This window comes from Durio zibethinus, chromosome 8, assembly GCF_047325235.1.
Source record: "Durio zibethinus cultivar Kanyao isolate XHJ-2024 chromosome 8, ASM4732523v1, whole genome shotgun sequence".
Classification (NCBI taxonomy): Eukaryota; Viridiplantae; Streptophyta; class Magnoliopsida; order Malvales; family Malvaceae; genus Durio; species Durio zibethinus.
This window is the reverse complement of record NC_143169.1, coordinates 22,843,705-23,072,235: the sequence shown is the minus strand read 5'-3', so window position 1 is coordinate 23,072,235 and position 228,531 is coordinate 22,843,705. Positions and strand designations below refer to the sequence as shown.

Sequence of the window (228,531 nt, the reverse complement as noted above, 5' to 3'; positions counted from 1 at the left end):
CTCTTATTTACAACTTCCTATATATTACTAAAAATAACAAACATGTATAAGATAATAATATAATATTGATAGTTTTACATTAATGTAGATACTTAATTTTGTCTAGACTGATTGAAATTAAATTCAAATTGCTTTTGTGATTTTTATGTGTTCATTTTAAACTCATTTGGGTGTTTTGATCATATTTTCAATTATTATTTTAATTAATTTATTTTTGAAAAACAAAACAGCAAAAAACTTTGAAAAACTTGGTATAGTTGAATTCAAGCATTTCGACTACCACCTAATTGCCCACCCTGCCATCCCAAATTTTGTAACACAATTCAAGGGAGAAAAGTCTTTTGCAAATCCTAGAAAATCTAAGATTTTTTTCCCATATTGGTCTTTAAATTGAGCCAAAAAATTCTTTGGAGAGAGGGTAGAGAAAAATCAATATTAAAGAAGGAAAAATTTTAGAAACATTGCCATTTAGCACACCCATCAAAAGCCATCCACCAACATTCAAATATCTATATATATATATATATATCATAAGTAGCCAAAAAAAAGTTTTCAACAAAAAAAAATCCCGAGTTGGGAAGTTTGGGATTTAAACCAAAAACCCATTTATGAAAAGTGTGGAGGAAGTTAATGGGATCATTTTAAGAATTTTTGGGATTTTAAAAAAAAAATTGGCATGGATTTTGGAAAACTTGAGTTTTTTTGTCATTGTATGAATTTTTCAATGCCGGAATCTGGTTTTTAAGCTAGAATCTAGGTTTGGGTAAATTTTTTGACTAGCTTGGATAGAGAAAAAGAGAGAATCTAAGGGAAGAAAGAGAGAAAGGAAAAAATTTTTTTAAAAAAATCAGATTTGGGCTATTTATAGCCCAACAACATCATTTCCATTAAAGGAAAATCTGTGTTTATCTGAAATTCGACCCTAAACCTACACAACCTGACTTGTTTTTTAGGTTTTGAGCTACTTAGGCAAAATTGAGTTGAGTCATTCTTGAATCAAGCCGAGTTATTCACTATTACAGGCTGATCCTAAGCCGCTTACTAAGTCGAGCCATTGTTAATCATTTTGATCAAGGGTATTTTTGGTATTTCTTTCATAATATTTTATTTTTTTTATTTTTTTAGTTGAAAATTTTTTAATATTTTAATTTATATTTTTGGAGATTTTTATTGTATTTTTATGTCAACTTTGATAAGAAAAATAAAATTAATGAGAAAATATTTAGGAAAATAAAATGTCTTGCTAAAGATTTACTTTGAATAAAATTAAATAAATAATAGAATAAGAATAAAATCACAAGTGGTGATTTTATCAAGAGATTTCCGTAAAAAAATTTTAACCAAAAATTTTGGGAATATTTTTTAGAATCTTTCTAATAAAATAAATAAAATGATAAAATAATAATAAAATCATAAGTTGTGATTTTATTAAAAATATTCATACAAAGAAACTTTCTAAAATATTCTAAAAGTGTTGCAAATATTTTAAAAATTTTCATAAAAAAATAATAATAATATTCACTTCGAATAAATAGAAAAAAATTAAATAAATACATAAAAAAAATAATAACAATAATAATAATAACTACATGGGGGTGATAGTAAGATTTTGAAGAATATTTTCAATAAAAAAAATAAAATATTTAAATTGTCAAGGTAAGAAAAATTTTACAAGAACAAAAGTCACAAGTGGTGATTTTATCAAAATTTTGTAAGTAAGAAATTTTCTCATAATATTCTTGTCATAACATATAGATTCATAAATCTATAGCTAGATTTAACAAATGAATTGAGTCACCACCAATCTTTTTTAACTAGGTGTGATTGGTCACCTAAAAAATTTATCTTTTTAAGGAGCTCTTAAGCTTGACTAAGAGTCCTTGAAAGAATAGGTTCGGATCTACAAACCATAACAGAATTCGAGAGTTCAGTTACATGTGAGGAAAGTTATAGCAATCCCACATGCCCATTCGAAGGATGATACTATTTTATTTTAAATTTATCCTATGTTCTTGTTCTAATGGTTTTATATGTTTAAATATTGAAAATAATTTATAAGATTCTCCATCATTTGGTAGAACTCTTAAAAATATTTTTTCACTTTAAGAGTATTTAAAAATCCCGTTTGTTTTCTTGAAGAGGCTCCGTCGTCGAAAAAAAGGTTTAATTTTTATTAATTTTTATTTTTTGAATTTTTTTATGACAAATATATCTAATTATTCCACCATTTGGGCTAAATTAGAAATATTTTTTTAAAATTTATAAATTTTCCACCATTTAGGCCTATTTAAAAGTCTTTTTTATTATTATTTTTATTTCTAAATTTTTTACCATTTAGGTCAATTTAAAAATATTTTTTTTTCAAAATTTTTAAATTTTCCATCATTTGGGCCTATTTAGAAATTTTCTTTTTTTTATGGAAAGAAAATAATATGACAATTATTTTTATTGAAATTTCATCTAAATTATTCTACCATTTGGGACAAATTTAGAGAAAATTTCTTACCTAGAGATTTCTTAAAAATTTACCATTTGAAATTTTAAGAATCTCACAATTGGGTAATTATCAAATATTTTCAACATAAATTTTTTATTTAGAAAAGAATACAATTACTTGTATTAAAATTTCATTTAAATTATTCCACAATTTGGGCTAAATTTAGAAAAACTTTCTCACATAGAGATTCTTAAAAAATTTACCATTTAAAATTTTTAAGAATCTCATATTGGGTAATTTGTATTTAGTTTCAAAAATTTTTATATTTTTATTTTTTTGTTTGAAAATAAATATTAATTATTATTATTGAAACTTTATCTAAATTATTCTACAATTTGGGACAAATTTAGACAAAATTTCTCACCTAAGAATTTAATAAAAATTTATCATTTAAAATTTCTATAAATTTCATCATTAGATAATTAATATTTATTCTCAAATTTTATTTTTTTATTTTTTATTATTACTTTTAAAAATTTAATCATGCAAAAAATACTAAAAAAATAAACACATAAAATAAATAAATAAAATAAAAATAAAAAAACCAAAAAACGGCTTAGCTTGGGGTTGGAATCTGGCTCGACTACAAGTACAAAGAATGACGCAAAAGCGTGGCTTAAGGAACGCGGCTTGGCTCGGCTTGACTGAGGGCTGGCTAGAATGTGGGTCGACCAAAAGCGGGTTACGTTTAGGTTGGGTTGGTCCGAATAAGAACGCACAGATCCTAAGGGTTTCTTAACGTTAAAATGGTGTCATTTTGCAGGGGTATAAAAGGCTAAAATCGATTTTTTTTTCTTCTCTATCTTTCCCTCTTTTCTCTCTTCCCCTCTCTAAAAATCTCATAATTCAGTTGAATGTTCTATTGAAAACTGGGAAAATATGCTGGAAACAGGAAAAATATGCTGAAAATTTTAAATAACGTTAGAAACTTGATTGGAATTTGGAAAATTTCCAAAAAATTTCAAGAAAAAAAACTAAAAAAATCCTTGAAAATTTTTTAAAAATCCTAAGACTGCTTCTGCACCTTCTAAACATTTTTTTTACTTCTGTTTTTTTGTATTTCGTGTTGTCTCCTCCTAATTTGTGGGTCTATTTATATGGCTTTAAAACTACAAACTCCAAAGCCAAATAGAAATCCCAATTTCCTCTGAACTTTAATCCTACTCAACCTCTTCTAATCTGCCTCAAACTTCTTAGCCCAATTTTACATCAATTTAATCACCCTTTTTTTGTTTATTTCATTTTTTTTAATTAATCAAAAAGTAAACCTCGGACAGATTGGGTGTCTATAGCTGTCCCTCTTTGTGCATTTTCTGTAAAACAGGAATTATACAAAGACGTAGATAACCCAATCAACTCAACACATTTTTTTTTATTTTTTTATTTTTTAAAAAAGTAAACAAAGCTCCTCTAAATAGAGGCTCAACAACTTTGAAAAAAGCTCCTCTAAACAGAGGCACCACCACTTTTGAAAAATAAATTGCTCATCTAAACAAAGGCACCACAATTTTGAAAAATAAATTGCTCCTCTAAACAGAGGCACCATAACGTTGGAAAATAAATTGCTCCTCTAAACAGAGGCAACCACAACTTTTAAAAATAAAATGCTCCTTGACAATCATGTTTAAAAAAGTTATAGATCGTGTTTAAAGGAATTTTAGGAGATTATACCCGAATGTCTTACAAATCATTCCTAATATTGAGAAATATCCTCTTTCAAGGGTTAAAATCTTACCTCACAAGCTTCTTCTCAAATGAAAATTTGAAACTCTTTCATAAAAAAATTTTTACATCTGTTTTCTTTACGTGGGATCTTAGAACATCCCTACACCAGACCTTTTCAAATGCAATGTATGCTATGCACTAGACATTTAGAAATGCAATGCATGCTATGCAAATGCTGGTTAATTAATTCTCATTCAATTGTGGTACTCAAGTTTCTCAATCTTTAAGTACTAGGGCCAAAACAATGTAACTCTCAATCATTTCTCTCATTTAATTCTCATCTTCTCCTTTTTAAGAAATCTCTTTTCAAATTCAATGTCTTTATCAGGAATTGAACATTTCCAATTTGCTTTTATCACTTTCAACATTTCCAATGTAATGTAAAAATCTTTCATGCTATTATTCATTTATCAATAATTATTTCAATCTTAAAAAATAAGAATGCATTCACACATTTCCTTCATTGTAAGGTATTAAAAAGAAAAGATACATACAAAGAATGAAATAGAATATCTTTTATTAGCAAGAATGATAGCAAACTTTGGCCAGTTGGAAAAAAAAATTACAAAAATGGGTACGGGGTCATAGCCCAAAAATAAATAATCCGACAATCATGATAACATATCTTGAAGTTTTTTTCAAAAAATTCAACCACCCATTTTATTCTTTGCCTGAGTAAGGTTATAACAGTCTAATGAAAAAGCGTCCGTTCACATCAAGGTCCGAAGGCTGCTTTCCGTATTCACTCCCACCTCTCGCTCAATCCAATAGAAGAATCAATCCTTTTTGGTTCTATCAAAGCAGAACATACTAGCCTCTTGGCCACCAAATTCAATGCTATATTCTTCTTACCTAAGCTACCTTTTTAGGTTTTCAACTTAGATAAACTCCCTTTTGACTCAAACCATCATTTTGGGGTTTTCGCCTTAAGTCTTTCCTTTTTTTTTTCATTTTTTCATTTTTTTCTCTTTTTTTTAAGCATAATACTTCTTCACAATATCAAAATTTATAGGATGAGATAAATCATCTCCATCTATCTCAGCTAATATTAATGTTTTACCTAAGAAAGCTCATTTTATGACTTATGACCCTTTTCAATTTAAAGTCTATTTTCCTTTATTATCGTGCTGGCTTTGAAGAATTTTTTTCAAAATCAACTCCTCTTCTAAAAAATAATGATGTTGAACCTTTTTATCATGAGCCATCATCATTTTTCTTTGATATAGCTGATCATGGCACAATGCTATCAATCTCTTTTTTTCGATAAGATTCAATTGTTCATAGCACTCTCAAATCCATACAGCCTCTTCTAGTTTAATTTCCTTTAGAATCCTTAAAGATGAGATCTTTACTTTTACTGACAGTAGAGCTTTCATCCCATAAAACAAAAAAAATAGGGTTGTCCCAGTAGAGGTGTGCACTGATATTCAATATGCATACAATGCAAATGGTAACTTCACATGTCAATCCTTATAAGTCTCAGTTATCTTATCAAGAATTTTTTTTATATTTTTATTAGCTACCTTAACTGTTCCATTCATTTTCGAATGGTATGACATCGAATTATGATGCTTGATCTTGTACTAAGCACATACTTCTTGTATCATCTTACTATTCAAATTCTTGACATTATCTAAAATAATTCTCTCTAAAAGTTTATATCTGTAAATGATTTCTTTCTTTATGAACTTATAAACCATAGATCGTGTTACATTTCTAAATGATGCTGCCACCACCAATTTTGTGAAGTAATCTATCATCACGAAAATAAATCTATGTCCATTAGAAGCTTTTAGGGTAATAAGACCATGACATTCATGCCCCACATCGAGAATGGCCAAAGTGGTGCCAAAATATGTAAAGCAGATGACAAAACATGGATCTTGTAAGCATAAATCTGGTATTTGTAATATTTTTTAGCGTAGTCCATGCAATCACTCTTCATTGTCAATCAATAGTATCTTATTCTCATGATCTGTCTTGTCATCATATGTCTATTGGCATGTGCCCTACATATTCCATCATACACCTCTTCAATGATTTTTTTACCTCAACCTTATTTACACAGCAATACTTGGTCATGGCTTCTTTTGTAGAAAACATCTCTATCTAAAAAAAATTTATAGCTAATCTTTAGATGACCCTTTTATCATTCTTAATTACTTGGACTAGGAATTACTGATTTTTAATGTACTGTAAATTATCATAATACCAGGGCTTTCCATCATCTTCCTTTTTTACATTAGAACAGTGAGCTGGCACATCCTTAACATCTAACCTAATGGGCTAAATGTCAGCGCTATCATTAATTCGAACCATTGTTGCTAAAGTAGCCAAGGCATCAGCAATCAAATTCTCCTCCCGAGGTAAATGATCAAATTGAATATCTTCAAATTGCTTGATCAATTTTAAAATATACTTGCGGTATAAAATGAGTTTCGAATCTCTTATCACTTATTCTCTTTTCAACTGATATATAACTAGAGTTGAGTCTCTAAACACTTTTAACGCTCTAACTTTTCTGTCTATAGCAGCTTGTAAACCCATGACACATGCCTCATATTTAGTGATATTATTTATGCAATTAAAATTTAACCTCGCTTTATAGGATAATATTGTTCTTCTAAAGAAATTAAGATTGCTCTAATCTCATGTCCCAAGGCATTGATAGCTCCGTCAAAATACATTTTTCAATGGTTATCTTTATGCCTTTCTTTTTTTAGCTGGGAAACAGTCATCAAATCTTCATAAAAAAATTTTAATCTCATCGATTTATAATCCTCAGCAGCATGATCTACAAGAAACTCAACTATGGCACTCCTTTTTATTATTTTTTGGCTTACATATATGATATCATACTCCAAAAGCATTACTTGCCATCTAGCAATTCTTCTAGATAAAAAAAGCTTCTTAAAAATATATTTAATTAGATTTAATTTTGCTATGAGCCATATGGCATGATAGAGCATATATTGTTTAAGTCTTTTGGCGGTTTAAGCTAATGCACAACATATTTTTTTCAAAGAAGAATACTTAGACTCGTATTTTGTGAATTTCTTACTTATATAGTAAATAACTCTTTTCTTTCAGCTAGACTCATCTTGCTGCTTCAACACACATCCCATTAAATTCATGTACACTGTCAGTTATAAAATTAAGGATCTTCTTAGAATAGGTGGCACCAACACTGGAGGATTTGATAAGTATTGTTTAATTTTATCAAAAGCTATTTGACATTCCTCATTCTATTTTCAGGGTTATTCTTATGAAGAAGTTTAAATATGAGATCACACTTGTAGGTAAGCTGAGAGATGAATAGAGAAATGTAGTTCAATCTACCTAAAAAATCTCAAACTTTTTTTGGTGTGCTCGGAGATGACAAATTTTGAATGGCATATATTTTATCTGGATAGACCTCAATCTCTCTTTTACTAACCATAAAGCCTAGCAACTTTCCTGACTTTATCCTAAAGGTTCACTTGACTGGGTTCAACTTGAGTTGAAATTTTTTTAACCTCTCAAATAGCTTTCTGAGGTTGGTAACATGATCTTTTCCTTCTCAAGATTTTGCAATCATATCATCTACATACACTTTAATTTTTTTATACATCGTGTCATGAAAGAGCATCACTATGGCTCTTTGGTATGTTGCCCCAGCATTTTTTAGACCAAAGGGCTTAACTTTATAGCAAAACGTTCATCACATGGTCACGAAAGTGATTGTTTTCATGTCATCTTCAGCCATCTTTATTTGGTTATACCCTGAGAACCCATCTATAAAAGAGAACATCGAATGCTTAGCCCTATTATCTACCAGCATATTAATATAAGGCAAAAAAAAGTTATCTTTTGGGCTAGCCTTATTCAAATCACGATAATATACGTACATTCGTACTTTTTCATCTTTCTTAAGAACTAGTACAATGTTAGTTACCCATTTTGGATATTTGGCTACTTGTAAAAAACTTGTATCAAACTGTTTCATCACTTCTTCTTTGATCTTCAATAGCATTTCAAGTTTCATTCGCCTCAATTTCTATTGGACTAGCTTATATTATGGCTTCAAAGGTAGTCTATGCTATACTATCTCTGTACTGAACCCAGACATATCTTGATAAAATCAAGCAAGCACATCTACAAATTCTCAAAGTAGATTTTTCAGTCGTTGCCTATCTGTCGACAAGAGTGACACACCAATCTTAACCTTTTTTTTTATTCTCCTAAATTCGTTAATTCAGTTGTCTCCTGATGAGGCTCAATTAGTTTACTTTCTTACTCAATCAATCTTATTAGGTCCAAAAAATAGCATATTCTTTATAATCATCTTTATTATCAAGTGCATTAGTATTAATTGATTTTTCAAAATTAATCCCTTGATCGTTGTCATGATTATTTTTTTGTTCATTTAAGAAATTGAAATTGAATAAAATGAGATATGTTGGCGAAATGTATGGGAAAAATGAAAAAACAAAAAATGAATGAAAATGCATCCTTCCTAATTTTTATTAAAATAATAATAGATAAATGGCCCAGACAAGAAAAACCACCCCAAGGTCTTGGGCATAAGCTATTGGGATGTTCAATTATATTAAATCGATATTAAAGATAGCAGGCATTTCGATAATGCTATAATTATTCAGCTCGTAATCTGGCGGACAAGGACAAACCCATATTTCCTGTTCATACCCACTTTTATATCCGATTTCATAGATAGATAACTCAGCAAAAGCTTTTCCCATGCTTTGTTCTAAGTCTTCTTCTACAGTTGGGTACAAGAACCCTCCAGGACTAAAGGTTTCATAGAGGTATGGGATGATCGTTGCTGTCCTGTTGGCTTATTTTTTCCTAATTTCCTAGTCTTCTATTTTATAATCAAGACCTAGTCTCTCTTTGTTGTCCATCAATATCGGAGGCTCCCTTATCCCCTTTAAATTTTTACCCAGTCCTACTCTAGGATATTAGCCTTTATTGATGACCTGACACATCACTATCTTTGAATATTATTGGCTTTGAATAATATTATTGAATATTATTGACCAACTCAAAGGATCGATAAGAACATTCCATCATTTTTTCAACAGCTTTCATATATGAAGTATTCAATGATTGAGTTACTATCATGTTTTCTTCTCCAAACACTACTAACAACTGACCCTCCATATTGAACTTGATCTTTTGGTGCAGGGTAGAAGAAACAACCCCTGTCATGTGAATCCATGACCTTCTCAGCAAATAACTATAAGATGGAGAGATATCCATTACTTGGAATCTTACTTGGAATCTTACATTGAAAGTGCATGACCCAATTTGCAAAGGCATATTTATGTCTCCAAAACTTTTACCTAGTCCCATCAAATGCTCGAACAACCATTTAGCTATCCTTCATATATGAGTAATCAACAGGTAATCTAGCTAAAGTTGACATAGGTATGACGTTAATAGCAGAACCATTGTCGATGAAAACTTTGGCTATAATATGGATTTTGCACTTAATAGTGATATGTAGAGCCTTAGTGCTTCCATTTTCTTTTGAAAAAATCTCATCATCACTAAATGAAATGTAGTTTGGCATGACCAAGTTTTCAACTAAGTGGTTCACATACTCAACAGACATATTATGTGTCATATATGTCTGGTTCAGCACTTTCAGTAAGACATTCTGGTGTAGTTTCGAATTCAATAATAGTGATAATAATGAGATTCATACCAACATCTTATTCAACTGTTCCACCATTGAATATTCAATATATTTTATTAGCTTTAGAAATTCACAAGCTTCTTTTTCTAACACCGACTTTGGGAATCTCATTCAGGTACCACTTTTAGGTTTTTTTTCTTCACTTTTCTTAGCTTTTTTTTTTGCTAGCCCTCTCTGACATTTATAAAGTATAGCATCTTCCATTTTGGGTAATACCCCCTACACTAGTTATATTAGCGGTATCAGATTTAGAGTCATTCTCCTCTTACCCTTGGACTATTATGTCACAATCATATTTTCATGACATAGCCCTATTGCTCTTATAAAAGAATGGAGCATGGATTTTAAAGGTTTTTGGCCTGGGAACGTGCTTGTCTATGGTCGACCTTGGATTATCCCTACAGTAAATCGTTAATGACCTTGGAAATAATTTGGGTGGCTGGTTGGTCGTAGCACTTCAACATTCTTTGAATCATCCATTTTCTCATAAAATTCAATTGAAAAGAATCTATGAGCCATTGTACCTCTTGATGAATTGCTCACAAGTTTTGATAGAGTGGCCAGATATCCCATTATAATGCTTATAGATTTCACTTGCTATATATGCCCTATGATAAGTATATGGACTCACTGGCTATATCATATCAGCTTTTCATAAAGCATCAAATAGTTGACTGAGAGGTGTCTTAATTTTTGTTACTTTTTTTTTAGTTGACGATCTTCTTCTTCACTCAAAGCATTTACATTATGGTTAGGTAATAAATTGCCATTAATGTTTGGTGTAGTTACCCCTCCTGTATCAAAATTATTCATTTCATCTTTGATCAATCATTGTACTTTATGTTTCAAGGTAATGCAATTCTCGATGAAATGACTAGTAATTTCATAGTGATAGTCACAATGATCGTAAGATCATATAATTTAGGTTAAGGTGGCTTAAGTGGCTCTACCCGATTGAAAGCAATTAAGTAATTATAATAGAGCTCTTGATATAACTCTGTATAAGTCATAGAGATTGGATTGAATATGAGTTTTTCGTGAGTAGTTTGTTGCTCTCGTAAACCATTTATTGGGCTAACAGGACGAGTTTAAGGTTTCAAAAAAAGTGAAGTATTAAGACTGTATGTGACAGTCTAAGATCTAAAAAGGGATTGATGGGTTTGGGGATAAGGTCGATGCGAGTTTGACAGGTACTGGTAAGGAGAGGCATTATTCACAGTGAAATGATATGAAGAATAACCTTTTGGCATGTAGGGCTGATAACCCCTAAACTATTATCTATCAAAGCTCATAGCTTGAGCTTCGATCTTCTTCTTCTTTGAGGTTCTTTTAGTGGATGCTTTTTCTCCATCTAACTTGTCATTCTTGATTTCACTCTCAATTATTTCACCAGAGATCACCATGTTGACAAAATTCTTTATTGCATTCTTTATTATCTTTTCATAATAGAGATTTCAGAGTGCTAACAAACAATATTGTAGCTTTCTTTTCAATTAAAAGAGGTTGTACTTAAAAAGTTACATCCTTCTAGCTCTGGGCGTATTCTTTAAATGACTCATTTACCTTTTTTTCCATGTTCTGCAAGAACAAATGATCATGAGCCAAATCCATGATATGTTGGTATTGATTGATAAAATCACAAGCCATATCGCTCTAGAAATAGAAGCGAGTTCTGTTCAGTTAGATATACCACCTAACAGCGAAGCTTGTAAGGCTATCTTGAAAAATATACATTAGTAGTTTTTCATTATGGGCATGAGCTGTCATCTTTTAACAATACATGGTAATATGAGTCTTTGGATATTTTGTACTATCATATTTTTTAAATTCTAGTACTTTGAACTTTTGAGAAATAACCACATCCAGGACTAAGCAAAGCCCAGCAATATCGACAGAACCATAAAAGCTAATTCCTTTCACAGCCTGTAACCTTTATTCTAACATACTAATCTTTGAGTCTTCCTGAAATTCAACTTTTGCCTTTTTTTCTCTTTTTTTTTTTAGTTCATTTAGATTAGGAACTTGAATTGATTCTACTATCTTTTCAGTAAAGATAAGATTCATATAACTGTAGTAATACCTTAGATTATAGGCTGATGACATTCCAAGATATGTAAGATATGTGAATTGTTGTGCTAGGACCTCTTATGTAGACTAAGCTTGAGGTGGACCAAAACCAAATGGATATAAAAGGTCAGTCACTTCTTGTAATGGATGGTTCTATTGACTGGTATTCTTTTCTACTCATTTTCTTTTTATTTAACTTGTTGAGAGCATCCAGAATCTTATTCAACTCATTTTCAAGCTTTTTTTGTGCCTTTTCTATCTTTTCAGGTCGATCAAAGTTTTCTTACTCTATTTGTTTAGCTCTGGCTCTTGTGTTATATCGATGAGTAAAGTTTTTATTGGATGGAGCTATCCTTGAACCTTGAGTACCATAATTATATGATTATTAAAAATTATGTGTTTTATATATGATATGTAAATGTATGCATGAAATATACTAATATTTACCACATCACCATTATTGATAAAAAATCTCGATCTGAAACTTTATTTAATAAAATTTCAAAATTACATCCTAATAAAGTCAAAGCAATATTCTAAAGTTCTAAATATCATCCTTTATTTCTAATGCCTCCTTATAAATTTTCTAGCTTGCTAGTAATGATTTTATGCCTCATCTAAGAAATTAAACAATTGTTGCCCATGAGCTCCCACTGGTTGCACCATAACCTTTAAATCTTCTACTTTTTCTTCCATTTGTGATGCTTTATCTACAGTGATACATAACTAATCAAACAAATGCTTTAAATGCCTTTATTTTTCTATGCACATGTTTTTCCATAGCTCATTTTGTTGAGCTTGTCTTCTGCATTCGTCAGATAAGGCTTTTATTTATGCTGTGCATCGATCCACTATCTCTTGTAACATCTGTCTATGTCTGTGTGCCTTAGCAGTGGCCTTTTGTTTTTTTTTTCGTCCTTGCTTTTAACAATTTATTTTTTTTAAATCATGTAAGCTCGGGTGTGACTGATGAATGTGTTATGTTTAGATCATTGAATAAAGCTTTTCATTGATCTATTTGCTTTGTGAGGCTCTAGAATTTTAGTTCTTGAAGCTTTGAACTTTCTTTCATTTCTAACTTTAGTAGCTTATTTTCTTGTTTCAACTCATCTTTCTCGGATTGGAGTTTTCTCTTAACTGTTTTCAATTTAAGCAAAAGATCTTGAAGAATGAGTTTTGAGGAATGCCCTAATTATTCACTAAGAAGCATAATGTCCCTTCCCCTTCTCACATGCCACACCCTATATTCTAGAGTGACGTCGTAAGTAAACCTCTCTTGGTTAACCTTGCTGGTTTGCTTTCATGCTTTTTTTATCTTTTCGACCATTTCATATGCCTCTTTATTAGTGAAAAAAAATTCCCTCTAGTTAAATCCATAGGTTTCTAGAATGAATTATTCACATCCGGATTGTCTTTTCACCAAAGTTGGGGCATAAGTAACAGCACCCAATAGGCCTAATAGAAACACCTACGGTTGATCCCCATAACTATATAACACTATATCATGATGCATCTAAGGTGTTTTCCAAACTATCCCTTGACTATCAAGGGCTCAAAAGTAGGAAATCCATTCTTCTTTTGACTCTGCTTGAGGCCATGTGCTGTAATAAAACTCCTTGATTGGAAAGCTAGAACGAAAGTATGGTTTACGAAACTGGCTTTGTTTACATTCAATGTGACTCTTCATCCATACATAAGGTAATTATAGGCATCCATTGAATCGATCTTTATCATTTTTATGGCAAAAGTTTAGAGAATGAATGGTTCCTGCCAAAATGGTTAGTGCTGCATTGACCTGGTGTGCTAACTGATCAACAAAGTCTATCACTGTAACATTGACATACCCGATGACTTTTGGGAAGATCACCAGTCCATATAATGCTATAGCCATAGTCACTAATCCCTGGTCATCATTTATATGCCTTTGGATAAAATCTCATAGAAAACTTCAGGGATAGCCCTACTTTCACCTTTTGTCTTGACATATGCATCAACTTGAGGCAAGCTAAGTCTAAGCATTTGGGCTAGCTTTTTACAATGGCCCACCTTACTGGACCAGTAAATCTTGTCTGAGTTTGGCAAATCAAAAGGAAAGATGAACATATATTCTTCAATTGTGGGCACCATATTTACTTGATTGAAAATAAAACACATATAAAAAAGATCCAAAAATTGGTTGATAGCCCTAATCAAATTATTATCCACATTTACTTGGAGTAGTGATGCTATGTTTCTATATCTATTCTCAAATGCCTCCTACCTTGTTCTATTCATGCATCTCCATACACTGCTTAAGTCAGCTAGATCATTTTGTTGTAGCTTGAGATGAACTCTCTCAGGAAATGATGAGATAAAACCCTCAGGCAAGCAATCTCTTTATTTTTTTTTTTACCTTCCTCTGACTTGATTTTCAATTGATAAGTAGACTCATAATGGATTGATGTAGACTTTGATTACATTTGGCTTTTCATAGATGTAAATGTGAAATCTGATTTATCAATAACTGATATGTGATAAATATTTTCTATATTAAAATGATGCAAATGATAGTGTTAAACATGATCATGAAAATGATGCACAGAATGAAATGATATGATAATCTTAAAACATGAGCATGAATATGATGCATATAATAAAATGATATGAAAATGGTGCAAATGCACAAAATCAAACAAACAAAATGGTTAGATAACAAACTATTCCTTCTTGTGTCCTAATTTTGAGTCATATCTATTAATGGGTAGGAAGGGTTCTATTCGAAGGTTGGCCTTTTAGAGGTGAACTATATGCAGGGTTAGGAGATTTTAACCACTAAAAAGTTTTCAAATTATTTCTTACCTCATCATCCATCATAAACTAGTAAGGCAGTCTAATCATCACCCATCATAGGCTACCAACGAAAAAGATTTAATTTGAGTGAAAGTATTTCACTAGCTATTACAGAGATTATCATTTTACAAGAACGTAGGTATTTTTCTCCCTCCTAAGAGGGACAGAGCCCGATTATAGAGCTCATGAAATGTAAATGCATGTGATAGTGTGTGTGAAAGAACATATAGGTTTCATACCCCAAAAATAAAATAAAAGTTAAAAAAGAGAAAACGTTAGTAAACCAATAAAAACCATTAGATAAAAAAATAGAATAAATTTAAAAATTATGGCTTGACTCTCTAGCTTCCCTAGTGGAGTCGCCAAACTATCATAACATATAGATCCGTAAATCTATAGCTAGACTTAACAAATGAATGAAGTCACCACCAATCTTTTTTAACTAGGTGTGATTGGTCACCTAAGGAATCTATTCTTCCAAAGAGATCTTAAGCTTGACTAAGGATCCTTAAAAAAATAGGTTCAGGTCTACAAAGCAAAATAGCATTAAGGAGTTCAGTTACATGTGGAAAAGGTTATAGCACCCCCACATGCTCATTCAAATGATGGTACCATTTTATTTTAAATTTATTCTATGATCTTAGTTCTAATGGTTTTATATGTTTAAATATTAAAAATAATTTATAAGACTCTCTATCAATCTAGTAGAACTCTTAAAAATATTTTCTCTCTTCAAGAGTATTCAAGGATTCCATTTGTTTCCTTGAAGAGGCTCCTTCATTGAAAAAATGCTTAATTTTTATTATTTTATTATTTTTTAGATTTTTTATTGAAAATATATCTAATTATTCTACCCTTTGGGCCAAATTAAAAATATTTTTCTTTTTTGAATTTCTAAATTTTTCACCATTTGGGCCATTTAGAAATCTTTTTTATTATTTTTTTATTTCTAAATTTTTCACCATTTGGGTCAATTTAGAAATATTTTTTTTTCGAAATTTCTAAAATTTTCACCATTTGGGCCCATTTAGAAATTTTCTTTTTTTTTTGGAAAGAAAATAATATGACAATTATTTTTATTAAAATTTCATCTAAATTATTCCACCATTTTGGACAAATTTAGAGAAAATTTCTCAACTAGAGATTTCTTAAAAATTTATCATTTAAAATTTCTAAGAATCTCATCATTAGGTAATTATCAAATATTTTAAACCCAAATTTTTTATTTGAAAAAGAATACAATTACTTGTATTAAAATTTTATCTAAATTATTTCACTATTTAGATCAAATTTAGAGAAAATTTCTCACATAGAGATTTCTTAAAAAATTTACTATTTGAAATTTTTAATAATTTCATCATTGGGTAATTTGTATTTAATTTCAAATTTTTTTATATTTATATTTTTTTGGTTGAAAATAAATATTAATTTTTATTATTATTAAAACTTTATCTAAATTATTCTACTATTTGAGAGAAATTTAAATAAAATTTTTCACCTAAGAATTTTATAGAAATTTACCATTAAAATTTTTATAAATTTCATCATTGGATAATTAATATTTATTCTTAAAATTTATTTTTTTATTTTTTATTATTAATTTTTTTGAATTTAATCATGCAAAAAATACTAAAAATAAATAAACACATTAAATAAATAAATAAAATAAACCAAAGAACGGCTCAGCTCGGGGCTAGAATCTGGCTCAACTACAAGCACAAAGCTCAGCTCGGTTATAAGCACAGAGATCAGCTTGGAGGCATGGCTCAGGGAATGTGGCTTGGCTCGACTTGGATGAGGGCTGGCTGAAACACGAGTCGGCCAAAAGTGGGTTACGCTCAAGTCGGGTTGGTTAGAATAAGAATGCATGGATCCCAGAGGTTTCTTAATGCTAAAATGACATCGTTTTGTAGGGGTATAAAAGGTTGAAATTGGTTTTTTTTCACCAGAGTTTTCTTCCTCATTCTCTCTTTTCCCCTATTTTCTCTTTTCCTCTCTCTAAAAATATCAAAATCCGGTTGAATGTTCTATTAAAAATTGAGAAAATACGTCAAAAACTAGAAAAATACGCCAAAAATTTTAAACAGTGTCAAAAACTTGATTAGAATCTGGAATATTTTCAAAAAATTTCCAAAAAAAAAAAACTAAAAAAATCATTAAAATTTTCCTAAAATCTTAAAACTGCTTCTGCACCTTCTAAACACTTTTTTTTTGCTTATGTTTTTTTGTATTTTCGTGTTGTCTCCTCCTAATCTGTGGGTCTATTTATAGGACTTTAAAACCACAGACTCCAAAGCTGAATAAAAACCCCAATTTCCTCTAAACTTTAGTTTTATTCAACCTCTTCTAATCCGTCTCAAACTCTTTAACCCAGTTTTACACCAATTCAACCACACTTTTTTTATTTTTTCATTTTTATTTTTTTAATTAATCAAAAAGTAGACCCCGAACAGATTGAGTGTCTACAATTCCAAAAGCATTAGAAATATCTTGGAAATTTGACCAACAAAATTCTTACTTGCCTTAATAATAATATAAACAATAAACAAACGTTTCAAAGTAAAATAAATTCTCATCGATAATAAAATTAAGAGAAAGTCACAAGTTGTGATTCTCCTCCAATATTTTTAGACTCATAACAAAAATGTTGGTATAAAAAGAATTATGATTTACTTTGAAAATATTAAAATGAATTTGATGACGGAGCCCTTTGGAAGGAAATAAGTGATTTCTTTGAATGCTTTTAAAATTAAAAAATTTCTTAAGTTATGCTGAAAGTGTCAAAAATAATTTAAAAAATTTTTAATATTCAAATAATAAAAATAAAAAGAATTAAAATAATAATAATAATAATAAATATTAAGTAAGACTATCAAATAAAACCATTGTTAGGATTTTATAAGATTAATCGGTACCGTCTTTGAACGAGAGCTGTGAAGATGTTATAACTTTCTTTATGCATAATCATATTCTTAAACCCAACTTCAAATTTGTAGACCAAAAGATGTGAATAGTGACTGATCACATCTCAAGAAAAAAAAATTGATAGCAACTTTTGATTATTACATCTAGCGATTAAGTCTCCAAACCAATACATTATAACAATAAATATACATGTGTGTGTGGACAGTGACTAAGAAAAAAAAAACCTAGCAGAGGTCCATGAACCATGCTCAAAAACTTTTTTTTTTTAGTTGGCATTGACAATTCATAATACCTTTTTTAGTATATGTACAACTAAAAATAATTTTATAAATTTTGTTTTCCAAAATTTTATAATTTTTTGAATGCTAAAATATGTAAGTATAATATACTATTAGTTTATAGCATGAGGTCCCATTTTAATGTTTTTATTTAATATCTTTGAATGCTAAGAATAAATTATAAATATAATGAATCAAATTAATACAATATTTATCAACATATTAACAATTACTTACAAATAAACCAATATGTAACCAAAAAAATTTCATAGTAAAATTGGAATAAACTCTCAAAATCTCTTTATTTTTTATTATTATTAAGACAAAGGGTCTATTATGCTTTTCTTTAATTAATCAAACTTCTAATTTAAAAAAAAAAATTACTTTTATTTCATTCTAAAAAACTACTGAATGCACCTCAAATTTTTATTATTATTAAATTAACCATTAATGAAATTCTTAAATGCATATTAGTCAATTACCCTTTTATCCTTCACACCACTTTCTTCTTCCCAATAAGTTTTGGAAATTCATTTTCAGAAAAACAATTATTCACTAGAAATTGATTTCCAAAATTGAGCAAAAGTTGCTAAAAATTCATTTTCGAAAACTTTTTCAATCAAAAATTCATTTTTGAAAACTTTTTCAATGTACCAAAAATTCAATTTTGAAAACGTTTCAATGTAACAGAAAGCAATACAATTATTCAAAAATACATTTTTTGAAGTAAGTTTTTACTTCAATTTCTTTGTTGCATTAGGTACAAGAAAGTAGATTTTATTCTCTTGATCAGTGTCTAGCATGGGAATATCGAATTTTCTTCGCTTGAATCTCCAAACGGATTTCTAACAATTTTTTTAAGACATAAGCTATTAAAATCTGACAATAAAGACATCTAATCTTTCAGTAAGATACTGTCTATTCAATAAAGTGGATAAAAGATTAGAGGCTCCTACTGTCGGATTTGCCAGTCTACTGATGATATTATTAGGGTCAATATTTCTTAGAGTGCCAAGTTTTTGTGCCAGGAGCAATGGCTTCCACAAACATCTTCAATGTACCAAAAATCTATTTTTGAAAACTTTTAAGAACTTTCAAAAATGGATGTTTGAAAACCATTAAGAAATTCAAAAAATTTATTTTCGGATGTTTCTAAAGGTTTTCAAAAGTAAGGAAGCCTATAAGGGATTCTGAAAATAAATTTCCAAAAGTTCTTAAACGATTCTGGACATCAATTTTTGAAAACCTCCAATAATTTCTTGAAATTCATTTTCGAAATGTTAGAATCGCATTTCAAAATTTAAAATCTTAAATTTTACAAAACCAAATACGAAATCAAATGAAAAAGTAGAAAGAACAAACGATTTATCTCTTATTCTTAATTATCTAACGTCAAATGGGTGAGTGAGGCTTGATTTGTCACTTAATCCTTTAAGGTTTTTAAGGTTTTTGGTTTGAAGAGATAGAGAAAGGAGACATCATGTGAGGAGATGGGGTATTTGAGTTTTTAGTAAGTTTGTGTTTTGAATTTGAGATGTGTATTGGATGTTAATAATAATAAAATGCATTGAAAAAAAATTGAGATGCAAATAGCAAACCTTTTTTCAAAAATCAAAATGCAATAGTAATTAGGATTAAGAAACAATAGTTAAAAACGCAATAAATAAATATATATATCAATAATTTAAGATTAAATTTTAGATTTTAAATTAAAATTTTAATATTTTATCAATAAATCATAATTCAAATTATAACTTTCTAATATTCATTTTCACGTGATTAAAAGAAAAAGGATGAATTACCCGTTAACATATTTTATTTTTTTTTTATTAAAAGAGTAACTTATCCATGCTGAGAAGTTAGGAAGTCATGGATTATTGAAAATGATCAAATGCCCCAAAAAGATCAATTGTAAAATAAACAAACAAATAAATAAAGGAACTACATTATTTATTTGAACATGTTTCTCATGTTTGGCAAAAGTGGATGGTTTAGAATGAAAAATGCCCAAAAGGTCTTTTCGTTCTTGGTGGGCCAAATGTCCAATTAAGAAAAAGACTGAAAAAATTCTCAATTTCTCTGATTGATAATCACTTTGAAAAAAAAAAAAAAAAAAAGAACATAGCACCAAAATTATATTTTAACATATGAAAAAATTAAACACGTCCCTACATTTTTAACCAAGATTCCATTTTGGGTAAAAAAAAATTGCTTTTAAACATCCATCACTCCTTCACTTCCGAAATCTCTCTTCCCATCAATTTTCCTCCCTCTTTTTGTTTATTGTTCAATAAACAGCCATGCTTCTGAAACTTAGGAGCCCTATCAAGCCGGAAGAAGGCAGTGAGGAAGGCAAGAACAAGCCAACTTATGCAAGCTCTAGCAAGTGCTCATCATCAGTTGTTGTTGGGTTGAGAATCCTTACACAAATTTCACAAGGAAAATCTAATATTATTGTTAAACCAGCCTTGAAAATTAGCCTGCCCGCCACTAGAAAGCATCGTCATGGCAGTTCGGGCCGGTCACCGCCTGTTGATCACTCTTGCTTTCTCAAATCATGTCATCTATGCCACAAGAACTTAAGCCTAGATAAAGAAGTTTACATGTACAGGTAACAAATAATTTCATACTATATTGTATATTTTTTGCTATAGTTTTTTTTTTGGGGATTTCCAAAATTTTTGAGGGCCTTCAGAACAAATATAGAAAGGATTAAGATCTTGGTCTGTGCTTCTGTCTGTTTAAGCAAAGTGTGAACTTTGCAAGCTAAATTCTGATAAAAATTACGTGAATTCAGGGGTGACCAAGGCTTTTGCAGCGTAGAGTGCAGGGACAGGCAAATTGTTTTGGACGAAATGAGGGAATTTGAACTGTCTACCAAACAAATGCTAGCATCTTCCAGGCATTGTAGCTCCTCCGGCCGACGAGAAACCCGCATCCTCCTACAGGATCTACGCTGGAGAAATAAATCCCTCATCAAAACCAAAAGCATTGGGCAATAGTCTCATAATTCCTAAGTTCATATATATATATATATATATATATATATATATTGATAACTAATTAGAGATTTGAGCAAAGGGGTGTACTTAATTGGTTTTAGTTAGGATGTAGATCATTTCTTCTTTATAAAAAGAGAAGAAAAATATTGATCATACAACATTTATTCCTTTTTTTTTTCTAATATTTTGAGATGAGGAGCTGGAAGATAATTGATTAATGACGTAAAGTGAAAGAAGTGAGTAGCTTGGATTTTTTTTTTTTTTAAATATGGCTATAGACGGCATTAAAGGATAAATATAATTGTAAGTCTTCGTTAAATATTCAACCTAAAATTAATTAACTATAAGTAGAAGCTTTCAACTATAATATAATATCAATATCATGAATGGGTTTTAAACTATTATGAAATATTCAATGTAATATCTGAATTTTAAAATTTTTTAATTTGATATTAAAATATAAATTTGTTAATTAATATTGTACTTTAAAGACTATTTATCCGATACATATAATCATTTAAAACCAATCACATTAGAAATAAGTATCATATTAATTAACAGATTTATAATTGAAATATTACATTTGAAAATTTTAAAGTTTAAAATCACATTAAATATTTTATTATAATTTAGACACTATTTATGATATTAACCCAAGAATATAAGACTACAAAAAAATTAAAATTTAATAGATATAGAATAATATCAATTTAATAAATCTCATCACGTATAGACAAAGATAGAACTTAAAATAATTAACAAGCAAAATTAACAGGCAAAAACAACATAATAAAATCTAAATTTTGATATCATATTAAATATTTAACTTAAAAACAATTGATTAAATGAGTTAATTTCAATATAAAATCACAAAAATCTCAAAATTTAACAAATATAAAATAACATCAATAACTTCAAATTTTCTAAGATAAGAATCCCTTTTTATTCTTGCCCGCCACTAACCTTTGTTTTTGTCTACAACAATAAAAGCCGATAATGGCCGGTGTGTCTTTGTGGATGCAGCATTAACAATGTTTTGAAAGGGCTATTCCACTAGATATTTTACCTTTTTGCACTATCAATATGCTTTGATTTTGACATAAAATGTCTATAAGGGAAGAAAGTTTATGGATTCTTGAGTGTTTTGAGGTTCCTATGCCTGCATAATGGAAATTGGTTAAAGTCTAAAAGATGATGCTATATTGGCATGTTCCTTAGTAGTTAAGAGTCATCACTTTCATTAATGGCAAATGTAGCTTGTCATTTCTCTCAATTAGTGCCATTTCAATTGATTCCTTCTTATGGTTTTTAATATTGTTGAACATTAATCTCTTGAATTCTACATGAAAAGTGTTCTAATATCAATGATTTCACACCAAGAATAGGCATTTTATGATGGAAATTTCTTAAACCAATATTGACTAAAGCAAATTGAGAAAATTACCAGTTCAACTCGGGAATAAATAATTCTTTTCTGTTTTTGAAATGTGATTAGGATAATGAAAGATTTCTTTTTTTTTTATTTGTTGGTTGAGTGGTAAAAGATTTTTAAGTTTTATGTATTATAATTTTTTTTAGATCTTTCCAAATAGGTTTACCTAAATAAATCTAAAGAATTCATGAAAAATTATGTTTTCATAATCTCTCAACAAATTTAAACCCAAACAATCAAGAAAAGAGTACACTCTTTTTCTCATTTGAGCCGAACAGATCTGTTGGTATATATTGACGTATTTCTGACTAAATCATAAAATTATGTAAGCTAAACTTAATTTGCTCTCAATGATTTATTGACAAATGAATTAAGTATTGATTTTCTATACAAATTGGTGTAATTCCTTTATGCACTTTCATTAAAATAGAATAAAAAAGAAAAACAAAACTACAAATAAATAGTTAGTGATGAAACAAAAAAGCAAAACAGAGATAAAATGGTTAGACAGTTTTAATTAATTAATTTAAATTTTGACATGTTAAAGTATATATGTGACAAATACATTCTTAAATTTAACTGCAGTTAAGATATCAATTATATTTTTTAGGGATAAAGGCTAAAGTTATCGAGATGATCTCTCTGGGAACTTGAATTTTCTATGCATTAAAGCCAAATCCAATGCATTTGATCTGTAGTCATCTTTTTATCTCTTAGGCTTGTATAAATAGTGGAAGTCGAAAAGAATTTAAGCCCAATGATTGATCCCATCACGATTTCAATCTGGGGCTTGTTTTCTTGGAAAAAGCCACTTCAATTTGTTCACCCAATGGAAGAAAATGCATGGAAATCGATTTTCATATTGGAAAGAGTGCATCTTTCCTGTAACATTAGTCTCTGATTAATCCAATCCAAGCAAAGATTAGGCAAAACCGTCCACCTTCCTTAGATTAGATGTAGGCTTATGATATAAATTTGGTACAAGATTTCCATAATCAAAATTTTCTAGCAAAGTAGAAAAGATGGTGGAGGTAGCAAACTCAGACTACTTTCACTTGGTTGATGATTTCTATTTCTTAGCCCTGCATGACGATGAAGAAGTGTTTCCAATATCAGATGAGAAATATGCATTAGAGTTACAGTTGCAAGAGGCTTTAATGTCCTCAGCAATCTCTTCTAGAGTACCAAATGGATCGAGAGTGTCGCAGACGTGTCAGCATTTCAACTCAAGGGAAACCCATAAAGGAAAAGAGAAAGAAATTGGAGGGTCTTCGAATTCTCAAACTCATGGCCGATTATGTCTTATTTGCATGGAGGTCAAAGCAATTGGAGAGATGTTTATAAGCAATACGTGCACCCATTTGTTCTGCACAGATTGCATTGGCAAACATATAGGTGCAAAAATACAGCAAAATATATCACTGGTTAAATGCCCTGACTTAAACTGTAAAGGTGTTATAGAACCACAATTTTGTCGCTCAGTTGTTCCTGGAGAAGTGTTTGATCGATGGGAAAAAGCACTTTGTGAATCATTGATTCTCGGGTCGCAGAAATTTTACTGCCCTTTCCAGGATTGCTCTGCCATGTTAGTGGATGATGGAGGGCCTGATGTGGTTGAATCAGAGTGTCCGAATTGTCATAAGCTGTTTTGTGCAAAATGCAAGGTCGCATGGCATGCTGGAATTTCTTGCTGTGAGTTTCAAAATCTGAGTAAGGACGAGAGATCGAAGGAAGATATCATGATGATGGATCTTGCTAAGAACAGTAAGTGGAGGAGATGTCCCAACTGTAAGATTTTTGTGGAAAAGATCGAGGGCTGCTTGCACATTTCATGCAGGTTTCATTATTTTCTCCTCCTACAATTTAAAACAGCTATTCTGGGTCTTTGAATTGATCATATATAGTACAAATCAATGCCACATCTTTTGTTTTTACAGGTGCGGAATTCACTTTTGCTACGGTTGTGGATCTCTTTGGAATGAAACTCATCAATGCGGATAAACTTAAGGCAATCATCAATAACAAGCTTTAGAAGCTACCATCTGGTCTAAGTTCTGGTTATATTTTTGTCAGCTTGTTTTCCTTCTTGAACTACTGATAGCAAATTGGAAATTGTCATAATACATTAAACAAGAAGGAACTGGTAAAACAAAAGTTTGTTCTTTAACCAATTTTTTAATGTATTAAAGTTTGTTCTTTTTAATGATTGATTAAATTGGTCAGTGAAAGAGCATGATAATTAATTAACTCAACTTTAATCCTTTGCTTAGATGTACAATATATATGTTATTACTTCGTCATCACTTTCCAAAAGCTAGTGCTTAGCTAAAGTTAATAATAAGGATTAGGTGACAATAATTGAAGGAAAAGAATACGACCATAAGCATGGAAGATGCAAAAACCTTCTTTGAATATTACATACAACTTTTATCCCTTCAAAGGTGCTTTAAAGGTCTAAAATAACACTTCTTTCGAAAGGGTTTAGAGATGGCAAAAGAAGATTTGTCAATCATATGAAAGCTTTTAGGGTTTGCTTTGATTCAAAATTATTATTTAATATTTTAATTTAAGATATTAACTTAATAAAAATATTATATTTATGTATAATTAAAATGTAATTTATATTAAAAATATTATTTTATAAATATTATATTATATTAATTTTAGATCAAATTAATTATGATTTATTAATATATGGATCGAACAAAAAATAATATTTTAACATCAAATCAAAATCGAATGATAATAATAAAAGATTAAATAAAAAAACTTTTATCGTGCCCTGAGTTGTTATCATCCCTCTTAATCATTTTCTCTATCCCAAAATGTGACTTTTGTTACAAAAAAAGACATAATTAAGATGGTTAACAACTCGATTATCCTCATCAAACCTTTATTAAAAGACTAAACTTATTGTAAACATGCCACCTTTTTGTTTTTATCTCTGGTAGATCTTTGTTGTTTTTTTTATCTCCTTCTCCACACTTTTTCTCTTCAGTGATTCAAAACTTTTCACTAGAAAGTAAATATATCTGACCTCCTTTTTCGTTGTGGGTTTCTTAGTGGGAAAGAGAGAGGATTCAAACCAGAAAATCTGAAATGGAAAGTGTCGTCTGCAGGGAGGAGAGAGGAGAGTTTCCCACCATCTTGCATGGGTGGTTTTAAATTCGAATGTAGCAGGAATATATAACGATATGAAAATAAAATTATAAATTTAATTTAAAATTTAATTTAATTCATTCATTCATATAATTAATAATTTTATATTTTAAGTTTTAATGCTTATAATTTATTTTTCTATCACCAAACTCTAATTATTTTATACTAAAAAATAAAATTATGTGAATTTCCTCTGTACAATCTATCAATTCAATAAGTTTTATCAATGATGATATTAAATTTCTTTTTTTTTTTTTGAGTTTTTCTTTAACCATTCTTAAAAATTCCATGGAATTTAGTTAATCAAAGAAATATTTATATATGTAAGCATGAATATTGATTGCCATTTAAGAATTATTTATTATATGTTGGCAATAAAAAATATAATGTATAAATAATATAAAAAATTAAATCTATAATATTAAATATATATAAAAAAATATTTTTATTTGCATAAAAATTAAAAAGAGATAAAGAAAATAAAACGTAAATAGTACATAGAAAAATGATAAGGAGTGCAAATATATTCGCTGACTCAGCCAATATTTTAACAAAGCCTATCCAGATGTCAACACGTGTACATATGAGTTTTCAGAATAAATATTACAATCTAAAATAAATTAATGCAATTAATTAATTAATCATTGGAAGGAAAATAAAACAACATCCTAAGTTTCAAATTTAACAGTACATACTACATCATACATTAAATCTGACGCTTAAAAAAGGTATGAATTTTAAAAGAGTTTATATGAATAATATTTTTTTAATTAAATAAACATTAAAATATAAAACTTAATAATTAATTAAAAATTAAAAATATATATATTACCCTCATTAGGGTCCATAATTATATTTTATTTATAAGAAATTATTTAATATATTAATATTAGAATTTTTTACTTCACAAATGAGATTAAGATGTTAACACATATTTCTTAATATATATTTAAAAAATAAAAAATTAATTTAAAAAAAGTATGACGTGCGCTATCTTAATTCAAAATTAAAAATTTTCACTTTTAATGTATTAAATAAATTTTTTATTTATATGAATTAAATTAAATCTTGAAATTATGGTAGGATTTATATGGAACATTTTGTATTTTATAAGATAAATATAGTTTATTTTTAGTCGTTTTATTATTACATAGGATCAAAGCTAATTTTTGATACATTCTTCTTTATGATAATAGTGGAGAGAATTTTTTTTCATTATGGTTGATTCATGCCTCTCTGTATTTAAATTTTAATTATTAATAAATTATTAATTTATTGATATTATAATTTATTTTAAAATTGAAAGTTTTTATTTAAAACCTCATCTTAATCCAATGAACCTGCCATACTTTTCAATTTTTTTATCATCCAAAAATAAAAATTTAAAAACAACAAAAATATTTAACAAATGAAGAGAATTTATTTTAACTAAAGATTCTACTTATCAAGTTCAAGTATTCATTCTTATTAAAATTTTTCAACATGCCATAATAGAACTAAAATTTAAGTCTAAAATTTATTCTAGGCCAATATTTACTAGAACTAATATTATTTAATCCCTATCAAATATACTATAAAAAAAAAAAAAAGTCCACCATGGTCTGTGACAATACTCTTCTCTTTCTATTCACTGCTTTGCGTAATAAGCTTGTACGATACATTACATTGCATCCCATTCCAGGCTCCGGATGCCACACAGTCCAAATCTTTTACTCTAAGTTTTGATCCACATTCGCTATCCCATTTCCATTAACACATTCTCTTCGAAGCTCCAACCTTTCCCTTTGTTTTGTGTTTTTTTTTCATTTCCCCCAATGTTTGTCTTTCTTTTCTTCTTTCTGTGATTGCTCTCTTTAGCTTCTTCTGTTTCCAGGGAGGATCAGAAACCTTCATTAGAGTCCAAAACGATGCCAAGCCTTCGATTTTCACTTCTCACAAGCACTGGTACGAATCTTCCCTTTCCTCTGTTCTCTCCCCTTCAACTCCCACCCAAGTTCTTCACATCTGCGACAGCGTTTTCCACGGTTTTTCTGGTAAGCTTTCCCCGACTGAAGCCCTCAAGCTCCAAACACTTCCCCACATCATTGCTGTCATCCCTGAACAAGTCCAGCGGTTGCAGACCACGCGCTCTCCTCTCTTCTTAGGCCTCACTACCACCGACGGCGCTGGTCTTTTGAAAGAATCCGACTTTGGGTCCGACCTTGTTATCGGAGTCATTGACACGGGTATTTGACCCGAGCATCAAGGCTTCAACGACCGTGATTTGGGGCCTATTCCTTCTAAATGGAAAGGCCAATGTGTTACGGCAAAAGATTTCGGTTCCAGTTCCTATAATAAAAAGCTGATAGGAGAGGTGTTTTTCTGCAAGGGTTACGAAGCAACTAACGGGAAAATGAATGAAACCTCGGAATTTCGCCCCCAAGAGATTCAGATGGCCATGGGACCCACACTGCTTCTATTGCCGCTGGAAGATTTGTGCTTTTAGCTTCTGCATTAGGTTATGCTAAAGGAGTAGCTGCTGGGATGGCACCTAAGGCAAGAGTTGCTGCTTGTAAAGTTTGCTCGAATGCTGGTTGTTATGACTCTGATATTCTCGCTGCCTTTGATTCCGCCGTAGCTGATGGAGTTGATATAATTTCGTTGAGTGTTGGTGGTGTTGTGGTGCCTTATTATCTTGATGCCATTGCGATTGGTGCTTTTGGTGCTGCTGATAAAGGGATTTTTGTGTCGGCTTCTGCTAGGAATGGGGGTCCTGGTGGATTGACTGTTACCAATATAGCTCCTTGGGTGGCTACGATTGGTGCTGGGGTGTTCGATAGGGATTTTCCAGCTGATGTTAAGCTTGGAAATGGGAAAGTTGTGCCTGGAGTCAGTGTGTATAATGGGCCGGGTTTATCTCCAGGTCGGATGTACCCGTTGGTTTATGCTGGGACTGGCCCCGGTGATGGTTATTCTTCTTCTTTGTGTTTGGAAGGTTCTTTGGATCCTAACTTTGTGAAAGGCAAAACTGTGTTGTGTGATAGAGGGATGAATTCCAGGGCTGCTAAAGGGGAAGTTGTGAAAAAAGCTGGAGGCATTGGAATGATTTTGGCTAATGGGGTTTATAAGAATTTTCTCTATATGTGTAATGAGATTGTGCTGGCGTTTCTAAATCGGAAAGCAGGTGAAGTTGGATTGTAATGCTACGTGAAGGACCGAAGGTTTAACAGGCTACCGGAAAGTGCAGGTCTATTGTATCTTTACTGTAAAGATTAAGAAGCAAGAATGTTTGGTAGAATTTCTGTGTTGAGAAGATGCCAAGGATAATGAAAGAAGTTCCCCCTTTTTTTCATATTTGAACGTAGTTTGATCCGTTGAATATATTATCATCAACTGATTCCAACCAGAAGTATATACAAATATATACATATATATATTTATTTATTTATATGCATGTAATTTAACTGTTTAACAGCAAAGACATTACAATTAGATCTGAATATTCTAATATTAATATTGTGTTAATGTTCATCAAACATAAATAAAACATGAAAAAATTATCATATCAAATTTTTATATATAATTTAAAACACGAAAAAATTATCATATCAATTTTTTAATTTTCATTATAATTTTAATTAAAATTTTATATAATTTTAATTAAAATTTTGAATCTTATATTTTTTTTTTATATTTGCTTTTAAAATCAGTCAAATCTAATCATTATAATGACAATGATTAGGAGAAAAATTATGTGGTCTGGGCTGATGAAGAAAGATTTCCCAAACTTCTCTGTTTTGTGCATTAGGTTGTCTGCCGGTATTGGTGGGCTGTAATTGTTTCCTAAAAGCAGAACTAGGAAGACCTTGAGCAACCTCAGGTGGTCATGTTTTCAGTCAGTATCAATGGACATAGTACCTCAGGTGGTCATTTTCAATCAGGTTTTCAATCAGTATCAATGGAAATAGTACCTCGGGTGGTCATGTTCTCAATCAGCATCAACGGAAATCATAAAGTCCCTTTGTTAAACTTATCAGATATCTTTTCCATTTAACAAAAGAAAAGCTTTCTGTCATCATCGGGAAAATGTTTTGGGACATGAAAATAAAACGCGTTCAAAGTTTGCATTAATATCACACATGAAGTATACGAGAAAATTGAAACAAGCATATGTATTTGCCTATGAATAAGGCCTAATCCCTTTATATTGGAAAATGAGATACTCCAACTCAACCATAAACGGAAAAAATATGCACTTACTATTAAATCAAATGTTTGATTAGTTGGAATGTATAAATAAAACTAATTCTAATCAATGCATCTTTAAGCTAAAAGTCCAATCATAAAACTTAAATTTTAACGTGATATTAATGAAGGTAACTAAAGTAACAAAATTGGGTTATTATAGCAATTTTTAGCTGCTTTTTCTTTATCTGGTTTTATTCTTGTTTTAAAGTTGTAAGTTGGATTAATTTTCCTTTCTGGTTGTTCTAACATCTTGTGATCATTTCCTTGCTTTGTAAATTATGAAGTCACAGGGATCGAAGGAGAAAAGTAACCTCGTAGTGTAGCTCAGCCATTGAGGGAAAAAAAACAAGCTTGTTGTGTATCAACAATTCTTGCACATATTGGGAACAATACAACAAAAAGTACGGGATGAGTTGTGTGCATTTGTCAAACTTCATGTTCAAATCAATTCATGGTTGAACTTTTCATTAGTTGTTTACTTCACAATGTTATTTTTGGTCTGCCAAAAGCCCACACAACCAGGCTTTTTGGAAACGAGAAAAAATGGGCAATCAAACCCAATATCCTAAGGGACGGATCGACGGTTTCATTGGGTTGGCTACATTTGTGTCATCAACTCATCTCATACTTTTTGTTTCTTTTCTCCATATTGCCTACGGAATGAACGAGAGGAGACATATTTTGGGGTTCTTTCAGTTATAAACTTGGCTGATTCTCTGACTAATATAAAATCAATCCCATAACAGATAGCCTGCACTGCTTCTATTTTTCCCAGTATTTGAACCAAACAGCACACAAATCCAAATAGTATAATAACGTGTACTCTTTTACAAATATCATTTTAATCGATATTTACAGGCACTCTTTAATATTTTCTTTGTTGTATGTTTATATATGCCATCATTTTCTTGTCCCCTTATGTTAGATTGACATCTTCAGATTTCATATAGCAAAAGAAAATGACCTATGCCTGTATCGATCATGATCCAACTAGAAAAAAGGATCTTCCCTTTCTAAGAACAATCATGGTGGTCTTAGAGACAATGACGAAATTAGGACTTTTACTTGGAAGTTACGAAACTCGTATAGAATATTAAAGGTTTTTTTTTTTTCTTTTGACATAAAGGTTAAATTTTTTAAATGTATAATAAACATATAAAATATATCAAACTTAATACAATATTTTAGCTACTGTAAAAATAATCTACAGGCTTTGCTTACAACTGTGCTTTAACACAAATCTTTCAAATGCTTGTCTTATATCTTTATTGTATGTTCTCTAGAATCTATTGTATTTATTCTAAAGTTTAACTTCAAGTCATCAACTACCCTGCACAATTTTCTTAACTTCACAATACATATAATAAGATTTTTTCAATACATGATATAGATATGATAGTTTATGTATTTGTATTAGTTTATTTCGTATCAAATAAATATAAAATATGAAAATTATTTTATTATAATTTATGTCAAAACATTAAATATAAAATATATATTTTTTATATTTGCAAAACTCATATTTGATTTTTAATAAAATTTTAAATCATATTTTATATTTTTTAAAATTGTATTATTATATCATGTTTAAAATAATTAAATCTAATAGAAGCATTAAAAAAAATGCAAGAATTCGATTAAACCCTAATCTTTCAAAAATATATAATAACAATCGTTAAACCAAACTTGAATTGTTAACAACGTAATATACATCTAGACCTAGATAAAGAATAGATGACAATGTTTCCATTCTGTCAAGGGTCCACTTAGAAAATTGTCTTTGGCATGGAAACAGCTCTCTAGGAAGACCAACTTAGAAATTTCCTGCCTCGGCTCTCACCCACAATCAAGTCATTTTCGCCACCAATTAGTCAACACCAAACTCTGATTGGTCAACTCAATCAAAGCAAAACTTTGCTTCAATGGCAGGAAGATACATTCATGAACTTGGACATTAAATATTCAACGTGTAGATAAAATCAAAGATTATAATTAAATATTAATTTTTTTTGTCAATGCGAAGTGTGTAAGCCACGAGCTTTTATTTTAATTTAATGTATTAACAAAATTAAAGATTATAAAAATTATTTTTTTATCAAAGCGAAGTGTGTAGGCCACGAGCTTTAGTTTTTGATTCAATGTATCGGCAAAATCAATGTTATAAATATTAATTCTTTTGTCAAGGCTAAACGTGTAGGCAACGGGCTTTGATTTTAATTTAACTATAAATATATACTCGGCTTCGCTTGGATTATAATTTTATTTAATATGAACAAATAATAGATATTTACAAAATAATATTTAATATGAATAATTGAATTAATTCATTCAATTGAAACTCTATCAATAAAAACTAACAATTAAAATTTAATTTTTAATCATACAATTAAGAATTATATTTTTACAACATATTAAAATATGATAAAAAATGAAATTAAAATATAATAATATCAATTCGATTCATGGATATTTATACTATTTAATATATATATATATATATATTAAACTTAAATTACAACTAATCAATATTAAAATCATCTACAATTAATTAGATTTATAAAAACTATAAATTCATATCATGAATAGTTAGATTCATTCATTTTGAGTTTGATTAATGGTTATTTATATAATGAATTGTAAATATAAATCTAAACTCAAAATATTAAATTTAAATAATTCTAAACACAAAATATATAAAATATTAAATTTAAATAATTTTAAACACAAAATATATCCGTCCACAATTAATTTTGTTTATGAATACAATGAATTTATGAAATTTTTAAGTCCATGAATAGCTAGATTTATGAATAATTAAATTCATATAATTTAAAATATAAAAATAAGAACATTAGTAATTAGTATACATGAATCCAATTAATTATATATCATACAATTTATTTCTTATAATTATTTTAACTCAAATCAATCGAAGTCATACAATTAAAGACACGTGTTATTTAATTAAGCACCTTAATTGATAAAATATAATATCATTTCTTTTAAACCTAAAATAATAGTAGGATATGGATTAAGTATCGAGAATTTGAAATATACCAACTAATTCATGAAGTCACTTAAAAATTAAATACTTAAATAACAAAAAATAAAATTAAGGATATACATATATATATATATACATAAAACACTACTATATATAATTATAATAGGATTAATTATTACATAATATAAAAAATTTTAAAAAATTAAAAAGAATATAAAAAATAATATTAATAGAGTATAATAATTAATAATAAGGAGTCCTGATAATCTTCATGAAAATACTGATAATTGCTCTTTTATCCTCCGATCTACTTTCTTTTTTTTCGGTCTTGTGCATAAGCTTCTAACTTTTTTTTTATTTTTTCAATTATAAACAATTATTTTATTGACTTTATTATTAATTATAATAAATTATTAAATAACCAATGAAAGGATGACAAATGTCATTTATAAATAGTATCAAATCTGAGATTACTTTCTATTTTAGATATCAATGTGTTGATAAAATATAAATATTTTTTTGTTAAAGTGAGTGTGGAGACCACACGCTTTGATTTTGGTCGAATGTATTGACAAAATCAAAGTATAAAATATTTCTTATTTTATCAAAGTGAAGTGTGTCGGCCACGAGCTTTGATTTTAATTAAAGTATTGGCGTAATCAAAAAGTTATAATAATTAATTCTTTTGTCAGAGCAACGCGTGTAGGCCACAAGCTTCGATTAAAATATTCAAAATAATGACTTGTTAACCATCGTTTACGATTTAAGTAAAACTTAATGAAGACGCTACAAATAATCATCTTTATAAAGAATTGAACCAACTTGTGTTTAGTTGATGAATCCCTTTTTTTAAATATTATAAGAAAAAATGGTTTTTCAATAAAAATATTAGCATAATTTTTAAAAAAAGTTTGTACCATAAAACATTAAATTTGAACTTTTATTATTCAAAGGAAAAAAAAGATGATTATAAAAATTTTAGAGATTTTGAACTCATAAGTTAATTTAATTAATTAATTTTATTATTTTTAGGAGATAAAATTTAATAATTTTAAATTTTAACATTTATAAGTTTTTTATATAAATTTTTTATTTTTTGATATAAAAAAATATTAAATATCAAACATGATCGACTAAAATAAAATTAAGTATCATGTGTGGGGTTCAGTCCCATTGGTTTTTCACCAATTAAAGGCATGGGCATATTATCTTTTTATCTAGAACAAGCCCTGCATGATAAAAGGTGGAGGACTATTTTTAGGCGTGAAAAAAAACAAAAGCGGTGAGCCGCCAAAGAAAGAAAAAAGGGTTGCCGAAGCGTGAGAGAAAAAAAAGAAGAAAGGAGATTTGTCAGTTTAATCAAGAGATTGAATGGAGGTCGATCATTAATTTAATTGAGTTAAAATTTTATTAATATATTTATAATTTTATATTTTAAATAATGAAAATTAAGTTTAAAATTATTAAAAATAAATATATAATATATTTATTGAGTTATTTAATTAATAAATTTTTTAACTATTTTTTTAATTGTTATTTAATTTTAATTTTAATTAAAAAAATTTTATATATCTATTATTTGATAATAAAAATTTTTTTAATGATTCATGATTTTTTTCTTTTTATATTAAAAAATTTTTCAAATAAATTTTGATATATTTTATTTTTTCGATGTTATTAATTATTTAATTATTATTTATTATTATAAATTTATTACGATATATTATTTTTATATTATTATATTTATCACGTTAAAAACCTCCAATTTCTACGTATGGGTGGGAAAGAGTCAAACTTACCTACAGTTACACATTTCTTTTTTTTTTTTGAAAAAATAAATTAATAAATTTTTCATTTTTATACCTTTTCATTTTTCCTACGAAATATAAACTTAAATGCATCCTTGATATGTAAAATATAAATTTACAAAATTCTTGAATATTTAGATTAAGAAGATCCTACCTATTTCTCTCGAGCTTCAGTGTGAATTGTGATATAAAATGTATCATATATATGTATATATATATATATATATGTATACAAGTGAAAACATGTATGTTTCTAACGAACTTTGGGCAACAGATTTATTGTCGTTAATAACCAAAGATTGGACTGCAACTTAAAAGCAAAGATCTCATCTTCTTCTATTGAGATTTTTTTAAAAAAAATATAATAAAATAAATTTTCGAGGGCAGATCATCAAGCCCTCACCAATCTGAGTCTAATATTTTTTGCATCAACAAGATTCACTATCATATTCATATAGACGGCAATAACAGAATTGAAAGGTTTGTCTCTTAATCTCTCTTCTACTCAAAACATTAGAATTTTTCTTTCACAATTTTTGTTTTTGAAAAAGAAGGGATAAATCTTTGTATAATACTTTTATAATATAAAAAAAATTAATATGAGAAAATACTAAAAGAAAGTGCTGCATGAATAAATTCGAAATTTAATTTAATTAATTCATATTATCACTCTTAAGAGATAATATTTAATAAATTTATAATTTAAATCTCAATATTTATAATATTTTCCTCCATCCTCGATACAACATCTTTTATAAAAAAAATTCTATATAATCATATCCAAAACTTCAATAACAAAAGCTTATATTCAGACAGATAATTGCTGGTTATTAAAAGAAAGTAGAAAAATCCCAGCTAATTGGAGGCAACCAGCCAGGCAAGTTGGTTGAATAAAAACATCATAGAATTCTATATTTCAGATTCATTCATCTTCAAATCGTGGAAATAGGGTGAGAAGAAATGCGTGTTAATCTTCATAAGGAACGGCCAATAACCAAAAAATGACATCAACTGCAAAAACTTTGTGAATTTTCTGGTTGGGGGTCCCTTTTCTTTCATTTTTCTTTTGTTTTGTCGATTTTTAAAAAAAAAAAAAATTCAGAAATAAATAAGTTATTCAATCACTCAAGTCAGGACAAGATATATCGTACCTGATAACCTAAGACAAGTAACTGCAGGCCATACATTCGAGATGATCCCAACAAATGACTATTGATAAGACTCGAATCCAAAAAAAAAAAAAAAATGATCTTAACCCATTGAACCAATCACTTATTGATTTCTTTTCATTTGTCTATTGTTCCTCATTTACGGTATATTCTCGTGCATGAACCTCTTTTTTCATCTTCTTTGACCTTTACTCAACATTTTTTTTTTCAGATTCTGTCTCCTGAATTCGTGTTGGCCCCCTTCGGCAAATTGTGTAGCAAGTCCAGCTCTTTGGCTATGATATACATGAATTTAATATTGAAATAATCAAAATCAACATTCATGTAATATGTTTGATAGAATGTTGAATTTTTAATTTTAATAATCATAAGTTAATTTTTGTAACCTCAAATATATAAAAAAAAAAATTATTGAAATGATCAATAGAATATACATGTATTGAAAATAATATCGATTTATTACAATTATAATCTAATTAATAACTTTTAACATAAATAACAAACAATATAATATAAAATCGAACAAAATTTACGCAAAATAAAACTCGAATCCCAGACTTAATGATTCTAGAGCTCCTCCACCATTCAGACATGGTTTAATTGGCTCCCTCCTTTTCTTTTTTTTTTTCTTTTAACAATCAAATCATATTCTAATTATTTGCTCCTCCTCTTTTGTTATATAGTTAATTTGCTCTTCCATATCTAACAATAGATCACTTAATAACATACTAAAAAAAATTAGTAATAGCATGTGGTGAAACAAATCACTCATTAAATTGAAGATTTTCTCGATGCCTATTGAAGCACTAATTGGAGAATCTAGGGTTGGCACGTAGAGGCAAGAACATCACATGAGTTTGAAGGAGGCTTTAGAAATATGTCACTATGTAATTTGTTTGGACTGAGGATTTTCTTATTGACCAAGCGACTTAACGTTAAAGGTGATTTGAAAACGAAGACAAAATAAATAAATAAATAAATAAAACAAGAAAGAATGGTAATAAATGTGTATGTTTCCACACAATTTTCCTAAATCACGTTGTTTTTCCTCAAAATCCTAAACCGAAGCCCACGTTCATCTTTGATTTTTTTTTTTCTCTCTTGCTATCATCACGAAGTTCAATGATCGAATTTTAAGTAATTAAAACCACTTCCTTTAAACATTCACAATTTCAAAATAAAAAAAAAAATTACAAATGTCAAAATTTAAATCTCAAATATATTAAATTTCAGAATAATTATATAATCAATTAAATTAAATTTTAAAATTTTCTATTTAAAAAAAAATGAATTCACATCATACGAAATTTAACCATTTTTATGTAAATGAGGCTTCCACGTAAACTTCGTAAGTATAATGTTTTATGTAGATTTTAATATTTTTGAATATTGATACCGAATCATTATAAAATTGTAGTGAAAATATAAATTCAACATATAAAAAGTGCTGATTTTAAAGAAGCCACATGCCAACTGCCATGTGCATTTCCAAATCACAAATTACGAACACGTATTGCATATTGTAGCCTCTTTGCATGAACAAAAATAGCTTTCTGAAGAATTTTACGAAGTCTAAAATCGCAGTCAAGAAAACAGGTAGCTAGCACCTGACATGTTTGACGGAAAAAAAAAGTGTTAAATGGACTCTTTGCTTTATAAAATTTGTGTAGTTATTACGTGTATATAATTTTTTTTCTCTTATATATTAATGTATTTATGTATATCCGATACTTATTGAATATTTCATTGTTTATATGCGATAATTTGATCTCAAAATTAATGTTCAAAATTATAAAAATATTATAAAATACTCAAATCAAACACATATACGTGTCCCAACATTTTATCTCGAATTCACGTAAAGTAAGTTAGAAATAAACCAGGGGTGTCGGGACTACATATGAACAAAAAAAACCTCTTGAATTCAAAGAAAATTTAAATAATTAAGTAAACACATTGAAAAAACAAATTCTCCAACATTAGGTAAACACAATTGGGTGCTTTGGAAAAAGCCTTAATAGTGAGGGTCAGATGTGAAATACCTAGAAACCCATCTCTATTTTTTTTTTTTTTCAAAAGCTTCTCAAACAGAATCCAGTAGTAGTTGTAATAGTTTTTTTTTTTTCTCTGACGAACAAATTTTGTATAGTTTTGACTTTTGATTTATCTGCCCTCGATAGAAATGATACTAGATAGTAAATAAATAAATATTAATTATTATTCGATTCATTTATATTGGATTTGAATAATTATAAATGAATTTGAATAAAAAATTTATTATCTATGATGAATTTGGAGTATATATAAATAGTATCTTTTTAATATCCAATATTTAAATTTATTTAAATTGTAATAAATAGTAATTTATATATAAATTTGTATCCAAATTTGTTATCTGTTTACATATATATATAATAAATAAAATTTTATACTTATAAAAGAATTTAAAACTTAAAAGATAACTTTTATTTATCATTAATTAAGAGTGAATTTGGATTTTAAATTAAATTCTAGTTTATTTTATATTTTAATAAAAAATTTAAATAAACAAATATTTTAACAGATTTGAATTTTTAAATACATAATGCTTATTTAAATAAATTCATATTTGGATAATGATATTAAACTTTAATGAATATTTAAAAAGATTTGAATATCATAAATATTAAACGAATTTAAATATAGATATCTTATATAATGGATATCCACTCCATTACCATTTCTAACCCTTGAGACTAGAAGAAGAGAGAAATAAAACAAGGAAAAGGCAAGTTTTGAAACCCTCATTGACTATCAGATGATAGCATATTCCTTCATCTGCTTTTATGGATTAATTGTTGATTAGTCATTCTTCTCCAACTCCATTAAATAATAAGTAATTAATGTAATAACATTAAACCAAAAAAAATGAGATTGTTATAAAGTTTAATGCATGTCCTATCTCCTATTTTGATAAATATCCCATAGTTTGTTTATAATGTATTCTCGTATACATGAAAATAATAATAATAATAATAATAATACCACTCAAATTAGCTCATTCTACACTGAAAATATTGATTCACATAATAAATAAATAAATAAAATATTAAATAACAATGTAATAACTAGATTTCTCTATTATCTTATCTAAATTTTTTAAAACTTTGATTGAGGATTGATTAGAGTCAATTATTGATGAGCACTCACAAATTTTAGTAATTTAAACTATGGATCTTTAATACATATGCATTTTTCATGTTTTTTTACAAAAAAAAAAAAAAAAGTTACATGTAATTTGAAAATAAAAAATTACAGTTGTTAAAATTTTAATCTCATATCTTTTAAATATCACATATTAAGAGTGATTACATAAATCAATTAAATTAAATTTTATATTTTATATTTTCCTTCTTATTTTGGTATTTTCTAGAACAAAGGTAACCACAATTTTGCTAGCATACAAGAAATGGCTATAATGTTGTTTGTCATCACCCATTTCTTCATTCATTATCAACGATTTCGTGTGTAATGCACCAAAAAAAAAAAAAAAAAATCCTTTATCAACAAATTATAAAGTTACAAATTATTTCCAAGTTTTGAATTTTTATCTTATCATTGGAAATGTATTTGTTTTAATATGGAGTTCATAAACACCATTTTTTTTTAAAATTCCGTAAACATATATATTTTTAATAAATACAAATACCAAAATTACCAATATGATTAATAAGTAGAAGATTTCATCTTATTCAACAATTAATATTCCGACAACGCTTAATTCTTCATTATTATTAGTCTTGAACATACAAATCTTTTAGGATATAACATATGTTATCAACCTTATTAAAGTTAAATCTCAAATCTAAGAATTTTAAAGCATACAACATGCTGTCTTATTACAAGAAATCATTAGGCAATTTATTTATCTTTTTCTTCTTTCAAACCAAAATAGACCTTAGAGAATACTTTTTATAATATTAATATCCAATACACGAATTTTATAAGGTTCGAGATATTTTGATAAAATAAAGTATTTTAAATACATGAATCTTATAAGATACTAAATATATTGACAAAATATGATTTTTTTTCTGATTAAATGGAATATTTTTAATACATAAATCTTATAAGATACGAGATGTCTTGACAAAATAAGGTATTCTTTTATTATGATTAACATCGAATACATGGTTCTTATAAGATTCCATGCATCTTATACAATTGTAAAAGATTAATAATTTTTTTTTATAAAAAATCATAACTTTAGAATATCTATATAAGTATATTATTAATTTAGTAAGATTAATAATTTATTAGATATCATCTCTTAAAAATAATTATATAAATTAATAAAACAAAACTCCGAATTTATTAATAACATATTTACTCTTATGTTTTTTACCCAAAGTAATAGTATCCATTAGAAATGATAATCTCTCTATATTTGTAATTATTATAAAAGTTAATGTCATAAATTATTTTTAAATTATAATAAAATATTTACTATGATATCCGAATTTAAAATTTTTTTAACATATTATCGAATATAAATTTATTAATAAATATGATATATTTATACTTAAAAGATTATTTATTTGTTACTGTCATTATTTAAAATTAATTATATTAAAATAAATATTATATTAATTAATAAATTTATAATTCATATATAACATTAAAAATTTTTAAAATTTAAATATTATATTAAATATTTTATTATAATTTTATCTTTATCATCAATAAATAAATAAGGGCATGAAGGTAAAACAATACAATTACATAATTTCCTCCGCAAGAATATAAAACGCCCCAGCCAGCCAGGTCTCAAGTCCAATCCAACCCACCCTAAAACTAAAACATCTAGTAAAACAAAAAAGAAGCGCTCTCAAATTTTACATAATCCTCATTTTACCCACTAATCGCTGAACATCTTTCCACTTAAGTCCCTTACTCTGATCAAATCACCATGTGTGGAGGTGCGATTATCTCCGATTATATTCCGCCGACACAGACAGAGACGTGGCCGCGACGGCTGATGGTTGATTACTTGTGGCCCGATCTGAAAAAATTCGGGTCGAAAAATGGGTCGGGCAAAAGGTACTCGAAGCCGGTGATCGATTTGGACGATGACTTCGAGGCAGACTTTCAGGAGTTTAAGGGTGAGGAATACGACGTCGATGACTTCGATGGTGTTGATGATGTTTTGGCTAATGTTAAGCCTTGTGCTTTCTCTGCTACAAAGAAACCATCTTCTGCTGTCTTTGATGGTAATACTAATTATTATAATTAAAATTTCCTCATTTTTCTTTTTTTTTTTTGGTTTTGTTTTGTTGGGTTTTGTTTGTTGACCCTTTTGTAAAAATGGGTTCTTTTTTCTTTGTACAATGAGTATGTAATTTTTGGTCAAAATTAGTCATTTTGATTATTTGTAAATTTTCCTTATTGTGATTTTTGGAGGAATATTTTGAAGGTTTATTTTTTATTTAATTTCTCATTTACCCTTAAATCATTTTATCCTATTGCTTACTTACTTTGCTGAAGAAAACATTAGTGCATAAATTATCTCGAACCCGTAACCTCTAAGTTGTAATTTTAATAACATGTTAACTGATATAACGGATAGCCGACTTTTTGAAGGTGTAATTGGGTGGCTAATTTTGGGTGAAATGAAAAATATATATATATATATAATTAATGAGTTCTTGTTATCGAATTTTCCATGCTTATCTGGTTATTTAATTGAATTAGGCCTTGTGAGTACATTGGTTATTATTTTTAGTTACAATTTTTATAAATTTTACCTAAAGCTCTCTTTAAAAAAAAAAAAAAATCGTCCATTATTCTTTTTTCAGTTGTTGGTAGTTTTTGTTTATGGCTACGCATATAAGCTTGTCCTTTTTATTTTTCTTTTTCCTGCTGTATTTCTGTTCTTTATCTGTTTTACAAAGTTAAGTTAGTAGGTGTCTCTCTTGTACAAAAAAAAAAGTTAATTATCTTCCTTTTGACCTTTGAGATTTGGTTGTAAACTGACAAATGGCAGAAAAAAATACTAGAAGTTAGATCATAAAATCTTAGCAATTTAAAGCTTCTTCAACTTGAATAAATAAAGATCCGAAATAATAGTGAGCTTTTCTATAAGCAGATGTCAGCTGATTTTGCAGTTTGTCCACTGAGATTAATGTTTTACCTCATAATTCTTGATGCTTTGGTATTGTTGACCACTTTTTGTTGCATCAGTTTATTGTTTATGTTAGGTAATTGTTTTCATCCTTCCTTGAAAAGTTAAATATGGAACTTTAATTTATGTTTTTCAACCATTAGAATTTTTTTAATATCATTTTTTGACTTCTTTTGGTCTTTATCTACAAATTGGTTAAAATTAACTTTTAATTTGTATTAACAAACCAATTTGTTAAAGTTAACTTTTAATTGTTTCAGTCTGAACGATCTGTATGGTTTCTTATATTTCTGCTTTCCCTTTTTCTATTGGTGTTTGAAATTTTAAGATGCATGACGGTCATGGTTCCTATATCCAAAAGGAGAAATTAAAGTTTTTTCTTTAATTAATTTGGAGGAACAGAAATTTGAGAATGTAATAATTTTCTGGATAATATTTACTAAATATATTCTTCTTATGATTTTCTTGCATTCGAAGGTCCTAAATTCTGTTGCCTGGTGGAAGTTATGTAATGATTTATGGTGTTTTCTTTGACTATAACATTTTTTTATGGTTCATGCATCTGTATAATATTAAGATTTCTTTTTCAATTATTGAAGGTTTGAACTCTGCAAAATCCACGGAATTCAATGGTCAAGCTGAGAAATCTGCAAAAAGAAAGAGGAAGAACCAGTATCGCGGAATTCGACAGCGTCCTTGGGGTAAATGGGCTGCTGAGATCCGAGACCCAAGGAAAGGGGTTAGGGTCTGGCTAGGAACTTTCAGTACCGCCGAAGAAGCTGCAAGAGCTTACGATGCGGAGGCGCGTAGAATCCGGGGTAAGAAAGCGAAGGTGAACTTTCCTGATGAGGCTCTGCGTACCTCTCCAAAACGTGCAGTTAAGACAAATTCTCCTAAACCACTTTCCAGGTCAAATTTGAGCCCTGTTCAACCAAATCTCTACCATAACTTCAATTACTTGAACAAACCAGAGAAGCCACCAATGGATCAGTTTGCAAACGTTGACCTTGTTCCTACTTCTTTAGATGTTGGATTGAAACCCTCTGGTCAATCTGACAATACCCCCTTCTATTTTAATTTGGACCAGGGAAGTAACTCCTTTGATTGTTCTGACTTTGGCTGGGGAGAACAGGGTGCCAAGACTCCGGAAATATCATCTGTTCTTGAAGCTTCTATAGAGAGTGATGAGTTCCTGGAGGATGCAAACCCTAGGAAGAAGCTGAAACCAATTTCTGACAATGTTATGCCTATTGAAAACAATTCTGCAAAGAGTTTGTCTGATGAGCTATTGGCTTTGGACAATCAGATGAAGTACTTTCAAATGCAATTTAATGAGGGGAACTGGGCTGCCTCAATAGATGCCTTCCTTAATGGAGATGCAACTCAGGATGGTGGAAACCCAATGGAGCTTTGGAGCTTTGATAACTTCCCTTCCATGGCGGGGCGTGATTTCTGAGCAAACTTTCCCTAATTACTAGTGTTTGTAAATAAGGCAACATGTTAGTGAGTTTTACCCCTCTGGCAGCTGCTTTATTATTTCAGTTGTGTTATCTCTTAACATTATTTCCTTTTTTTTGGGACGAATGTTCAGTTATATATATCTTGCTTTTTTCTTGTTTACCGCTCTAAGGCATTGGTCATTCTGTTGTGAAGTTGAGTAAAACGTTGTCTGCAGTGTTTTAAGAGGCTTTTAGTATGTCCCCTTTTGTCTCCTGAGCTTCGGCTTTTAAATATGAGTGACTGTATTGTGATCATGTATGATTTGTGATGAAATACTGAAAGCAGATGAATGTTTAATATTGTCATTTGTTTCTTCCATACTCTCCTTCAGGTTTTTTTTTTTTTTTAAAGGAGGCCACAATTTATATATATATTTTAAATAATATACCAATTTTTCTTCCAAGGAGAGGCCACTGCTGTCTTATGATATTTGCTCTTTGGCGGTTTAGTGGCAATGTCTTATGCCCAGACCTCTCTCAGCGAGCGGCTTCCTTGAGAGTCTGCTGGCTAATGCTGTAGTTTTACTCGAGTTTGCATCATTAACAAATCATTGAGCATTATTGCTTTTGTTCTTCCTAGCCAGCAATCATTTTCGGCTTTTTCTACTGAAGAGGGTCGGTGCAATTCATTTTATGTAAGATTATTACCATGAGCGATGCAACTTGCAATTGACGAGGCTCTCCTTCACATGTGAAACAATGGACAGAAAGATGGCCTCAGGGAAATTTAAAAGACTAGTAAGTGAGAACGTTCGTGTACAGTAGCCACGTGAAGACATATACGTCGCACTCGCGGTGAAATGTGCAGGCATTAGAAATTGGGAAAAAGAAAAATCTTCAATCTTTCTGCTCTCTTCCATGTGAGGTGTATGCCAAAGTTTCTTGCTTGCATGGAACGTGTCGATAGGGCCACATTCATCGAGGTGTTTGTTTGCTAGCTGAGAGTCAAGGGAGTCTATGGTGGACTCCATCATTTAGGCCACGTGGGGTCAGGTGCGTTGGTATGCTCGGCCCCACTGTCATAGAGGGATGGCAGCCGGCAACCCTAGGAAGATGAGCCCCCCCTCCGCTCTGACTCTGCCTTCACACCATACATACTTTTATGGTGAAAGAAATTAAGAAAGTAGCCTTTAAGCGATCTCGTGATTGTCCATAAAATTGGCTGCAAAAGCAAGTCAGTTAGCACTATCTCCAGTACCAGCCCCCTTTGCCAACGATAAGTGACCACTAGCCAAAAACCAATAGTCACGTACATAACTGGGCCAAGTTCTACGGCCTAAGCAGAACTGGCTTTTGGGGAATACCCCCATTAGAGATGATTTGATCCGATGCCAACTCAGCTGGTCCTTTCCACAGAAAGCGAAAGAGATTAATCAAGGGTTATATGTTAACACATCAATAATAAAAACAGGGTTTATCTGAATTTTTATCTAATTATTGAGTTTAATGAACGAAACTTCAATAGAAGGGTATGCCTAAGATTAATCTATAGTTTTTGAGTCCTTTCTTTTTATTCGATCTACCCTTAAATCTATCAAGGCTTCAACTTGGAAGGACTTCCAATTACAGTTATTCCAGTTCCTGGTTTATTTCAACCTGCTCATAGTAACAATTTCAGTTTGAGAACCATGGCTTTGATTCCTTGTTTGAATGTTAGCCAAGTTATGGGCGGACGTTCGTTGCAAGATCAGCAGTGGCACAACCTTGTTCCACTGAAACTATCAGGCGAGATTAAAGTGAACCTCCACTTTCTACACATAACCCTGCCTTTTTTTCTCAACGGGAATTCAGAGTTGTGTGATATTGATCTGCACTTAAATTTAGTGATTTTTATCTTGCAGGCTGCCCTGGATTGTGACATATATTTCGAGTATAGAGAACTGGCATTCTTAAATGAAGCAGCTAAAAATATCCTTGTAAGTGCCCCCTTTTCGTTTCATTCATTAATCATCATGCATGTTTAGAAACGTTACATGTGAGATTTTCTTTGATTCATTTGTAAATTACTCGACTTTGCTGGCATCTTTTTCAAATAGCATGTCTTGTCTATCTACATATGAAGAATGGAAAATTTTCTTGATAAAAAAGTTTAGTTTGTTTGAACTTACGACCGAGTTCATCATTTATGCAATCATTTAACATTTAACAAGTCTAAAATTCATTATTAAATATTACAAAATCAGCTTAAATATTTTTTTGTTACTTTGTTATGTTCAAACCAAAAGCTTGAGAATCATAATTTTGAAAAATACATAATAAAAAACTCACGTGAAATACAAAAATTTATTAATATTTTATTATCTAAATCAAGAACAAGTTTTATACCCTTCTATAGGATTGTAGGTTTCAACAATTGCATAGCACAGATACTGGATTTGTTTCTGTGACCTTAATATGACTCCCCAAGCACTGTTCAGATGGCATATGCGACTGATCTTTCTCGACTAGGATAATATATATGCCATTTTTCTCCATGCTTTCTTTTGTATCTATGAGAATTGCAACTGTCGTTTCATGAGGGATTAATTGTTGCTGCAAATTTTCTCTGACAGAATCAAAATGTCACCTTTTTTCTTTCGGCTCAAAAGAAAAAGACTATAAATAAAAATAGAAATTAAAGGTGAGGAAGCTGATAGAGTAAGGGGTCTAGAGAGTTGGATGGACAAATAAGTCAAATTTGACATGTAGCCTAGCTCCATTGCCATTATCATATGGAAAAAATTCCAGTCTAAGCAAGATTAGGAAAGTTAATTATGGTCGATTAATTTAAGCCATTAGATTCGAAGATAACTAGAAATTCCAAGTACTTATCACCAATGGAACACATAAAAAATTCAAATACGGCAATTAAACATTAACTCAAATAACATGTACACTTAAAAGATTTATAGAAATTTCATCTTTGAAAAAATTGTTAGTGTTTGAGCATAATAAAAGATTTTCATTGGAGGATGATTCGAGAAAGGTTCTACCTGAAGCAATGTTGATTTTCGTGTTTTTGAACACAAATAATAAATTTCAAAATTTAAGAAAGAAAAAAAAATTCTAAATTCCAAGAAAAATAAAAAATGCTCTTGAAATTTTTGAAGGGTTTTGTTAAGTGACTGTCCTTAGAATATTTTTTAAGGCTAATTAATATATTATGTATAGGTAATAATTTATATTAAATGTAATAGTTTGACAAATTTATTCATAATTTTTAATGTATTGGGTGAATATCTTATATAATAAACTTTTATTAATTTATATTAAATTTTGGAAAATGTTTGGCAAATTAATTTAATAGAATCGATCTAAAAATTTAGCTAGTGAAATTTCAATTTGAACTTTCAACCATATAAAAACAACACAAAAGACAATTAATTCACCAAAATGTATGCCGTAGAATATTTTCTTTTCCTTTTTGCTCAAACTTAACAAACAAATTTGACCATATATATTAATCATTCCCAAGTCATTGTTTAAATAAAAAGATAAATTTTAATTTGCTTTTCATTTGAAAACTATGGTCTACTCTAGCTAGCATAAATAATATATATATATATATATTTATATTTATATGTAGTTTAGTCATTTTCACATATCAAATGGAGAGAAAGTCAATATATTTTGGGAGGGAAACTGAATGATTAATGAAGCCATGGAGAAGAACTTAATCATGGCGAGACTAAGCTCTCGCTTCTTCATTTCCTTATTCCTTCATGTAGCACTCATTGCAACATGTTGCATAGGGATATCGCAGCAGCAGCCGAAGAAGCATGCTGCTGCTGCTGCTGCTATGGCTGTGCCTTTCTTCCTATTTGGTGATTCATTTCTGGATGTTGGCAACAACAACTACATCAACACTTCAACTCTTGACCGAGCAAATTGCTGGCCTTATGGAGAAACTTATTTCAAGTTTCCGACCGGAAGATTTTCTGATGGGCGTTTGGTATCAGACTTTATTGGTAAGATTTTGCAAAATCTTCTTCTTTCTTGTTTGTGCAAACTTCAGTTTGGTTAACCGTAACATGATCTTCTTTTCTTGTCTCTCATCTTTGTATACATTGTTCATTTGTCCTATTGTAGCTGAACATGCAAACTTGCCATTGATCCAGCCTTTCCTGCAACCGGGTTTTCGAGAATATAACCTCGGGGTAAATTTTGCATCTGCTGGAGCAGGTGCTCTAACTGAGACATTTCAAGGATTTGTATGTATTATCTTCATCCTTTCCCATTTCTTGATTATTTATATATTCTGGAGAATGAAATTGCATATATCATTCTCACATCTAGGTATGTTTTCTTCTGTTAAACACCTTTTTATGTATGTATTTAACCAATGCTCAACTCAAAATGTTACTACTAAGTTACTTGAATAAATACCCTTTTCATTATCTTCTACAACATACCATAAAAGGATTAAAAATGGAAGTAGAACAGAGAGAGAAAAAAAGAGGGAAGGATTTGGAGAACACTTTTATGGTGTGAATGTTTAGAAACTGGAGATAGTCCTGACCAAAACCTTGTGGTCATGGTAAAATTTTGAGACATTTTTTACTTTACTTGGCTGGATGCACCTAATGCTTCGGGTCCACCATGTATTCTTTGATTTGTCAAACATCAAGCTAGGCCCCAACAAAACTTATTGGTATCCTGTCCCATCTAATTCATAATAAAACTTCGACTAAGAAATTCGTACATGATCAATCCCAGGTCAACATGGATATATATATATATATATATGCAGACCAGAGAGATTGAATGATGTGCCAAACGTACAGCCATGAATTTTGTGGAGATTTCGATAGCAGGGTTAAATACTAGCTCGATCAATTTTTACTTTTCAGGTGATCGATCTTAAAACACAGCTAAGCTACTATTACAAGGTGGAGAGTTGGTTGAGACAGAAATTAGGAAATGATGACGCGAAGATCACTATGTCAAGAGCTGTTTACTTGTTTAGCATTGGGAGCAATGATTACATGAGCCCTTTCTTGACCAATTCCACCATCTTACACAACTACTCTGACTCCATATATGTTGGGATGGTAATCGGCAACCTCACAACAGTCATTAAAGTAAGTAACTGTTCGTCTCAATTATCCAAAATGGAATGGTAGATTGTCTAAAATCGAAGTTTCTTCTCTTAGAAAGATGTGGGACGAAATGTGGTAAAGTTGTGATTAAAAAATGCTATGTTTTGGTGTTCATTTGGCAGGAAATATATACACGAGGAGGTCGAAAATTTGGGTTCATCAACTTGCCGGATTTAGGTTGTCTTCCAGGGATGAAGATAACCAAGTCTGAAAACAATGGAAGCTGCTTGGAAGAAGTAACATCACTGGTTACATTACATAACAAAGCTCTTTCCAAGCTCCTCTTTGGGTTAGAAAAACGATTGAAGGGGTTTAAGTATTCACTTTTTGACTTCAACAGCAATCTCAGACAAAGAATGCATCATCCCTCCAAATATGGTACGTACAATCAAGCATTTCTTGTACAGATTAGGGATAGACAAAAGATTATAAGAGCTGAGATTTAATTTTCAGATTAATTAAACGTCACCTTCAAAAACAATTACATGAGCTAACTGAACTAAATTTGAGATTAACAGGACCTCTCACATACATGATACATCTATGATTCATAATATATTTTAAGTTTGAAAGTTTCTATAAATGCATTGAACATTCTGTCAAAAAAAAAGCATTGAACATTAATTATTTGTTGAACACCTCAAAAAAAGGTACCATTATTGGTCAAAAGAAAAATTTTAGAGGGAAAAGCCATCATCTATCAACTGATTTGAAACCTCGAGATCTTGCAAAGCTTGAGAACTAGTAGTCCAAGCTTAAGGGTAAATGATAACCTTGTCTAAAAAGTTCTTAATAAAGAGCCTAGCCAAGGTTCTAATGCCTAGAAATTTTTTAGTAATAGGTTTGGATCAGTAAAATTTGAACTGCATTACACAGTCCATACAAGGACATTGCTAACTGCTAAAGGAATTATATGTTTGTTTCCTAGAAAAAATTTTACAGACTTTAAAGAAATAGAAATTATTCCATATTAATTGGATGGAAATTTTGTTTCATGAAGGTTTTAAGGAAGGGGAGGCAGCATGCTGTGGAACGGGGCAATATAGAGGAGTATTCAGCTGTGGGGGAAAAAGGAGAGTGAAGGAATTTCAACTTTGCAAGAATCCAAATGACTATGTGTTTTGGGACTCTTTCCATCTCACCGAAAAGATTTACAAACAATTGGCAGATCAAATGTGGAGTGGAACAAGCAATTCTCATGATGTTGGACCTTACAACATGAGTCAACTATTCAGAATTCATTGAGCAAATTTTGTCCCAAAAAACAGAGAATTCCTTTGGCAAAGGTCTTATTCACCTTGAAAACAAGATTTTCATTCAAAAAAAAAAAAGTGTCTAAATACGTGGGTTCTAAATATCTAATCCATATAATTTAGCAGCGCATATGCATTGCTATGATTCTTTTCCCTAGCAATGAACAAATTCATTGTTTTTTTTCCCTTATGCCAGTGGCAAATTATAATTTTATAGAGCATTGGTTTCATCAAAGAAAAACGGTCAGCCAAGATAGTGTTAAAATGTTGGATATACATATTGGAAAGAGCTATCACCTGGTATATATAGGCAGTGCTTGCTAATTTACAACCATTAATGGCGTTTACCAGATATTTTGAGGGAGTGCGTATCTCACGACTCACATCACCACCTATCAACCACTCAAAAACCTTCAAGCCATGTATGCTGATTCATTGAAAGAGGTATCTGTTGAATAGTAGGGTCTTGTCTTTGCTCTTTTAAGATCTGCAAATCTGCAAATGAAGTGAGCCGCATAAACTTTCGTCTATGGAATTTGCCACGAAATAAAGAACCAAACTCTTTCCCATCCTTCATTTTTTTTCTTGGGTAAATCCCAACCTTTCATTTTATCAATCTTTATCAGTTGAAGTTCACAACTTCAGCTGTTTCACTAAAAAAACAATTGACTGTCCGTCTGGTCCATTCAAAATTTACTTCGCATTTTTTCGTGCAATTTCACGCCTTGTTCTGCGATATTACATCGAAATTTCTTGCATCTCACAGGATTGAATTATGCTTCATGTAGGAATCAAGCAACTCTATAATATCAAGCAAATTAAGGAGAATGACATAAAGTGAAAATCCATTTTCTAACATTTCAAGTTTAAGGTTCTTCTTATGTTTCTTTTTATTTTATGGAAGCTCTCTCAACCTCTTATGCAGCCATGGTCTGCCAAAAAACCATGTCGCCTTGCTTATCTTGGGGGATTCATTGTTTGTTCCTGGAAATAAAAGCTACATCAACACAACTGCTCGGGCAAATTATTGGAAACCTTCTTCAAATACCCCACTGGAAGGTTTTCTTGTGGTGGTATAATTTCAGACTTCATTGTTAACACAAATTTCAATTTTCCTTCTTGTAGTGAAATATGACCTATGTGTTCTTAGTGTTTTGGTCTTCTTGCAGCCGAGTATGCAACTGACCACTAATTCCACCATATCTACAAGCTGGAAATCATCAATTTACTTTTGGGGTCAATTTTGCCTCGGGTGGAGCTCGTGCGTTGGCTGAAACTAACTGAGGAATGGCATGCGCTTGCTCATAAGTCTGCCATCTGTCATAAGCACTCTCATCTCTGGCATCTTGATCAAATGTGTTCTGTTTAATGTTATGAGGTTTTTGTTAGAAACATATCATTCCTTTCCATTTTGTTTCACTAAAATGGTTGTGTCTCCTTACACATTGGTGGTTAATCCGTGGCGATCGATTTGACAACTCAGTTAAGTCACTTCAAGAATGTGGAAAAGCCGTTGAGGCAACAGCCATCGAAGCCAAACAATTACTTACCATTTCTTGACTCCAATGTGTACCATTCCTCCAATGGAGAATCTGTAGGGATGGTGATCGGCAATCTAACTGATGCTATCAAAGTAATCCCGTATTGTTCCAGCATTTTACTCTTTTTCCTTTCTTTTAAGTTCCTCAATATCCCACTATGAATAAATTTTAATGCATATTCCATTTTGATGTTTCAGGAAATGAATAAGCAACAGTATCAGAAAATGCAAGCTCCTATGTTCCTGAAGGCACAGTACCATCACAACTGCACAAACATACAGCCCGACCAAGCACATGGTCTCTCGGATCCCCTGTTGTAATCTTTCTTATGTTAGGAAAATAGGATCTAGCCCCATGTAATTGGATTTGGATCAATCAAAGGTCATGACCCTTGGTCTTTCTCTTTACACAAAACCCTAACTACTTAATAAAAGAAGGTGATGCTACAAACCTAGAAAAAAAAAAAGAGAAAAAGGAAGCCAAAAAAATACAGAGAAAAGGGAGAAGAGAGAGTTGATTGAACGGAAGTTGATTCGTAGTCCGATTTAACTGAAATTTTATCAGTAAGTTTATGATTCAGAGTTTTACGTCCTGAATAATGAAAATCGGGTTTGAATCTCTCTAAGAATAAATCAATAGTGTATTTATTTAGTCACTTATTTGATTAGATTTCTCTAATTATTTATCTAGTTATTGATTAGCTCTAGTTTTAGTTGGAGAAGAAGAACTTTATATATTCATTATTTGATAGTTAAGAATTTTTTCTGGTGATCCTTGTTTTTTCCTTTTACATTGGAAGGTTTTTCACATAAATCTTAGTGTGCTTTATTTTTCCTATGTTGTTGATTGTTAATTGTTGTTTATTATTTGGGTTTATTGCGATATATTACTTTTACGTTGTAGTGTTTATTGCTTTAGGTCTAACAAGTGGTATTAAAACGAAGATTATTTTGAGACATCGATACAGAAACAGCTTAAGACAAAAGTAAATTCTGTTTGAGATCATGGAGGGTGATACAGGTTCTATGATAAAATTGACAGCATCGAATTATTCAATTTGGAAGCCTATGATGAAAGATTATTTATACTATAAAGATTTATATGAACCAGTATTGGGTGATTCGGCTAAACGAACAGATATGAAAGATGAAAGTTTGAAGAAGTAAGGCAGAAAGATGCTGGCTACAATCAGAAAATGGATTAATATTAGAGTATTCCATCATATAGCGCAAGAGATAGATGCCTACACTGTTTGAAAAAAATTGACAGCATTGTATGAGAGAAAAATAGGTATGAATAAATTTATTCTTGTTAAAAAGCTTATAATTTTACAGTACAGGGACGAACAATCGATTACAGAACATTTGAGTGATTTTTAAGATATATTTAATCGGATGACTACTATAGAGCTTAAGATGGATGATAAAATGAAGGCATTATTTCTTTTGAGTTCATTGTCAGACAACTGGAATACTTTAGTTGTGACTGTTTTTAATTTAGCTCCTAATTACAAGGTGACATTGGAGATGATAAAGAACAGTTTGCTTAATGAAGAAGTAAGGTGAAAAGATTCAGACTCTGAAAATTAAGCTCTAGTCATAGAAAACATGGGTAAAAACATCAACAAAGGTCAGAACTCAAAAGGTCGTAGTAAGTTTAAACATAGATCCAAATCTAGAGATAAAGTAAAGTGCTTCTATTGTAGTAAAATAGGTCATATAAAATGATACTGCAAAATCTTGAAACAAGAGCGAAAAAATAAAAAAGGTAAGAGTTTGGATGATGACAATGTTGTAGTAGTGAATTCATATAATAATCCAGTTACTTTGATTTATACACATAGTGATTGTAATCATGTTGGTGATCCCAACATTGAGTGGATAGTTGATATAGGAATGGCATATCATTGTGTTTCAAAGATGGAGTTGTTTACAACTTATAAAGTAAGAGACTTTGGTTGCACCAAAATCAGAAACAAAAGTGTGTTACAGATTGTTAGGATTAGAGATATTATTGTACAAACTAGTACAGACTGCATATTGACTTTGAAAAATGTCAGACATATTTTAGATATAAGAATGAACTTACTTGCTTTTAATGCCTTTGATTAGTAAGGATATGAGAGTCGACAAAAGAATAGGCAGTGGAAGCTTCTAGAAAGATATATGGTAGTTACAAGAAAAAAATTATGTTGCACAATGTAAAAGACATGGATGCAATTGAATGGCAATCAGTTATTGAGGATAATGCTTCAGCAAACTTATGACACAAGAAGCTAGCACATATGAGTAAAAAAGGGTTACGAGTTTTGGCAAAACAGTCTCTCATTCTCTTGAGCAAATGTATGTCTCTTGATTCATGTGATCATTGTTTATTTGGTAAGTATCATAGAGTTTTTTTTCATAAGAGTTATCAAAGAAAAGAAAATCTATTGAAATTAATTTATTCTAATCTATATGGTCCCATTGAGGTTGAGTCATTAGGTGATAGCAAGTATTTTGTTACTTTTATTAATGATGCTTCATGTAAGACTTGGGTGTATATGTTAAAAAATAAAAATGAGATATCGTAGTATTTTCAAAAATTTTATGCCATGGTAAAAATGATGACAAAGTTGCCCTTGAAGTGTATTCAAACTGATAATAGTGAGGAATACACATTCAAAGACTTTAAAAAGTACTGTTTAAAAGATAAAATCAGGCATGAGATGATAAAACTTAAAACATCGCAGCATAATGGTGTAGCTGAAAGGATGAACCTCACCATTATGAAAAAAGTTAGATGCATATTAAGAATGGTAAAATTACTAAAGCTATTCTGGGGTGAAGCAGTTAACATAGTTTGTTATTTATTTAATAAATCATTATCAATTCTTTTGGATTTTGACATTCTAAAAAGTGTGTAGATAAGAAAAGATACTTCATTCTTTCACTTGAAAGTTTTTTAGTATAAAGCATTCACGCATATGCCAAAAAAGTAAAAGTCAAAGCTTGACAATAAAACCACACAATGTATGTTTGTAAGATATGGTGATTAGAAATTTGACTACAGGGTATGTGATCTAATGAAGATAAAGACAGTCAGAAGCATAGATGTGCTCTTCTATGAAAAAAATCATAGTAGACCTTGAAAAAAATGAAAAGAATACATGGGTTACTTTTGAGTGTGATATTTTAACACCGACATAGGTTTTATAGAAAAAAGTCACAGATGATGAAAATGAGCAAGAAACAGAACTTAGAGATATGAATGACTAGCTACAGTTAGTGATGAGCTAGATGCAATTAGTTTTGAGCAATGAGAGCAATCATCTCTACCTGAAAGTGTTAAGTAGAAAGAGCTACCTTCTGCATGAGGTGGTGTAGAGTTTAAGCCTAAAATATCTACTAAAGAGCATAAGCTATTTACAAGGTATTTAAGTTTAAATTTTATTTTAGTTACCAGTAAAGAAGAGTCATAGAGCTTCCAAAATATGTTAGCTACTTCGGATAGAGAGTATTGGTTAAAAATAATGAAAGAAGAGATAAAGTCATTACAAAAAAATGATACTTATGATCTTGTTAAACTTTCAAAAAGAAAGAGGTCATTGAAAAAGAAATGGGTGTTCAAGTTGAAAAAAGATGGTGACAAGTTAGTAAGGTACAAAGCTCGATTGGTGGTGAATAATTTTTCTCAGAAATTAAAAATTGATTTTGATGAAATCTTCTCTCCAATTCTGAAGATGAGTTCCATTCGAGTAGTACTGAGATTAGCAGCTAGTTTGAATCTTGAGCTTGAGTAACTTTATGTCAAGATTGCACTTTTACATAGTAACTTATAGGAAGACATTTATATAAATCAATCTGAGGGTTTTGAAGTGAAAGAAAAAAAGCTTGTATGGCTTGAAACAAGCTCTGCCACATTAGTACAAAAATTTTGATTCTTTTATAGTGAGCTATAGCTATAAAAGAACAACAGCAGATTTTTATGTGTATATCAAAAAAATTTTTGATGACAACTTTATTATTCTCTTATTATATATTGATGATATGTTGATTGTGGGACAAAATACTAATATGGTTCGCAGGTTGAAAGAGTAGTTGTCTAAGTCTTTTAACATGAATGATTTAGGTCCAATAAAGCAGATTCTCAATATGAATATTATCCGAAATAAAAAAGTTGAAAAGTTGTGGTTATCATAGAAAAAGTATGTTGAACATGTGCTTAGTAAATTCAACATGCAACATGCTAAATCAATTAGCAGTCCATTTGTCAACCATTTTTATCTAAGCAATAAATCTTATCCGGTAACTAAGAAAGAGCAACTAGCTATGTATAGTATTTTTTATTCTTCTACAGTCGATTTTTTAATATATCTTATAATTTGTATACGGCCTGACATTGCTCATGTAGTTGGTATAATGAGTATATTTCTTTTTAATTTAAGAAAGGTTTATTAGAAAGCAATGAAATGGATTTTCAGATTTTTTAGGAGCACTTCAAAAATGTGTTTGAGTTATGAAGTTTCACAACTAGTTTTAAAAAAATTTACTAATGCTGACATGACAGGTGATCTTGATAGTAGAAAATCTACTTCAGAGTATTTGTTCACTTTTGTAGAAAGAGTTATGTCTTGGCAGTTTAAGTTACATAAGTGTGTTATTTTGTCAACTACAGAGGTTAAGTATATTGCAGTAATCGAAGTAGGTAAAGAAATGCTTTAGATGAAACATTTTCTTTTTGAATTGATGTTGAATCAAAAAAATTACCTGGTGTTCTATGATAGTCAAAGCGCTTTAAATTTGAGTAAGAATGTCATATAATATGCTAGAATGAAGCACATTGATGTTAAATATCACTGGTTATGTTCAATGATTAAGGAACAATAGATACTGTTGAAAAAAATTTATACTGATGAGAATATAACAGATATATATATAGCAGATATATTGACTAAGATACTTTCTAAAGAGATTCTTGAGCTCTACACTAACTTGGCCAACTAACTTGGCCAGAATGAGTTCCTTGACCAAGGTAAATTCTAAATGAAACTATCACAATGACGAATTTTCTCTTAATCAGGCTAAAAGGAGAGATTGTTAGAAAAATGAGGTTCAGCCCCATGTAATTGGGTTGGACCAATCAAAAGCAATGCGTATTGATTCTTTTTTTTACATAGAACCTTAGCTACTTAATAAAAAAATATGACGTCGCAAACTTAAAAAAAAAAAAAAAAAAGCCAAAAAAATATAGAGAAAAGAAAGAAAGAAGAGTTGGTTGAACGAAAGTTGATCTGTGATCCGATTGAGCTGAAATTTTATCAACATGTTTGTGATTCAGAGTTCTATATTTTGAACGGTGAAGATCGAATATGAAACTCTCTAAGAACAAATCTATGATATATTTATTGAGTCACTTATTTAGTGAAATTTTTTTAATTATTTCTTTAGTTATTAATTACCTTTAGTTTAATTAGAGAAAAATATTATATATCTATTATTTGATAGTGAAGATTTTTTTTTAGTAATCCGTAATTTTTTTTTATACATTGAAGAAGTTTTTATCGTAAATCTTAATATACTTTTTTTTGTATTATTAATTATTGATTATTATTTATTATTATGAATTTATTGTAATATATTATTTTTGCGTTAGATTTGTTATTTCAAGTTAAATACCTTAACCAATCACATCTGGACACGTGGCCTCACTTGCGTCTTAAGCAAACAAGAGGGAATCGGAGTATCACTATTACTCCATGCAGGTGACGTGCCTGGTAAGGAGGTAAAACGTCCACGTTTTGATCTTTCCAGCTGTCTCCAGGTACGCCAGATATCTTTGCCACGTTGAAATGGCCATCTATCTTCATCGTCCGATCGTCGTCCCCGGGTCCCGCTCTTCGTTTTGTTTTTTGGCCAGACCGCACTCCGCTGTTGAAAGTCTATTTTATTTCAAACTCAACTTTTATTTATCTTTTTCTTTTGGTCAGTAATAATAAAAGATAGGCAAACACGCAACTCTTTTTTTGCAAATGTTTATATTCCATATTCCATAAGGAACGAGTTGAATTTAAATTATTTTTAAATAAAATTTAAATAAGTCATAAATAATTTAATTCGTTTATACTCGTACTGTCCAATAATAACTTGTAATGAAACAGAAAAAAAAGGTTTTCCGTTTAAAAAAATATAAACATGGGAGTACATAGATATTGTAGTTGATACTTTTTCTTTCCCAAGTACATGCAAATTGTACTTGTATTTGTAATTTTGATTTATTCATAATATTAAAAATAAAAAAATTACCCCCTATTTTCTGTAAAGTGATAAAATTTTTCTCATAATTTAGAAGGCTATAATATCAAATAATTATTATAACATAGCGACTCCAAAAAAAAAAAAAAGTCAAATTACATTATATCAAGAAATATATATATATATATATAGTCTCATAATCTATGGGTGTAAACATTAGGGCTGAGAAAAAATTAAAAAAATAAAAAATTAATTTGTAATTGTAATATTCAGTTCAAAATTTTTTTATTTGATTTGAATTAAATTCATATATTAAATATATATATTAGATTGAATTGAATTTTAAATAAAAAAATAAAATTTATATATATTTTAAAATTTTATAAAATAAAAATAAATATTTTATACTTAAATTTATTTAAATATATTAAAAATTATATTAAAATAATATATAAAAAACAAAAAATTAAATTAAAAAACCATTGAACTAAATTGAATCAAACTAGTAGAATTTGGTTTGGTTTAATTCAGTTCAAATTGTATAAAAATTTGATTTTGATTTTGATTAAATTTTAAAAATTCATAATTTTATACATTATTAAAAAAAATTAAATTAAATTCGATTTGATTCAAATCGTTATCATCTCTAATAAATATGATTAATTAACATGTTATTTCAACATTTATTGTTTATTTAATTTTTATTATTTTTATTAAAATAAAAATCAAATTTTGTTCGTTAAATATAAAACCATATATTAATTATTAAATCACATGTTATATATTTTATAAATTAGTTAATGACTTCTTATACTTTTAACCTAATTATAATACCACAAAAAATTTATTCCCTTATCCCATATTTTTTATATTTCGTACCATTAATTGATGATATAATTATTATTATTATGTCGTGTACATTTAATTTTATTTTAAACTTTAATCCTTAACTATCATGATGTTAACAAACATTTTAATTTTCTTTTTAGAATTTAATTAATATGCTACAAAATAGGCAAACTACTTGAATATGAAGTGTACGGTATGTGCCCAAGTTTTGCAGTAAATTAAGGCAAGCAACAAAATTATGGTGGCAAAAGCTTAGAAAAATATAACCCAAAAATGAAAAATAAAAGGAAAATCCAGCATGGTTATTCTTTAATTCCCATAATTAAATAAATATAATATATAACCGCCATCAAGTCGATCAAAGGAATATTATATTAGCATATTCTTACTCCAGATTGTCATCATATTGATATTTCTTTCCAATTTTATAATAATTTCATTTCGTAACTGAAAACCAAAAGTGAGAAAGAGTCCAAAAACAGGGAAATTTTTGGAAAAATAACTTTTGAAATTAATCCAAAAAAATAAAATTCCAAACCTGAGTTGACTCGGAATCCAAACCGAGTAAAAAACCAGACAAAAGGAGACAAGTCACATGGTAAGCCTAGAGTACAAAATGGTCCCTTGCTTATCAGGACCGTTTAAAAATGGGTAATCGAAATTTCGACAATGATTGATCAACCCCAAGCAAAACTAGTTGGTTGCCCAACTCTCCTCTGTAATTAGGGTTGGCATCGAGCTCCCTCTGATTTAATGCTTTAATAAATTTAAAATTGATTTTATTTAAAATTTTTTTTTATTTTTTTATATTCGAATTCGAATCGATATTATATAAATCGTATTCGATCCGATCCGAAAATAATAAAATATTATTTTTTAAATATAAATATTTAAAAATATTATTATATAAATATATATAAATAAAATAATTAAAAAATAATTTTTTATATAATATCGGATCAGGTGGGGTCGGATTGAATTTGCCTAAAATTCAAACCCGATCTGACCCCGATTATTTTTTAACCTTACCCGATTCGACTCGAAACTCAAATTTTTAAAAAAAAAAAAATCGATCTCATAAGATCGGGTTGGATTGAAACCCGTCGGAGACGGATTGAATTGCCGTCCCTATCTATAATAGTGTATCCACATTGACTTTTGTAGACAAACACTTGGCTTTGAAGAAACATATTACCAAAATTGGTAGTGAATTTATTTTTTATTTATACTTAATAAAACTAGTTAAAGCATTTTCAATAAAATCATATGAAAAAAAAAATAGAAAGACTAATGTCCTAAAAAATTGAAATTGATAATTGTATATGATATAATAGATGACATAAATTATAAATTGTTGTTTTTCGATGTTTATATTAGTATTTATTATTATTAGGGGCAATTTTAGATCCAAAACCATTTTGATCTTTTTTTTTTATTAAAGATTACGGGTAGACAATTAGAGATATTTTAAGTTTTTTATACGATTTGATATATTAAATCGACCTACAAGGTCAATGATACATCAACTCGATCATATTATCATTTACTTTTAAAATAATTCATCATTTATCCATAAATAGAATATTCTAGATATCCAACTATGAGATTTTTTTTCTATTTTTACCATATTTGTTTTAATATCTTTTATTTCTATTCGTGATTTGAATATGAAAATATAAACGTAAAAAATATTCTTTGTTTTTACCCTTTTAACTACTATCTTTCTCTTATTATTTCAGGGTTTCACCGTTAATTTCGAGTTCTACACCAACAAATATATTTGAGTAAAAAACAATATATTTGTTGGATGAACTAAAATTGATAATAATGCATTTTAATTGTAAAAAACAGAAGTTAAAAACAATAGTTTTATGTAGCAATTGTGTTATATCTTTACGGTTACATCATAAGCATTTACATGTAATTTTATATAAAAATATTTTATTTATAATTTTTTATTATAATTAAAAATTTTATAATTATGAGATTTATATAAAATTTGAATGAATCTCATAAATTATAAATTAAATTGATTAATTGTAATATCATGTTATCATGTATGTGATATATAAATTGTGAAAATTTTTTACATAAATATTAAATATTAAAAAAAAAAAAAAAGGCTCTCTAAGTCCCAAGCAATATGCTAATTAGAAGTTAGGCGAACACCAAATCCGCCACTTAACTGATTCAACCCAGTCATTACCATGTCTGAGTCATAACTCGTCAACCAATCATTAAACAGCCGTAAAAAGCGAACTCGTAACGTAACCTATCCAGAAAAAAATTATATTTAAAACACCGATGTTTCGGATTTTTATTATTTAAAAAAAAAAAAAATATATATATATATATATATAGACTTCCGTTATTTTTTTTTTGTCACTTTGTGGTTCCAGTACAATTGCCTTTGCCTTTCTCCTCTGCTTCTGAGCTTCTCCGTCTCCTACTCGATCCCTCTTTCTCTTTCGGAGAAAATCTACCACCTTTAATTTTATTTATTTTTCCTTTTCTTCTAGTTATTTTTTTGTTGGTCGTGATTTCCAGGTTGAATCACTGAGTTGTAATGCGTTTTTGTTTTTATTTTTTCACTGTTTTATCGGTATATGTTGTATTTATAGATTGAATCTTGTAAAGCGAGAGAGGTTTTTTTTTTTTTTTTTTTTGCGGTTTTACGGTGATCTGCGTTTTGGTTGAGCCGAGTTTCGAGCTCGGATAACTTGGATCCGAAAAGCTAATGGCAGCCGAGAACTGCAGTGATGGTAGACCCAACCCGAATCCTTGTTATTTGCAGAAATTCAGACTTTATGAGACTCGCTCGGTATATTTCCTCTCTCACTTGTATATACTTACGTATATATACGTTCTTGTACATGTCTTCGTATGCTTATGTATACGTTTACGTGCGTATAAGGCCGTTGGTTTAAAGATTTTGACTTGTTAGTTTCGTTGCTTATATGTTTATCACGCCAAAGCTCTTCTCGATCCGTTTGCTTATTTTTCCTCCCTTTTCTGGCTTTTTATTAATCCAATTTCTTCTATTCTTCTTTATTTTTTTATCATATATGAGGTTTTTTGGCTTTAGCATTGAAAGCTGCTCTGTAATTTGCTTTGTCCCCCCCCCCCCTAGTTGGCTTGATATTGGAATGGTTTGAATTTTTTTTTCTTAAATAAAGTTTGAAAAATCTAAAAGGGATGTATAATTTCTTTTGCATAAAAAATAATAGCCGAAATACTGATTTTGTTGTTTCTGATGTTGTGAGGTTGACTCATGTTTAATTCGACATGGAAAGTTCTATATGCAATCTAAATTCTGTTGTCAAAAGTATCTGCTTGTTATTATCAGCAGTGCTTTGGTTAGATTAGCATTTCAGAATTATTTAAATATCCAACTCTCTGAATTTTTAGTATGCTAAATTCAACTTAATGCGATGAAGTCTTTATGTAATATGCTCATGATTTTAGGTATTTTTTGTTTGGATATAATTCTCTTTATCTGCAATCATCTTCTATGAAGTGTTAGACTGTTTTTTTATCTCATAGAATCTGTTCAGTACTCATGAGATTGTTGGCGGTGATTGTTAATGTGCTTGGAAGCTACACAAAAATTCATCTTTTGTGATATAGAAATAGTCCCTCTGCTCAGAGCATTTACTGCATTATCTGATAACTTGTCGTTTATTCTCTTATAATGCTGAGAGGAATAGTAGAGCTGCTTTTGTTTTTTTATATCTCTTTTCCTTTTCTCTCAAAACTTTCTTTGAGCTGATAATTATGCCATCTCCATCAAACAATATTAATGCAACATTCCTGGAGTGCAACAGAATTTCTACATGATTGGAAGAGACAAGAACAGAACTCTTTGGAGGGTATTAAGGATTGATCGCTTAGATCCGTCTGAACTAACCATTCTTGAAGATTGTAGAACATACTCAGAAATTGACTGCTGTGATCTGTTAAGACGGATACATGAAGGAAACAGGTCCACAGGTGGACTTAAATTTGTTACAGTTTGTTATGGAATTGTTGGTACGTAATATCTCTTAGGTTCACCACCTTCCCCTTTAATCATTTTCAGTATAAGCTAATGATTTTCTCCTCATTAATTTAGGGTTTGTAAAATTTTTGGGACCTTATTACATGCTGCTGATTACAAAAAGAAGGAAGATTGGTGCAATTTGTGGCCATACTATCTATGCTATTACCAAGAGCGAGATGATTCCAATTCCAAATTTTCCTGTCCAGTCAAATATGGCTTATTCTACGAATGAAAAAAGGTCTTTAGTGAGTTCTGCATGTAAATGTAATATGTCATTGGTACTTATAAGGAGACATATGAGAGTAGCATAGAAAGTGTTCATTGTCCATTTGTATTTAGATGGAATTATGTTATGTTGTGGTTATTTTATCTTCTTCTCAATTAATTATGTTCTCTGGGACAATAATTTGAGTTCTGGACTTCTCTTTTAAAAGTAGAAGAGTTCCATGGTGTGGAGGTAATCTCTGTACTACTTTTGTTGATATGCCATTCATGTTACATCGTTGACGTGGGCCTACACAATTTTAACTTATCTAAACTTTTTCTGGTTAAATCTTTTTTTTTTTGTTTCATATTGAAACAATTAAGTCAGCTTTCACCAATTTAATGTTGCATCTTCTTAGTTAATATCATTTGTAGAGGCTATTGCCAGTTCATTTCCTGCATAAGTACAGGGGCAAACTCCATTGCTGTGTGATGTTAGTATAAGATGTTGAATGAGACAAGGTATCATCAGGGCTTCTGGGGGGAAAATTACTTTCTCTTTATTTCCTGGTTAATATTTATTGTTTAAGCGGTTGTTTCATTTCTGTTGTTTCCTCTTCATCAAATAATAACTAAACCTGCATTAATGTGGCTTGCCTGTTCTTTCTTTCTTGTTTTTCCTTGTTGACATAGATACAAGAAGCTCCTCTGCATGGTGGATCTTACAAAGGACTTCTTTTTCAGCTACTCATACAATGTCATGCATAGTCTTCAAAGAAATTTATGTAAGAATGAGGCAGGACTTGTACACTATGAAACAATGTTTGTCTGGAATGAGTTCCTAACTCGAGGAATCCGGAACAATCTCAAGAATACTCTCTGGACTGTTGCATTGGTATACGGCTTTTTCAAACAGGTATGATATACTTTAGGCATCTTCCTATTCATTAATTTTTGTGATAAGATGGTTATGTTGAAGTAATTATTAATTTTCTTTCAGTTCCTATATCTGTTATGCTTGAAACATGTTGCTTTAGAAGAATCTAGATAACCCTGAACTTTGTTACCATATTCAGCAGTTGTGGAATTTTTTGGGTACGCTGTGGCTGTCTAATCTGATTTGTTGCTTTGCATGTATTAAATGGTATTTTTATTTATTTAATCCACTTTTTTTTTACCAACCATCAAGTTTAAAGTTTCTTTGGTTCTATTTTATTAAATGGAATTCCATTTTCTATAATCTTAAGGAGCTTATGAATGACCCATTTATAACACGTTCTTTCATAACCTTAGCCACCTTACAATGAAGTAACTAAAGCAGTTAAGAAAATGAAGGTTTGCACTTCCAAACTTTTGCTGAACTTGTTTTCTATAATTGTTGTTTCTTTTTGATGCATGGTTTTAAAGTTTTGATCTAACGTTCATTATTTCCTGCTTTGGTATCCAGGTCAAACTTTCTGTGTCTGGCGGGGACTTTAAGTTAACTCTCATTGCAAGACGTTCTCGACATTATGCTGGAACAAGGTTTAGATGCTTTACAAGCTTCTTATTGAAATCTCCGCTGGATTAGTTATATAATTGGGACTGCCTTAACCATTTCATTTGGCCCACAATTCATTTGGAAAATTTGCTTTGTGCTAGTTTCTGTTGCCAAATGCTTTGTGATTTCACCTTATTGTGTTGTTTTCTTCGCTTAATTTTGAGTTCTAGTTTATGATTGCTCCTTTCATATTGTAGATAAAATTTTTTGCTCCTACTTTTGTTGCTAGTCTTGATTCGGACATGAGTCTCATTTTTCTTATACCTCTTCTATTGCATAGGTATTTGAAACGTGGTGTGAATGAGAAAGGTAGAGTAGCAAATGATGTTGAGACAGAACAAATTGTGTTTGAAGATGTTCCTGAACGATGCCCCACGCAAATAAGTTCTGTTGTCCAGAACAGAGGCTCTATCCCCCTCTTCTGGTCCCAGGAAACTTCACGCTTGAATTTGAAACCTGACATCATATGTATGCATTCTTTCTTGTTGAATGAACACACAGAGAGTGAGAAGCATAAATCTGTAGTTTTACATGGTAACTACTGGAGATTTTCCTAATCTCGCCTTTTGTTTCCAGTATCAAAGAAGGATCCAAATTATGAGGCCACAAGACTACATTTTGAAAATCTAGTAAAGAGATATGGAAATCCAATAATCATCTTGAATTTGATAAAGGTAGGCCTTGCGCTTATTATTTCTCTGTTTCCATAAACTTTGAGATGTTCCTGATTCGTTGCTTTCCATTCTGGTGATTAACAGACGTATGAGAAGAAACCTCGGGAAACTATTCTTCTTGCAGAGTTTTCAAATGCGATCAGATTTATCAATGAAAGTTTAACCGAGGAGAACCGTCTGAGGTTCCTCCACTGGGACCTGAGTAGACACTCCAGAAAGTACTTTTATGTCCCCTACCCCCTTTCTTATGCAAAATTCTTATTTACTAATCTTCTAAAGGATGTTTGACTTAATAGAGCTTGATTATTTTCTGCAGAAGTACAAATGTGTTGGCACTGCTAGGCAGAGTGGCTGATTATGCATTAAACTTAACGGGCATCTTTTACTGTCAAGTAACACCAAATTGTAGACCAGAGGGGTTGTTGAATTTATCTTGTTTCGTGTAAGTTTCGCACATGATGTTGATAATATTTTCATGATGTCATAATTTTTGTCTTCCTTTGTTATAAGTCTAGTATATTTTTCAAATATAAACATGTAAAGTTCCTAATCTTTTTACGACTACTTATTTGATCTAAGAATATCTGTTTGCTCTGCTCTTTTGTCGTGAATTATCTCAACCTGTAATTATGCTAGAAAGAAGGCACATCATTTATGCATGTGTAACCTTGAAAAATATAGCCTTTTAGGTTGATCATACTTTTAGGTTTTCGTTGATTTAGTTTGCTGATGCTTTTGCTAATTATTCATGTTAAATACTTGTGCTACTTCGCATGCAAATCATTTGCAGGCAAAATGATGAGTACGTGGCTCAGATAGCTTCTGACAGAAATGATGACGTTGAGAAGTTGGAAACTAATGTTGGTAATGATAAACAGAATTCTAGTGAGAATGTAAAGACCACCACATTCCAAACCGGAGTCCTTAGAACCAACTGCATTGACTGTCTAGATCGCACTAATGTTGCCCAATATTCCTATGGATTGATGGCTCTTGGACGCCAGCTCCATGCTATGGGCTTCATAGACACCCAAACTATTGATCAAAATAGTCCTTTGGCTGAGGATTTAATCAGGGTTTATGAAACAATGGGTGACACCCTTGCTCAGCAGTATGGTGGCTCTGCAGCGCATAACAAGGTAACCCTTCTTATGGATTTAGGGAGCTTTTGTAACCATCGCAAAAGAAATTCATGATAATAAAAAACAAATTTCTTTTTCAAATTCAATACTTGCTCCATCCATGGCTATCAAATTAGTATGTAGGGTTCTTAAATGTTAGAGTAATTCTAGAAAACTTGTGGTAGTAACATGGAGTGGCTGGCACAGTATCATGTAAATAGAGTTTAGTAGTTGGGCTTCAGAGCCATAGATCATTATCTGCTTTTGGTTGTACTGAAACCTTTAAAGTATTAGGTCCTGAGTACATTTTATTATTCTGCATTGGTCATGTTAAACAGATATTTTGCCAAAGGAGAGGTCAATGGAAAGCAGCGACTCAGTCCCAGGAGTTCTTTAGAACCTTGCAACGTTACTATAGCAATGCATACATGGACGCGGAGAAGCAAAGTGCCATTAATTTGTAAGATAAAAACAAGCCTCATTCTTCACATAACTTTAGTAGCTTATAACAGGAAATGCTTGTAGTCTTGTGCAAATTGCATTTCTTGATATATGACACATAGGATATGTCTGGAAGCACAGAGGGTCCATGCAATGGGGAGTCCCCCCACTGTACTGCTCTGTGCTACCAAATGGTCTCTTATAGTGCATAAGTATGATGAAGGATAATACTCCTAGAATTTGGCATTATTCTTTGCAGGTTCTTGGGTCATTTTCAGCCACAACAGGGTAAACCAGCACTCTGGGAGTTGGATTCAGACCAACACTATAGCGTTGGAAGGGATGGTCCTAATCTTTTTAATGAGAATGCTAGGTATATCAAGTCTCTGAATTGCAAATACCCGTTATACCAAATTTCCAGTTCCAAGGATTTCTGTGAGACTATATATTGCTAAATATTCTAGTTCTTGATATAATATGCATATGTTTAGCAATATTCTAATGATTTTATATACAATGTTGTGTTTGTAAATCTAATAAGTTTTAAGATTTTATCGCAATGATTGTTTTGAAAACTGCACAAGTTTTGCTTTGTGATCAATAAGGAGTGCTGCACTTGAATAATAATATCAATATTCATTCTTCTGCTTGTTGTAGGATAGGTAATTGATATTTTTTGGCCTGCTGCTGTGTGATATCAGTTTAATATAGTAAATCTAACCTTTCTTGCAAAAAACAGCTAATGAGGTCACTTTCAAATAGCTGTAGGACTTCTTTTAAAAGATCACTGTCTGATGGCAACATTCTTTGTGGAACCCACTCTCCCATGGCTGCTCCAAATGTCAGACACCATCGGCCTTTGTCTGAAAATATAGGAGCTACCCATGGTCTTTCTGATTCAACTCCAGAGATGCCAACTTGTGAAATTTCATATTCCAGGTGTGCCCAAACATTTTTTTGTTCCAAGTTTATTATGATAGTCGTTGATATAATAAAATAGTATCTCTTGATTGAAAATTTCTGCTGAGATTGTAGTTCTTGCTATAGGTTTATAGCAAGGTTCCATCCTAAAGGTGCCAACATCTTAAAAGTTTGACATGTGTTGTTGGTTGTACCAAGGAACTATGATAACAAAACCACCTTCATTAAAATAATTAAACTGATTCAGAGACTTCATCAGCTGCCCCGCTGACTAAATATTGGCCGGTTTTCTAGGTTTACCCCAAGAATGTCTTGCAGGCAGCTTTTCGGAGATATAGTGGATCATTTTCTTGAAAGTAATCGCATATGTTATGATGAAAATGGGGATGGATGTAATTGCACTAATTTCGATATGGACTGGCTTTCTTCATCTGGAAATTCATGTGACGATGATATATATGACAGGTAAAGTTATCTTCATTAAGGTTACTTGATAAAAGCAGAAAACTTTCCAGATAATGTTTTCCTCTGAAAGCAACTACCACTTATGTGTGCTTCTTTCCTTTCTTAGCTAGTACCATGACCACAAATATTAATTTGAACACAACCATTAGCTACTTACTTTCAATTTGCTATTAACTAGAGGGAGAGAGAAAGGAAGGAAACAAGAGTCATAGTTTTGTCATTATACTATTCCCCAAAGATGTAGGAGTGATCACTTATATATTCACTTACTTTTAGGTCCTTATTTTATTTCTATATTTCTAGAACAGTTGCATTAATTTTTGAATAAACACAATTTATATCAATTGTGTCAACTTGAATGAAGACAGAAGACATTAACCACTTTGCCCTCTCAACCTGAGATGGAATATTATTTCCGAAAAATGAAAATTTGCACTGGTACAAACTTTCCAAACCAGAATAGAACGTCTGCAACCCTTTTGGAGAACATCTCCGTCTGGACTTAAAAAACAAAATGAAATTAAACACATAATTGAAAAGGAAAAAAATGGAATAGTATGTGGAAATTTTATTGTAATTATCTCAGTAAAATAATGTTGATTTGTGGTGAAAAAATCATTTCTGCAGTCTTTGCAAAGACATAAATATTTAATCGTAGTTGCAAAAATTGCAATTCTGTGTTTCACTGCTGAAATCTCATGAGTCTGTATTATTGCCGGCAGGTCTACCACGGGCCTATCCTCTGAAAATATTGAAGTAAAAATTGATATGACCACATCTCTAAGTGAGTCTGGTTCGAGCATAAAGGTTAGTACTTTGTTGTTTTTCATTTGATTAACAACAGTAACTGAGATGAGCTAAATTACTGCAAGAGATGATTCTTTCCGTGAAATCTCAACACACATACGTCTGCTGGACAGTATATAGATATAGAGAGAATATTTTTATGTTATCTGAGGTTTGAGTTGCTAACGTTTGAGTTGTATTCGTAGGGTTTAGTTTTCGAGTACATGATTTCGAATGCATATTCATCCATTTGATTTAACCATGCCACCGGTTAAAAACAATCTTTTTTTTTTTTTTTTTGGTTCAGGGAGGGGACCGAACTGCATCTGAACTCACTTGTGATGGTATTCTGGATAAATTTTCTGAGAGCTTTGTGAATTGGGTAACTCATGGAGATATGCTTATTCCGTTAAAGCTTACTTCGAAGTAGTTTCATTCGACATTTTGTTTCAACCACAACCAAAATGAACCCATCATTTCAAAATAAAAAATGATGATGAAATTGGCTGAGAAGGAATAAGAGTTGCGGTTTCCGCCGAGAAAAAGTAATTTTCAGTTTGTGTAATAACGACACATTTTTCTTAATCATAAAATTTCTTAGAGAGAATGTCAGAGGAAGCACAACCAGTACATAGTCGATTCATTTTGGACCTCTGACCACCTCAATCTGCAAAGATTCCTGTAAATATTTCATAAATAGATGAATGCCTCCTGAGCCCTTGACATTGTTGGCATGCTTGTATTTCCATTTACATCATAACTCTTTGGAAATAACATACCCACGTTCAAAATTGATCCTATCATGTTTCGTAATTCATACCGCAAGCCCGAGGCTCGCTCAATTGACAAGATGGCCTGGTTGATACATTTGGCACATCGAGTTTGATAGATCTAAGAACAAAAACCTCTGAATGGATTTGAAATTCCATAATCTCGAATAAGTTTCAGACTTTAAAACCTTGTTAGTTTGAAACAAGCCTTCAAATCTTATCCAATTCAATCAAAATTAATGATAACATTGCCCCAGTAGGAAAAAATGAAAAGCATGTATCTAGCTTTCTGATGACAGTCATTTTCGCATATAACAAAAAAATTTTCATCAATTAAGAAACCAACACAATAACAAAAATCTCTAAGCCATTGATGCGAAAACTATAACTAAACTGTGCCAAAAACACAATTCCATCTTAATGATAGAAGTTCAAACTAGCTCATTTTAAAAGCAAGAACGTTCTCTCATTCCCAGCCAGTAGGAGCGGTAGCAGTAACATCAATGCCAGAATCGGTGATATGTGGTGCAGGTGCAGTTGCAGTATCCCAATCATTGGCATTAACAGCGACTGCATTTGAAATTTTAAAGAAGATCAGCAAAGGAAACAAACATCAAGATTTAAATTTGAAGTAATATCCACAATAACAAAACATTTCTTACCTTGTTCACCCCAATTAACAGCAGGAACACCAGAAATAGGTGGCTGAACCACATCAGCGGACCACTGATCACTTATTTGCCTGGGCCATTGGTCAGTTGCTAAAGCACCCATTCCGTAATCTACAGCAGGAACTCCATAGTCAGGGGCAGCAACTGCTTCCTCCTCCTCCTGCTGTTTAGCTTCCTCAGGCTCCCTGTAGAAATATAAATCCACCTACATACAGAGTCAAGTATGAGAACATGAAGGTATAAAACATTCAAATTATAGACACATTATAATGGTGTTCTCTGTTTTACCATCACATCCCATTTCTGTCCAGGAGCAATTGTACCACGCATCTGAAGAACCATCCTTGCTAACAGCCAGAAAAGACAGCCAATGCTGTGCTTTCCCTTGTTATTAGCAGGAATACCAATGTCAACATATCGCATTGGTGAGTCAGTATCACAAAAAGCAATGGTTGGAATGTTTCCAAGAGCTGCTTCCTTGATAGGCTGCAGATAATATACTCAAATGTCAGCTAATCCAAAACCATTGCATATAGAAAGTATCATCATTTCCTACATGTTGAAACACAATAAAGCTCAATTCGACAGTAAAGCACACTTTACCTGATGATCAGTCCTAGGATCTGTAAGGATAAGAAGGCGAGGCTCACTGAAAGATGTCTGAAGTTGGTTAGTGAATGTACCGGGAGTGTGCCTTCCAGCAATTGCATGAGCACCAGTGTGCTGCGCAAATTTCAGTACAGCTCTCTGACCATAGGGCCTTGCAGATTGGACAATGATATCTTGGGGGTTCTCTATAGCAACAATTACCCGTGCTGCGAGCTGAAGCTTCTCCCAGGTCTTGCCAAGGTTGATGATGTAGATTCCTATAATATATTTTAACAAATGAAATGAGAAAAAACAACACTAAAATTAAAGCCTTTAACAGACCTTATATCTCTTCAAAAATACACTCTTAACTAATCAAATAAAACAAAGAAAATCCAAAACTTAAAAAATATAACACTGAAAAAACAACCCAAATCTCAAAACACAAAACATATGCAAAAAAAGGGAAACTTTAAGCTGGAGCAGCAAAAACCCAGGAACTCAAACTAGTGATAATTCAAGTCAAAACACAAAATGAACACAACATAGAAATAGATAATGGAAGAGAAAGGATATAGCTACACAGAAAAAAAATGTGAAATTTACCGTCATTGCGGCGCTTAAAGACGTAACGCTCCATTTGGAAATCACAGTTCTTGGTACCCAGATGGACTTCGGCAGCCAACATCATTTGGATGTCGGCTTCTTTAGGAGATAGCTGCCTTGCGGTTGCTGGGGCTGTCGTGGTCGCCATGATTTGTTTTCTTTACTGCTAAACCTTTAAAAGGGATGAGGTTTTCGCGGGGGAGATAATGAAGATGGAAATCAAATGAGGCGCCGGTGAGACGGTTGAAGGGAGTTTGTCAGTTGCTTATAATGTTAGGGTTTTTAAGGCTGGGGGAAACCTAGTTGATTAAATGACCGAGTTAGCCTTGTTGTTTCTTCATATTTTCTAACCTAACCCAAAAACTCTTTTTTTTTTTTTGTTTTATAGAAAGGAAAGCCCAATGATTATTTAGTCAAATTTTGAGAAAAACCCAAAATTCTTAAGGAATTGGAAAATAACCCCCAAATCCTTCTCTAACACCCTATACGATCCTTCAAACTTGAACCCTACGCCCAAAGCCTTCTTTATCTCTTCGTTGTTTGAAGCTCTTGTGCAAAATGTCAAACTCGAAAACTCCACAAGACGTAGAGCTCCTGAAATCCGATATAGCTTCATTTGCTTCCTCTCTTGGCTTCTCCACCGATGCTTCCCTCCCTTACTCGGGTTTCAACGATGTCGATTTTCGCAAAACTGGTTCCCTTAAACCTCCAAAGCCCCCGAGAACCCCAAACAACGAAAAACGGAGTTCCCAACTTCAGAAGAAACCTAACAATACCCATGTCCCAAAAACTGATAAAAACACCAAAAACAACCAAAGACCCAAGCCTAAGCCTCCAGTTTTGTCACTTGAAGACACCAATAAGAATGATAGTGTTTTTAGAGAACGTGACAAGTTTAAGAATGTGCCAGCTTTGCCTTTGGTGAAAGCGAGTGCTTTGAGTGTATGGTACGAGGATGAGTTGGAGTTGGAGAAGAAAGTGTTTGGAGAAGAAGGGAAAGGGAAGAAGGCTATGGAAGTTAGAAATGTGGACGAGTGGAAGAGATTGGTAGAGAAAAAGAGGGAACTTGGGGAGAGATTGATGTGGCAATATGCGAAAGATTATGAGTTATCGAAAGGGAAGTCCGGGGATATGAAGATGGTGTGGGCTAGTCAGAGGTCAGGGACGGCTGCTGATAAAGTTTCTGCTTTTTCATTCGTTGTTGCAGATAATCCTGTTGCCAATTTGAAGTCGCTTGATGGGCTTTTGGGTATGAATTTTTTTTTTTTTTTGTAAAGTTTTAAGGAGTTCGGAATGTTTGGTTGTTATGGTTTGAATGCATTTTTTATCTTTGTGGTGTTTGACCCATTTCTGAATTTATGCTCATTTGATGAACTTTTGGTTATGTTTGCCTGCAAAATTTATGAGAGTGCTTATTCTTTTGTTTGCTGTTAAAAACTTAAAATTATAGGTATTAGATAAGCTTTTTATGGGTATGCTTGTCGATTATATGTTTTTAGGCATTTAATTTGTGGCTGTGGCTTTAGTTCTACATGCTGGATTTTGCACGCTAAATGCTCTTTTCATAAGTTTCTTCGAATAATGTACCGATGACAAAAGTGTTCTTTTTTCTACATCAAGATTACGATATGCATTTGATTTAATAGCCCCAGATGATACTTCCCCCTATTTGTTGAACTGCAGTTGTTCTAATTGAATTCTCTGTTGCAGGGTTAGTGACATCGAAAATTGGAAAGCGTTATGCATTTACGGGATTTGAAGCATTAAAAGAACTTTTTATTTCAAAGTTAGTTCTCTCTCTCTCTCTCTCTCACACACACTCTCCCTCTCTACCTAGTTAATCCCCGTTCCTTCTCAATCTTGCACATGCATGTAGTTTATGTGCTGCTTTCGAATATTAGTGAAAAGTTCTGGGTGAATAGCGGCTAAGGTAGGATGTATAAGAGCTTTTTCATGCTAAGATGTGCCCTAGATTGGTGACCTCTGTCTATAGTGGCTATTCTTTAATATTTTTTCAAGCTAATGACATTATAGACACAAATCATGGCTATGCACTTGATGATATCTAGATTTTAGTACGTCTGGGTAGATTTTCCAAAACCCAAGGTGGGAAGTGTATTTTGACAAAGTCTGATGGTTTTTGTAATTTTGTATGTACTTTTCCCATTTACTAGTTACATGCTTCAATTTTTTCAGGTTATTGCCTGATCAAAAGCTGAAAACACTTTTACAGCGTCCTGTTAATGACCTTCCAGAGACAAAAGATGGTTATTCTCTTCTACTTTTCTGGTATTGGGAGGATTGCTTGAAGCAGAGGTATTTTTAACTGTTTCTTTTTTTAACCTTGTGGCAGTTGTTTTGCGTTAGTAAGATTCCTGTAAGTTGGTCTCTTGGTCAAATTTTAATCAGAATGGTCATTGAAACCCAAAATAGATTAATTTAGGCATGTGTGTGGTTTATGATTCCTATATGTTGGCTTCTTATAAATTGGCTGGCCGTACAAGCATTTGTTGATTAAGAATTGTTCTGGCATGTGTATGGTTTATCTATATTCATAAACATCTGAATATGTAAGAAAAAACTTAGTGATTTTTTATGTATGATCTCTCTTATTGGATGGGCTGGATAAGATATTTCTGGAGTAAGTGATGCTGTAAATGTCTCATCTGTTGGTTATAATTGAAGGGAAGAGATTCTTCTGAAGATTGCATTTTAAAGTTTTATATATATATATATATATATCTGGTTTTAGTAACCACTAATGTGTTAAAGCTAATTTTATTTAATAGTGATTGGTTTTGCACTTTTTTTATCAAGTAAAACCTACATCTTTGATCTATCATTAACTATCTAATTTCTACTATTAGAGAATTTAGATATTAAAATCAGAAACTGCAACTGCAATATGGGTTTTAAATTACTTCAGGCATCTATTTGCTTTTAATAAAATTATTTTTCTGGCTATCGCGAGAGTGAGGCATTATGTGATTGATGAGAGTAGAGGATTGCATCCTTTTAAAGCATAGGATACTAGCTTCTATTTTACTTGATTTCACTTCCTAAATTTCCTGTATATTAGAAACCCCTCATGCCAATTTCAACTGGAATTGATTATATACTTCAGTCATATAAATTCATGTCTTACGCATATTGAACAACTTTTTCAGGTATGAACGTTTTGTCATTGCAGTGGAGGAGGCTTCAAGAGATATGTTACCTGCTCTGAAAGACAAGGCACTGAAGGTTAGTGTTCTCTGCTAATCTGTGCATCACTTGTGCTGATTAGCATATCTTACTTTTTGTGGATGAACGACTAAAACAAGCTTATCCTGCTTATAAATTGTGCAATCGTTGAAGCTTTTTGACATTTCATTGTATGCGTTAGTTGGAATTCCCATTTGCATGTTAGTTTAAGCTGACTGGATGCAACTAATTGGAAGTCATCTAATTTAACTGAGTTGGACTGAAAATAGATCATAGATCAGTCAAGAGCACCTTGCTCTGAATCGTGCAAGGTCAAGGTTTTACTTGTAGGATTGGAATCAGATATCCCCTAATATGAGCACTTAGAAATGCTTGTTCTCTTTCCATTGTTGTTTCAATAGGTTGTTTTACAAATGTCTTAACTTTATTACATTTTACAGACCATTTATGTACTGCTAAAGAGCAAATCAGAGCAAGAACGCAAGCTGCTGTCTTCACTAGTTAACAAAGTAAGTTGATATTGAATTGCTTGAACACTATTTTCTTTTGAAAACATATGCATTGCTAGAGCTTTTTAGGCTGTTCTAATTTTGTTTATTTGTTCTTTGGTTATCTACAGCTTGGAGATCCTCAAAATAAGGGTGCGTCAAATGCTGACTTTTATTTATCAAACCTTCTATCCGACCACCCTAATATGAAGGTAAAAGTTATCATTCCTTTTACAGTCACTTGGTGGGGTTTTTATATGTTACATTATGCACACGAGTTAAAAGATGAGAGTTTTGTTTTGAAGGGATGCATTTCAAAACTAGCTAAATTTGTAGTTTAAGATCATTAACTAGCTAAATTTGTAGTTTAAGATCATTGGTATTATGGTATGTAAGAGCAATTGGCTACCCTCTTGGCTATAGAAGGTGATGTAGACATAATTGTAGGACCATAAATTTGAAAATATTGAAGTGAATGTGCAGGAATTATCAATGTTGTTATTGCCTGCATATCTTACTGAGAGAAAAGTTTCTGGTATTCTTTTACATCTTAGTGATGCATGTAGCATTATATTTTGCCAACAACTTTCTTTTTTGGCAGGCTGTGGTTATTGATGAAGTGGATGCTTTTCTTTTTCGGCCTCATTTAGGACTACGTGCAAAGTACCATGCTGTACGTCCATCCAGTTCTTCTGCTAATATGATATTATATAAACCTTGTAACATGCCGCCATTTCAACCTCGTTTATCATCATTTTTATTTACTGTCAATAATAGTGAATCATGAAAATTTGACAGTGAAGTGCCTAATTGTGGTAGTGCTGATCAGGGAATGTGGTTTGCATGTGTTATTTTTGAGCCATCAGATGAGGGAGAAAATTTCATCTCTCGTTTTAAAACCATAGGAGGGTCTTAAGAAATTAAAAAAAAAAAAATGTTTTATATCTATTAGCAGTCACATTTATCAGTGCAAAATATTTTTTCTTTGATTTTACTTGCCATAAAAGTGCTATTACTGTCAATTATTTGGAATTGCTTGTTATAATTAGAAGTTTGTCTCTGTATTACATGAATTGTTTTGTTTTACAAACATAACATTGTCAGTGATTGAGCTGGGTTTCATTCTTATGGATTTTGAGTTGACTGTTGATGGAAGGTCTTATTTAAGTTCTGTCAGAGTCTTTTTTTTTAACTCTGTTAGTCAAAGTTAACTTCTAATATGCCCTTTGTCATGTATAGGTCAACTTTTTGAGCCAAATTCGTTTGAGTCACAAAGTAGATGGACCAAAGGTAGCAAAACGTTTGATAGATGTATACTTTGCACTTTTTAAGGTATGTGCAGAATTCTACTTAATTACATGCTTTAATTTGAACGGCTGCATGTGCAGTATCCTACTCATGTAACGAACTACATGGATGAAGTTTTAATATTTTTCTCTAGACATGTGGTTGTAGTGTTAGTATGTTTCATTACCCTCCTAATTAGTGAGATTGTGAAAAGAAGAGATTAGAATTTATATTTCACAATTTCAGGTACTGATTACTGAGGCAGGAAGAAGTCAGCCACTGGATAACAAAAGCAACAAGGCAGTAAAAGGTACTCCTAGGTCTATGGAGAACAAACAAAAAGGTAGTGAAGGATCTCATGTTGAATTGGATTCAAGACTTCTGTCAGCTCTCTTAACGGTCAGTGTTGTCAGTGTGAAAGTTACCATGCTTGATTTTGGAAAAGACTTGCAACTTTTTCCACCTTCCCCAACTTCTCCTTTTTGCAGGGAGTTAATAGAGCATTTCCTTATGTTTCAAGCAATGAAGCTGATGACATTGTTGATATTGAGACACCAATGCTCTTCCAACTGGTAGGCTACAAGACTTGGCACTTCTTTGTTTATTAGCCAGCCAGAACATGTGGTTGATAGATGTTTAGATTTTAGTCATTGATGAGCATTAACATAATCATGGATCTTGGATATCAACATGGACAATTTATTTTGCAGGTTCATTCCAAGAACTTCAATGTTGGAGTTCAAGCATTAATGCTTCTTGATAAAATCTCGTCCAAGAATCAGGTTGTCAGTGACCGATTTTACCGGGCCTTGTACTCAAAACTCTTACTTCCAGCTGCTATGAATTCTTCTAAGGCAAGTGAAGTTGAGTTTGGTTACTTTTTTGTTTAGAACTGTGGTCTTTGTGTTCATATAAAGGAATTACTGGAAAATAAATTGCAGAGCCTTTTCAATTGGATACCTTGGTGCATATTGTTTGACATCCAGGCTATTCATTGACTTCATAATTATGTGGAACATGATGATTTTATTTCTGATTATTACTTCTTCAAACCGTATCACAATTCACTTAATACTATATTAGCATACAGATGCCTTTGTGGATTCTACTACAAAATCCCTACATTTACATGGCATGTTTTTCCAGGCAGAAATGTTTATTGGACTTCTTCTGAGAGCCATGAAAAGTGATGTCAATTTGAAACGTGTGTCTGCCTTTTCAAAACGTATATTGCAGGTAAGTGATGCACTGCATTCTTCCTTTGCTTGCTCCTTGTATTTGTTGGTGCTTTGAGAGAAAGCATATAAGGATGATTGTATAACTACTTTCCATTTCATTGTTAATTTTTTATAGTGCATGAATGAATGTTGTGTGGGCATTTCTGCAAGTTTAATCATTATCCTTTTTGCCTTGTTGGCTATAATTGGCATAATTGATTTTTATAATTTTCAATTTTATTCCCATATTGCCTGTGCCTTTCTGGTTGCCTAGATATGGGGCAGGATATTGATAACCTTAGAATAGGACAGCTTTTATTTTTGCATAGCACTTTTATATCTTTGTTCAGTTTCTTGTGATACTACTTTTTTAGTTTGTATAACATGTATTTCTACAAGTAAACTTGGTGTTGTCTGATTTCTATAGCTTTCAGTGTGTGTAGTTCTTCAAATTTTAACAATTTGAATATCTGCCAGGTTGCACTTCAACAACCAGCCCAATATGCATGTGGTTGCCTTTTTCTTATCTCGGAAGTTCTCAAAGCAAGGCCACAATTGTGGTAAGGCTGGTTTCATTTAGATGTGCCATGCACCAAATTGTATTATGCGTGAAAGTTTTTCTCTTCTGAGTAAAATGCTTTTCCAATGTTCAGGAATATGATGCTCCAGAATGAGTCAGTTGATGAAGATCTTGAACACTTTGAAGATATTATAGAGGAAACAGACACTGAACTGAGCTTGGCGTCAAAGAAAGAAGAAAATAATACTGGTGTCCATGGTGGTGAAGCTGCTAACTCTGGTATTGATTCTTCAGAAGATGAAGATGTCTTGCCATCCTCTTATTCTGATGATATGCTTCTGATGATGTGGATGAATTGTTTGTAACAGAGAGTTCAAAGGATCTGCATAAAACCAAATCAATATCTGACCAAAATGCACTGAAACCTCAAGTATCCTCAACCCAGTCTTTCCTGCCTGGAGGATACAATCCAAGGCACAGGGAACCTTCTTATAGGTACGTTTCCTGTCATCTTTTTCTAGCTTCTGGTGTTCTATCTATTTACACTGCTTATATCTAAGTATGCATGACTAACTAATAGATCTTCATATGCATTGACGTCATTCTCATACTGATTATTAAGGGAGGAAGATTTTTTCTGTCAATCAAGAGAGGAACTGCAAAGTAATTATATGGTCTAGGGGCTTTTTTTTTCTTTTTAAAATTGTCATTATATGAATTGCACTATGAATTTTATATTTGATTTTCTTTTTTGTCTTGTTGGATTTTTAATGACAATTTTGTTCTTTCTATGACTGTATATTACTGTCTCAACAGCAATGCAGATCGTGCAAGCTGGTGGGAGCTGATGGTACTTTCAACGCATGTTCACCCCTCAGTTGCCACCATGGCTGCCACCCTTCTGTCTGGTGTCAATATTGTTTACAATGGAAACCCATTGAATGATCTATCACTTACCGCCTTTCTAGACAAGTTTATGGAGAAGAAACCAAAAGCAAGCTCATGGCACGGGGGATCCCAAATTGAACCTGCCAAGAAGGTTAGCTTAAACTTGTCATTCAAAGACCTTTTGCTTTGAGGTTTTATTGAATTACCCTATGGTGGAAGAGCCTAGCTGCCAATAACTTTAAAAATCTGCTGACTTATTGTTCTGTTTCCTCAGCTTGATATGAGTAACCATTTGATTGGACAAGAGATTCTGTCATTAGCTGAAACAGATGTTCCCCCTGAAGATCTTGTCTTCCACAAATTTTATGTGAACAAAATGAATTCCTCAAAGAAACCAAAAAAGAAGAAGCAGAAGAAAAGCGCAGAGGAAGAAGCTGCTGAAGAATTGTTTGATGTTGGTGGCAATGACATGGATGATGATTATGTGAATGGCGATGATGACAGTGATAACGAAGAGATTGATAATATGTTGGACTTGGCCAATCCTTCTCCAGATGCAGATGGGGACTATGATTATGATGATCTAGACCAAGTTGCCAATGAAGATGATGACGACTTGATTGGTAATGCCAGTGATGCAGAGATGGACTTACCCTTGGATGATGCTGATGGAGAGGACTTTGGTGCTGATGCCGGCAATGATTGGATTGATGATAATGGTGATGATGCTGTTGCTATTGGAGATGCAGATGATCTTAGCGATGGTGAGGATGGATTTCATCAAAGAAAAAGGAAACGAAAGTCTGGCAAAAGGGCTTCAGTATCTCCCTTTGCAAGTTTTGAAGACTATGAGCATTTGCTAAACGAGGATAGTCCAACAGAGAAAGAATCCATAATAAGAAAAAAAAGGCCCAAGCCAGGGAAAAAGAAGTCATCTAAGTGAATCCTGGCTTATTCAGAATCTCATGGTATCACATTGTGAACGTTTTGTTTTATGATGTGCCAGAGGATTGATCCCTTGAACTTGTACCCTCCATCAATGATGGAAGAGACATGCCTCGCTCTGGATGAAGGAATGAACAATATCCCCAACTTCTAGCGTCTGGAGAAGCAAAAAGCTCGTAACTATGGTTCCTAGTATTTGCACCATTTTCTGGAAGCAACATGCCTGGGGAGTGGAGGGCAAGGAATTTTCTAAGCAAGAAAATTGTTTTTTTTTTTTCTCTTACATACTAATATTATTGTATTAATTATTTGTTATTGTTGTCATCTTATAAACAAGTACATGTCCGATGGAAATTTTGGTGGCAAGTGGTATTATGTTTGGGGATTGACGAATTCTTAAACGAGCAGAAGGGCTAGTGCTTCATTGAGTAAACTGTTTGAAGTTCACTTTTACTCATCACATGTATGTGGCCCTTCATTAAATGGCTTAACTCTCCTTGAACCTGATCTTAATCTTTTAACAAAGATTTACCTATATCCTTTACCTTAAGATGGACGGAGGAGTTTGGAATTTCTTTGAATTCTGCAGTTTTACTAGCACGTGTTTCATCAAACAATGTTTGATTCCTCGAGTTTTCAAAGTCGAGAAACTCAAGTTCAACGCCTAAACCTAGCTACCCCCACTGTTGTTTGCGATGGAAACGCCAATAATTCCAATTTCTTGTTTCCCACAAAGCCATGGCCATAGGCCATCCATTTTAAACTACGGCAGCTTCAACCGTTTTAGGCTTTAGTGGCAGAGGAAGCTCTCAGCAGCCACTGTCAAAACCCCATTTTCACATCTAGCTGTGACAGCCGTCGCCGACACATTGGCATTCTCAGGCAACCAGAACTTCTTTATCGGCTGCTGGGTTGGCTTCCTTTCAAGTCTGATGTCTTTACGCCCTTAAATATCCCCACATTTCCTCTTACCACTACTTTTGATCACCAACGTGTTCTAGTTTCAACAGTAACCTGAAACTCAAAGCAAGAATTATTGTTAGCAAAAATACATGATACCAAAATCAAAACCCTGAAAGGCTTTTTGTGGTATCTTCAGTTACTTTGGATATCCGAACTTTGACAAGCCTGGAACATCCAAGTGGAAAATGAACTCCTTGGTACTGTCCAAAATGTCGGCTGGTACGCTACCGAACCCTTTTCCTCGTTCTCATGACTATCCCGAGTCCTTGGTGGGAAAATGAATTTTTCCATGTTTTCTGGGAAACTAAACAAACGGGTCATTCTGTCAGCAACTGGGATCATTTTCAGTTGTTGTAGGAGGAGAAAGGAAGACAACTTAATTCTTTTGGAATCTTCATGTGCTTACACTCGTCCATTGTTGGGGATATTTTGATCCCTCGTGTCCTTTGATGGCTGTGACATGGAGCCATGATGTTGCCACGTAACCTACTTATTTTCTACTTTGATTTTTGACCATTTCATTTCAGTAATTTCACTTCCCATGTGACCATGTCTTTTGAATAATTGGGTCGATGGATCCTTATTTGGGCTTCTATCTTTAGTCGTCCACAAAACCGTGTTTCCCTTTGGATTTTATAGCCTGGGGAATTCACTCTTGATTGAACCAAGTCAAATATACCAAACCATGGCTTTCAACCTTTCACTTTCAGACCTGACCAGAGAACAGTGTCGGTTGTTAATGCTGTGGTCCAACTCTATTGTACACGAGTCTACCATCTTCTTGTATTCATGTGACCAAATCCAAGTAGACAGACTGATTAGGAGAAAAACGTTGGATCTTTTAACAGCTCAAATTTTGGCTTCATTTATGATAACAGATTGAAAATCCAAGATTGCCCAAACATTAATGCCAGGTGAGTATTTGAGAACAAATCATTAAGCAATTACAATTTTAATGAATAATTAGCTTCCTAGTTTTTGACTTGATTTGTGATTTCCCCTAGCTTTATATATTAAGCTATTACAATTATTAAATGTAGCTAGTTGTTTTTTCTATGATATATTTTTTTTATAAAAAAAAGATTGAAATCTAAAAATAAAAGAAAATTTTATATGTATTATGATTTGAATCACAGATTTATTAAATATCATTTCTAAATTTCAAGTTCGTTTTTTTTTTCTTTTCCTTCTTTTATATATCTACCAAAAATTATGTGCTAAACTTCTAAATGCAATTGATTCTATTAATGATAAGACTTGTAGGAGCAGAAAGTTTAATCTCAACTTCCAACCCTTGAAACCCAAGAATAATTATAAGAAAGCTAGCAAAGCTTAAGATAAAAGTTATTGATAATTTCTCCAAAATAGTAGTGTGCAGTGATCACTTGTAATGAAGGGGTTGGCAACTGGTTTGATGCATCCTTTATTTTGTCGACAGCTCTATGCTTATCTATATTTGACACCTTACTTGAGCCTTGTTGGTGGCTCACATAAAATATGTGGAGACAAAAGTCATTAGTACAAATTGTAACGCATGAGAGAGGGAGATGCCATTGCCACCAGCTCGAAGCTTTTTGTTTCTACTATGGCTTTTGAAAGAGAAAATAAATAAATAAATAGACTAGTTGGTTTTTGGTCTTTTACCATATGGAAGTGGTGACTGCTTACCAACCAACAGATTTTTTTTGCTATCAATGACACATGAACAAGAAACAAAGAAACCACCATTGCCCTACCATATGATTCCTGTTACATTATTACCCTTGCATTTGTTTTTTCATTTTTTTTCCTTTTTATTTGGTTTAGATATGAGGTTGTTTGATAATAATTTTTCATCATTATATATCATGTGAAATTTGAGAGCCTTCTTCAAGATTATATAAGAAACAGTTTTGTTAAAAACCTCAAGAAGTTTAATGATTCCAGCATAGAAGTAGTAAGATTTAAGTTAATATCACTTGAAAATCAAGTTGTTAAAAGTTCTTTTCAACAATGCAAGTTGGCATAGAATTCTAGCATCTCAATATTAGTAGATAAAAGCAATTAATATGATTTTGAGCCACAAGGTTTGGATTCATTTATGTGGACTGCACCTGCCATGACCCCCAACAATTGAATTAAATTTTTTAAAAAAAAATCCAAGTTTAAATATCCATGTCGTTATATGTCTTTACGAGGATAGATTAACTTATACGAAAAAGTTTTATATTTTTTTTTAGTCATCAGTTTTAATAGATTCAAATAATGAAATTAAACTTTTTTTTTCACTTCATTATCTCATCTCTTAGATATAATGAAATTAATAGTTAAAAAATTTGTAAAATTTTTTAGTTTTATATTAGAATAAAATAATTGTAAGACATACGTTACTATGTGAAACTGAATGTTGGGTTGTTAAGAAATAATATGATAACAAAATGAATGTAACGGAGATGAAAATGTTTAGATGGATGTGTGGTAAGATTTAAAAAGATAAAACTAGAAATGAAAAAATTCGAGAAAAAATAGGAGTAATCCAAATTAAAGAGAATATAAAAGATGATCGTTTGTGATGGTTTGACATGTAAAACGTAAATCTAGCTGTGCACCGATTAGAAGAATTAAGTCTTTAGATCTATGAGAGATCAAAACCTCTAGAAGTAGACCAAAAAAAAATATAAAAACAAGTAATAAAAAATGATATGATAGTCAAGAAATTAGATGAAAAATTTGTCGTTGATAAAAATGAGTGGAACAAAAATATTCAAATTACAACTTAACATGATTCTCTTATTTGGTCTTTTATTCAATCGATCCCAAAGTATTAGACACAAGGTTTGGTGTGTTGTTATTGATGTTATATTAGTATAAGTTAATCTTTTTCTATACCCTTATAATAAAAATAACATAAAAATAAATTTAAAATTTAACTCAATTGAATTGCAAAATCATCTTAAAAACTATGCTTAGTATAGTTGGAAAGTGAAGGGATTAAAAGGGGTGAATGAAAAAACAAAAGGAAAATAGATTTTTTGTGTGCTTGATAAGAAATAAAAATAAGAGGAAAGAAAATAAAAAAAATTATCATTTTTCACACTCATTAACCAAAACAAATCACTTCGTATTGGAAAAAAAAAAGAGAGAAAATGAGAGAGTGTTAACATGAATTACATATTTACAAAATTATTCATCATATTTAAAATTTTTAATCTTAATTTATAGAAAATTATAATGATAAAATCATATAATTTTTAATTTCTTTCCTTTTATTTTTCAACTCTACCAATGGAAAGTAAATTACATTTTCTTTTAAACTTTTCTATCTTTCCAACCAGGCACACTTGCAGCAAGAACAAATATATTTTCCATCTTTTCACTTTTCTTTCAATTTTTTATCTCTTCAATTTTCTTTCCATCCTATGAAATAAAACCTACAAGATGATATTTAGTAAATTTGATATTTAAATTTTAGTACATATAATTTTTTTTACTATCCTTAAAATATGGTATCTTTATATTAAAATAAATTCACATGAAAATGGAACTAAAATATTTATAAAAAAAAAAGGAGAAAATTTTAGGAAAGGGTATTCATGTAAATATATATATATAAAAAAAAAAAAGGAGACGAAACGCCGAGCAAGGAGCAACTGGTTTTGGCAACCCAAAATGTCTCATTCTTTGCTTAGCTGGTGTATCAAACAGTGGGCCATGCTCTTTTCTGCTACTTGCCAGGTTTTTTTCTCACCTCTCTCTCTCTTCCATTCTTTTATATACGTTGCTTCCGTCAATGGTTCTCTGCAGTTCTTCTCAAAAGGAAAACCCTTTTTTCTTCTTTAGTAGTCTCCTCTTTTTCCACATTCCAAAACTCAGTAACAAAACTAGGAAGCAAATATAGCCATGGCAAAACTTGGGAAGCTAACAAAGCTGAAGTCTGCAATAAAAAGATGGCCATCTTTAACGAAGCTCACCCGCAGCAGCAGTGCCATAGCGGCTGCAGAATGCGAAGACAAGTCAATCCCAAAGGATCTTCATGCAGTTTATGTTGGAAAGTCGCGGCGCAGATACCTGGTAGGGTCTGAGATCATCTGCCATCCTCTGTTGAAAGAGCTGATTGATAGATCCTCTGGTGGTGGTAATGGTATTGATGGTAACGATGATGATGGTCATGAAGTTGTGGTTTCTTGCGAGGTTGTTTTGTTTGAGCACCTGCTTTGGATGCTTGAGAATGATGGGGCTCAGTTGGGCTCCATGGAAGAGCTGATTGAGTTCTACACTTGCTAATGAAAGGGAAGAAAAACACAAATCTAAACCCTTTTCAAAGTTGTAAAAAGATTTAGAGCCATGAAAAAAAAAAAGAGAGAGAGAGAAACCAATAATGAAAATCAAGTAGTATAGGCAGTTAATTTAGTGTTTGTTATGTCCTTTTGGGACAGTGAGATTTAACCCATTTGATTTTACTGCGGGATGATGTTGCTCATCAAGAACTCACTATGAAAATGGTTGAGAAATGGAAATTTGGCTGCTATTCAATCTTCAAATTTTGTTCTTCCTTTTTCATTTTCGTTGTTTTGTATATGTATTTGTCTTGCCCATATATGACTAGTCTTGTACTTCAGTTTTGGTCCCCAGAAAACTAAATCTCATTCAAGATTGCTCCGAGGCTTCTCTTACTGCACCATGGTTGATGGACTTGAATAAGTTATTTCAGCTTTTTCTTCTACGCACCTTTCCTCTCCAGGAATCTCTTTGAAACTGCTTTTAATATCAACCCCCAAAGCTAATGTTATCCCAGCAGATGAAACATTTTTCCACAATTATTTTCTTGTTTCAATCCAATTTATCTTCGAGGCAAAATGGCATAATTGTTTCACTTTGAAGTAGGACTGTGTTCAATGTTAGTATATATCATCTAAATTTCACCTTACAGGTTTCCACCCAAAGACAAAAATTCGGTTAGTTGGCATAATATACTCTTGCAATAATAAGAGGGAGAAATCATATAATTACGAGTCTAGATATAAAAAAAAAAAAAATAGAGTCTAGAGGTTTAAATGACTTCAATAATTTTTTATAAAAATATCCTAATTTAGAAACAGGGAAAGTTCAAAATTATTGAATGTCACTTTACTTTTTAAATGTGATTAAATGAATTAATTGGATAGAATTTCGAATTCGAATGACATTAATTTAATTATAAAACATGTTGACATTAGTTTATCAGATTAAGTTAATTAATTAAGAAATGCATAGTTTTTTAAGCTGCAAATGGTTGAGTAGATGGAGAGGCTTTAGTAACATCCACGCATTGACACTGGAGTCGACACTAATACTTTTTCAATTATTTTTTTGTTTGTTAACTATACCAATTAAAGTGATTGTTTATATGTTTTGCTTGAACGACAAAATTTCTTGTAAGAAATTAACACTACTAGATAAATGGAGTGCTACCGTCTTTATTTTATATACATAAAAACCATTAATAGTATAAATTATATAAAGTGAAGTCCAACTTGATCTGAAGCAACAAACTTATATATTATATTATATATATATATATAAATATATATGTCATCAACTCTAAAAATGGAGCTGTTAGATGATTGGAAGTGCAACTTTGCATGACCTCAAGCTTCTTGCTTCATAGCAATGTTAGCTATTTTTAGGAAATAATTGTCAAAAACAGGTTTAACACTCAAAACTGTGAGGTCACTCTGCTAAAGAAGGAAAATTGAACGTCCATATCATTACTGGAGAAAACAGCTGTACGTGACCCTTTTTTTTTTTTTCTCAATGGAAGAGTATGTGCTAAGGCCATGGGGCACTTGAATGTGACATGTTTTGAGTGTGGTCAATTATTTCATGTTCCCTTGTCTCCATTTTTAAAGAGAAAAAGAGCTCCCCAAGCAACAGAAGCTAGCCAGCACAGTTGATATATTAGTGGGGAGCGCCCGCCAAGTGATCTATATCAGTGTGCGCTTACCATGGGCTGCCCAGACAGGCGTTTCCGGCTTTGGCAGCGAAGTTTTGGGTTCTTCCTGGGTAAAATAAACAGACATGATATCATGTCTTTTTACTTTATATACCCCGAGGACATGATTTCGTTTTAACATCCTTTGCCGACAATTTAAAACATAATTACATGATATGAATATAATATAAAAATAAAATATAAAATTAACATAATTTAAAATTTTAATAATTATTATATATATTTAATAAAATTAAAAATATTTATTTTATATTTTTATTTTGATATAAATTATAATATATAATTCTTATATAAAATATTATATAAATACATAAATTTTAATATTTTATACAATAAAAATATATGAATCGACAAATTTACTTTACATCATCATAGTTCATAACAATTTACAAATGCAATCAACAGATGAGGAATAGATGCAATCGTAAGGGTATTTTGGGTGTTTGGTATTGGGCAAGTTGGGGCAAATCGTAATGAACTATGATGGATCAATGCTAGCTTCTCAACTGGCACCAATCAGTTGTGATTTGGAATCAAACATGCTTTAATATATATATATATATATATATATATATATATATATATATAATTTTCACTAAATGCAATGCACATCGGTTTTTGTCGCTCTTTGAATTGACAAGCAAGTGGAACTGCCAGCTGCAATGTTAGACTGATGAGTCTCAACAGATTTGTTCTTCATATCCCCAAATCTGATCCTTCATCTTCCATCCACCCAAACACAATTTCTATTTTACCATGCATGCAGTTGACATCGGGCAATCAAGAGCAATGACAAGAGCAGGGCAATGATGATCATTTTCCCGTTTGACCAGATTCCCAGAGGGGGTTACCAATGACTAATTGAGCCAAAGAAAGCTGAATTTTGAAGCTAATTTGTGATAATTCTCGATATCAAACAACAACACATATGCAGATCTTATGATCCTAACAATAAATTAATGAAGTTAAAGCTGAAACAAATTCATAGCCAGCTCTGACAATCTAGATTGATTCATCATATCTGGTCTGAATATCATCCAACTAATATACAACTGAACAAAATTGATTGCTTTCCTCGTTGTAATAAAATGACGCCGCCCAAAGGTCATTAACAGATCCACGTAGAACAAAATCAAGCATATATACATTGTCATCATGACTTGTTACTTACATGAACAGATAATTTTTTTAAAGACATTTTTATATGTTCTGAATCACAATATATTTTGAATGGAGAACATCAACTCTGGATATATTAATGTAATACTCCATTGGAAATTTTGTTACAAAGACAATAACTCAGGCCTCTGTTTGTAGAAAGCAAGAATATTGTCCTGAAACCAACTACAATTAAACCTAATTGAGGCAAACCTTAATGCCATATTGCCATGTAAAGCACAATTATCACAGAAGTTTCGATCTAAGAAGAGTTTAGTCTTCTCATAACAAGAAAGAACTTTTTTTTTATTATATGAAAGTGTCAGGGATTGAATTATAATCATTGAAAATTAAAAATTTGATTTCTACCATCCTCAATGAACACGAACAATCTTTCGTTTAGCCCTCGTCATAATCCACTCCTCGAAATCCTTTGCATCGCAAGGAATCCTCAAAATGCCTTCACCATGGAAACCATATTCTTCAGCTGATTTACATAGCATCTCCAAGAAATCTTCGTCATGTAGTGTTGTTGTAAGCACGATAAACCGCCTTGTATCATCGTTGACCCGTACGCTTACTGGAACATAACCTTTCGGGGTCAAAGTAGGAACCCTGAACCACTTAACCCTTCCAGTTCCAATCGATCTGTTCAGCTTACTAGCTCTTACTCCCATGATATCAAAACCTTCTAAAGTCTTGATTAATCTTCTGCAAGCCTCGGCCGACCAAGATATAAGGTAAAATTGCCGTACTTTCTTGTCCTCTAACCCTTTGCCATTCCCCATTAGACGTCAAATTAAGATATTTTTAACTCGTCTTAGTGAAAAAGATTTCTTAAATTTATTGAGATAAATTGTCTTAGGTGAAGGGCAACATAGGTGACGACCACAAGTACCTTTTCAAATTAAATTTAATCTAAAATAGTTATTTAGCTTTTTTTTTACAATACTTTTAGAATAATTCCATTCTAATAACACTTTTTATAAAACTTTGAGCAAAACAGAACATTAAGATAGATTTTTATTTATATAAAAAATCCATTCATAAACCTTCCGGTCAAATAACACATTAATATAATTTAAGATAAAAAAATTTTAAATATTAAATTTTAAATTTACTCAACGTCATCCTTAGAAATGAGTAGTTGTTAATTTAATACAGCAATTTGTCCCTAATCTTGGGATTAAGTTGTTGTCTAACGGAGGTTTACATCTCATAACTTTGTCGACTGTCCATCTAGAATTCTGAAACCGTCCTAAAACATTTGCCAATCTCTTTGTTTACAAGGTAAAAAATAAAGGATTGCTATTACATTGCTTTTGTACTTAACAAAATCAGTCCCTTCAAGCATCTTCTAAATTTGTGCTAAGGTCCAAAGGTACAAGTGTTGTACTTAAATGAACATGTTTGTACCACATGTGCTGTCAACTTCGATTTGTTGCCTTCCTAAGGACAAATATAAGTGTCCTTGAAAATGACTAATTTTGAATAAATACGAAGCAATAATATAGAAATTAAGTTTTATGATTATGATTTGTAGATCCTGTCCATATGATGCAATGACCAGCCAAGAATAACGATGACAACGGATTAAAACGGATTTTTATTGTTTTGAATTTAATTCGATCTAATAATTTTTTTATTTTTATATTTGAATTTGATTTAATTTAATATTATATAAAATAATATTTAATTCGATTTGAAATTAATTAAATATTTATTTTAAAATATAAAATATTATTTTTTAATAAAAATATTAAATTAAATATATATAAATATAAAATTAAATAATTAATTAAAAAATAATTTTTTATATATATCAAATCATATTTGTTTAAAACTTAACCTCGACTCGACCCCAAATGTTTTTTATATTATCTAACCTGACTCGACTTGATACTCAATTTAAAAAAAAATGAATTATAAAAAATCATATAGGATCAAAATCTATCAAATTCAAGTTAGATTGCCTTCTCTAGCCAAGAATTAGTGTTTTAATGTGACCAATTAAAATTGTTATATTCGAAAACTACTTTAATACTTTATGATAAAGTAAATATCTTATCATAAAAAACAAATATGTAAATTTTTGGTCCAAAAATTGTGGACTAATAAGAGAAATAATAGACTTTTTTTTGGTTACCAAAAGCAGCTCTATTAACCTTACCCCAAACTATATTGACCTTTAAAAATATATTGCTAAAACCTCATTACATCATTTTAATGATAATTGAAATTTTATGTAATTTATTACATTGATCTTTAAAATTTTATTTTTTTATTTGAAACTATAAAAATTTACAATCTAATCACTAAAATTAAAAATTCAATCGTTGTTGTTGACTTTAAAAATATATTGTTAAAACTTTATTATATCATCTTGATAAAAAATAAAAAATTATTTAATTTATTATATTGGTGGCTTATTAAATAAGGACATATATGTAAGCTTTAAATTTTTATTTTTTTATCACAATAAGAACCAAAAATATTTAATAAAAATTTATTTTATGATAAATAATGGTTTCATTCATCATATTTTTCTAAAATTAAAAAATAAATTCCTTTTTTCACTAACCCCAAAGAAAATTCTTTTTGCAATTTGGGCCTTGAATTACTCCCCACGTCGAATAAGTGTAAAATCATGAATGAAAGCCCAAGCTCAAAAATGAGGAAAAGTGAAAGCAAAATATGCTTCTCCTTGCTTTGTGAACAGTGACAGACGCCGCTACTCAACTGCCTTAGCCAAAGCTAGTATTTGCTTTCGTTAACCCAAATTTATTTCCGTATTATTACCAAATTATTCTAAAATTTCAATTTTTTTTTTGTTGGAGTTCTTAAAAGTTTAATTTTGTTCGAGATTTTCGGAAGAAATGTCAAGGTTTCGCGGGTTATGGCAAGCTTCTTGGAATGCAACCAAGAAAGGTAAAACTTTTGATTATTAATTTGAATAATCTGTTTGTTTTTCTGGAATTAGATCATAAAAAGATCGAACCCTTCTCTTTTTTTTTTCCCTTTCTAATTGATTTGAAGTCTTGTTTTTTTTTTTTTTTCTTAAATGTAGCTCTGACATGGAACGTTGAAGATTGGATTCCTCCAACTGAAAGATACATATTCAATTTCAGCTCAAAAGAGGAGCTCAAAAAATGGCATCTTTATTCTGATTCTGAGTTTGGGGGTAACTCTGAAATCACTCAAATTTCAGTTTCTTAACATGATGTTTTCTGAAGTAAACTTTTGCAATATTTTTCTAATCATTTTTACTTTCCAGGGTTGTCGTCGGCTTCATTGGAGATCAAAGATGATGGAAATAAATCATGTGGTAATGGTCAATATACAACTGTCAATTAGGGTTCATTGGAAAGGCTCTATTGAGATTATTTTTGTGCCAATAATTGAATTTGGCATCCATGATTTCAATACAACTCTTCACCTTAACAACTTCATTTTTAAAATTTTTTTACTATTTACCTTATTTGTGCTCCTAATCACTGATTGGATAACTTCTTTGTTAGGAGTTTTCTCTGGGAACCTTTCACTGGATGTATGTGAAGGCACAAAATGGAATATAGCTAGGGGCGGCTTCTGTGGAATGCGGTCCAAGAAGGTGAACAATAATTCCAGTTCTTTTAGCTGCTAGAAATAAATTGTCTGAAGTAATTTTGGAATGCCTTGATCATATTAATTTTGTTAGTTTTACTGTGTCAATATGGATAATGTCAATTTTCGTATTCCCTGATCATATCTCATCGAGTCTTTAGCACAGACTCTGGATTTGGCAACCAAATGGATAGTTCGAATTTTCCAGAAAATAAAAGGTATTACTCAAAAGATGTTCCTTAGTCACTGAAAGTATATGGATGAATCTCTAAAGGCTGTTTAGCTTTATAAATGACGTATAAAAGGCTCATTTTTAACTTACACTTCCAGATACAGATATTTGAAGTGATAATAGTCCCTGCAGGAATCTATATGCTGGCTTTCATTAGATGAGGCTTATTATGTTTGTTTTTCACACTCATTCTTAATCTATTAAAATTTTCATCTTTCTCTTTGTCTTTTATGGCATTCCGATGTTGTGTTGTTATGTCTTAACTTTTTTTCTTTCTTTAGTCCTTTTATTTCTTTTTTCTTCAGGCTGCTCCCAAGTATATTAATTCGGCCAACCCCTTTGCAAGCTCAGTCTTTTGAATGTCTTTATTGGACCCTTATGGTTCTATTTTCCCGTTCTTTAGACATTTCATGGAGTTGAGTGTGTGTGTGTATTTACATAGTATACGAGTGATTTTAGTTCTATTTATTTCAAATGAGTGAATATCATTCCAATTTTCAGTTGCTTTGTAGGATTTCACACGTAGAAAGGTAGCTTATCTTCGTGGATAAAGCAGCATATTTTCACTTTATTGTATAAGCACCATAACCTCGGTTCTATTGTAGTAATATGTTTGCATTTAGTAACGCATTTTTATTTTTTTTTAATTTTCTGAAGTTTGATGGCTTCATTGATTTGGATGCATACGATACAATAGCAATTAAGCTCAAAGGAGATGGGAGAAGCTACATATCTACAGTGAGTTATTTGTCCTCGTGTTGAAATAAACAGATATCAAGGCTTTTAATTATGATGTTATATATAACTGACAATTGTTGTATTGTATCTTATTAATTTATATGCAGATTTATACAGAGAATTGGGTGAATTCACCTGCACAGCTAGAAGATAATTCATGGCAATCTTTTGTTTTTGTACCCAAAGACAACTGGTATATTGCAAAGGTAAAACTGTCATATTCATCAAGCTCATATTCTTATAAGTTACTGGTTTCTAGTCATGAGGTTCCATCAATTCCATGTGTTACCGCTTTAGTGAACGTAATTAGCTTGTGACTAATGAAGCTCTTTCGCTACATTTATCAGTAGGATGCTGTTAGATATATGACCAGAAAAAGAAATCTAAAAACGGCATGTCAAACAAAAGACTATTTATTTATTTTTCTGTTACGCCGCTGACATCCATTTGCAATTCGAAAGAGTTTGCAAATAACACATTTAGGCATTGCTTGGTAGGAAGGGTGGAAAAGAGTGAGCATGAAAAACTTGTTAATTTAATGGTTAAGTTAAAATGTAGGAAAGTTGTTATGATTTTTAATCATTGGATTAATAAATTTTTCATCTTCCCTACTAAGCAAAGCCTTAACATGTCTAACTATGAGTTTGAGTTGGTGTCACTTTACTTGGTTCCATGCCTTGGGGTGGATTGTTATTCTAGGGTGGAGATTAAGGACTGATTTTTTATGAGCAATGCCGAAACAAATGCTAATTGTGTTAACTTTTTTCTTAAGTTTTTGGATGTTGCTTCATAAATTGCATTATCTTGCAGATTCCTCTTGCTCATTATTTGCCAACATGGAGAGGAAATGTTATAGATGCAAAATTGGAGATGAATCCATCTCGTATTCTTGGTATGTCTCTGTCAGTTAATGCTGTAGGTGGTGTTCCAGGTGCTAAAACAGGACCAGGTGATTTCAGATTGGAAGTTGATTGGATTAAAGCCCTGCGGACAGAATGAAGTATTGTGCTCTAGCTTACTGGACATCGAGGCCTCAAATTTTATTTTATAACAGTTTGTTCCGATCAGTGCAATTACCTTTCTACTAGCTTTTTCCTTCACTAATACATTTTTCATATGCTCTGCTAAACATAAAATCATGCCTTGTTCTTTTGCCATTGATACCTCCAAAAATGAGAATAACACTTCAACGAGTCCACTCAACAACAACAAAAAAAAAAAGAAAAAGACGATGGGCTGGTTTCCCCAGCTGTTGGATTCAGCCTAACAAAACCATTAGGACACTCTGATAGCCCCAACTAATGGATGAAACTCATATTTATAACACGGGTTGAGACTCAAGTTTTAATCCATGCAGCTCCTGAACTTTGACTCGTGCTCGGGTCGTGACCAATAAGCAGGTCAGAAATGGACTGAGGGAGGAGCAAATGGCTGTTTAGCTCCATTATTTACGTCAAGACCTAGCTGCGTTTATGACAAGCATTCATTTTGAAACAATTCTAATCCATATTGTCGGTGGGAGAGTAAAAAAAAAAAAATCCATTTTCTTTGAAAATACTCGCTTCCTAAATTGTGATGTGTGAACGGTATAAATGGTCGTTTCATTGTCAATTTCGGAAAAAAAAAAAAAAAAAGAAAAGAAAAAGGCTAGACCCTAAATGATAAGTCTATCATCGACAATTCCTAGCTCGACTAACTATCCATTGCAATTCGGAGTAAAATTGTAAATAGAAAAAATTAGTATTTAGAATTGGAAAATTTTAAATGTGCCCATGTTTTGGCTCTATACACCAAATTTTTTTAGGTCTTTGTAAGTAAAATTATTAAAATATTCATCTCATAAATTTTATAACACATCTCAAAAATTTATTTTCAAAATTTCATAACATATATGGAAATACATTTTTAAGAAGTCAGAAATATATTTTCAAGAGTATTGAAATTGAAATTTTATGAAAAATTTTTAAAAAAATTTTTGTTAAAATTATTTATATATAAATGTAATGAAAATTTATTATTAAAAATCATAAATTTTAAATTTAATAAAAAATCATTTTCACTATTTTCATCTTAGAGAAAAAATAATATCTTATGAGATCTTAATTAAATTAAAAATAAAATAGTGAATATAATTTTTTATAAATTTGAAATTTATTTTTTAATAAATATTGCTTATATCCATTATTAAAATTTTATAATAATTTTAATTAAATTGAATTCCTTAGAAAAAATGTTTACATCTACTTATTATAATTGATTTTTTCAATTAACATATTAGATTTTAACAAAATTTTGTTGTATTCTATAATTTACTTATACTATCCTTTTATTCATAAGTATGCAATACTCATCAAAAAAATCTTCAACTTCAAGTTAGTTTTAATTATTCCAACACCTTTCTTATCAGTTTCAAATTCATATGAAGGTGAGAATATGATAATGGTAATTTTGTAGTATTTTGATAAAATTGTATAATATTCGATAGTATTATTTATATAATTTTAAAGAATTTTAACTCTTATATATTGATTAGATTTAATAATTTTTTTATTATCTTTCATAATATTAAGAGATAAAATATCATAAACTTTTTTTTCTTTAAAATTAAAGAAGTAAAACTAATTTTTTTATTAATTTTAAATTTTATAAATTTTTAATAATATTTTTTCATTACACTAATTTATAATAATTTTAATAATTTTTTTATAATTTTTCATAAATTTTCATTTTTTCCCTTAAAAATATAATTTAAAAAAATATTATGACTTTAAGAAGACATTTCCAATTAGTGTTATAACATCTCATAAATATATTTTAAAAAAGTATTATGATTTTCGAAAAAAAATAAAAAAAACTTACAAATATATTTAAATAATTTCACTTATAAAAAATTTAAAAATATATATTTAAAAAATAAATGAGATATATTTAGAACTTCCCCTTGTAATATTGTCAATGTCAAAGTTTTTATCCAAAAAATTAAAATTGAAAAAAAATTATAAATGTTAAAAAATGAATTTTTAATCTATTAAAATTTATATTGAAAGAAAACAAATAAATTATTTCTGTACCTTCTTTACAACTATTCGACAGGTAGTTTGTCACATCAAATCGCAATTTGTTGCCAAAGGGTGGCCTTTTGTTGCTTCTTATGCCTTTTTTTTTTTTTCCCTTTCTTTTCTAGCAATTTGATTGAAGTTTAACAAAACTTGCTAAAGTTAACAAATTGTAGGACCCTTTTACTAGCTGGATTCCAGACTTCCAGCCAGGCACGTATTCGTCCGCACAACCAAAAATCTTCTTCAAGTACTGCTCTTGGATATAGTCATTTCAATTTCTTCTTTGGCGATATCAAATTCATTAGATAATAATACTATTCTATATAAAAAAAATTTTAGAGAAAGGACAATTTTATCATATAAAATTTTTTTTTTTTTTTTCATCTTTTAAATTTATTAAAATCAAAAATTAAAAATCCGTATAAAATTTTTTTAATTTTATATTATATAAATTATTTTTTTATTACAAGCACTCAAGAAAATCAATTGCATTAAGTTTGTGAAAAGAAAAAGTGATCTAAATGTGCTATAGGAACAGTAAGAAAGTCACCTACGCAAACCAATAGAATGGAGGCTGCCCCTGACGCCAACAATTTGCAGCGTTTGGTTGGGCGGCGGCCTTCATTAAGATTGTGTACATAATAATGTTGTGAAAAAAAAGGAATGGAGCCTGTCCAGTCCAGATTCCAAGCTTCCAGCTGCAGTCTCAGGTGATAAATTTCCCCCGTTGGAAAATGTAAAAACTCTGACGTATGTCAGTAAATGACATGTCTTAAAACGGTACTGTGGGGTCAGACAGACAGGGACATTAAAGGGGAATGACGTGGGGAAATATCATCCCAATGTAACACATGCAATGCAAGCTTGAATCTGTCAGAGTTTTGGAACAGACTGCAAATGTCGATTGTTATCTCCAATCTGTTACTACTATCACTGTTTCCAGAAAGAATTATTGTTTTGTCCTGTCATTTGCAACCTACTTAGCCTTAATATTTTGCCAGCTTTTCCTTCCCATTTATGGGGGGCACCACCGCCCATGTCTCCTTATTTTATCTTTTTTTTTCCTCTAACTTTTTGTCGGATCATGCTTTGGAGCCTTTTGCATTGGAGAAATTAGGAAAAAAAAAAAAACAACAACAACAACGTTTGGTAACTAGGAAAGTCATTCGAGTTTATTTTGCTTGGCTAATTAACATATTTCTTAATTGGATGATGGGTGAGAAAAGGGCATGGCAACAATATTTGAAAGATAAGTGATCCAAATTCAATGATTTGAGACACTGTCCTAATCGTGATTGATCCAATATACAAAATAATTGAAGTTCATGCAACTTTTTTCTATCTTTAGGTTCACAAAATTTGCATATGAATCTCATTGCCGTTACCAAAAAAAAAAATTTCTTATATAACTCTAACTAATGGCGAATTATCAAAAATCTATTTTAAATGTATATGTGTACGTAGATACATATAACTAGAGATTAGATCAATTCAAATTTTAATTCATTTAATTTATACAATTATTTAATATTTAATAATTTTAAAATTTATAATTTCTTCATCTAATTATTCTTAAATTATGATTTTTTTTATTAAAAAAAAAACCTAATGACAAAGTCTCGATCACTAATATTTGGCTATAATCAAAGGTAGAAAACAAAATCTTTGCTTCCGAAATCTTCTCCAATATTTTTGTTTTCAAAATCCTTTACCATATCCGTGCAATTTGCAAATTGTGATGGTCGAGAGAGAATGATAATTAGGTCATGTACTCATGTTGGTTCTACGATGTTACACAAAGCACGGAGCACGTGATTTCCAGTGCCTTCCAATCCTAAAATCAAGTGGGCATTTCCACCAATATCTTCCTTTCTTTTGAAGTTTGGACCACAGTACTCTCTGGGTATTGCTGCTTGTCATATCATCAAACTTTCTTTGTTTCTCAATGCATTGCCATAGTTATCCGATTGTTGAAAAATATAGATCCTTATTATCATCGGTCAATTCATGCTTTTTAATTTACATCAATTAATTCCTTTGCATTTGGTCAACTATTTTATTGGATCACGTAAAAGTAAAACTCAATTTAATAATTTCGTATAATTATTTTTAAAATATGATAATATTTAATAATTTTAAATTTTAACACCCACGAAAGTTTATAATAAAAAAAAAAATTCTTTCTAGAAATTTAAGAGATAAGAGGAAAAGATGAATCCCCCCCCCCCCCCACATTACATAGGTAATGGATAAGTTAAACCACTTTACCATTTGGTTTAACAAAACCTGATCAAGCTTACCATCTTTCCTCCAAGAATTTGCCTCATCAACTAGGCTGAAGTTGGCCCAACTTTGATATTAGGTTCAAAGCATGTCATGAATCATGACTTGAAACTAAAATTTGTATACTGATCTATTCCATATCTTTGTATCCCAGATATTAGTGATCGAGACTATGTCGTTAGGTTTTCCTCATAAAATCAGTGTAGCTATCGCAAAATTTTCCAACAATACATAGTGGTAAATTAATACTAAAAGAAAAATAAAGGGCAGAATCATTTTTTTAAATGTAAAATTTTCCAAATCCCAATCATTTTCCAGGAGCCCAATCCACAAGCTGTTGTCAGCCATGCTGTTCAACAGCAACATTAAAAGTGGGACCCAACTTTCTTTTTCTTTTTTCTTTTCTTTGCTTCATTAATATTAATCTATCAAAACTTATAATAATAATTATTAACTAATTTGTCAAAAAGGTTCCCTTCCCTCTTTCGCGGTAAACGCAGAACCTTCTGGATACAGAAATCTGCAAAATATCTACCCTTTCATCCAATCCCCACCGTCCATCAACCTTATCTATCAACCTCACACCAAACATGTTATATTATTATTTTATTTTATTAAATAAAAAATTTCTGTGATATTATATTTAAGTTGATTCTTCCATCTATTTTTATAACCTATTATTTGTTTTTTTTTTTTAATTTATCAATATCATGTGATAATTTATTATCCTCACTCACACGTGAACATTCACTAAATATTAAATTTATTTGTAATTTTTTATTTTAATTGAATATTTCAACCTATTATAAATTGATTTTATGAATGGAAGCGTTGAAATTTAAACATTCAACATCAACAAACAAACCATAAAAACTTAGTTTAAAAAAAAAAAAAAAGCATAAAAACATATATAAATGACCCGTTTCTGGAGAGTTCTTGTGGCTTAGTTGTTGTCAGGAGAGAAAGGGGGACTCTTTCCCTCCTTTCTTTCTTTCTCTCTTTGATTTTTCTCTTTTTCTCTTCAACCTTTCCCTTCACGGAAACATATGCTAAGGGTTCCGTGTTGTAGTTCCCCAACTGGTTTCTGATTTTAAGTTGTGTTGTTGGTTATATAATTTGTCGACAAGACAAGGACTTTTGTTTTGAGTTGTGTTAGTGTTGTTGGTTTTGAGTTGGGTTTCTGTTTTTTTTTTTTTTCTATTGATTTTGGTTTGGTTTTGAAGAATGGCAAATGGAGAGAAAAGCAATGATTTTTATGCAGTTTTGGGATTGAACAAGGAATGCACACCAACAGAGCTCAAAGCTGCTTATAAGAAACTTGCCATGGTTAGAGTTTTAGCCATCCTTCTTTCAACCATCTCTCTTTTTAATTCTTGCTTTTTCTTGGTCTAGTTAAAATTGAGAAAAGAAAAAAAAAAACCTTTGAAAGATCATGGCATTTTATTTGAATTGTTTCTGTTGTGATCTTAATGTAAACACTCATGCATTTCGAACCTGGATTTCATCATTCAATTAAGAGTCTTATTTTGGGTAAGAAATAATTAATATCCAATTTTATAAACCGATCCTGTGCATTTATGGGCATCATTGGGATATCTAACAATGGGTTTTCCATAAAAAAGCTGCGAAAATATTTATTGGTTTATGAAGATGGAAATTTGATTTTATTTCCATTTCCATAACCAGAAAGAGAAAGAAAAAGATGGGATTTTAATTTTCCCGGGAAAGTAATGTGAATGCATTGAAACATTTTTGTAGTAAAAGCAAGTTTCTTTTTGTTTTTGTTGGGACAGAGATGGCACCCTGATCGTTGCTCGGCCTCGGGCAATTCGAAGTTCGTGAAAGAAGCCAAGGAGAAATTCCAGGCCATTCAAGAAGCCTATTCTGGTAATTTTATAAGTTGATTTTTTTTCTTTATTTTGATTGGGAATTGTTGGATTCACCTTCACGAGACGATGTTTTTCGCTCAATTTACTTTTATTTTTTTGCCTGTTTTTCTGGCCTGACTTGTCCTACAGTTCTGTCTGACGCAAACAAGAGGTTTCTGTACGACGTAGGAGCTTACGATAGTGATGATGACGAAAATGTATTTGTTCTGTTCTGTTCTGTTCTGTTATGAACATCTTTTATATTTCCCCTTTAATTTCTCTTTTACTTTCCTTGCAATTCATTCTCTTTAGTTTAATTAGATAAGATTAAGGTTAATCAAAACAAACTCGAAGACAAAAAGAATAAATGTTTTTGTTTTCGGCATTCAGGGCATGGGAGATTTTTTGAACGAAATGGCAGTGATGATGAACCAGACAAAATCTAGTGTAAGCTTCTTCCCTTTTAATTAAAATAAGGAGGACATTCTATGGTTTTTTGTATCCAATTTTGCTATTATTTTTTTGTAGACTAAGCATTCATTTGGGAGTTGTTAGGGTTCCAACCATAAAACAAACTGAGAGTCTGAGCCCTTGAATCGGTCTTCCAAATGAACTCTTAACAACATGTAGAGTAGTTGGCCGAACGATGTAGAGTAATTAAGAGGGTTAGGGTTGCTATCGGAAAATCCTAGGTATTAGCTGTTTATAAACTTTATGTCATTGCTTTTGGTCCATTTGGATCCCTATCATTCCATCGGTGGGTGCGATTGAAGCACTTTATGAGTTTAACCGCACCATTTTTTTGCATTTGGATAACATGGGTCTGTGCGGCACTGCATCCTCAGTTAAAGGGTCCAGGGAAAATTTTCAAACTCACTGCCGTATATATTTCCAAAAATATCCCTATTTAAGTTTTTTTTGTTTCCCTTTTATTCTTAGAAGTATCGTGCAGGGATAAAAAAACCTCTGTCATTTGATGCCTTTTTTTTAAAATAAATAGATAAAAATAATTTTTAATATTTAAAATTTTAATTATTATTTTAATATAATTTAATGTGTCAATATTTTGATTAAATAAAATTTTAATATTGAAATGTTAAATAATATTAAAATATAAATAAAAAATAATTTGTTAGTCATTTTTAAATTAATACCTTTAATGGTCATATTTTCTTTTTATTATAATTCGTCTCATCTCATTGTCATTGTTAATTTTGCATCAAAATATATATTTTATCGTTAATTTTAATTTTACTGTTACAATATCAAATCTTATCACTATAATAATTTATTTTATTTTATTATTGTTTTCAATTTTAGCGGGTTAATCTCATCGATTATTAAAGAGATTTTTAATTGATAAAATTGCAAATGGGCCAGTTAGAGTTCACTGGGTCCAAATTAAATATGATTTTTTTTTTGCAGTGGCCTGAAACCTTCTTTTTTTTTTTCCGCTTATGATGCTGATATGATTGTTTCTGTTTGGAATCCCAAGAAATCCATTATACTTTCTTAATTTTGGTAAGAAAGTATTTTTATAATTATGATAAAAGGATTATTATGGTAATTTTGTTCAAATGGTAGCAATGATATTTTTGAATTATAATAAAAGGAAAATTATGATAATTTTAGTCAATTATGATATAAGGGGCATTTTTATAATTATGATATAAAGGTTACAGTATTTTGTCACTGAGAAAAGAGGTATTTTTGTCATTTAAGATGTAAGGGGCATTATAGTAATTTGACATTTAGAAGATGGGTATTTTTGTCATTTAAGAAAAGAGAAGTATTGTAGTAATTTATCATTTAAAAAGGGGTATTATTGTCGATGGCTATAATAGTGATTTAATTCTCTGGCGTAAAGATTAGTAATAAATCTGAATATTGGAGAAACAATATATGGCAATGATGAAGGTAAATCATGATTTTGTAGCTGCTTTTTCAATCTTTATATAAATTGCTCTAGGATTTACAAAGAGTTATTATAGTCTGCTGATTTCAAGTTGAAACATTGGCGAAAAAGAATGCCAGGGTCCAAAAGATTGTAGATTCATAGGAAAGCACATTTTAAAGTTTGATCAAACTTGGTCACTCCAAAATGGCTGGAGGTGTAACACCAAGGAACCAACAACAACTTTTTAGGTACTTGTTTAATAGTGAGGAATGTACAAGTATTTTTGACAAAAGTTTTTGTAATTTTGAACTTATAGGAAAATGGAGATGAAAGCTTTGAGGAATTACAGGAATTGTTTAAAGAAATGTTCCAAGCAGACATTGATACATTTGGCGCCAGTGGTCAGTCTACTACATCCTGTTCTGCTTCATCTTCGTTTGCATCCTATGGTGAAAGTTCTGGCCCCAACAAGCGGAATTCCTCTGAAATGAGTTCTGGGGAGACTAGGCTGGAGAGTTCTTCTAGCTTTGATGCACAATTTCACGGTTTCTGTATGGGGGTAAGTGCAATATTTTCCTGCATGCTATCCTAGTATATTCTATTTAATCTGTGAATTATAGTGTCATTGGCTCATGGCATTCTCAATGTTATATTCGATTGGGTAAGTTGGATTTTAAAGACTCCAATCTTACCGATTTTTGGTTTGACTTACGATGGAATTCATTTAGTTTACAAAATGTGCAGTTTGTTACTGCGGTAGAAATAAACCGGATACAGCTCTAATCTGTTCTGTGCTTGATGAAATTGTGTTGTCTATTTGTAAGCAGGATTTGATGTGTGATTTGATGCATAGAAACTAATTACATAGCTTTAATTCTCCATTTTGAACTATAGATTGGCATTTAAAAGCTCTAACATCCAGTCCAGTCTTTTGGTTAATCTTTGTCAAACTTCTGTGTCAAGGGATGTGTCATAGAATAATATTACCATTGATGGAGCAAACAGTGGATTAGGTATATAAGGTAAGGATAGAGATGGTAAGTGTTTGTTTTTTGTTGTCTGTTTACTTCATTATTAATATATACTGTCTAAAGTATGGATCAAAAGCGGACAAGTATTTGAATGAATTATATGCGAGTTAACTTAGCTGAGGTATTTGAAATAATTTCAATTATTTTCTTTTTAGAAAATGTAAAATTTTCATGAATGCTATTGTATATCTGATTGATGTTTTGAAGACAGGTGGAACACAAGCAAGATATCAAGCAACAGAAAGGAGCGAGAGGAGGAATGGTAGGAACAAGCATCGGTAGCAGACAGAGAAATAGCAAGAAACTAAGAGGTTTCGTCTGGCCATGATGTTTCTTCCGAGGACTATGGCATTTCTGTTTCATGACACCAGTTTACTAATTTTGTCCAACTTACCACATTGACTGTGCCAACTAGGGAGATGAAGCTGCATGCATCCAGTGGCCAAGATGGATTCAGTTGGTTAGATGTTGAACGTGGCTCCAAACATCACACCACCACTAGGGAAAAGCCAAAACTATCGCAAGAATATTAGTTTGGCTCTTACACTTGAGTATGGCGAAGAAACGAGGCAACTATTAAGAGTTCTATCTTTGTTGTCATGGCCTGTCATGGTCTATCATGGTTTACCATTCTAGCTGTGGTGTAACCATGTCGATGAATCTTCACCTGCAGCGTTATTATACTCTTTGTTTTGCCATGTTTAAACTCTGTAATGTTAATCAATGGGCTTCCATTTAGCCTATGCTATTTATTTATTACTGGTCAGCATCAATAAGATGATCAATATTAGTCATAAATTTTCGGGGTATCATCTTGCTACATGAATTCCAAAACAACCAAAAAGAAGAAAGAAAATATGTATTGCTTTTTCATGATTCTCAGGGTAGTTCTAGCTTCAAACCTAGAAACATCAAGCAAGTAAACGGGAAAGAGGGCAGTTATTGCAGCTGCCATGGGCATGGTAAGCCAAGAAAGTGTCCAAAACTTTATGTTTGTGCTTAGCTAACCAAAGGTGAAGTGGCAATGTTGGGTGGGTACAACCTCATATGGGTTAGAGACCCAGGAAGGTTTTGCCAATGCAGTGATTATCCAAGGCATGCACCACACGGCTTTTAACCCTAAAAAGCCTCCATCATCAGTTCTTTTTCCTTCTTAATATACTCTTAAATTTTTTTATTTTACTACTTATCCAATTGAAAAACACATTACGTATTTGTAATTTTTAAATATCAATTGATCCAAAAATCAATCGAATGCTCTTTGATACGATGGTGAGAGGTTGAAATTGTTTGTCCCTCTCAACCTCAATATCCAGCACCACCTTTTGGCTTGATAAGGAAAAAAGAAGTCATGACCCCAATTACTATTATTTTAAAATTTTCATCCAAACAAAAATGCTTTTTCTGGTCTCGATTCAAGCAAGCTGTTTGATTCCATTTTAATGTGAAAATAAATGTGGGGGCAAGAAGTTGAATGAAATGAAGTGGCTAAAATACATCTAATATTAATGAATGGATGAGACATTTTGTTTTATTTATTTTTATGATTCAAGGGATTAGATTTTGGGTTAAGTCAGTGTATATATGATTGTGATTTATCATGGATATCCTGTTTTTAATGCAAAGGTTAGGTTCCCAAATGAAACTGATTTAATCTTTAATTGTATTTTTTGGATTGATGAGATTTTCACTTTTAATAACGAACAATATTTTGTAAGTTAAAAGGGTTTTAAATCTTAATTAGATTAAAGTTTAATGGGTCTAATTATATAGTGAAAGAGAATAATGAACATTAATAAATTGATAATTTAATAATATTAAAAATGAGTTTAAAATTAAAAATCTCAAATTCAATTAAAGGGCAACTCAAAAAGTAAAAAGAAATGGACCTAAATGGGAAAATGGATTACATTCAAAAGAAAAAAATGGCTTAATGACTTTGCCTGAGTTGGGGGTTGTGACTGTGAGTGACAATGAGGCCACTTTGTCATTTGCAATGACCTGGAAAATATTGCTACTAGCAGTCAACAAGAAATTAATTAATTGTCTTCACACTATTCTTCTTGTAAACACATTAGGAAGAATTTATAGAAATTTGATATTAAAATCATGACATTAGGAATAGAGTAAAATAAAAAGAATGAAAGAGAGTTAATTCTTGTAGTATTTTGCAAAACCCTTTTTTTTTGTTACATTAAAATGGTAAAATTTTAATACAAATAAGAAAAAAATTGAAGATTTAAAATATTTCTTGAAGAACTTTTAACCATTAAGTTAAAGGTTTGAAAAAAAAAATTCATTCTTCTAATCATTTAAAAAATAAAAAAGGAAATTAAATAAATAAAAAGAAATTTTTAAAATCTTGATTTTTTTAGTTAATATTATGAATAACATTTAAATTATAATAAAATATTTAATAAAATATTTAAAACTTTTTTAAAAAATTAATATAATATTTAAATTATGAATTTATTAATTAATATAATATTCACTTCTAATATAATTAATTATATATATAATATGATAAATAAATAATATTTTAAATATCATATTAATTAATTAATTTATAATTTAAATATTAAATTTAAAAAATTTTAAATTTAAATATTACATTAAATAACTTACCATATCTTAAAAATCATTTATGATATTGATTTTTCAATAAAAGTAAAGATTACGAAACAGATCGGAAAGTAAACAAGATGATGTGATTGACAACCACATTTATATATTTTTTTCAACATTACAAGAAATGAGAAATGCTCCCCTCGCTATCAAAGCATACCTAACCACATTGAATTATTTGTAGACGATTTCAACCAAATAAATATATAAGTCTATCAATTAATCTTCAGTCTGCTTGTTGATTAAAGAAGGAAAAGTCTTTGAGAAAATCTTAAGAATTATTGAAATTGAAAGGGGACCATTTATGATGTTAATATGACACCATATAAATTGAAGAATCAAATCAAAATTTATATTCACAAGGCTGCTGTGCTTTTTTCTTATCAATAACCACTAAATATTTGGCAGTACTTATTACCTATTGTTTTTGCCAAACAAATTATTTCATAATATAATATATGTTTACTTGGGGGAAAGTGTTTAAGAAATTGAAATATCTAATCAAAATGCTTGATGACCAGACACTTGGTTCAAGTCAATAAAAAATGTCCTTTTCAAGACAAATGGGGTCTCTTTCTTTGAACATTTGACAATTTACATGTATCTCTTTAGACAAAAATAAGGTATAGATAATCCATTGGTTTCTTGCTTGAATTAAAAAAAAAAAAAGACATAGGATTTTGAAAATTTGTTGCAAATGACAATAATTTAATGCTAGTACCTTCTTAAATTCAATGTAAATAGAATGATAAGAACATTAATTTCATCTTATGAATTTTTTCTATAAAAAATATTATATTTTAGAGATAAAAAAAAATTATAGATATTAAAATAGAAACACCAAATTTATTAGATATATATTGTTTTTTTTAAATAATTTCATAAATTAACTGAATTGAATTTTAAATTCAATTCAGTCATCTCATGAAATTTTATTTGTTCAATATATATCAAAATTCAACGCCTTTCTTTTTCTTATGATGAATTTTGATTTTAACTTATTATTTAAACAATGAAAACTTTTGTGAGTTGTGACTAATACCTTTCATGACACCATCTGATTTTATTTAAATACTAGTAATAGTTTGTAGTTTACAAAATCAACTATATGTTTAACATAAATGTACCCAAAAAAACTCATATGTTAAAATAGATTAATTATCAATTGTTTATTTTTGGGTAGGAATTACTCGTGAGGCAAACAAAAGTTAAACCTAAGATAATGTTTGGATAAATATTAATAAAAGAAAAAAAAGGAAAGGAAAAAAAAAGAAAGTTTTTTAAAAGAAATGAAATAATATATGTACCCTTTTTTTGGATAATTAAAATTAATAAAAAAAAAATTTGACAACCATTGTTTGGATAAATAGTGAAAAAAAAAAAAATTCATTATAATAATTTTTTTCAATGATAACCTTTTCATTACCGATGATTTTAAAATACCTCTAGACTATAATATATTTGTTATCTTGTATGATCTCACAATTACTGCTATATTAATTATTGTTAATCAAGTAAAATAGAAAGATATTTTACAAACATGCATTGATGGATTTTTTTATCATTGTTAAAATTTCATCACATTATCATTTTGACGATGTATTTATATAAAAGCTATTAAATATAAAAAAATGCAATCACATAAAAACATTACATCCCATAAATCCAAAAAAATATATTTATTCATATTCAATCATTTATCAAAATCAAATTACCAAAAAATTATAAAAAAATTCTTTTATTGGAATAGACATACGAAACTTACTTAAAAAAAGAGATGACTTTCAAAAATTATAAAAAAATTGTGATGTGATTAGGTTTTTTTGACTAAGTTTTTAGTATTAATAAAAAGATGGGTATAATAATCTTTCTATAAAAATAAAATGTTTTCAATTTTCCTTTCCTTAGCTTTTCCCCAAATTGGAGTATTAAAAAAGTAATGATTATAAGAGAAATCAAAGGTTATTAAGTTTTTCACCTCTTTTCTTTCTTTTTAAATTAAAAATTTATCCAAACAAAGGAATGATTTTTTTGTTTCCATTACTTTCTTTTAATTTCCTTTCCTTTCCTTCCCTTTTCCTCAATCTAAACATAGTGTAAGGCAAACACATTAATTTTGATATTATTATTCCACTTATTATAAACTCAGTTATTAAATGTAACTATTAATTATCAATCATGTTGAGTGAAAATAAAAATCATAGAAATTAAGCTCAAATTTTGAATATCAATAAGAACTTGTTTATAGTAAAAATTAAAAATTTTTTTTTTTTACTTTTTAATATTATTTGTGTCAAACTCCGAATTGAGGGTGAAAACCCTGAAATCACATAAGAGAAAGAGAATTATTAAGAGTAAAGATAAAAAGTATTATCTACGTTTACTTTTCGACACTCAAGTCAAAAGAAAACTAGAATAAGTCGGAAGAAAAGTAAAATGTAAGGAGTAAAAGGAATAAGATAAGATAAATTAGTATTGAAATAACTCTATTTATAGACAAAATGTGAGGAGTTTGTAAGATAAAACAATAATATAATCGAACTAACGTGATATTATAAATGTCAGGTCGGTAAAAAAATTAAAAATATCTCTAACTTTACGTTGACAATTTATAATGAGAGAAATAACCAATTTAACCCATTGAACACAAAAATATCCCTAACAAATATGATAATCATTAATTTATAGATACCAATAGGAAAAATAAAAATTTTAAAAAGTTATAAATTAAATTTTTAATCAGTTATTAAAATTTAATAATCAATTTTATTGTCAAAAATAAAATTGTAAATGAGCTTAAATGTAAAATCATTAATGTATGCTAACATATGTGGCATTATAATATTGGATTAGTACAGAAATTTAATCTAATGTAATTTCCAATCTGTTTTTGCAGGTACAAAGGTGGCCGCAGAGGTGCAATCCTTATCTCGTAACAGGAAACGATGGTCCTACTCACCACCCCAACATCCAGCTTTGGTGGACCTTAGATTTGCTTCAATCTTATCCCATTGAGGTGTAAACATTATATTTATCAAAGTGGGAGCCACATGCTTCCACCCACTTGACCAGGTCTAAAGACTCGTTTAGCTTTAGGCTAATGGCTCCTGTTACTTTGGGGCTTGAGTGAGGCTGAGTTCTCATTTCTCCTCTCGGCTTAATACGCTAATAAGTTTGACTGGCCCCTTCTGCTTTCACCTCGTTTTGAGGATAAATTGAGTTTCAAATGTGAACTAATTTTATTAGTAACAAGAGTTGTTGATGCTATTGTTACTAAAGACAGTCGTCAGTTGAAATGGTTTCTGGATTTTGAGCAACAATAACGATCAAATCTAATAAGATAACAATTACAATCTAAGAAGTAACAAGTATTTGAGCGTGGACTCAAAAACCTTTTATTTGTCGATAATGTTCAGAATGTTAGACACTTTTAGTAGAGGGAAGAAATGATGAAATTGCTATACTATTGATAAAGTTTCAAATTTGAGAAACAATAATAATCAGCGTGATATGTTAATAAAGAGTAAAATTTTTAATTTAATTATTAAAATTTGATTATTGACAATCTTAAATATAAAAATAAATAAATAAATAAAATAGCATTCAGCTTGAAACTTTAACAACAAATTAATATCTTAATTATATGTATATATTTAAGTTTAGTGTTGAAGAAACTAGGCCTATGTTTAGATGTAACTACACCTCTAGTGAGGTGCAATTGAACTTCAACCACCACTAATTGAATTTAAATATTAATTTTAATAAAATTCATTTAGTATAAATTTTTTATTAAAAATTTTATTTTTAATCATAATTAAAGTAATTTTTTTTAATCATAATTATAATAATTTTTATTATTGGTTTTAATCTCACTGTCTATTCAAATGGATCTTAAATTTATTGGTAATACTCAAAATTAATATAACTTCATTAGCTAATAAAACCCGTTAAACCATTTAGTATTTTGTTAATCATTTACTAAGTATTAGTACTTTGACTTTAACACTTCATTATTAAGACTAAACTACTATAGTTTTAGACTTAATCCCAATTTACCATTTTTTTTGTTTGATGGCTCCAAATGAAGCCATGTTAGCCGGAGCCATGCACCCCAAATTTAGCCATCAGCAAAAAACTAATTTTCCTTCAATCTCTGCACTTTTCCTCTATAAAAGCCCTAATCCACGATTTCTACGGAGAATTAGAAAAAGAAAAACTCTTTCAACGTATTCCCACCTCCTCTCCAAATCTTTCCTTCTCTTAGTAACAGTCGTTTTAGCGGTGTCACAAGAACAACAAAGATATATAGCAAAGAACCATTGATATTAATATTTTGTTTGATTTTTGAGGCCTTTTGAACGGGCGTTACGTTATAGAGAAGAGGTCGTATCGATCATGGGGTTCCTGAACAAACTTTGGGACGAAACGCTTGCCGGACCGATGCCGGAAACCGGCCTCGGGAAACTACGAAAATATGATTCGTTTTCAGCCACACGGTCATCGCCTGCTCCTGTTGTTGATGTTAATAATAATAATAAGGTGATGATAACTCGGAGCATTACGATTCTGAAGAGTAACTCTGGTTCTAGAGACCTATCTGTGGAGCCGGGTTCTCCTTCTGGGTCTATCACTCCTGGGACACCTTTGTCACGTAAGTTCATTTTCATGGTCACTTCAATTTCTTTATTATTTTCTTCTTTAATAGATTCATACTTAGAACATTTGTTAATGCATGGTTGCAGCGGGGACACCACGTGGGGATTTCGGGAGATTCACGAGAAGAAAATCGTCAGCTGAAGCACTTGAATCCGCTGAGCCTAGAAGTCCAACTGTTTACGATTGGTTCTCTCTCTCTCTCTCTCTCTCTGTCTCTCTCTCTCTCTCTCTTTTTTCTGCTATTTCTTCATATAATTAAACACACACTCAATCTTTGACTCTCTTGATCTACTCCATGTATCCATCCCTGTCCTCCATGCTAATTGCTCTCACCATTTTAAACCAACCCCCTTTAGTCCTTGGAACAAATAAGTTGGAACATGGCTTGAAATTATGTGATCAAACTTGACAGTACAAAATATATTGTTAGGAAAAAAGTTAATGGTTTTCAGATCCTTATATGCTCAAAATGTTGGATTAATGTTTATCGGCCATGTTGGTAATTATCTAATCACGTTTCGTAATTTGTGTTGATGCTGTAGGATTGTGATAAGTGCTTTGGATCGTTGAGAGAGGAAATTGGCGAATTTTCTTTTTGAAGAATGAGCATGGAAGAAAATTTTGTACACGGAGAAACTTTGGTGGAAATTTTATTTTATAAGTGATGCAGATAGATGCATATATATAACCTATATATAGCTAATAATAAGTTGGTTTTAACAGTTAGACGGATTGCGTGATTGAATGAAGAATCCCAACCGATCGAGAAAATCACTGCTTCTTGGAGTTTCCGAGAGAGGAAAGACAACGTAGGAGATCTAGCTGTTTCTAGAGATTCTTTTTTCCCCTTTTCATGTTTTTGTGTCTTAATTAGCTTCGTTATGTACATATTTGAATCCTCTTTCAATGAAACTTGTTAAATTGCAGTTTGAGAAAATATCAAAGTTTTGCTTTACCAGAAGCGTACTTGAGCCTAAGTTTATTCTGATAATTTTGAGCATTTTTATCATCAATTGTTTACTTTTCTTGTACTGCTGGTCCCTCTTCCACTCTACTTTTGCCTGATTTGCTCACTGTAAAGTGGTGGCAAAAAAAAAAAAAAAAACTCAACCAGTCACTGTCATCGATCCCTCTCCACTAGTACTGGCAATGAGATAAATCCAAATGTGGGGCAGATTATAAAGGCTTTTTGACTTTAAAAGTTCGCTCATTTGTTTTGTACTGTGTTAGGTAAGCTGTCTCCTATCATGCAATATATATATATATATATATATATATAAGCCCAAATTAAAGAGTTGGTCCAATTTTTTACAGGTACTTTGCCTAGTAAATTTATGCATACATGCAAATGGAACAGAAAAACAAACTTTGTTTAAATTAATCATTTGCTTGGCCAAATATTCCCTTTTACAAGAAAATTTGACTAAGTTGTAGCTTACTTCACTTTCTCAATGGCAATTTTTGCATTATTTTGCACGATTGGGATTTCCTTTGCTCCCCCTTTACCCGATTGACACGCCAAACTGCCCTAATTCCAAGTCCATAGTCAAGTTTCAATTTTACCTGATTAAATAATTAATAATTAATTAGATTTGATACTCCCAATAGTGAAAAGGTCGAACGAAGGGAAGAAAACTATGTAGATTTGAGGATTCAAGGAAATTTTGGGCCCAACGTGAGCCAACATGCTGAAGGACAAGAGGCCCCTGAGAGCAAGGGGCAGGCACCTAAGTATTATCAGCCATGCATCTAGCAAAGAGTGTTTAGAAATGATGACATATTCTTGGCGACCCTAAAGCTGAACGAGCCCTGGCAGCGCAAGGACGTACCCCCTTGGAAGTGTTAGAGCTTTTGGAGACTTTCAAGGACACAATGCCCGCTGAACTGCCACAGTAGTTACCACCCAATAGAGAGGTGGACCAACCGCCAGAGCTCCCTATCGAATAGCAACCCCTGAGCTGGAGGAACTGAGAAAGCAGCTCAGTCGTTGACCACTGTACACCCTATTGCCAACGGTTTGCCAACTGTAGCTAACGGGTGTTTCTCCTGACACTGTAGCCGCAACGTGTCTGTCAGGTTCCAGATCACGCAGCATATATAGCAACTCAATGGTGCAGTTCAGGGGCTGAAACCCTCTCGGTCCCTTAGAATTTTTAATTGAAATTCAAAGAAGTTTTGGGTTCAACTGCATCACGAGATGCATTTGAATAGCAGCACCTCAATGGTTGAAAGGGTTAAAATTCTCATTGTCTCTTCAACTTTTAGTTCGATCTAGTGAATTACTGAATTTTAGAACAATAGGCTGTCTTGCAAGTTCAATAATAAATCGAGAGCAAATAGAATAGTACATTTATTGATGAGTTTTCTTTATAGGGCTCAAGAGAGTCAATGGGCTAGCTTAAAAGTTGGAGTTTACGGGCGCAAGCCGCAACTCCTGCCCTTACAGACTTACCAACCGTAAGGATGTGTAAAGTGGGTAGAATATTTTTTATTTATAGTCTTAATTTTTTATATTATACTTATTTTGGTATTTATATTTTATAAATATTTTAAATTCATCTTTATTTTTATTCTCATAATTATTTAATTGATATAGATAATCTCTATATATTTGATTTTTTAAAAAATAAAAAATAAATTTTGTTTTTTATTTTAATTTTAATTTTTTACATTTAAGTAATTTTTTTTATAAATATGTATTTTTTAAATACAAATATATTAGTTCTAATAAATTTAAAATAAAATTATATTATTAAATAAAATTTAATTTATTAAATATATAAAAAAATATATAAGATACGGATATAAAATGAGTACTATATTATTTATTTAAGTATTCATATTTGGATAAAATTTTAAAATTATATATATTTTTGTCCTCATTCTCAAATTTTAATATTTATCTCTATTCTTATTGAGATAAAAAAAATTAATGTTTTGTTTGGTTTCAAGAAACATTTTTTATTTTATTTTTTAAAAATAGTTTTTGTTTTCTAAAAAATATATTTAGTAAATGAAAAATAAAAATGACTTTTTAAAAATGTAAATAATAAAATAATAAAATATTCAATGATATTATTATTAATGACATCTCATCATAAATATAATATATATTTATTAATTAATCATATTAAAAAATATTTGAATATGATAACTTGTAAAACATAAAAAAATAATATATATCTTTTATTTTTACAATTAAAAATATTTTTTTATTTTCCTATTTCAATCCATCCTCATTTTTATTTTTTAAAAATTTATTTTCATTCATATTTTTTATTTTTCAAAAATATAAAAATAAACAATGACCGCATCTTTTAGAACCACCTAAATTTTTTATTGAATCTGCCTAAATTTGACATATTTAATTGGCCGAGTAAGAGCACGTCACCCTCAGCTCAGAGGCATGCGTTCTTCACCCACGTCAGCATGTTCTCCTTTTAACGAAGCTCACGGACACCGTCTGGTAACGTTAACCCCGTATGGCTCTCCGTCTCCTCATACTCCACTTATTATTTGACACGTGAACAAAACTCTACGTTAGAGTCAGGACGGAATACCCATGCAATCCACGTTGTGCACGGATTTCCTCAAACTTATCGGAAACTTGCTTCGCTTTTTCAGTTCATTTTTGTCAATGACTAAACTATCCCTACTAATGAGTGGACCAACAAAAGATTTTATTGTAATTTAGGTACAGCACCGGCAATGACGGCGTAAAAAGGCCAGTGTACAAGCCGATGATTCAACGAAAAACGATGGCGTTTTATCCGTCAATTTCCCATTTAAATCTGACAAAAAAAAAGGACGGTACAACAACATAGCCGGCAACACTTTCACGCCGGTGACGGGATCCAAACAATCCCCTAATTAAATCATTCCACCTTACTCTACCTTCTCCACGTGTCCCCTCTTCACCGACGCCGTCATTTCCCCTTACTTTCCCTCCCTTCAACCGATAAAAGAAACAAAAGAACCCAAAACCGGAAATAAACCAAAAACAACAAATCCCTAATTCTCTCTCTGTCTCTCGTTGAATCCCTAATTTTCTTTTTTCTCGTTTCCCTTTTGTTCAAATTATCGATTTTTCGGGATCTCGATGGAGGAAGACGAAGAAATCCAACGGCACCCATCTGCTATCGGCTCCCCGTCACCGCCGTCCAAAGGTCGTATAACCGTAACGGTAGCCGCTGCGCCTCCCTCCGAACCGCCACTGCCAGAAGAACAGCTGCAACACGAAAATACGCTTGCACTGGCACTTCCGCCGCAGCAACATGAAAGCACGCTTACATTGACACTCCCGCTGCAGCAACAACCGAAGAACAACGGCAGAGGCGGTGGAGGCGAAAGAGAAGACTGCTGGAGCGAAGGCGCAACGGGTGTTCTAATCGACGCGTGGGGAGAGAGGTATTTGGAGCTGAGCCGTGGGAACTTAAAGCAGAAACATTGGAAAGAAGTGGCGGATATTGTGAGTGCAAGAGAGGACTACACGAAGACTCCGAAAACGGATATTCAGTGTAAGAATCGAATCGATACGGTAAAGAAGAAGTATAAGGTAGAGAAAGCTAAGATTGCATCTGGAGGTGGGCCTAGTAAGTGGGTCTTTTTCGAGAAATTGGATCAACTCATAGGACCCACGGCCAAGATTACTGGTAATGCTGCGGCCGTGGTTGGTGGCAGTGGTGTAAGTACTGGCTTTTTGTCTAAAATACCCATGGGGATTCCGGTTGGGATCCGTTCCAGTTTGAATCCATTTCGAGTTTCTCAGCTTCAAAAAAGGCAACAACAACAAAAACAACCAAGGGTGGTTGTATTAAAAAATCAGAATACGATGCATCTCACGAAGCGGGGTCCGTTGGGTACAAATTCTGAGGAGGAAGAGGAGAAGCAGAAGCAGGAGGAAGCGGATTCATTGAATAGTTCACCGCCACCTCCAACGGGTAAAAGAGCAAGGAGGGTGGTTCATAAGGGTGTCGATTCAGGGGAGAAAGGAAGGAAATGGGGGAACTCCCTCAGAGAATTGACTCAGGCGATATTGAGGTTTGGTGAAGCTTATGAGCAGGCGGAGAGTGCGAAGTTACAACAGGTGGTGGAGATGGAGAAGCAGAGGATGGAGTTTGCAAAGGAGCTGGAGTTGCAGAGGATGCAGTTTTTCATGAAGACCCAGCTAGAGATTTCACAGTTGAAGCATGGGAGAAAAGGTGCTGGAATTGGGAATGGCAGTAATCATTATAGTAACATTAATAATAGCAATAACAACAACATTAGTGATAGTAGTTAAGTAAATTCAGTAGGCTTGGAATTGGATTAGGAGTTAGATTTTACTTTGTGTTTTCTTGGGTTAAGAGTAAAGACCCTAGGTTTGTATTTGAATTGGTAGTTTTCGAGTGTATCTTCATGCTTTCTTTGTTATACTTTTTTCTTTTTTATCACAATTTAACTTGAAGCACTGTTAATGTAGTGAATAGATGCTCAATTATTTTGTACCAAAAGAAGTTTCTCTTAAATTTATTTTGAATGTAGTTGGATATTTTCAAATCAAATCTAGTGATGGCTACATTGCTTTTGTGTGGTGAGCCAGTCCAAAGGATCAGTTCAAACCCGAAATTACAGATCTATATTCGGCCAGCTTTGAATCTTTTGGTTGCATCCGAGTGGATTCTGGAGCAATACTCCGGTTCACTGCTTGTTAATAGTAAAGTTTTCCCACTGGAGAACTGAACCTTTTGCTGCTGTATGCTTATGCAATCATCTGCAATCCGTACGGATTGATTAGTTAATTTGTTTAAGTTTGTTTTCCAAAATGCCAATGACACAGAACAATAAAGAATTTTGGGAGAAACCTTATTTTAACTGTCAATGTTGTGCTAGCCGCAAGCTAGGATCTTGGTGGATAGTCTCCTTACTGATATGCCAAGTGAAACCAATAGTACGGAAGTGCATAAACAATGAAAATATCATTTACGGACCATGGTGATAAGCAGTTATAATTCCCTCTTCTAGCAAAAGAGCAGCATATGCTTGGATGTAGAAAGAGCTGAAGATGAAGCTGGTCAAACTAAAAGGACATGAATTAGTTCTACATTTACCCAAGATTGGTAAGTTTCTTGATTAGTGAACCGATGATAATGAACAATAATACCTGGCTTCTACTTTCGTCCCAGGAATGTGAAGACTACTTCACTTGACCAAAAACGTGTTCTTCAACTGCTAGAAAACAACTTCAATATTGCTCATCCCATGCAGCGACCACCCTTCGCTGTTGGGCAAGCCATCCTAGGGTAATCTGCAACAAGATTCCTACTATATTATTCATAGAAAATAACATATCCAACTAAGGCAATATGGAAACCATTATGCATATGACTTATTTTCCCTACGATAGAGCAACTTAAAAAAAAAAAAAAAAAAAAACAAAAAGCATTTTGATAAACACCTAAAAGGCAATAACAAATTAGATTTAACCTACATAGCATTAGCAATAACAGAGTTTATTGATGACAGAGTGTTTTCATCACAGAGTAGCATGCAGGAAATTATGGCACAAATAATAAATTCAGAAACAAATAGTTTAGCAGGAACTCGATTCTTCCTGTTTTCTCCAAATCATGGCATCAACAATTTTAGTTTAGTGCATGTAGGTGCTGTGCCCACTTAGTAGAGTCCAGTATTTCCATTCTCTCATTGTGAATGGTACTAAACCAGTATTAGCTAACAGCTCGAATGCTAATAACTACAAATTTCTGACCATATACACAATGAAAAATCTGAAAAAAAGTAATCTGTTGCTATTTGTGATACAATCACCACTAGAGGAAACATCCCAAATATACTGCAATTTGCTTTTCACAGTTCTACTTTTCATTTGTCTAACCGAGATATATATAATGCCCTAAGTGACGAGAAGAAAATTTGACTACAAAAGATATATGAGAAGACATGAGAGTCAGAGTAGTTCAAAGTTCAACCAACTATATCACTTGTTTGGTAGAAAGGAAAGAAAGGGGCAAGGAAAGAAAAGTTCTAATTTAATGCTTGAGTTACATAGCAACATGTGCTATTTTGTAGCTCAACCATAGATTAAACCATTTTCCTTCCTTTCCTCTCTCTTTCCTTCCTATCAAACAGAGAATAACTGGAAATTTTGTTTTCTTTTATATAAATGAAAACAAACATTGTCTAATTTAATTTCTCTTTCTCTGGTAATTATCAGGGAAGAAGTATCATCAAAGTGAAAATTTAATACCCCTTGTATGGGTTATAGAAATACTAGTTTTCTGATTCATGAGATGCTTTTTTATCAAATATAATATAGTGACTGTTTAAGGAATAAACTATTAGGTTTCATGACAAAAACAAGTCTCCTTAGTTGAATCTTAAGCTGTAATTCCTCATTAAATTAGATGATTACCCTAGAAAGGGGAACAAATCCATTGGCAACAATATGCAACTTTTCAATGATAAAATAGTCAAACAACGGTCCAAACCACAAGAAAAGATGGAATATTATGAAAATCTTTATCCCTTTAGCTTTTGAAACTCCTTTTGCACTTGTGTCCCAGAATATAATTAATTCAAATACCAATATATACTATAAGATTTCCTTGCACCTAAAGCAACAAAGAAACAAAGTTGACAACATTGAAATCCTAGACATATCAAGAAAATCCACGCAAAGCAAAAGGGTCACGGTAACAAATCTCAAAGTCCAAGTTGAACAATATCAATTGTCGGAGAGAAAGCCAAAAAAAAAAATTACAGTTACTACAACTAAATGATATGTTCCTAGTTTCCAAGCAATCATGTATTACGCTTTTGCTTAACATTTCAGTCATGTGTCAACTATAGATTTTGTTTTTTTGCCAAAAAATATAAACCATCATAGAAAATTCAACGACCCCAGTTCTCTGATCATGCAAACAGCTATATAATTGAAAACCCATTAAGGATTATGACTCTATATAAGCTAGAACTACAGAGAAAGTTGTAATCAAGCCAAGCTGAAAAAGATAAGAGCTTACTGGGGCTTTAAGAGAAAGAAACTTTGATTTGTAGCACCAAAAAACCCAGAAATTTTGCGACAGAAACCTTGCTTGTCTGGATTCTAGAATTCAAGCTGAACCATAACCTGGAATTTTTGAGGTACAATGTTCCCCCTTTTTTTTCCTTTGTCTTGGATTTTGTATAATGTTCATATTTTTAGGTTTTCTTTTATTTTTTATTAATATATAAATAAAATAAATGCAATAATAAATTGCTTCATTATTGGACTCTTATCTTAATGGATACTAGAATTTTTTTTTTATTTTTCAAAGAAAAAGAATTTAATGGCTATATTAATTTTTTTTATACATATAAAAAGTTAAGAAATAAAAATTGGGCTTCCAAATTTTCAAAGAAGAATAATGAGGGTTGAGTTAAATTTAAATATTTTATATTTTATATAAAATAAGTTTTGAAATGGAAGAAGAAGTCAAAATCTTATATTTTTTTTTAGAGGTGATCGATTTTATGAATTAATTGAGATAAATTTTAAATTTATATTATTTTATATTAAATTTTTATGATGAAATTAAATATTATAAATAAATTTTTTTAAAAAAGGATATCCATTATTTTTTATTATTTTTAATAATTAATTAATTATTATTATTTGAAATAATTAATTTGCTATCTTTGGCACCCAAATTTTAATATATCTATATAGACAAATTTTGATAAATTTTTCTTGATATTGGAGAGAGAAGCTTCACTTCTTAAGTTTCAATTGTGGGCCAAAACTAATTAAGGCAACGGATCAAGTAGGGGTTGATTTTCTCATTTCAAACCCTATTTGATTTTATAAAATAAATATTCGATTTAATTTGATATTAAAATATTTTTTTAGTTTTGACTTAATCTAGTCTGTATATGAATAAAATTATAATTGATTTAATTTGATCTAAAATTAATTTAATAATTTTAATTTAATAAAATATTTATAAAAAATTATATTTTAATTATATATAAATATAATATTTTTATTAAATTCATATTTAAATTAAAGTATTATATAATAAGTTTATTAATATAATATATATAATTAAATAAATAAATAAAAATTATGTATATATATTGAGTTAGGTCGATACAAGTTTACTTAAAACTCAACTTCAATTTTATTTAAAAAAAAAAATTGATCCAATCCCATCAACATTAAATTTTTTTTTTAAAAATAAATTGACCTTAAAAGATTAGGTTGATCGTAACCCGACAAGTTTGGATATTATTGCTATCCCTAGCCAAAAAATTGAGCATTACAAATTATTTCTAGATTTTTTTTTTCATAGTATTTGCTTTTGGTTTCGGTTTTAGTGAAGTTTCTAATTTCTGGTGATTCTGCCAAATACAGGACCTAGAACTGAAATGAAACTTCTGAAATTTCATTGCCTACCAAGAAAATATACTAACTTGTTTAGTGAATGAAAATCTTACAAAGAGAATAAATGCAAGGTTGTAAAAGATATTAGTTCATAAGAAGGTAATTAAAAATACATCTTAATAACCCATATTTCTTTTCAATTCAATTTAATCCACAACGAAATCATCTTTAAATGAGAATTTTGTTTTACAAATTTTTTCAATTCAATTACAATTTCAAAATTTTCGCTATACACATAATTATGTAAAAAAAAAAAAAGTATACAAAAAAGTAAGTAAAATTAAAAAAATTTACATATTTTTTAACTATTAATTTTAATAAATATAAGAAATAAAAAAATCAAGACAAAAAGAAAAAATATATATTAATATCGTCTTTAAATATATTAAAATTAATGATTAAAAATGGTATAATACCTAAATAAGCTTTCAATTTTACTCTAAATGCAATTAAGCCCTCAATCTTTTATTATATGAAATTAAGATTATGAACTTTTATTTTATCATAATTAGAACCTTGATGATATAAAATATGCAATTTTTTTTTTAAATTCTTTAATTGGATGATTTAATTTATAGAAAATGCTTACTTAAATTCATTTAGATGAATTAAATGATAAATATTTAAGAGAATATGATTTTAAAAATGTTATCAATTAGACATTATTTATTTAATTTTAAGATTTAATGAATATAATTACAATAAAATAAAAATTCACAATATTAATTTCCCGCAATAAAAATATCGAGGACTTATTTACATTTTGAAATAAAGTTCAAGAATTTATTTAGATATTAAACCTTAAAAAAATTATATTAACGTTATATCATATACCAACTCATTAAAAAAATTCACATGACACCATCTATTGAACAAACGGGGGCCATTACAAAATTCCAAACCTAAGGTAGTTGTGAGAGGGATGATATATAAATTAATGTTCATGATTCAATCAGGACCCTTCATTTTGCAAATGATTTTAGATGGGCCTACCTGGATACTGATGGCGACCTTACCAAGCCATCCCTCCACTCTCTAGTGAATCACAGCCGCTGGTTTTACTTATCACGTGGGCTGTTTATTTGTTTGTTGTTAAAGATTAATCAAGGGATTTTTGGGGTTAAATCCCTTATCTTTTGGAATAATATCCAAAAGCCGAAATATTTGATGTTTCGTTATCAATAATAATCTCAATCAATTGGTAATTATCATTCCTTAATCAAGTTTGTTAGAAAACTAAAAGCCGAAAATTACACGTCTACCAATTTGGCGAATAATTATTATTGTTGTTTTTACTTTTTATTTTTCAAATTTCACTTTTAATTAAAAAATTAGCCATCTGTAAAATCGACTTGATTTAGCCAATTTCTTAATAATAACAAATTAAAAAATTACAATGAAAACACTAGAAGCAGGAGCGTAATTTTTCTTCTTTTTTTTTTTATAATATCTAAATGGCAAAAATATATATAATTGGATCAACAACATTCTATTTAAAAAATAATTAATATTCATGTAACTATTTTTAAAAATAATTTAAAATAAATTTAAAATTTAAATATTAATATCTATAATATTTTCCCTTTTTCACAAACAACGATTTTTTTTTTTTATAGAAAACATTAGATAAAAATCAATAATAATTTTATTAGGTAGACAGAAGATGAAAGAAATTTTTCATAAGCAAACAAAACCTCACTGTAAATTCATCAATTTTTTCTTATTAATTTTATTGGTAAAAAATAAATTTTTTGGTATGGGATAATCTTAAAAAAATTATTGTAATATATGCATGGTAATTAAATTATCTTATTTAATATGCACTTAATGATCTTATGTAGGATGATTTTGAATCATTAAGAGTAATTAAATTATTATCTTAAAAGTTAATCTAATTCCTATAAAAAATAGGTGAAAAATATTTATCATTAAAATGAAATGATATATAAAATTAACAATAGCCAATATTACTCATTTAATATGTAAATTAAAATTTTACTTTTTTCTATAAGTTATAATTATTTTTATATTTTCACACTAATATTCATTGTAAAAATTAAAAAAAAAACTTTTTTAATATTTTATATATAATATAATATTCTTTTGTTGTGATTTTAATAAATTTGTTTTGTTTTATAATTCATATGCATTTTTACATAATTTATCTTATAAACACTAGTTTATCTATTAACAAATATATTTTTAATTTAATAATTTAATTATATTTTATTCTAAAGTAAATAAAATACTGCTAATATTTTATAAATTAATTATCTTTAGACAATATTAAAATCATTGACTTATACAATTATTATAATATATATAGTTATTTTTGTACTTTTGGTTCCTTCCTCGTACATTTGACTAGTTTGAGTATCGAAAGACATCATAGATTGAGTACTACCTCTAACGCTGTCTACCCTTCTTCACTGTGATAAATCTGATACATTATCCATTTTAATTTTCAGTGAGCTCCTTAATCACTAGATTAAAAATTACATCAATATAGACCAACAATTATATCAACAGAAATGCTTTTTTATAAGTTAATGTCATGAATGATTTTTAAATTATATTTAAATTTTAAAAATTTTTAATATACTATTTGAATTATAAATTTATTAATTAAAATAATAATTACTCATAATATTATTAATTTAAAGTAATGACACGTTACGGATAAATAAACTTTCAAATACTATATTAATTTATAAATTTATAATTTAGATATCATATTAAAAATTTTTTAAATTCAAATACTACATCAAATAATTTATTATAATTTAGGTGTCATTTATAACATTAACCTTATTTATTTTTTTACCACAAATATGAAGAAAAAAACAAGTATAATATTCTTGCATAACCAAATGTCAAAAAACACTAACTTTCTTGGTCCTACCAAAGTTAGAATGTGACATTTTGGTGATTTTGATGTTTGCTTTATAGTGAAAAAATGAAAATCTTTTGAGCTGGGAATTTAATTTAACAATAATAAATATTATATTATTATTTTAATAATAAATAATAAATTTTGTATAGTAAATAAATTGTATTATTTTAATAATTAATAATGTTTAATATAATAATATTTTAATAATATGACTATTTTTAATCATTTTAATAGTTTTAATTTAAAATATATTATTTTTATATTTTATTGAAAAAAACATTTAAATTACTATTTTAATAAATAAATAATAAATTTGATAAATTTTAATAATAAATATTTTCAATATAAAATATAACAATTTTAACGGTGAATATTTTAAAAATTAAATAGTAAATAATAACAAAAATATTGTTATATTAATATAAATAATATTTCAAGAAAAGTAATGCTATTTTAAGTATTTTAAAATATTAATATAAACAATAATTTAATATTAAATATTATTATTAAAATATAAAATAATTTAAATATTTTAATAGTTATGTTAATATTATTTGAATGGAAAGCACTTTTTTGTGGAGACGAATTATGATTTTTGTAGGTTTATTATGTCTAAGAACAATATTAACTATTTTGTACACCTAAAAACTATTTAATTTAAATAAAATCTACAATTTATATTATTATAGACATAGTTTGTAACTTTTGTAAGATTATCTTTTGTGTAAAAATAATATATAAACTATTTTATTATATTCTAAGTTTGTAAGACCTTATTATAATGATTTTATTGTGTCGTATTTTTTAATTATTAATTATTATTTAATATTTATTATTATTATTGTTATTGTTGTCGTTATTGTTGATAAGTGTAAATGTATTATTTTAAATAGTTATGTAAAAAACATTATTTCCATGAAAGTGCTGATTTTCCCAAAAATAAATCCAAACATCATAAAACATTTTTTATTGGATCATGCAAATAACATAAAATATCATAATTTTCAAGAAATAAATCCATTTTTTAAAAATAATTTTCAAAAAGCTATTTTTAGTGAAACAAACTAAACCTTAATAGAATCATGTGCACTTAAATATTTGATTCAATAATAAATACATGTATCTTTTGTCAAGGAATTGATTCGAATTTCCTTACTTAGAAAAAAAAAACATAAGGTTTTGTTGACAAATTAAAAATTTTCACTAATGTTATATTTAAAAATATATTCTTAAAATAAATTTAGTAGTTAACAAATAATTTGATGATATATAATATATTAAATGAAGATATTACTACCAACAATTGTGTTATATATTGGTAGCATGCTTAATTTTTAAATTTAGTGATCAAAGTTTAATTTTTGATAATCTTAAATAAAAATAAGATATTACTTTTAATAATAATGTTAGTGTCGATTACATTATTACCTTTTGTAGAAATTGTTCGTTGTTTTTATTGATTAAATGGCATGATTGAATCTTCAAATTACGACGACATGGATGATTTATTGGTCGTAACATTACAAAAAATTCATTAAACCTTATCATTTAAAAAAAAAAAGAGAAATTGTAATAAAATTTTCGTAAGTAAATTTGCGAAACATATATATATATATACACATACATACATATATATCTTTACATTATTATGAAAATAAGTTAAACCACCATCCACTTTTTTTCTTCTCATTACTTAATGCAAATTTTGCTACCTCTTATGTTAAATGAAGCCAAATAAATGGAATAATCATAATGTTTTTTCTAATAGCTCATGATCTCTGCTCCCTTCCTCCTAATTTTAGTCTTATCAACCAAGATTAAAAGACAAATTAAAAAGATTGAAGGGTTTAATTTTCTTTTTATCTTTCTTGATTTTACTCGCTACTGAGGACAAAAATAATACAAGTTTGGTATTGTGTGTAGTATGGTATCAAACTTTGATAGGTATCCTTAAAATGTAAACTAATCAATATCCTTAAAAAATAAATATTCTTAAAAAATAAAAAGATTATGTTAATTTCAAAACTTCGCTTCAAATTGGTTCATGCAATACTTTGTAAAAAATGACATCTAACATATTTAGATTCAAAATAAAATTTTAACACATGCGACCTTTTTTTTTATCTTCAAATTATGATATTATTTATAAAATAAAAATCATTGTCAAGAGATTAATTTGGTGCCAGTGGATTTTGATATATATATATTTTTGCTATTTGTAACTTCCTATTAAGAGATCATATTATATAGTTATATATATATACACACACATAATAAACAAATCTAGACTTATATATAAAAGTAATACCTTCAAAATTAAGCTGTTCAATTTGTTGCCAAATCGGCATTGTGACTGTTCATCCAAACCATCAAATAATTGTCATATCAACCCCACAGCCTTTGACACGTGTCCTTTTTCAACTGAAATCATCTGTCTTCTACAACCTGCTGCCACCACCTAACTCACCACCATCATCAACCATCCAACCCACACCATCACTTTTGCATACCTAAATCCATCATCGATCACAACCCAGATCTTGCCAAAAATCCATCATACTATCATAACTAAAAACTAGAACATCACAAAAAATTTGACTCACTTATATATATATAAAACCTAAAAAAGATTACAAAAAACAACAAATCCACATTAAAACAGTAATCAATAACCATAATCCATAATCAAAATGGAGTTTTGAAGCCCCGTTACTGGTGATGCCTTGAAATCCAAATTCACCTGTAGTGGCTATACATAATAATAATCTCCAAAAGATTTGTTGAAATTTACAAGTTATACATAATAATATCTCCAAAATATTTTTTTTTGACACGTGACGAGTATTAAATAATTAAATAATATTTACAAATGCATATAAATTATATTTGCAAATGTATTTATAATATATTATAAATAAATAATTATTATATATTTAATTTTGACAATTAATAAACTATATTTATATTTTATATTAAAATTTAATATATATTAAAACATACAAAATAAATTTTATTTAAGTAATTTATTAAAATATTATTTAAATTAAATAAAAAAATCCTCGGCAAAGCGGGATCATCATTCTTGTTTATGAAGATTATGGACGGTAGGTGGGTTGTTTCTAAATTTGACCAAATTATAAATACAAGAACGTTAGAATTTATGATCTCTTTTTATTAGGTTCTACCAAAAAAATTTTAAAAACACAATAATAAGATCTAACTACCAAATTAAATAAGTCCAAAAGCAATGCAACCGAAAGTAATAGTGCTTTAATTGTGAATTCTTTTGCTTATCATCGTGTTGTTATTGTTGTTAGCCATGACTTAACTTTATTATTAAGTGATTTATTTAATACAACAATCTAATAGTGAACTTAATGTGGATAAAGAATAACTATGATGCTCAATTTCTCCATTTTTATTTTTATAAAAATGGAAAATAACAATTTAGTCCATTTCTATTGGAATAGGTTTCAAGTTCCAATTTTGAACTATTTATTTTTTCAAACTTGGAAGTTTAATCATCTTTAAAAATTTTATTATTTAAAATAAATGGGATTAAGATTAGAGATAGCAATGGGTTGTGATTGATTTTTGTACCCTGAACTCGACCTAACTTTATAACTATAACATTTAAAATTGATTCGATCTGATCTGATATTTTTTAAAATTTTTTGTTCATACCTTAATTTAACTTGACTTAATATCATATGAATTGTACTTAATTCAATCTATCCAAAATTAATAAAATATTATTTTTTAAATATAAATATAAAATTAAATAATAATTAAAAATAATATATATAGGATGAGGTTTACCTAAAATATGATATTAACTTATTTTTACTATTATTTGATCTGATTCAAAACCTGATTTTTTAAATAAAAATTTGACTTTAAGAAATCATATTAAGTTAAAATCCGTTAGAGATCGGTTGGACTGTCATATATAATTAAGATTAAATTTACAAATTAAATAAAAATAATAATTTATATTGACCAAAATTTTTTATTTAAAAATGATATATAATCTATACCAAGGGTTTCGTTTAACAAATTATTTCTTTTCCATTAAAATCATGTAGTAAAAAAATTGTCAAAATTCATATTTTGGATCTAATCTAAAATCTAATAATTGTGTAAAATCAAAGAAAATTCAAATATGAAGCCGCTAAAAAGAAAAGGAGAATATTGTAAAAAGACAAAAAGTGAAGACCATTTTTGTAAATATACATTAGTAGCGAATAGTCATCCATGTTTCAAAATCCCAAGTGAAAAAAAGTCCAAAGAAACACATAATCTCGGCATTTGTGTCTCAAACCTTGTCTCTTTCTCTCTCTACTGCGTCTTTTTGGACAGAGAGAGTGGTGTAGAGAGAGAAAGCAAAGTCACCACCATTAGATAAAGAAACAAAACATTGCCGTTTGAGAAATGATTACAGCAAAAACTATCTTGTCATTTATGGAGTTTTCTTCAAACTAAAAAAAAAAAGAAAAAGGAAACCCCTTAAAGTTAAACTCTTTAATTTCCTCAAATAACACAACAAAAAGAAAGGAAAAAAACCCAAATGCAGGTACCCATTTGAGAGTTGATTCTCAGGATCCGATTTCCTTTTCCAAGATCTCACCATTTTTTCTTCTATAAGGTAACTCTTTGAGTCTTAAAACGATTCAACACTCCCATTTTCACTTGAAATAAAGTTCAATTATTTCTTTTTTTACCATGCAATTTGTTCTGTGTAAATGGGTGGCTTTTATTTTGTTTTCTTTGTGTTTGCATTTGCAATTCCTTTATCTTGGGTTAAGTGGAAATTGTTTAGTTTATTTTAGTTATTGAAGTTGGGCCTTTTGAGTGGAATCAGATCTGGGTTGTTTCTGTTTTATATCTGTGAAGAATTAATTTCTTTTTTGGTGCCCAGAGTTTTGTTTTCTGGGTGCATTTTTCCTTTTTCATCTGAGGTTTTAGATTGAGCTCCATTGTTTATTTTTGGTAAGTGATTGGGGTCTAAAATTAGTAGGTCTTTTTTTTTTTTTTTGGGTGAAGTTTTTGAGGTTTCTGATTATCTTTACTCCAACTTTGTTCTTAGTATAATGCCAATCTTTTATTTGAAATGTGAATTATTTAGGTATTGGTTTCCTTTTTTGATGTGCACGTGTAGGGTTTAATAAGTTAACTTTTAATTGTAACTAAAATTATTAGATAATATAATCTTATTTGGGATTTTTTTGTACGATTTATTATTGATTTATATGGTTTTTCAATATTTTTTTACTCCAGAATTTGCATTGTTGCTTTGAGGTCTTATGATTTGAAGTTATGCTGATTATGACACAGTGGCTTCTTATTGTGCTTAGAAGTATTTTTGCGTATGTGAAGGGGTTAGACTAGGGAGTTTTGTAAATATCATAGAGAGAAGATGAAATCCGACACGCTTCTTGATTATGCCGTGTTCCAATTATCACCAAAGCGCTTGAGGTGGGGATATCATTCTATGACTTTTGATATTATTCCTAATTTTCTTTCTATTTATAACCATTGCTATTTTTTCCTTATGGGTCAGATGTGATTTATTTGTTTCAAGCAATGGAAACACAGAAAAGCTTGCTTCTGGGTTAGTAAAACCATTTGTTACTCATTTAAAGGTGGCAGAAGAACAGGTTGCACTGTCACGTCAATCAATTAAGCTTGAAGTTGAAAAGCGTAAAAATGCCGAGACGTGGTTCACAAAAGGAACACTTGAGAGGTTAGACATGTTCAACAACTGTGGCATTTCTTGCTGTTTCATGCGGGGATTTTTGGCTTCATATTTTGATATGATTGTCACTTGTTTCCAGGTTTGTGCGGTTTGTTAGTACACCAGAGGTTTTGGAATTGGTGAACACATATGATGCAGAGATGTCTCAGTTGGAAGCAGCTCAAAGAATATATTCTCAGGTATTAATGGCCTTCATCTATAGTGGAAGCTTTGCTTTGTTACTTTACAGTTTTAATGAATCTCAGAACCTTTATGTTTCAGGGAATGGGAGATCAGCCATCTGGTGCATTAGGTGTGTTTTTTTTATTTCATTATTCTTTTCTATTCCAACATAGAATCAAGTTTGCTGGTACTTGTGATTCCCTTATTTGTTATAGATTCAGTTTTAGATTCCAGAAACATTCAACTTCAATATTTTTGTTCTCTTATGAGCCTTGCTCTTATGAGCCTTGATGGAGGCAATGATGTATCTTTTATTATGTGGAATTATGTTTCACTAGTTCTAGTATATGTTTTTGATGACATATTGCTGCTTTTTATTGCTTTTATTTATCAAAATATTGATATATTTCTTACTTGGATTGTGGTAGATATTTTGAAGTTATGGCATGATATTGTGAAGTGAAGATTTCTTCTTATTATGGAAAGTCATAATATCATGAACTAGTTTAAAGTTTAGAACATCTCTAAATGCATTAACTATGATGATACAGCAACATGCCTATGTGTGTGCGTGTGTGTGTGTATACAATATTTATTACATTTATTTGTGTCATAATTAGTAAAGCATATAAGTGGCTTATGAATCTCATTAGGAATAAAAATATATGGCTGTTTATTGAAATATAGAATACATCTATGGTTTTGTTGAAGATGTGAATGACTTTTTTAAGGCCCGTATTTATGGGAATATGAATTAAAACATTAATGATATAAAAGTGAGCTTAACTACAGTGGAGATATGAATATGATATTAATGTTGTACCATCAGATGCATTTATGAAATGTGGTCATTCTTCTGTATAGATTTCTTCAAGTTCTTATTACCTAATCAATGCCTTATAATCTTGTTGAAAAAATGATTGTTATGTTTGAGTCTCATATTATTGAAATAGATTATGAGAAAGAAGAAGGAAAATGCAAGCAGCAATCAGGAGTTGGCTTATGATGGCTGTTTGCTCAGTCTTAAGATTAGTTTAGCTTGTATATGCAATTAGGGTCCAATTATTTTGTTAGCGAGGTGAAATCTATAGCAAATTTGGTTTAAGGAACATGTAGGGAGTTTTAGCAGTTGGATTGCACGATCTTCAAATTTTCTGTCAATGTCTTCTATTTTTTTGTTTTGAAAGGGTTGTGCTTTGTTGACTTCAGTGATTGATGGATTGGTTCTTCTTTTCTTCTAATTTTCTTCTTTTAAAAATGACATTGCTTGGACAAAATTAATTGATATGAGTTATTGGCTTTTTGGGCAATTTAGGAGCCTTCTTATGCTTTTTGTTCTTGGTTTGGTGTAGTGCCCACATTGTTAACTTTACAAGTTATTGTGGTTTTATCTCATGCTTCTGCATTCAGTTTATGTCGTGCCTTGAGATGATGCTTTAAATTCACCTTGATTTAAAATTATTTTGGATGGCTAACTTTACAAGTTATTGTGGTTTTATCTCATGTTTCTGCATTCAGTTTATGGTGCGGCTTGAGATGACGCTTTAATTCACCTTGATTTAAATTATTATGGATGGTTTGCTTCTTTTCATTAATCAGATGCTTGATCTTGTGTTTGCTCTTACATTTGTATAATTAAGTCTGCCTAGAAAAGGTAATTGAATTAGCCTTTCCATTTTTGATACAACTATTAGTAGTGATTCTTTTAGAGCTTGGTTGAGATGGACAGTATTTGGGTAAAATCTCAAGTCTATGATCTTGTTTGATGGGTTTGAAACCCTGTTGCAAGTCATTGTTGAAAACTAACAGAATGTTTGGATAATTTGTGATAGGTGGGGATGGTGCAGGAATGACAGCAGCTATTGATGCAACAAAGTAACTCCATTTCTTTTTTTAGTGTTTATATATATCCATGATAGTATAATTTTTTTTTGCTGAATTGTGATTAAATAAACTTGTGGATGATTCTGGCATCAATTAAAGCTGCACTTACATATTTGAAACTGTTAAGTTGATGTCTGTTGAAATTTTATACCTGCTAGACATTTTCCATGATATAGAAACAGAAGGGATTGTTGTTAAAGTTAATGATAAGAGATGCGAAGATTAATGCATGATGACATACTCACGAGTGTAAGGCTGGCCTGCCTTTTCTCGTGTTAGGAAGTCTGAAGTTGTCCAAGTAAAATTTATATAGGACTGTACAGAAACTATTGAAATGATTTAAGTTTCACTCTTGAGATGTGAGCTGGTTGAGTAAAGCTTTGCTTAGGAAATATTGATTTTAACTATGCTGTGGACAGTTAATGAATTGCTTGAGTTGTTGCTTTTGTTAATTGTGGAAATGGACAGAAAGTTACTATGAGTGTCTGAAAAGTTTCATGCTAAAGCAGCTGTTATTGGTAAAATTGGATCTTCCATTTGCATCATGAACTATGCATTCTAATTTGATTTGTTGTATCTCCACTTTACACAGGAAGGAGCTTTTAAGGGCTATTGATGTACGTCTTGTTGCTGTTCAGCAGGACTTAGCAACAACTTTTGCTCGTGCATCTGCTGCTGGTTTTAACTCTGATACTGTATCTGAACTCCAACACTTAGCAGATCGGTTCCGTGCTCATCGTTTGAAGTAAGAACTTTAGAAATCCTTTTCAATGAGATACTATGTCTCTCTGTGTGTCTGTCTGTCTGTCCGCCTCTTGAGCCGGCTAGTTTTCATGTTAGCATGGGTGCCTATGGTTGAGTGGGTCCTGGTTAGGGGGAGACACTAGTCTTTATGCAGCTGTGTGTATCTTATGGTAAATCCCACCTTTTGTGATGATTTTTAGTGCATATCATTAGAGGTGAGATTGGAAGTTGTTTCTTGATTTCGATGAGGCCTGGTATGAAAACAATGTGAGACGGGACAATGTTTCTTTTAGCTTTCCTCTCCACATTTGAGTGACTTCGTTTTATCTTCAAGCTTTTGGTAAGTAAGAAGGAAAAGTCGATGGAAAATTGTCTCATCTAATGGCTACCCAAAATATAAGAAAGGAGGTGGACAAGCCTAACCATTACATCAAACAATTTTCCTTCTACCTCTTTTCCTTTCCTATCTAACATAGTGTAAAGGATTTGGTAATGTTCATCCATTTTCCAATCACGTGTAGAAATTGCAAAAGGCATGAGCTCTTTCACTAAGGACTGAAAAGGAGTAATTCAATGCAGGATTAATTGTTGGTTCAAGTTTTCCTTCTTTTAACCATTTCGCCACTCAATCTCAGTCCATATGTGTGTTTAGCAACAACCGTGTCTGACATGGTAGATTCAATCTTTTAGGTTTTTTATTTTTTATTTTTGGGATTTTAGAGAGTCCAAATGAGTTGTAACCTTATCTGTTCGGGGTGCTTAATAGTTTCTTTTGCGTCAGAGGTTTGCCGTAAATGTTTGACTGTGCATGTTATGATTAATAGAGGAGTTGGAAATGACACAGGCCTTTATAAATAATTTTTTTCCTTTTAAAGCATATATAGATTTTTCAAATCAAAGAAAGAACTTATGTTTCCCTTTTTTTTTCTCTTTCATAGTTGTTTTGATGGTTTTAGAAAGGGCTTGAATGTCAAAACCAAAATGTTTCATGGCAGCATGGTTTTAGTGTCTTCTTGTGGGGCTAGCTCAGCTACTAATCAGACTTGTGAAGCTTTTTTGAGTTATAATCTTAGTAGGTTAGAGGTCTAAAAGGTGCCTGAAATGGTACCTAGTGAAAACATCATCTAACTTCTAAGCTATTTTGAAAATGAAATCTTACCATGTGCTTAGTTGTAGGCAACCTTCAGTGAATTTAGATGTCCTAAAATGACATCCCTTTTGTATTCTTTTTTCTATTTAATTTTCATCAACTGATCTAAATATCCAGTTGTCCCATGTCAGTTTAATTTAAAGATGATTGTCTTCCATTTTTTGGGCATGGAAGGTCCAAATTGTCATCATGTTTATTGCCAACATCCCAATGATTTCAGTTGTTGAGAATTAGAAAACTTGCCAAAATTATTCTCTCTTTTTGGTTTCTTTTGAATGTTTGGGTTTGGGAGCAGTGGGTTCCTCTGCAAAGTGGATTATTTCGTGAAAACCAAGAAGGTAAAGGACTGGCAACGTTCAATTTTTAATGGATGGTGGAAAGTACACCTGAGGAATTCCATCATAATTGTGGACGGCACTGTCATGTTGGCCAACTCGTGGTAACAAGGGCAGGTCAATTTTGCCTGGGTATCATCACATGCTGCCTGATATTTGGCTATACTGTTTTGCAATTAATTTTGTCATATTGTCCTTGTTGTTAAGGACAAAGTGGGTATCATAAATTCGTAAGATATGGCCTAATTCCCTTCACTTTGGATTCTGACCTGATAATTTAATTAAAAAAATTTCAGATCATTGTAGATAATTTAGATTATGATTTACTGGTATAGGAGTTTCAGATCACCTTAACTTTTCTATTAGTCTTTTTTTTTTTTAATAAGAAAGTGTTAGTAATAATTATTCTCATATAAGTTTTTAATGCTTGTGCAGTGAGGCTTGCACCAAATTCATATCACTGTGCCAGAGAAGATCAGAACTGCTTGGCCCATGGAAACAAGGTGTTGATGATCAAGTGGTCAGAACCTCATGGGGATCTGACATGTCAATCGACGACCCCAATCAAGACCAAATTGGGGGGTCCCATGTTACCATCTGGCCCCACCAACCTTTCCAGAATAAACACCAAGAACAACTACAACCAAACACTATGCAGACCCAGCACCATATAGACCAATCAAAGCCAGCCACATCTCAACAACCAAAGCCCTCAAGTACTACACAACAACGTTCTCAAAAAGAAGAAAAGGAAGAAGAGAAGATAGAGGAGGGGGTGATTGAGTCATCACCTAGCCAGATTGGTCAACCTGCTAGGCGGCTTAGTGTGCAGGACAGGATCAATCTCTTTGAGAACAAACAAAAGCAGACCTCAAGCTCTGGAGGCAAACCCATTGCTGTTGGCAAATCTGTAGAACTGAGAAGGCTTTCATCTGACGTATCATCTGTGCCTGCAGTTGCTGAAAAGGCTGTGTTACGAAGATGGAGTGGTGCAAGTGACATGAGCATTGACTTGGGTAATGACAAGAAGGATGGTAATTCAGATAGCCCTTTGTGTACACCCTCCTCATCTTCCGTGTCTCCGGGTAAAAGCAATGTGTTTCAAGGTTTATCTGAGGATAAGGAACAAAAAGATGAGAAGGGTTTGAGTAACAAGGTAAGTTCAGTTAAAGTTGAACCTAAGAATGGTCCAGGTAGAGCTGCTGATTCTGGTTTGAAAGATCAGGGAGAAGTGCAAGTACAGGTTGGTAATCTTTTGGGGAAAGAGGAGGATGTGGGATTGAAGGGGCAGATGACTTGGAAGGATCAATTAGGATCACAGAACAACCAATACCAGTCTTTTACGGGTAAGTCAGAACAGGTTGAGGTGGGCGATCAAGTGGTTTCTCAGGAGAAGCTTACGGGTTTGTTAACAGGAGAGAGGGGAGTTTCAGAGGTTCAGTCTCGAGTTTTTCCTAATAGGGCTGTGATTGTTGGGGTTAAAAACCTACCCAGTTCTCAGTTGCAGTTTGGAGTTTTTGCAGATACAATGGAGGACACCACACCTGAGGGTGAATTAAAGAATAGAGTGGAGGCTCAAGGCAAAGAACAATTGGTAACACAATTGCATCTTAGGGCTCAAGGCCACCCCCGAACATTATCAGGGCAGTTTGAAGGTGGTATTGGACTAAAAACTAAGGAGGCTCAGTATAAAGGCAGTGAAGGTGAGCAGTTTACTCCTCATCTGCCGTGGAGATCTTTGGCCGGGGAAGTTGAGGAAGTGGGAAAGAAAGACTTAACATCATCTGAGAAGCAAATAAGCAAAGTTGAGGATTCTGGAATCCATAAAATGAAGTTCAAGAAACAGGTTCCAGTAGGTGCTGAACAGAGCAAGAAGTCACAGGGTAGGAGGGATGAAGGTGGTTCTTTTTATGCAAATAACAAGTCTGTTATTGGTAAAAAGGTACCTGAGATTAAAGAGAGTTTTAATGCCCCAATGATGCCAGTAGATCAATCTCAGAGGATACGGCAGTCAAGGGGAAACCAGGAGCTGAACAATGAGTTAAAATTGAAGGCAAATGAACTTGAAAAGCTTTTTGCAGAGCACAAACTTCGGGTTCCTGGTGATCAATTCAGTTCTGCGAGGAGAAGCAAGCCTGCTGATGCTCAGATCGAACAAGAAGCCAGCTCACGGTACAAGAAACTGGTGGCAGTAGATGTATCTCATGAACAGATGCCCCACAGAAACTCAATGTCTGAACCAATGGGGAGTTTGAGTAATATGGCTAAATTTCGTACTCCTCCAGCAAAGATTGTAGATAAACAGGAGTATGCTGACAGTTTGAGGCAGAATTTCTCTGGTATCAGCTTTTCAGATGATTCTAGAGGAAAATTTTATGAGAGGTACATGCAAAAGAGAGATGCAAAGCTGAGGGAAGAATGGGGTTCTAGAAAGGCTGAGAAGGAAGCCAAATTGAAGGCTATGCAGGATATCCTTGAGCGAAGTAGAGCTGAGATGAAGGCCAAATTTTCTGGTTCTGCTGAGGATTCTGTTTCTAGTGCTCGTCGACGAGCAGAGAATATGAGGTCATTGAATTTTCGTTCTCAGAGGGAGCAGGTATCTCCTATTGGCTATTGCAGTTATGTTTTCGGGAAATAAATGCTAAAATTCGTAACTGGTATAATTGGATCCTCATTTTTAAGTTTCGGGAATCTCAAAAACTTCTGATGGAATTATTTATTACTAATTTTGATAAGGTTATGCATTTGGCAGCATCCAATAAGTTCAATTCAGAGTGTAGATGAAGATCTTTCTGAGTTTCCAGATCAGAAGTACTATGGACAGGATAGATCATTTAATGAGGCATCTTTACTAGATGGTTCTTCTAGGAATTCTAACACTAAGAAACTTTTAACAAATAAAAATGTGTCTTTATCCACTCCTCGCACTACACCAGCAGCTGTTCCACGCTCAGCTGCCAAAGTTTCGAATCCCAGTTCTGGAAGGCGAAGAGCACAATCTGAAAATCCTGTTGCGCAGTCTGTTCCCAACTTCTCTAATCTCAGAAAAGAAAATACAAAGCCGTCTTCTGGAGCTGGCAAGATGACTAGCCGTTCCCAAGTGAGAAACTGTGCTCAGAGCAAGAGTACCAATGAAGAGATTGATCTTGGCAAGGATGAACAGCCTCGAAGGTCTCAATCCCTTAGGAAAAGCTCTGCTGGACTTGTAGAAATTTCTGATTTGTCTGCCTTGAACTCTGATGGCATTGTTTTGGCACCTTTAAAATTTGATAAAGAGCAGATGGAACAGAGCTTCAGTGACAAAATTTTGAAGAATATGGAACCAAATCCTCTCCTGAGGAAGGATAATGGCATGGGTCCTGATGCTGGAGTAAATATTGCAAAGTTCAAAGCATCAGAGGCATCTGAGACTTCAAAAGATGAAGAGTCTGATGAGCTAGCATTTGAAGCAGATGATTCCTTGGATATGGCCAAAGAAGATGAAGAGGATGAGCTTGCTATGGCGGTTGACGATTCTGCTGACATGGTATATGGAAGATCAAGACTAAGCCAGGAATCTGACAAGTTGGATAATTCTGGATCTGAGAATGGTGATTCCTTGAGGTCTCTTTCTCAGGTCGATCCTGCTTCAGTTGCTGAACTGCCAGCTGCAGTGCCCACTGCATTCCATACTGGAGTATCCCTGCAGGATTCACCAGGAGAAAGTCCTGTATCATGGAATTCACGCTTGCATCATCCATTTTCTTATCCCCATGAGACTTCACATATTGATGCTTCCATGGATTCCCCCATTGGGAGCCCTGCATCTTGGAATTCTCACTCACTCGCTCAAACAGAGGTGGATGCTGCTCGAATGAGGAAGAAATGGGGAAGTGCTCAGAAACCTTTTCTTGTTGCTAATGCAACCCATAATCAGTCACGTAGGGATGTGACAAAAGGGTTCAAAAGGTTGTTGAAATTTGGACGGAAAAACCGTGGGACAGACGGTTTGGTGGACTGGATCTCTGCTACAACTTCTGAAGGAGATGATGACACAGAGGATGGCAGAGATCCTTCCAATCGATTGTCAGAAGATTTGAGGAAATCAAGGATGGGATTTTCTCAAGGCCACCCTTCTGATGATGGCTTCAATGAAGGCGAGTTGTTCAATGATCAGGGTAGCTCCTATTTTTTCCTTTTATGTTAATTACCTTGTTGTTACTTGCTTAGACTATTTGCTGATTATTTCATTTTTTCCTCATCTGTTAATTATTTTGAGTAGTCATTGATTGAATGCAATTGTTCAATAATTATTGTTCTAATAATAAAAAAATTGCTTTGGACTTTCTACTTTCATAGAATATCTTGCCTTTCTTGCAAAGCTTTAGGATACGCTTTTATGCTCTTTTCAACTTTGGAAAAGTGACTTGTTTATGAACTGCTTTAGCTTATAAAAGTGTATTATATAAGTTACTTTTTCAAAAATGAGTTGAATTCAAAACAGTTTCAAGTGTTTACTTCAGTCCTGGGGTTCATTCTCCAGTAATTGATTAAGGAAAAGGAAAAATCAATTTGGTTAAAGGAGAAACCCGTGCATATCTTATTCCTCTGTCGTTAGAATAAGTAACCTTTAGGCCTCTTGGTTGATTGCTATCTTATGTTAGTCAAGAAGGTTATAATTTGAGTGGCAAAGGATATTTGAGAAGTAAGCTTACTATCAAGGAAATAAACTTAAGTCTGCAGTTCTCAAAATTCATGATAAACATATGCAAATATTTTAAATATATTTTTGGCTTCCGAATTGAACTTGATGACGCATGTTTCTTTTCCTTGTTGCAATTTTTCCATGTCATTTCTATTCATTGTTGCAATTTTTCCATTTCTTTTGTTGTATATATGAACCTGATTTTAAACTAGAGTCATTAATGGTCCCTTGCAGCTCAATCCTTACATAGTTCTATTCCAGCACCACCAACAAACTTCAAATTAAGGGAAGATCATATGTCTGGAAGCTCCATAAAAGGTGACGCCTTATTAAAATTAGTCTAGTTATCTAATGCTTCTCTTTCTTGGAAGTAATTTATGAAGGCATTCTATTGAACAAATGGTATCGTCTCATAGATTGTTGCTGTGAACCTATCCTCTTTCGTAACCAAGTCTGGCTTTATTTGATGCCAGAGAACTTCCCATTGAAAGCAGTATACTACATGAAAGTTAAACTTTGTGGAATCTCAGTCTTTTCGTTTTATGCTACATGAAAGTTGACTTTGTGCAATCTCAGTCTTTTCGTTTTTGCCTTAGAAAAATCTTAACCGAAAGCACATATGATATGAAGCTAATGCTGTTGACAATCATTTCGAAACTTCTTTTTGAGCCATATTTTAGAACTTCAGTACCATTGGAGAATCTATTGAGAAGAAACTTTTAGTTTGTTCTTCTGTTGAATTCATGGTCTTTATTCATAATGGTATACTTAAACTGGAATGATTTTGCAGCACCACGATCATTCTTTTCACTCTCATCATTTCGAAGCAAGGGTAGCGATTCCAAGCCTAGATATATTTCATTTGGGGGAAGTTCAGGATAAGTGCTTGGAATCACATCTTTGAGCAGTAGGCTGTAAAGACAGACAGATGCTTGAGGGAGGCACGATACAGTTGAAAAGCATAACATCTGCGAAGGGACTTGTAAATCTTCATGGAGCCACGAGGCCTTCCTCATGATCTAGTGAGTAATTTTCTGTAGTTGTGTCCAGATATGTTGTATATTGTATTGAACAAGAAATCGCCTATTGGCTCCAAGTCATTGTGATTTTGGTAGTCCAGAGGCATTCTTTTTGTCCTTTTAATATGCTTTTGCCATGTGATGTATATCAAAAATTGAACTCTTTGTTCATCAGAGTTATTGACAATGCGGAGTAAAAGAAAATTGCTTTTATCTTAGTTGCAATTTTCTAATTATCCCTTTTTTCTGGGTGGAATTCCCTTACCCTTCATCGTATTCCTATACTATTAGATTTTATTAAAAAATTCGAGTCTTAAAACTTGATTTTAATATATTGTTAAGCTCGACTCGAAAACTTGAGCTCAAAGTTTGATTTGAGTTTTATATTTTATGTTTGAGTCTCAAAGCTTGATCGATTCTTATATTTTATGTTTAAGCTTAGATTATAATTTAATTGAATCGACTGAATTTGATTTTATAAATTTACATAGAACATATTTTTTTGTCATTTACTTATATTTATATATTAAATATATTTTAAAAATAACAAAAACTCAAATAAATTTGATAATAAATTTTGAGTTGAATATTAAATTATTTGAATTTTATTCTATTCACTAAAATATTAAATTATTCAAATTTGGTTTCACTCCTTACTCAAACAGTTCAAATTCAACAGCACAAAGATCAAATTTTTTTTAGTCTAAGTTTGGATAATTCAAGAATAACATGATTAGTTCACACCCAAAAAAATATTTTAAGCAAACAAAGCAATGGATGTATCAGGTTCATAGGATATTTTCAATTTGGGTTTCACAATATTTATGTCATTACTATCTCCCGAGCATGGTTCATATGACTACAAGTTACACTGGTCGGACATTTTTGTCTTGTTAAAGGTATGGTTGCCTTTGTCACCTCTATTTTTGAGACTTCCCAGAAACTTTTCATCAGTGGAAAAGCGTGGGAAACGGTGATTGAAAACGTTTTGATTAAGAATATTTTAAAATAAAAGTATTGATTAATAGCAGCAAACAAACTTGTTCTTGATCAAATTTGATGCAACTTCTCCTTACAAATATGCTTAAACTAAACAAATGTTGCCTAAGACTCAAAGCTACTCGAAATGAAATTTCGCATGACAACCTCGAAAGTACAATACTAGATTAAAAAAAAAAAAACCCATCATTTAATTTTCCATTTTCTTAAAATAAAAACGCTATTTTTAACTTCTTTTTTTCTCTTCCCGTTTATATTTATCTCTTAAGACTTGTCTGAGCATCGGTCGTTTCCTCGTATTTTATGAAATAAAGAAGAAATCCAAGACACAGATGCTGTAATAAGCTGCTCATTTCATTAAAGCTATAGTTTTTGTGTATCAATTTGTAGATGTGATCGTAATTATTTGAAAGAAATCTTGTTTTTTCTTTGCAATGTTGTGGAATTTCTTCTCAGATTTTTTCTTCAAACTGAAATTTTGGGTTTTGTTGGAATTTCGGAAAATAAATAAATATTTCTTTGTTAGATGGTGATGATATTGATTAGATGGGTTGTCTTTGGTTACATTAGTGACCATTTGATTGGAAAAGAAGTATTGGGTCGATCTTGTTTTGAATCAATGATGAGAGTTTAGTGAATATCAGAATTATAGAATTAAGTAATCTAGGAGTTAATTTATATATATTTTTTATTTGGTCAATTTTAATGGTTTCATTCTAAAAGTGTCGTATTCTAATCGTTGTCATCATTAATTTTAATGGGTTGCTGCATCTTTCTTTTCTCAATGTCTAATAAGGGTGTTAATTTTGCTTTTATTTTAGTTTGAAGGGATTTAGGGTAGTTGAGAAATAGGGGAATAAAGATGGTGAAGATGACAATGACTGCCCGTGTTACTGATGGTCATCCTCTAGCGGAGGGACTGGACGATGTCGTGATCTGATAGATGCTGAAATGTACAAACAACAAGTTAAGGCTTTGTTTAAGAATCTCTCCAAAGGCCAGAATGAGGCTTTAAGGATGTCTGTTGAAATTGGCCCTTATGTATTCCAGTATCCTTGTTCTCGTGTCTATTTTTTGGATGCCATTTTTCTCGAGCTATGAAATAGTTTCATACTTTAGTACTTTTTCTGAGGAAAGAAATAAAGTTTTGTTGCATGTTTTTGGTGTTATGTGCAATTGCATCTGAGTTGTGTTGTTACTTTGACCTAAGCTCTAAGTTATATCAATGAAGGACGTGTTTGTTATATGACAGTGTGTGACCGTGCTTATCCTAAGAAACTTGCCTTTCAATACCTGGAAGACCTCAGGAGTGAATTTGAGCTTGTTAATGGAGCTCAAATTGAAACAGCTGCCAGGCCTTATGCCTTTATTAAATTTGGTAGGTTCCTTGTGTTTAGTGTTTGGTTTTTTCTGCTTTTCTTATGCAACTAGCATTTCTTCCACTTTGATTTGTTCTGCTTCTCTTACCAGGCTTGATTTTGTCCTTTATTTGTCTTTAGGATACATTCAAACAGAAGACAAAAAAATTGTAGCAAGACACCCATGCTTAACGAAATATTGCAAAGTTGAATGATGAACTCTATGAAGTTCACCGAATAATGACTGGCAATGTACAGGAAGTTCTTGGCGTTTAGGAAAAGTTGGACCATAAGATATTTCTTTTTCCTTTCAGAATTACTTTATGCCATTTTTTTTAACATTGAATTTTGTTTGAATAAATGCACCATGATAAATGCTGAATTTTGCAATTATGAGCTAGGTAACTGTGCTTTTACAATTTTAATGCATCTGTTTTATTGCATGTGCCGATTAAAAGGGGAAAAAACCTTGTAGGTGATACCAGACCGATGCTTCTGTAACTTTTTCTACCCCACTTTAACTTTTGTAAGTTACCCTCAATTAGATAATATACATTCGAACATGGACTGATAACTGGATGATTTTAGTTTTATATATATATATATATATATATATATAAATATATATTTGTCTTTGAAAAGAAATACAGTGTTTCTTGTGTGAGTGCGGGTGAAGGTTTTGTAACTTGTGTTCCTTTGATAGTTAGATTTTGCTGTTAATAAAACTTTGATTTGCATTAATCCTATAATGCTTGCTTTACTGGTCTTTGCTTCTCATCGAGTGTTTCTGGAGTGTTGTTTATCAATTCACATTATGCCAATTAATTATAAATAACTTCACTTCTAGTATTTTGTTCTCTACTAGCAGTTGCATGTGGTACAAGGGCAAAGTTAATTATGGTTGCATCTTGTTGCTGCCTTAGCTAGCTTCTCAGTATTGCCCTCAAATTGAACTAACCTAAATGATTTTCTTCTTTACTGATGGTTCAATATGCAACATTCTCTTCCTCTTCTTTTTCACTGGGTGTTAGATTGTATTACCATTTGACGAACCTAGTGTGCTTTTCACCTTTTTTTTGCGAATAATGCAGAGGTCAGTCAAATGACCTGTCGTTTGACATCGGAGTCTCGTATATATGCTGACAAGGCAAGAGATTTAAATCGACAGGTTAGTTTTCTCTGATTGGTGATGAAGAAGTCTCATTATTTTGGGTTATCCTATTTTTGGGTTTAGGCATTTAGCTTTTGCTTTTTGGCATTTTTGTCGGTGTTACTAATAGTGTGCCACAATGTCATGATGTTCTTGGTTGAAAACATAGGTGATTGATATGATAGTCTTCATCAGTCTTACAATGACTCCCTAAGCATGGACTGGCACCTCAGGAAAAAAATGGGAAATCATTGGGCAATTTATTGCACCAATAGTTTGAGTTCTAGGCTTTATTGATTATCATGAAGACAAGCATGAGGTAGTTATATAAGTATTTCTTTGTTAAATTCATTCTTTAAGTTTGAATGCCCCCTACCCGTTAAAAAAATCATCACGAAGAATGGATTTAGCACCTAAATCTGATTTATGTTGTACAGTTTGAGTGAAGTTGCCATTAGTACCATGGAAGAAAGATGCTTTGATTAACTTTGTTGCTTAATTTCCTTCTACTCAATCTGTATTATTTTTTCTTTTAAATGAAGGTCTCTCTTGCAAGAGCTCAAGCCAATTTTCCATGTTCTTCATGTGGCTGGATTGCTATTGTAATCTTTCTTGATTCATTGAAGTTTGAAAGTTCTTTTATCGGTTTCATCTATTTGCCTGTAGGCTTTAATTCGTAAGTGGGCTTCTGTTGCTATTGTGTTAGGAGTTGTCTTCCTCCTCTTCTGGGTGAAAGCAAAGTTACGGTGATTCAACTGTGCTTCATAGTTTTAAGAGCTCATCGTGGAATTTCTTGCTGTGGGTAGCTTGCACCTCGGAGACCAAACGTTGGAATGCATTCTGGTTTTTGTTCATGACACAATTCCGCGAAGCATAGGGACAATTGCAATGTGGAATTGTGGAAGAGAGACCCTACCTTAAGAGCATATGTGCAAGACAAAACTATTCTTTCCTTGTATAAAAGCCATAATACAACAGCAAATGGTAAACTAATAAAGCATCATGTGTCCCAGCTCCATCTCCAACGACAATTCCATCACGATCGTGATCAAATGACAAAATCGTGTCCCAGTTATAAAAATGTGTACCAATGGTAATTTATGCAAGAAGCAGAAACTCGAAAGTTTGAAGTTGGAGGCTTTACAGTGTTCCAAGGGCATGAAGCTTTGGTCGGGATAACAATCCCTCGGTGAGAGAACTCTGCATGATGCCAAAACTGCAGCCCACAATTAAAAATTAAAGAAAATTGGATGAACTGCATTCGAACCACGACAAAGCATCATGTGCTGCAAATCATCTTAAATTAGAGATAGCACTAACTTAAATTGTTTGGACTGGTGTTGTATGTCATGTAGGAAACTTATTGGTGAAACAAGGCTTTACTTGATCTCAAGATAGAAGTGATCTACTCAAACTAATGCCTACAAACAAGAGATAGAAGTGATATAGGAACTTACAGTAAATCCATACTAATGCCTACAAACAAGAGATAGAAGTGATGTATCTACTCACTGCCTCTCCGCCGACGATATGACCAGCCGCACTAAGTATAAAATTATATTTGTTGCACCAGCCGCTGATAATACGTCGGTTGGACCCATGCAACCCTGTGATTTTGGCATCTCCTAAGTAACCTTCTAATTAGGTTTACTCTCACTGTTTTGGACGCCAGAGATAGCTCTAGCCTTCCACAAAGAGATTTGAAGTTTAGTGCTTTACCAAATCCATTTCTAGTACTGCAGAACCTATGTTGTTTGCTGCCAGAGGTATACTGAAAGGATTTGACTTCTTAGATGGAGATCATATTTTCAAATCATTCGTTGAAGATCTATTACAAATTTGCTAGTTCAATTGGCTTTCTTTGGAAAACAAGATCAGATATTTCCTCACATATAAAATACCATAGGTTGAGAATGCCATTGTGAGTTTATAATAGGTTTTTGATTGTTCAAAATCAAAGCTTGTTTTCCTCTTTTTCTTTTTGAATACTCTGGTTTACTCCTTAATATAAAATTTAAGATTTGACAGATCAAAACTGGCAGCAATAAAAGGCTGTTGAAGTAGACGTTGATCGGATTGTTGTCTCTATCATGGAGGTCGCCAGCTAGATTATGCTCCAGCCACCATTTCTGTTCTGGAAAAAGTAAACCTCTTACTGTTGATCATGCTTGCTTCTGAAGCATTAGATTTTCCAACATGATTAGAATTGTATAGAAGGTGATTAATGCAGGCCCTGTTTGCTTATTTATTTATAACCTATAAGAGAAAATCATAGTTGTTTTATGAAGTACATGAAGGAAAATGAAATTGCCCATTGTTAAATACATGTTAATGGTGAACTTAAATGGAGCATGGAGAAAGGATTTGATGAAAGAATTTTGATTTGGCACATTGCTACGGCATCTGCTACTATTTGGAGGAACCTATAGAGGCTATTCAATCAGAGCGCGAAATGAACATTCTTTTGCCAAGGAATCTATAAAGGCTATTCAATCAAATCAGTCCCTTCTTATTCTTATTCACTCTCCACTCTCCCCATCTTGGAGCTTGAGATCTCAATAATGAATCTATTACTACTATGTTATGGCAGAAATGGAGCTTAATTGATGATACGTGGGTAGAAATGCTTGCTCATGCTGCACCTCATTGCGAAGGAAATCAGCACGGAGAACAACAAAGGCGAGTAGGGCAGCTTCAAACCCATGTCTGGCTTCTGATGGCACACTTGGGCTTAACTGATCACTTCCAAATACTACTACCCAGTGACATTACCAGGCTGACTGCCAAATAGCCTTGCAAGTGATGATATATACATTTGTTAGCATTATGCTCGCTTGCTGTCATAGGTGTTTGAAAGTTTTTTTTTTTTCATTTTCTTGGCAATGCATCTGTAAATTTTGCTTTTCTTCAAGGCTGGAAATTTTTAGTAAAATAATCTTTCCTCTTATGTTTTATTCTTGTGCAGAGAATTCCCTTCTCCGAATTGTCATTTTTTTCCCTTGTTCAAAATATGGTTAGTGCCATACTTGAATTCATGTACTTTTGTCAAACCTTAATCAGTGTTTAAAGACAGAAATCACCAGCAGATTTCTTCGCATAGTTACAAAGTTTTAGCTGTTTTCTAGAAGAATGATATTCCATGATTTTGTTGGAAGCGTTTGGACTTCATAATCAATAGAATTATACAGGGTCGCCACCTGATTTGAGCTTTTAATCCATGGACTCAAGAATCACAGTCAATTCCGTTTTCAAATCAATTTTTCTGTTAAAAAATATGGAATGGTATAAGTGTAACTTTTGTAAAATTCCAAGGTCATGTATGTCCTCCAATGCGCATACAATATAGAGGACTGCCTTTTTGGAGAATCCAACTTTTATCTGCAACCGCAATGGCGGTTTTAATCCACTGCTCTCGCTTCCCTCCCCGCTCATGCTCCCTTCCATCTCCACCCTCCGCCAAACCCCAATTTCCCGGTCAGTGCTCCCTTTCTCTTGCCATATTCTTTCACGCTTCTTTTCGTTGCCTTGTAAATTCTTATGTATACTAATTTTACAAGGAAATTTGATGATTGAAAAACAGGGAAGGTAGCATCTTTTATATGTAAACTAGGAAACTTTGGACCTTCCTTTAAAGATGTTAATGAACCAGTTAAGATTCATCATCTGTTGCGAGAAAGGGGTAAACAGTCCTTACTCCATTGCCAAAAGCCGGGGGGAAAGTGGGTCTTGGATCGTATTTCATCATATTATGATGAATTTTTACAGCAGTTATCTACTCTTGAGGTATGATGGTGAGTCCTCTGGGCAGCTATTTGCTTTTATTATTTCTAATCATGGTTACAAAACTAAGCTAGTTAGATACTTATATTTTATGTTATTTGGATATGATTGTGAGCTAAATGTTCACTTTCACACCTGGTAATATATAATTTGGCTTTGATAAGATTTGTAGAATACTTAAATCTCAATGTTTGAAGTTCATGAAAGATGCATATGACTTAAATTACTTTGATTTTTTTTAATTATGGAAATTTATGGTGTATCAAGTCACTCTTTGAAGATTAAAAGAATTTTCTTCCTTTTTATCAAATTGTTCTAATTGATTGAAGCTGCTGAGACAGGGGGGCTTACGGTTAGGAGTCCCAGTGACAGCATTTCTTGCTGCCAACATTTTGATGTTTTCTGCTCCTTTCAAAGCCCTGGCAGAAACGTGTGAGGCTGATAACTCCATTTTCAATATGCCTTTACTGCTATTTGTAGCCCTTATTGGTGCCACAGTTGGAGGTATCTTTCTTACTTTTGATCGTCTTTAGTTCTGGTCTATAATGGGATGCAACCTTGTGTGCTTTGCAAATGAACTTACAATGATACAAACACAGTCAGCAATTGATATTTCATTGTTCAAACTATATTTGATGTGCTTGAAGTTGAAGAAATTGTTAGTTTGTTACTCCTAAAATACCTAGACTCGGATTCATTCCAAGATATCATGAAAGAAGAGATTCTGAATGGCTAATTTACAAAGTTAGAAAATGTCTCAGTTCACAGAATCTAGAAATAAGATAGCTGTTTTCTGTTTGGATTACCAATTTGTAAAATAAATGTACAATTCCCGCCCTTTCCCTCCCTAAACACTGGAATTCATGCTGCGCGGTCTATGTAACTCATGAAAATAAACTTTTTATGTCTTTTTCTATGTCATGTCGGATTTAGTTGCTACCTCTCCTTTTTATATTTTTCACTTTTTGGAAAATGATGTAATGCAGATATCCATGAAAATTCCATGTTGCACAAACTATTATTTCCCTAATAATCCATAATTTGTACCTCAGGATTGCTTGCACGGCAGAGGAGAGGGGAATTGCAGCGAGTGAATGAGCAGCTGCGCCAGATTAATGCTGCTCTAAGAAGGCAGGCTAAGATAGAGTCATATGCTCCCAGCCTGAGTTATGCTCCGGTTGTTGGTAGAATATCAGAGAATGAAGTGGTTGTTGATCCAAGAAAGGAAGAATTGATCTCTCGATTGAAGAGTGGAAAGAAATTTTTAAGAAATCAAGATCATGAGAAGGCTTTTCTAGAGTTTAAGACAGCCCTGGAGCTTGCTCAGAGTCTAAAGGATCCTATTGAAGAGAAGAAGGCTGCCAGGGGTTTAGGTTTGTATCTCTCCCTTTATCCATCTTGTCCCCATCTCCGATTTAGTAATATATAATTATTATGGTTTAAGCCAAACCAAGTGGAAGAAGAGGAATAAGGATTATGATTTATTATATGGCATTGCCTTGTATCTGTGTGCATCAAGCTTTTAGGTGCCATATATTTGGTAAGGAAGAAATCCCTAGTTGTTTATGAATATAAGTGGTAGTGCCTAAGCATAAAGAGATGAAATCATATATCCTTTAAACTTTTACCAACTATATAAGGGTGTTATCATGTTATGTGGTTATTTTTGTAGAGTTATACAGTCTACGGAATCCTAAAATTTTCTTATTGCTTGGATTGTAAGCCTGGAACTCCTTTTCATAAAGGTTACCTGAAAGTGTAAGAGTCTCCGACTTAAGTTTGCTTCATCCAGGTGCGTCATTGCAAAGGCAAGGCAAATATCAAGAAGCCATTAAATACCATTTGATGGTTTTAGAAATATCTAAACGAGAAGGGGAGGACTCTGGAAACACAGAAGCTTATGGAGCAATTGCCGATTGCTACACTGAGCTTGGAGATCTTGAGAAAGCAGGGAAATTCTATGACAAATATATTGCCAGGTTGGAAACAGACTGACGAAGTTGCATCTATAATAAAAATCAACCTTTTTTATGTACTCTAAAAACATTAGGTTGAAGAGATAGCAGACAGCTTGCGGAGTTGCGGCTATAGCCTTTTCCGTTTTGTCCCCGTCTCTCCCCACCTCTACCATCAATGTTGTTAGTTGCAGTTTGCAGATACTGGTTTGTGAATTTAACCATTACTTGGTTGGGTCAATGATACCTTGTTCCGTTTCCCACCTTTTTCTCATCTCCAGTATCCATGTTTGTAGCAGATCCTGAAATTATGAATTTATTTTATGTTATTATTGGTTGGATCATGCGTTGCGACAGATGGTATGCACTTCCTATCATTTAAGGTTGCACAATATTTGCAATACTAACCTCAACCGGTTGAAAAAAGCATCTTTCCTCCACAAAGGTGTGTATAAAGGCTCTTCAATTTATTACAATAAATAATGTCATCAATACAGTTCTGTATGCCAGGCCAGTCAGCAAGTGCGATGAAATTAATCTCTCAAGTTCAAACAATGGATCATAAATAGTTAAATCTTCTAAATATGTACAAGTAGAATCCAAGAGAAAGCTGCAAATAGGCTTTATATATCCATTGGCACAGCAACCGTATGAAATATGTAGGAGAAAATACACTAGAAAGCAGGGTTGATACATTCGACAAACACATGCTATAGATAAAAGCAGGGTGCAACCCCACTGCTAAAAAGGGCAAAATACATTAAAAAGCCTCCTAAATGTTTTGTTTAGAACTCAAATAAAACCTGCAAATGCAAGAAATATGGATATTACCACACAAACTCTATTTTTATTACTGATAGTACATCAGCTGCTGGGCAGCAGCAACATTCTGGAATCCACCATCATATATAGCTTGGCTTGCTCCAGCTGCACCTACTCCCATTGCTGCTTGCTTGAGAGGATGCTGTACCTGAGGGTGCATTAGGGCATGAACACCACCCATTTTGTTCATGGCAAGTTGCCTCTCATAAGCTAAAAGGTCAGCAGCTGAAAAGCCGGGTAAAGGTGCAGCAACAGGTGGGGGAAGTGGATTTGAACTCGTCCCTGATGGTGTAGGCTTGCTGCCCCAAGAGCACTGCACAAACAAATTAAAGATGCCAATTTCTCATTATCCAAGGAATTAAAAAGTGAAAGTTGGAACTACAACTACAAGATTTAGACAAGCAAGATTGAATCTAAAGAACATAGACCATCCTTGACAATCATCCAACTCATTATACAGCTCATTTTAGGATACTTAAGGGTCAATGATTCAATGTACATAAGAACCTATGCAAAGAATTTCCAAAGCATCCTCCTCCAAGGACTTCAAAAATACACATTATGTTACATATTTATATTGGTCAAATAAAGAAGTAAAATTTTGACTAAAGGCAGAGAACAAACCTTAATTTGCTTGCCACATAGAAATGACTGAGCGTTCCCCATCTGAATAGCCAAAGCTGCCTCAACATGAGTACTGTATCTTACAAAGCCAAAGCCTTTATCACGCTGGACCCGAACCTCTTCTATTACCCCAGCACCAAGAGAATGGAAGTGCCGGTGGAGTTCAAGTTGGGTGACCTGCAGGAATAAAAAGAAAAAATTGGTTTTATTGGAGAACCTAACATGTTCCTTTACAGTACAAATTAACTGGAACTTTCAGAACATGCAATCAAAATTTTATTAGAAGATGGAAGTTCTCAGGGTTCAAATATTAGACAACTGGTTCAAGCTTCATACCATCATTGGTTGAGAAGCTTGAATTGATGGTTAAAAGGCCAATTATTCTTTTTACTCTAGCTGGGTTTTAAAAAAAAACATAAATGACCAAAGTACGGTAAAATTTAATGTTATCCATGCATCTAGAAATATGAGATTTCCTAAAAGTGATGGAAGAAATGCCCATTTCACTTGTCCCATGCAAAGTATGCTCATAATGCTTTGCAATCCGCATTTCAGTTTTAACCTGCATGTGCAAAATAATAAATAAAATAGATGTTGGGGATAGCTACTTGCCTCTGGAGCCAGATTGCCCACATAAACAGTAGTATATTGAGGATTATTCTCAGGAACCTCAGTATTGGTTGTCTCTTTACCATCCTCTGCATACCAAGGTAATAGATGTATCATGTAAGATTATTTCCCGTTTGGCACAAATTTAAACATCCATAAAAGGTTAAATAAAATAATAAAATACTAATAGTTTTGAGGTTTGCATTGAACAAAGTAATAATTAATGTGCAAGTTTGATTTTTGAAGAAAAGATAATGATTTTTGCTGGAACAAACGCACCTGATGAGCCATTGGTTAGTTCCACCACACTTTTGGCATCAGAGCTCTGCTTGTCATCATTGTTACCAGCACCCTTTGTTGCCCAGTTACAACGAATCTGCCTACTGCCAAGCCACTTGCCTAGAAAAATAAGTCAAAAGAACATTTGAATTTTTAAGGCAATATCAAATAACAGCAATTCATGCAAGTGATAATTCCTCTAACAAGTTACTAGTAAATATAATTCTTCCAGCTCAGCCACAATAATTTAATGAACCAATACTCTCTAAACATGGTGATTTTACAGAAAAATTCATCAAAGAGTAACAGAGGAAAAAAAGAAAAGGAGAAACATTTTTATATTACTATTTCAGCAACTTAATAAGATTACTTCAAAGCCTGAAAGATATAAAATATAAACTTTCAAACTAAAAATCACAGTTTTCTTTGATAAGCTAAAACTGTGACCAGTGAAGATATAAAAAAAAAAACATGTATAGAGTAAGCGTCAATCTTACCACTTAAGTCATTAATTGCACTTTGTGCATCCTGAACAGAGGAAAAAAAAAGTCAAACACCAATAGATGAAACAACACTATAATGGAAGAGAAACCCAAAGAGCAACCAGAAACTTAACCAACAAACAGTACCTGCTGGTTGCGGAATGAAACAAACCCAAATCCTCTTGAACGCCCAGTTTTCTGATCCCACATAACCCTTGCATCCCTGAAATTAGTAAAGACATCAGATTTGTTTTTCATTGTGACACCAATAGATCACTACTATATGCATCATGAAAACATTAATCAAGGTTTACTAAGTAATAAATTTTCACATCCTGATAGTTTAGACTTTTAATAAGTTACAACCCATGCATTTAGTGAAATCAAGATAAAAAAGAAAAAGACACTTACGAACAGCTGGGATAGACAGAAAAGCATGCAAACAGCATTGCATCAGTAACCTCAGGACTAAGATCCCCAACAAAAATGTTAAAGTGACCTGCACCAATTATGATAGTATCAAAATTATAATTAAAAAATAATTGCCATTACATCATAAAAATTTTAGAGCAAAATTTTGCCAAAAAAAGAAAAGGGAAAACCTGTTGTATCCTCTCTCTGACCACTAGCATATGCCCAATTGACCTTGATAGGTTGTCCAAATCTGCAGATTGCATGATATTATATGATGTAAAAGTACACTCAAAATGGAGTATGAGGTACAGATTAAAAGTTAATACTTACAAATGCCTTCCATTTAGAGACAATATAGCAAGAGCAGCTGATCTCCGATCGAAGTAGTGGATGAACCCATATGATGACTGTTTAAGTAGAGTGAGAAACAAAAGACATGTCAACCATACAGCAATCAATTGGCTGAAGGAAAAGGGAGAAAAAGTAAGAAATTTAACCATTGCATAATTAGAGCATCCTCAAGGTATCATAAGGAAGAATAGGATACTATATTAAAAATAATACCTTTTCCTTTCTGATAAGCTTGCAACCTTCAACAGGACCAGTACTTGCAAAAACCTCTTGCAATAGAGGTTCAGTCACTTGTGTATGGATGTTTCCCACATACCTGCAGTTTCTCAAAAATAAAAAAACTAGAAAGTTTAAAAAAAAAAAAGAAACAAAAAAAAATAAATAAAAGGCTATAAGTAACTTTCTGAGTTGTTCGAAAGATGCAAGAACATACACATAGCTATCGCATTCCCAAACCATTTAACTATCAATTTAAGGAGCCATTGGCTTCAAATTTTGCACTAACAGCATTTTCAATCACCAGATTCATGAAGGAAATTGTCTCCAATGTATATAATTATAAGCATAAAAGTGACTAGGGTAGTTGCTTAAGCAAGAAGGCGAAACAACAGACACACAAAATACAAAAGAAACAAAAAGGAAAAAGAAAAAAAATGTAAAAATATCTAGGCAAACACTCACACACTGCGGCAAGTACTTGGATCAAAACCAGGAGGCAGATTTCCACTTGGGATTGGCTCTATCTGCAAAAAGAAAAAGTGAAAAAAAAAAATAAAAAGAGGGGAAAAGAAGAAATGATGTAAAAAAAATCCATTCCCACTCGCCCAAATTCTAAAGCATTCAAATCCTGGATAGAAGATGAGTTTTAGAAGGCATCCAACATTCAGCCTAGAAAAAACAAGAAACTAACTACAACCATCTGAAATGAGAGCATCACTTCTCCAACGTCTTTGAAAACACTTTATTAAAGACAAAAATAACAATATACTTTATTGCTTTTACTATGATTTCCCCTTTGGTTTTTCAGTGACAACCAAACCCAAATATTTCGCATCATCTAAATAAGACATACGTTCATCAGAACTGTAGTCTGAAGGTCAGAGAAAATTCCAGGATAATGCAGTTCAATATTCCTTTGAACTCCCTCCGCCAAATTGAAAAACATATCTATATCTTTCTACACAATTGAAACAAAAAAGGTCTGCCGGAAATGTAACTTCACCAGAATGCAAATTTGAAAGTAGAGTACATTTCTATAAATTTGCTCCATGCTGTTATATTCCAGCACTATAAACCTAAAGAGTCCCAAAAATTCAGGAACCATGTTTTACGCTTCAACACTAGAAACGAGAGAGAGAGAGAGAGAGAGAGAGAGAGAGAGAGAGAGAGAGATTGCACATTTTTACCCAATATTTGCAAAAAAGAGATACCGGTAGATACATATAAACATATGTCTCAACATTTGCAAAACAACATGAAGATTTCGATCAGCAGTAAACTAAATAAAACCAAAGTAGTGAGAAACACGAGTAAATGAGAAAGAAAACACCAGAAGGAAACCTACTAGCTTGCCCATTGTAACTTCATACAAGAGAAACAACATTGGAATTTCACGCAATGAAAATGTAATATATCGAGAAAGAAAACAATCTCACATCAAATTTCAAACCCAAAACAACGAGTTTAACTTTACACCAAAAGCATGTTAAAGACAGACTTTCCCATTTCCAAAAACCAAATACAAAACATTCAACTTTCCGACTACAAAAGCAGGTGAAAAAATGGAAAAAAAAAATCACATTCAAAGCCATAAAAATATCACAAAAAAAAAAAAAAACAAATTCCACGAATTCAAGCAAAACCTAGAGAAAAAGTTGAGCTTTCAAAATCCGTAACAACACCGCATAAAATCCCACCACCAACCCTTGCCCTACCAATCAATCAAATACAAGAAACCAAACACGAGCTCGAAGATCAAAACACGATTTCCAAAAATCCAAGAAATCATTCCTAGAAATCGGATCAAAAACTTGTAAATGATCGACGAAAACAGGAATTGACGAAAAAAAATAAAGAGATGAAAAAGAAAAAAGAGTGGAAAACCTGAGGAGGAGCTAAGATGCCTGGGTGATAGAGAGACTGTTGTTGGAGGAGAGCTTGTTGCATCAAGGCTTGTTGCTGTTGCTTTAGCCTCTGGTGCTGCATTTTTTCTTGGCGATTTTCTAGGGAAAATTAATCGGGGTGTTTGGTTTCCAAGAAAATTACCCTTTTTTTTTTCTCTTTGCTAGGGTTCCAACTTCCAAGAATGGGGGGCCTCGAGAAAGTGAGAGGAAAAAATAAAAATGAAAGAGGAAAAGAGACCTCTAAAAAGAGTGGAAGAGAAACAAGTGGCTCCAAAATGTATTTATAACGGGATCATTATTGAGGGAAGGAAAAGGATAAAGTTACCTCTGTGTGTTACTTGTGATTGTCAATAACAAATGAAGAACTGCCACGTATAAAATTTCGCAGAGGGATCATTTATTGGAGGCTATGAGACAAAATCCATGTCCAAAAGTGAAGTAAGAGTGGACAGGCTTAGAAAAGTACAAATGCTTTGGCCCAATAAACCAGATAATGGGCCTTTTATATCAAATTGACGAAGACTGTACAAGTGAGCTTTCCTTTGTAAAGAAATTGTGAGAATCATTAGGTATGTCAAAATCCTTTTCTTTTAACAATTTATATGAAAATTTTTAAGTGAATTTAGTAGAATTTTTAATTAAAAATAATTAAATTAAAATTAAAATAAAAAATCAAATTGATAAATTAAAAGATCTCATTATATAGATCAAATATATAAAATTTGAAAAAAATTTAATAAATTTTTATATATTTTTTAAATAAATATTTTTAATAAAAATATTAAAAAAAATTTTACCGTTAAATAAGAATCATTAAATTTAAATTATAAATAATATTTTTAATAATTTTTTTACATATTATTGATTTTTGTATTAAACTTTATTAATCTATTGATTTGATTTTTTAAAAAAATTTATTAAATTATTTCTTAAAAATAAATTTCATAAATTTCATCTTAAAAACTTCTAATAAGTTTTTCCCCTTTCATTATGGATTTGATGGGGAAATTAAATTTTGGACCTTAGAAATTGCAATGGCATGAATCAACCTGTCTCCTTCTTACACAAAGGCAATGAAACGTAGATTCAACAATCTACCATTGATCAAATTTTTTTCCTTATTAAAAGTATGAATGGAGTAGTTTCAAGAAGGGGAAGAACAAGTCGCTCCATCATGGATACAGAATTAATTCAATCACGTAGTTTGTATTTCAGTTTCTTCCCTGCTAAGTGCTTCTGCAGCCAATTCCTGTTCTGTTATTTACTGCTTTGTTCCCTTCGGATACAGATGATTGTTTTTATGATTTCATATGTTTGTAGTCCGTAGCTGGTGAAGAAGTTGAACAAATGATTTCTGCTTCTGCGGCTGATGTTCCCCGACACTGATTCATGGTTTCCATATTTTACCATTTTAAGCTTAAGCACTGTTGGCATGTTTGACCGTGTTGTTAATCTTTTTTTTTCTTTTGAAAAAGAAAAACCTGTTTATCCTAAGACAGTAAAGCTTCTATGTCGTGTTGGAAATGCTGTAATTGTTGAGAATATTGACTAAAATCTCATAAGAGATTTATTTGAGATTTATCAGATATTGCTTGATGGATAAGAGGACTTACAAAAGAAGAATTCTAAGAGAAAGAGTATTCTTAATAGGTAAGTTTGACTTGCAAGAGAATAATTCTAAAAGAAAAGGGATTCTTAATAGGTAAGTTTGACTTACAAGAGAAGAATTCTAAGAGGAGAGGGATTTTTAATGGGTAAGTTTGTATGGTTATAAATAGGTGAAGTCTTTACAGAGTTAGGAATGAGAAAAAGATGTAAGAGAGTTGTAGGGTTTATGGGATAGACAACTCATAGGAGTATTGAGGCTTTACGTCTTGTGAGTGTGTATGTTTATTTGTGAGTGGACTAGAGGAGACTAGAGGATCTACATAGGTATGATGTATGAGAGCATATGGGTATGTGTTTAGTTATGTTGAAAGGGTGCACAAAAGTTTGGGTTTGTGTTTGTTTGGGTTTAGAATACTCCATAAGACTAGAGGAGATTGAGAATGTCTTATGAGTATTGATTGTTGAGTGAGGATGATGATTTGATGTATGTTTGTAATTCTCTACAACTAGTGAATCTTATTTTTCATCCGTAGATGTAGGTCAGTTAGACTGAACCACGTTAAATTGTTGTCTCTTGTGTGTTTGATTTATTGTTTGATTTTGCTTTCGCTGTGTGTGATTGGATTAGAGGCTTTTAACCCAATAAATGGTATCAGAGCTGTGGTGATCCCCAACAAGTGGTATCAGAGCTGAAGATTCGAAACGTGAGAAGAGTTAAAGATTCAAGATGTGAAAAGAGCCGATGATTCGAGACATGAGAATAGTTGACAGTTCGAGATATGAGAAGAGCTTGGTTTGAGACATGGGAAGAAGTAAGCTTAAAGGAGCTCGATTCAAGAGAAGAGTTCGAGTTTAAGATTGAGGATTGGTTTATACGAAGCGTGAAGACACAAGAGAAGATGATTGTGAGACTTTCATTACAGGTAGAGCCAAGCATGTCTAGTATGAAGACAGATGATTAATGAAATTTGAGTCAATGTGGAGATTGTTGGGAATATTGACTCAAATCCTATAAGAGATTTGTTAGAGATTTGTTTGAGATTTGTCAGATATTGCTTGATGGACAAGAAGACTTGCAAAAGAAAAATTCTAAGAGAAAGATGATTCTTAATAGGTAAGTTTGACTTGCAAGAGAAGAATTCTAAAAGAAAAGGGATTCTTAATAGGCAAGTTTGACTTATAGGAGAATAATTCTAAGAGGAAAGAGATTCTTAATGGGCAAATTTATATAGTTATAAATAGGTGAAGTCTCTACAGGGTTAGGTATGAGAAAAAGATGTAAGAGAGTTGTAAGGTTTTATGGGATAGACAACTGATAGGAGTATTGAGGCTCTACATCTTATGGGTATGTATGTTTGTTTGTGAGTGGACTAGAAGAGACTAGAGGGTCCACATAGGTATGATGTATGGGAGCATATGAGCATGTGTTTGGTTATATTGAAAGGGTGCACAAGAGTTTGGATTTATGTTTGTTTGGGTTTAGAATACTCCATAAGACTATAGGAGAATGAGAGTATTTTATGAGTATTGATTGTTGAGTGAGGTTGATGATTTGATGTATGTTTATAATTCTCTATAACTAGTGGATCTTGTTTTTCATTCGTGGATGTAAGTCAGTTGGATTGAACCACGTTAAATTATTGTCTCTTGTGTGTTTGATTTATTGTTTGATTTTTTTTCGCTGTGTGTGATTGGATTAGAGGCTTTTAATCCAACAGTAATTCCTCGATCAAATCAAAGATCTGCTAGTAATAGCATAGCATTATAGGAATAAAGACTGTTGTCAAGCCATTTCTGAATTTGAACAAAGCTTGAGCGTGCAAAATGTGAGTTTTCACCTAACTTCCATGACGAAAAAGTGGCAGGAAAGAGACAGGAAAAGCCTATGAGGTTCACTGGACAGGAAAGAGTTTGGGTTTATGTTTGTTTGAGTTTAGAATACTCTATAAGACTATAGGAGAATGAGAGTATCTTATGAGTATTGATTGTTGAGTGAGGTTAATGATTTGATGTATGTTTGTAATTCTCTATAACTAGTGGATCTTATTTTTCATCCGTAGATGTAAGTTAATTGGATTGAACCACGTTAAATTATTGTCTCTTATGTATTTAATTTATTGTTTGATTTTTTTTTCGCTATGTGTGATTGGATTGGAGGCTTTTAATCCAACAGTAATTTCTTGATCAAATCAAAGATCTGCTAGTAATAGCGTAGCATTATAGGAATAAAGACTGTTGTCAAGCCATTTCTGAATTTGAACAAAGCTTGAGCGTGCAAAATGTGAGCTTTCACCTAACTTTCATGACGAAAAAGTGGCAGGAAAAAGACAGGAAAAGCCTATGAGGTTCACTGGACAGGAAAGAGTTTGAGTTTATGTTTGTTTGGGTTTAGAATACTCCATAAGACTATAAGAGAATGAGAGTATCTTATGAGTATTGATTGTTGAGTGAGGTTAATGATTTGATGTATGTTTGTAATTTTCTATAACTAATGGATCTTATTTTTCATCCGTGAATGTAAATCAGTTGAATCGAATCACGTTAAATTATTATTTCTTGTGTATTTGATTTATTATTTGATTTTTTTTTACTATGTGTGATTGGATTAAAAGCTTTTAATCTAACAATAATTTCTTGATCAAATCAAAAATCTGCTAGTAATAGCGTAGCATTATAGGAATAAAGACTGTTGTCAAGCCATTTCTGAATTTGAACAAAGCTTAAGCGTGCAAAATGTGAGCTTTCACCTAACTTCCATGACGAAAAAGTGGCAGGAAAGGGACAGGAAAAGCCTATGAGGTTCACTGGTTCAAGCCCTATGATAGGGGGTTTCCTGTTAACTTGGGCAAGCCATCGTCTTTGACTACTGAGAGAGAGAGCTCGAAGATTGGATCAGAAATATCCCATGTTTAATTGTTTTGGCATCTAGGGAGCAAAAAGTCCGAAAGGAATCAAATCGAAGTAGATTGTTGTATTATATAGTCTCTATCACATTCCCTTTCCTCTAATGGCCAGTCAAAATCAAATTTTCTGGCTTCATACAAGGGGAGCTGGTGGTCTAAAGTTATTACCGACAGTCACTGGTCACCCAAAATTGTTACCAAAAACATAAGACAAGAAAATGGAATCCAACACCGTTTGATTTGTTGAAAATAACTACGATTCGTTTAAAATTGATTATATATTGTTTAGATATGAAAAAAAAATATATAAAATTTTATGAGATAAACATCTCGTAAGATTAAAAGAAATTAAAAATATTTTTATAAGTATATATATTTAAATGTACAATAAAAAAATTTACATAAATATAATGTGTTACGTATGTATCTGTTTATTTGAATTAAATATTTTATAAAATTAAAAAAAAATTAAAAAAAATCTATCGATATTACTAATGAATAATGATTGATATGATATGATATATTTATAATTTTTTATAATTAATAAATCTTTTTTTTTATTTGTAAATATCGATCAATTGGATTAAATAATGTAAAATTATTATTTTTTGAATAATAAATTGATTAGTTTAATTTAGTTTCTTTAAAATATTTAATTGAATTGTGGTTTTTTTAACATAATAACTTGTATGAGAGCTGCTTTGATCCTAACACAATTGACCCATTCGATTCTGATTTGAGTATTTCACATACTCAACGGAATTGCCTAGCTTGGTTCTTGCTGTTGCTGTAGAATTTCCTTTTTCTATTAAATCAAGACAGATTCGTCTACTCTTCTGATAATAGAAGTTGAACACTCAATCCCTTACCCGATTCATCAATTTTAAACCATTTAATGAAGTAATTTGCTGTCTGCCTGCTTCCCTACTTGCCAAAGATAACAAATCAACAACATAGTTTCATCAAGAAGAAGATAGAAAACAGTTTTTACGCTCAATGGATCAAACTTACATGAAAAAAGTTACAAGATCTCAAATTTTTTTTTTTTTTTTACAAAAGAAGCTCCAGTCCGGCAATTGAAGAAAATATTACAAATGTTGAAATTTGAACTCTAAATTTGTTAAATGCCATTGTATGAGCTACCTGAACTAAGTTCCTGAGTTCATATTTCAATTTAATTGTAGCAGATATATATTGATATTGAAGTATAAAATGCCTAACAACAATAGTTAAAATCCTTAAGCCTGCATTACAAGGGTATCCTAAGTTGCATCATAATGAAGGAACCATTATGATTATAACTTGAGATCAAGATCTCTTGGTGCTTCTTTTGATGATTGGCCTTCCTCATGAGATGACTTGCTTTTATCAAGTTTAGGTGGAGTAGGCGATCCTCGTAGGTTGTTAACTTGGTATGGTGCTCTTGCGGCTGCCCTGAAAACGAAGCCAAGGATCAATTTAGAGAAGAACAAGATTAAATCTGCACCCAGGCCCTTGATCCAGCGTTCCAACAACAACCGAGAAGGATAGGCTATCTAGATCCTAAATTCAATTTTTATAAAGCCTATATCTGGTGTTTGATGGATCAAAGGAAAAATATAAATCGTTAATCTCTCCTTTTGTAGTCGAGAAAAAAAGTCAGCAATATAAGGGCATTGGTTTTGTTTCCTTTGATAAAATTAATAAATTCGTCCACAGTTTCATATATATTAAGCGGACACCTTGGAAAAAAAATCCTGAATCTACTACAGTTTCCGAGGAACTGGGGAAACTAAACATGTTTCTGTGAAGCTTAGCTTAAAAAAATTTTCTAATGCTGGAAAAACTTTCGTACCTATCTTTTCTCTTCTCGAAGAACTTGTGAAGTGAATTTCTTCTTGCAATTCGCAAATCTGTAGAGAACCAAGAAATGCAAACAAATTAGAATTGGTCTTTAATGGTTAAAAGCTTTCAATATTTTCAACAGCAACTTCCACGATTTGGTTCAAGGCCACATATTAATTACCTGAACCACCATATTGACGCCGCTCAACGGAAGGATCTTGAGCAGGGCTATTTGCGGTAGTGGAGGCTATGTTCAGGTCAGGAATATCAGAATTGCTAGAATCAATTTTGTGTATGTTAGAATTTACTTTTTCCATGCCAGAAACAACACCATTACATGCTCTTGGGCATACTTGGCTAGCTATGGCCGTGATCTCCTTGAGCTTGTCTGCTGGAAAGTCATTATATACTAGCACTTGGCCGCCGAAAAATATGGTCAGCTGGGAATTCTTTGGTTCCACCATTGTTGGTTTTCTAAACCAACAAAAACAATATTCTCAGTATATATGTTTTTTAAACAATTTCAGACAAGTGAAGAATGAACATTGGGAATGGAAAAACTGGAGAGAAAATTGATAAAAAATCTTTAAAAACATATTGCTTCCAATTTTAGTAAAAATAGTGAAACACAGTAAAACATTTTTAAAAGATTGGGTATGTAAAAGATCAATATGAGGGGCACCTGAATATCCTGTGATATTAATGAATTATAAGATGCATACCTGATATCTGTCTTGTTAGTGATATCTTGCTTGTAACTGGAGGAACCAAAACTGCCAATCCCTGGAAAGAAATCAGATGATTTCACATTTGATGTTGATGCCACAATATTTGGTCTTGAACTCTGAAAAGAATTATCCATATTGGGCAAAAAGTTCATTGCCGTTGCTTTTTGCCTGAAAGTTTCAAGCCCTGCAACATCAACAAACAAAGAATATAAAGCACCTTCTTTTTCGTAAATCCAAGAACTTTTCTTTCCAATAGCATCCACAGGAAAAAGAAAATCTTCATGCTCATCACCTCCGACAAAAGCCAAATTAAAGCTCAGAATTTTACTACAATCCTTTCTTCAGGCAACTAATACAGAAGCCTAGAAATTAAGAAAGCGAACGGGTACCTTTAGCTTCAGTTTTTGAAGTCATTCCAACGCTGATATCTCCAAGATTTCTTTTTTCTTTCAAGTACTGGCTGAGTAGGTTGACAAAACTTGCTCTGTCAGGAGCCTTACCGGACTTTTGGCCTGAACTGGACATTGCTTCCTTTTTTTTCTTCTCTTGTTGTCTGAAATCTCTCAAGTTTCCTGCAAAAGCTGAATGAAGCAACAGTCAAAGATAAAATCTAGTGAAACATCAAGTTTCAGGGTCTTATCTAAGTTTTTTGTCACTTTGAGAGTGATAGAGGATGATATAGGAAAGATTATAAGGGGAAAGCAGGTTTCTCCAAATACCACCACGGTCTCTGAACCTGATTAACTCTGAGCTGTTCTGGTTTCTTTACGGAATTATTACAAAAATAATTAATTATTTTATTTAAAGCACGTTTTTTTCGCATTAGGAAAAAAGTTGAAGGGAGAGAAACTACTTCTAGTATAATAATCCTGAAGACAGTAGTGGAGGAGCAAGAACAGTCATGTTGGATCTTTCCTTGCAATTGCCCACCTCACTTTTTTTCCATGGCTGCCCTTCGGCTGTGGTTATGTGGACCAAGTCTTCTGCTCAACAAACCTTAAAATTCATAAATAAGGGAAGAACAGCAAATTCTGTGGTCCAAGTCAAATGGTTTCGGGTTGTCAAGGTTTTTGGTCACATTTTTCATGCCAAGAAGGAAAAACATTAAATTCGGGTCTTATCATGTGTATTAGAATATGATTAAATTTAATGTGCTCTTTTAAATGAGTTGCCATATTTGAGATTTTGCATTTATGCATTCAATTCTAGTAAATTTAAATTTAAATTTAATTAATTTATGTAATTATTTTTAAAATGACAAATAACATGAATGAGATTTAAATCACCATACTTACCATCATTTTTCTATCACTAAATTGTGATTTAAAAAAAAAAAGATTAATTTTGTTTATAAGGTTAACATTTTTATGAATAAAGTTAGAATTATGATCCATTTCTGCATGGAATAATCTCACATTTTTTTCGTCCTTCATACAAATGTTAAAACATTTAACCTGTCTAAAAAGAGTACTAATAAAAATGACATCCAACCTCTTTACCTTAAATATTTTCCCTTTAAACCTTTTTTTTTTTTTTTTTTTTACAAATGGGTGGGGAAGAGAAGCAACATGATTATGGATATTAATACATAATCATATTAGAGTTTAGTTATTCTTTCATGACTAGGATACGTGGGATTTGAATCTTAAAAAGAAAAAAAAAAAAAACTCTTTTTTTTTTTTATATTACCTTGAAATACACTTTGGTTCATTGAATAATTGTTTTTGTGTAACTACGCTGCACATGAACATTTGACTTAATAAACATATATATTTTGGGTTAAAAAAACTAAATTCAAAACTTTTAAATCTTAAATTTAAATAGAAAATTTATTATGCTTTTAGGCTCTAGCAAAAACTTTTAATATGTATTGAATTTAAAATTTAATTTTGTTGATTTATACAATCATTTTTATAAGATATGATTTTCATAATTCAAATATTAAAATTTATAATCTCTTTTTTTATTATTGGATTATAGTGTGTTTTGTAAAAAAATTAAAAAAAAAACTAGGAAATCCCATTAAAAATTGGCTTAATCTTGGAGAACATTTACAAAGTGGTTGGTGGAAATGTTGAACACGAGAAAAAAAAAAAAAAAAAAAAAAACCAGACGATTCAAAATTTTGACTTATAATGCAAATTAGGATGGGAATTTAAAGACATCTTCTAGCTTCTACATTCAATAAAGGAAACTGATGGCGGAAGGGAGACAAAATTTTAGGTAGAGTTCTTTCAATAAAATTTATATTTTTTTATTGAAAATGAAAACTATTAAATTGATAAAAATTTAAATAAAACCGAACATATGTCCTTTTTTATTTTATGAAATTTCTAACTTATTCTTAAACTTCATTGTCTTATTATATACCTAATTGAAAAGGTCGTATCCAAACTCTCTTAAATTCATAATTTTTAAATATAAATTTTAATAACATATTAATTTAATTAAGAGATAATCAACAATATAATTTTTTTTAGGTACAACTTAGGTCGTTTTATCCCAACTAGTTGTAAGAATGACCCAAATTTTGCTTCATAATAATTTTATGAAAAAAATATTTCATATTAATAAATTGGGAAAATAATTAAACCTTTCTTCCTTTTAGACATTACATGAAATTTCTTTATATATATATATAGAGAGAGAGAGAGATGAATCATGAGATTTAAAATTTGATTGTTAATTATTTATTTTTCGAAGCATGATATTTTTGTGACTAAGAAGATTAAAGTAGATACGTTATTAATTAATAAATAAATATACTATATGTTTATAAATGAAAGGGTACTTTGGTAATTACAAGCAATTAGGGGTGCCTACTGGTGACTTCGCAAGACACGGACGGAGTAAGGCACTTTTTTGACAGTAATTTGTTTGGTGGAGTCAAGTGTCGACGGAGGCAGACAGCCACGTGGGCCCCACGGGTATTAATTTCTTACGTTACTTGTTTTCTGCAGAGCGTAATACAGCACGTGATAAAAATTATCATTTAGATATGTAGAGATTCGCACATTTACTTACCCTAAAATATTAAAATTTATATATTTTTATAATATTTTATATCATAATTTTATCACATAATTTTTATTAAGACGAAAAAACGAAATATATTTTTTTGATTTTATTAAATTTATGTATAATTATTATTAAAAATTTAAATTTTTTAAAATTTAAATTTTTTAAATTATTTTTATTTTATATCATTATATCATATTTTAAATTATCAAATAATCTTATATCTCGATTCAAAAAACTAGAGACTATTTGTTCAATATAATTTTTTTCTTTTTTTAGATAATAATAAGATAATATTTTTATATAGTTTTAATTCATCATTAAATTAAAATTTTAATATTTTATCAATAAATAACTCAATTCTTAATAAGATAGTACTTACTATTATCATATATAATCTACATTTATGTATATCTAACTAAATTGTTAATTTATTTCATGTTGTGAGTTTATAAAAATTAATTAAATTTCAACAATTTTGAACAAAAAAAATAGTTTATACAATTGCATATGTAAACTAATATGTAATAATATAAATAGTAAAGATAGGCACATATTATTTTTTTAATTAATTATTAAGATTTAAAGTTTCGTGTTTTACATATCATTGATTTGTTTTATCAATTTGGAGCACACAACTAAAATTTATTTCTTAGAGATTCCTTGTAGCCAATTTACATGTTTGGTATGTCCACTATACCTAAACAAGAGAGGAAAATTTTATTTTTTAATTGTGATAAAAAAAAAGAGTATTTCACCTATAATTTTATAATTATTTAATTATAATAAAAAAAACTATGTAAAAATTTATTACTTATAGATATGAATTTTATATAATACTTTGATAAATTTTATATAATTTTAAATTAATAAATTATAATATAATTATTATATTTAATATAATCGCTAATAAAATGGAGGAATCCAGGTCAAATGTGGACGGGATTGCAGATTGGCAATGAAGAGTTGTTTCCAAACCAAAAACCTTTAAAAATAGAATTAGGTAGGTCAGAATGTGATTGTAATACGGTGAGAGAATGAGGCAAAAATCAATTGTAAATTTCTTAATTTAAAACAAACAGAAGGGACCAAGAAAAGACGTTTCAACAGAGCATATATATTTTCTTTGAAATAAAAAAGAAAACTCAATGAAAAATATTCGTTTCCAAAGAGAGGACCCATAAAATTTCTCTAATTTCTCGACTGTCAAATCTATAAAATAATTCGTATTTAATAAATTTTAATTTACTTAATTTAATGAAATATAATTTTTTTAAAACTGAATATGGAGCTGGATAACATTAAATTCTTTTTAAAGATAGATTTGAGTTTAAGTCGAATTTTAAGTGATATTGTCTTACGAGATTTGAATATATATAAAAATATTTTTTATTATTTATTTAATTTTTTTATTTATATATATGTTTTAAATTATTATTTAATAATTTATTTAAGATATTAATTTAAAATTTTATATTTATATATAATTAAAATATAATTTATGCTTAAAAATTAATATTTTATGATATCATGTTAAATTAAAGTTATTAAATTAATTTTAAGTCAAATTAAATTAATTACGTTTTATAAATATACAAATTAGATCAAATTTAATATTAAAAATATTTTAATATAAATCAAATTAAATAAATTATAAATTTAAAAAATTAAACCAAATAAAAATTTATATCGATCTAATCCATTTATATCTCAAGTCTGATTCATAGTTGAGACAAAAGCACAAAGTCCTTGTTGCAACATGTTTTCCTTTGTTTTAGTTGTACCACTCGGTATTTGTTACAAAAAAAATAATAAAATTGAAAGAATACATATTTAGTTGAAAACTCAGGAAAATTTTGGATCGAAAGCTACATTATAAAATGATTAGATCATAATATTGAAATATGATTATAAAATTAAAAAATTTGAATTTAAATTTTGATAAACATTAAATTTAAGAAAAACCCTTTACTTCTTCGAGGCTTATCACATCCAATGTTTCTTGTAAATCTTGACTCACCCAAATTATCGTTTTAAATGAATATCATATATTGATGAACGAGGTTTTGATCAAATGATAATTAATTAATTATAATAATAGAGATTTTATATCAAAATTTTGGTTTTTTATAATTTATTACTTCCTTAAAAATTGCTTTAGCCTAATAAAATAAAATACTTTATCAATTATTTTTTAAATAAATAACATAATTACTATTTTATAAAATACAAAAGAATAATATTATTTACGAAAATTCCAGCTTAATTAAGTGATACGGAGCACCTCAATTCTTTCATTATATAAATTATTTATGCTTTTTTTTTTGTAAAAAAATGGATAAAACAATATAGTATTCCATCTCTTAGATTAAAATGTAAATGTAAAAAAAAAATTATTACTATTATTGAATAGCATCAAAAGAAATTATTGGCGAAATTTGAAATTAAAATCATTTACATAGAAACAAATTAACAATTTTATCAATTCAACAACCTGGCTCTTTTGTTTGCATTAAAAATTTTTTGGTTACCCTTTTATAAAACTTGGGTTTTGGATATTGCTATTTTGTGAGTTCTGTGACTGTTTTTTTTTTTTTTTACAATGATCAAAAAAATATTTAAATTAAATTTCAATAATTATATAAGTTATTATTTTTTATAATTAATTAAATTTTTAAATATTTATTAAAGAAAAAATAGTTGACCGGTTTCATTCAATTAATTACTTAATTGAGAAAAATAGATGTATAAAAATTTATTTGGATAAAAACAAATATTTAAGAATTTAATTGATTCAAAATAAAAATTTTAAAATTTTATTGATTGTAATAAAATATAAAAACATTTTAAATAATTATTAAATATTTATTGAAGTTTTTTTTTTTCACTTATGCCCTTTTTTTAAGTGGTTCGGAGAGAGTAAGAGATAAATGACACTTGACAAGGGGGCTTCAGCCTTCGAAGAAACGGTCAAATAGGAAAGGATGAATGATCACACGATAATAATGTGCCAAAGCATATGGTTGATTTTTACAATATGTCTGGATGGAGTGGAGAGGGAGGAAAGGAAAGGAAAATAAAAAAATAATAGAAATAGAAAATTTTTTTGTTTGAATAAATTTTTAATTAAAAAAAAGGGTGAAAATTCAATAATTATTGTTTTTATTTGTAATTTTTATTTTTTTAATATCTCAATTTTTAAAAAAAATTAAAGAAAAAAAGTTGAAATTTTTTTATTTTTATAAAAAAATTATTATATTTATGAGTGCTCTAAAATTATAAACAATAAAAATTTATAATTAAAAAAATTATTATAATATATTTTTTATTTTTTATTCAAACAATAATTATTAAATTTTTTTAAATTTTTAATTATTCAAACAAGAAGTACATATATATATATTTAAAAAGAAAACTTTATTTTTATTTATATTTCTTTTTATTATCAATATTTATTCAAGGATTACGTTGGTGTGTATAGTCATCTGTTTACTCACATAAAATAAAATATTAATAATTTATGTATGTATAATTTATTTTATATAAAAATTTTATGTTATAGTTTATATTGATATAAAAATATAAAATATATTTTTAATATATTTTTATTTATTTTTTATTATTATATTATATATTATAATGTTTAAATTTTAGCAGTCGGATAGCTGCTAGCTAGTCAGGCAACGTTATTTTGAATGCGTATCGCATGTGCTCCAGTGCAACATGAACCCCCTCCCATCACATTAAAAAAAATAATAAAAAAAAAAAAATCAAAGTCTCTGAGGTGACTTTGATTTGAATTGAATTTTGATCAGATGAGATGCATCGGTGTGGAACTGCACTTTGGTTTCCATCAAGTATTATAGTTTTATTGACTCTCGTAACAGATAATATCTTTAACAATTTTTGCATTAATAGTGTTTATTCATTACATCAATAATAATGTCGATGAAGAAATTTTGTATCACTCTTCATCTAACACACAATTCACACCTTTGATTAGAAGGTTAGCGTCAGGAGGAAAATAATTTAATGTTCTAATAATTAAATATTAGACTGTAATTTTATAATAATTACATTTTCATCAAGATATCTTTTTCTTTAATGATAAAATCGTAAGGGTAAATTTTCAAACTCCTATAATAGGCGCAATCCAACAAATCTTTATTTCGACAGCGTTGATTTGTTGCATAAAGAAAATGTTATCATTCGTTTAGTTTAATTATAAGAAATTTGTAGCCATAAGTGCCAAGTAATTAGATGAAGAAATTTTCGATAATGGATTTTACCAGTAATCTGAGAAATATAGAAAGGAAAATGTTACCATTCATCTTATAACTTAATTATTAGAACAAAACAAAAGAGGATAAGAAATGTTTATGGATTAATCAATTCAAGTTAAGACAATGGCGAAGCGTCAGGTTTGAGTAAGCTTCAGGGATCAAACTTTACCAGCTTTTCGTATGGACTCTTGTAGTGAACTAAAAAAAAAAAAAAGGGTAAAAAAATTTTGAACTGGTTATTTTCAAGTAATGGTTGTTTGAAGTTGAAGAATCCCTTATTGTTAAATTATTAAAAAAAACCATAAATCATATGCATTCAACATGTAAATTACAAAAAAAAAAAAAGGGTTAGATTTTAAAACGGAATATATCAAATTTGGACCTAGTCGGCAGTGATGAAAGACAAAAAAAAAAAAAGAGAAAAAAATGAAATATCATGTTTTGTTGTCTTTAGATTTTAATCTCTTCTTTTGGATTCTTTACTTTTTTCTTTTATTATTTATCTTTATTTTTTATTAAAATTTTCTTTTATTTTGTTTTTTTATTTTCATTTCTTAGAAAAAACCAAAAAGGCATTTATAGATGGGAGCTTCACTGATTATTTTGCATGTATTTACGAAGTTGAAACTTAAATCAATTAATTTATATAATTATAAATAATATTTAATAAATTTGATATTTAAATTACAGTATTTATAAATTTATAAATTTTATATTTAAAATTTTGCATCTGCCATCACTTTTTTTTTTTTTTTAACTTTTAAATCGCGACTTCGCTTATTTAAAAAAAAAAAATTAAGTCCTTACTTGATCCAGTAAACAAGCTTAAAAAGCTAGCCCGAGACTGATTGTTGGGTCATAAATCCAATAACATCCTGAACAGACTACAAAGTGGTCCAATGATTGTGAATGTTGGGCAAAATCCAACTTTTTTTTACCTTCCTGCCCAATTGAAACCTACAGACTTGTTTACCTAACATAAACGAGATTAAAAATAATATTGATTTCTAGCTTTAATAAGACCAATTTAAAGAAAAAAATGTTGAATCTTAAACATTGCCTAAAAAAAAAATAGAATATGCCAAGATAATCCTAGAATCTTAAAATCTAAACAAATTGAGTAGAAAAGTGAAAACAAAAAAAGAAGGGAAGGCATCCCACTGTCGCCCTGAATCTGTTGATGCTGTAGTTTTTCTGTTTTCTTGTTTTTTAACTGCATGTGAATTCTACCCTTTTGTCAGGTCGGCACTATTTTGCTGCACAATTAAAGGCTGAAGCGTAAGTTTTGAGAGGTGATGATCATTCCAATCCATACATGTTAACGGTAATGACGGATTTTTCAAACTTGACTTGTTCAAAAAAAAAAAAAACAGACAAACCAAACGCAACAACAATCCAAGCCAATACGAAAAATTAGCACGACAATAGCACCCCACAATCATACTACTAAAAATACGTTGCCAAAAACCACCCTGAGGCCTCCAGTGTCCGGTTAAAGTAATGGCCGTGGCTTGGTTTTTCAGGCCATTTCTTTTGTTGTCATCTTTCTTGGTCCTGTTACCATTGACATTTTCGATATCAGATTCTGAGGCCTTGTTAAAGCTCAAGAAATCTTTTACCAATGCTAGTGCTCTCGATTCTTGGGTGCCCAGCTCGGCCCCTTGCGATGAAGAAAGACCTTGGAATGGACTGCTTTGTTATAATGGCATTGTTACGGGTTTGCGTCTTGAAGGAATGGGATTATCAGGAAATATTGATGTTGATGCTCTGGTTGGGATGAAAGGTTTGCGTTCTTTCAGTGTTATGAACAATTCTTTTACAGGCGTCATTCCTGAAATCAATCGTTTGGGTGCTTTGAAGGCTTTATTCTTGTCATGGAATCAGTTTTCAGGTGAAATTCCATCCGAGTATTTTTCCAAAATGAAATCACTCAAGAGAGTTTGGTTATCAAATAACAAATTTACAGGAAACATTCCATTTTCATTGGGTCGGTTGTCTCATCTCATTGACTTACATCTCGAAAGCAATCAATTTAGTGGACATATTCCTGCTTTTGATCACCCAACTTTGAAGTCTATCAATTTATCAAACAATGAACTTGAAGGAGAGATTCCTTCTAGTTTGTCAAAATTCAATGTAAAATCATTCTCGGGAAATCCAGGTCTTTGCGGAGAAAAAGTGAGCGTTGACTGTAGCAAGGGAGTTGAAGGATCTCCAGGACCAACGCCAACTGCAAACAACACTGATCCTCGACATGATAAAAATGTTTCCATAAAAATTATTGCTGCAATCATAGCGTTAGGATTGATACTACTTTCACTGGTTCTCTTCTTTGCATTTAGAAGTAGGAAAAATGAGCAACAGGACTGCAATGCGGTTGGAAGGGAAAGCTCAATCGAGGCTGTTGAGGTGCAGGTTTCGGTGCCAGCTAGAAGAGAAGTGGAAGTAAATAGCAGAAAGAGTGCAAGCTCTAGCCGTAGAGGGTCTAATCATGGAAAGGCCAGTGTTAGTACTGTAGCAGAACTAGTCATGGTAAATGATGAAAAGGGTGTTTTTAGGTTGCCAGATTTGATGAAGGCAGCAGCAGAAGTGCTCGGAAATGGAGCGCTGGGGTCTTCTTATAAGGCCATGATGGCTAATGGAGTAGCCGTGGTGGTGAAAAGGATGAGGGAGATGAATGCATTAGGGAAAGACGCGTTCGATGCAGAGGTTAAAAGGCTTGGAAAGCTACGACACGCCAACATTTTGACACCTTTAGCTTACCATTACCGGAAAGAGGAAAAACTTTTTGTCTATGAGTACCTTCCTAAAGGCAGTTTGCTTTACCAATTGCATGGTATGAAATTCTCTTCCCCTGAAGTTTACATCTTTTGCCTTTGTTTCTTATATTTATCTCAAATAGTTTTTCTATTTTCTTGCTTCAAAATAATTGCACAAATGCTCTCCAATCAGTTGGCGTTTTGAGCTCATTCAGCATTTTCTTTCCTATATATGCTAAGATTGGTGCACGCAATACTATAGCATCCATGGATTCTGATAAAAAAAAAAAATCTAATTCTCCAGGTGAGCATGGCACATCCCATGTTGAACTTGATTGGCCTGCCAGACTAAAGATTGTGCAAGGCATTGCCAAGGGACTAGATTATCTCCATACTGAACTTGCTTCTCTTGATGTGCCTCATGGCAATCTCAAATCAAGCAATGTTCTGCTCGGCCCTGATAATCATCCATTTCTCTCGGACTATGGATTTTGCCCATTCGTAAACATCGATGGGGTAGAAGCCCTGTTTGCTTCTAAAACCCCAGAAGCTATACAATATGGAACAGTATCTCCTAAAAGTGATGTATACTGCCTAGGAATTATCATTCTTGAGATCCTTTTAGGGAAATTCCCTTCTCAATATCTTAGCAATGGAAAAGATGGAACTGATATAGTCCAGTGGGTGGCATCTGCATTTTCAGAAGGGAGACAGGTTGAATTGCTTGATCCAGAGATTGCGGGCTGCCAAAATTCACTTGGCAGCATGGAGAAGCTCCTCCATATTGGCGGACTTTGCACTCAAAGTAATCCTGAGCAGCGATTAGACATGAAAGAAGCCATTAGAATGATAGAGGAGATACAAGTAGAAGGAGACATAGAGTCTCACTCTCAGACTAGAACGACGCAAGTCTTACCATCTCTTCGAGATGGATTCGCAGATGCACCAAATAGTAACTGATCTAGTTTCCGAGAATGAAATGTTTAGCAAGCAACAAGGAGACATGCAGGGGTCAGACGATGGAGCTGGGCGTCGTGATTTGATACTTTTGTCTTCGGCATCTCCTGGACAGCTACAAAGCAATCACGTGCACAACTATATGTAAAAGAGAAGTTTTGATTTTTTGATCTTGAAACATATCTGTACATAATTAATCTAAACGGAGAATGAGTTGCAGTGGCTTCTACAATGATCTATAGGCCCCTATTGTAGAAATTTTAGGTTGAAGTTAGAAACAAGAGTGAGAAGAACATGTTGAAATGTAACTTATAGCATTTTCCAATTTCTTTTAACCTATTGCCTTGTTTTAACTTTCCTGAAACATGTTTTATCAGCAATTCTATATTGTTTAAATAACAAAGTAAGGAACCATAAATGTGGATTGCAGAAACTAGTGTTATTGAAACTCCAACAAACAATTTGGAATAAGTGACACTGATCAGCATCAGACGGGAAATTTTAGAACCCTTTGAGACTTCCAAAGTTTCCAACTCATTGACAGATTAATTATTTCAGTCAACTGGTTTCTACCTCACATAGCTCAATACAGCTGGAGATTTCACAAAATGAATAGTTTAAATTGACCCCAATTTATGGACTCCAGAGCACGAACCTGGTATGCAACAATAAGCCTACCTTTGCACTAGAAATTCACATTAAATATTTGGACATTGTAAGTAATCCAAATTTCATTTAGTAACATCTTCCCAGGTTCCCATACTTGCACATTGAACCAGATCAATTAGAATTTTCAGCAGATGGCTTGGGTAAGGTGATCAGTACTGCTCCCACTGCATTGTGTCTCAGAACGGTATTGGACCCAGAATGAATACAGAGAGGCAAAGTGTTAGGATAGAGTTTATACTTCCCTGAGGAGAGATGATTTTTTTAGATACAACGGCAGTGATTCGCGTAAAATTACGAATCAACTTAATTAAATTTTGAGTTAAAAAAATAAATTTACCATAAAGAACTGTAGAAATTACTTATAACCTATAAAATAGTTGAGCTGAGCTTTCCAAAGTGCATGGCATTCTAACTAGTATTCATGAAGCCCATAAATCTTCTGCCAGACAATTTGGGCAACTTTGTTTAATGTTTTAACAAAACAGCAGAAGATGATTATCATTAGAACGTTTGGTTCATAGAATTTTAGATTCAAGAGGAAAAAAATATGATATTTGAAAAAGTACAAAATTCAAATTTTTTTTTCATTTTTAAAGTATTTCGTATTCAAATTTAATCGTTTAATTCGGAGAATCCACATATATTAATTTTTAAATAATTATCATAATTTTTTTGACATATATGATAACAACTTTTTATCAATTGTTATTAACAATAAATACTCAAACGACAAATGATGTATTTAATAGCAAAAAAGGATATTTTATTTTATTATTATTATTTTTTAAATATGATCAATAAAAAAATAGTGAAAATTATTTAAGACATTTTTAGTTGAAAAACATCTTAAATAAAATATAAAAAAATTAAAGTAGTTTAGTCGGTTAGAATATATAAATATTAATTTTAAGAACGTAGGTTCGATTCTTTTTATTTAGTGCTTAATTTTAGGATTATTAGATTTTTTTTCAATTATTTAAGATATTTTTAGTTAGAAAATATCTTAAATAATCTAAAAAAAATTGAACAAAATTATTTAAAGTATTTTTCATATCAAACACCATTAATTACAATATAATTTTTTTTTAATAGCAAAAACGTACAACTAATTTTTAATTACTTTCAGACATTTTTTAAAATAATAACAATTATTTCATAATTTTTTATTCAAATCAAATTTAAAAATAATGTAACTTTTTTTCTAAAATTTTAGAATATCATAATGAGAGATAAGTTTTTTATTTTTAAACTTTGAATATAATTAAAAATCTATCACTTTTTTAAAAATTAAATTATCTAAAACTAAACATTAAAATCAAATATCTTCCGATAAAATTTCAAAACAAAAATAAGAATTCTCTCTAACCGAATTAAAAATAAAAAATCAGCAAAAGTAAAAAAAAAAAAAAAAAGTTCAGTTTTTGAACAGAGTGCAGCCACTCGTGCAACTCCTGAATTAGAAAACCAACCATCTCTCCTCTAAAAAATTATAATAATAATTAGTAATTATTAGTATATTAATTTTAGGTTTACTGAAATCGGAAATTGTGCGTGCAAAGAAGCATGCAGGCACATGAATGTCCGCCTCATTTGGCAGTAGAGATTAGTTAACTTGATTTAATTATGAACTAATTATCCACTTAGCATAGCAAAGCTGATCATGAGAGGGTCATTAATATTAGTCTGAACTTGACGATTATGCTCAGATGGTAAGTAGCATAACTGGACCCTATGATTGTGAATGTGACGATAGCCGTTTTTGTTAAAAAAATTTCATTAATCTCATTTTTTAATAAAAATTATCGGAATTTAAAACGTGAGAAAATATTATAATTGTTAAAATATAAAATTTAAATATGTTATATATCATCTTTAAAAATAATTATATGAATCAATAAATTAAATTATATGTTCATTAATTTTAATTCCTTTAATTAGTAGTAAAAAAAAGAAATTGTAGCTTTAAATTTAGATATTATAAAAAATTTTAAAAAAATATGAATAGATATAATAATTTGTACACTCATATTATATTGTATATGAAAATTATGTATAGTAATTTATATAAATATAAAAATATAAATACATTTTTTTATATTTATCAAATACATAATTTTTGTTAAAATTTAAAATTATGTAATATTTTATTTTTTATAATATTTTCGTGTCACATTATTCTTTTAAATTATTAGATTTACGGACGGGAAACCGAACAAGCCTACCCAATCGTGCAGGGAATGAAGATGGGCCTTTGGACCCATTAGAAAAGAAGGCCAGCAATCAAATTGGGACCATCGTGTTATAGTGTGAGGGTGACCCACCCAAAATTCTAAAATATCTTCTTTTTTTATTTATTTATCCAACAAAATTAAATCTTTTCCTTTCCTTTTCTTTTTCTTTTGTTTTCTTTTTTAGTTAAAAAGGGAAAGTAGTGTAGAAATGAGTGAAAAGAGAGGAAAAAAGGCAAGCAGAAGGAAGCGAAGTCCAATAAAATTCTAGAAAAAGGCAGAAGGACCAAAATTCGCGGCGCAAAAGACCTAATCGGCGACGGATGTAGATAAAATTTTTTCTAGGTGAGAAAATAAACAAGCAAAGAAAAAAAAAGACGAAGTGTCAAATTTCAACAATAAGAATCCTTCAAAAAATTCCACAAACGGGACCCACTTCTCTCTCTAAAATTCACGTCCAGACAAAAATCTCATCAGCTGCCCTACAATAACACTCACTTTATTTCGTTAGTAACTCTCCTGTCCCTTCCTCCGCCACGTCCCACCATGACCACCGCCGTATGCGCTGCCTTATCTGCCACCAAAGCCACTACCTTTACTGTATTCTTTCAAAGAACAAAAAACTAAATTACAAGTTCATTCTTTTACTTTTCCTAAACCTTTTTCCAAGATTCCAAAAAAGGATACTTTTTTTTTTCTTTTTGCAAATTCTGTAGTTTATTTGGTTCCTGAAAGTTAGTTATGGAGCCGCCGGAGAATAGTAATAAGGATAGTAACGGCTACGAATTGGCGGAGAAAATAATCTTACGGTGGGATTCAGCAGCATCGGAGGAAGCAAGTGATAGAATGATTTTCGAAACGGATCGTCAAGAAGCAGATCTTTACCTCCGAGCCGTCGATGAAATCCAACGGTCCTTATCGAACGCATCAATCTCAACCTCTTCCAATAACGCCGCCGGTGGTCAGTCAAAAGCCAACACCACAATCCAGATCGCCATGGCTCGTCTGGAAGACGAGTTCCGCAACATCCTCATTACTCACACCTCCGCTTTAGAAACCGGTTTCTTCTTCGATAGGACGTCGTCTTCAACATCAACTCCTTCTAATCACGAGCTCGAAGAAGACGACAGCTTAAGCAACGATAATAGCAGTAGCAACAATCTCCTTCAGCTTCAGCACTGTAACTCTTCGGATAGTTCGAGTCACCGATCTACGAGCAGTGTCCGAGAAGTGGATCTGATGCCTGCCGAAGCTATTTCCGATTTACAAGCGATTGCGACGAGGATGATCTCGTCCGGTTACTTACGGGAGTGTATTCAAGTGTACGGTAGCATCAGGAAATCCGCCGTTGACTCGAGTTTTAGGAAACTCGGAATAGAGAAGCTCAGCATCGGAGAAATCCAAAGGCTTGAATGGGAAGATTTGGAGAGTAAATTTCGGCGTTGGATTCGAGCCGCGAGAGTTTGCGTCAGGATTCTCTTTGCGAGCGAGAAGAAACTTTGTGAGCAAATCTTTGAGTGTGTCGGAACGGATATTGATGACGTGTGTTTTGTGGAAACAGTTAAAGGGCCTGCAATTCAGTTATTTAACTTCGCGGAAGCCATAAGTATAAGTAGGAGATCTCCTGAAAAGCTTTTTAAGACACTTGATTTACATGATGCTTTGATGAATTTATTGCCTGATATTGAGGCGGTTTTCGATTCCAAATCATCTGATTCCATTCGAGTTCAGGCTGCCGAGATTTTGTCCAGGTTAGCTGAGGCCGCACGAGGGATTTTGTCCGAATTCGAAAACGCAGTTTTAAGAGAGCCCTCTATTGTGCCTGTCCCTGGTGGGACGATCCATCCTTTGACTAGGTATGTTATGAACTATATCAGTTTGATATCAGATTATAAACCGACTTTGATTGGGCTTATAATTTCGAAACCATCGACGGGTTCGAGGTATTCCGGGGATCCATCGACCCCAGATATGGAGTTTGCTGAGTTGGAAGGGAAAACTCCTTTAGCTTTGCATTTGATTTGGATTATTGTGGTTTTGCAATTCAATTTGGCTGGGAAGTCTAAGCATTATAGAGATGCATCTTTGGCGCATTTGTCTATAATGAATAACGTTCATTATATTGTTCAGAAGGTTAAAGGGTCACCCGAGTTGAGGGAAATGATTGGGGATGATTATTTGAAGAAGTTGACTGGAAAGTTTAGGCAGGCGGCGACTGGTTATCAAAGAGCTACCTGGGTGAGTGTTTTATATTGTTTGAGAGCTGAAGGATTGCATGTCAATGGTAGTTTTTCTTCTGGGGTGTCAAAGATTGCATTGAGGGAAAGGTTTAAGACTTTCAATGCTATGTTCGATGAGGTTCATAGGACTCAAGCAACATGGTTGATACCTGATGCTCAGCTTAGGGAGGAACTAAGGATTTCTATGTCCGAGAAGTTGATCCCAGCTTATAGGTCGTTTCTTGGGCGGTTCAAGAGCCATATAGAGAGTGGAAAGTACCCAGAGAATTACATCAAGTATTCAGTTGAAGACTTGGAAACTGCTGTGTTGGATTTCTTTGACGGATACCCTGTGTCCCAGCACTTGAGGAGAAGATCTCAGTGAAGGAGTTGATGTGAGCTGAGATGAGTTTTGCCATGGTAGAAACTAGGAGACATTTTTACAATTTTTTGTGGGGCTTGTATTTGGGCGATATGGTGCTGGTGAATCTGGCGCTTCCCTGAGCTCTCCAATTTGTTTAAAAATGGCTGATTGAATTATTTCCACGGTTGAGGAAGCAACAAGATCAGGTGTTAGCTTTCCAGACCAGCCAGGTTCCAGAACTGAATGCTTTCCGCACTGTAAGCATTAATAAGTTGGTTTTGTCACCACATTCTAGATTTTGTTCCATTTGTTCATATGGTTATTGCTGTATCTGTAATTTGTAATTTTGTATGTGTTTGCTTTCACTATTATTAATGATATGAAGAAGCCTTTTTTCCACCTCTATCTTCCCTCTTAGCATTTATTGCAGTAACCCCATTTTAGGTTTGCATAAATGATTGATGATTGCATTAGAATTATGCATTCTCAGAAAGGTGAGTATCGTAGGCATTGATATTAAAATGTGATGCTGCTGGAACATGGAATTTGGCCTGTCAGGTCAACTTCTTTGGTTGCCTTTCTAATATTCAACTTGATTCTCATATATTTAAGGCAAGACTCGGTATAATCGTATACCTTTCACTTTCAGGTTTCAGCATTCTGTAACATTTAAATCAGGAAATCTAAAAAACTAATTTGGTGACTCTCAAAAGCTCCATTATTGGACAATAGACCGATGCAATTCATCCAGGGAATCCACAATTTCTCAAAGAAAGGAAAAGAAAGCCATGTTACAGTTTCAGAAAACAATGGCCATAACAATCAAGAAAGAGAATTTAATGCCGTCTTAACTGGTAGAGCATGTAACTTGACTAAGATGTCCATCGTTCTCTTCTTTTCTGTCTAGACAGGGTAAAAAGATTGACTTCTTATTATTGGATTTTCTCTAGTATTGCTAGATGGTACCAGTTTCATAAAATAAAATAAATAAATATGATAATTTTAAACATTATATTATGACAAAAAACAAAAACGATACGACTTAAAATTTTAACAAAAATTATATATAAATTTAATAAAAATAAATAATGTATTATATTTAATATATCAAAATAAATTTAACACAGAAATTTTTTGTATTTTACATATTTTTGATTCGAAACAAACAAGATAGAATTTTCGAATTTACAGGTCTAAAAAAGAGAAAAAAAGAGGCTGGCAAATAACACGTCACAAACTATATTATTATCAAAAAAGGACATAGCACGGATTGTCTGTTCTCTTGGTAACAACTTAACTGGTGAACAATTTAATGACTAATTTAACAAATACAAAGAAACAATATGACCTTTGTGGTACAAGAAAAAAAGGCGAAGAAAAAGCTCAACAGCTGACTTTTGGCTGTAACGATTGCCACCCTGATATCATTATGTTTCAAAGAAAAACTGGATCGTCGTTACAAGAATAACTAGGCCTCAAATTAAGTGAAACAGAATTGTTGAACCGAGTTCTAAGCATCCCAGATTCACAACAGGGGTTTTTAGATCACTCTGTCTTGTCTTCTTCCAAATCACCATTTGATGCTCCATTACTACCCTGCACTGGTCCACCTTGTGGTGCAGTTCTAAAATCTTTTGAAGGTGTTGAAGAGGATTTTATGAGTGTCAAAGTAGTGTCATCTTTGTGCAAATTTTCATAAGCTTCTTCAGAGTAAGCATACCTATTGAGATCAGAACAACCAAAAAGTGGGAAAGAAGTTGCAAAGACATTGAAATAAGTCAACTGAGCTGCATACGAAAACTAAGAAAGCTAGAACATCAATATGAGCCACTGTAAAACAGAGGTAAAGGTCTTTAAACTCAGTAACACAGAAACTAGCTTAAAATTGATTAACACATAAGTAATCTAGCATACATAGGCCTCTCAAGTTCTTAGGATTTACCTTGATATATAATCAGTAAATTTATTAAACAATTGGGGGCCTGAAATTTTTTCCTTCTATATATATATATATTTTTTAATGGCCATAAAGTATATAAATGAACTATATCAGAAAAGGAATGGCAAAAAAGAGAAGCTTAAGAGCTCAAGAAGCTAGATCTTTACCGCATTGAATTCTGAGAGGGCGCCCAAAGAACACAGATGACACATAGAAGAGAGAAAGATAAGACTTGCCAAAAGGCTGGGATGATCCATGCATTCTGCCAATGCTCATTGTAAACATCATTTGACTTGAAATAAAGCTGAAATTTCAGAGTTACAAAGTTGTAAGATGCAAGATGTTTGACAACAATGCCATTTCTAAAATGTTTTACATTTTCCTCACACTATAGATTGCGGTTTCTGATTACTCCATCTCATATTTCCTATTGTAAGATGCAAGACTGCACAATTAAATTGCTAGCATGTTCTTTACTTTTTTGTAAATTATATGCTGAACTTAACTCTATGGATAAAGCAGCCAAAAGAAAGCATTGAAGATAATGGATTTGACTACCTCGTAGCATATCCAACCCACAGACACAATCACAGCTACTGCCAATGCGTTTGTGAACTTCCTGTATATGTCAAGCTTGACCGTCATCCTTCTAGCCTGTTGCACCAATTAGTGAGAAAAAATTGCAAAGCAATGTTTTACTTAAAGTGCAATTGTCATTACTTTTAATAACAAAACAAACAATAAAAGATGGTGTGATATACTGTTGCTACACTTGAATTAAAGAATTTCAAAAGATCTAATTGCCGGGTGTTAGAAAGAGATAAACTCAATATCAAATGCATGCATAAGCATGTGTTAGATCACAGATCAAGCAGCAAATATTATCTAGGAACCATGCTTATTATTACCTTCTTCATTACACCTTCAATTATTTTCATGAATAGAAATAAATCCATGCACCTGGACTTTAGTGCAGGAAATGTGGCAATAGGCAAGGGATGGTTTTTTTTGTTTAAGATCCTATCAGAAACTTCAATGCTTCTTTCTATTTAATTATGATAAATATTTTTGCTGGAGGCTGTTAAAGTACCTGTTATTACAACATGAAGGAACTTATAAGGATCTACTCTCCTATTTTTTTTGAGGATTCTAAAAAATCATACGTTCAAATGCTTTCAATATCAATCATCACTTGTATAATCCACTTGCAAAGAGTGAAACATGGGCATATTTATCATAGAAGATCTAAAGAATTCACTCTTAAACATGATTGCCAAGGAAAATATGAATATTGCTATTAACTCGACATTACTGACAATGTAAAAAAAAAAATACCTGAAGTTTAGTTAAAGTTGCAGAGAGAGAACTAAATATCCAAAGAATGAAGAAGGCATCTAAGATTGCACCAGGAAGAACCAAAAATAGTCTTGCCTTTCCAGAAAGATCACTCACTGCACCAACATTTTCTACCAACTCAAGAACTTCGGATGCCAGAAAGAAAGTTGCTCCAAGCATGGTTACCTTTGAAGTAAGCCCACCAAGGGTAGGTCTCACAACACCATATCCCATGGAAACCAGCAAAATAATAATCCGTGCAATTGTACGTTTAATAGTACCGAAGGTGACTGCCCATATGGTGATCCCAACGGGCCTGATTCCACTCTCATTGAATTCAGCATAATCAAAATACCAAAGAGCCATCTCAAGCATGCCAAGCGTTATCACTAATGTTACACAGTTTTGCAAAGGAAGAACCTCTCTCCAAAATCTTGCATACTGCGAGAACCAAAAGATTCCAAGGATCACAAAAGCAAGGGACATGAAACTGTAAAAATTCATCAGCGGAGCCATTCTACCGGGTAGATAGCCAGTAGGATTTTTCCATACAGTTTTCCCCTCTACAATCAAATCTTTAAGATTTAAATCACAGTGAATGAAGTACAAGTTGTACATCCCAGTTTTAGTAATCTTTATAGACTTTGATGGCAATGTTGCATCCTCATCATCTCCATTAAACGAGACGCCAAACACTTTAGGCCAGCCAGGATTCTGTGTGGAAGGTCGATGAATAACTTCTCCTTCCGAACAAACACCCAGTTTTGCAAGATCTGCTGTGCAACAAACAGCTCTTTGACCCCCATAAGCTGAACCCCCAATGTGCTTTCTATCTTCCACTTCAAAAACAATTGCTTGGATCGACCGCGAGCTAAAGTTTGCAAATTCTTTGGGTCTATGGAATGTAATCTTCTCAAAACTGGTTCAATATTACCCACAAATTCAAGCATTAAGAAAAAAAAAAAGAGAAGAGAGAAACACCTTCAATGCTCACTGGTCTTCAAACATCTAAATATAAGTGAATTACACATTGAAATCCATACTTGGAAAACATTTTTTTTAGTTTCTCCAGTTAATACTATGTTTACATTGATCAGACCCGACCACTGACTTAATTAAAGAAAAATCAGCAAGAATCTTAATTTTGAGTAAAATTTGATCTCTCGTTCTTTGGGTACAAAAAGAATTTTGATCTTTTGTTTTCGTTTCACGTAAAAGACATAATCTTTGAATTTTTTTAGTTCTGTTTCTAGTCAAGTTTGTCTTGCAACGCAATTCTAATTCAGTATCAGATCCCAACAGATCTCAAATCCCACACAATTAAAACAAAACCCCACTAAACCCAAGAACAAAATAAAGAGATCTAAAAGCTAAAATCAGAAAATACTTACAACATGGTAATTGTAATGAGAAAAAGAAATGGGAAAGTGAAAAAATTACCGGACGTAAGAGTCACCACCAATGGCAGTTACATTGTGGGGGTCAGGAAAAGAAGAATAAATGCCTTCGCTGCCGCCATGGACGACGAATGCGTTGCCTTTACTGACGAATTTCTCTCCATTGTACTCATGAACTGAAGCATCACTGATGAAAACAAAGCAGAAACATAAAAGGGAGAGAAGGAAAAGAGAATTTTGATGCTTCAGCATTGCCAACCAAAGCTCGGTTGGACAAAAAAAGAGGGAGATTTTGGTTGGATCTGCTGATTTGCAGAGTGGAAGGAAATTCTTCTTTCTCCTCAGAGAACTAAAGCCTTTAAACTGTGAAACTCAGATTTTATATCAAGAAGAATGAGAGAAATGTACAGTGGAAACTGGCAAAGCTGAAGACAATAGAATCCTGACCATTAGATATATGACATCTGGATTTACGCTTTAACGTAAGATTAGACTATTCATTCTGGCTTACCTTGAGTGGCGCCTAGATTAATGCTTAATGATAATTAAAGAGTGAGATTTGGAATAGGAGCAACGTGAAGTGAATGCGGTGGGTTTATCTATACCCACTGCCCGGTTTTGTCAATAAATAAAACTGATGGCAAATGTACAAGAATTCAAAATTCCTATATTTGTGTATATGATTATTTGGTATGGAGTACCCTTGGGATCAATGCATTTCCTAGAATGTCTGCACCTATCCTACAATATCACTACACTAAAATTTTGAATGCCCCTAAAACTTTCACAAAATTCTTCACGTGAACCTTGTCTTCCTTTAAATACGGAGTTTGTATCTAGGCTCCTGATGGGCACCCCCGCCCCCAGAAAATACAGAATTCATCAGGAGCCTCTAGCTGTTTTTTTTCCTCTTTTTTAAAGATCCACCATACATTTTAAAAGTTTGTGACTTTCGGCTGTATGATTCTGGTTTGAGCCTTGACTTCACCTTCTGTTGAATTCCATTTGGTGGATTTTTTTTTTCTTTGAGTTCTCTGTTTTCGTTTTAAACACACTCCCCTGTCTAGCATCAATGTCAAGAGATGAATGTTTATTGCTGTGCAAAGCAATTACATTCGAGAATTCAAGATAACTTGGAGACTTCCCATAAGTGAAATCTGTTACTGCGAAAACTAAATTAGAGGACCGGCAAATCGCGGCTAAGCTTTGTCAAATACATTGTTTGCAAATGTTACAAGAATTTAATGTTGAGAGGGAAATGATAGAAACAAAGAGAGATGGAGCATTTTGTAGCCTACCCATCTCCTACACCAACAACCGCCATAAAACTTGCGGATAGCTAAAACAGGATGCAGGAAACATGAGTTAGTCCAAATCAAGGAACTCCATTCTTTTCCTCATTGTACCTTTGAGATCTGTTGCCTCCCTTTCTGCTTTCTGTGCCTGCATAGGGTACAATGCTACTTGTTAAGGAAACTCAAAATCCAATAACAGGACAGGCATCTTCAATAGGAAATTATAGACTACCAATCACTCCAGAACATAAAATAGTTCATAACACATATGCATGCAATGAACTAGTTTTTGTAAAAACAGAATGTTTTTATCTCTAAACAACGTAGCTTCTCTAAGCTAGAAAAGTTTTTTTTTTTTTTGTTTTACTATTATGAATAGTTAGAATCTCCTTAATTTACTCTTCCTCATTACAAACATCAGAATATAAGGACAGAATCACAAGAAACACCTGGTTAAGCTCTCCATTTGAGCCATACTAATAAACAACAAAATCATTCATCACATCATCATTATCTCCACCATCCTCTTTTTCAAGATCCATGAAAATGCTTAAAAGTTACAAGCATCTAAGAATCTGGATTTCTTTGAGTTCAAATATTACCAATGTTTTACTCTCCAGTTATTCTACATGGCAGCACTTGAAAAAGTGATGGATGTCCAAATAGAAATTTAAGATGCACAAAAGAGAAGAAGAGCTGAGGGGCGTTTAGTGAGCCAAATGTGTCTCAGAGAAATTGTTTTATCATTGCTAATGGAAACACATAATTCATACAAGAAAATGATTTAAAGACTTACCCTTCTAATTTCTGCTGCTGATACACGAGTCATATGTGGAGGAAGTTCCTCTCTCTCCAAGTCCTAACACATGAAATGCAAATTATAGGACAACAGAATGGGATTACAAAACAAAGCAAAGGCACATGGAACAAGATAACTTAGCTAAGTCATACCAGCTCGCCAATCAAGACAACATTCTCCCCACGGATTACATATAGACCTAAAGGGATGTCGCAATAAAGACCACCAACAATAACTCTTTCACAAGCACCCTCAAGAACAGCATTGGCTGAGACAAATTTAAGAGTTTCAGAACCCAGAACAAAATGTTAACATGTGATCCAAGAAGAGTTAGTGATGCAAGATGGAAACCTGGTAAAGTCTATAGGAGGAGGGGCAAGGACAGCAATGCAAATGTTATAATATGGAAAGATTCTAAAGCTGAACTTGCTTGGCTACCTGGAATTCACATGCTGTCACTTAAGTTAAACCTCTACCACTTAAGGGGGATGTTGGCTGATCATCAGTAAGATGCTTGCTGCCACTTAATAAAAGCTCTATCCATCATACTATGACATTATGAAGAAGCTGGCTATCTTCTAATCTTGTCCATAACAAGGCTGCCTAAGCCATTATCTACTTGCTTCATTTAATTATGACTATAGTAGGCTGCCTAATCCTTGACTACCTATATGTTAGGGAGATTTTTGTGTCCAGTAGTGCTATGAGAAGAGAAATTAATTAAGTTTGAGTGTTGAATGTGTGATATTCCCTAATCTTAAGGGTGTTTTTGGAATTCATTTTCTTCCTTGATTTCAGTTTTCATAGTTCACCTAAATTCCCTTTGTTTTCCCCTTCCTAATTTTCAAATTGTTTATGTTCGTAAATCAACAAAGTTTTCAAGTTTTATTGTTACTTGTAAGTCCTAAATCTGCCTCTATCTAGCCTAAGTGTGTTATTTATAAAATACCTTACATCAGTTAGGTAAGAAGAAGAAATCAGTACCAAATTGGTCAAAAGAACGTAAAGTTCCCATGAGCTTTCTACCATCTCGTAGCAGCACTAAAAGTTTTTCTGCATCATATACAGAAGAGCAAGACGTCAACAAGTGGAAACATAAAATAGTGCTCATACATTTGAATATAATATTACATCTAAATTCTGTGCAGAAAGTGAATTAAAATAAAGATATGCCATGTAACATTCAAAAACCTCGTAACAATATCAGAAAGCTCCAAAAGAAAAGACCAATTAAGCATGAATATGACCAAGATTCATTGCATTCATAAGCATATCGAAATTTAGACATTGTCTACCAAAAAGATTATCAATAATCATGCAACAGGCAAATCCTCGAATATTGAAAGTTTTTTTATTTTCTTCAACGTGAAATCCCGAAAACTTATCCATCTTCAAATCCTACTTAACGCTTTACAGAATCAAATCAACTTCTAACTGATAACTTTCCCCAGCTATTTGCTGATTATTAACTAATACACTGGTCGTCCTAAAGACATCATAAAACAACATCCAAATTCCAAAGTTGACTGCAAAGTCTTCCACCATAAACAATTAAATTAAGAAGAATATTACATGAGTTTAAGCATATAACAAAAAGTTTAACAACCCTTCAGCATATAAACATATGACAGCAACAATTACTCTCACTACAAAAAAGGGCTCCACAGCCAATGCCAAAAAAAAAAAAAGACTTTTGCAGCCAAATATTAGTCCCACGACACCATAAATTTAACAGAAATAAACAAAAGGGAGAAAGAGCATACTGTCAAGGTAACTGGCAAGAGAAGTAGAAAGGTGGATATCTTCAGGGCCTGCCCAAGACATAGATAAACTTTTTTCGGTCTCTCCAAAAAATTTGCCGAAAAAAATACACCTTTCAAATACCAATTATCCAAATATGGCATTTGCTAATCAAATTTCTCCCTTTTTAATCTAACCCTGACCTCCAGAAAAATGAATAAAAATAACAATATAAACCCCTTCAAGGAAAACAAAAGCAACCCAGATACGCCAATATCACGAATTACCCAAAAACCCAAAGAAACTCCCTAAATTCCAATACTGCTAGATCCGAAAAACCTTAACTTGAAAACCCTGGGAAGTTAAAAATTGGGGTTTCTTTTCCTGTACAGGTTCCAAGGGTCTAAGTGGGGTTGGAGAAACATAACATAAGAGCAATCAGATCCAATCTAGCCGGAAGAAAGAGAGAGAAAAAAGAAAACCCGAGAAAATGCGGGAAAATTAGAAAAAGAGGGACAAAATGAATAGGGAATTAGGGCGTGGCCTTTAACATGGTGGAATTATTTTAGTAGATTTTGTTGTTGGGGTTTCATTTCTATTTGCATTTTATTTTTGGTTTGTGATGGAATCAGAAGAGAGTTTATTTTTAAATTATGAATTTATTAATTATATTATATTTATTATTAATTTAATTTTAAAAATTAATATATGAGTGAATAAATAACTTTTTAATTATTATATTAATTAATAAATTTATAATTTAAATATTATATTATAACTTTTTAAATTTTAAGAATGAAGTTAAATTTTTATTATAATTTATTGCTGATTTGTAATATTAAATTTTTTAAAATAAAAATAAATATTAAATTTAGATTTTTCTGTATTTTTTTTATTTAACAAATCTATCCTAAAAGAAGTGTGGAAGTGAGTAGATGAGGGGAACTAACCATGGACTTGGTTACGTGGATGAAGCTCATTGCTTGTACGTGCAGTCAATGAAGAAATGGTGGATGTTTCCTTATGATTCTTTTTAGATGTTCTGGAGAAATGACATCCTCTGAGTTTTTTCTTTGAAAAGGTTAAATATTTGAAAGATTACGATAGAAATTAAAATTGAGATTTCTTTTTTGATGTGAGATATTTCGATATTTTATAATTATTTTAGATTTAGATTAATTTAAAATTAAATCAGATTAAATTTTATAAAAAAAATTAAATTTATTTTTTTATTTATAAAATTCGAAATCAAATTCTTATTTAAAAAAAATTAAATTCTTTATTATTCATATCAATAAATGTTAATAAGTTGAAATTTTTTGAATGAGGAGTAATCTACCTTGGAATTCAGGGCTGTTAAAAAAGCATGAAAGCAATCATTAATTCACCGTAAAGTTTTAATTTTACATAATTTATTTGCAAGATATCATATTTCCCTTCACATTTATCATGTTCTTGCTCATTTTACACACAAGACTGGATTAATATTTTAATTAATTGGTATGCCCAATTACACAGAGATTGCTGTCTGAATCATACACGTTTTTTTTGTCCCGTAATTTTGAGCCACCACATAGATTTACTCTGAAATTTCTGTCTTGAATAAATGAAGGAAGCTATTCAAGTTTTTGAATCCTTGGACATATTGAGTGGCTCGCTCCTCTACCGAAGCAGAGTATCGTGCAATCGCTACCATCATATCAGAACTAGCTTGGGTGCAATCTTTACTTGTTGAGTTAGGCATCCATCTCACAAAAACACTTACTGTTCATTGTGACAATATTGGAGCTACCTATGTTTGTGTTAATCCAATGTTTCACTCCAAGATGAAACACTTTGCCATTGATTATCATTTTGTTCGAGATCGTGTTAATAAAGGTAGTAAGAGTATCTCACATCTCCTCCAAGGACTACCTGTCCTAATAACACGACTTGCTTCTTTTCGATCCAAGATAGGTGTTGTTGATGGCACACCTATCTTGCGGGGGCGTATCAAGGAAAATCAACTAATAATTGTGTCGAAGTCAAATTAAATCTTTCAATCAACAGATTTTGTTCAATTGTTAAGGCTACATCAAAGAATCAATCAGACACAAAAATCACGAAAAATATCAATCAAATTTCAACAAAGATTCTGTGTTAGCAGCATTGATTTAACATTAGCAATTACTATTATTCTATGTATATATAGCATGATTTGTACACATTTTATACTCTGTATAAGTTCAATATATAAGAAATATCCATTCTCCCGTATCTTCTATATAAACGTGAAAATACATGTCAATGCATGCATGCATGAAATAATTTTTAAAGCAATTGATTTTTTTTAGTTGTGTTTATCTCATATTAAATATATGTAAAACATAAAATATGTTATATACGTAAAATATGAAACATATTTAATATTTTTATTAAATTTATATATAATTTTTTTTATTTTAAACCATTTAATTTTTATAATTTTTATATTATTTTATATCATATTATAATATCATAATTAAAATTATCAAATTACTTAAACCGTTTAATTTCTTTAATTATAAATATCACTAGGAATTTTCCAAGTGGGAAAGAAATTAGGACAGAAGCCAATGACGTCAGAGTGGCTGTCTGTCACAAACAGTTGGGTTCAGGTTCGGTGAACGGTCAGCCACGTGTCAAACAATGAAAGACAAAGTAAAATCCCAACATCTGCTTTCTTTCAACACGTGTTCTACTCTGTCGGTTTGACATTTCACAACTATGCACTATTTTCAACATGATCTGTCATGTGAGTTATATTCCCTATATTTTATTAGACCAGAGTGAAACATTATTTTTTAAGGCAAACCAAAACCAATTAAGATAGTAATTAAACTAAACAAGAGAGAAACAAAGATTAATTAAAAATTAAATTTTGATTGGCTGACATGGATTCAGCTTTGGACCACAAATGAAATGAATACCTTCATACATGAGAGCTCGTGCCAGCCTCCAAATCAGGTTCGGATTATCAAAATTCTGATTATTGGTTAATTGTGTGGTTTATATAAATGGATTAACATGGCCTAATTGCTTGGTTTAAGTGTAATTAAGAACACACTGAGCTATGTGTCGGATGTTCTTTGGTTAATCAGATTGCTTAACCAATGCAAATTAAGAACATCCTTTAAAAAAGCAAATGAAGAGAAAAAAAAGAATAAAAATATCTTAGTCTAAACCTTCGTATGGTCACAATGCAGATTAATTCCTCGAGATGAAGCAAGATTAAGGAAAATGAAAAAGGGAAGTCAAAAATCGAAGGGTCACTCCCACTGCCACCAAGATTAATGTATAAAAAAGATTAGCAAAACCAAAGCCAAAGAATAAAAAATATAGCAATCAAATCAAATCTATAACAAAAGGGGGGGGGGGGGGGGGGCTTGTTTTGTATTAAGATTAACCAAATGTTTGTTTTGAGACCATGAGAAGCTGCAACAAACGTATAAGATTTTTATTTATATCTTACTTACAGGATAAGAATAAAGCGCGGCCATTTGTTCTCAATAATTAAGGCGAATTCCTCCATTCTTGGCCGCTAACTTCAACTTTGTTTGTCAATTTATGTTTAACAGGAGGACAGCCTCCCCCGGTGACCTAATCTATTATTTAAAGTGGTTTTGAGTATGACAGATATGCTTAATTAAAGTTAAATAGTGATATGATCGGTGAGTATATTATATAAATTTATTGTAATATAATTAATTAATCGTAATTCAAAAATATATAAAATTATTAAAATTATGTAAAATTCATACTTATAAATAATAAATTTTTACATAATTTTTTATTATAATTAGATAATTATAGGATTATAATAAGAAGAATTGTTTATTGACAATTTTCCACAAGTCAGCTGCGCATTTTGAACACAAAGACAATGTCACGTGTCTCATTTTTGCCACGCATGAAACAGTTAATAACATTTGTTAAAGGCCAACAGTAAATTATTAAACTCTTAATTTTAATAATTAAAATTTAAGTCTTAATAATTTTAAATATAAAAAAATTTGTTAAATACTTTATTTATTCATTTTCTTTTAATTGGTGAAAGAAATTGTACATTAGAAATTGAACAACAATTGCGTCTTCAAATTTCAAAATTGAACCCAGGTGTACCTTGAATTGGTTGCTCAAGTTGATAATTAGTCAAGGGAAGTCGGGATTCTTCGGATGGAGTGCGCTTGCCATCCTACAGCGATGGTTGCCGGGGAATGAAAAGTGGCGGATGGATGAGGAAGAGGTGTGGGCAATGATCAGTTGTGTGTTGATGGAGACGCTGGTCTTGCTGCAAATCATTGCGATTACAAAAGGGCTGCTCACTCACGTCGCCTTTCTCATGGCAGATCTTGATTTTAGCAAGCACACTCTGATGGCGGATCTTCCACCCCAGCTTAATGCAGGGGTAGATAACTATAATCGCTCGTATAAGTTGCTTTATAATAATAGAAACGTTGCTAATTAACAGTATGATTTGCAGCAAAGTATATATACAATTATAACCATAATAGTAATATTCATATCCTCCTTGTTTTGGTCTTCAAGGCTTCAACTACCTTTAGTAGCATTTCTAGACACAAGCACAGAGTTCATAACAGCAATTGACACACTCAAAACAAGCGAGAGCAGTGCAGAGTTGAGTGAGAACGATTGAGCATTGGTTATTCATCGATGAACAAGCCTGGATGAAGCACATGCAACAGAAGCGATCAAGCAGCATACTGCAACAGTTGGAAGCAGCCTTAACCAAAATCTCTGCACCTTCAGGTGCCTTTGGTTCCTCAGCTCCTGGAGGGATATTCTTAGCCGTAGCAGTCAAGTTACCAAAGCCTACACCTAGGCATCCCAGGAAAACTATCTTCTGGCTATTCAATTCTCCCTTTTTTGGCAGGCTTATTTTGTTGAATATCTGGTTAAATTTAAAGAAATTAAGTAAATGAACGTAAATGCATTTCTTCCTCCTAAAATATACAAGTATATTTGTAAAATATATATATATATATATATATCAATTTTGTCATCTACTCCACTCTATTCTTTTATTCAGAACAGTAACAGATCCATGATTTTTTCCGAAGATGTCCACTAATAATATATATAAAAAATTGTCCAACGGATTATCAATTTTATTGACAAAAAGGGTGTCAGCGAAAGTTTTTTCTTAAAATTTTCTTGTTTTCCAATCTTTGAGGATTTCTATGGACACCCTAATATTCCATGTGGATCTGCCCTTGATTTAGAAAGTTTCTTCAATTTTTGAAAAACCACAGCCAAACTTCCAAATCTTAAGTTGATGTTACCAAGAGTGATTGATGGTAGAAGTGACTTTCAAATTGTGAGATCTAAAGAAAATGAGATAAATTTAATAAATTAAAAAAGGGAGTTATAGTAATACCTGTATCCAAGGGGCATATTGAAACTGCATCAAAATTCATGCAGAACATTAGGCAAGTACAATAGTACATGTCTCCTTCGCATTCAAAAAAAAAGAAAAAATACATACCTCCCGTACTAGAATTGATTCTGGCACCTTCTTCCCACTATCAGTCTGAAGCAAAATCAAGCAGGTATACTCAGATGGAAAACTAGTTTGTAGACTTATTTTGGCAATCTGCACCAGAAACAGCTTGAAAATAATTAGGTGTATAACTAAATATATAAACCACAATGCAAGAACTGATATCATATAAAGCATAATAATTTCAGTAAATTACATGTATTCATTAGGGTGTGAGGGTGATCATAACAACAAAATCAATCTAAACCTATTTGGTTCAGCATTGTGATTGCAGACCAAACAATAGTTTTACAGCCCAGCCATAATGTCAAACTAAGCCTAAATATGCCAGATAACATTTAACCTGACCCTGAATGTGTTATTTTGAGGTCAACCAAAGTTTCAGAAAGTGGCATACCTTCCCTTCAAGCTCTTTACTCTTTGAAAGCCATGCATGACATGTAATGATATCAATTTGCCTCCTTGTAAGTATCTGCCAACAAACATGACAATGAGAAAAAGAGGTTGTATCACTACCCAAACTTCTATATCTGCATTTTAGTGATGAAAATGTATGGTTAAATAAGGCTTCAATTGGAAGATAATTCATATAATTCGGAAGTACTTTGTAAAAAGATCTAAATACTATTGTGGGGGATTTGTCCTTTTATTAGAACACCATAAACTCCCTACATAACAAAGTGGAACCACAACAGTTAAGTGCCTAGGGAGGAAAATGTGTTAAGTGAAGAAAAGGAAACACAGGGATCAAAATTTAATTGAACCAACACTGACTCTTATGAAAACAGATTTATATCCTCATTCTTAGTTTATAATCAATTATTTTTAAGTGGATACAAAAAATGCTTCAATCTTACCATGTGGAAGGCTTAATTAAACATATAAAGCAAACCATGCAAGTTGGCAGACAGGTCATTTAACATGTAAGAGCTGGCAGAGGCAAATGGAAAATAAGCATACTTGTTACGTCTCAAAGAAGATGCAACTTTTGCATTTAAAAGAAATGTTTCTTTTCGAACTGAAGTTACTACTTCTTTTGGAAATAAAAAGATCATAACAAAATATTGTCAAGTACAAAACTCTGAAACTTTTAGCAGAATTAACTCCAGGGGTAGAAAAATTACTCTATCAAATGGCACGTCCTTTGCATTTTGCACTTTCAAGTCAGTTACAAAAGTGCTCATATCTGCTAACATTCCTTTAACTTTGATAATGTCTGGGAAGTCCCCTTTGTATGTGCCTGACACAATCAAAGGACTTCCAAATGAAAGGTCCGGAATTTGAGATGGAAACATCTGAAAGACCACAAAAGAGTAGTATCTTACCGACATGGCTAGGAAGATAGTATATTTGGACAAGAATAAAAAAAAGGGATCTCATAGTAAAATAGACAGTAATACTGAGACAAACATGTAACATCTAAATACTTGACAAAAAAGGATCAGCAAGGAAATTTGCAAACAGCTCTGATTTACCTCAACAGAATCAAGATTTTCTGGCATGTCCATGGTTATATTGGCTAGAACGACTGAAGAAGCAGTAGTAAATAATCTCTCCATTCGTGATTCAATGTTATCTGGTCAAGAAAGGTGAAATCAGAATAAATATTACTAGAATCCCTTATTATCTTTATCAGTAATTGAGCAACAAAAGCCTGCAACACTACATTGTTCTGTATTAGTTTAGCATTGAGTTTCCAAATGACTACAAATTAGATCATAGCAGCTTGTTCAGCTTGTTCAAAAACAATAAATTCAAATATTTTGATTCTTGAGAGAAATAGAACACGAAATCATTCCTGAGCAGGTCAGCAGAGAAAAAGAAAAAAAAGTACTACTATAAAAGATTTAAAAAGAAAGAGGAAGAAGCAGAAGAAAACTAACCTGCATCATAAGTGTAACCATAATGGCCTCTCCCAATTTGAGCCAGCATTTGCAAGAAGTAATGATTACAATATAAACCTAGAAAAGATTAAAACACAAAAATAAGTAATAAAGCTGCAACAATGCAGTAGACAAACAAATATGGCTCAGATGTGTCAATAGGTTGAGTTGGTTGATAAATATGAAAGGTTAGTGACAGATCATCAGTTGGCATTGACACCAAAAGGAAGGGAAAACTTCTAAGGCTGTCACCATAGAGTGTCTTTTTGCAGCAGAGAAAGATAATCTGCAGCACAATGAAGTGAGATTTGTGGCAGTCTGAAGAGAAAGTAAAGACAATTTGTAGCACAAGCAAGAACCAACAAGTTCAGATTTTAGATTTTTAAGAAAGATGGCATAGACTAGACCTTAGCCCAATGGCAGACAAAGGCCTCAAGAGGAAGGAGACTAAAACAAGCTAAGTGGAACTCCTAAGCACTTTGGTACAAGTCTATGATTATTACACCGGCCAGTGTGTCAAGGCCACTGATGCAGATTAGTAACAGGACAGCAATAGCATAACTACTGCAGAAATGAATCGTATCTCCAGATCTCTCAAGATCTAAGGGCATGAACATATATGACATATTCAATACTCGACGGTAGACACACAGTGTTCTAGCACCTATTCCACTATTCAGAAAAGAATCCATTTACGCCAGGAGAAACCAAATCAACCAAGGCCAAAGCAGTATGAAAAGAGGGAAAGATTTTCCAAACACCAAAAAAACTCACCAATACCAAAAGTACACATACGAGGAGAAACTGATCCTCCACTTGTCAAATAACCTTTCATGACATTGCAAATCTCTCTTTCATCTTCAACAGACCCATCAGTTATAAGGAAAATAAGAGGAATTGACTCACTTGCATCAGACAATAACTTCATTGCCTACAATAAAACAAAATTAGATGCTAAAACCCTACAATGGGTCATTAAATGGTAAATGATTTAGAGATTTGAAAGCTAGAAGTGTTAAAGTACTAACTGATAGAATCGATCAGTTACTTAAAAATGCTGATAATATAGGCACCTGTTTAAGGGGCAGCATGATATTTGTACCACCATCTGTTGTTAAATTACTACTAAGCCACTGAGTAGCATTTAGGATTGAACCATGAGTAGCCAGTACCATTGTTGATGAGAATAAGCGAATCTCACTATTAAAAGCAATAATGTTAAAAGAATCTTGTGGATTGAGCTTAGAGAGTGATGCCAATAGTGCATTCTTTACATTCTCAATTGGGCGTCCTTGCATGCTTTCACTTATGTCAATGACAAAAACCACTTCTTTTCTGAATACCTATCAGATTCACCTAATGGTATAAGAATAGCCACGATACAAATATAAAGGAACTTAAACAAGTATGTTAAAGACTCTAGCCTAAAGCAACCTCAACAATTCAAATGAAATCAATGGTATAGCAGATAGGCCAATTCGACAGAGGATGATAAATTTTGATATATTTTATTCTTATTCACACTGATTGACCAGAGTTTTACTCATCCAATGAACTTAATTATCCTCTTGCATTATTTGATTTTTGTGAAGCTACCTTTCCTTTCATGGGGATTGTGGAATCTCTCCTTATAATTAGCAAAAAGAATAAATCCTCCTCTGAGAGAGAAAAAGAAAAAGAGCCTACCATTATAAAAATCAGTATTGCTTGAACTAAAAATTTCTCAGTCGCTGCTCTATATAATATGCTACTCATTCTGAAACCAAATGCAACCTATTAGAGATGGATCTCCAGAAAAACCACATCTTTATACCCATTTAAAAGGGATAAAATTCTGAATAGAAAAGATGCTTTCAGGACTGCTTTAAAAAAATAGAAAATAAAGAAAGTGATTATTTTTTAACTAACCTTCCTCTTCTGTTTATTTCCAGGGAAAAGGTAGACGCAGAACATCTCCCTATCATCAAAATCACGCAAGGGTGAAGATTGCAGGAGAACGCCACCAAAAATGCCGCTGGAAGAAACCTGTTATTGCGACAGCAATCAGGCAAGGATCACTTATGCATCCTCACGTGTCATATGACCCTCAAAAGTCCAAAATAACTTCTTCAAATAAATAGTCAATCAAAGAATGATCAGTTGTCCAAAGATCTTACGGTATAAGCAAAATTGAGGTCGGAAGTTGACCACACTGGCACTTCTGCTTCATATATAAAACTTAGATTACGAACCTCCCGACTTAGCTCCTACAAAGTTATAAGAATATGTTATTTCCTTCATATTCCAGAAGCCAGATATTATTCTGAGATTATCATACCTTTAGAGGGTGGCTAGTACATTTGATCAAAAGTTCCGTTCCAATGCCAGAATTAACATTCAACAGAATCTTTTGTCTCTTAGGGATTTTCTTCCCGACCGGAATGACATATTCCGGAAAAGTAAAAGGTACATTGAGGCAAAACTGACCATCCCGGTAGGAAAACTTTTGTGACCAACTGACTTTAATTGAAACATTAGACCCTCCATCAACCTAACACATATCAAAAACATATAATTTTTTGTGAAGAGAATGATAATTGATAAGTACTAATAAATTAAGAAAAAAATAAAAAAGTAATTACCTGTGGAATTTTGAAAGTATATATATGGGGTGTCAAGAAGCAACCATATCCAGGTTTGCCAAATTTTTCCGTGTCCTTTGAATCAGCTAATGTTACCCATTTCGAATTATAGGACCTCTCAGTCTCAGAGATGTCAACCTCAACACCTAGAAGTGAACCCTGTTAGCCACATCATGTTTATCTTGAGAATCTATAAACAAGAAAGGTTACATCCAATTTTACAAAAAGAAACGCAAATTTGTCATTATCTGATATATGGCCCCGGAGAAGATACGCAAATCTTCACTAATGTTAATTCAGACATTGAAAGTTTAAGAAACAGTAAAAGGCAATTGTATGTTAGTCGTGAAAAAAAAGACTAATTACCAAAATTCAAGTAGCACTTTTTTTCTTTGCTTTCATATTAGCTAATAAATCTGAAATTGGCCCACACCAAGAGACAATAATTTCAACTTGCCTTGACCTTTTACAAATTGATCCAATTGATAAACAATTTTTTAATATAAACAAAGATTACATCTTTGCGGCTCTGCTTTAAATCTTATCATTTGCGACTTTTTTCCTATTTCGATTCTATAAATCTTTAAAAAATACATTTATAACTTTTGGAAACATTAAAATAACCATTTTTTATTTTTAATTTCATCAACAAACTCTCCACTTGTTTATAAAGTATTAAGCCACCCAAAAGCAAAAATCACTTTGTTTAACTTTTATTATACAATCATATCATATCTAACCCCATCATTTTACTTATCACTTCATATGTTACTAATAAACAAAAAATTATTACTTAAAAAACAAATTTTCTAAAAAATACTGCTTTTTTAACTACCTGTTCTCCCATTGGAATAGCAATCCGGCAATCACATCTCCGACCGGCCATTATACAGTGCACGCGCCACGCGCCTCTGACGGTAATGAACGCAGTATCCATACAACAGTCTACCTCCATGGAAACCGCGTGCATGTGTAACGGAATCAACGCCGGCGGGTCGCACCGACCATGCACGTACGGTTGGTAGCTAGGGACATCGGGGTTGTCAACCACCGCAGGCTCGGGAACCACCGCGTACGCCATCACTGCCGTCGGAAGATAACTCTCCATCGACGACAACGACCTCGACATTACCGCCGGCGCCGGCGATGCTGCTTTGCCGTAGTACAGTCGCTTGGATAACATGAGGCCACAAGTCACCGACGTCGAGAACTCATTGGCCATGACGGTTTTTCCGGTGATTTTGGAGAAGTTAGGGAAGTAAAGAGGAAAATATATGAAGGAAATAGATGATAAGCAGAGTTGGAGAGTTCTTCAAATGAAGATAGTAGCAAGTAACTGATCTTTTTATTTTTGAATTGCAGTTATAAGAAGTGGCTTTTTTGGTAATTAATATTTTTAACTGGAAATAACCAATTAAACATTGCCACGTGGAGAAGTAGCGGGGTTTTTTGTTAGGTCGGTGTTTTTTGGCGCAAGGATGCATTTTCCGGGTAATAATAATCTGCGGAGACGAGTATTCTAGTTTTTGTAAAAGCCAATAACATCGTGCCACGTAAGGACTGGTTAACGTTGCTTTCTTTTTAATTAATCATTTTTTTCATTATAAACTACAATTAAAATTTAAATTCGAAAGTTTCAATTTTCATTCATAGAATTTCAACTTGTGTCCATCGTGCACAAACATAGATTAATTAATCTTAATAATTTGATCATGGTTTTATTTTGTCACTTTGAAGATCTATTTTTTTAAATGAATTATTTAGTTTATTAATTTAATTGAAAATGCATCAAAAAAGCTATTTTTTTTCTTTTTTATATACTTTATTTGATCCAAAAGCGGTCGACTTTTTTTTTTATTAAAAAAATGTGGATGTTGACAAATAACAGTATACTAATAATTTTATAATCGATTAATTTAATTGATTAAATTTATTTTTTTTAATAAAAATATTTTGAATTTAAATTTTATTTATAGTCATTTGTGAGGTCATCTCTAATGCATGATTTACAAACATTTATTTTAAATTATCAAATACGATATATTTTTTTAATTTAAAAAATTAAATAATTTATTTATCTTAAATTTTTCTACTAAAAAAAATAATTTTACAATTTTAATTTAAGAAAAAAGTCATTGCAGCATGACTGATTAATTTCGTAGACAATACGAAAAATTGAACGCTCTAAACTTTTACTCTCCTTTGATTACGGGGGAAAGATATAGTTAATAGCACTCTATTATATATTTACGATTGATTTAATTTATTTAAATTTATTTTTTTAACGAAAAAATTTTAAATTTAAATTTTATTGATAATTATTTATTAAAATTATTTTAAATTTAAATTCTATCAAAGAGTGTTTATTGAAATCATCTCATGATTATATATAAATTAATTAACTTATATAATTATTAATTATAACCACTTAATTAAGTTGGACTTAGCGGAGCATAACTACTGCAGGAAAATTGTTTGAGTTTGTTTAAATACTTAAGTTTTATTATCTAATTGAACTCAAACTATTTGAATATTTTAATATTAAATTAGAAATATTCAAAAATTTAATCAAACATTTGAATTTTAAAATAATTTTAATAAATAAATTAATGATGAAAATATAATCTAAATTTATATTTAGAATTTTATTAAATTTAATGAATTTATCAATTTAAATTTGAGAATTTAAATAATTTATAAATCAAATTTATTCATAATAAATGAACTTTAATAAAACTCAAATCGAGGGTTGAATTTCAAGTTTTCAAATCAAATTTAATTTTAAATCAACCATGTGTAAATTGATTTTAGCTTATATTTGAATGTACTTGCATCTTTAATGAAATACAATTAAATTTAAATATTAATTTTAATGAGATTTATTTAATATAAATTTTTTATTTATTTTTTTAATTATAATTATAATAATTTTATTTTTTAATTATAATTATAATAATTTTTTAATTTTATTAAAATTAATTTTATCATTCATTTAAACAAACCCTTCGCCTGACTTAATCTGACGTTGATTAAAAAAAAAACACGGACAAAAGGACTCATGCCCAATCAATACTAAAGCGTAGATTTTCGTTGGGATCGTGACAGGAAAAAAAACCCACCACTGGATGCTATTAAATCTTATGTTATAATATTTATGGTTAAACTATAATTAATCAATAAAAAAATATTGAAAAGACCAATCCGTTAGTAATCTCATTGAGAATAGCATGGGATCATACATATACGATTATCTCCAACCGCTTGACAACCTCAAACACCGAAAACTAAACGTTCGCTGACATCGAAAAGGAAACAGCAAATCACTGCCAGGCTTTTTGTCGGTCCAATAAATTTAGAAAATAACTTGGTGACAGATCTACTACTCGCAGGACCCAGATGGTCCCGCTCGTGGTCCAATGATGCCAATCCTCTACCTTCCGTATTATTGAAAAAAAAAAGTAGTTTTGGTGATGTACTCCCCTTCATTTCAACCGTCCGATCATCATAGAGATTGGAATATCATCATTCCAATGGGACCCACTTGGCTTGAAGATTGCTACAAAATAGACAGGCACGATCGATCAGTTTGACTCGATTGTGTGTTTTATGCTTTTAAATAATAGTATTGTTTGCTTTCTTGAGATATTCTTTAAAAGTTGAAGGGTTTTAACGTGAACAACGTGACTTAATATTTATGGGGACCAAGTTTTTCAATCAATTGTAATAATAAGTAGCATCAACATTACGTTTGCAATGTGAAATGAGTTGGATTCTTTATTTTAGTTATTTTTTATTTTTTATTAGTCATATTATTATTAAGGATAAATTACATAAAATTATTTTGTGATTTGTGATATATTTAAAATAATTTTTGAAATTTAAAATATGATATTTAATTATTTTATAATTTATTTTATTATTAATTTGTGATTCGTATCATACATGGATTAATTTTATTTATTAATTAAAATATTTTAAATTTGTGAAATTATTAATTAAAATTTATTATTACAAATAAATTGAAAAATACTATATTAAAATATTTATCAACAATTAAATATCAATTCATAATAAAATATTTATGTAACCAATATATAAAAAAAATTACTTTGGATCTAAAATAATTTTTTTTAAAATGTAGTTGATTCCCACTTTTTAAATCTATGTGACTTCAAAACCAATAATTAATGTAAGAGACCTACTCAAGTTATAAAAATATATAAAAACCTATTTAAATTACAAAATAGTAAAAAATAATCTAAAATTTCTTGGATTGAAAAATATTTATTAATTAAACAAAGCTTACCATCATTACATTATCGAAAAATAATATTTTATGGCTTAATATTCATATGCACAATTCATGTTGTCACTTTTTTCACTTGATAAAAAATTATTAATTTAAAAGTTAAAAAAATAAACATTTAAAAATTTAAATATAGTAGCAATAATAATAATTATTCTCTTTTACTCTATTTTTGTTTTTCACTTTTCATTTAATAAAATATTGTAATAAACATAACCTTGCATGTTAAAAACCATTATCTGAAAGTTTCATATGTGCAAAAAATAAGTAATAGGATTAATGACTAATCAATTATTTGGCATATAAGTAGGATCTTCGCATAGAGCAAGATTTTTACAAAGTTAAACTCAATACATATTACAAAAAATCTAACGAATGAAATATATATATACTATCTATAAATGATATAAAACTAATTTCTTTATTCAATGATTTATTTTTAGCATAAAAAAATCCAAAATTTGTTTTACTGATTAAAAACTGTGATATTGATAAAAAATAATTAAAATAATTACAAAATATGAAGAAAATAAAAAAAGTTAAAAATAAAGAACAATGTTAGAAAATAAAATTAACTAAAAAAATAATTGATAGACCTTAACTTAGTTGTAATATTGATCAAATTATTAAAAAAATAAGAAATTTGCATTAAAAAATAATTTGAATAAAAATAATATACTTGTAGGATTATTTAGATATGGAAATATATAGTTTATATTTAATTTGTAATCAATGCAAGTTCAATCGAGAAAATATTAAAAGATTTTGAAAGTATAAAAGATATAATAAGTGATTTTAATTTGTTTGAATTTAAAAAAAAAATCAAATATTAAAAGATTATGAGGAAATCTATGAAGATATTGAAATTTTCAAATTTAAAAGACATATATGTATATTATTGAAAAATTTTATTTTAAAAGAAATATATGTAAATTATATTTAATTTGTATGTTTTACATATAATTAATCCAAATATTTAAAGTAATATACATAGGAAAAAGTTCAAAAGATAGTAAAACTATAATGATTTAATTGAAAAATATTTGATATTTAAAAGTTAGCATTTAAATTTTGTATTTAATATAAATTGATGATAAGAGTTAGTTGAGATTTTTTGTGATTTAAATTAAGGTTTATATAAATTTGAAATATTGAATAAAATTAATTTTTTTAATTTTAAAATTATTTGGTAAATAATTAAAATTAAAGAATTATCTTATGTATAGATTGTACATGTAAATGGTCATGCAAAAATGCTTATTTGGTCATATATTTAAAACTATCTTATGTGTAATCAAAATAGATTGTATACATAGGATTACACGTGAGCAAATCTTATAAGATATTATTGTACGTTGTAATATAATATTATATATGATATATGATTGATTTTTCATTTAAATATTGATAAACTTTAATCTATAAATATATTTAAATAATAATTTTATCTATAGATAATATTTAATCAGATAATAATATTAAAATTATAGTGTTTATACCTTTATCTTACAAAAAGAAATATCTAATTAGATAATTACTTGATAACTTTAAATATATATATGTTGTAATATATATATATATATATATATATATGATTTCTTTGCTCAAAATCATAACTTTTTCTGTAATTTTCAAATTTTTTATTTTTTTATTTTTTATCCAACAACTCATTCTTTTTTCTCTATCTAATTCCCTCAATTAGCCTTTTAGCCGTTAATTCAAAGCATCCAAAATTTTTAAAAGGAATTTTTTTTTTATTTTTTGTGTATTGCTTGTATGATTGAATGTTTGGATTATGGATTTGTTGAATTTATACTTTTTGGTTTTTTTTCTAATTCGAGTTTGGGTTCAATTTTTGAGTTTGGATTTACTAGGTATCGTGTATGATTTTTTTAGTTGTGTGCAATATTTAAAGGTTCAAGTGTGCTAAATTATTTGTGTATTGCTTTGATTTATTGAAAATTGTTTGCTTTGTTTGTTAGCTGCTTGATTATGATAATTGAGCTATTTTGTGTTTGACTTCGACTCTTAATTAGATTGATGCTGGTGTGGGCTATGATGTCGATTTTGCTTGAATGTTTGTTGATTCTTATTGCTACTTGATTTCTTATGCTATTTATGCCCGCATTATTGCTACCATATTTATGATATTTGAGACTAATTGTTATACCCAAATTGCCTTTTCCTTTGAGTCTATTGACAAATTACTTTTTAAACTAAACCTAGAAAAAAAATTATAAAACCAATTTTGAAACTCTATAAATCATTACTTGTAGAGAATTTTTTTTTGCAATTTCTTGCTTGTAATTGTTTTTTCTCTCTATTCATTCCCCCATCCAGTGTTGAATATAGAAAAAATTCAGAAGTTGAAAAATATTTGAAAATAACAGAAAAATCATGATTTTGAATAACAAAAATAATAAAACAAATCATAGGATAATTAAGTGTTACATTTTAAATCTCAAAGACAAACCATTTTAAATTAGCCTTAAACCACAATGTGAGTTTATATAATTTACACTATTATTAAAAGTATTCATAAACTGCATTCACATAAATTCATTTGTTTATAATAAAAATGTTAAAAAAAAATTAAATAAAAACATTTTTTAACAAAATAAATATTTTAAATCAATATGATTGATTTTGGGTTTAAAAAATTATATCTAAAGTTTGATTTAAACTAAACTTGTGGGTTTAAAAAGTATATATATATATATCTAAAGTAGTTCACATTGCAACTAGTTAAAATAATGAAAAAGAAGAAGAATAACTTGTTGTAATAGTTTTTAAGATTTACTCAAATAAAATTAAAAATTGTGATGGAGGTGAAATTAGTTGTTATAGTGGCAGATTAAAATCAATAATAAAAATATGAATTCGGATGAAGGCAAAGTAAAGATGAGATAAATTAGAATAAGAAGAGAAATGATCGATAAAAACATTAAATTAGAAATTATATGTAATAAAATTTTAAATTATTTAATGTTTATAAAATTAATAAATTATTAAAAATAAATTATTTTATATCAAATAATAATTTATTGCTAAATAATTAAAAATTAATAAAAAAGTAATATATTAGAAAATCTTTTTATTATATTAAATTAATAAAATTATGTTTTGATATAAACATTAAAAAAAATTTTAAAATTTTTAAATGAAAAAAAAGTTGAAATGTAAGGACAGTTTTGTTTTTATAATACAATTGTAAGGATAAAAACGTTAAAAAAAAAAAAGTGTTTATTAACTAGACTTATGAGGCTCCAGTTGGTCACTCGAGGTCCCGCACATTTAAAATCCATACCGTCGTGCTGTCTTTGTTAACCAAACACATGTGTAACACGATTGGAGACACTAATCATTTCGTTTCAAATCTAATCATTGTTCCAAATGAGCCCTTCGTATGCTTCCTGTTAAACTACTACAGATAATTCAAACTCAAATAATTTTGTTCGATTTAAAATAATAAAAATGAATAAAGTAATGGAACACATTAATTGCACGCTGAAGACAAAAGATAGATAAACAAAAACAAAATTAATTATTTTGTAGGTCATTCCTGTCTCAATACATGAGAATAAAAAATTGAAAATTAAAGTAATACTTACGAATTAAAAGAAATATAAGGCTCCGTTTCTTTTTGAAAAACAATTTTTTGTTTTTATTTTTATTTTTTAGAAAATAGTTTTTATTTTTTATTTTTTTTAAAATATATTTGGTAAATAAAAATAAAAATTGTTTTCTTAAATGCAAAAATAATGAAATAAATAAATATTCAATAATATTATTAATGTCATTTAATTGTAATATAATATATATTTATTAATTAATAACATTAAAAATTATTTAAATTATTTAAATATGATAGCTTGCAAACCGTAAAAAAAAATGTACATCCCTTGTTTTTAGGGGTAAATAAATGGTCAATTCGATCGATTCGATTTGAAAAAATCAATAACCGATTTAATCGACTTTCATTTAACAAATAATCGAACCGATCAAATATTATTAAATAATCGATCATAATCGAACCGACCAAAATCGGTTCGGTTCGGTTAAATAACCAAATTTTTTTTTATTAATTTTATTCTTATTATGAATAATTATTTAACCATAAATTCAATTCAATAAAATTCAAACTCTAGTATCATTCAAACTAAATTACTAAAGAATTTAATAATTTCAACAATATTTTACCAAAAAAAATAAATAAAAATATTTATCTCAATTTTTTTTATTTTTAATTATTAAAAAGTCGATTAATTCGGTCAGTACGATTATCAATTTTAAAAACCGAAAATCGATCGAATTAATCAATTTAATCGATTTAAAAAATCGATTATAATTAAAATCGAATAAACCAAATCGATTCAACTGAATTCACTCAATTTTGATCGATCTAATCGGTTCAAATCGACTTTTGCTCACCCCTACTTGTTTTTACAATTAAAATTATCTTTTCTTATTTTTATATTTCAACCCATTTTCATTTTTGATTTTAAAAATCTTGTTTTAATTTTTAATTATCAAATACGTTTTCACTCATATTTTTATTTTTTTGAAAAATAAAAACAAAAAATAGCTCTATTTTCTGAAATTAAATATTACCTAAAATTCCAAATAGCTTTATAAATTATTTAATATTATATATCTAGATCATATTTGGTATAATGATATATAAAATAAGATTATAATCGTCTTATATTATTTTTTATTTATATCTAAAAAAAATAAAATTATCAGGAGGATTAATTATACTTTTGATATAAGATGATTCAATTGTTCTAAAATAGATATGATTATTTTGAATCGATGGAATTGAATTGCATGTGTGATTATACCTTTAAAAATTATATTAATAATTTAAATTATATAATTTTTTTTGATCAATAATTATGTAAACTTTAAATAAAAATAATTTTAATCAATAAATAAATTATCTTATCTTTAATTTTATATATATTAAATATAAAATAAAATAATATTATTTAATTTAATCTTATTCATATTTGAGTTATGGTTAGTCATGTTAAAGAAGATGGGAGATGGCCCATGTGATAGCCCCTAGCCCACACCTTATGCCCAAGGATTTTGGGCCAAGTGATACTGATTTAATGGGTTCATCTTTCACACAATAAAAAAAAGAGTCTTAAGTCTTAATCTAATTTTTATTTTTTACTCAAAGTAAAAAAAACTGGAGTTATCTAGTTACCTTGTTAACTTAGGTCGGTTACATCTGAATAAATCCTGCATCCGAACGTTGTACTTTGAAGCCAAAGAAGGCCCTTTCCTTCCCCGTTTGAAGAGGAACACAATGACCGGAAAAGTACAATTCCTAAAAGCTACCAATTCCACGAACATCTCGGTAAAAAAAGGACCGCCATTAATTAAACTCAGTTTATGTCTTCCATCCAATCAACTTCACCCACGTGTATTCCATTAAAACGAAATTACACAAAATTTCCAATAATTAGCCCCTTCCCCCGTCCCAAAAAAAAAAAAAAAAAGAAAATTGAAGTTTGAAGTTACGCAGAGATGCTTTGAGTATATTTCAATTTGATTCCTTACAAACGAAGGTAGTTATCGTAATAAATCGGAAAAATTCAGTGAAAATTGAGTTCTTCAGGTTCGTTCATTTTCAATCTCCCGATTTTGACGGATTATTATGGTTTTCTTTTCCAAGATTTTCTTCATGTTTAGGTTATGATTTTTCGATTCTTTTAATAATTTCGTATTTTTTTCTTTTTTGGTTTAATTCTTAGATTATATGTGAGCAAGGTTTATAGTTTTGTATTGCGATGAAGGACTTAAACTATTAGAAATAGGATTTGAATTAAACTATTAGAAATAGGATTTGAATAGCGATTTTCTTTAATTTTCACAGAAGCCAAATAGAAGGTTATAGTTCTGGAGATCATGATCCGTCTATTCTTTATTTCAAAGCATTCACTATTTCGTACTTTATATATATATATGTATGTGTGTATATATATATATATGTATATATATATATATATATATATATATATTTGAACTTGAATTTTATTGAATTTCAATCAAATTATATTATATTACAGGCTTCTTAGGTTGATGACTTCGGCTGAGGTAATTATAATTGTGCTTTTAATTTCTTTTTTTAGGGATAAACTCATGGCAACTGCAACCATGGCTACTGCAGCCGGTGCAGCTGCCCTTTTGTACTATACATTGAATCGTAAATTGCAGACAAATAGGTCTGGTGAGTATGACAATGAAAGTGGAAGCAATTTGTCCAGTAATGCTCCTTTAGGAATCGAGCGTGTTTCACATAGATTAATTCAAGCTCCAGCAACATGGTTAGAGACGATTTCTACTTTGTCTGAAACTCTTAGGTTTACATACTCTGAGACTTTGGGGAAGTGGCCCATTGGAGATTTGGCCTTTGGGATCAACTTCTTATTGAAGAGGCAGGTATGCGTCCTTTGATCTTTATTGTAGCTGTACTGTGTAAATGCCATGATTATTTTATTGGTTTCTGTTACTTCTGTTTTCTGTCAAATTACGTCATTGTCTTCCATTTAATTTTTATTTACTGTCCTTTTTTTTGGGATAATTAGTTCTTATTTACTTTCATTGAACTTTCTAGTTTACAGTGTTTTTGAAATGTTAGTTTTATCAGAATCATGAATTCTGAATCCTGTTATTGTGCCCCTACCATCATGTACCTAATCTGTGATTAGATCCTTGTAGGCATATTTTAATGTTGAGATTTCACTTTATGGGGAAGATTTTTCATTGAAAGGCTGAATACAGTGCAAAGACTTCAGTTTATTTTTATCTCATTATTGGTGTTGTGGCTTGTTAAACTGTGCACGTTTTTCAAATCTAGGAGTCAAGACCTATCATGTCTGTACAACAGCAGTAGTTGTATAATGTCTAAACACTTAAGCGGTATTTCATTGTAAACCTGCTGCATCCTGTTACAAGCATCATTGAGCACTTTGTTTCCAACACTTCCTTTTCATATAGTTTTAACACTCTCTGTATAATGGTTTGTTTTTATCTCATTGAGTTATTTATAAATCTTAAAATTATATCTTACCTCCTTCTGGAATTTCTTGTAGTCTTTAATCAAATTGCTAGATCAGTCCTTATACATATTTACACGAAGCTGTGTTTATAAAAAGAAATTCTTAATATTTGTTATCTGTTTGATTTATTTTTATATTGCCCCTATATACAATATGGTTATGATTTTTTTTTTTCAGGGACATATGCATGTTGCAAGTGTATTTGGTGGTAAAGATAGCATTGATCTCAAAGGACCAGATATAACCGCTGAACTTAGATATTTGTTAAACTTGTTGACACTGTGTTGGCATTTTTCAAAAAAACCATTTCCTTTATTTTTGGAGGAGACTGGTTATGATGAGGAAGATGTTCTTCTCCAAGAACCCAAAGCAGGAGTAAGTCCCATCTGCACTTGAAATTGTGATATTTCCATTGATTTGCCCCCACTTTTTTGGATTCTTTATGTGCATAGATTTTTAATATTTTAGTCAATTTTGGAGGTATGATAATGTAATTTTACTGTCAATATACTTTGAAATTCATGATTAATCTTATGCATTTACATCTTGCAGATTTTGAAGCCTGCATTTACAATATTAGTAGACCATAAAACAAAATGTTTTCTTCTATTAATTCGTGGAACACATAGTATCAAGGATACTCTGACAGCTGCAACTGGAGCTGTAGTTCCATTTCATCACACTGTTGTGCAAGAGGGAGGAGTGAGCGATTTAGTTTTAGGTTATGCACATTGTGGAATGGTAGCAGCTGCTCGGTGGATAGCAAAGCTTGCTACTCCTTGTCTTATTAAAGCCCTTGGTAAATATCCAACTTATAAAATTAAGGTAAAGGCATAATTTGCAATTTATATTCGTATTTTCTTCCTGTGGTTATTATTCTGTCTATATCTTTGCTTGACGTTGATGAGAATGCAGCTAATACTAATTAAGAAAAATTCCATCATCCATGACTATATTATTACCTTTTAAATATTTTCAAAGGGAACTAATCTACATGGTTAAAATTTTTCTAAAATTAATAGACTTGTTCAATTTGGTTTAACAGATTGTAGGGCATTCATTGGGGGGAGGCACTGGTGCACTTTTAACTTATGTGCTGCGGGAGCAAAAGGAGTTATCAACAACTACCTGTGTCACATTTGCTCCAGGTTTGTGCTCTCCTTCCACTGTTAGCCTTCTAGAATAGATGCCTCTTTACATAGCCATATATGAGAACATCTTTGCCGCAATATAGTACGATACCCATAGGAGGTGTGGTTAATGTGATACCTTCATTCCTTGAATGTAGGTATAAAACTGACTATATATATACTGCATGCAGCTGCTTGTATGACATGGGAGTTAGCAGAATCAGGGACTGATTTTATTACTTCTGTTATAAACGGAGCAGACTTAGTGCCTACATTCTCGGCTGCATCTGTGGACGATTTGCGTGCTGAGGTAACATTCCTGATGGGTGTTATTTAGGAATTGTATTACTTACTCATTTTGAAGAGACAGGGATGACAAAATATTTTAACTGTTAGCAGAACTCATAAGTACCTTATTTAATATGCTTCTAGAGTTAGTTAAGTAAATATATCTGCTCTCCTTTAGTCTTTTGTTGCCTTCCTTTCAAAGAAGAGTAATAATTTGTAATGGAATGATTATGTGCGTGCACAGATAAAGATAGCAGAATGATTTTAGAGCCCTTAATAACAAATTAGCAATTAGCTTGCTAACTCTTACTGGCCTCAACAAGTCACTGTCAATTGTCTGCCTCTCTTCCTGTTTCTTCCTCTCCTACCCCCCCCCCCCTTTCTTGTATTGTGGTTTAATGGTCCTCTTCCTCAGTGGAATTGTTTGATAATCCCCTTTAGAAATTCAAACAAATAACATTAACATTTGTACTGAACATTTACTTTGACTTGGCTGACATTGTTTGCAGCTTTTGGTAGCTGACAAGTTTTAGGAGCTTGGCACAACTGATTTTATTGAAATGTTGTTCTGGACAGTGTCTATTTAGTTTGCTTCAGGGCTATGTAATATGTTCTTGAAGAAATTATTTTTTCTGTTTCAGGTGACGGCATCTGCTTGGCTGAATGATCTGAGGAATCAAATTGAGCATACAAGAATTCTGAGTACTGTTTATAGATCTGCCTCGGCATTGGGTTCTCGTCTTCCATCCATTGCCAGTGCTAAAGCAAAAGTTGCTGGGGCTGGGGCAATTTTGCGCCCAGTTTCTAATGGTACACAGGTAGCTGAATAACTGATATCTTTGTTCTTGCTTCTCCATTAAGCCTTTTTACCAGATCCTGTCATTTATGTTTTAAAAGTTTTCAAGCTGAATTTACCTAAAAAATCGTTTCTTGTCTCTGGAGGTCGAAGTTATTTTTCATCTCTTTGGCCTTAATTCTAGCTGAGCTTAAGTCACCGTTTGTATTTGATCACTTTTTGATTGTCTCTAAAAATTTTGGTTGAGTTTTGGTAGTTTATGCCCCTAAGTATAGCTCAAATGCCCGTGTATGTTCAATTTTGTTTTTGTTATTCGCAGGTCGTGATGAGAAGAGCCCAGAGCATGGCTCAGGCGGCATGGACTCGTCCTGCCATAAAGTTGTCCTCTTGGTCATGCATTGGACCTCGTCATCGTGGCACAGCTGCTGGCTCAAACTCAAAGGAAGAGGGAAGTTCACAAGAATCTTCCCCCAATAAAGCAGAAACGTCTGAGCCTCTTCTAACATCACCCCAAAGAAACTCATCTTCAAGTACAATAGAAAACATTGGACTTCCTGTGTCTTCAGGAGTTGAATGGACTTCGGAAAATGAGTGTTCGTGTTCCGATGAACCACACCATGATAGGGATGCTAATCTGGATGATGCTGAGGATCTTATAAGCCACCACTCAAATGGAGACCGCATGAATGAAGTGGAGTTGTGGCAACAACTAGAGCATGAGCTTTATGATAGAACCGAAGGTGAGGAGGCTGATGTTGCTAACCAAATAAGGGAAGAAGAAGCAGCAGCCATTGCAGAGGTTGGCGAGGGCCAGCCAGCTAGCTCTGTTCCAGAAACAAAGGAAGTGCACAGGTTTTTCCCTGCAGGAAAGATAATGCATATTGTTACACTTCACTCTGATGCGGTGGAGTGGGAAGGTGATCCTTCCACCTCAATTGATACTGACAATGGCCAAAGGACAATGGAGACTAGGATTGGGATTTTCCTTACACCGAGATCTCTGTATAGTAAATTGCGGCTTTCCCAAACCATGATTAGTGATCATTTCATGCCTATTTACAGAAGACAGATAGAAAAGCTAATAAAGGAGCTTGAGGAGGATCAAGCTCTGAATGATCAGAATCATGGTGGATACACTGGAGAGGTAGTCTCATAGGTAAAAATTTGTTTTTTCTTTCTCTTATTTTTTGGCTGAGAACAAATTATTTTGGAAATCATTTTATATATGTTAAAATATCAACTCTAAAAGTATTTAAAGTAAATTCTTTAAATATAGTTAAAAAAATAAAATTAATAATTTTTATCCTTATAGAATCCGTTTGACTAATGAACTAATCCTATTTTTGATATATAATTTTTCTAAATATCATATTATTTAATAAATTTATAATTTAAATATTTATTAACATTTTTTAAAATTAAAATATTTTATTAGATAATTTCTGATTTAAGAATCAGAAATTGATTCTTGCAAATGGTTCAACACATTAATTGTGATGAAAATTTTTGTGGATATTATTATCTATAATCCCCCTACGTACCAGACCACTGCTAAACTTAGGTTAATGAGTGACGGATGAATTTCATGTCCATTATTGAAAATAGACCGAAGCTTTTATTAATGTGTCTTCTTCATTAATTATCACCTCTCTCTCTTTACAGTCTAGTACCTTCGGACGTGATCAAAGCTTTTGATTTCCTTGTTTTCATAGTCACGTGGAAGATTTTAAGTTAATCTAGGAGAAAAAAAATCTCTACATTTCATTTTAAGTGTTTCTTTTTAATTTTCATGCATATTAGTAACTTAAGATTTTTATTTTTATTTTTATGCATTTAATATTATAAATCTCATTTTTATAATATTAATTTATTATGCTTTTTACTGTTAAAAGTAAAATAAATTTTAAAATGGAAAAAATAAAAATATAAGGTATTTAAAAATAAAATACTTTATTTTGAGTCATCTTGAAAAAAGGTGAACACTTAAAATAAGATAGAATTTTTTTTTTTTTTTTTAATTTTTTGCAAATGAACATTCTTTGTCGAACTTGATCCACATCAATCGATCACATAAAATTTTCGAAATACATGTGCATGCATTTTAATTTTATTCTCAAATTCATACTCAGAAATGAAGATGTCAAATTTTAGTATTAAGAGGTTTTTCGCCGTTAATTTTTTACAGAGTGAGATATAGAAATGGTTGAGATATATAAATAATTCTCGAGTCCTAACTTCAAGAAGAAAAAAATGGTGAGTGAAAAAAAAACCTCAAAGGCAAAAATTAAGTAATGATTAAGCAATCAAATTAAACAAGGTTGAAATTTTTTTTTTTTGTTTCTATATTCACTGTCTTCGTTCCCTTTTCTTTAGACTATTTACAGCAAATCAAATAGGGAAAAGCAAGAGAGTTGCAAAAATAAAATTAGAATTTCAAGTCAAATCCAAAATCAAAAGCCAATTGATATTTGGTCATAACCCAGGATTAAAAAGAAAATCCAAATCTAAATATGTGATAATCAATTAAGGTATTTTTTCATACAAACGTTTGAATCGTTTGTTTATAGATGTGTTTAAAAAAATCATGTTATAACATTATGATATATGAAAATAAAAAAAATTGTTTTAAATTATCAATTAAGATATTTCAATTGAAAAAACGCTTTAAGTAATTGATGCAAGGATTATTTGAGGCATTTTAAGAAAAAAAACGACATAATTGATAATTATTTAAGGTATTTTTTGTTAAATGATCATTAATTATGATATTATTCAACTCAAACACCTTAAATGATAAATTATTTAAGGCGTTTTTTATGTCAAACATTATTAATTATAATATAAAAATATTTTTAGCAACAAAAATTTACAATTGAGTTACAGTTACTTTCAAACATATTTTTCAAAAGTATAACGATTATTTTATAATTTTTTATTCAGATTAAATTTGTAAATAAGATAGTTTTTTTTCTTAGAATCCTATAATAGAATCCTATAATACTATAGGGAGAGGTAAGTTTCTTATTTCGAAACTTTAGATATTGTTCGAAATCTATAATTTTCTCTCGTAATTGAATTATTTTGAATCAAATATCCAATATCAAAATTTTTAAAAAATTTTATAAATTCCTTCCAATCAACCACATTCTTAAAAATTTCTCACCACATAACTAAAAGGATCTTAAGTTTGTGCAACCAAAGATTTATATCAGTTCACATCGACGTATATCTGTGTTTCTATTATTAATCTGGCTTTCTAATTTTTTTTTTCTTTTGTGTGATAATTAAAACATGGATCGTCTCTCAACTTTAGTTGCTTTTTAATGAAGTTCTTTAATGTTGATAATTGATATGCAACATGATTTAGACTCGTTGAAAATAACTTCCAACAACTTTGTAGCATATTTTTTGCATATACATATAATATATATATATATATATATATATATATATATATAGAAAGACATAGGATGCACAATTTATAATGTAGTATTTAATTTTTTTATTCACTTTGTTAATGTTTGATTTAACTTATTAATCAATTAATAAACTTCTGTCATATCAAAAATATGAACTTAATTTAATGCATGACAAAATTTTCTTTCCCCTCCTTAAATATGAAAGAAAAATTCTACTACTATACTACTATTTTTTAATGGTCATGTCTAAAATTTTTGTGAAGGAAGATTATGCAGAAAAACTTGGAGAAGGTTAAAAGGAATATGGATTCTCTCTTAATCATAAATTTTGCTAAATTATAACTGAAAAATAAAAAAATAATTGAGTTTTTAGTTTTATGCTTGTATTCTTTTATACAAAGAATCAAGATCTTTGAACTTGAAACTTGGAGATTAACATAAATAATTTATATATTTTTTTAATTTTTTTTATAAAATTAAAATTCGATTTTTAACGTTTACAATTTTCATTTCTTACTTCCCTTAAACTGCAGCTTCTGAAAAAATAAAAGTCTTTGAGGCTATTAAGAAAGCTTTTCTTAAAAATAAGAAACTGGCAATCAGACAAAAACAAATGCATTTGTCGATTGTCATTCCATTTTTCGTTTTCTAGCTCCCAAAAACCTATTTTTCATAAAATTTTCTTTTTTTCTTTTACAAATCACCAGAACAACACAAATTTTTGAAAAATTCGTTATGATATATATGATTCATGCTTAATATCATACAAAATAAATTAATTTGATGAAAAAAATAAAAGGAGAAAAAGAAAAAACGGTATGAATTTAAAGAGCTCTTTATTTCAAAACATAGACCATTAGTCAACTTTTCTTGAACAGTAGTAAAAAGATAGATTTAATTTGGCCTATGACCATCAATGATATACGATTATGAACATGCTTGAAGGCGCATTTATCAAATCAAGGGATAATAATAATAATAATAATAATAATAATTTATTACCACTAAATTAATAATTAACAGTACTAGTGTATGACACGTAATCCTTATCTATTATTTCTCAATATATATATTTAATTTGTGATTAATAATCAATATGTCATCCTTCACGTCATTGTTTTAATTTTTAATTTTTGATTGACCTAAAAACAAAATCAAGCTTATATACAAATAGGGTTAATGTAGAAAACACAATGAAAAAAACAGTTCATCTAAGTTCACAAAATGTTGAAAAAAACACCAAAAGGACAATGGCTATGGGAGGTAAGAGCTGTTTCCGAGTCTAAAATCATCGACAAATCAAAACCAATGTTTTTCAATCGTCAAAGACATATGAAACGCATATAAGAAAATGGCTTAGACAAATGCATGTGAAGCATGCATGGGAACACAAAATAAGAAAAGGCCGTGCCCTGTTGCCCCATGTGAGCCAATTCAAAGCTCCCAGCACACTTCCATCAACCTCCCTTTCTCTCTCTCTCATTTGTTTGTCATAAAAAAAAAAACAAAAATGAATTTTAAATCTTAACACTTATAATCTCTTTTTTTAGTCTCATATTAAAAATTTTTTTTTATAAAAAAAAAAAATGAGTGAAGGAAAGAGAAGATTTTCATGTGGGGGTGGGTTGTCAATATTTATGAAAGCTTGGTCCATGTATTTTATTAATTAAACCCAAAACTTTATTGTTTTGAGGTGTGAGTGAGGGGTGATCGAAGGGGGGGGGGGGTTCTTACCATGAAGAATCGTCATCAAGGTATACCTCCTCGTGCTAGGCAAAAATAATAATAATAATAATGGGGAGTGGGGACTAAGAGAAGGAAAGGCCGGGGTTGCGTAAATTGCACTGCTACTCAAACCAAACCAATAATTGAAGGTATGATGACTCCACTTCCTCTTGCCTACTACATGTTTCATTTCCTCCCTTAGTTTCCTTCCAAAAATATAATAATTCAGACAAAATTTTCGATGAATTTTGTTTACTAGCAACATTAATTTTCAACTTAACTTCAATGTTCCTTTTTAATGTAAAAATGACCATAGATTTCAATCGCGTATATATATATATTATTTATTATTAAAATTGACATTTAAAGAAAATTTATATGGATAATAATTTTTTTAACTGGATAAATAATAAAGTAAGAAAATTTAAAAATAAATTACGAATTTTAAAAAGTGAAATAAATACAGTATAAATCACATGATTGATGCCTCAAAATCCCTTCTTTCACTGCATTTAACGTCTGATTCTATTTAAGGGAATTAGTAAGATGGAAGCCGATTTAAATTTTAAATTTAAACAGTAGTGTTTTCAATTCTCATAAAAAAGAAACATATTTCTTAAGTTTTAAGACAATTAAATGATGGGTTTTATTTATTCATTTTTAGCTCAAGGTTTTTTTTTCTTCTGACATTAATTAACTCAAGGTTATGTCAAACCCCAAATGTGCACGTTACATTTTGTTGAAGTCCCAACCTTACTATACCGTCTAGATTCAAGGCAACTTTCCCTTGTGGTCCTTGGGAGCTAATTAGCTACCTCAATTGACATAAATATATAACTTAATCTTTGGACAGGAAATGTTTCTTTTTTCTTTCTAGTTTCTGTTTTGGTTGAGAAATTAGAAATTTTAGGAGATAAACTGATTGTCATAAACACACAAATGAAATGATAATCTAAATGTAGGAAAAAAAAAAGGAAATTGAAGTGATTTTGGAAAAAAAATTTTTGCCTCATTTTTTTAAAACTCGAGTTTGTCATAAATTAACTTTTGATCAATAAAATAAAAAATTTAACATTTTATTAATAAATTATATGATTATTAATCTCGTTTGTGCAAAGAGACAGAACTGAAAACTCTAGAAATCAAACAAAAATAATATTCATCCAAAGGATGGGCGCCTTCAAGAATCCTGCTTGGTCTGGTTTTTTTCATTTAGCAATAAAAATATTAATGAAAATACTTTTCTATCCCAATGTAATTTTTCAAAGAAAAAAAGAGATTTGTTTGTGAACATCATGATAAGGCTAATTAATAGGCATTTTAATTAGTGTTGAAAATGGGTTTAAGAATTCAAAACCAAACAATGCACGGTTTGACAATGTTTGAACTCAAAACAAAACTATAAAAAAAAAAGAACAATTAGTTTGTCCACCAAATAAAACGACAGCAAACACCGTAAAGTTTAAACCATAATTATTGCTAATCATCTTAATTAAGTACTGATACGACAAATAATAACCATTAGTATTTTTATTTACTTATTTATACTAACTTTCTAAGCAAATATGCTCAAGGGGACATCCTCAAAGTTGTCCCTTACACGTTTTGGATGCACGTGGCAAAATATGATTGGTCCAAAGATGGAAAAAACAGCTGACAACTTTCCCATTTCCTAAATTAGACTTAGATACAAATTTATCCTGATAATTTAGTATAAATATATAAAATATAAAAATTATTGTATTATAATTTATATTAATATGTTAAATATAATATATATTTTTCATTTTTATTAAATAATTTTAAATTATATAAATTTCATATATATAATTTTTATAAATCTACCTTAAATTAAGCAGAAATTGAGACAGAAATGAAAAGGAAGTCTTCCAAAGATATGATGCTTAACTGGCAATCGAGAGATGAACGGGCAGACTCATTCATTGGCAGTCAATATCAAGCAAATATTGATGACGTGAAATATACTAGAGTCCGCCCCCTTATTGCTTCAATCATTGGGCTCTCTTTCTATCTAAAGGAAGGAAAAAAGAAATTGGCTTTCAATTTTATTTTATTTATAAGTGCTTTTGAGGGTAGAATTACGTGGAACAGAAACAAAAAGCAATCTCTTGGTTTTTTGTTCATTCAAAGATTTGGGTATCTGGGGTTTTTTCAAAGTAATAAAAAAAGGGGTCTTTGAGGTTTTTGTACAGTTCTTTAAAGGAAAACCAGAAAAGAAATAAAGAAAGAAAACGAAGAGAAGGGAAGGTTTCAAGGAAATGGTTTTCATGTGTGAGACTTTCTTCACTGAAGAAAAGTTGGAAGAAGGAGAGTGGGAGAAGGAGAGATAATAGAAATAAAAACATTTAATTTGCCTTAAAAAGCCATAGTAGAAGTAGAAAGGGAGAATTTTGAATAAGAAAAAGAACCCAAAGTTTTGTTTCATCTTCTTCTCTGGTAATTTTTTTTAACACATTTTTTTGTTTGTTTTATTCTTGTCATTTCCAGGAGTTTGCTTTTTATTATTTGATCAATGATCGTTGATGTAGGAGTAGGAAATTCATAGGTTATATTCTGCTTTCTCCAGTTTAAATTGAAAATGAAACTACAGATTGTTATTAGCTGCATTAAGATTATTATGACAATTGCTTTTTCTTCACCATGTTCACATCAAAACAAAAGCTTGAAGCCAAAAAGAAAAAATTTTTCTAGTTTAAGGGAGAAAATAAAATAAAACTGGACAGAAACCCAAGTTACAGGTATATTTATTCGCCTTATTTATGTTTGTTCTATTTTTTTTTTTAACAGGGCAATTGACAATGTCTGCTGCAATAATCAGTGATCCAATGGTGGTATCAGCAGCAGGACCAGAAGCTCAAGCACCGTCAGCAAAACTTGTTGCACAAAGTGAAGTTGAGTTTGCCAAATGTGATTGCTGTGGACTGACCGAGGAGTGTACCCCAGGATATATTGAAAGGGTACGCGAAAGATACCAAGGTAAATGGATATGTGGTCTTTGTGCTGAAGCTGTCAAATATGAGATTGTAAGGACAAAAAGGCTTATTAGTACGGAGGAAGCAATGGCAAGGCACATGAATTTTTGCCAAAAATTTGTTTCCTCCGGACCGCCTCCTGATCCTACAGTTCATTTGATATCTGCTATGAGAAGTATTCTTAGAAGGAGTTTGGATTCTCCAAGAGGTTTAAGATCAACCCCAGCTAGTCCTACCAGAAAGGTTGGTGAAATTCGGGGTCCAGGGCTTACTCGGTCTGAAAGTTGTTTCCCTACCCTTTCTGGTTGATAGAGGTATCTGTAAGAGACAATGGAAAGGTAATAAAGAGAATGGAAATGAACGTTGATGTGCTGCAAACAAAGAGAAAGGGCTTATGTTTGGCCAGATATGTATGTTTCTGGCAGTTGAAAGAGTTGGATTCAAGTTCCTCTTTTTTTATAAGTCTGTCATTGATTAAAAAAAAAAAAAAGAGAGTCAAAAGCAAAAGAAATTGATGTTTAAGTTTAGACTTAGAAGCTTATGTAGATTTTAATATCAAATATAGAACTCCTCTGTCGTTAGAAATAATTACAGTTCTCTTTTCCACTCTTTGAATCTGCTTGTTGATACCATAACAACAAACTTTACATTATGTTTAGGACAAGTTTTTTACAGACTAATTGAAAGTAGTTTGAATTTAAATTTGAAGAAGCATACTGCAATGGAATTTGAACTTTTTTTTAACCAAATTGAAACATATTTTAAGTGGAAAACTTGTTGCCAGTTTTGGGGTTTTGCAAATGTTGCTTATGAACTTGAGGTCCTTTTTTTTTTATTGTTTCTGGTGCCCCTGATTTTTGGACATTGAACACAAAATTATGTTGGTCAAAAGCGAAAATCTAATGATATTCATGTTTAGTAGTAGTATTCAAAAGGAAAAAGCTTTGTTTAAATTATTTTTTTTTTTCAACTTAATTGTTTAAAAAAATGACCTGAAATCTAAGATTCTGTTGACAAGAGATTGAAGAAAAATTGATATATGGTTTGGGATTTGCATGACTGGATGGAAGAATATAATTCCAAAGTTGAGTTGTACATAAATTCAAGAGTAACATGGAATTATTTAATAGTGGAAATCTACCATGATTCCCCATGTGTGATTCTATTCATCCTTGAGATGCCATTAATGGCATTTTCTTACGAGATAGACACTGCAAATTCCAAATCAAGGAAGTGCATTCCACGAGCTCAAATCATTCGTCTAAAGGCAGTCTACAGCCAAACATGAAAAATTAGATCGAATGACAATTTCTAAAGTTTTAGCATGAACGGAATGATATATTAACTCTTATTTAGTGCATTTATTTTGGATAAGTAAGAGGTAATAACGAAAAAAATTGTAGATGTTGAGATTTGAATTTCAAACTTGTTAAATATGACCTCTTAAAAAATAATTACATACATCAATTGAGCTAAACATCATATTCAACTCTTATTTAGTGCATTTCCTGAGATTTCTTCTTCATGGGAGAGGGGTGGGGCAAAATTCATCATGGTAGATGATAAAGTGGAAGGGATTTTGAATGGTGCATGACTCGGAAAAAAGTATGATTGGATGGCTGGAAATGTTTAAACAATAGTGTAGTATAAAAATATGATTGTATTAATAACATTTAGACAGCAACTTCACCCTGTATGAACCATAGAAATGCAAGATTTGGACTGGAATGTAACTCAACTCTTCAAGCAGAAGCTGATATTCCTGAAAAAAAATGATTAGCAAGATTGTGCTTTTATAGCGGTAACAAAAAATGTTGTAAAAAAAGGTAAAATGCCTGCCAAGAAACATGGGAAAGTTTGTCTTGTCTGAATCCCACTGATAAATAGATAAAAGCCTTCAATAAGATTTGAAGATCCTCACCATTGTTGCAGCAGTGACAACCAAGACAGCAACATTTAGAACCAGTTGTGGACAGCTCTGCTCTGTTAACCCTTTGACACACAGAAGTTGCATTCAGTGCATGGTTGTTAAGTGAAGACAACAAATAGGATATAGACTTCTGATCGGGTCCATCATGGACTGATCATCTGACTCAGACATGGATCCCACCAATCTTCTTCACTTGTCAAATGTTTATTTTGGTCTAAATTAATGCAGATCAAGATTAAAACATTGGTTTGTTTTCTTTGATAAAACAAAATATTAAAATAGTTTCAAAGGAGATTTGGTATCAGAAATAGGGTATACATTTTTTGTCCACACTTTTCACTCTCCTAAAGTACAAAGTGAGGTCTTTGCAAGATATGGATTTTGGAAAAAAGCAATAATTTTGGAATGAATGGAAAAGTAGTAAAAAAAAAAAGGGTTTCTTCTAAATATTCTGTTTGTCTTTATAATTGGTTTAAAAAATTGAGCTATCTTCCCAATTTCATAAATTCATTTGCCAAAAAACAAAGGTTAAATCAATCCCATCAAGGGATACTTATGCTTATGCTTTGTTGGGCATGTAGACCACTAATTGTTATTCATCAGATGGTCTTGGCCCTCCAGGTCTCTCCATTCATGTAATAATAATTGATAAAATATAAAACTTAATTGATAAATTTTCAGCATCTATAATTTTTTATTTTTAAATTGTGATTTTTTTAAAAATATAAAGGCTAATTGATAATTGATTAATTGTTCATTTTATGAGATGAAGATCTTAAAGTGAAGTATTTTCTCCCCAATTAAGTTAATAATCCTCTTATTTTATTTTTAATTCGATGATTAAGAGTTAATTATATTTTCCTAAAGACCAAAATTTCCCACCTACTGCAGAATGGATATATTTCCTATGAGACACCAGCTAGGCTGAGAGAGAATATAACAGCAACAAAATTAACTGTCATTATCTCTATATTTGTGATTAGTTAGTTACTTAAGATATCTTTGAACCCGTGGTTAAGGATTTATAATGAGAATCTATTTCATTATGAAGTGATAAATTTTTTAATAGTAAAGCCATCCAAAACCTCCAAAAACAAGATCTATATAAATCCAATAATTAAACAGCTTGTCTTTTTTTCCAGATTTGCTCAATAGTTGTTCTTGTTCATCTAAATCTTCATTTTATATTATGCTATTTTTTTATTACTCCTAAATTATTGTACGGATAAGAAGGATAATTTCAATATCATCCTCTGTTCCAATGACTAAAACCCAAGTTGGCTATTGTATTTAAATAGAAAAAAATAGTGGTAATTCCTATATTTCATTCTTTGTTAGATCCATCAGTTGTTTTTTTAACTACCACCTGCTAATTATCTATGAGTCAGGACAGATTTTTATATCAATTCAAACCCATCCCAACTGTGGGGTTTTTTTTTTTTTCTTTCAATTTTTCATCAAAGTGAGAATTAGAAGCAAAATAACAAATCTATTTGAGGAAAAATAAAGAAACAAAACCCTGTTCTTTGATAATAAGAATCATTATAGAAGTGTACAGCGGATACACTAGACCTGCAGATTGAAAAAACAAGATTGTTTTAACCCTCATTGAATTTTTCATTACAAGGCATAGGGACATTATGCCATTTGAAGATTGCAGGCCTTTTTTCTTTCTTTCGTTTATTCTATATATGTTATTATTCACGTTTTTAGGCCACAATTAATCAATTATGTGAATCCAAGCTCAGTCTATAGCATAGAAGATCTCTGAGCCAATCTACGGTCTAAAACAAGAAGGTTGGCATTGTCGATTTTGCAGATGTAAAACTGGTTCGTATGGCCTGAACCTGCATGCAGGAAAATGAAACACGAGAAAGTAACAAGAAAAGTATAATGCTATGTGAAAATGGTTAATACATGCTTAACCATGTGGCATTCCTAGCCGAATTTGATTCCTTGTGCGAGAGGTTACTCGTTCCCGTAATTTATTATGCTGCCAAATACATCAAACAAATGGTTCATTCAGAAAGTTAATGGAAGATTATCAAACACTGAACCCCACTTTTGAAGATATGCACAATGCTGAACTCATCTTTGTCTATGGCAACTATTCAATATAGCAATGAAAAGGATGTAAATAAGAGGTATTGGATTTCATAATCAAGTTTACCAGGTTAAGCATCCCATATACTGCTTCCAAGAATCACTTCCAGCTTCACGGCCTCCTCCTCTAGCCCTTTCGCCACCAAAAGCACCACCTATTTCAGCCGCATGGGTTGGTATGTTCACATACAATACCAGTCACTTCCTTGAGGCCTGCACATGTAATTAGGTGAGAAGCATGATTTATAAATTATAATGCCATAGGAATAACAATGATCTAAAGTTTCAAGCTGGCGACACAGATAAATAGGAACTAAATAATTTATTGATTAATGAGACACCAGGTAGAGAGACCCACCCAATCCATTTGAAGACGATTTCAGGTTTACGTGTGAAGATGGAACTGCTAAGTCCTCGAAGAACAGAATTGTTCATTTCAATTGCATCTTTCAAAGTCGGCAAAATTAGTTATGGTTTTCAGAGAGCAGCTCCATGGATATCGTTAAAACAAGACAGAATTTGTATAAAGTGTATCCTATGAACAGGGCTAGCCGCCATCAACCTACCCCAAAAGAGGAAATTTGTGAAGAAGAGGCTACCTTAAATTTCATGACATAAAGAACCGGAGCAAACAACTCTTCTTTAACAACGTCGGCTTTCAGAGAAATCTCAACAATTGTGGGCTGCAAAAAGTTCCCCTCAGACTCTCTTAGACCACCACCAGTAAGAATCTTCCTTCCCTGGAAAACATCAAAAGATAGAATAAGGTCAGGAACAACAGCCAAAATACAAAACAATTGAAATTCTGACCAAATCAGCTTCCAGGCGACATCAAACAAAACCATACATAATGTAACCACATAGAGCTTCACGCTGCAATGCAGAGAGTTTCAGCACTACCTCCTAAAAATGTTAAAAGTCAATAACTTATGAGGATCATATTAATAACAATTGAAAGCTAAAGATATTCATGCACAAAGTACGATCATAGAACTATGACCTGCCTTTCCGAACATTTCATGCAAGTCCATGACACCCATAAATGTGGCAACTGCAGAGCATATTTAACTTATATCACTGCAAACAACGGAATAGGTAGAAGAAACACAAAACTGAAACTTTAACTATAGAAGGAGGAAGGAATTACTAAAAAAGAAGAGAGTTTTTTTAGCTAGATGTAGTTTATAAAGAAGGATTTCTTACAACGAAGAACTTTTTAGGAAAGATTTTTTATATTCCTTTTGGCAGAAGGAGCACACAATTTATACATATAAAGAGTAAAGAAATAGTGATCTAATAGGACGAAGTCATGATTAAAATCATGATCTTACAAGTGACTTGATATAAAGTTACTTTAGAAAAATAACTATTTTGTCTTTAAAGTAGACATGACTCAACATTTAAAAATAAACTTAACATAAAATAGACATAAAGTAGATTTGACATAAAATTGATTTGAAGACTGGTGAGGCATCAACATCAACTTTTGGAGTCTTTTAGAAATCATTTGGAAAGCATCATCACACATAATTATACATAATTAGACTGAAATAGGGAATACCATTCTAACAAGAGAAATTTGAGCTTTTCAAACATAGAGTCAAGATCGATTTTGTCGGGTGGCCTCATGGGTACTTCAGACGCTAGTTTTCGATAAGTCTTTCGACTTATCGACTGCACAGGCGGCTAACTTATCTAGCCATGTCAGGGTAAAAGCTAATGATTCATCATAGATCACACTGTGAGAACTCTTGATCATGATTCTGATAGTTTATAGCCCTCTTATCAAACTAGCTCTGATACCATTCTAACAAGCAAGATAGAGATGTCCTAGACTCCCGTAACTGATGGGTTCAGTTCTAGGCTCTCCTAACAAGCAGGGTAAAGATGTCCTAGACTTGTGTAACTGATGGTTCAGTTTCGGGCTCTCCGGGGATGGAGTTCTAATAAAACTACTTGCAACTATCATAACATCTAAATCCGAGGACCTATCGTTAGACATTGACTTAAAGAGTCGTCATCAATCTTTTTTATTTAGGTGTGATTGGCCACCTGACTGAATCTGTCCCCTTTTTAAGTTTAGCTTACGTATATTTAACAAGTAGATTCAATGTCTGCGAAACTAAAACTAAGTCCAGGAGTACGGTTATGTGTGAGGAAGATTTAGTACCCTCATAACGCCCATCGAAAGATGGTACCAGCTCAATTTTATGTTATCCGATAAGTCTTAAAAATTTTACCAAGCATTTAATTATTGAAAATTATTCTTAATTAACTCCAATACTTTTGCCAAAAAATTAAGAAAAATTTTCTCACCTTAAGAGTATGCAAGAAAACCACTGTTTCTCTTGCAGAGGCTCTATTGTCAAATTATGTAACGTTTAAAAATTTTTAAAGATAGAAAAGGAAAAAAAGAATAATGATTCAACTTTTGATATAGATCTTTTTATAAGAAAAACTCATGCTTTCATACAAGAAAAATTGATACTTTCAACTTTTTCTTAAAGTATTTGAAGGTTTTTATTTTCAAGAAAATTTGATACTTTCAAATTTTCCTTAAAAATGTTTTTCTTGATAATTTTATTTTTAAGGAAAATTTATACTTCCAACTTTTCCTAAAAAATGCTTGTTTTTTTTAAAATTTTATTTTCAAGAAAAATTGATACTTTCAACTTTTTCTTAAAAATATTTTTCTTAATTTTTATGTTCAAAGAAAATTGATACATTCAACTTTCCTTCAGAAATATTTTTTTTCAAATTTTTATTTTAAAGAGATCATTGAGAATTAAAGGATGTTTAATTGAATAAATAACTTATTTTAATTTAGTCAATAAATAAGGGAAAAAATAATAATCAATAAATAAATAATAAAACTAAATAAAAAAAACTTTTGGCACTGCTCGGTTTAGCGGCTCAAATGACTCGACTTGAAGCATAAAGATCGACTCAAAAGTGTGGCTTGATGGCTGGGTTTCGTGATTCAGCTCGGTTGAAACCTAGGCAGGGACGCGAGTTACTGGTTCGGGTCACGCTACGGGTCTGGTTGCATGCTTGAAAATACGCAGATCTTTTGAGAATAGTAAGACCAAAACGACGTTGTTTTCAATGGGTATTTAAGGTTAATTTTTAGCCTTTTTCAATAAAATTCTTCTTTCCCCTCTCTCTCTTCCCTTAACTTTCTCTTTCTCTTTCTCTTTCTCTAGGGATATGAAAACCCCGGTTGAAAACTTCAAAAGTTTTTAGATTCTGACACTGACGTCGTCGTGATCTGTCATCGATGTTGCTGTACTTCACCACTGTCTGAAGATCGACCAAGCTAAAATTCTTCCCATCGTTGCTTCTTACTCTCTTCATCATGAATATAGATTTGTTTTTTCATAAATCGCTCTTTAAAGGCGTAGATCTGGAGTCCAAGTTATGGTTTTTTTTTTTCTTCTGTTTCAGCCTCTCACACCGTCAGATCTTGGTCAACTTTCAGTATATGTTTCTTTCATCAAGCTTCACATCTTCACCGTTCAAATCTTTTAGAGGTCACACCTACTTTCGCCTGTCACTGTCACCACCCGGGAGGTTTCGGGTTTCCCTTTTTTCTTGTCTTTTTTCTTTTATTTTTAATCTCTTTTAGTTTTTGACTTTAGCCTTTTATCTGTCTTTATGTTTCCAAGCTTGCTGATATCTTACTACCTTATTGGATATTTGTTGGAGTGGCTCTGTGATTGCTGGGGCAGTACAGGAGATTATATCTGATTATGAAAGATGGAAGTAGAATTGGCTTGGTGAAAATTGGTGATGCCATCACCACTGGCCATCACAGTGCTCCGTTGTCATTCTGGGCTTCTTCGATCTTCTTTGAAAGCTAGTTTTGATAATCTTACAATTTAAGATCTCTAGAAATTCTAGAGCCTACTGTTGTGCCTTTATTCTGATCTTTCTGATTTTGTGTTGGCCCTCTGTGTTGATGCTAGAATTTTGTTTTTAATTGTATATTGTTACTAGTTGAAAAGTCGAGCTTGAGTGCTAAATTGTGATTCTTGCTGGGAACGAATTTTCTGGGAATTAGGCTAGGAATTCGATGTAATTTTTTTCTTTTATGATCATTGGCCTGTGTATTTGTGTATGACCTGTCTGATCAACTTATGCATTCTTAATATTCTCATTCCCTTGTATTTTTATGATATCTATTTTTTGTATAATCTTTCTGTAATCTTTGTGCCAATTTTATAGGAAAATTTAGAAGAATCCTTGATTAACTCAACCTTTGACAAGTTTTTGATATTTTTAGAAACTTTAAATTTTCCTTAAACAAATTCAATCCCTTAAAAAAAAACTACCAGCATGCATTCACACGGTAAAATTTTATCTTTTCTCTCTTTTTTTTGCTAATATCCTAAAATAAAATAAATAATAAAAAAAAAATAAAAAATAAGAATAAAATAATAAACACCTAGGCCTAACTACTTGGCCCCATTGAACTGGGCCTCATAGGCTTAAGCCCAAATCCTGTTGGATCAGACACAATGGGTTTTGGTTAGGACCTATTAGGGTGTTTATAGCAACACAACGGAGGATCGATTGCTCTAACAAGATAATTACCAAACATAAGTAGTCCATAAATTAGACATATAACTAAGGTATTTTAATCGGTGTTCAAGACTCTTACGCCCTCTTGGCTTAACGTTGAATTGGTGGCCTGACTTTTATGGAGATATATTTTTCACTAAAGTAGCTTATTTTAGTAAGATCTTGGTACAATAATTTTTTTTTGACTAAGAGAGTGGATCAATGATCTGTTTGATAATTTTATAAGAATTTTTGATGTAAAAAATCCATAATATTTAGGTAACTGTAGAACATACTTAACTTGTATCACTGCAAATTATGAAATAGATAGAAGAAACATGAAACTGAAACTTTAACTATAGAAGAAGGAGGAATGGATTACCAAAAGAGAAGAAAGTTATTTAGCCAAACATAGTTTACAAAGAATGATTTCTTACAAAGGAAAACTTCTTAGAGAAGTTTTTCTATATTTTTTCTGCGAGTCCTGCACACAATTTATACATAGAAAAAAAAAAAATAGTGACCTAATAGGATGAAGTCATGATTAAAGTCATGGCCTTACAAGTGACTTGACATAAAGTTACTTTAAAAAAGTTACTTTAAAAAAGTAACTTTTTTAAAGTAAACATGACTCAACATCTGAAAGTGACATAAAGTAGACATAAAGTAGACTTAATATAAAATTGATTTGAAGGTTGGTGAGGCATCAACATCAACTTTTGGAATCTTTTGAAAATCATCTGAAAAGTATCATCACATATAATTCTATATAATTAGACTGGAATAAAGAATTTTTTTTAGAGTATTATGAGTGGATTTATGATCGAATCAACATCATTTGTGAGAACTATAAGTGTGTTTTGGAAAAAGGTTAAGGTGAGAGTTGTTTGCTTCTAAAGTGAAATCATAAACCATATTTTCTAACCATTGATCTAGGTTAAAATCTTCATATGGGTCTTGGTAGTCTTGCTATTCCATTTTTTTGAGAACTTTAGGAGGTTTTCAATAAGGATTCTAATTTATTGGGCTGGTCAAGTTCATAGCTTGTGGTTTCAGGGAGAGGTTCTGTCCATGCATTATCAAATCTAGTCTTATAAAATTTTTTTTATCAACTTTGAGTTGATAATTGTATTTTAGAGGGTAGTTTCCCCATAAAACATCATCTTGGAGGTTTGGCTATTTTGTTTGAGAATCTTGTGATTTATTTCACAAATTTATCTCTAAAATTTTGTATATTCAGCAAGGTGATCAAAAAGTGATTATGATAATGAATAACCTTGTGAGCTATAAATTGTCACATATAAAAAATATTGAGGTTGTTTTACTAAATAACTGCATGATCTATGAAAAATCAAAATAATGTGAGGATCAAGGAAAACTTTTATGTATCTCTCATAAGTTTGTATCCATTTGATCTAAATTGGAATGAGTCTGAATCATTAGAAGAATATCTTAAGGTGCTGGTGATCGGGGTCCATCTGATATTTTTTTGGGTTGATGGTTGATTGTTAAAAAAGATGGAGAAGTGTCTTGAGTCTTGAAAGTGAAAATTCTACAATAATGTAGTAAAGGTGACAAATGTACCACATGAAATAAATTATTTTTTTTGGGAAACAAAGTGGGTCAAAGAATCTAAAAGGATAGATGAAAGGGGTATTCGAGATGTATATCAAGAGATTGGACAGAAGTATCTCCAAAGTTTTTGAATGTTTTGGATTGGTATTTAAGCTAGAGGTGTGGAGCTTTTTGGTCAAGAGATTTAGTGGTAATAAGTCTTGGTAACTTTGAAGAAAAACTTTCCACTAGAAGGTTAAAAATTCATCAGGTAAGTCAAATTCATCATCAAGGTAAGGTTTTTTTTAAAAAAAAGATTTGTAAAAGATAAAGCTTATGAAGAAGACAGTGTTGGGTTCATCATGGAAATGACTAAAATAATTTACAAAAAATTTGAAAGAGGTTTAGAAGGAGGTCTAGTTAGCATGTCTAGAAGAATGTTATCTTTATCTTTTATATACATTGTGGTGAATGAGTACTATGAGAACCACTGAGAAAGTCTGAGTAACTATGTATTTGGCATCTGCTTTTTTTTGAAATTAAATATTTGATCGAAAGTTGACATATCCAATTTCGCAAGAAAGTAGTATCCAATGGGGTAAAATTCAAATATTTGAAATCCATACTTTACAGCTAAATTTCTTTTAGTACAGAGTGATAATGAAGTTTCAAATATTTAAATTTATCATTTTTGTAACACATATTTATCTAGTTTCATCTTTTTTTTTTAAAAAGATTGCTAACCAAAATTGTTTACTTGCATCTGTCTGCAGTATCTTTTTTTCATCTGAAAGAATCTTTAAAGTAGAAAGTAACAATGCTCTTATCTTCAATGACTGTACTACTTTTGTTTGCTTCTGGGATCACTTGAGAGGTTCTTTTTTTAACATTTGTTTGAGAGGATGAGTTAACTATGTAAGATCTGAGAGGAATTCACTCATGTAATTGACTATACCAAAAATTTATTATACTTGTTTCTTGAAAAGATTTTCATTAGAAAAATTTGCAATTGTCTTAGCAATGTGAGGTTAAGCTATGTACTATTTATTTTTCAAATGCATGCCTAAAAAATCAATTTCTGAGGCAACAATGATCATCTTTTTCTTTGAGAGCATTATCCCATATTGTTGAATAATTTGCTAATACTTATGCAATAACTGTGTATGGATGTGATATCTAAAGAGAATAATTAAATATCATTAATGTAAATCAATACATTATCAAGAATCATCATCATCTGTATGAATTTTAACTTAGAAGAAGAAAACTTTTTAAGTATAAGAGAAATGGGAGAAGACAAACTAAAATAAGATCTAGAAGAAAAAAGTTGAGAACTAGAATTATTGATGGTTGATAAATCTATGAAAATAAAACTTTTTTTGGCTTTTCCTATCTAACTTTAATAATCAAGAATAGAAATAAATTTTCTTCTTGCTATTCAAAATTGCACTTAGATACCATTCTAACAAGCAGGGTAGAGGTGACTTAGACTTACGTAACTAACGGGTTCGATTTTAGGCTCTCTAAAGATGGAGTTTTAACAAAACTACCTATAACACAGTGAAGGATCGGTTGCCCTAACAAGGTAATACCAAACATATGTAGTCCATAGATCAGACATATAACTAAGTTATTCTAGTCGATGTTCAAGATTTTTGCAC

The 228,531-nt window shown here is 31.1% G+C and overlaps 20 protein-coding genes, 2 long non-coding RNA genes and 5 pseudogenes across 51 annotated transcripts; 18 read left to right on the top strand and 9 right to left on the bottom strand.

The window, feature by feature from the left end:
* Positions 1-23,475: 23,475 nt before the first annotated feature.
* Positions 23,476-24,454, top strand: LOC111278444 (RING/U-box superfamily protein). Its single transcript, XM_022865070.1, has 2 exons — positions 23,476-24,290; positions 24,391-24,454. The coding sequence occupies exons 1-2, from the start codon at positions 23,476-23,478 to the stop codon at positions 24,452-24,454; spliced, it is 879 nt and encodes a 292-aa protein (XP_022720805.1).
* A 2,972-nt stretch (positions 24,455-27,426) lies between these two features.
* On the top strand, positions 27,427-28,961 carry LOC111278751 (subtilisin-like protease SBT1.5 pseudogene; annotated as a pseudogene).
* Positions 28,962-40,628: 11,667 nt separating this feature from the next.
* Positions 40,629-43,785, top strand: LOC111279035 (ethylene-responsive transcription factor RAP2-12-like). Its single transcript, XM_022865917.2, has 2 exons — positions 40,629-41,069; positions 42,580-43,785. Exons 1-2 carry the CDS (start codon positions 40,769-40,771, stop codon positions 43,434-43,436), a joined length of 1,158 nt encoding a protein of 385 aa, XP_022721652.2. The 5' UTR covers positions 40,629-40,768; the 3' UTR covers positions 43,437-43,785.
* Positions 43,786-47,079: 3,294 nt separating this feature from the next.
* On the top strand, positions 47,080-51,871 carry LOC111278677 (GDSL esterase/lipase 5-like). The gene is made up of 5 exons (XM_022865305.2): positions 47,080-47,426; positions 47,548-47,669; positions 48,309-48,539; positions 48,680-48,935; positions 49,558-51,871. Exons 1-5 carry the CDS (start codon positions 47,105-47,107, stop codon positions 49,800-49,802), a joined length of 1,176 nt encoding a protein of 391 aa, XP_022721040.2. The 5' UTR covers positions 47,080-47,104; the 3' UTR covers positions 49,803-51,871.
* An 8,943-nt stretch (positions 51,872-60,814) lies between these two features.
* Positions 60,815-69,351, top strand: LOC111279033 (phosphoinositide phosphatase SAC2-like). 5 transcript variants are annotated; one of them, XM_022865909.2, is made up of 16 exons: positions 60,815-61,254; positions 62,258-62,462; positions 62,545-62,710; positions 63,421-63,592; positions 64,124-64,200; positions 64,497-64,684; positions 64,793-64,890; positions 64,975-65,108; positions 65,207-65,332; positions 65,681-66,029; positions 66,350-66,471; positions 66,712-66,825; positions 67,215-67,391; positions 67,668-67,838; positions 68,561-68,645; positions 68,932-69,351. In XM_022865909.2, exons 1-16 carry the CDS (start codon positions 61,171-61,173, stop codon positions 69,052-69,054), a joined length of 2,391 nt encoding a protein of 796 aa, XP_022721644.2. In that variant the 5' UTR covers positions 60,815-61,170; the 3' UTR covers positions 69,055-69,351. The 5 variants fall into 5 exon arrangements, with proteins under 5 accessions (XP_022721644.2, XP_022721643.2, XP_022721642.2 ...); XM_022865908.2 differs by having other exon boundaries at positions 63,370-63,592; positions 67,221-67,391; XM_022865907.2 differs by having other exon boundaries at positions 63,370-63,592.
* Positions 69,352-69,651: 300 nt separating this feature from the next.
* Positions 69,652-71,617, bottom strand: LOC111279034 (small ribosomal subunit protein uS2-like). The gene is made up of 5 exons (XM_022865916.2): positions 71,260-71,617; positions 70,669-70,931; positions 70,354-70,551; positions 70,057-70,270; positions 69,652-69,964 (listed from the first exon to the last, which is right to left on the bottom strand). Exons 1-5 carry the CDS (start codon positions 71,405-71,407, stop codon positions 69,861-69,863), a joined length of 927 nt encoding a protein of 308 aa, XP_022721651.1. The 5' UTR covers positions 71,408-71,617; the 3' UTR covers positions 69,652-69,860.
* Positions 71,618-71,670: 53 nt separating this feature from the next.
* LOC111279032 (protein SLOW WALKER 2-like) lies at positions 71,671-80,201 on the top strand. Its single transcript, XM_089764779.1, is given in 17 exon segments — positions 71,671-72,508; positions 72,970-73,045; positions 73,456-73,575; positions 74,427-74,502; positions 74,904-74,972; positions 75,083-75,163; positions 75,553-75,624; positions 76,191-76,283; positions 76,485-76,637; positions 76,727-76,810; positions 76,949-77,096; positions 77,389-77,474; positions 77,933-78,015; positions 78,109-78,305; positions 78,308-78,470; positions 78,792-79,014; positions 79,138-80,201. Coding segments are annotated over 17 exon segments (3,084 nt in total). The 5' UTR covers positions 71,671-71,817; the 3' UTR covers positions 79,807-80,201.
* Positions 80,202-84,484: 4,283 nt separating this feature from the next.
* LOC111278586 (auxin-responsive protein SAUR78 pseudogene) lies at positions 84,485-85,291 on the top strand (annotated as a pseudogene).
* Positions 85,292-88,025: 2,734 nt separating this feature from the next.
* LOC111278442 (auxin-responsive protein SAUR27-like) lies at positions 88,026-88,688 on the bottom strand. Its single transcript, XM_022865068.2, has 2 exons — positions 88,290-88,688; positions 88,026-88,076 (listed from the first exon to the last, which is right to left on the bottom strand). The coding sequence occupies exons 1-2, from the start codon at positions 88,686-88,688 to the stop codon at positions 88,026-88,028; spliced, it is 450 nt and encodes a 149-aa protein (XP_022720803.2).
* Positions 88,689-90,548: 1,860 nt separating this feature from the next.
* On the top strand, positions 90,549-93,630 carry LOC111279031 (putative complex I intermediate-associated protein 30). 2 transcript variants are annotated; one of them, XM_089764778.1, is made up of 7 exons: positions 90,549-90,828; positions 90,968-91,081; positions 91,175-91,225; positions 91,419-91,510; positions 92,393-92,473; positions 92,581-92,679; positions 93,405-93,630. In XM_089764778.1, exons 1-7 carry the CDS (start codon positions 90,777-90,779, stop codon positions 93,522-93,524), a joined length of 609 nt encoding a protein of 202 aa, XP_089620904.1. In that variant the 5' UTR covers positions 90,549-90,776; the 3' UTR covers positions 93,525-93,630. The 2 variants fall into 2 exon arrangements, with proteins under 2 accessions (XP_089620904.1, XP_089620903.1); XM_089764777.1 differs by having other exon boundaries at positions 90,557-90,828; positions 93,284-93,630.
* A 5,123-nt stretch (positions 93,631-98,753) lies between these two features.
* LOC149517637 (uncharacterized) lies at positions 98,754-103,112 on the top strand (annotated as a pseudogene). The gene is made up of 6 exons (XR_016344073.1): positions 98,754-99,141; positions 99,609-99,702; positions 99,834-99,901; positions 100,074-100,130; positions 101,897-102,139; positions 102,823-103,112. The product of XR_016344073.1 is annotated as an uncharacterized LOC149517637 (transcript).
* Positions 103,113-109,434: 6,322 nt separating this feature from the next.
* On the top strand, positions 109,435-110,853 carry LOC149517636 (Dormancy/auxin associated family protein). Its single transcript, XM_089765138.1, has 3 exons — positions 109,435-109,887; positions 109,979-110,078; positions 110,435-110,853. Exons 1-3 carry the CDS (start codon positions 109,632-109,634, stop codon positions 110,460-110,462), a joined length of 384 nt encoding a protein of 127 aa, XP_089621264.1. The 5' UTR covers positions 109,435-109,631; the 3' UTR covers positions 110,463-110,853.
* Positions 110,854-113,554: 2,701 nt separating this feature from the next.
* LOC111278441 (trihelix transcription factor ASIL2 pseudogene) lies at positions 113,555-115,357 on the top strand (annotated as a pseudogene). The gene has a single exon (XR_016344071.1). The product of XR_016344071.1 is annotated as a trihelix transcription factor ASIL2 pseudogene (transcript).
* Positions 115,358-115,368: 11 nt separating this feature from the next.
* On the bottom strand, positions 115,369-118,097 carry LOC149517635 (uncharacterized). Its single transcript, XR_016344072.1, has 4 exons — positions 117,914-118,097; positions 116,035-116,178; positions 115,736-115,950; positions 115,369-115,644 (listed from the first exon to the last, which is right to left on the bottom strand). It is a non-coding gene; the product is annotated as an uncharacterized LOC149517635 (long non-coding RNA).
* Positions 118,098-126,499: 8,402 nt separating this feature from the next.
* LOC111279029 (uncharacterized) lies at positions 126,500-138,152 on the top strand. 7 transcript variants are annotated; one of them, XM_022865900.2, is made up of 11 exons: positions 126,500-126,851; positions 127,561-127,681; positions 127,767-127,949; positions 128,041-128,140; positions 128,223-128,253; positions 129,956-129,998; positions 130,600-130,752; positions 132,672-134,832; positions 134,989-136,393; positions 137,155-137,238; positions 137,711-138,152. In XM_022865900.2, the coding sequence occupies exons 2-11, from the start codon at positions 127,623-127,625 to the stop codon at positions 137,800-137,802; spliced, it is 4,311 nt and encodes a 1,436-aa protein (XP_022721635.2). In that variant the 5' UTR covers positions 126,500-126,851; positions 127,561-127,622; the 3' UTR covers positions 137,803-138,152. The 7 variants fall into 7 exon arrangements, with proteins under 7 accessions (XP_022721635.2, XP_022721634.2, XP_022721633.2 ...); XM_022865899.2 differs by having other exon boundaries at positions 126,510-126,851; positions 127,564-127,681; XM_022865898.2 differs by having other exon boundaries at positions 126,510-126,851; positions 127,541-127,681.
* A 1,553-nt stretch (positions 138,153-139,705) lies between these two features.
* LOC111278726 (25.3 kDa vesicle transport protein SEC22-1-like) lies at positions 139,706-142,241 on the top strand (annotated as a pseudogene). The gene is made up of 5 exons (XR_016344070.1): positions 139,706-139,987; positions 140,156-140,316; positions 140,438-141,464; positions 141,616-141,765; positions 142,113-142,241. The product of XR_016344070.1 is annotated as a 25.3 kDa vesicle transport protein SEC22-1-like (transcript).
* A 2,510-nt stretch (positions 142,242-144,751) lies between these two features.
* Positions 144,752-147,525, top strand: LOC111279028 (protein FLUORESCENT IN BLUE LIGHT, chloroplastic-like). 4 transcript variants are annotated; one of them, XM_022865894.2, is made up of 5 exons: positions 144,752-144,920; positions 145,027-145,229; positions 145,568-145,730; positions 146,279-146,599; positions 147,019-147,525. In XM_022865894.2, exons 1-5 carry the CDS (start codon positions 144,776-144,778, stop codon positions 147,219-147,221), a joined length of 1,035 nt encoding a protein of 344 aa, XP_022721629.1. In that variant the 5' UTR covers positions 144,752-144,775; the 3' UTR covers positions 147,222-147,525. The 4 variants fall into 4 exon arrangements, with proteins under 4 accessions (XP_022721629.1, XP_022721628.1, XP_022721630.1 ...); XM_022865893.2 differs by having other exon boundaries at positions 145,556-145,730; XM_022865895.2 differs by having other exon boundaries at positions 145,556-145,730; positions 146,972-147,161.
* A 254-nt stretch (positions 147,526-147,779) lies between these two features.
* On the bottom strand, positions 147,780-153,136 carry LOC111279027 (oligouridylate-binding protein 1B-like). Of its 2 annotated transcripts, none has more exons than XM_089764772.1 (12): positions 152,866-153,136; positions 151,444-151,505; positions 150,909-151,078; positions 150,742-150,818; positions 150,600-150,661; positions 150,409-150,496; positions 150,145-150,220; positions 150,013-150,043; positions 149,516-149,635; positions 149,240-149,325; positions 148,628-148,804; positions 147,780-148,316 (listed from the first exon to the last, which is right to left on the bottom strand). In XM_089764772.1, exons 3-12 carry the CDS (start codon positions 150,909-150,911, stop codon positions 148,032-148,034), a joined length of 1,005 nt encoding a protein of 334 aa, XP_089620898.1. In that variant the 5' UTR covers positions 150,912-151,078; positions 151,444-151,505; positions 152,866-153,136; the 3' UTR covers positions 147,780-148,031. The 2 variants fall into 2 exon arrangements, with proteins under 2 accessions (XP_089620898.1, XP_022721627.1); XM_022865892.2 differs by having other exon boundaries at positions 150,976-151,078.
* Positions 153,137-158,353: 5,217 nt separating this feature from the next.
* Positions 158,354-160,808, bottom strand: LOC111278585 (protein TIFY 11B-like). 2 transcript variants are annotated; one of them, XM_089764771.1, is made up of 6 exons: positions 160,668-160,808; positions 160,338-160,529; positions 159,943-160,132; positions 159,402-159,694; positions 159,231-159,288; positions 158,354-158,830 (listed from the first exon to the last, which is right to left on the bottom strand). In XM_089764771.1, the coding sequence occupies exons 2-6, from the start codon at positions 160,471-160,473 to the stop codon at positions 158,692-158,694; spliced, it is 816 nt and encodes a 271-aa protein (XP_089620897.1). In that variant the 5' UTR covers positions 160,474-160,529; positions 160,668-160,808; the 3' UTR covers positions 158,354-158,691. The 2 variants fall into 2 exon arrangements, with proteins under 2 accessions (XP_089620897.1, XP_022720924.1); XM_022865189.2 differs by having other exon boundaries at positions 160,338-160,775.
* A 7,804-nt stretch (positions 160,809-168,612) lies between these two features.
* On the top strand, positions 168,613-171,348 carry LOC111278744 (pollen receptor-like kinase 3). Its single transcript, XM_022865368.2, has 2 exons — positions 168,613-170,085; positions 170,313-171,348. Exons 1-2 carry the CDS (start codon positions 168,750-168,752, stop codon positions 170,966-170,968), a joined length of 1,992 nt encoding a protein of 663 aa, XP_022721103.2. The 5' UTR covers positions 168,613-168,749; the 3' UTR covers positions 170,969-171,348.
* A 2,693-nt stretch (positions 171,349-174,041) lies between these two features.
* Positions 174,042-176,844, top strand: LOC111279024 (exocyst complex component EXO70A1-like). Its single transcript, XM_022865888.2, has one exon. The coding sequence runs from the start codon at positions 174,604-174,606 to the stop codon at positions 176,464-176,466; it is 1,863 nt and encodes a 620-aa protein (XP_022721623.2). The 5' UTR covers positions 174,042-174,603; the 3' UTR covers positions 176,467-176,844.
* An 817-nt stretch (positions 176,845-177,661) lies between these two features.
* LOC111279025 (uncharacterized) lies at positions 177,662-181,467 on the bottom strand. The gene is made up of 5 exons (XM_022865890.2): positions 181,160-181,467; positions 179,720-180,638; positions 178,943-179,038; positions 178,552-178,688; positions 177,662-178,165 (listed from the first exon to the last, which is right to left on the bottom strand). The coding sequence occupies exons 1-5, from the start codon at positions 181,366-181,368 to the stop codon at positions 177,991-177,993; spliced, it is 1,536 nt and encodes a 511-aa protein (XP_022721625.2). The 5' UTR covers positions 181,369-181,467; the 3' UTR covers positions 177,662-177,990.
* Positions 181,468-182,263: 796 nt separating this feature from the next.
* On the bottom strand, positions 182,264-185,574 carry LOC111279026 (sm-like protein LSM1B). Its single transcript, XM_022865891.1, has 5 exons — positions 184,974-185,574; positions 184,195-184,263; positions 183,363-183,478; positions 183,208-183,270; positions 182,264-182,559 (listed from the first exon to the last, which is right to left on the bottom strand). Exons 1-5 carry the CDS (start codon positions 185,032-185,034, stop codon positions 182,482-182,484), a joined length of 387 nt encoding a protein of 128 aa, XP_022721626.1. The 5' UTR covers positions 185,035-185,574; the 3' UTR covers positions 182,264-182,481.
* A 3,398-nt stretch (positions 185,575-188,972) lies between these two features.
* On the bottom strand, positions 188,973-196,307 carry LOC111279023 (uncharacterized). Of its 2 annotated transcripts, XM_022865887.2 has the most exons (14): positions 195,829-196,307; positions 194,994-195,152; positions 194,690-194,902; positions 194,529-194,618; positions 194,281-194,397; positions 193,446-193,715; positions 193,147-193,303; positions 192,373-192,450; positions 191,965-192,065; positions 191,614-191,784; positions 190,887-190,961; positions 190,475-190,582; positions 190,367-190,390; positions 188,973-189,880 (listed from the first exon to the last, which is right to left on the bottom strand). In XM_022865887.2, exons 1-14 carry the CDS (start codon positions 196,213-196,215, stop codon positions 189,542-189,544), a joined length of 2,289 nt encoding a protein of 762 aa, XP_022721622.2. In that variant the 5' UTR covers positions 196,216-196,307; the 3' UTR covers positions 188,973-189,541. The 2 variants fall into 2 exon arrangements, with proteins under 2 accessions (XP_022721622.2, XP_089620895.1); XM_089764769.1 differs by lacking the exon at positions 193,446-193,715.
* Positions 196,308-204,750: 8,443 nt separating this feature from the next.
* Positions 204,751-209,848, top strand: LOC111279021 (uncharacterized). Of its 9 annotated transcripts, XM_022865881.2 has the most exons (9): positions 204,791-204,928; positions 205,380-205,407; positions 205,528-205,752; positions 206,550-206,747; positions 206,925-207,197; positions 207,418-207,520; positions 207,661-207,812; positions 208,432-208,608; positions 208,906-209,848. In XM_022865881.2, the coding sequence occupies exons 2-9, from the start codon at positions 205,393-205,395 to the stop codon at positions 209,740-209,742; spliced, it is 1,980 nt and encodes a 659-aa protein (XP_022721616.1). In that variant the 5' UTR covers positions 204,791-204,928; positions 205,380-205,392; the 3' UTR covers positions 209,743-209,848. The 9 variants fall into 9 exon arrangements, with proteins under 9 accessions (XP_022721615.1, XP_089620892.1, XP_022721614.1 ...); XM_022865880.2 differs by lacking the exon at positions 205,380-205,407 and having other exon boundaries at positions 204,751-204,878; positions 205,443-205,752; XM_089764766.1 differs by lacking the exon at positions 205,380-205,407 and having other exon boundaries at positions 204,782-204,928; positions 205,443-205,752; positions 207,694-207,812.
* Positions 209,849-215,811: 5,963 nt separating this feature from the next.
* Positions 215,812-217,331, top strand: LOC111278617 (uncharacterized). The gene is made up of 2 exons (XM_089764768.1): positions 215,812-216,187; positions 216,539-217,331. The coding sequence occupies exon 2, from the start codon at positions 216,550-216,552 to the stop codon at positions 217,030-217,032; it is 483 nt and encodes a 160-aa protein (XP_089620894.1). The 5' UTR covers positions 215,812-216,187; positions 216,539-216,549; the 3' UTR covers positions 217,033-217,331.
* A 2,831-nt stretch (positions 217,332-220,162) lies between these two features.
* On the bottom strand, positions 220,163-221,879 carry LOC149517634 (uncharacterized). 2 transcript variants are annotated; one of them, XR_016344240.1, is made up of 5 exons: positions 221,757-221,879; positions 221,604-221,659; positions 221,115-221,496; positions 220,824-220,969; positions 220,163-220,646 (listed from the first exon to the last, which is right to left on the bottom strand). It is a non-coding gene; the product is annotated as an uncharacterized LOC149517634 (long non-coding RNA). The 2 variants fall into 2 exon arrangements; XR_016344241.1 differs by having other exon boundaries at positions 221,356-221,496.
* Between the last annotated feature and the right edge of the window lie 6,652 nt (positions 221,880-228,531).

What these genes read in the sequence shown, in the direction of transcription:
- LOC111279027 (XM_022865892.2), bottom strand. Translation starts at nt 152,967, where the DNA reads ATGCAGCACCAGAGGCTAAAGCAACAGCAACAAGCCTTGATGCAACAA. An exon ending in AGCTTATCAGAAAGGAAAAG is followed by an intron (nt 150,819 to 150,975) that starts GTATTATTTTTA and finishes CTACTTAAACAG; the next exon opens with TCATCATATGGGTTCATCCA. An exon ending in TCAGAGAGAGGATACAACAG is followed by an intron (nt 150,497 to 150,599) that starts GTTTTCCCTTTT and finishes TAATTGGTGCAG; the next exon opens with GTCACTTTAACATTTTTGTT.
- LOC111279026 (XM_022865891.1), bottom strand. Translation starts at nt 185,034, where the DNA reads ATGTCTTGGGCAGGCCCTGAAGATATCCACCTTTCTACTTCTCTTGCC. An exon ending in TCTTGCCAGTTACCTTGACA is followed by an intron (nt 184,264 to 184,973) that starts GTATGCTCTTTC and finishes TATATGATGCAG; the next exon opens with AAAAACTTTTAGTGCTGCTA. An exon ending in CAGCAGCAGAAATTAGAAGG is followed by an intron (nt 182,560 to 183,207) that starts GTAAGTCTTTAA and finishes TACCCTATGCAG; the next exon opens with GCACAGAAAGCAGAAAGGGA.
- LOC111278744 (XM_022865368.2), top strand. Translation starts at nt 168,750, where the DNA reads ATGGCCGTGGCTTGGTTTTTCAGGCCATTTCTTTTGTTGTCATCTTTC. An exon ending in TTTGCTTTACCAATTGCATG is followed by an intron (nt 170,086 to 170,312) that starts GTATGAAATTCT and finishes CTAATTCTCCAG; the next exon opens with GTGAGCATGGCACATCCCAT.
- LOC111279028 (XM_022865893.2), top strand. Translation starts at nt 144,776, where the DNA reads ATGCGCATACAATATAGAGGACTGCCTTTTTGGAGAATCCAACTTTTA. An exon ending in AGCAGTTATCTACTCTTGAG is followed by an intron (nt 145,230 to 145,555) that starts GTATGATGGTGA and finishes AATTGATTGAAG; the next exon opens with CTGCTGAGACAGGGGGGCTT. An exon ending in GAAGGCTGCCAGGGGTTTAG is followed by an intron (nt 146,600 to 147,018) that starts GTTTGTATCTCT and finishes TGCTTCATCCAG; the next exon opens with GTGCGTCATTGCAAAGGCAA.
- LOC111278617 (XM_089764768.1), top strand. Translation starts at nt 216,550, where the DNA reads ATGTCTGCTGCAATAATCAGTGATCCAATGGTGGTATCAGCAGCAGGA.
- LOC111279023 (XM_022865887.2), bottom strand. Translation starts at nt 196,215, where the DNA reads ATGGCCAATGAGTTCTCGACGTCGGTGACTTGTGGCCTCATGTTATCC. An exon ending in ACCTCAATTTTGCTTATACC is followed by an intron (nt 194,398 to 194,528) that starts GTAAGATCTTTG and finishes TCGCAATAACAG; the next exon opens with GTTTCTTCCAGCGGCATTTT. An exon ending in GTAAAGAGCTTGAAGGGAAG is followed by an intron (nt 190,583 to 190,886) that starts GTATGCCACTTT and finishes TTTCTGGTGCAG; the next exon opens with ATTGCCAAAATAAGTCTACA.
- LOC111279024 (XM_022865888.2), top strand. Translation starts at nt 174,604, where the DNA reads ATGGAGCCGCCGGAGAATAGTAATAAGGATAGTAACGGCTACGAATTG.
- LOC111278442 (XM_022865068.2), bottom strand. Translation starts at nt 88,688, where the DNA reads ATGGGGAATGGCAAAGGGTTAGAGGACAAGAAAGTACGGCAATTTTAC. An exon ending in CGAGGGCTAAACGAAAGATT is followed by an intron (nt 88,077 to 88,289) that starts GTTCGTGTTCAT and finishes AGTTGGTTTCAG; the next exon opens with GACAATATTCTTGCTTTCTA.
- LOC111279025 (XM_022865890.2), bottom strand. Translation starts at nt 181,368, where the DNA reads ATGCTGAAGCATCAAAATTCTCTTTTCCTTCTCTCCCTTTTATGTTTC. An exon ending in CAACTTTAACTAAACTTCAG is followed by an intron (nt 179,039 to 179,719) that starts GTATTTTTTTTT and finishes TTGGTGCAACAG; the next exon opens with GCTAGAAGGATGACGGTCAA. An exon ending in CCCTCTCAGAATTCAATGCG is followed by an intron (nt 178,166 to 178,551) that starts GTAAAGATCTAG and finishes TGATCTCAATAG; the next exon opens with GTATGCTTACTCTGAAGAAG.
- LOC111279035 (XM_022865917.2), top strand. Translation starts at nt 40,769, where the DNA reads ATGTGTGGAGGTGCGATTATCTCCGATTATATTCCGCCGACACAGACA. An exon ending in ATCTTCTGCTGTCTTTGATG is followed by an intron (nt 41,070 to 42,579) that starts GTAATACTAATT and finishes CAATTATTGAAG; the next exon opens with GTTTGAACTCTGCAAAATCC.
- LOC149517636 (XM_089765138.1), top strand. Translation starts at nt 109,632, where the DNA reads ATGGGGTTCCTGAACAAACTTTGGGACGAAACGCTTGCCGGACCGATG. An exon ending in TCCTGGGACACCTTTGTCAC is followed by an intron (nt 109,888 to 109,978) that starts GTAAGTTCATTT and finishes GCATGGTTGCAG; the next exon opens with CGGGGACACCACGTGGGGAT. An exon ending in AGTCCAACTGTTTACGATTG is followed by an intron (nt 110,079 to 110,434) that starts GTTCTCTCTCTC and finishes TTGATGCTGTAG; the next exon opens with GATTGTGATAAGTGCTTTGG.
- LOC111279021 (XM_022865877.2), top strand. Translation starts at nt 204,968, where the DNA reads ATGGTTTTCTTTTCCAAGATTTTCTTCATGTTTAG. An exon ending in ACTTCTTATTGAAGAGGCAG is followed by an intron (nt 205,753 to 206,549) that starts GTATGCGTCCTT and finishes TTTTTTTTTCAG; the next exon opens with GGACATATGCATGTTGCAAG. An exon ending in TGGACGATTTGCGTGCTGAG is followed by an intron (nt 207,813 to 208,431) that starts GTAACATTCCTG and finishes TTTCTGTTTCAG; the next exon opens with GTGACGGCATCTGCTTGGCT.
- LOC111279029 (XM_022865900.2), top strand. Translation starts at nt 127,623, where the DNA reads ATGAAATCCGACACGCTTCTTGATTATGCCGTGTTCCAATTATCACCA. An exon ending in TCAGCCATCTGGTGCATTAG is followed by an intron (nt 128,254 to 129,955) that starts GTGTGTTTTTTT and finishes AATTTGTGATAG; the next exon opens with GTGGGGATGGTGCAGGAATG. An exon ending in GTCTGGAAGCTCCATAAAAG is followed by an intron (nt 137,239 to 137,710) that starts GTGACGCCTTAT and finishes ATGATTTTGCAG; the next exon opens with CACCACGATCATTCTTTTCA.
- LOC111278677 (XM_022865305.2), top strand. Translation starts at nt 47,105, where the DNA reads ATGATTAATGAAGCCATGGAGAAGAACTTAATCATGGCGAGACTAAGC. An exon ending in CTGAGACATTTCAAGGATTT is followed by an intron (nt 47,670 to 48,308) that starts GTATGTATTATC and finishes TTTACTTTTCAG; the next exon opens with GTGATCGATCTTAAAACACA. An exon ending in ACCTCACAACAGTCATTAAA is followed by an intron (nt 48,540 to 48,679) that starts GTAAGTAACTGT and finishes TTCATTTGGCAG; the next exon opens with GAAATATATACACGAGGAGG.
- LOC111279034 (XM_022865916.2), bottom strand. Translation starts at nt 71,407, where the DNA reads ATGGCGACCACGACAGCCCCAGCAACCGCAAGGCAGCTATCTCCTAAA. An exon ending in ATCCTAGGACTGATCATCAG is followed by an intron (nt 70,552 to 70,668) that starts GTAAAGTGTGCT and finishes TATTATCTGCAG; the next exon opens with CCTATCAAGGAAGCAGCTCT. An exon ending in GACAGAAATGGGATGTGATG is followed by an intron (nt 70,271 to 70,353) that starts GTAAAACAGAGA and finishes CTCTGTATGTAG; the next exon opens with GTGGATTTATATTTCTACAG.
- LOC111278444 (XM_022865070.1), top strand. Translation starts at nt 23,476, where the DNA reads ATGGTGGAGGTAGCAAACTCAGACTACTTTCACTTGGTTGATGATTTC. An exon ending in TGCTTGCACATTTCATGCAG is followed by an intron (nt 24,291 to 24,390) that starts GTTTCATTATTT and finishes TTGTTTTTACAG; the next exon opens with GTGCGGAATTCACTTTTGCT.
- LOC111279033 (XM_022865907.2), top strand. Translation starts at nt 61,171, where the DNA reads ATGGCAGCCGAGAACTGCAGTGATGGTAGACCCAACCCGAATCCTTGT. An exon ending in TATTCTACGAATGAAAAAAG is followed by an intron (nt 62,711 to 63,369) that starts GTCTTTAGTGAG and finishes TTGTTGACATAG; the next exon opens with ATACAAGAAGCTCCTCTGCA. An exon ending in AGTCTGGTTCGAGCATAAAG is followed by an intron (nt 68,646 to 68,931) that starts GTTAGTACTTTG and finishes TTTTTGGTTCAG; the next exon opens with GGAGGGGACCGAACTGCATC.
- LOC111279031 (XM_089764777.1), top strand. Translation starts at nt 90,777, where the DNA reads ATGTCAAGGTTTCGCGGGTTATGGCAAGCTTCTTGGAATGCAACCAAG. An exon ending in TTGGAATGCAACCAAGAAAG is followed by an intron (nt 90,829 to 90,967) that starts GTAAAACTTTTG and finishes TCTTAAATGTAG; the next exon opens with CTCTGACATGGAACGTTGAA. An exon ending in TGATGGAAATAAATCATGTG is followed by an intron (nt 91,226 to 91,418) that starts GTAATGGTCAAT and finishes CTTCTTTGTTAG; the next exon opens with GAGTTTTCTCTGGGAACCTT.
- LOC111278585 (XM_089764771.1), bottom strand. Translation starts at nt 160,473, where the DNA reads ATGTCCAGTTCAGGCCAAAAGTCCGGTAAGGCTCCTGACAGAGCAAGT. An exon ending in ACTAACAAGACAGATATCAG is followed by an intron (nt 159,695 to 159,942) that starts GTATGCATCTTA and finishes TTGTTGGTTTAG; the next exon opens with AAAACCAACAATGGTGGAAC. An exon ending in TTCGAGAAGAGAAAAGATAG is followed by an intron (nt 158,831 to 159,230) that starts GTACGAAAGTTT and finishes CTTCGTTTTCAG; the next exon opens with GGCAGCCGCAAGAGCACCAT.